Source organism: Acomys russatus, chromosome 4 (genome assembly GCF_903995435.1).
Source record: "Acomys russatus chromosome 4, mAcoRus1.1, whole genome shotgun sequence".
Classification (NCBI taxonomy): Eukaryota; Metazoa; Chordata; class Mammalia; order Rodentia; family Muridae; genus Acomys; species Acomys russatus.
The window spans coordinates 62,348,225-62,614,948 of NC_067140.1; the positions used below are offsets into that span (position 1 = coordinate 62,348,225).

The window sequence follows — 266,724 nt, forward strand, 5'->3', positions numbered from 1 at the left end:
CTCGATGTGCCACCCCAGTGACACAGAGCAGAGGCTCCTGGACCTCCCTGACTCACTTGCATTTCCCACAGTGCACATCCCACACCTGGTGTACACACACAGTGTTCCAAATGCACTCCAGCTCATGATAATCCCTGGCTTTGATCATCAGCTCTCATATGAAAACACTGCCCCTGATGCGAAAACCCTCCTCTACCACACTGACTATCTTTTATGAGGCCAGAGGACATGCCATCCTCCATGAAGTTGAAATTATCTTCAATCAACCCATCCAACAGTCAGTGTCAAGTCTCTTCTAGTGACATTTAAGCCACACTGAATTAAAGCAAAGCCTATGAAACAATAGAAACCCCAAGCACTGAAAGAACCATTCACTCAACTCAGGTGTCCCAGACTCTCTCATCAGACCAGCAGAAGAAGAGAAAATCTCAGTGAGGAAGCACCTATAACACACACACACACACACACACACACACACACACACACACACACACACACACAAAAACCAAGATGAAATGCCTCCTAACTGCTAGTCCCAGATAAGTCAGCTTCTTCAAAGTATGTATACATTGTTTTGTTTAGAGGTATTGTTTTGTCTAGTTTTATGTCAACTTGGCATCAGCTAGGGTAATCTGGGAAAAGGGACTCTCAATTGAGAATATGTGTCTGTAAAATCAGCCTGTGCAAGCCTGTGGGGCATTTTCTTAGTACCGACAGACGAGGATCCAGCCCATTATGGGTGGTATCAAGCCTGGGCTGGTGGTCCTAGCTCTATCTACAGGAAAGCACACCGGGTAAGCCACAGGGTGCAAGCCAGTAAGCAACACCCCTCCATGATTTCTGCATCTGTTCCTGCCTCTAGGTACTGGGCCAGTTTGAGTTCCTGCCTCGACTTCCTTTAATGGACTGTGATTCAGGATACATGAGCCAAATAAACCCTTTCTTCCCCAAGTTGCTTTTAGTTGTAGTATTTTAATACGGTAACAGTAACCCTAACTAAGACAGGAATTTTCATATATTTACTTTGGCTCATATAATATTATAAAATTTACCAATAGGAAAATAATGAGTGTGAAATACGTGCTGAACAAAGTCTGCTCTAAGATGGAAAACACACATGGACTCATATAACAGAAGCCATGTGCCCTTGCAATGCTAGGAAACCAATACATTAAGTCACTAAAATAGGCTGGCCGCTTACATTTAGCGAATCCCAACTTCAGACAGGGTTTCTCTGTGTATCCCTGTGCTGAGTCTCTTACACCGGCAGGTAGGGCTGGAACGGGAGGGGACTCAGGCCTGCCATTTTCTCTCCCTGGGGGCTGAGTGGGATGGTGAGTGTTGGCAACCCAGCCTCCTCCTATGACACTCGGAAGAAAAATACACTGAGTTGGGAGTCTTGTCGGAGTGAGGTCTCAACTTTATTATGGTGAGTTTCTCTTATATAGAATATAGGGAGTGGGCGGGGCATAAGGTGTCAGGAGATATGATGTCTCCCAGGACGTAAAGTGGCCTGATACTGTGGGACCAATTGGTTTGTGTTACGTGGCTGTTGGCAGGCAGGGTTCACACCAGGATGGACCATGCTGAGTCATTCCTGTGAGGAAGTATTTACCAGAGACTGTTGCTGAAACTCGAGCCAGACTCAGTTCTGTCCTCAAGGCCTCAGAGGGCTGACAGATTTGGCCATAGCGCCTGACATCCCTGGTTGTCCTGGAACTCACTCTGTAGACCAGGCTGGCCTCCACTCAAAATTCTGCCTGCCTCTGCCTCCTGAGTGCTGAGCTTAAAGCCATGGGGCTCTACCACGAGCTCAAATCCCAATTATAATGGGATTAAGGAGACCCTGCATTCCACCTTGCCTTTGAGTTAACTTTGTGTAAAATGTGTGTCTTCAAAATACATAAAGTTTACTTTGATGCTTTAAATCATGTTCTAGATAATAAGAACCCTCATCTCTACATTGATGGTCTTTGTGAATAAAATTTCATATAAGTATTCTTTTTAAAAAGAAGGACTGCCAACAACAATGACTTAGACAAAATTTAAGTAAGGCAAATAATTCAATTAATTATTAAGGATTATGATTAAGAATTTGTTTTAAGTATGTTAAAGTATTTTAAAGAGGACATAAAAACAAATGTGTGAATGAATTCAAAGACAAATTCCAAGAAGAGTACAATCAGCTGAATGAAATAAGGAAGCTAACTACAAATGTGACAACGGAATTCAACAAAGAAATCAAAATCTGAATAAAAACAAACCTGAAATGATACTGCAAATGAAAAGTTCAATCAACAAGACAATTCAAAATCTCACTAATATAATGAGTCATAAGGAGGAGAGACTATCAGAGCTTGGGAACAAAGCATAGGAATCAGATCATTCAGTTACACTCAATGTCAAGTTAAAGAAAAGATCAATAATAGGACATACAAAATCTCTGGGGCACTGTGAAAAGAGCAATTCTACAAAAATTATGGGAAAGAGGCATACAGAACCAAATAGACAAGACCAGAAAAGAAACTCCTTACTCAATATTAAGGTTAAAATATCAAATATACAAAACCCTGTCTCAAAAAACAAAAAAAATTAAATATACAGAATTTAAAATTTTATTGAAAGCTGCAAGAGAGAAGGCCCAAGTCAGGCTCATTAGTATATACTTCAAGCCATGAAAGACTATAGAACCAACACAGACTACTATACCTAGTAAAACTATCAATCATAATTGAAGAAGAAAGGAAAATGTTCTATGACAAAAGCAATGTGAACCAAGTTATGTGCACTAAGATGGATCTATAGAGGATACTGGATGGAAGTTTCCTTCAAATAAAGGTGAATGACAAACATATCTAAGAAGCTACAGAAAATAATAAAAGCCAAGATGATTACTAATCAAATGAAAATGAAGAAAACATCAAATATCAAAAACCAATAAAATAGCATAAATTAATAAAACACATTTCAATAATAACTCTGAGTATCAATTGTAACAAGTCTCCAATTAAAAGATGCAGGCTAGCATATTGGATCAAAAAGCATGCACTTTCTAAGAACAGATCTTCCCACCAAAAACAGACACCACAGGATGGACAAATATTTTCTGAAATAAATGGAATAAATGGATTCCAAAAAGAAGGAATTGCTATTCTGGTATCTAACAAAATAGATGTCAAATCAACACAAGTCAGAGGAGCTAAAGAGGGTCATTTCAACTAATTAAGAGAATAAACCACCAAGAGGAAATTATTGTTCTAAAGATATGCTTACCAGGAGCAGGTGCATTCAGTTTCACAACACAAACATTCTTAGGCATACACAGGTTAATCCCAACATAGTAATTAATAGTGGGTGACTTTAATTCTCCCATTCTCACCAACAGACAAGTCATCTAGATAAAAACAGAGGAATGAAGAAGCAGTGGAAATAAATGATGCCATAAAGTAAATGAGTTTAACAGATATCTATAGAACATTCGACCCAAGTAATACAGAATACTCAACACTCCATAGAAAATACTCTAAAACTGGTAACATTTTAGAGTAAAAACCCAGTCTCAAGAAATATAGAAAAATTAGAAATTTCATGAATTTTATCAGACAATATAAATCTAGAAATCAAGAGCAGATGAAACCCCAGAAAATACACAGACTCATACAAACTAAGCAACACAATAATAAACAATGTCTGGCACATGGAAGAAATCAAGAACGAAATCCCAAAGTTCCTAGACTCGAATGAAAATGAAAACACAACGTATCAAAGGCTATGGGACACCATAAAGGCAGTGTTAAGAGGGGGGGTTTATAGCTCTAAGTCCCTATGTTACAAAATCAGAGATCACAAATAAATAACTTAATGATGTGCCTCAAGTTCCTGGAAAAATCAAGAACAAACCAAACTAAATTGGTAAAAAGGAGATAATTAAGACCAGGGCCAAAATTGATGGAATGGAAATAACAACAAATTTAAATCAATGAAAAGAAAAAGAGTTGTTCCTTTTGAAAAATAAGCAAAATTGATAAACCAAATTGGTCAAATTAATCAAAAGTTAAAGGTAAAATACCCAAATTAATAAGATTAGAGATGAAAAGAAAGCATTGCAACACAGTAATGAAACTCAGACAATCTTAAGGACATATTTGAAAAAGTATATTCTGCCACATTGAAAATTTTTAAAGAAATTAGTAAAAAAAAAAAAAAAAAAAAAAAAAAAAACAAAAACCTAAGAAATTAGTAAAAAAAAAAAAAAACCTAAGAAATTAGTTTAAAAAAAAACCTAAAAAATTTTAAAAAAATTAGTAAAAAAAAAAAAAAAACCTAAGGAGACACTTTAAAACATTTTTAAACTCAGCTCTAAATGGATCAAGGACCTTGAATTAATACCTTAGACACGAATCTGGCAGAGGAGGAAGTAGGGAACACACTGGGATGTATAGGCCCAAGAAAAGATTTTCTAAACAGGAATCTAGTAGCACAGCCATTAAGATCAAAATTTGAAAAGTGGGACAACCTGAGCCTGGAACAAAGGATACTATCACTCAAGTGAAGAGACAGCATACAGTGGGTAAGAGCACTAACTGCTCTTCCAGACGTTCTGAGTTCAATTCCCAGCACCCGCATCGTGGCTCACAACCATCTATAATGTGATCTGATCATACTGCATACATAATAAATAAATCTTTTTTTTTAATGGGAAAAAGTCTTTACTAGCTATACCTCTGACATTGTATACCTGTCAGTATCTAGACTATACAAAGAACCAAAAAAAAAAAAAAAAAAAAAATCTAAACATCAAGAAAACAAGCAGCCCAATTTTAAAATGTGTCATGCTTCTCCCTGAGGATTAGCTTTTACTGCATCAGAAGGCAGCACATAAGCTTCCAAAGGAGGCAGCTAACTCAGCTGTGATGCCTATGAACCGTGTCAGTGACCCCCAAAAGCACAATAGCCCTAAGGGTGCAGTAGTGGCACACATGCCTTGGCACTAACCAACAGTTTCCTAATTGAACTTAAAGCCTGCTCAGCATGATGGAGAACATTCCTGGTGCCGAAAATATGGCTCACTACTCAGCGCCAGTGAAGGCATAGTTATCACAGGAGAATCTACAACCACTATGTACTAATTCATCATAATCCCCAACACAAGCTGTTAACTTTTGTCCTTACGCCTCTAGAGAAGTATAGTCTTCCCCCTCATCAAGGAAACTTCTCTTTGCACCAGGCAGAGAGCCACAACCGATCGAACTGCACTGTTGTGGAGCCCTGCCCCAATGCACTCTTGCACCTGAGGCTCAGGGGTCATTGCCAAAGCCGGCATGGAAAGATTGTAAGGGATCGGGGACTTTGCTCTACGATTGTGTCCCCTACTAACATCAGAAACTAAACCTGTAAACTCACCAGCATGACGCCCAAACATGAGCTGGTCAATGATGGCGTCGGTGAAGGTGCCAAAGTGGGTAAAGAAAAGCCCATAAGGCTTCAACCCGAGGAAAGACCCACAGGCACCTGAGGAAGACTAGGAGCAGGACAGATGGTCCTCCCCAGGGAAGAACACACCAATTTGTTGTCCAGTACCAGTCAGCCCTGAAAACATACATACAGGTAACATGATCTGGACTGAACAGGTTAAATTTATATATTAATAGTACATATTAGCATATTAGTATGCATATATTATATATCATATTGTATATTCATATACATATATACATTCAGTAACAATTAGTAAAAAAAAGAGGCCATAAATTTGAAAGTGAGTGGGGAGGGGTATATGGAAGAATTTGAAGGAAGGAAAGAAATGCTATAACTATATTATAATCTCAAAAATGAAATTTTTGAAAAATGGGGAGTTGAAATGATTAGAGATGATAAGAGAAGAAAGAGAAATTCTTCATGGGCTAGGTAGAGGCCGATGAATTTTATCAAAGGGCTTGGGAACTGAGTTTTAGACTGTGCGCTCCCATTTCTTTCAATAACCTTGAATAGAATGTCTTTCTAATTCACTCCTACTCAAAGTGTTTCTTCCAGAGGGTGGTGCTGTCAAACTGAACTCCAGAAGTTTTACCCCCCAGGGTCTCCATGGATACCAGGGTACCCAGCATCCTACAGCCAGCTCATGATGGACTATGAGAACATATCTGTGCATCTGCTCCCAGATGTGTTTAGTTCTCTTACATTGGGGACTTGAAATTTGCCAGGTGGGAGTATTTATACCACAGAAGGCAAACAATACAAATCCGGACTTGTTCCGCACCCCCACCCAACCCCTATCCCCAAGAACTGATTTTTCCAACATACTAGTGCATGAAAACCACCCCCAAAACGAAAACCCAAAATGGTGAAAGAATATGCCTTACAATTTGCAGCTTTTGCTTTTGCTTTTGTTTTTGTTTTTGTTCTTTCTCTCTTTTAATCTTGTTAGCAACATTCTCCTTTAGACTCTGACCATTTGAAACAAATGCTTCTAAAAAGATAGCATTGGAAACCAGGGAGAAAATCTAACCTCTTAGTACTTTCAAATAGTTAAGTCCAGTGTCACTTGCTTTAGTTAGTATGCCATGCTAGAATAGGTCACCAACATACCCTAACCGAGAGGTCACAGCGTCAGTCCTGACAGCTCTGTGTATCAGCACTGCAGTAGCTGTTTTGTGAATGCATGCATGAGGGAAGACAGGGACAGCCGAGAGAATGCTGTTTCATTCAAACCCATCCTCTGTGGTTGAAATGATATGTCTTCTAAAGATAGAACAAATATCATTATCTTACTGTGTGTAACAGGGCACATTTCTATGGCTTATATATTCTCTTATTATAGCAATATAGAGTCTGGACACCTATCAAACACGTTTAAATGGGATTATTATCCTTGCTTCTCTATAAATACCTTTGAAAATAATAAAGCTACAGACTCTCTAATGAGAAAAATACACAAGGTTAAAGTCTGTACCCAGCTCTCATGAACTTCAAATTAAGACCCCATGCTCAGCGTTTATAATTTCCTGGGGCTGGGTACAATTTGGGGAACTTTTATTCTGAAATTACCTCATGAATCCATAACACAGTCTGTGTATATTCTTAGTAGCAGCATCTTCATCCTCCGGGTAGAATGAACTTGGAGAGAAGGACAGCCCATCGCTGAAGATCATTTGGCACCAAAGCTAACGAACACAGTAGGCAGTGAAATTGGGCATTGCCTTTTTTGGTAAAAAACAAGCAGGGAGAAGGGGAACAGGGCCCGTTTTCTTTCTGACTCACGGGTTGGCTCTGCAGGCAGCTCTAAAAGAGGACTGTTGAAAGGATTCGGACAATGCAGCAGTATCACAACTAGTGGGTATCTCCTATTGAGTCATATACAAATATTTATGGAACAATAGTTAGGGAGAAATTACCCATTTCTTTTTGGTTGCATATATTTGTGAGGCCCAGGCCATTCTGCATGGCCATTGCTCACAGTTTTCATCATCCATCAGATGCCCTCCTGCACATTGCCATCAGCCACTAACCTTTCTCATTTTAGCACTCTCTCTCATTTTAGCGCTCTCTCTCTCTCTCTCTCTCTCTCTCACACACACACACACACACACACACACACACCTTTCATTAAATGCACATTTCACTTGAAGTATGACAATTATTTAGCCATATGTGACCTTTAAATTATATTTAGTATAAAAATGAAAAAGAAACAGGGGCCTTAGATGACTGCCAGTCTAGACTTAAAAGGTCGGTTTTCTGTGACCTCAGCTATGCCGTTACTTTGTTTGCCTCTCTTTTTGTGGTGCTCGGGAACAAACCCAGGTCCTGTGCATAGCAGGAAAGCATTCAACCACTGAATACATCCCCAGGCCTTGCTTTTTTTTTTTTTTTTTTTTTTTGAGTCATGTTTCCTTACGAAGCTCAGGCTGCCTTAAACTCACCCTCTTTGCATCTCTACCTCTGAGAGCTGGAACTAACAGGCCTTTGCCACCATGCCTTGCTGCACCTACCCACACATGGAAATCATTTTCCACCTTCCATGGCAAATTGAAAAAAAAAAAAAAAAACACTAGAATGAATCAGATGAGAACTGAGGTAGATCAGAAACATCAACGCTAGATCTAGGCTGTGACGTGCACAGTCACCAGGAGGACGCTGCTCCTTTAAAATTACAATGAAGAATGGTTACACACAGCTGTAGTAACAAGGAGAGAGATTTGATGGGAAACCAGCCGTTTTGTTTTGCTAAAGAAAAGCACAGGACAGAAAAAAAATAGTAATTGAGGCAGATAGGCACATGACTGCAAGTGGTGGTTGTAGCCAAGGGTTTTACCAGTGAGAGAAGGGAGGGAGAGAAGGAAAAAAGAAAAGAAAAGAACATTTCTCTATAAACCCAGGAAGACACTAAGAATCATCTTAGTTAGAGCCTCCTCCAAAGTTTCCAGTGAACTTTGAAAAATATTCCCAGAACCAAACCTACACTACAGATCTTTTGAACCCAGACTCGTGGGAGGGACTCCAGGCTTCACTCTGGGTCACTGAAGTTTCTAGCATCTAGTCAAAGTTGAGAGCTGATGGTCTCTCCTTTAATGGTAAATAAGATGAAACAGACAGAAATGAAAACTGAGAAGTTGAGAATATAAAACTATTTTAAAGTGCTGTTTGAGTTGCTAACTTGCAATTTTCTTCTAACATTTTTTATGTGAATGAGTGTTTGCCATTATATGAGTTCTGGGAATTGAACCTGAGTCTCCAGAAGACCCAATGCTATTAACCACTGAGCCCATGCTGACCTAATTTTACTGTAAAATGCTAACTAAGTGAATTTAGACTGAGAATTAGGGTTGAATTTCTGAATTGGGCCTAACCATACATACGTGCAGCAGTGTCATACTTTCAGCCAAGACTTGATAACTTATGTAAAAATGAACAAGCACATCTCTCTTTTTAGTATGCAAATTTGGTTTCATATTTAATACATGGTAAAATATATGTGTATGCTAATGAATTATTGTAAATGAATTTATTATCTACTATCAGTAAATGTACACCTATTTTAAATACCTATATAGCCAAGATCACATTAAAGAAGGCCCACAAGTAAAACTGTCTCTAGGACACTTTAGTTCTAAAATATATCTAAAGCTAAAGGACAAGTGCATGCTCCCAAGAACCAGAAAATGCTAACAGCAAACAGGGAAGAATGGAATAGGAGACTTGTCTGTCTGTCTGTCTATTTCTTTGTCTCTCTCTCTGTGTCTCTCTGTCTCTGTCTCTGTCTGTCTCTCTCTCTGTGTGTGTGTTTGTGTGTGTGTGTGTATAAGTGTGTAACAAGGCACATTTTTGGAAAGCAATATGGAAAAATATGTCACAAGCCAGAAAGATGTTTGTACTTTTTTAGCCAGTAATCCCACTCTTGGAATTTATCCTAAAGAAATAAATCAAAAGGAGAAAAAGAAGCTGCAGTGTATAAAGACCCAAAATATAAAGGACGAGATGCAGGCGGAGCTGCCAAGCATGGGGCAGCAGTTAAGTACATTGTTGTACATCCACTCAATGAAATAGTCACTGGACTTTCAGGACCTTTGTCTTAGTTGTCACTTTATTATTTGAAGTCTGCCTTTAATCATACAAAGGCCACTTGCAGGCGTGTGAGCCTTCGGACTCTGCTACACACTGCTGTCATCTACAAAGTTCATGGCTGAGAATGGTGCAATCAGGTTACAAAAGCAACCTTAGTGTCTTATGTAACTTCATTAATTTGTATTGGGCTACATTCACAGCTTTCATGGGGTGTGTGGCCCTCGGCAATAGGTTGGTTGTACCTGCAAGACACATTATATTTAAAACATTCATATAGAAAAAGCAAGAATAGCCCTTGACTTTGTTTTCCATGTACAGTTAGCTGCTGTTAAGAGATGAGTACGCACTGTGCAAGACACTTTTCAGAAAGCACTATGAATGGAAAATCCAGAAATTGTTACACCTGAGGCATCTGATTCCACAGCCTACACGCTTAACACAACACTAAAGTAACATTCCACCCCCACCCTACCCCCACCTGTTATGGCTGTTTTTACAATAAAGAATACCAGGTCTTGGAGGTAAAGTGATGAGTAGGCAGAACACAGACTTTTAGATCAGTAGGAATAAGCCTCACTAAACTATAATGGTAAGCATATATCAGTAGCTACTTGGTCAAACTCAAGCAACGCCAAGAGCACATACTAATCACACAACTGATTAAGAAGTATCTAGTCATTTTTTTCCTTTTCAAAAGAGAAGTCACTGTGCCATTTTAGGAGGGTGCATTGTTAATGTGAACGTTACTGTGGGGAAAGGTGGTATTTGAGAAATATCAGCATCTTTCTCTTGATTTTGTTGGGAACCTAAAATTGTTCTTTAAAAATTGAGTCTTTTTAAAAATGTTTTCTCAGTGACAATGGTGGAAAGCAGTAGGGAGTGGAAAAACGGCAGGAAATGGTGTTACGGGAGTAGGGAGTACTTACAGTGGGCCCAGGGTCACAAGCACAGGTGTACAGGGAAAGCGACTCTTCCATCTCAACATATTGTTGCTGGATAGCTTGTAGGATTACTTGTGAGCTGCCTTCTGGAGTCATTTAGCTCAAGTGTGTTAATTATTGGGCTTTTAGAATGGTCTTAAGTCATTCTAACAGTTCTACTTGAAAAGTTAATACACATACTTTGTCTCATTGTATGCACACATATGCAAATGCTGCATGAAATAATGGCTGCAAATTATATATTGGAATCCATTCAAGAGACCATTAGAATGACCAATGATTACAGTGAATGGTGTCTATGCAGACTGAATGACCAGGGAGCCTAACTGGACCACAGCACTAAAGGAAAAGGAAAACCGTTTTCATGTTTCCTATACCTTGACCAGTGAATTGATTACAGGTTTCCTAGAGCACCTGGGATGCTTGCTGCTAGGCACACTGCAACTGATAATAAAGCTTTATTGATGCCCTGATCAAGTGACAGTGAAGAGCTAAAAAGTCATCTATTATGCCAATGGTACTGCAACTCGTGTCTTGTCTACTGAGTTATTTTGAGGGGGAGAAGGAATGGCAGGAATTCTTGTCAAAATAAATTACAAAGGCTTGGCATGAGAAGTCAAGTGGCATGTTGACCACAACCGCACAGAACCGAGTAATGAAAGAGGGAAGGAGAAAACACGGTGCTTGTGCTGGGAGCCAGCACGTGTTCACATGGTGTGCAGCGGGCTGCCTTTGGTGTATGGCTAGGGAGAATGCCAGGAGAGTGTGGAAAGACTTATAAATGCATCCACTGCACAGCACTGACAGCAGCTGGACTCCAGCTCTTCCATCTGTCTCCGGCAGAGAGCCGGCTGTCCTTCCAATTGTAGGAGAATGGCCCTGTGATAAATCACCCTCTGGTCTCTGAAAGTCAAGTGTTCTCACATGAAGAGCCTGCAGCCCTCCAGGTGAGGGGAGGGACAACAGATAACAAAGGCATCTAAGCTAAGTTTAGGAAGGGTCCCCAAAGAACCTAGGGGGCCAGATGCTAGGCTGGGAGTTTGATATATGAACTTGCATTTAACACTCACAGAAACTCTGTGAGGTGAATATTCCTGGGCTCTGTTCTCTAAATCAGAATGGAAGGCTCTGAAAGCTTAACTCTCCCGCATATCACGTGGCTAGGAAGTGACAGGGTGAAAGATTGATCCAATTTTTGTCCCCAAAGTTATGTCTTTGCTATCGTGAGAACCTGATATCACACAAGGTGTCAACTGAGCCTGCACACTAGCCAAGCAAATTTTAGGGGTACCCATCCATACCTTTGCCCTCCTTTGATCCGATCACAACCTTCATTCTTAGAGGGTGGGACAGGAGCCAGCAGAGTCTACCAGGAGCCTGGGAGTGATACAGATTAGCAAGCCCCACCTCGGGCTGCCTTGAAACAAACCGAATTCTGATATGATTTCCAAAGGAGTCATTAAAGTTTAAAGAACATGGAGAACTCTGCAGGTCTCTTTCTGAAAGGAAATCTAAGCTGGTGGTTTTCAAGACTGTATAGTAGGAATTACACAGAGGAGAAAGTTACCACGCAGATTTCCAGTGCCACCGGCCAAGGTGTCAGGGAACCCGGAAGTCTACACCTGCCGCTTCGTTTCGCTTTGTTTGGTCTCCTGTTCCTCAGGTTGGACTCCCAAGTGCTAGGATTACTTGAATGTACCAACATGCTGAGCTAATTAGCGCTCTATGTAGTCTGGGCTAGCCTTGACTCTGGAAGCTTCTGTCTGAGCTAATTAGCACTCTGTATATAGTCTGGCCTAGCTTTGACTCCTGAAGCTTCTGCCTCCCCAGTGTTGGGTTTACAGGTGTGCACCACCACCAAGCTTGGCTGAATCATCATCTTAAATTTTTTTATTTTATTAGGGTGTGGTGTGTGTGTGTGTGTGTGTGTGTGTGTGTGTGTGTGTGTGTGTGTGCCATGCCCTAGTTTGCATAAAGCTGTCAGAGGACAACCTTCAGGGGTTGGTGCCCACCTTTCGCCATGGATTCTGGGAATCGAGCTCAGAGCATCTGTTAGGCTGGAACAGCGAGCACTTTTACCGACTGAGCATCTCACTGCCCCTCAGTCAGTGCTTAAAGAAGCCAGTCGATGCATCTGTAGCTGATACAAGAACATGAACCTGTTAAACCTGTTAGCACTTGCCCTTTATTTTGTTGAGTCTGGATTAAAGTGCGGAAGGTGTGGTTTGAGGTTATTCTATGAACCAAGATGAGCAGGCTTTTTGGCTCTGGTTCTCTCTCCCTCCCTCCCCCCCCCCCTGTCTCTCTCTCTCTGTCTCTCTCTCTCTCTGTCTCTCTCTCTTTCTGTGTCTGTGTGTGTGTGCGTGTCTGTCTGTCTGTCTGTCTGTGTCTGTCTGTCTGTCTGTCTGTCTGTCTATTTCTCAGCATCCTGGAACTATATAGACCAGTCTGGCATCAAAGCAACAGTTTGTCTGCCTCTGCCTCTGCCCCTGCTCCTGCCTCTGACTCTGCCTCTGCTTCTGCTTCTGCCTCTGCCTCTGCCTCTGACTCTGCCTCTGCCTCTGCCTCTGCCTCCTGGTGCTGGAATTGAAGGCTAGGCTTATTTGGCTTTTATCATAGCATATAGTTCAGCTTTGTGAGGAGGCCAAGAATGACCTTGAACTTTTGAATTTCCTGGGTCACAGGTATGCCACCTCACCTGGCTTTTATGCTTGTTCTTGCTTCTATTTTTATGTAACCAAACATATCAATATTTTCTTATAGTGCAGTAAGTATTTGCAATCATAGAAGACCATAGAAAACAAACACCACAACAGCAGAAAAGACAGAGCACTTTGAGGACCCAAGTAAAGCTGACATAAAATATAGGTTGCCTAGTTAAACTTTTGTTTCAAGCAAATAACAAATCTTTTTAAAAATAGATGTGTGAGTCAAATACTGAATTAAATATATTTATACTACAATTACTCCCTATTTTATGTGAAGCTCAAATTGAAATAGATGACCTATATTTTTATAAGTCTGGCAACGCTGGTTGGAAGGCTCAAAATGTTAGCTTGGGCTTGTCTGCTCTTGCTGTTCACAGTCCTACACAAAGTAGCCCATGTGACCAAGCCTCTGTACCCTGGGTTCTCAGGATCATTGTCGCATGTGGCACAAGGTAGTGCCGCCTTCTGGCCCATCACAAAACCATTTTAGAGGTGAGAATAGAGATGGGGATCATGCCAACAACACAGATATTAGAGTCAGGCACACCCAGCTTTTAGTTTATTCTAGTTGTGCAATATTTGGCTCTCAAATGATATCTACACCACAGTGTTTATTTTATCTAATTCAGTGAACAATATTTACATGGTACAAGTGTCCTACAGCTCTTATCTACTATTATTTAGGAAGCTTGCACTTTAAGCAAGTATGGCTGAAGGAGGCTTTTCCCTCTGCTCAGAGCGGATGTGAAGTCATGGTACCCTCTTTAATAAATGTGCTCACTTCAGGTAACTGGCACACAGCTCATCGTCATGGAGATTGCTCTTCAATGCTCTTTAGTAAAAGGACCAGCCTCTGGCCTATCACTGGGGGTGATATTGCCTTGGGTTGAAATGAAATGAGAATAAGACAAAATTGGGGAATTGAGGGCAAAAACTGACCAGGACAGCAGGTCAGATGGTGGGAAAGACTTGTAAAGAAGACAAAGAATCAATAAGCAATAGAGATACATGAGAAAGAATTGAAGGAAAAAAAGGAAAGGTGAATAAAAGCGAATAATAATAAAACACCTAAATGCCAATCATAGGCATTGGGGCCAAGCAGGTAAATATAATAAGAGTAAACATTAAGAAACTGAGGTGATGAATACAAAACCGGTGAAGTAACAATGATGGAAAAACCATTTTATGAAGTAGTCTTTATTCATGGGGTTAACATGTAATCTCCATAGTAACTGTGAAAACAGATGCTATTCTTCCCTTTTATGGAGTGAAAAAGCAGAAAATGGTAAGATTGGGTGCTCTGAACTGCAGCATGAACAGATACAGAGACAAAACTGCCCTCTGCACCTCACCACATGCTCATCCTGAAGAGCTCGGGTACTGAAGAGGGACTGAACAAAGTCAGGGCCCCTGAAGAACCAGGTGTGTGTGTGTGGCAGGGGGTGGAGGGGTATGATCCACACTGAGAGAGCATAGCCTCTCCCCAGCATCTGGGTTCCTAATTCCAACCCTTCACGAGAACTACAAATGGGTTATTTTGAGCTCAAGCACCTTGTGGAATGCTGCTCCAGACTGCTCATTTCTCTTTGATCTAGCCAATCCTCCATAATTTGTACAGAGAACCATGAATTTGGTCTTCTCCAAACCTGCGGGCTACCTACTTATAACAGATGAGAGAATGTGGGCTCCTATCAGAGGGTTTATCTCCCAGGCTTTAATCTATGTGCTTTGGGCAGAGCCAATGAATCAATTGGCAGAAGAAGTGCAGTTTTCCTATAGACACTCAGAATCCCTCCTTTGATGTTCTTTTACAATCCTTTCCCACATGCTACAATGCACATAGTTTCATCTGAACCAGATTCTGCCTTGATAGTACTGGAAAGCCACAGCGTTGCTAAGAGATCAAGATTCATACAGACAATTCCTTTGTTCAGCAAGAAGAAATCTAGCAGAAAGGGCTGAGATTTCTAGGGGTTTCCTAAGGCTTGAGGTTATAGTTTTGACCTTCTGGGGTGACATTCTTTCATTCCTAATCAACACAGGTTGGCAGAGTCTGTGTGCCCAGAAGTCATGTGTTGGAATTGTAGCCCCTAAGGAAATGGTACTAGGAGATGCAGCATTTGGAGGCGATGAGGTCATGAGGGTTGCAACTGGGTGAGGGGTGTCCTTATAGGAGAGATTGCAGATAGGTATCCATTCTTCTCCACTGTATGAGAACACAGTAAAAGACTCTGTGAGTAAGAGAGAGAGAGAGGGTACTTATCAGGCCCCAAATCCGATAGCATCTTGACCTTATACTTCTCAGCCTCTCATGCTGTGCGAAATAAATCTTCATTGCAAGCCACACTTTGCCCAAATGAACTAAGTCTGAGACTCATCTTTGGGAACCACAAAGTCTCTGAGGACTACTGACAGGATTTTCATTTCCCCTGACTTTCAGAATGGCCGTGGAGTAGGTGAGTGTTGGAGTCCGGGCAGGAACCCTATGAATCCTGGGAACAACAGGCATGGTTGTGACTTCACAACAGGTGTGGAAGACTTACACATCCTCCAAATCGCATATTTGCCCTGCTGTCTGCCTAAGAGTTTCGAATTGACCCAGGAGTGTCTCCATGGCTCCAGCAGCTATTCCTCTTTCCTGTAGCCCACTTCCCTACCTCATGTGTCAGACCTTAGGAATGAGGATCAGTTCCCTATCAACAAGAAATGTAAAATAAAATTTAAAACAATATTTGGCTCCCACATGCCAAATATTAGGTGTCTTAGTTAGGGTTTCTATTGCTATGATAAACAAACAAACAAACAAAAAGACCAAAAGCAACTTGAGAAAAGAGGGTTTTTTTTTTCATCTTATAGATTATAAGTCCATCACTGAGAGAAGCCAGGGCAGGATCCAGGAGGCAGGAGCTGATGCAGAAGCAATGGAGGATTGATACTTACTGACTGCCTCTTTGTGGCTTGCTCAGCTTCCTTTCTTATTCAACTCAGTCCCATGTTCCCAGAGTGGGACCACCCATAGTGGGTTTGACTCTGATATGTCAACCATTAATCAAGAAAATCTTATAAAAGGCATTTTCTCAGCCAGAGAGGCCCTCTTCCCAAATGACTCTAGCTTGTGATGATTTGACAAAAAGCTAACCAGGATACAGGACTACACCGACACCCAGATTTTGGTGGCACTTTTACAAGAAATGTGAACTGTATAAGAATGGAAAGATAATTGCCCTGACTTCCCAGAGTTGCTCTATTTTGGGGACTCATATCAGGATAGGGGGTGGGGCACTTGGCAACAGTCTTCCGAGGCATCACACAGTATGCACAGAATAGCAAGTCTAATCTGTAAAGGCCACAAGAGAACTGAAATTAATTAGCCTCATGTGGAATGTGGGACAGACATGTAGGATGAATCGCTCTTGATCTTGGCTCCACCCACACCACTTTTAAGCCTCTGCTTGGCTGCCTTCTAAAATATGCTGTCTTAGGTGGGGCTTCCATTGCTGTGATAAAACACCAGGACCAAAGCAACTTGGGGAGAAAAGGGGTTTTTTCATGCTACAGTTTATCGTTCATCGTGCAGGGACGTCACAGAAGGAACCCAAGGCAGGAACCTGGAGGCAGAAGCAGATGCAGAGGCCATGGAGGAGTGCTACTTACTGCCTGTCCCTCATGGCTTGCTAAGTCTGCCCAGGGACAGCTTCACCCACAGGAATCTGGGTCCTTTCACACCAATCGCTAATTAAGAAAATGCCTTACAAATGTTCCACAGGCTTGCCAACAGCCCCATCTTACTGAGGCATTTTCTCAGTCGAGGCTCCCTCCTCTCAGATGGCTCTAGTTTGTGTCAAGCTGACATAAAACTAGCCAGCACATATGTACTATGGCACAGCTAGGAAAAAAAGAAAGAGCTTATAAAATAGAAAAAGAGACAAAAGTCCCATAAAACTCATAACAGACAATAAGGTAGAGAGGACCCAGGATATGCCTATGAAAATCTGTGCTGTTCTCTTTGGGGTGATCCAGCCATCTTGATCATTTTATATGGAAACAACAGGAGATGGAAAACACAGTTGACTTGTGCCTTCTTGACATTGGCACTCAGTGAGCACCTGGTGAACAGCCTGAGAGGCCACCCATTGCACAGGAGCTCTTAATCTAGAGTAGTCTAGAACTTTCCCCCAGAAGCCACCGCCCTAGAATGTAAATCTCTCTCCTCATCTCTCTAAATTTAGGGCTCAGCCAAGAAATGGAAATGTTCCCTGAAGAACTCCTGTAAGTCTAGGGAGCATGAGTGGAGGAGGCAGTGTGCGAGCTCCTCAACAGAGGCCTCTCAGGAGTGTGTGTGCTCAAACGTCCTCACACTTGCTTGGAGACCCCCATCTTAAACTCACTTCCGAACAGTCAGGATTCCAGTGAGTCTCAGGCAACTGAGGAACTCTTCAGAAACATAGTTATAGAAGTCTTCATCAGACACTGCTATCTACAAGACAAAACTTAAATAATAAATTCCAAACATGCACACTCCCAGAAAGATATTCATGTGGAAGACTGAGGCATACACAGACTTCCACCAACAAAAATGCCCACCATTTCTAACTATGCTCCTGGCACATTGTCACATTATTCTACCCCTATTACCTTGATCAGTCCACGTACAGAATCATTTAAATAGGTATCATTGTCTTCATTTTGTAGATGGAAAAATCAACACCCAACATGAGTGGGAAATCTTCCCAAGAAAAGTGTAAGTGAGAGTGGGGTTGTAACCCAGCAAGTCAGTCTCTGGGACCAGTAATTTTATTCCATCATCACCGGCAAGAAGCCTTTTGTGACTTCCCCACGCGTTAGGTACACATTTGATCTGGTGGCACTTACATCACAGGCTTTAAATATTATGTAGTAATTACTTAAGAATCCATATTGCCACCGGGCGTAGTGGCGCACGCCTTTAATCCCAGCACTCAGAAGGCAGAGGCAGGTGGATCACTGTGAGCTTAAGGCCAGCCTGGTCTACAAAGTGAGTACAGGACAGCCAAGGCTACACAGAGAAACCCTGTCTCAAAAAAAGACCAAAATAAATAAATAAATGAAACCATATTCCAGTGCTATAGCTGGTACACAGTGGCCAGCTAATACTTACAGATACCCATAGAATGAAGAGTGTACACCCAAAACATTTCTTTAGAGTTATACGGCATGGGCTGATTTCAGAGAAAAATTAGCAAGCATGTGTAAAAGCCAGACTGAGACTATCCGGCTGTCTTCCCTTCTGGCCCTAGAGAGGACAGTTGTCTTTGAGACTTGTACCCAGCTTCTTCAAATACCAGAGGTGAATAAAGGCCCCTGGAAGCCATGACCTTCCTCCTCCTCCTTGCCTACTTAACCACATCAGAACATTCTGGTCTAATCAGAGCTGGCGATTCTAGATGTGCTTCTGGCATCTTCCCCCATGGATTGGAAGCCAAAGGAATGACTTCGCATGACTCACTGGGAGTCCAGAGAAAGTGAAGGCTGCTGTGGCTTCTCCTCTTTATGGAAAGGTCATCTGGTCCCGGGATGAGTACCCCAGGCTGTCTGAATTGCCAGGCTGACATCTTTTCTCTCCTCATTTATCCTCATAGCTCTTCTTCCTGCCCCCCCCCCCCCCAGGAAAACTGAGCATCTCAGGGGACTTGTGTCTGAATCATACCAGCAGGTCAAGAGTGAGGAAATAAGAGATTTGGACAGACATCCTTCCCTCAGCTAATTGGATAATAGTCCTAGTAGTCATAATAGCCAGCAGTCATTGACGTGTGTGGTATGCCAGCCACTGCCCTAGGAGCTGTAATGCATAGCAAATGTGAACTCTCCCTTTTGTTGAGTCCTCACTCAGTGCTAGCCACAATTCCAGGATTCTTACAAGCACTGCCTCTTTAACACTGAAGACAACCCCATGAGGAAGGTCCTACTATTATTACCATTTTAACACACACACACACACACACACACACACACACACACACACACACACACACATTCACTCACAAGAGATACAGGGAGAATAAACTTATTAACTTGCTTAAGGCAAGCAGAGCTAGAAGAGGAGGTAACGGGGGATCTAGAAACTAATTTTGGAGCTTATTAGCGAGTCCTCACAAGACGTATATGATCCTCACAAGAGTTTTTTGCTGAGGTCACCAGTCTTCCCACTTCACAGATGGTGAAGCTCACAACTGAGAGTCTGAGGTGCTAGTATTATCTCAGTAGCAGCCAACTTACATGCGAGGAGCGAGATTCTGTTTTACGCCCTTTCCATAGCATCGCATGGAACTAAAGCTCAGTTGGAATAAATCACAAGAACATTACTATTTACAAATCATCAAAAAAGCAAACTCCCCAGAAATAGTTTTGTTTTTGTTTTTGTTTTTTTTCAGAAATAGTTTTCTAAAGGGCCCAAGGACACTGACTTTGTTAAGGACACATTTTTCTCAGCATCGCTAATCCTTTCGCCTTCCTACTGGCTAGTGACCTCCTAAAGACTTTCGTGCATGTGCCTTGAGCCCACATGGACACCACTACACCCAATGCGTCCTTTTGAAGCTGCCTTCAGAGGCCAGAAAGGAGCTCAAGGATTGGGGGACAGGAGATGTCTTATTCCACTTGTTGGCCCAAAGTGACGAGCTAAGATAGCAATGGGAATTCTGACTTGTGTACTCTCTTCCTTCTGACACCCAGCTGTCTTGGTTGTTTATTAAAGAATGAAAGAGAATAAGCAAAATATAAGTGGCCTTATTAAGTCCATGGTAATATTAAGGACCAGCGCTGGTGATTACTTTAAGATCTGGGCCAATTCCTGGCCCACGTTCCTAATCCCTGGCTCAGATGGGGAGTTGCTACTTGCTTATATTTTGCCTCTTGGAGAACCATATTTGCCTTGATTCCCCTCCAGGCATGTGGTTTGAGTTACCTTGTCCCAAAACAGCATGTGGGGTTCAATCTGCACCATGTCTATAGGAGACATCACAAAGGCTTACGTATGGAAAGCATTTGGGGCCTTGTCCAGCTCAGCTAAAGGGACAGGTGAGGTGGAATTGACAGCTCTGTTTTCGGCTGCCAGGTAGAGGGAGACGCCCTTGCCTCCTCCCACAATGTGCTTCCAATCAAACAGACACATTTCATTCATTAGCATTCAGATAAACACAGAATGATGATGCCATGGCTTTTCAGCAGGCGGGAGACACTTTCCAAATGTCTGCCAACAAGCTCCTCTGATACACTCTGGGCTGCTTGGACCTGAGCAAGGTAGGTGAGTGTGGAAAAGGAAAGCAAGAAAATGTTCCACACAACTCCACTTAGTTCCCAGGATAGAGCTGATCAGTGTCTGTTTGGCCAACCCACAAACAAAAGGCCTTGGAGAGACGTTAGAGTACAGTCTCCCTCTACCGCAGTGCACAGAGGCTGAAAGGCTCCATTGCCTAAGCTATAGCCCACTCAAATCTAGCTCATTGTGCCTTCTGGAATAATCCATGCGACACAATCATCTAAACCTTTGAACATGCACTTAGTCCCATGTGACTGAAGTCTTAAGACAATTTTTCCTATCCTAGATCCATGAATGAGCATAGACTGAAAATTCAACAACACCCAGGCTTCTTCATACCTTGCAACTCCAATCCAATTTAATTGGATGAGCTTGAGACCATAAGATGGACATTTGTTAGAATTCTACACCAAGTCACTCATGGAGCTAAGAGCCAGTACTTTAAGTATATAATTCAAATAATGCGCGCCCTTCCCTGTGCTCACAGGGAAGCAAGCAGATATGTAAATAACCGCCATGCTGCTGTGTGTATGTGGTCTTGATAGCACTACTGTGTCCATGGCCAGAGGAGAAACTGACTTAGATAAACACTACTGTTCTTCCAGTAAGCAAAGTTCACATGCCTTTTCCCCTCTCTCTCTGCCCACCTGTCTTCCACCAGGCCTTTCTCTTGACTTCAAGTGCCGCTGGCTCACACACTTGCTCTCTGAGGCCTACACTAGCCACAGGATATAAGCAATGTGGCACCAATTATAAATGATTTCTATAGTGATGCTACAGGAAAACTGAGGCGAAAGTTTCTGCTTATTGTGTGCCAGCCACTCTAGTTTATATTTCCCACATGTTACCTCCAAAATTCCCTGTATTTACCCACAGATATCAAGTCTTGACTCCCAAGTACTAATTATCATTGTTTGTCAAGACAAATACTAGTTTTTAATTGTATCATCTCCTTGTGATATACTTTTTTGTGTGAGTCTTTCATGTTTATTCTCTTTCTTAATTTTTTTTTCCTTTGACAATTTCATACATGACTACGCTGACTTTTGGCCATGTCTCACCATTTCCCTCCCTCATTTATTCTTTCTCTCTCACATTTATTTTTCCCAATAAGACCCCTCCTACTTTGATATCTTTTTGACCCACTGAACTGAACTAGAGTTGCTTACAAGAGCGTGATGAGGGGTTATTGACTAGAACATGCAAGATTTGTCACTGGCCACAAAGATGTTTCTCCACTCCCCTGTCACCTATTAACTTCCCATAGTCCTACAGGAAGGGGTGTGGCTTTCTGAACCTCTCCTCCATGCATGATGAAATGGTGCCAAGCCAAACCTGTATAGATCTTACACAGGCAACCCCAGCTGCAGTGAGCTCATGGGTGTGATAGAAGTGTCATGTTCAAGACACACTCTTTTGTCAGACTTCTCCCCAACCTCTGGTCCTTACATTTTTTCCATCTCCTTTTCCATGATCTTTCCTGAGCCATGATCACTTCAAGGGATGATACAGATGTCCAGCTTAGGACTCAACACACCATAGTCACTTATTTGGCCAATTAAGTCTCTGCATTAATCTGAACACTGCCATAAAATGTTCTCTGATGAAGGCTGAAACCAGTGCTAATCTATGGATATAAACACAATTATTTGAAGGGCAGTATGGCATCGTATTTATTTAGCAAAGCAGCAATAGTATATCATCCTCAGCCAAAAGATTTTGAACAGGCATACAACACAAGGCATGAGTTCTCTCTTGTGGACCAGGCCTCTAATCCAGTAAGAAAACGATTGGTTATCTTCATAATGGCCATGCCACTAATTCCCTGGGGAATGTACCTTGTAAGGTAGGTCATTTTTGTTGTTTGTTGACTCCACATCTGGGTGGCTTCACTGGCGTTGTTCCTCCCAGCAGCTTGCGAAACCTCTTCCAACACTTTAATAACTGGCTTCAGAAATAAAATGTCTACCCCAGATTCAGCTTGATTTCCCAATGTCTTAGAACACACAAGTGTGTGATGGCTTCAGCAAAAAGCCCTTAACATCTACTTCTTATGGACTGCCAAGGACATTGGCAATAGCCTATAATTGTTTGAAAGCCTTTGAGGCTTTCCTAACCAACAACTTCTGAAGATTTTTGGTTAATAACCTTAGATTTCTGGAAGAGGCATTATCCACTCATGAAGGGTGTCTCCCCTCAAACTCTGAAAATACAATACTTAGTTTTTAAAAAGACAAATTACCTGGGAAGTGGTGGCATATGCCTTTAATCTCAGCATGTGGGAGGCAGAGCCAGGAGGATCTCAGAATTTGGGGCCAGCCTGGTCTACAGAATGACTACACCAAGAAATCCTGTCTAGAAAAACCAAAGTTGTAGTAGTAGTGATAGCAGTAGTAGTTAAAGGTACATCAAGTTTGGAAGGAAATGGTAGAGGGAGATTAGGGAGGAATTAGGAGTGGAAAGGGGTACATTTGGCTAAAACATTATTTACATGTGTGAAATTCTGAAACTTTTTTTCGGTTGGAGTAATCTATGCTTGTGTCTTTGGATAAAATAAAATAGAAGAACTGAACTGAACTATATTTAATTTATTGTGATTATAGCATTGTGGAGAGGTCCCAAGGGGAAATTTGTGTGTTTGTGTGTATGTGTTTGTGTGTGTGTACATATGCATGTGTGTATGTGTGTGTGTGCATGCACATGTGTACATGCACCCCATGCATATAGATATCCAATGTGGTGAGAAGAGGGCATTGGAAACTAAGACTTGGAGTTACAGAAAATTGTTTGCTACGTAATGTAGATGCTGAGAATTGAACATTCATCCTTTGCAAGAACATGAAGTGCTCTTGACCACTGAGTCATCTGTCCAGCCCTGAGACTTCTGTTGATCCATCCATCTGCTTTTGTACTAATGACATTATGTGTTTACTAGTGTGACTCTGTAATATACCTTGAAACCAGTAGTCATGCTCACTCCAGTGGTATTCTATTTATTCAGGATTGATTCAGCTGTCTTTAGGGTTTGTTTTTGTTTGTTTGTTGTGTGCTTCTATACAAATTTCAAGTTTTTCTGTTTCTATGACTATAATGGCACTGGAATTTTTATTGCATTGAAACTGTGGAACTGGTAGAACAGCTGTTTTTAAAGTATTGATTCTTCCAAGCCATGAGAACAGGAGATCTTTCCATCTTCTCCTATCATCTTCAATTTCTTCTTCAGTGTTTTAAAGTGTTTGCTGTAGTGGCCCTTCACCTCTTTGGTTAGGTTAGAGTCTGAGGTGTTTGTGTTGCTGTGCCTGAAGCAGCTGCTATTGTCACTGAGGCTGTGAGTGGGATTGCTCCTCCAGTTCTTTCTTGGTGTGTCTGCCATGGATATATAGGAAGGCTACTGGTTTTTTATGTTAATTTTGTATTCTGTCACCCTTTTTGTTGTTGTTGAGATAGGGTCTTACTATATAACCCTGGGTGGCCTAGAATTCACAGTGTAGACCAGAATAGCTTCGAACTCACAGAGTTCCACTTGCGTTTGCTTCCTGAGTTCTGGGATTGAAGGTGCGTTTCATCTAACTTTCCAGGAGTTTTGTTTTGTTTTGTTTGTTTGTTTGTTTGTTTTGGTAAAGTCTTTAATGTAAATAAAGAACCATGTCTACTGCAATAAGAATCCTTTAACTTCTCCTTTCCTGTTTGTATCCCTTGTATTTTCTTCTCTTCTCTTATTGATAAGTCTCCAAACACTACATGAATACGAGGAGGATAAGTGGGCACTCTCATTTTGTTCTAATATCGGTGGGAATGCTTTAAGTTTTTCATTCATCTGTCTTGATGTTGACTATATGTCTGTTGTATACAGCCCTTCTCCATTCTTCACCTATCTAGGACTTTTATCATGAAGGATGTTGGGTTTTGTCAAAGGCATTTTGTATATATATTGAGATGACCATGTGGCTTCTGTCCTTGGGTCCATTTATGTGATAAATTATATTTAATGATTTACATATATTAACCCACTTGTACACCTCTGGAATGAAGATTACTATTACTGTTGCCAGCCCCACTATTCACCCTGATTGAATCAAGGAATGATGCGCAGAAAAAATGAGTCAAATGTTTCATATCCAATACCCTATTAATGGACCCAAGCATTCTTTCTGCGCCAAACTACAGGGCCGCTTCCCCCGTTCAAAAGTGTCATGCACTATCCCCCTTCCTGAGTCCTGAATCTTGATATTGCTCCTGTTAATCCTACTGTCTCAGACACACATCCTTCTGCTTCGTTCGCCAAACTGTTCAAGAATCTGCCATGTAGTAGTAACTGAACCTTGCCCTATGGTCCTTTAACACAGAACCCAGCAACTCTTTGGGAGTTGGGAAGAACAGTTGAGTACGCCTGGCTGTAGGTTCTTTTTCATGCCATGATTAAGTTACTATTTGGTGGGGTAGTGGGACAAGGAATGATACAGTCACAGTCTTTAAAGGAATGAATCCCAACTGTTGATATAAGTTAACAAAAGCAAAAGCAATAGTGAATTGGGTGACCTGTCTGTGACCATAGATGGAACGGAAAACATCAGTGGAAAAGGAGATAAGTTCTACACCTCCCCCTCAGAGCCTCTAATATTTGTGATACAGCAGCGTCTCTCACATAACCATACCCAACCTCATTTTCCAAAGTATTCAAAAAGACTTGCAGAAGCATGAGTGCACAGAATAACAGTGCTAAAATATAAACAATGAAGTCAACCAAGACTCAAGAAAATATAAATATAAAAGTCATGTCCACGGAAAAATCCTCTGTTATTCAGAAAGGAAAAAACTGCTTAAATCCCCAAAGGCTGAAACATATTTAAAATAGATATTTCACGCACATGGTGAAATAGACATTCTATGCATGTCATTTAGTCAGTGAGGTATTTTTAAGGGTTCAGTTACTGCTGTGGGGTTTTCCCCCGTGGCAGTTATACACTCAGAATGATTAAATCAACAAAACTATAGAATTTATCCTCAGGATGTGGTCAGCACAAAATATTTCAACATCCTTGGTCAATTTGCATATGGGTTTTCCAAGTCTAACATTGCCAGAAAGACCACGTCAATACTCTTATTTCAACAAAAAGCCTGAATCATAATCATTCTTTCATTTAACAAGTATTTTGGCAATAAGTTTTATGCCAGGAACTATGCAATACACTGGAAATCCAAAGACACATGAGGCATCGCCCCTTTCCTATAGGTCCTCCATCTCTAAGACAATACAGGATTGGGAATATGTAATTAGTGCAGGTGTAAGAGGTGTGATTACAGAGGCATACACTGAAGGGGAGAAGCAGAGACAAAGGTTGGCAAACGCGCCTTAACTTCTAATCATCACACATCCAGTTACAAGGGCACAGGGGTTCCTGCTTGAAGACACTATTCTTATTCAAACAAACCCGAGGGAATTATAGCATAGCTTTGTAACCTGCTAAGCATATCCTCATTTCTGTTTTGATTATATAGAAAAATGAGGCAGCTGAAAGGAAGCAGTGATGGGTTAGAATGTTGGTCATAATGAACAAGAGAGAAAAATGTGCAGAAATTCTGCAGCAAATAATTTGCAATATCCAGGTATCCAGGTTATATAACTATAGCTTTGGTCAAGTTGACATAAAACTAGCCAGCACACATATCTATGATGAAGTTCTTTTTACAAATTTGGTACAGCCTGGTTTCTCTTTCTCTTTTCTGAGGAATACAGTATAGATTGACCTTCATTTCCTCCCTACAATTCCATTTTCTTCATGACTCTCACAGTGATTTCCCTTTTTAAAAACCTCTCATGATCAAACAAAACCAAAACTTCCCATAATCCTTAAGCACATCCTCTTGCCAGAATATGTTTTGTTTTGTTATGGATGGTACTTTTTCATGAACTCTTTTATGCCCAGAACAGTGAGAAGCACATACTACACTCCTTTCCTATTTGAATTTTAGTTTTCTTGAATTTGGAAACTATTCTTCAACCACCATCTTTTCTTTGGTTTATCTATTTCCATCTTTTGTCAGTCTTAAGGAATTCCCTCCCAGATCATGCTAGGATTCCTAAAAAAGATTAGAACATTTTTGAGGTTAGGAACTATTCTAACACAGAGACTACTTTAAAGAGTACAGGAAGTCAATAAAAGCAAGACTCGTTGTCTCTTCTCACAGGCAGAAACAGGGAGTGTATCATTCTGGTAAGGAAGCACTTCAGGCCAAGAGAAGGGGAAACTTCCTCAGCATTGCAGCTACACGGTCAAGAGCCTGCTACCTTGAGTTTACAAGCACAGCATTACTGGGAAACCTGAGCAGAGGGTCATTGGCAGGTGTCTGTTGACTCTAAAGTGATTCCTGCATCAAGTAGGAAGTCATGGTCCCCTGTCAGTGTGCAAGAGCATCACCAGAAACTCTTCAAAAGATAGCAGATAGCTGAGACCATCTCAGAAGAGGAAGGGGATGTAGGTGAGCAGAACACTGTGGGTTTGTGTGGATGAGACAAGCCGTCCACTTCAGAACCCTGTCTCAATCATCTCAGAAGTGAAAAATACAGTTCTAAACATACATGCACTGACAGGCAGACCCATGGCTGGAGTGATGACTCAGTGGTTAAGAGCACCTACAGCTCTTGCTGAAGACCCAGATTTGATTATCAAAGTCCACATGGCAGATCACTACCACCTTTAACTCCAGTTCCAGGAGCTCCAGTGGGCTTCTGCACACCATGTGGTGTGCATACATGCACTCAGGCATGAGCATGCATGCACACACACACATAAACACACAAACACAAATAAAATTAAAATATTACTAAGCATCAAGTCACAAATTAACTTCAACACAGTGCTGGTGGGTGACGTCAGTGTCCTACTCTCAGCATTAGATAGCTCATCCAGATTGCCCTCCCCCCCAAAAAAGAGAAAAATGCTGGAACTTAAAACATCATATATCAAACAGACATAACAGGTATTTACAGAACACTTCACCCAAACACTACAAAATATACATATTTCTCAGGAGACAGTGGGAACTTTCTCTAAGACAGATCAAATATTGAAAAGCAAAGTACATATCTCAATAAATATAGAAAAATTTAAATAACTTCTTGTATTTTATCTGACTGTAATGGGATAAAGCTAGAAATCAATGCAACTGAAACTATGGGAAATATGCAAAGTCATAGCAATTAAACAACACACTTTTGAGTGACTAATTGGTCATTGACGAAATCAAAGAGAAAAACAAAAATATCTCAGGGTTAAACAAAATGAATACACAACATACCAAAACCAATTGGATAAAATGAAGGCAGCCCTAAGTTAAAAGTTATAGCTCTAAGTAGAGACAAATTAAAATTAGAGAGATCTCAATTTAGTGGCTAAATTATATACCTTAAGGCATTGCTAAAGTGTACTGACTAGTTTGTATGTCAATTTGACACAGGCTAGACTCATTTGGAAGAGGAAACCTCAATAAGAAAATACCCCACCACATTGGCCTGTGAGCAAGCCAGAAAGCAACACTCCTCTTCCGCCTCTGCATCAGTTCCTGCCTCGAGGTTCCTGCCTTGATTTCTTGCCCTGACTTCCCTGGATGACGGAGTGTGACCCAAGAGTTGTAAGCTGTTCTTTTCCTCACGGTGTTTCATCAGAGCAATAGAAACCCGAAGACAATAGAAACCCTTCTTTTGTGGAGAAGATAGGGATGCATGAAACATATCTCAATATAACAAAAGCTATAGATGACAAATCTATAGCCAGCATCGCGCCAAATGGAAAGAACCTTGAGGCATTTTCACTAACATCTGGAACAAGACTAAGGTGGCTATTCTCCTCTACTTCTCTTCAATACAGTGCTTGAGGTCAGAGTGAGAGCAGTAAAACAAGGAAAGGAAATAAAAGCTATGCAAATAGGAAAGAAAGAAGTCAAAATGTCCTTATTTTAAAACAATATGAGCCTTTACATTTAAAAAATCCTAAAGATCCATTAAAAAAAACCTAGAATTGATAAATGTTTTCTGCAAAGTGGTAGAATACAAAGTCAACACACAAAAAAAGCAATCTTCTAACTTTTGTGACAATGGCAAATATATCAGAAAAGAAATCAGAGGACCCCATTCACAATAGCCTTAAAGAAATTCCTCCTGGAATAAACCCACACCCCCCCCCAAAACTGAAAGACTTTTATAATGAAAAATTTAAAACACTGAAGAAAGAAATTAAGGAAGACACCGGAAGTTGGAAAGGCATCTCATGACATTGGTAGAATTCATATTTTGAAAATGTCCATCCCACCAAAAACAATCTACAGATTCAATGTGATACAAATTCCAATACCATTATTCACAGGTATAAAAAAATCTTAAAAGTCATATGGAAGCACTTAAGACCCTAGATAGGCAAAGCATTCAGGGCAAAAAGAACAGTGCTAAAAGTATCACTACACCTGATTTTAAGTTACACTACAAAGCCATTGAAATAAAAACAGTATGACACTAGCACAAAAATAGACATTTATCCCAGTGGAATAAAATATAGAACCCAGACACAAGATCACACAACTACAACCTGGTATTTGGCAAGAATATAAAAAGTACACATTGGATGGGCCAGTGAAATAGCTCAGTTGGTAAAAGTGCTTACCATGCAGGTTTGACAGCTTGGCTTCCACTTCAGGAACCGGATATGCAAGGAGAGAATTGGTTCTCAAAAACTGTGCTCTGACTTCCTATTGTATGACACTATTCCAGATACAGACCTGATGGCAAACCAAAAAACAGATAGCACCAAAGTCCAACTTGATAAACAAATGAATTTTATTGGAGTTGCTTACAGGAATATGGGTGAGGGGTTACTTACAGGAGAAGAAATGACTAAAAACAGCTGCAGTATCAAAGTCCATTACGGTATAAGTGATAATGGCTTGTAAAAGTTAGAAGCCTGCAGCATACTGCACAGACTCTAAGGGCAGCTCAGCAGCCTGAAGAGTGTCCTTTCCAGCCAGCTCAGTGCCCTCTGAGTCTTCTAGGCAGTTTGGATGATGTTTCTTCTGGGCAGCTTGGTCGATCTGCCACTCTTCTCATGCGTTCCACTTGTTCAAGAGTGTCTCCCAGCAGTCCACACAGTGTATATATATATGCCTGGGGAGGAAGCAGCCTAGTAATTCTGGTCAGTTTCAGGGACTTCCTAGCACTGTTTAGTTGTTTATGTCCTGAGTTTAAGGAGCTTCCCTGCAGGATGGAATGGCTCACCTCCCTTAGACCATCCTGTTGTTTTCCCTTCTTGTAAGCATCCTTTGTCTTCATGACCCCCCCCGCCTCCCCGACCATACTGTTGTTTTATCTCCATTTACTATTTAATGTCATTTTAGCCCTGGACAATATTCATACTAAATGGAGGAAAACTAAAAGCATTTCCACTAAAGTCGGGAACAAGACAAAAGTGTCTACTTGCTCTGCTCTAATTTAATATAGCGCTGGAAGTAGTAGCTAGAGCAATAAAAAGAAAAACAAATAAAAGTGATACAACTAGAAAAGGAAGAAGCCAGAGATTGTTTGCAGATGATATGATTCATAAATGAGACTCAAAGACTCCACTATAAAAAAAAACTTAGAACTGATAAACACTTCTAGGAATATGGAAGAGTACACTATTAATGTACAAATACAAATGACAAGCACACTGAGAAAGAAGTCACAGAAATTATCTCATTCAAAACTTCTTCAGAAAAATACCAAGGAAGTGAATGACTTCTACAATGAAATCTTTAAAACATTGAAGAAAGAAGTTAAATAATTTGCTAGAAGCTGAAAGAGCTCCTACCCTCTTGTACTGGAAGAATCAATACTGTAGAAATGCCCATCTTACTGAAAGCAATCTAAAGATTCAAGTAGTCTCTGTCAAATATAAGCTCATCTTGACGGACAAAGAATAAATGATTTTCAGCTTGATTTGGGAGCACAAAGACCTCAGCTCATCAAAGCAAGAGGGGGTACCTGTTCATCCATGTCTGCTTCTTCTCTGTCCAAAACAGCAAGGAAATGGACTCCCCCTAGATGTCCATCTACAGATGAGTGGATAATGAAAATGTGGTACACATACACAGTGGAATTTTATTCTGTCATAAAGAGGCAGAATATATAGTATACATATACTTATGTAACTTTCAGGAAAATGAATAGAATTTAAAAACATTATAGTAAATCATGCAACTGAGGCTCAGAAAGACAAACAGCACATGTTCTCTCTCATATTGGGATCTGAGCTCCTAATCTTGTTTGTTTGCTTGTTTTTTTTGTTTTTCAAGACAGGGTTTCTCTGTGTAGCCTTGGCTGTCATGTACTCGCTTTGTAGACCACGCTGGCCTCGAACTCACTGTGTATGTGGGAGGGAGGGAAGGTAGACTTCAGGAAATCAGGTAGGGACCTATATAAGGGAAAAGATTACTTTCAACAGATTACTTTCAACTCTGTACTTAAAGCACATTTAATATTTTCTATCAAGTACTTATAACCTGAAAGTCTGTGTTTGGTGAGATTAGCATTGACTAAATATGAGCTATTTTAAATTCCCAGTTATTTTCTGGAAAGAATTGCTGTTCAAATTTGCTCCCAGCTGTATTGTGACAGAGCAAGAGCTTCCTCCATTTTGTATTTGTGCTGAGGCCATTTCAGGGTTAACTAGAATCTGATCTCCTTGTTGGAGAACCCTATGGAAAACCACCAAACTCTATTCTAGGAAACAGAGGTCAAGGTGCCCCAGCTAATTTATTTTCACTTCTGTTAAACTGCCTGCTTGTGTGGACCCCCCACCCCCACCTCAACCAATAGCTTCTCTTAGCCTTTGTTAATCTGCATGCTTGGGCAGAAACCTCCGCAGCTGCTTGTCTTAGTTTCTGTTAGACTCTCGCTTCTGTGAAGGAGCTGCCAAGCAAGATGCCAGGTTATGGTTTTTGCCCCCAAAAACTCCATGCTCTCGACACCTGTGGCTAGCCTTAGGTCCAAAATCCTGAGTGTAGTCCCAGCTGGCTGGAATAAAGACATTCAGTTGGCTCTAAACTGGGTCTGAGTTGCTGTGTCTGGTGGCTCCCTATATCAGCATTTCCCCCCTTCTAACTAATAATAATTAAGAATGTGTTGCAGAAGTCTCTGTTTGCATATTTCTGTACATTTAACTATTCCAATTAACTTTCATTTTGATCTTGATGCCTTTCAATTTTTTTTTTTTTACTCAGTTTGCATCGTATAAATTTAAATCTCTTAAGAAAGGCTGGATTAAGAACAATTCTTTCTGTAGTCGGTATAATTTCTGTCCGTGTTTTGTGTTTTCTCTTATGTTTAAATATCTGTACACTGAGCCTCCTACACAGAGGTTACTGGGACGGGAGCTGGAATGAAGCCACCAGCCACCAAACTTTACCATTAGTGCTTGCCTGGAACAGTGGGAGTGTGGAAATACGTGTGACAAGGCAGGAACCAATCACTATTTCATTTCCAAATTAAGTTAACCACCTGTATGCTGATCCGATAAGACTTTTATCTGTATTTTCAGGGATGGAATTCATTAAAAGTTTAAACCTGTCTCAGAGCTTTGTGGAGATCAACTTGAGCTATCCAGAGACTTCTGGCCAACTCCTCAGTTGTTGGACTCTGGGCATGTGTACATGCTGCTCACAGATGCCTTACATTATACACCAATTTCATGAGAGATCTCTCAGGGAGTTTTGAAATTTTCAGGGCAGATAGGCCCCCTCTCTTGGTTAAGTCTTAACTGTAAACCTACAGATTCACCCAGCGAGCCTCCAAGTCTGTCGCAATGAGCACTTTGGAATATGATGGCCATGTAGCTCTGGCTCCCTGGCAGCTCTGCAGAAGGCTTGGCTAAGAGACTTGCAAAAGTCCATGATTTCCTGGTGAGCCAATGCATGTGACACAATAGAGTGAACTGCAGACCTTTAACACCAGATGTTAGTACAAAGCTGGAAACCACGGCTCTGTCATGGTTATCTAACCCACGGCCTGCAAACCCACCAAAGCCTGCAAGTCACCACCTCTGAGCTCTCCTCTAATCCTCTATTTGCTGATACAAAATCTTTTTAAGACATAATCGACAATCATTACCAATGCTATCAATCTTAGGGATTTCGGTTAGATACAAAGTGATACATTTTACTGTGGTAAAATAACAAGTAAGGCTTTCTGATTTATCTTTTCTAAAGACTTAAAAAAAAATTGAGTCATGTTTGTTTCTCTTGTGTGTGTGATCTTGTGTCTGACTGGGGAGCCGGTCTTGCTGTGAAATCTCAGAGTCCAGCACTTCATGCCTCAGTTTGCTAAAAACAAGCTGGATGTGGGTGTACTGAACACTACAGACTGTAGGGTCCAGAAAACAGGGTCTGAAGTTACACACACACACATACACATAAATACATATACACACATTCACACATACATACACACATATACACACATACACACACATACACACATATACATACATACACACACATACACACACACATACACACACATACACACATATACATACATACACACACATACACAGACACACACACACAAACACACACACACACATGCACGCACTGCCAGTGCTCTGTGACCATGAAGAATGTCACTGGGGCATTGTTTTTAAACCTGACTCCAGACAAATCAGAGCTACATTTAAATGACCCTCCCCTCACTTAGCGGGAGGATCTGAGCTTTTGGTCTGCATATATTTGATAGCAAAGAGAGGAGGGTGAGAGAGGCCTGTACCCAGCAAAACATGGGAGAAGCACCACCGTAGAAACAATACCTCTGTCAGGAACAACAACAACAACAAAAAAAAAAAAACCACTGTTCTAGATGAACACAAGCAGTACAAGAGACAGGCCCCTCCTCGAGAGAGCATCCAGCTCGACCCCCCTCTTGCCTGCCCCCTTTTTCTTCCCTCCCCACACTCTCAACCATCAAAGCCAATTGCACAAAGCAGTGCAGAAGACCAGAACAGGTCACTGAATGGGCAAGTGAGAAAGGCCCATGGAGGCCAACCTGTCCAACTTCCCAGGTGATGGATGAGGCTACAAAGCCCCGCAGGAATCAGCAGCTAGCCTTGGCCACACAAATCAAGGCACTGCTGATATGAGAAGCCAGATTTCCTGGCTCTGTACCAGAACGTTCTTCCTGAGCACACGCAGGATGTAAAGAAGTTTTGTTACTCAAGTCTCTAAGCCCAGGACTTCTTTGCCCTCAAGAGATTGATCCTATCTGCTTCTCAGAATCATGTCATCTCCAGAGACACAGAATTAGCAATGCTGATCCCTTCTCCACCTTCCCACTATTTTTTCTGTCTTCACCCCCCCCTTTCATATTACTGATCTTTTCTCTATCCTTTCCTTCCTTAGCATAAATCCTATAGAGCAGTGAAGATCGCACACCTACCCCCAGGGAGATGAACTCTGTTCTTGCCTGTAATAGCCCAAACTTGGCCTGAGGTTTTCAAAGTCAAGGTTGTCAACGTAAATTCTAAATATATTTTTTAAAAGGGAGACTCATCAAATAATCTGATACATTTATGTAAAATTAAATTTGCATTTATTTTATTTATATTACCACCCACACCACTGACTTTCAAGTTCAAATTTGTCCCCTATGGTTCAATATCTTACGGTAGGCTGTGCGTGTTTGTTTGGTTTTTCATAAGACCCAAATAAAACTAATCAAATGTTTGTCGCACAATTCTTTTGCAGTATCTGTTTATAAATGACCTTTTAAATTTTGAGCCAAACTTTCCAAAATTGACCATTTCTAGTATTACACATGAATCCAATTGGCTCATCTAATTCTTGACTCCAGTGCTAATAAAAAGGACATATGCTTTCCCCAGGCATATAAAGGAAAGAGAGGGGGTGAGGTGGTAACAAGAGGGAGGTGGAGAGAGAGAGAGAGAGCATGGGGGGGTGAATCAAGGGAGAGAGCTAGTACAATGTAATAAAAAAATTTCCTCAGTTAGTTCCTAATTAAAAAAAAAGAAAGAAAGAAAGAAAAGAAAACATCAAAACACCAACAGTGGCAAAATGTTTACTGAAAGTTTCTAATTTTTTCAAAATGATTATAAAACAGAAGCAAGCACTCTGAAGCTGCTCATTGTGCATGACAAGCTCACCTTTTCCTAGGTAGGGAGGTACAGGAAATGGGACGTGCTACAATATTTGTCATGGGTAAAAGCTCTGGGCATTAGGCTCTGAGATACACATTATCACATTGAGTACCACTTAGAAAAAATTACCCGAGGCTTAGAAATCAAGACCAAGTGGGCAGGGGACACTGACCTATTAACATTATCCCAGCCCATAATATATCAAGGCCACATAAGGATTAACAAGTGCTTTGTTACAAAAAGTAGTCCTGTTTGTTCAGCAATTGAGTGTGGACCAAAGGAAAGAGCCTAGAGAGCCAAAGGCTGATTTTGGAAAACTAGAAAGACACCACGCTTTATTTTACTTCCTTGCAGATACATTGGCTCCCTGGGCTGTAGTTTTACTTGCTTTCTTTCACACTTAGCAACTTCATGTCCTTGAGGACATCCCCATTAGGCACTGATGTCCCAGGCCTGGGTGTCTCTTCCCATTGCTCTGCTGTTCTAATGAGGAGCTAGCCAAAGCCTAAATCGTGCATGCATTCATATGAGAATTGTGTTTCTAATGGTTGGAGAATTTGTGCTTGATGGCCATGGACCACATGAGGTAGGTAATAAGTACATCTTCATTTTGCAGAGGAGGAAACCAAAAGGCACACCACCTCCCCATTGCAGAGGGAAGTGGCTGTCAGCAGCAGTTTGAACACGGAGCCTTATAAAGGATATAAACCAGCGACTCGCCTATAGATCCCCCAAATTGGGCTGTTCCAAAAATCAGCTTCATCTATCCACCTACCCGTTTAGATGTTTGAGTTATAAACACGACAGCCAGGCACTAAGAGGAACTGAGTCTTGGTGGCCTGATCCCGAGGAAATACCCGCAGAAGAGATTGCCTATTGACTTGCTTCCTTTCAGTTCTAAGTTTTTAAAAATAGGTTCAGTCAGCAGCGTTTGCCTGTGGCCTGTATGGAACACTATCAATAAAAAGTGGTGTTCTGCCGCTCCGGTGGTTCCACCTGCAGTCTGAGTAGCACGCAGCAGATTGCTACTGACCCTGTCACACAAGTCACGGAAACGTTAGGAGACATTAGGGGGAGCCACGCTGGTATTTTGCCCCTATGTAGAACAGTCTGAACACTTTCTAAATAAATCTGTCAGCCCCTCTACAGAGATACCCTGTTTCCCTGTTGTAAAAATAAGGAACTCCACAGGCTTTTTTATGCATTCTTCAGGCAGGTAAGTAGAGGCCACAACTCGAGAGAGACTGACTCTCAATCCGAGAGCACCATACTGCACACTTTGAATTCTGCAATTGCATCTGGGAAAGGCAGCTCTTCACATACATGGTGTATCTGTTGAGAGTGCTTTCTGCTTCAGATACACCGTTGGAATGTACCCTTTGACATACCCAGGGCCCATCCAATGTAGATGCTAATTTACAAGCTTTTTTTTTTTCCATAAACAAGACTCAAAGTTCAGATCGATTGGTGTTTAAGTTAATAAAAATCTGTACTTGTCCCGAGAGGCCTTGGTTCACGGAATCACAGATTGGACCACGCCCATCTGGCCCGGTTTCCTGCCGAACACACCAGCCTCTGACAGGCGTTGGCAGCTGGAGGCCACAGATTTAAGTTAAGCAGGGCGAGCTGTGCTGCTCTTGGCCCCAGCACAGCCAAAGCTCAGCCCCAGATGAGGTGAAAAGACGGCTTTGTGGTTCAAGTCCTCTTGACTCACAGTTTCACTGTCTTATCATGACTAAAGCCGCTCACCGCGTCTGTGCTTTTCTTACATAAATTTTCAATCCAGCTCGTGTTATTATAAAGTATCTTTTCCAGCCCTGCTGTTGGAGCTGGACTTTTAGCTCGCATATTTTTCCCAGATGTGATGAGCTCGCCATAGCCCTCTTGGTGAGCAAATGCGTATCCCGACCTTCTGGAGCTTGACCTGCGGGTCTGGGGCCTTCTGCTTCGGATGGGTCTTTCCTTGCTCTGAGCCTTCTGCCACCGGCGGATCTGGGGAGGAAGAGAGCCACAGTGCAACAATGAATCCATCATTATAATGCAGACACTCAGCCACTGAGTAAAATCAAAGACATTTCTGATACTTACTGAAGAGTCTGCCACGAGAAAATATTCACCTCCACTCCCAAAGAAGCTCCAAGCCTAAAAGCCATGACATTCTCCACCCCAAAGATAGCACTAGGCACTAATCAGTTGTTTTTTTTTTTTTTTATTCCTATCAAGAAATTCTCATGTAAACAAGAAATATTTGAATAGATGTCATTACTGTCTCCATTTCATTGGACATATGATGAATTGGGGGGCGGGAGTGTTTTGCTTTGTTTTAGTGACAGGGCCGGGAATAGAGCCCAGGGTCTTGCGCATACTTTTGTATAGGAATATAATGTCTATAGTCCCAATACCCACAGTCTTTCACCTCTCTTGCCCTTTTAGAGGCTGTCTGAGTCCTGCAGTCACTAGTAATTGGATTAGGAGAAAATTTTGGAAATTAGAGTCAGAATTTTCTCCTTCTTACACAAGGTCAACTTTCAGGGTTTTCATTGTGTGTGTGTGTGTGTGTGTGTGTGTGTGTGTGTGTGTGTGTGTGTGTTGTATAAACACAGATGTGTGTGGCCTTTTACAGAACATCCACAAACAGCCCCTCCACCCGAGGCTCAGGAAACATTGCTGAAGAGGGGGCAGAAAGAGCCAGAGGAACAGATTCCTGTTGCTAGCTAATGTCCCCAAGACCTGACAGGGGAAATGCACCCATAAACCTCAACAATAGTTCTCAAAAAAAATTAAGACCTAAACATCATTTGGGTGGGTTTCCAACATATCTCCCTGTGAATGTGACCCAAGAAGATGGCCAGAGGTTTGCATAAGTGCCCAGTTCTAACTTTCAGGTCTGAAGATGCTTATTAAACAAAGCATGACAGTCATCCTTAACACAAGAAGAATGAGCCATCATCAGATTGGATGCAGCTCAGAACCGACACCAGAGGACAGACACAAGTGACCCTGTGAATCATTTCATACTCTACCCCCAGAACGTAAGGAAAATCACTATAAGAAAAGCCCCACCTTGCCCGGCATGGGTGCACTGGAGAGGCAGAGGCAGGCAGATCACTGTGAGGTCAAGGCCAGCTTGGTCTACAAAGTGAGTCCAGGATAGCCAAGGCTACACAGAGAAACCCTGTATGGAAAAGATAGATAGATAGATAGATAGATAGATAGATAGATAGATAGATAGATAGAAAGAAAGAAAGAAAAGAAAAGCCCCACCTCAGAGCCCTTGGCAATACTGATCTGGGCCCACTCCCTCCAGAAACATGCTCTCTTTCTTTGTGGGGTGATAGAAATGACTCCTGTCCTCTTCTCCCTGCCCTGGGTCTCAGCCTGGCCCAGCATGGCTTTGTTTGTACTGCTCTTCCCATGAGCCATTGAGATCTAGTCCACTCTATGGTCTAGGTTCTTTCTGCCCCATGTTCCTTCTGTTTTCCCTCTATCTTTGTAGTCCCAGTCCACTCAGCATGCTGCTGTTCCCTTTGGAAATATGCTCAACAGGTAACACGGCTCTCTTATTTCCCAAGCCAACACTCTGTTTCTACGCAAGCGATGAGACCACGTCACATGACTTGTTTGGATCCCTTGTATGGTGCCCGTTGCTCTTCCTGTAGCTTGCCCTTCTCTTACAGCAACCTTACTCCCACAGGACTCCAGTGAGTCAGGGGCAAAAGTACTTATAATTCATCGCTGCGTACCCACATTTAGCCGAATACACCTCTCCTCACTGACATTCAGGACTAGTGTGTTTAAGATGTTCCATCTACTCTGTCTTGATGCTGTGGACCTATGGGAACTTCCTTAGTCGTTTCCTGTGTATCTGTCCGGACAGAGAAGCACATCAGCACATTGTTTCTGAGAGCCAAACACCGGCCGTCCTTCAAGTACTTACGGTATTGCAAACCTACCTGATCGCTCAGGCTTGGGTATAAATACATCTTCAGAAATCTGAATGCCACCACGGGCATGACTGACACCACCACTATCAAGAAAACAACAAGCCAGACGAACTTCTTGCTCAGAGAGTGCCGCGCATTTCCTACCGTTAGAGAGACATAGACACCCTGGCTATAAAACACTGAATTGCTTATGTGATCATGATAATTACATAAATCAACTTACAATCATAGTGAGTTTTATTAATTCGATAGACAACTACATAAATTAAAAGAAAAATCTTGGAAGCTATTACACAAGCCCAGGGGAACTGCTAGCCCGATGAAGCATTCTCTCATCTGAGCAGCCTTCAGCTTTGCTCAAGTCTTCCTTCAGCCCCACTGATCCAGCCGCAGATTAGAATTTCTGAGTAGCGGTTTGAATGCAGGCCTATTCTCAAAGGATGGCCTCATCGACTGCTTACATTGTATCTAGCACAAGGGTAACCTTTGAAATTCTAAGCAACAACCCAGAAACTTACTATTTCTTTGATGTTCTCTTCACCCTGAGCTAAAGATCTGAGGAGACCCTGGGGGCAAAGAAACTCCTGGCCAAGTCTGAAGCTAGCTTCCACACTCACATATTATGATTTGTCTAATGAAGGCAGCAATGGGAAGACAGGCAGATTCCATGGGGCACCATCCCTGTCCCTGTCACTCTGTAGGGATTTATCATGACACCTTCAGTCTGCCAGATCTTCATCACAGTGTGCCCGGGTCAACACCATTCGAATGAGCTTTGGGATGAGAGCTTGGTGGCTTGTTGGTATGTCTGCTTTTTCTGCCTTTGGAGAGTAAATCTACCAAGGAGCGGCCAATTCCAGGCGCTGTAGGCCAATGGCAGAAACAAACTTGATTCAATCAATTAAATGTCTTTCCGAGCTCCCTGAAGCTCATCACCCACAGACAACACTGAGAAAAACAAGCTTCACTCCTCCCTGCTCCTGGTTACTAGAGAAAACCCCAATGTTGATCTAACTTTTTAAACTTTCTCTGGAACTCAGTAATCAATCCTCGGAATGGCATGGGCCTCACTTGAGACAGGTCAGTCCGCACACAAACTACACTCTCCGGGGGAAGCAGTCCATTCTGCAGGTTAGAGTGGTCATCAGGACTGGAGACACACAATGTTACACAAGCAAATGAGAAGTGAAACTTATGAAACAGTTCTAGAGCCTTCCTTTCCTGACTGGCTTGTTCCGATGACTAACCAACATGTCTCTGTGTGGTTGGGATCTTTTGGTAAACAATGTATTAACGTAGGGTTACTGAGCAAGACTCTTAGGATGGGAAGAGGTCACCGTATGTGTTAAGAAGGGACAAAGCTGAACAGCAGTGCCTGCACATGGCAGCTGAATGCCAATAGAATCCTGGCATTAGGGAAGATGACCACGTCAGAACTGATCCTATGAACTCAGTTAGTCTGACTCTAGACTGAACTCTAGACTCTAGTCTAGAACTCTAGACTGAACACAGATTAGTCTCGTGGGAATTGCTTTCTAGGCTGAGGTAATCAGAGAACGGATGTGGAGTGCTGTGCTGCCTCCCTGAGCTCTGGAGGGTTGCTTTCTGTTGAGGTGAACTCAGAACATTCATGCTCTTTACTCACCTGCACTACAGAATTCCAAACTTCTCGGAAAGGGTTAGTAGTTGTTGTGTAAAAGTCAGTGATGATGCCAGAATCATTTTGAAGTGTGACCCTTAACACGGGAACACTGGATGTGTCCTCTTTGCTAAATAATGCAACCTCCAGGCGTTAAGGAATCTTAGGGATTCCTTGCTGCCACATCAGACATCCACATTCTCCCATGATGCCCCCAAACATAATCATCAAGTCACAGTTTCTTGAATGATAATATTGTGGTGGCCAGTTTCATGTCAACTTCATAAAAACTAGAGTCATTTGGGAAGAGAGACTCTCAGTTGAGTAGATGCCTTCATAGGTCTTGCCTGTAGGCAAGTCTGCAGTGAATTTGCTTAATGAGTGGATGATATAGGAGGACCCAGGCACCGTGAGTGGATCCACCCCTGAGCTAGCCATCCTCGGTGTTATTGAGCAAGCCAATAAATTGTGTTTCTCCATGGCCTCTACATCAGTTCCTGCCTCTAGGTTACTGCCTTGAGCTTCTGCCCTGACCTCCTTTCATGGTGGACAGTGATCAGGACATGTAAGATGAAATAAACCCTCTCCTCCCTGAGTTGTTTTCTGACATGTGTTTATTACAACAATAGAAACCCTCACTAACACTCACTACCATTAGAGTCAATGTTTATTTAACCAGGATCCATCCTAATACTTTTCATGTAGTAACTCATTTGATCTTCATTTTTTTTTTTTCTATTGAAAAATAGAAACAGGCTGATCTCTGTGAGTTCAAGGCCAACCTGGTCTACAAAGTGAGTCCCAGACAGCCAGGACTACAAGAGAAACCCTATCTCAAAAAGACCAAAAAACAAAATAAAATAAAATAAAAAGGAAAGAAAATAAGTAATTAATAACCCAGTTCACAGATAAACATTAAATCATAGAAAGAAAAGAAAACTTGTTCAACATCATACACAATTTGTTAAATTGTGGAGCTGATATTTAAACCCCCTGACTATCCAGCCTTCTCTTCCAGCCACTTCTAGAAGGATATCCAGAAATCTACAGATGGTACTAATTTGTGCATCATTTCTCTTTTATCTAAATGCAGATAAGATCTATAGGGTAGCCTTTTGGTGGTAGCCTGGTATAAGGAAAGGTGGGTATTTTGTCCTCTTTTCTGTGTATAATAAATAAACTTTTCACAGGCTGTACACTTGTCCCAATATACATATTATGCCCCTTGTTTTCTAGGTCACACCCTACTGCATCTGGGCTGTTGGAGCCTATAAGTTTTATCTGGCAATGAAGAAAACAGTCTCTTGGGACCTGTTTCAAGTCTGTAAGGCTTCCAGTGCGAGTCAATTCCTAGAGAAAAAAAGGATTATTGACCATTTCTAGCCCCACACAACACACACACACACACACACACACACACACACACAACACACACACAAAATAAGTTACAGAGACAACGAACTTTCCAAGTGACACAAGACCTCACAAAAGGTAGGCTCACTTACCAACAAAGGGGAACTGGTGGGGGAAGATGCCAAAGATACCATTACTGTGCATTGCCAGTAAAATGGAGAAATAGGTAGCAATACTCCCCCAGATGAAGACGTGATTAACCGCAGTCCAGTAACTTGTGTCCAAAGCTATCTGAAAATAAAGTCAAATGCAAAAAGAGGAGCTTTCAGACATGAAAAAAAAAATCACTGTACACAAAAGCTTGCTTCCAGGTCTGCCCTGGAGCATACAGATGACTGGGGCAACCACACATGGCACCACGTCTGCACACACACAGGAGAGAGACAAGTAGCTAGAGCTTAGGTGCATGGGCAACGGTTTCTGCCAAGGCCAAAACAGCCTCAGGAAGGGCAATGTTAAGGAGCTTGTTTTTAATGTGAAATAAACAATAGAATGGTTTTCTAAAGTCAGTTCCTAAGTTGCTATCGAAATATTTCTATTGGGAAAAAAATCTTGTAGTGGGCTAGTGCAACATTTTATGAGCTCTGTGTAAATTTTATAAGTTTTTTTTAACATGTGTGTTATTTTTACCTGAATATTCTAACTCATTCTGATGACCTTGTTCGTAAGTTACTCACATCACAGCAAAGAAAAATCTTTGCCTCTTTTGTTATAAATTCATGGTGGTCTGGAATGGGTTCTCTAGTCCCTCTTCCCTTCCAGTGTCTTGTGTAGCAACAACAATGTTGCTTACATGGCAGAGGCCTCAGAAGAAGTGCAGTGAAGGACTGTAGACTCCTTCTCTACCTAAAGGGACCCTGTCTGCAGCATAAACACACCGCTCTCTAGCCATGGAAACACCTTCCCCTCCCACTGTAGTTCGCTGCCCTCTGAAGTGTTGCAGCAGTAAAGACATTGGAAGCAGAAGAGATGAACTACAGGATGGGTGTACCTGAGGAGAGATACCTGAGGAGAGCCGGCTTCCTTCCTGGTCAAGACGTGTCAGTTATCTAGGACACTACCAGGCCACTAAACCAAAACCTTTAATGCAGTCTTCCACCACCGGCCAGCTTGCCACCAGCAAAAGATAAAGCTTGGTGTATGTTATATAAGAAAGAAAAGAAATCATAATCCATGTGAAAAGACCCTCCTAAAAGAGCAGCTGTCTCCCACTGAAATAGAACTAATAAATGTGACAGAGAAGCGCTACAGCAACAGCTAAGCATCATGTGGCCTCCTAAGAGAGCACAAAATTAACCTGAGGAAAGAACTCCACTGCTGATTTTAAAACTTGAACAGAAAACAGGAATTACTTGTGTTGAGAGCTGAATTCATATCCTGGAACAAACAAATGCAAATGAGAGGGAACACAAACTAAGAAGTGGAAACCACTTGTGAATCTGTAGGTGTGGGATTTGAGAGCCCAATATACAATTAAATAGGATCTTTGAACAAAATAAAGGAATAAATAAAGAAGTGCCAATCAAAGATATGTTTAAAAAAAAAAAAGTGCCCCTAGGCAGCAGTAGCCTTGATTTTTAGACTGAAGACTGTTCAAATCTCAGGCAAATTAGTGCAAAAAAAAATCACATTCTGGTGGCATTATGGAATCAAATAAAGAGCATAAACTTTTAAACCAAAAAGGTGCTGAGTGGAAAGAGTCAACTGACATCAATCTACCACGTGAAACGGGGATATAGCAACGTAGCTATGCAGTTGGCAAGGGGTGAGGGTGGAGTGGGAGGAACTCTATTTCAAGAAAATGTGGGGGGGGGGGGTTTAAAATCTGAGAAAAATAAAACAGTCCCAAATTTGCTTCATTGGAGGTGGATTAAGAAAGACCTAGAACAAGATAGCAAAATGTTTGGTGATAATTAAACCTACTTAGAAACTCCACTTCACCCCATTTAGAATGGCTGAGATTAAGAAAGCAGATATTAACAAATGCTAGTGGGGTTCTGGGGAGAGGGAAACCCTTATTTAGTGTTAGAAGGCATGCAAACTGGTGTGGCTACTACGGAAAACAGTGTGGTAGTTGTGCAAGAAAACTGAAAGTAAAGCTATTTGATCTAGCTGCCCTGCTCCTGGGCACACATCCAAAGACTTGACATCCTCCCACAGGGACACCTGTACATCTGTGATCATTGCTGCTTTACTCAATAGCAGGACATGGAAACAGCCTAGACAGCCATCAACTGATGAGCAGATAATGAAAATATGGTGCATATGCACATGAGTTTAGTTCAGTTGTAAACAAAAACAAAATTATAAAACTTGTAGGAAAATGGACATAAGTTGAAAATATTATACTAGGTGAGAATTCAGGCCTAGAAAGATAAACTCTGCCTGGCCTTTCACTTGTGAATCACAGCATTGCATTTTTAGATTTGTATGTTTTACTTAGGGTGTCTATAGACATCAAAAAGCGAGAAAAAATATTCATGACAGAGGGATGGGAATACATGTGCTATGAAAGCAGATGGGAAGAACAAATTTAAAGGAAGTTTGGATGGGGGTATGCTGTACAGGTGGACAATATTGTTCCCAAAAGACAGAAATTACTAAACAGTGTCATACACAAAACATCCCACTATGAGGTGTTGGCCTTAGATGTCCTCAGAGCCGCCCCCCTCAAAAACAACAACACAGACTATCACCATTGCTCTTGGTCGCCAGGCATCCCTAGATGATGGGACTCTATTGTGAAAACACCACACACTTTGGTTGCAGGATGTGCAGATGTCAACTTCTAACTGCCCGAGGAACTTCCTCCCTGCTAGCTAGCCTACATAGTGGTACTATGACTGCTGGGTGAGAAAATGGCCTTATCCAGTGCCTGCGCCCTGCATGCTACAGTACAACCTGCCGGCCTGCAAACGGAATTTAGCCTAGATGTCCATCACCTGATGGACAGACAACGAGAATGGGATACAGGTCCAGGAGTGACTGTGCTCTACGAGGAGGAAACAGGAAGACAGCAACCCCTTCTGATTCTCCCTATAAGTCCACAGCCCATCTCCTCCCAAGGAAACAACATCAGACAATGCAAACTGCAGAACATTTTACAAACTATCTGACCACCATTCTTCTAAGTCATCACAGATGAGGAAACACCACAGAGTCATGAGAGGTCAGAGACTACAGCAACATGACACCGAAAAACGCTGTGGAATCTTGTGTTGTTGTTGTTGGTGGTGGTGGTGGTGGTGGTGTGTGTGTGTGTGTGTTTATGTATGTATACATATGTGTGTGTGTGTGTATTTACTTAATACTAGAAAAGCTAAGGAAGTCTGAGTCACTCCTACAGCTTAAGTAACAATTCTGTATCCACGCTAATGTCTTCTATCTGACACAGGTGTGTCAAGGCTCTGTGTGGTCCTAACAAGTCAAGTTGAGCAGACACAGGCACTGTCCTTGAAGTCCATAAAGTGTCAACTCTTCTGAAAAATCTACAATTATTTCAAAGTAAAACATTCTTTTAAAATTATTCGCATTTAAATCATGAACTTAATAAAGATTTTCTAGTGTACATCAATTATTTCCCAGGCAACCAAAGGCTGTGGATTTATTGTGAACTAATTCAGAGTAATGGTCTGTTACCCATGAGGCCTGGCTAAGAAGGGTGCTTTATACTCATCAGCTAAAAATAATCTATTTGGGAAGATGTTTTTGCAACAAGTTAAAAAGAACATCAAACTTCCATATATCTTTGGACCCAGAACTCCCCCCCCTTTTATGAATACAGCCTGGCCAGGCACTGTGGCGCACACCTTTAATCCCAGCACTTGAGGGTCAGAGGCAGATGTATCTCTGTGAATTAGGAGCCAACCTGGTCTATAAAGTGAGTCCAGGCCAGACAGTGAGACCCTGTCTCAAACAAACAAACAGATAAAACACCAATAAAGAACACACTTTAAGGCAATAAAGAAGCTTTGTAAATTAGCTATATGAAAGTTTGCTGGTTTTCATAATGAAAAGAATAGAAGTGATCTAACAATGTGCCCTGGCTGATAAATGACGGCATGTTCATATGCTGAAGTATCACAGCTACGAAAAGGGACATTTCAGAGAATAATCCAAGAGCAAGATACATACTCATTAGATAAAGTGGAAATAAAGTTATAAGATTACACAAAATTGATTTATATTACTTTTTTGCCCTGTTAACACCAGTATGGGACTGTGGGTGGGCGAGTTTTAATTTTTCTCTATACTTCTCTGTTCTTTCCAAATTCCATATATGTGCACTTATGGCCTAAATTCTGTGTGGAGTTTTCCTTCAGGGCCTTGCTTTTGAAGACTTCTGAGCATCATGAGAGACCACAGCCCATGGCTGGATCAATCATCCTAGGCTCAGCACAGGGTACCACCTCTCAGGCTGTTTGAAAACCAGCCATGGACGTGTCTGAGACTGTAGGTATAACCTGGAAAAGCAAGTCAGTTTTAACTGTTCTTTTCCAATGGTTGGACACACGCTGACAAACTCTTTTCTGTGATAGAATCAGTGGAGAGAACGCTCCCCAGCAGTTTGTGTGGACCCTGACTCACCAGCATCTAACACAACTGCGCTAAAACACAAACCGAGGCAGCTCTCAGAACACCAAGGACTCCTCAGCCGGAAGTGTCTCCTTAATCTGCTGTTTGAATAGAGCATTGAGCCTCCTGAATGATTTTTTTTTTTAATGTAGTGCCAAATAAGTTCCGGTTGTCACTTTAAAATCTGGGACTTATTAAGTCTGAAATTATTGGAAATGTTTGTTATCCTTGGAAATGCTTCTTCTTTAAACCCAAAAAAGGAACAATAGTATGACTTCCTTGTCTTTATTTTTCATATACAGTGTGAGACAGGGTCTCACAAGGTAGCCCAGCCTTGAGCAATCCTCCTGCTATAACCCTTTAGTGCTGGGATGACAGGTATGTATCACTCTGTTAGGCTATTTTTTTTTTCAGTACTGGGCCTGAAGCTGGTACCTTGAGCACATTAGACAATTATGCTACCATTTCTATTTATACACAATACCTAACCTAATTAACTGATTGCTATATTTTTACACACTCAAAGGTTATAAACTCCTAATGCTAATTCACCATATCTTGTTAGTTATTAAAGATTATTGATTTCATTTTAAAATGTGCAGTTAAAAGGACAATCCTGGGGCTGGATCAATGGCCCAGTGGATAAAGCACTTGCCGGGTGTGCAGGAGGATCTGAGTGTAGGTCCCTAGCACTTGTGTAAAAGCTTGGTATCGCCAGTGCTGGGTGGGCAGAGATGGCAGATCACAGGGGCCTAGCAGAGAGCCAGTCTAGTTGAAATGGTGGGTTCCAGGTTTGGTGAAATGTCCCGTCCCCCAAAAAAAGTAGAGATGTGACTGTGGAAGACATGCTGATGTGAGCCTCTGGCCTCCTCATGCATGGACCAAGGTGAGTGCACCTACACGCGCGCGTGCGCGCGCGCGCACACACACACACACAGAGACAGAGAGAGAGAGAGAGGGAGGGAGTGAGGGAGGGAGGGAGGGAGGGAGGGATGAAGGGAAAGAGGGAGGGAGGGAGGGAGATGGGGAGGGAGAGGGAAAAATTCCTTGTATTCTCTTAGGCTTTACTCCATGCCCACCACCTTAACAAGCAGAATCAGCTGGTGGTGAACTTCAACATATGGAAACCTGTCACACCAAGGCAGAAGTAGTGCTTTAAGGAACATGGTTACCTGTACACTGACCACAATGACCAAAGATGTGGCCATGGTCACGGCAAAGGACTGGTAGTCAGCAATGTGCTGACCATCTTCTCCAGCCACATTGTGAAAGGCCCCATAGGGAATGAAGAAAAGGGCTAACGAGGTGTAGATTCCATGTGCCACACAGATGAAAAATCTCCGCTTATTAAAAAGTAGATTCAGTTGTCCTGGTTCATAGAGCTGAGGACAGTCCATGCTGTTCTGTTCACTCACATCCTGTAAACAGAGTGTAAATTCAGGGGAGGAGCACTGAGGAAGAACCAGAGAGGCCCTGTACTCCCTACCCCCAGAAAGAGATGAGGTCATTGTAAGCACACCCTTTTACCTACTAATCCTTCGGTGATGACAAGACATTATCTTGTTTTTATTCCCAGAAGGACCCACCCAATTATAAATTGTCCTTATCTTTCCATCAAGAGACCTCCATCCCCAGGAGAGAGACAAAGGAGAGGTCACACAGATCATGTATAGCCGAGCCAGGACGTGACTGTACTTGAATGCAGCTATTTGAACTCAAATCAAAATGTGTTGTCTACGTCTTCCACAGGCTGCTGTGGCTGCTCCCTCTCGGAGGGATTCCAGCTCCAGGATTCCAGCACATGATGTATAGCCATGGACCAGAAGGAAATTGCTAATGCATTTTGGGGGGGGGGGGTAGTAATCAGGAGAGGGATGCAGAGAGATGCAGGGTTGGAACTGGCAATTTGGGGAGGAGGTGAGCAGAGACTGAGAAAATCCCATGTGGTGTTCAAAATAGGAAGCGGGAGGTGGGGTGTGCTGAAACCAAGCACATAGGATCTGAGCACTTCACTCAGTGTGGACTGAGTAGTAAACGTCAAGGGCTCAGCACAAGAGAGCCACACAGAATAAGAGGCTCCATATTTAGCAGCCACCAAGCTCCAGAGACAACTTAACTGGTTTTTCTAACTCTAATGAATATATGCATCGATGAAGCAGATTCTGCTTTTCTGGCTAGCTGCAAAATGATGCCAGTACCACAGCGTGAGCATCAAAACCAAGGCCAATACCAAAAGGATGGCCAGCATAGGAGACTGGACAGAAACAAAAGCCAGCCAGGCAGTGGTGGCGCATGCCTTTAAGCCCAACACTTGGAGGCAGAGGCAGAGGCAGGCAGATCGTTGTGAGTTTGATGCCAGCCTGGTCTATAGAGCTAGTTTCAGGGCAGCCCAGGCTACACAAAGAAACTCTGTCTCAAAAGACAAAACAAAACAAAAAAGAGAAGACCATAGATGGAGAAGTGGCAGCCATGATGTTGAGGTCTGGGGGGAGATCCAGTTCTCTTTCCTCTTTGTTGGATGACCCAGACTACACAGGATGGGGTTCCATGAATCCTGACACAGCCTCTTTAAGAAGTCCTCGCTGAAGAAGCTGCTGGAGACCTGTCTGGTGACTGGTATGGTTACCTGCACACAGTGCTGAGCCGAAGGCCTGTCAACAGGTTTTGGCCATGTCTTGGTTTCTTCATCTGCAGAAGTCCAGGTAGTAATGCCTCCCTCACAAAGACCACTGACACAACTAAGAGGTGCTTGTGCAGAGCCCCTTTTCACCTATTAAATAGTCAATCATCTATGCTAACCCAAAACGTGAATAAAATGATAATACTCAGTAATGATAGTAAAATGTAGCAGCCCCAATTCAAGGGAGCTTGTGGTGATCTTAGTTCTTACTGGCTGGCTGGCTGACCGATCTGTAACTAGAACGCCCTCACCCACCAGGGCTTGCTTGACTTCAAGACAAAATGAGTGACACCACAGGTGGTCTCTGTGGCCTTCTAGGCCAGCATTCATGATTTCTGCCATCAGCTTAAGGGCCAACCCAGACAAACCAAGAAAAGAGAGGAACAGACTTGATGGTAATATGAGGCTTATTGTGTTTTCAGTTTGCTTTGTTTTGCTTTGCTTTGCTTTTTTTTTTTTTTTTTCCAAATTGCACAATAACTGGTTTGGGTTTTCTTTTTTTTCCCAGAACTGCCTTATTTTTACTATTTGATTCCACACTGTGGGCAGCTACAAAGCCCCACGAAAAGAAACACTTGTAAACACCAGCACTTGGAAGAGCACATGCTAAACCCTTTACATCTAAGGTCTTTTGAAGTCAGTACTTTGTGCAGATGCCCTTTCTTGCATATGGACAGGAGACTCAGAACTGACTACAAAGTAGACAGGACAGAGAAGGGAGTGGCCTCACAGTGTGAAGATGTGTGTTGTGCAATCTATAGCTTTGGGCCAGAAAACGAAGCCGAGTAAACTGCTCTAATAACAGATCGGAGAAAATCTGGTCTCAAAAATACTTTTTTAAAAAACTCCCTTTTTAAAGTAATACACTTTAATTGTGCCATGGAAACTACTGGCTAGGCTTCCACTTCCCCACAGACAGCCAGACTTCCCCCTTTGCCAGGAAGTATGTTCCAAGCCAGAATGGACCATGAAGCACCATTTTTTTTTTTTTTTGTCATTGATTTCTCTCCCTCCTCCTGTCTCACACACATACACACTAGATGAAAGTCTGTGTTCTTTCTCTCCATGACTGAGGGCTTGTGTGTGCTCGCCTGTCTTAGTAGATCTCTTCTGGTCTGTGATGGCTGAGGAGGCTTCACTGTCCAGGGATATTTTATGTCCCACTCTTGTCCCCTCATTCTTCCTTAGGCCTGCATGGTTCTCTACAAACATAGCTAACGTAGCACTTCCCGGTGCATGAACTCAGAGACATTTTAATGTTTGAAGCCTGAGCAACAGGTTCACGAAAGGACTACTTGGCAGGGGAGCACCCTTCGGAATAAGCTTCATTAGAAGAAAGAGCCTCGTTAACTGTGCAAGGAAGGGGAAACGGCAGGGCTTGAAATGGGAGAGCATTAGGAGAGGTAGCCACTCCCAGGTCCCAGTGAGACCCAAGATAAGGCTTGCTCAGTCCCTGTGGCTCCTCCCAGAGCATCTCACCCTGCCCCTACGCTAAACTTCTCCAGCCCAAGGGGTTCCTGTCCCTTCCTTGCTTCTCGTTCCTGCATTACCCGCCATCGTTTCAGCCATGCACTCTCTTGGTCCTCACTTCCTCTTTTCATCCATTTGTCCACTCTTCTTTCCTCTTTCTCTTCTCTTCTTCTCTCACTCCCCCAATCCCCCCCACACACTTTATGGTCTAGTTCTATCTAGACTCTTCCAGATGCCTCTAGGAGCTCTCTCCTTCATCTCTATAGTAAAAGCCTTCTCCTCAACCATACCTTGGAGCGGCCATGTCCTCATTTTCATTCAGCCACCATATCTAGGATGATGAGAAGCTTCTTTTGAACAAGAGGGATTTTTTTTTTACTACTATAGACTCTGAAGGGGATGGCAGGAATTTCCATACCACATTATTTGGAAGGCAAGCATAGTTTAAAATCGTCTTTGTCCTGGGAAGTAGAGGAGGAAAGCTGGGCTCTTTTTTTCCTGCCAAGAATGGGTGTGCTCGAAGAGTCACAGAACTGGACTGTCAACTCGTGATGAACTGCAGGTCGCTGTGACCTGATTAGGGACGGGGAAGCTAGAGAATCTGCGCCCTAACATTTAATGGGGTGAGAAAGTAAAGACATAGTTACATAAGGAAGTAAAAGGCCTGTACAATGAAAAACTTTAAAACACCAACAAAAGGAGTTGAAGAAGACACAGAAGATGGACAGACCTCCCGTATTCATGAACTGCTAGAATTAGCATTGTGAAAATGCCCATCCTACCCAAATCAACCTCCAGATTCAATGCAACCTCGATCAAAATTCTAATGCAATTCTTCATAGAAATGAAAAAACATCGGAATTAATATGGAAGCACAGAAGACTCAAGATAGCCAGAACAGCTGGCAACAATAAAAACACTGCTAGAAACATCACCATTCCTTATTTTAACTTACAGTACTGGGCTATGCTGTTAAATGTTAGTACTGGTGAAAAAAAAAAAAAAGCACACTAATCAGTAAAAGAAAATTTAACCCCAAGATATAAGTCCAAATACCTAGATCCAACTGACTTGTTTTGTAAAGATGACTCAAAAAGCATTAAACGGATCTACCATGTGAACCAGGGCAAATATCTAAAGGACCCTACATCCTGCCACAAGGCCACACGTTTATCCATGTTCGTCACTGCTCTCTGCGCAATAGCCAGGAAATGCAAACAGCCTAGACATCTACCGGCTGATGACTCTGTAATGAAAATGTGATTCATATACCCAATAGAACTTTATCTAGCTGTAAAGAAAATTGAAATAATGAAACCTGCAGGTGAATGGATAGAACTGGAAAAAATATATGGAATGAGGAAACCAAGACCCAAAAAGATGTAGGCAATGTATTCTCACACATATGCGGACCCTTATCTTTGACTCTTTAGATTTGTGTATTTAACTTGGAATACCTGCGGAAGCCAGGAAACTGGAGAGGGGTCACTGATGTGGAAAGAAAGAACGTAAGGAGCAGGGATAGTGAGGTGCAAGTGTTGTGAAGGGATGAAGGGGACTGATGCACAGGAAGATCTAAGTGGGAAGGGATGGCAGAGGAGAGGCTGGGGAGAGGAATAACTAATGCCAGGATATTTTTTAAAGCTATATAGAAACCTACTATTTTACAAGCTTTCTACCCACATACACACTTAGAATTACCCTTCTTAGAGAAAAATACTTTTCCCAGCAGTCATAGCTGGCAAATAAAAATCCAAGTACTATGTATGGGATAACTCCCATTGAATCGTTGGTCAGGAGCATCTGGGAGAAGCCCAAGATAATAATAATAAAACATTGTCACCGATCTTGGTTGCCCACCAGACCCTGCTGGTGAGATTCTATTGCTGAAGACACCACACACTTTGGTCATGGAACATGGCGAGATCAAATTGATTCTGACCAGGACAATTCCTCCCTGTAGGCCAGCAATCACATTTCTAGAAGGTGCTATGCAGGTCGCCAAAGGAGAAAAGTCGTTAACAGTCTTATCCAGTTGTGAAATCCCCAGGCTTCAATAATGAACAGCCCGGCAAGATACACCCATGGGTGCAACAAGGGCACATATGTTATAAAAGTAATCAAATGCTTCCTGATTGGATAAGACTCAATCTATAGGAGACAACTTATGTTGGTACAGTACATCTGTCTAAGAACCCACGGCTGGTCCACTCCTCAGCCCTAGGGGTGAAGGTACTACTTTTATTTTGATACATGGACACAGAATCAAACTGATCTCTAAATATGTACTTCTACACCCATGGGTTAATGGAGCTCCCAGTCCTCACGAGAGAGGCTTCTTTGTGAAGTAGATGATGGTTCATACAGACACTCACAACTGGTCAAAGCACAAAGAATAATGTTTACAGTTCGCTCAGCCATTAACAGGAGCTCTATAGTGCATGCTTCACAAAAGGGAGAGGGCGGTGACAATATTGTAAGAGCCAGATGTCAGGGCAAGGTGGGAGGGTAGAGGAAATGGCTTCTGGACATGACATGGTTACTGCCCTCGTGAGCTCACAGTGACTATGGTTTTCTGTACAACAGCTGTACTTGATCAAGCCTGTCACCTTTCCAGCCTAGATAGGAGAGGGGCTCATGATGGCAGCTAATGGCTAGGAAGGGAGAGAGAGCCATTTTTTAATAATGCTTCCCCTGGTATGTCAGCCATGCTCCAGTGGGAGGCCTCACATCCATGTGTACATAGATGGGGCGATTCAGACTGTGTGGGTCATTTAAAAAGGAGAGATGGGGGATGTGACATTAAGAAGGACAGTGGGTCCTGCTCAAATTATGGCACCAGCCAAGGACAATATGAGCAGTAAACCTTGAACCCCTACCCAGATCTAGCCAATGGATAGGACATTCTCCACAGTTGAGTGGAGAGTAGGGTCTGACTTTCACACCAACTCTGGGGCCCCATATTTGACCACGTACCCTTGATGGACAGGCCTGGTGGCACTCAGAGGAAGGATAGCAGGCTACTGAGAAGAGACTTGATACCCTATAAGCATATACAGGGGGAGGAGGTCCCCCTCAGTCACGGTCATAGGGGAGGGGAGTAAGGGGAAAATGGAAGGGAGAGAGGGAGGAATGGGAGGACACAAGGGATGGAATAATAATTGAGATGTAATATGAATAAATTAATAAAATATATTTAAAAAAAGAAGGGCATGGGGGTATTGGGGTGCATCTGGGAAGACTTAGGAGTAGGAGTTGGGGCAGTTAATGTGATCATAATACATTGTGCGTGTTTGTGAAATTCTCAAAAAATTAATTTAAAATATTATATTTTTTAAAAAGATACAATCATGGTAATTTGAGAAATGCTGGACTTAAATGAAAGGCTAAAACTTCATGCATGGCTTCCCAGAACCTTACATCAACAGGGCAAGATGTGAGTCCCTAAGAACAGACAAGGCAAACTTGGATGGAGAACCTCTCTGGAGAAGCAGCAGGGAAGGAAAAGGACCCAAAAGGACATGTGACCCATACAACACTTCTTTGAAAAAAACCACATTCCTAATGATCTTCCCATGAATCAGCCTTCTACGTAAAATGCTTGCCAGCAACAGCTGAAAGATTCAACAGAAAAAGAAAGCAGCAAATAGAGCAAAAACCACGTACCTGGTCAAAAATTCCCATGGCTAGAACGGGTAGTGATGTATAAACGATGTTAAAAAGAGTGATGAACCACTGGTCATAAACGGTCTGAAAAGAAGTGACAAAAGAAGTGACACGTCCATGAGAAACACTGTCCACAGAGTGAAAACATCCATTGTCAGGGCTAGGTAGCTCAGAGGTCAAGGGCTGAGACCTGGGTTCTCCGAAGGTTCTGCCCCTGATGGGGGCTGCTGGTGTCTCTCACTTCCGTCTCCTTACCTCTAGGCAGTTTGCTTTGGCTTAATTTGTTCCTTGTTGTTTTTAAGATGGGGCCATAGTCACAAGGTAGCCCAGGCTGGCCTCAGATTTAAAGCTATCCTCCTGACTCTGGCTCCCACATGCTGGGGTTAGAGGCATGAACTACCATGCTCAGCTCTAGCTCAGCTCTGGAGTGGCATCACATCCCAATCACTGTGCATCAGTGAGGGCGAGATGAGCTAATGTGTGCGGCATACCAAAGCAACACACAATAGCACACATATGTGAGACACCAGACCTTACAGAGGATTACTATTGCCCTCTCAAAGTTCCTCATAGCTTATTACAAGTTCAAACACATGAGCTAAGTGATATACAAACAATCCACTAAAGTATTCCCAGAGAAACATAGAGATAAGCCCATTACCCCTAGACTCTGTTCAAATATTTTCTCAGGAGAAGCTTGGAGCAGAGGGAGCACAAATCTCATTGCTGCACTGGATGTAAGCAAGACAGTCAGAGCACCCCTTTCACATGCACACAGCAGGATGCAAAAGACAGCCTTGTCTAGGGGGTTGGCAACGCAGCACAGACAGTGGAATGCTTGCGCAGCATGCATGGTGCCTTAGATTTGATCTGTAGTGCTCTGTAAGCCAAAAGTAGAGGTCCAGGTCTCCAATCACAGCACCCCGAAGGTAGACATGGGGACTAGCAATTCTAGGTCACCTTCAATTACACAATGAGTTTGAGGTCAGCCTGACCTACAAAAGATTTTGTTTCCCCCACCACAAAACAAACAAACAAAATCTTTGCATGAGTCCCACCAGTGGAATAGAAATTACATGCCCGTTTTATTGATGTTATAGAAAAGTGGAGACTCTTTAAGAGTCTCTTATTTATAGGGATATGCAAACATTAAAAACCCAGACCTCTGGCTCCTAACCAATGACCATCCTACCGCCCCAATGGCATTTGTTCATTTATATTTCAATATGCATTGAGAACTAGCTATGCATCAAATATTAGGTTCTTTGTACCAATAATTCAACATGATCACTCAACTGAAAATTTATCAAGAACTTTGCATTGTAATGGCAAAGGGAAGATACAATAAAAAGTCACATTTTGAAGGAGGAAGCGAGTGAGTGAGTGAGTGAGTGAGTGAGTGAACGAGTGAGTGAGTGAATTAGAATACAGTAATTACCAGGGAGAAAAGGAGACAGGGATGTGAGAGGGTTATCAGTGTAACAAGGCGACTGAAGATGATTTCACTAAGAAGTGACACCACAGACAAAGTCTGAAGGAAGGGATTGAGAGAGCAGATTTCTAGCACAAGCTCACTCCCACGATCCAGGACAAGCTCCTGAGGCATACCTGAGACAGAACAGCATCGCATGCCAGGCAGGCAGCTGGCCTGTCACTGAGCAACCCAGAGATACCGATCAGGGGGATGGTAGACACCAAGAGCTAAGGAAGAGCCCAGGCATAGCCTTAAAATACCAGCATTTGGTGGGGCTGAGGCAGGGGGTAGAGGGAGAGCAAGCAAGTTTGAGCTCATCTGAGAGAACTTAGTGAAATGCCATCCCAGTAAATAAATAGATAAATTAGTTAATTAATCCCTACAGTCAGGGTTTCTGTGTGGTTAACTGGTTGAAAGCTTCAGAGGACTGGTACTAAGCTAAGAACAAACTGAAGGGGAGGGATGTAAGTGGAAGCAAGGGAGGAGTCTCCAATGGTGCTCCCAGTTTCCAGTGGTGCTCCCAATAAAAGAAAAACGGCTCTAGATCGACCTACCAGATTTTGAATATATTCTGAAGTGCAATTTCTTTGTGAGGAAGTGCTAAAGCATTGGGGAACTTTAAAATCAAACGAGCCAGCCACATTAAAGTGGGCTGTACTTAGTTACATAAACAAGACAACCCTTTCAAGTATGTCCTGCAGATGTAAATTATCTCAAAGAGAAACTATCCTGGTGTATCTTTAAAGGCTAACTCTGTTTTTTTTTTTTAAGTGTTCTGTGTCTTGGCAGCATCGTTTACTCTTGCAATGAGGATAGATTTGTTACAGGAAAAGACAAGAGTAGGCTGTTCCTCAGATGCCAAACGCCAACAGTGTTCCGTGCAGTTCTAGTGAACTTGACTAACATAGACCCTGGTGTGGCTGGTCATGGACTCGGAGACATTTTCAGCACGACTGGATCCTGTGGTGAGCGACAGGCACCCTAGCATCCTCGGTGTCCACTGGGTCTGAAGGGTGAACAGGATGGGAAAGGGCTAGTAAAGGTGTGAGGAAATGTGTGAGGCAGCTTCCTACCAGTGAAAACATTCTCTCCAGAAGGCAGGGAGGGAGAGGCACATGAAGCTCAGGAGGTAAACAAAATGTTACATGTCTGGAAAAGAATAAACTTGGAAGATTCTGGAAGCTCCCTCCGCCCCTAGCTTTAAAAAATGAGGAAAGAGCCTGCCGAGCTGAGCAGAGAAGAGGCACATTCACGCCGCCTGCAAGCTGTGCAGGGCACTGTAAGGTCACAGCTTTCATGGGTGTCAGCAAGTGGCTTTGTGATGACGCAGCTGTCTCTGTGTCATCTCTAGCCCTGTAAGTACCCCCTCTACCCCTACCCGTCCTGTTAGTGACCCCAATGAGAACTGGTTGGTTCACCAAGATGGACATTACTGAATTGGTTATTTTGGTCTGTTGTGGGCCTGTGTGCTGTGTCTCCCCTGGAAAACTCTCACACAACAGGGAGGAAATCTTTTATTCTCTGTGCATCTGGGCTGGTTAGTTTTATGTCAACTGGACACAAGCTAGAGTCATTTGGGAAGAGGAAATTGGAGACTCCTTCCTTTCTGCACCAGCCCTCCACCACCAACTCAGTCTTCAGATCCATGACGTCATCCTGTCCAATGGCCAGCACTCACCCCTCCTTCCTCTTCCTGCAGCCCCTTGGCTGAGGTGCCCATCCTCTGACTCCAGCCTGCTCAGCTTTGATTGATCCTGAAGAATCAACTTGAGGAAGGTGGCCAGTCTTCTAGGATGGATTTCTGAACTATTGCACTCCCATCCCTTGTAGAGAATTACGTCACTCATCTTAGGACCCGCCTTCCCAGGTGATGGGCACTGACTTGAAGCAGTTTGGAAGCCAAGAGCCTTCCTCCAACAGGCTCATGCCAGGCCTGGACTCCAGGCCACTTGTTAGTACCATGACTCATGGCATCTCAGTGCTTCCTAACACTGACCTGTGATTATAGGCCATGCTGGTGCCTAGCCCCACCCTATCAACCTGCCAGCTCCTGGAGACTTCCTCATCCAGGAGCCCAAGAATCTAACTCAGTATCTAGCATGTAGTAAGTTACAAATAATCTCATCAAAGGGTTTTGGTTTGGGGACACAGTGCTTGCCTAGCAATGACCCAGCCCCTGAGTTTGAACACCAGACACCAGTATTGGAAAAAAGAAAGAAAGAAAGAAAGAAAGAAAGAAAGAAAGAAAGAAAGAAAGAAAAAAAAGAAGAAAGAAAGAAAGAAAGAAAAAGAAACGAAACAGGAGCATGAGATGCCTCTTTGGAAATGCGTATCCTCAGGTTTCCTGTATGTTACAGACAGAGAAAGTCTGTATAATCTCAAAGAACATTTGTCTGCTAAAGAAAACACACGGGGAAATAAGCAGGAGGTGTACCCCTTTAGTTCCTTGGTTGTTGCTCTGCACAGTTAGCAGTCTCACTGGTAGGGCTGGGTGGAAGGGCCAAGCCTGACCATCAGCCCGTCCCAGGGGCTTCCAAGGGGCACATCTGGGAGGCAAAGGCAGGGGACCTCTCCTGCCTTGAGGAAATCAAAGCCTGTGACGCCATCGGGCCTCAGGGTTAGTCTCGCCCTCCTACCACTTCCCAAAATTTCACTGTATATTTTCTTATACTATTTGACAAACCTTTTCCAGGCTTGACAAGATAATTGCTTCCATATTACACAGGGTTTTCTTTCTTTCTTTTTTTTTTTTTTAAGATACACATCTCTGTATCTCCCTGACAATGATAAATTGTCATCAGATAATATAATCTCAAGTGCTCAGTGCCAACGCTTACACAGTTTCCAATGTGAATTTCCTAAACTGGGCCTCAGCAATTTTTGGAGGGACAGCTCATCTTTATTAAAGCCCCCGAAGGACTGGATGCTTTTAAAAATAAGTTACAGATATTAACAAGACACATACACACACTCACATTGAACTCAAGGAAAATCCTGTAGGCTGTTTCAATGGATCAGGGTAAGGTGTGCCCTGCAGAAAGAGCCATGCTCCAACCTTTGTCTCAGCTCTGCCAAAAAAAAAAATCCCAGCTGGAAATTTCACCAAGCCAGGTGATGTTTCTTTGTCCCTCAGTGGTGAGTTGAGTTGGAGTGTTTGTTGACAGGAGGTGAACTTGGGCTTCCAGATGATGTTAGAAGGAAGGCAGTTCACCTGGGGAAGCTTGCTGGAGCCCCGAGCAGACAGAGCTGAAGGGGAGACTTGCACTCCTGAGCAGGCTCACCGCTCTCACCTCTGAACCCTCTGCCAGAGCAAAGGGGCTACGCCAGCATGCACTTTGGGGGCCATCAGAGCAGCTTGGTGCTTAAAGACGCTTGTCCCTAAGTGTGATGGCCTGAGTTTGAGTGCAGGGCTGACGTGGTGGAGGGAGACAGCAGACTCCTGAGCATTATCCTCTCACGTGCTCATGAGCTCCTCGTCCCAGACACACACAGGATACGTTCTTTAAGTACAATTTAAATATTGCGTGTTTTCACTTATATGTAAAAGTTAGTATTTAAACTTTTGATAGGTTTGCTACCATCTGAATAAACACAGAGGTTAGGTACCTAGTAAGAGACACAGGGGTTGGGAGGGGAGAGGATTATCCAAGGAGAGGGGTTGGGGGGAGGATTTCTCAAGGAGGGGGAACATAATATGATATTATGGAGAGATAAAGAGAGAACATAACAGGAGCCTTAAATAGGGCGATGGAAGAGAAGGGCCAAGGAGGGAATCTGGGGAGGAGCAACACCAAGGCCTTATGCAAAACCGTGTGGAAACCTAATACTGTAAAGGAGCTGTGATTTGAATAGGAATGCTTTCCTTGGTTCATATGATTGACTGCTTGGTCACTAGGGAGTGGCACTACTTGAGAGGGATCAGTAGTATGGTCTTGGAGGAAGTGTGTCCCTGGGGGTGGGATTTGAGATTTCAAGAACCCTAGCCAGGCCCAGTGGTTTTCTCTTCTTGCTGCAGGCAGATCTGCATGTAGAACTCTCAGCTCCTTCTCCAGCACCATGTCTGCCTGTGTGCTGCCATGCTTCCCACCATGCTGATAACAGACTAGCCCTCTGAAACTGTAAGCCAGGAAATCACTTCCTTTGTAAGCCTTGCTTTGGTCATGGTGTCTCTTCCCAGCAATAAAACACTAAGACAAGCTTCCTAAAACATATACAGAATTTAAATAACATTACCATATAATGGGAAAAATATCTTATGCCACCAAGTAAACTCCCCAGTGCCAAGAAGGAGTTACATCCTGTTGAGTCACTGGTCAAAAGGGTACCATAGCCTCCCCCAACCCCAACGTTATAGGCTATCACCAAGGCTATTGGCTACTCTCCACAAGCTGATGGTAACACCCTGCTGTTGAAGACACAACATACATATAATCGAACAACAAATCAAGTAGGTGCCCAACTAAATGCTTCGCCCCTACTCTGCATGCCACTGGAGGAGAAACAGAATCACAAATTTCACCCAGCTACAAAATCTGCAACTTATAAAAGCAACCTACCTGTGAGACGTACTGGTGTGGCAGTGGCACAGATATTAGGGGGGGGGATAACCAACCACTTTTTTAAATGGGGTTTTATCTGAAGTGTGTTATCTCCAGCAACAGAGTCTTACCTTCAAGTTCTGGGAGGTGACCAAGTGTAATGGCAATTACCCATAATGCTTTGAGAGTCTCTTTGACTCCCCTGATGCATAACTCCATGGCCAACACTGGGGCTCTTGTTAGATTCCATTTAATACAAAGCCACGCAGAAATATTTTCTAAAATTGGCAGAATACAGGGAGGAGATTTTTCTCAATGATGCTATGTAGGGCAGGAACCCTGATCTAGAGCTTGCATTTAACCACTCTAAAGATGGAGTCCCTCTAGCCCCAGTCCACTCCATGAGGTGGAACCCATCCATACCTGACACAGCTAAAAGTGGCCAAGAACTGCAGACTGGATAGGTCATGGACCTACAAGAAAACCTACTATTATTTTTCTGTTAAGGGAACAGAGCAACAAAATGACTCTTAGTGGCATATTTCTATAGCCACAGATCAGTGCGTCACTCAACCCTCATCAGGAAGCTTCTTCTTAGGACAGACGCGGATTAACGCAGAGACACATAACAAGACAATGTGGGGAGAGGGAGAGACTTTGCAGCACTCCCCCCTAAGTGGGATGTTTTCATCTAACTCCTCGCATCAACACTCGGGGATCGATCGATGAGTAACAGGAGGTAGAAAGCCTGTAAGAGCCAGAGGTGATGGATGACGCCAAGGAACCGGTGTCTTCCTGACACAGCAGGGCTGATACACAGGTAAATGTACAGAGACTGTGGTAGCACGCAAAAGTCTTGCATAGGTTCAAGCCAGACAAAACTACCAACACTGAAAAAGGGAAGTGAACACAATGTCCCACCCCTAACCAAGACTCTATTTGCAATTGATACCTAATTGGAAAGGAAAAATCATTTTTCTCCAGTGGAGCCATCACTAGGTATGTCAACCACACTCCGGGGCAGGCTCTTTGCCAGGAGTCATTGACCAGCACTCAGTGTTTGTCTGTTGTGGGATTTTTATTTCATTCTGAGGTTTGGGGGGAAACTTTTTTTGTTTTCCTATGTTTTGGGGTTTTTAAATTTTATTTTGTTGTTATTGTTTTTCTAGGGGGAGTTTTTTGGGGGGCTTTGTTTTTGAGAGAAAAGGAATATGACGTTAAGTGGGTAGGGAGGTGAGATCTGAGAGGAGTTGGGGGAGGGGAAAATATCAAAATATATTTTATGAAAAAATTGAATCAAAAAACTTGGTTGAACAAATAAGAGAAATGTGGCCAGGGAGTGATTTAACATTCGTTCCACATTTATACAAATAAAATCACTCCCGGGCTGTAAGTTCTCTGTGGATGGGAATTTACCTCCCTCCGTGTCATGGCCGCGTCCCTGCATGCCAACAGAGCACCTGCCCTAAACTGGAACTAAGCCAATTGTTGCTAAGTGAGCCAACATTCAAAGACACAAGAGAATGTGTATAAGTCTCATTTCTGCCAGGACTGCATTGAAAGGGAGCCTGACGGGTAGGCCACATAGGAGAAGACCAGCAGGAAGTAAGAGCTCTCTTCAAAAAAAAGGTGGGTTTTAGGGCCTGAGGAGACCTCCCACATCCGGCACATGACTTTGGAGGCCAAAGCTACCTAGATGGTTTCCATGGAGGCAAGAATGTGCCACATTCATAAGTTCTCAAGCTGCATAGACTGGCCAGTGTCTCTTCCAAACATGTTGGTTTCTTTGTGTTTGCCTCATTATAACATATTGTCCTTAGAAGAACAGGACTCAGAGAGGAAGCCAAAATATGTCACAAACCTGGTGCTAATCAAGCCCTTCAAGTGAAAAACAGAGAGAAGAAACAGCCAGGCTCGCCAACTCAAGCCCCACCTCCCAGTGGCCCTCCCAGCCAGTTCTCAGTACCCCTGAGACACGATGTGGGGCTAGGGGGACTCCATCTTTAGAGTGGTTAAATGCAAGCTCTAGATCCGGGCTCCTGCCCTACATAGCATCATTGAGAAAAATCCCCTCTCTGCATTCTGCCAATTTTAGAAAATTAAATGGAATCTAACAACAGCCGCAGTGTTGGCCATGGGAAAGTTCCCCTGGAGTTATGCATTAGGGGTGTCAAAGAGATTCTCAAAGCATTATGGGCAATTGCCATTACACTTGGTCTCTTCCCAGAACTTGAAGGTAAGACCCTGTTGCTGAAGATAACACACTTAGGGCTTAAAAGCATCAAGCTGAAACTGACCTCGAAGGCTCCTCCCTGAGTACCAGCTCTTATACTCTCTGAAGGTTCTCCATGAGCTGTCCAGGGAGAAGAGCAATCAACAGGCCTACAGAGCAGTGGGGTTGATGAGTCATAATAGCAGCACGGCAAGATCTACCGAAGGATGCAAAGCGGCCCTTAAATGATATCAACACTATCTGTAGATGAACTTTAGCTGGTGGGATGATATCAAAGCAGCTCTGATGTCAGAGCATCAACTTCTTCTCCTTGGTGTAAAATATCATATTGCCCTCTAAATTCCTATCTCTGTGCCCCTCAATTGGTGCAGCTTCTAGACCACATCAGAGACGCTTCTTTGCGCAGTGGGTCATGGTTAATACAGAAACCCACATCTGGTCAAAGATGCAGAGTGTCTGTGGAGTGTCCAGCCATAAATGGGGGCATCTATATTACACTCTATGTCCCCATGGGACCACTGAGGAAGAAGGGGCAGAAAGATTATAAGGCCTTGCAAATGAGAAATGGATCTCCTTTGGGCATGACAGGCCCTGCGCTCATGAACACATGGTAACTATGGTTACCTGAATGAGAGCTGCAAAGATCAGGTCAGTCCCTGTTCCAGCCTGCATGGGAGGGCTGTTCATGGCCCACCAAGTTGGCTGGGGAACTTTTAGTAACTGATAGCTCACAGTAAAGGGAAACTCAGTTTCTTTAAGTCTGTGCTCGCTGGTGGGTTGACCATGTGCCAGTGAATGGCCGCACACTCATCAGTTTGCGGGCAGCACATATTGGATTTAGCAAGTCATAATATTTTAAGACATAAATTTGGGGTGTGGAGTGGAAATGGATCTGGACAAAGTTGGGGTACGGTGGGTGTAGTATGATCAAACATATTGTAGGCGTGTGTGAAAGTTTTAAAGAAAAAATACTTTTAAAACACTTCATTAAGCACACCTGTTAGCATACCAAAACATTTCAAGAAAATCTAAATGATATGTGATAGTAATTAGTTATTCTATAAATAAGAAAACTCTAGCTACACATATATTTCTATGTGGGTTGGATTCAAAGCTCATCGACACTGAGTTGCCTAATGATTATACGGCCCTGAATCGGGTGTGTAAGTGTCTTTTTTCTTTATCAGTAAAACAGTGTGCAGAAGAGTGGGTGTCGCTCATGGGAGGAGAAACAAGGTGCTTTTTACTCACCTGCGCTGAGAAGCCACAGAAGAAGGCGAACCAGAAATGCACAAGGGTGAATGCAAAGTTCTTGTAGAAGAAATAGCATAAAAACTTGCACATTCTGTAATAGGACCACCTCCCGTGAACCAGAAGCAGCCGTTGGAGATACCTAAACTGAGCCAGCGCGTAGTCACTGGCTAAGACTGCTTGCAGTCCTTCCTGACCGCTGATGCCAATGCCAATGTGAGCACCTGGGAAGGAAAGAAAAGGGGAAAGGGTTCACCCTCAAACAAAATCGCAGCATCTTTAAGGAACTTGCTCCTCCTTTGTGTGACTCATTTATTGTAACTATGTAGCTACGATAATTATTACAGGTTCTTCACATACATTCATGACCTCGTCACATAGTTAAGTATTACCCTCGTTGCTGGGAAAAGTTTGGAAATGTGCGCTTTACGCTTGGAAATGACAACAATGACCTCAATCCAGCCACTACAAATGCAGGCGTGGATTCTCTCACCTGCCCTGACTGGTTGCTCCCTCCCAAACAGGAGAAGGCAAGCAATATCATTTTCTTTTTCTTTTCTTTTATTTTATTAATTTATTCATATTACATCCCAATGGTCATCCCATCCCTTGTATCCTCCCATTCCTCCCTCCCTCCCATTTTCCCCTTATTCCCCTCCCCTATGACTGTGACTGAGGGGCACCTCCTCCCCCTGTATATGATCATAGAGCAATGTCATTTTCTAAACTAAGAAAGACGCAGGTGACTTGACTGAAGGGAAATCTCCTAGGGATAATAATAACTGTGCAAGCACTGAACCCAGAGAAGTGTAATTTATGTAAGAACCATGGTAAAATCACATAAATGCACACTTCTGCTACATATTATCACATGCTGACACAGGGCTCCATTTGTGCATCATGTGCAGCGTGCATCATGGAGAGAATACCCTCTTACTTTTAATCATGCTGACATCATTGGCCCCGTCACCAATGGCCAAAGTCACAGCGCTTCTGTGTTTTTTCCCCAACTCTACTACTTGGGCTTTCTGGAGCGGGGTGACTCTGCAGCAAACGACAGCCTTACACATGCAGGCCAGCTCCAAAAGATCACTCTCAACATCACTTTCTAGGGCATGGGCCTGTACCATCAAAACAAACAGAAACAAATAGCAACAGAACGTATGGTGATGGTAAGTTACACAGCAAATGTCTGGGTTCTTAACTGACTTAATTTCAGAACCGCTCCCTTACTTTATCAATTCAGGGTCACAAAAGCAACAGCACACATGAAGATACGAATATTGAGCCATTTGGTAAGTTTCAAGGAAATTTAACATAAAAATAAGAGATGTTCACTCAGTGTGTCTCCTTGACATGTTACCACGCCATCTTGGCAAGATATAGCTATAACAGACATAGGGAAAGTTCTAGGAACTACTAGAATCAGCGGAAGCAAATAGATAGAACCTATCTACCTCTCAGTGGTTTTAAATGAACCGCCAAGCATAGTGATTTAGACACGGCAAGCTGCTGGTCTCCTTGCCCTGACAAGCACGGTCAGTGCTCGTGCCGGCAAGATTAAAAGAACAGGAGTTGAGGCTGGCCCTGGAAAACCACTGTGGCTGAAATCAGAAGCCTGAACAAGAGGGTGGCAAGCGGCCTGCGCCTCAACCAGGGCTCCGCAACCATGCTCACCCTTGCTCTACATAGTCAATGCCGGTTATACTCTAAGAAATTACTGAGAAAGAGGACACGAGTCTCTCCAACTAACTGGGAAATCGCCTTTGTAGAAACACCTCATCTTGCACTCTGTGACGGACACATTCAAATGAAACATGAGTCTTTTGAGTAGTGAGCGCCCTTAGCGAGGCACTGACAGCCCTTTACAGTTTGGCCCACATACTCTCCGAGGCTGTGCTCGGTAGCACCTTTAGGTCCCCTTGTCATGCCCATCACGCTGCGTTGCTTGTTCCCAGCCTGCCTTTATACCCTGGTGCTTGCTATATCATTTTCACTCAATAACATCAGTTCTGCCAGAAAGTCTCCTCTGATTTTTTTTTAATAATGAATTTAATGTGCCTACATCTGTGCTCTAAAAGCATTCCTTTTTTTTTTTTTTTTTTTTTTTTGTAGTATCTGCCATATTACTATCAGAATTATGCAGTGATCGCCCCCCACCTGCCCCAACAAGAACTCTGCTCCGTTCATGTCTGAGCACTCTAGCACTGTGACCTGGGTAAGTCTGTCTAACCCATGATAACAGCATGAGAAGGCAGGTGGGGAGAAGGAAAACAAAAATGTGACACTGGTGCGAAAGGTTTTTCATATCCAAATCTATATGTCTAGAAGACACTATGGACCATGACGTTTTTAATATGTCACACTTTCTGAAAGACAAGCCATATAACTGTCTCTTTTACTCAGAATGGCCCCTTTTTTCCTCTGCTCATTTTTCTTCGGTATCAGCAAATAAAAATGTACATTTAGACTTTGATGAAGACAGGCCCGATTATATTCAGAAAAGCTTTAGAATTTGAGAAGACTGGGGCTATGATTTTAAAAGAAAGCAAATAAGTACAACCTGACCATACTAGCAATACATACATATATATATGTATATATATATATGTATATATATATACATATATATATGTATATATATATATTTGACTCTCCATAACTGAAAAGCGACGTCTTACAGCTCCTCGAGCAGGGGCTTTGAAGCAAACAGGGCTCCTGATGAGCACCTATCTTAGCTTTCTTTCAGCCGAGAGAAGGATATCACCTGAGTGCCCACAGCCTACACACGCTGCCTTCCTCAAGCCCAAGGGACAGTCAAAGCCTAACCCATTAGGGATCCTGTCCTACTGTGCTGCCTGGGCCACTCCAGATCTCAGCAGACAGACATAACCTTCGTTTGACGTTCATCTGTGCGAGGGAAAAGTTCATGTCATCTGGACCAGCTTTTGACTGGGCTTGGCCTGCAGCTGAGCTCTGTAACTTTCCATGGTGTGGAAGCAGCACATGGCTGCGCCTGGGATCCAGCTGGATCTGAGAGCACTGGGAGCGAACGGGCAGACAGTCGGTCGCAGGGGGATCTAATAGACTCAGATCCAACTTCTTTTGTCTGCTAAGAAACTTTCTTCAAAAACAAACGTTCATTTTCCAAACTCCAAAGTGAAAAATGAGCATCAAAGCCAAAGAAAGATGGGAGATTAAGTTCTTTGTACGTTTAAATGATAATTTCACGAGACTGCAGTTTTCTTTTGTATTCTAATTAGAGGCTGGGAGGAGCAGTTTGCGTTTTCGTTCAGGGCTTGGAACCTGAACTGCTTTAGAAGTACAATACAAGTTTATTCTATTATGACAAGAACCAGATTTCCTAATCAAATCAAATTGTTTGGCTTTGCCGTAGAATGTTGCTATTTAGAAAAACCACCAGAGGTATCTTAATGGCAATAATTTGCCGTGGTAATTCTATGAAGGTCAGGTCATGACTCGCAAATCACAAACATTAGCAAGAGCAGTAACTGAAACTGGCCAGTTGTATTTTTTCAATTAAATGACACTGAGCTGTGACATTCCCCGCGCCCCCCCCCCACCCCCCTTCAAAAGCACTTCAACAGTCCTCCTAAGTAACTGTTTAGGTAAAATTCATAGAGTCCCCAGTCCTCCAGAGCCTCCCATCCAGTGTGACCCTTCAAACAACAATGTATGAAATGCACACAGGACAAGTCTTTCCTTTGGTAAACAGGAAATCCTGTGCACGCCCTATTTTTTGTAGTGTCGTTTGTTTGAAAAACACAAAAGGGGTTCTCATTGTGACAGCACAAAAGAGATGATTATTGGGGTAAAGAAAAAGAAAGGACAATAGCCTCAGGCAAACTCACCAAACTGTGGCCATTTATGACCAAGGCATATTCTCCTGTTCCGGCTTCCTCTGCACACTGGTCCAAGTCTGACTGCTGCTTATTTTCATAAACTACATGTCCATGGGAAAAACTTGTGTTTGGTCCAAGCAAATTTTCCTTTGCTTTCCTTAAAGAATAGGAGAATTTAAAAGGCATAGCGAAGTACACAGAGATTATCTACAACTGCACCAAGGCACTGGCCTAGAAGTAAATTCATTCCACCATCACTACTCAGAGTAAGACCCAAGAATTAGGTCCATCAAACAAGCCAATAGGCAGACAACAGTACAGGTCAAAGCTGCATGGAGCTGGGTGGGGGTGGGGCTCGGGGAACAGGCAGGTAAACAGAATGAACACAGAATCACCTCAAACATTTCAAACTAACTAAAAACTGGTCTTAGCTAAAGGGGTCTTGATAGCGTTGGTGTGTAATGGCTGAAGAGTACACTCTCTGGCAAACTGTTTTTCAATATGCTAAACAAACACTAAGGACAAGGACTGAAACCTCTTGTCACTGTGGAGTGATCTTCTTCTTCTCTCTCCCCTTTCCCTGTCTCGATGTTTCCCTCTCTGTGTGTGTCTGTGTGTGTGTGTGTGTGTCTGTGTGTGTGTGTGTGTGTGTGTGTGTGTGTGTGTGTTTTAAGCATTTTGGCATAAAATGTTATATAATCTACCTGAAAATAGCAGTCCACTGATAGACACTTTTTTTTAACTTTGAAAAGTACACACACCGGGTGGTGGTGGCACACGCCTTTAATCCCAGCACTCCGGAGGCAGAAGCAGGTGGATCCCTGTGAGTTCGAGGCCAGCCTGGTCTACAATGCGAGTCCAGGACAGCCAAGGCTACACAGAGAAACCCTGTCTTGAAAAAAAACAAAAAACAAAACAAAACAAAAAAAGGAGGAAAATATACATAATGCCACTTATTATTATACAATAATATAATGTATTAAGTTAAAAAAAATGCCACCAGTTTAAATGACAGCAGTGATCTTGTAAGAAAGTCCAAACAATGAAGCATGGTGTTGTTAAACAGGAAGTTCCTTGCAAGGCTCCCAACCTAATCGGTAGTAGATACGAGAGTCCTGCACACATCCCATCCCTGTCTCCCACCTAGGAGGAAGCTTATATGATGACATAACAGCATTGGAAGTAGCATTCTTTAACTGTTCTCTTCAAAAATGTGATGACGTCTTTAAAGGAAGGGAAATTCCCTCCGGGAAGACCTGTGGTTGACAGGGTTATAAATAACAGGTCTGTTGGCATGACCACAGGAGCTTCCATCATAGCGATACCAGCAGAGGTCCCCTGAGGAGGGGTGCCCGAGCCAGCCACTGCACGCACGTGAACGCACCACTACATGTATAGATAAATGCCAGAGGAATGGCTTGGGAGATGTTTTGAGTTACGGCAAAATGAACCGCCTCCCTGAAGTCCCACCCAGTGTGAAAACGCTTATTAAAATGAGTTTATATTGAAGCTCTTCTGGTAGGAGATAATGACCATATTAAAACAAACATTTTGCCTTCAGGTTTTGAATTATTTAAAAACGCATCACTGAGCGTTTATGTACAAACTACAAAAGCAAACCCAGAAGCACCTCAGGCCACCTTGTTCTCCCAGCTCAACATTGCCCCCTGCTGTCCAAGACCAATATCGCGCCTGCGTTTAAGAGCCCTGTCGCAAGCCTTTATAGTTCCAAGAATGGTATCAGACAGTTAGCAAGCAGTTTGCAGAAACAAACAAAAAGGATGTGTAAAGTTAGAGGGCTGTGGAAGGGAAGGAGACAAAGCTGGCGGGAAGAATTACTGTTGCAAGCAGAAGGCTCAGACGTGCACAGTGGATAAACAACTTGAGGAACCCTCATCACTGTGCTCACGAAAACGCCAGCTCCATATGATGAATGGAGAAGTCATATGAGACATGAGCATTCCCATGGTGGTGCTGTGGATCCCACAAACTGGGTTCTGAGAAGACACTAAAGTAAAAAAAACATCTCCCCGGGGTTCCTGTTTGGTGAGGTTCCCATTTGCTGTGTAAATGACTCAACCTCTACTTCCTCCTTGGAGAATGAAAAACATCCCAAGGGAGGGTGAAGTTCATGAACACACTGGCTAAAAGTCTATTTACTTAGGAGTTTTCCCCAACAACGTCATCCTAACATGTGACATAAGCCCTTTTCCGGGCAGAAAGGGGACAATTTTTAGGCTCTTCTAAAATTTCTAATGCTCCCACCTTCACACACACACCCTGACCCCACACCAGACTGGACGCTCACGCCATAGTAAGATCTCAGTGGGTGTCCATAGTTTTTACATCCTGGAACTCAGCTCTCCAAACACAAGCTGGCTCTTGCAAAAAGCAACTCATTAGGAAGGAGGCAAGCTGCACAGAGCACTTTTCAATGAAGAAGAACTGTATGTACATCGTGGAGGCATCACATACTGTTTCATCTAGGAATACAAGCAAACAGACGCTAAAACAAAACAATGTCTGTGCTTTGCGATGAGGGGCAGTTTACTACAATGCTGGGCCCATGGCACCTGAAGCACGGTTAAAGCAGAGTAAAGCACTGCGTTCAGCCTACAAAGAAGAAAAGAGGTGAAGGAACAAGCCATTTTCTCAGTCCTTTTCTGCCACTCTAGATCCAAAAATTAAAAGGATCTGTTAGGGAGTAGGGTGAAATTATTGCATTATGTTTAAAGGGGGAAAAGTTGGACTTTGGTAAAAGGCCAGCGCTTTGAGCTTGCTTGTTCTTTGGAAATTTGCATCCGCCTCAGACAGATTAGTTCTCTGACTTTGGGCCACTCGATTAGCCCATGGCAGAGCCAAGACTTCAAATTCTTAGTTCTGGGCTACCAAAACAAACGGCTTCCCGTGTGCGGTCAGTCACAGGCTCTCCCTAGGTTGGAGTAAGATACAACAACAGAGGGATGAAAGAGACAGCACCGCCCAGCCAACAGTGGAGGAAGGGAGAGCGAGAACGTGAGCGACCATCCCTCCCTGCCCCAAAGACCTTTAAAGACATGGATCCACTCTCAGAAACTAGGACGGCCTAGACAGGCCATTGACCCTCTGAAAACAGGCAGCACTTTTGAACTTTGGGCAACTGCACACACTAGTGTGCGCTAGGAGTCAAGATACAGTGCTCCAGAATATTACAATTTATGAAGAGAAACTTGACCCACTAAAACACTTTACCCAGGAGACTAGAACTTGGGGATTCAAATCAACATGCCTCTTGTTTGGTCTGCACTGTCATTACAGACTCTGTGTAATGTTATGGCCACTGCTATGTTCTGCTCCATGAAAGGACTCCCAACTGACCAATATTCTATAAACAGCCTACACCACACAATCTTGTGGGCCAGTCCTTGCAGCCATTTGCATTTGCAAAAAAGTACTAATGATTAAACATTCCATGGACCAAAGAGGGAGTATGGGGTCCTAGCATCTTGGTGGGGTACTCTGTGGCAGGGGGAGGGGGGGTCACAGTTTAGTGATTTTTTTTTTTCTGAGAATAAAACATGTGAGCAGTGCCACAGAAATGAAACACAGAATGAGTTCTCTTGTCTGACTGAACAACCCTGCATTTTCTGTTTTTCTTTGAGCAGAAGATACATGCTCCGTTAAAATGCAATCCAGGAAATAATGCAATCAGAAACACTGGCAGGGCTTAACTGTAGGCCTGTGGGCATGCTGCTAACACAGCGTTTAACTGCAGACTTATAGGCATGCTGCTAACACATGGCTTAACTGAAGACCTGTGGGCATGCTGCCAGCACTAAAGCATCAGTGGAAGCCAAATCAAGTGTTAAAAATGACTAATGACACCAAACAAGCTATGTGCATGCCATGAGCATAAAAAGTACACACCCATGTTGACAAAATCTAAACACATTTGACAGGTTCAACTACATGCCTTTAAGTGATTTCTATCCAATGGCTACTATCCCTCAGATCCTGCTCTTTCTATTTATTTATTTATTTATTGCCTGACCTTTCACTGAACTCAAAAACATAACGTAAGACTCTGGAAGGGCACAAATTTAAGATTTTACTATTTCATCCCCAAAGCTTAGATAGCTATAAATCACCAAGGTTAGCAACGTAGTGGGGGGCCTCCAAACAATAGCTCCCCTTAGGTACTCGTTCCCCCAAATTTTCACAGAAAGCAAAGGCATTCTGGAAAAGTATTCATTCTGCCAGCAGGACTTTCTGTGATGCTTTGCCTGTGTTAGACTCAAAGTGTGAGGGGACCTCCAAGACGGGCTTGAAGCAAGCCTCGTCAGCCAACCAGCTGAGCAAGGCGTCCCTGGGGAAGGAGAGATCTTATACCTGGATGTAAACGCTTTACTTTGAAAAGCTTTCTTCTCATTAAAAAATAAACTTGTTTTTAGTTTTTTACCAACTGTTAAACTTTACACAAATACTACTGCTTGGGGGATAACATAAACAAAAAGAAGAAGCGTGGTAGGTAGTTAAGTGGATAGATGTATCGTGGGGCGCGCATGTGTGTGTGTGTGTGTGTGTGTGTGTGTGTGTTAAGTGGGTAATGTATAGTGGGGCGCGTGTGTGTGTGCACGCGCGTGTGTGTGTGCGCGCGCGTGTGCAAATCACGTTATTTTACACATGTTTTATAATCTCATTTTTGTGAAATATGCCACTCACCTTCCAAAATCAACAAAAGCAAAATCACGTTTATTGACTTCTTTGTATTCCATTGCTTGCAAATATCATAGTATTTAACAAAATCCTTCACAGCTGTGCGGGCTATTTCTAATTATCTATTATCATACCCAATGCAGCAATAAATATTTCCTCAGCTACATTTTTATATTTTTGCTCATTTAGTTCCTTGGAAGAAATTTCTAGAACTGGGATTACTGAGTCGAAAGCACACACATTTATATTTTTAAAATACATTACTAGCTTCCTTTTGTAGAGAATTCTGCCATTTGAAGGTCCCAACAATAGTACATAAATAACACACATTTCTTCTATAAAATGACAGCTGTGTCGTCTGTACAGTCAACCAGTTATAGCTGGATAAAATTCTGAGGTATTAGCTCAACTGTTCCTTCTCTGATCATTTGTATAAGCACAGAGGCCATCTCTACTCAGAAGCATGCCTTGCCTGGGAAGGGAACTAAGCACAGTGGGGAGGAGTTAAATTCTTGGGTTTTGAGCTCCAAAATAGACCCTTGAAAAGTGTAGCATCAGTTTCACTATAAATCCTAGCTGTTGGGGTTTTTACTAATTGAGTATTACGAGAGGGGGGAAAAAATTAAGTTTCTTCAAATCTCGAAAGATAAGTTAAGGTTGCCTTAAGGAGCTGAGTAGAAAGGAAAGCTCCCATAATAATGAATGGCTAAATGAGGGCTTTGGCCATGTCTGTAAGAGAGTGATTGGTGTGAGAAAACCCACTTAGTTCACTGTGGGTCTGGGCTATTATGAAAGCTAGCTGAGGCTAAGCCAGGAAGCAGCATCCCTTCAAGGTTTCCTCTTCCAGGTCCCTGCTTTCTGATTTCTCCTTTAAGTTCCTCCCCTAACTTCTCCCACCCACCAATGCACTGTTTCCTGGAATTGTATCATCAAATACAATTCCTTAGGATATATATCAATCATCATCGCCTTTCCTCTCCAGGTAGTTTTTGGAGAGATCCGCATGCTGCTTCAAATGTAGTCTAACATTAACAGCGCCCATGCTCAGATGGAGCCAGCACTGCCCACTGCCTTCCAATCGTAGGGAGTCTCGCTGATGCTCATATTTTGTTTGGGAAGTTTTTGTTGCTTGTTTATTTTTAGATTTCCAAAAGACCTGGGAAGGCCGTCATTCGCCACTGCTCTGGCTTGGATTTTGTTTTTGTTTTTGATTTTTTTGTTTTTTTCTCTTAGCCTCTGAGCAAATTCAATGCATATGCCTTGAGTTTTGTTGTTGTTTTTAAGAGTATTTCACAAGTTCATTTTCTCTAAAACAAATCCACGCATTTAAAAACTGTGTACCTAGCCATAAAGCCTGAGAATGCTCCTTTAGAAGTTTCAGTTTTATTTGTGCAGTTTAGTTGGAGGGGAAAGTTGTTTTAATTTTAATAGTTAAAACACAAATCAACTAACTATGCCAGGAAATAAATGGGGAGAAAAACTTTCGATTTGTTGGTTTTACAATCTGTTTAAAAAGTACTAGAATTGTATAGACATATATAAATATATATGAACCAAATGACAATTTGCCTTTTAAAATATCAAAGTATTACTATTTCCCTCAAAGGCCCCATGAATTCTGTCATAAAAATGACATAAAAGTATCTGAAAATAATTAACTCAAATAATAACACGGTCAGTATGATGTTAATAAGTAAGTAATACATTTCTTAAAACTGTATAAATAGTTAAAATGTATCAGCAATAATTAATGAAGCTTCTCAATTTTTATTTGGCTAAGACATGTGCATTCTCCTGTCAGAGCCTCTCACCAGCATGTGAGAGCCCTTTTCTGCTCAGAGTAAGGTGGAAACGACAACAGATTCGATCTACAGATACCAGTTGGTGAAATGCCAACCAAGGCGTTCTTCCCTGTCCAGCAAGCTTTGTTCAGAGAAGCTACAGTAGCAGTAAGCGAAGCTGTCACAAGCCAGCATACTTATGCAGATTTTTAATGTTTTCCAAATGAAGTAACAGAAAGTCAATATGATAAATGTATAGATATTAGGACATATCAGTTCTCCAGATTTAATATTCATGTAGTCTTATGTTCCGTGCCAGCACTCTCGCATTTTCTGGCGCTAGGTGGCAGCTGTACAAACAGCAAAGCATGCCACTTTTCACAAGGCGTGCTCAGCAGCCTGGGCTGAGTGCTTACGTCCTGACTTCATACGCCATCCCCCAACAAGCTGCATTTTCCAACATTATCTTATCACAAACTGCGAGAGCCTATTAAACACTCCTCCCAGAACTCCATATCTCAGAGACCAGACCCGGAGGTGGAAGGAAGCCAGGAAACTGGTGTTTTTAAAAACACACCTTCAGTGATACTGCCATTCATCGTCACTTAATATCTTACAGGGTTTTGTTTGTTTGTTTGTTTGTTTTTGTTTTTTGTTTGTTTGTTTGTTTTGTTTTTTGGGTTTTTTTTGTTTTTGTTTTTGTTTTTTTTTTTGCCAAGGAACACTTTTAAAGAACAATACCCATGACTTGAAATCCTTTCCTTAAACACTTGGGAAACGTTGGAGGCCTGAAGACAATGACTCGTAGCCAATATCAGCTTTATACTAGCCTTTGCAGCTATCGTGAATGAGGCTTAAGAAAATGTACGGAAACACCTGCACTGAGAGGCAGCACTGGGGACTGCAGCGCGCTTACTTCAGCTTTCCCAGATGCCTGAGAGTCCCTCCCCCTCCCCACACTTACTCTCTCCCTTTGACACACACCTGAGTTCTTCTCGCACTTCTACAGCCGTGTTCCCCGTTATCACAAACACAGCATCCATGGCGTCAGTGAGCACGTTGCAGGCATAGCCGATATTGATGGCAGTTTCTGGCACAAAGAAAGATTACTTCTGTTAATGTTACACTTCCCATAAAGTTGTGAAGCTGTGGCTGTTTTTCTCCAGAGCCTATTAGATCCAACAGTGTTAGTGAACACACAAAACATTACACAATTAAATTGACAAGGGAGAAGTCCAAGACCTGAGACCCATTCCCAAATTCACCTCCATTAAGCCAAAGTAGGAGCATCTATGAATCAGTGGCATCTAATTTGGTTTTCATTTATATATCCTAAGATCCTGTGGTACAGCGAAGAGAAAGCATAAAAACAAACTTTTTACCAGAAACCTCAAATAACTTCATTAGGGTGCCAAAATACTAAACTTGGCTAATATTCAAAGTCTAATATGATAGACTAATAATTGAAGGCAAATGCATGAAACCCTTTGTAGTTTTCCCACTAAATAAAAAAAAAAAAAAATGGAATTTAACAATCAGTTCAAGAACCACCCAGAACCATTCTGCCAGAAACCTGGAGGATTTTACGATCCTCAGTGATTTCTGCCTTCATTTTATAGTCATGAGATTCTAACACTAGAGAATCATGGGACACTAGCTAGTTCTACATTAGCGTGAGCCTTGCCCTAAACCAAAACAGACAAATAATTAAATCTCAGTATATCTTTTGTATAAAACAAAGAAATCAGATAAATAATGGTAAAATCATAGGTGCTCATAGTAATTAAATAGCTGAGCCCATGACACCTGTCAGCTGCTGTAAGTCTCGTGTAATAAGTATCCAGTGAGCACCGCAGGCTCCAACTTCCTACGGCTCAATTTTTAAATTAATAATAGAGGTAGAAGAACAGAAATGGTAAAGTCGTAGGCCTGGTGGCACAGGCCCGTAATCCCAGCTACATGGGAGGCAAAGGCAGGAAGGGTCAAAAGTTCGAGGCCTACCTGGGCAGAGAGGTTCAGGCCAGTCTGGGCAATTTAGTGAGACCCTGTCTCAAAACAAAAAGTAAGACAGGATGGGATATGCAGTTGAGTGGGGAGATGCCTGCTTAGCTTGTGGAAGACCCTAGGTTAAATCAATAGTGCTACAAAGAGATAGGCAGACAGGGAGACAATAGGGATATAGGTCCGTATAGGTACGTATAGTTATACAGAGATTTGGTATATAGAGATGCCTACATGCTCTAAAGATAGTCTTTAAAATAGCTACGTGGTAGTTAAATGAATATTTTTTATTTCCTAATGATTGAGCATAAATTTTTAATCTTTCATTGCTAGCGACAGATGAAAAGCTTATTAATTTACTTTTTCTTTCTTAAGAAAAGAGTCCTCACTTAATGTCTGTTCATTCCTAAAAGAAGTTCAGTTCACACAGGCAATTCTGGAATTCAGCAGGGACATTGGTACAGCTGTAGTGGTTGTTAAAATACAACAACGTGTCCATAAACACCTAAGAAACAGCTGTGGCCCTTAGCCTCTCAGAGGCTTACTCAACACCCTGAGTTCTTCTAGAACGTCTCGCACAGCTCCCTGCCACCAAGAATCTATAGGGGAATGAATTCAAGGGCTCCAGAGCCTTGCTTCAGCACTGATAGAAAACACTCAGGAAAATTATGTTTAGTATTTTTCTCTGCAGGGATGGCAACTGTACAGAAACTCTACCAACAAGAGCATATACTATGGAAGGTATTTTTGTTAGTTTTTAAATTCTTGTTAGCTTTTAAATAATAAGTTCATATCTTTTAGAAAGCCTTCTCTTTTGCATTTCAACTTTTTCCTATGTGGTGGACTAGAAAAAAAATTTTTGTTGAATTGCTTTAAGTTTTTGATTAACAATTTTTTTCAAAGAATTCATTCCCCCTCTCCAAACATCGTTGTCACCTATTTCCAAAATACCTTGTTTGTCTCCTGTTAGAATCCAGATCTTAATATTGGCTAGTGATAGACTTGTAACTGTTTCAATGACACCTTCTTGTAACTTATCTTCCACAGCAGTGGCACCTAGTAACTTCATTGGAGAGCAAAGAATAATGTATGTTAATACGTGCAAAGAATACATGTAACATCTGTAGCTTCCAGTCAGAGTTTAAAGGTGAAGAAACAAGCAGTGAGGGCAGCACGCCTTTAATCCCAGCACTCGGGAGGCAGAGGCAGGTGGATCGCTGTGAGTTCGAGGCCAGTCTGGTCTACAAAGCGAGTCCAGGACAGCCAAGGCTACACAGAGAAATCTTGTCTAAAAAAAAAAAAAAAAAATCAAAAAAAGTAAAAAATAAACAAATAAAATAAAATGTTGATATAGTAAGCACCCTGTTTTGTACATCAGTCAATCAATAGGAAGCCCATAAGTCAAGCCAACTTAATAACAGAAGCCAGGGAGGTCGAATTTACGTGAGGGAGATGCTATGTTCAGATAGCATGTTTGCACAAATGGGCAGAGGCTGCTTCTCTAATGATTTGAGAAGTCCCTAGCTGCTTCTCCGCTTTCAGCAGGAAAGGAGAGATCCAATGGAAGGCCATCGCCTCATCGTCAAAAAGCTGAGGGACAAAAGGTAGTGCCATTCCATGCAGTAAGAGGCCAGCAATTGCTCTAACAAAAAGTGAAGACTATTCAGTTTTCACCCTAATGATAAGACAGGCTCCGTAGGACTCCCAGCTACCAACAGGGCCTCTGGGAAGAACGGTTCCTAAAAACAGATCCCACTCTGAGTAGTTATCAGAGCCTCCTGACCTGAAACACCTCAGGGCTACAGCCCTACTCTACATACCAATTGTGTCTGCACTAAAAAATGGCGGATCATAAAGCCGAGAGAGGAAATGATTCGGCATATTGGTGAATAGGGAGTTTGCCATTCTATACTCTGGAAAGACTTCCGCTGCATAAGCTATTGCTGACAAAGCCAGTCAGTCCTCTCAATTCACTGGGGGTGGGGGTGGGGACTGGGACACTAGCAAGCTCAAAGCCAGTGTACAAAGCACGACTAGAAGTAGGAAGAGAGCCATCTTCTCTATGCAAGATGACTTAGCCTACAACTTAAGTAAGCGGAGAGCATCACACTTCCAAACTTATACCATCAAGTCTCTCTCAATTTCTTCATACATCCCAGAAACGCATTCATCCCTCTCGGCGGTGGCAGCACTCCCGTCTTCCAGCATCTTCTGCCACACCTCAAAGTACTTGTCATCAAGGTCTCTATAAGCAATTGCCAAGGTTCGGAGGCCTTCCCCTGCAAACTCCTGTGAGAGAGGATGTAGTCTTAGGGATGGGTAGACAACAGTGAACGTCCCCCACAACATGGTAAGTGTCTCATTCACACTCATAGCTGTCCTCACTCTAATTCCGTACTCCCCTCGGACATGGGAGAGAATGGTTGTGTTTGTGTGTATATCTATGCCTATGTGCTTTGACCTGCAGGACACTAGCTTTCCCCCCAAAGGCAACTGAAAATGCCTGCTGAAGCGTCCTAGCTGGGAAGAGAGAAATGGTGTGTGAGAGAATCCTGTTGGAGGCAGCCAGGTCGGTGTCCAGCCTCCTCTGCCTGTAGGAAGCCTTCCTGCCCCTCACTCACAGCTGTAACTTACAGTAACAAAGACGAGCCCTTGGGGGAGCCACAGCTCTCCAGGCACAAAGAGGATGCCCTTTTGTGGACCACAGCAGGCTCGCTCACCAAGCCTTTCCACACTTCCCATGGTCGTACATTGTATGTCCTACTTTTGCATATACTTGAAATTTTCCACAATAGAAACAAAAAGCAATAACTGATGGATAAGTAGATGGTAAATAGTTAAGTAAGAGAAATCCGGCCACCTTTGGAGGAGAGGGAAGAGGAGGGAATGAGAGATACTACAAGTGTAAGCCTTAAGGGCTGCCTTTGGTCTTTTACTCTAGACTCTTTTGTGAAACATTTCTCTTTTTAACTGCATTGAAGTTTCATTTTAATGATTTTTTAAAAATTTGTTTCGAACCTCAAAGACACCATCATCAAGCCAGACCAGCTCAAACACTCATTATTTGTTAAAAGTTATATTTTATGGAGTTAGTTTTTAATAAGTAACCAAATATTAGGAAGCCATACTTTCCCTAAGTTAGGGTGGTCAACTTAACACAGCCTAGGCTCGTCTAAGTGGAAAGACTCAGCTGAGGAACTGCCTGAATCAAATTGGCCTTTGGATATGTCTATGAGAGGTTGTCTTAACTATTAACTGACACAGGAGGACCCTGCCCTCTGTGTGCAGAACCATCCCTAGGCACCTAGGGCTATGTAAGAAAAGTAGTGAGCATGAGCCTCTGAGTCAATGAGCCAGAGAGTGACCCAGCAAGTAGTGGTCCACCACAAGTTCTGGTTGAGGTTCTTGCCTTGAATTCCTGCCCTGTCATCTCCAGTGACTGACTATGACCCAGAAGTATAAGCCATATAAACCAGAACACTTGCTAACCTAACAACCTCATACGATACTTCCGGTACTTTATCCTTCTAACGGGATCAAGGGCTAGAAGATTGGCAGCTGTTATGTGTACCACACAGCCACATTAACTAGAAACACAAGTAGATTGTTGACGACCTCACATGTCACTTCTGCCCCCAGTGGTCATTTTATGAACCTCCAAACTTCAAGTCAAGCATTTCTGCTCCTTTGGGCCTTGCCAGTCATTAAATGCTCTCTCCATTGTTTTGATGTATGGTTCAGGTGGAGTTTTGTGATCGGGCATGTGCTAAATCATGATGCACTCAGACTGGTAAAAAGAAAAGGCAGCGCATGGTGCAAAGATGTCCCTTAGCCCATGAAGACCACAGGAAACATTAGTTGAATTCATCACCAGGCAGTTGGTGGTAGTTGGGACACTGAGTTCACATTGACAAGACCTATCTTCCAAGAACATCCCCGTACCCCCTTCTGATCTAAAAGCCTAGTTACTGCCTTAAACCCATCTCAATTCACACAGTCTTTGCCTTTGACTCACAGTCCCACTGGGCATTACCACTACCTACCTCCCTCCCTCCCTCCCTCCCTCCCTCCCTCCCTCCCTCCCGCCCTCTCTGTTCTGCACAACAGTGAATCAACTCCAAGAGAACACTAGAAATGGGGACAGATGACTTAAGTCATCTAGTTAGTCATGAAACACACAGTTAGCCCAAAATGGTCATTGGAGCATGGCTTTTTCCTAACATAAAACTATGCAAAATCAATCATTAAGTGTGAATTTAAAAGCCTAAAATGTGAAAGCCAGATGAATGTGACTGAAGGAGAGAACAGGTCTAATCGATCTGTCCTAAAATCAATTCTTCTCCCCTCCCCCCAAAAATGAAAAGACCAAAGTAAATTTTAATATAAAAGGAAAATATCTAGAGCCTCAGTGTTTGAGCAATGACAAAACTCATATAGTTATTACTCCAATATTGTTTTAATAAAAAAAACCTAAACGATCTTGTCAGTCTCTGGAAAAGATTAAGAAAAAAATCAAGAATGTTCTATTAAAAACAAAAAAAAAAACAGCTATGTTTGTAACAATTATTACTAAACCATCACTTTTAAACTTAAAGTCAGGCAGAGTATTTACATTTTATTTGTTTTTGGAGGACTCAAGGGGATGTTTTATAACAAAAACAACATCCAACAAAGGAACACGAATCTTCAATAATTTTAATGAAGGAATAAAAAATAGATAAAATGAAAATTTCAAACCATTTCCTGAAAAGTTCACAGGGGTCAACCAGAACCTCAACGAAATTATTAGCGCGACACTTGGATTCCAAGTGTAAAACTACAGTGTCCCTATTATCTCATAGCCCCTTACCCTTGAGAAGAGAGCAAAAGTACAAAGTTTACCTCAGTATCCTTCAAAAAGTTTCTGAAAAAAAAAATTAGACTAATGTTCGAATGTGTGGGTGGAGCACCCAGAACACATAGGGGACTCACAATTGGTAGCCCAAATGAAAGAAGCCTTGAAGGAGAAAGTTGGCTCCAAACACTATTTTTCCCTCCCCATCTAAATACAACCATAAAGAAGTGGCTCTGAAGGACCGTGAGCTCACCCCCACTGTGTGGCTGTCCCAGCTAACACCTTTCTGAGTGGTAGTGGTTCCCAGACACTCGTGGGCTGCCCTCTGTGAAATGGCTCTGCAGCTGATGTCTGTTTCGTAAGTCACCTTGTTTGCTGATATTTGTTAATAAGGCCTAACCGTCCGGGAATGGCAAAGGGGCTCCTGTGCTGAGCTCAACACGGGGCACTTACACTGAGATGGTCCGATGTCAATGACAGCAGGGCTTCATTGCAAGGATGGAGTTTCTCAAACAAAATGGTATCTGCTCCTTTGGAATAAAGTTTTATCACTCCTTCTGGGTTTCGAACTGAAAAGTAAGAGTTTGGAAAAAGCACATTACTTCACTGAAACCTGAGAAAACCGGACTCTTCTAGGACTGCAGCTAGCCCATCTGGAAATGGAGATAAAATCCCAGCCAGGAACAAAGCTGTTAGGGCCAGACAATCACGACCTAAGCTTTATTCTTGTCCAATTACTTCTACTGGAAGTTATTGATTTCCAAAACTCAGAAACAAGTATTTGTATTCTGATGCACATGAACTACCAAACTCCCCTAGTCTACCATTGCAAAATGGCTGAAAGATTTAAATTAAGCCACGAGTATTAAGGAGAATTAACAGCTTTATTAGCGAGGCTTGGTGTGTAATTCAAGACCATCTCCATATGGGATTCCAACTCAAGTTGTTACCATCTAGGGATCTTGAGAAAGTTTCATTTTCTCTGCCATTTGAAGAATTAAAAGGCAGCAAAAATCACAGACAGAGCAAACAGAATCAGTGAATAAAGACTTTTATTAGGAGCAATAACTCAGAGAGGGGAAGGAAGGAAGGGAGGAAAAAGGGAGGGAGGGAGGAAAAAGGGAGGGAGGGAGGGAGGGAGGTAAGTTTGATGATTTTGGGGGTGGAGAGGAAGGAGATGAGTCTCACTGTACAGCCCAGGCTGCCCTTAGACCTCCCATGTGTTAGAATTATGATAAGTGTCACACTTCACTACTAGACTCTTCTAGAAGTTTACAGTTGAGCATTCTTTATCTCACATCAGATTTTGAGAACTGCTCTAAGTTATTATTTAGTGGTCATCTGCCCCTGCCTCTATTCAATATGTTCTTGTTTGTTTGTTTGTTTGTATATGTACTAAATTACTGACCTTTATGTCCTGAATTAGTGCAATGGGTTCTTTCATAATGATATAATGAGATTCATATTTTTGCTCATCAGTAGGTTCTGTAACCTTTGACATACTACTATAAAAATCAACTTTAATTTAAACAGCACTGACCTAAATAGGAGCCCTTGTCCACAAATGAAATCTAAGCATGCTGATACTGAAACTATACGTTAATAAGTTGATGAATGGCAGACCCCAAATTAAATAAACAATAAAGTAGAAGATGAAGAAAGAAGAAGAGGAATGAAGGGAAGAAAAGGCCACCAGAGACTGGGGAAGATAGCACCAGCAGTGTCAGAGCCCTCACGTGGGTATTGTCCCCATGGAAGAAGCCATGTGGCGATCAGGAGACTAGGATTGCTTCCTGCCTAGAAACAAACAGGCCTTCCTGTCCTAGCAGAGTCTATCTTGAATTCCCCCCCCCCATTAAAAGTGTTGATAAAAGTTTGATGATGTCTTGGGGGTGGGATTGAAAACCAAGCAGCCAAAATAAAGCCTGTCAGCCCCACTCTGTGCTAAGCATTGCCTTCCTCATATGGGATCCATTAAGGCAGGCATCTGATGTCTGTGGTTAAGCTGAGCATTCCTTGCCGCCTGTAATGGTGACCGATGCAGAGCAAAGGCCAAACTTCTCCCCATAGAACAATCCTAGGTTCTTGTCAACACCCTCAGAGCAAGATGAAATCCACTCTGGGCCAAATGAGGACCATTCACACCTCCCCCAGGGTTGTAAAGAGAGGACAGCTCCTGCTGATGCAACAGTGAGCCAACACCTAGAGCAGCCTGTGTGCTTCTTAGCTGGTGGAAGCTGCCTGTGGCCTGTTATCATAAAAAAAATAAAATAAAATGAACAGCCTGAGAACAACCCCTCATACCACATTCCAGTAAAGACCTCAAACCCTACCATCATGGATATATACATTTTCCATAATAATGCAATGACCAGATGTTGTTGTTTATAAGTTATAAAGTATTAGATAAATTTCTTTCTTTCTTTCTTTCTTTCTTTCTTTCTTTCTTTTTGGAGGCGGGGGGGGGGGGGTCGAGACAGGGTTTCTGTGTAGCCTTGGCTGTCCTAGACTTACTTCGTAGACCAGGTTGGCCTCGAACTCACAGTAATCTGCCTGCTTCTGCCCCCAGAGTGCTGGGATTAAAGGCATGCGCCACCAGAATTTCAATACATATTAATAGAGATATTGTGCCTGCCTGGTGGTTGGCCCTGGGAAATATAAAGATAAGGCTACCTGGCCTCAAATAGCACCTGGACTATAAGCTGTGATAACCATGAGTCCCAGAAGATGGGATCCCACTGCTGTAGTGAATGCTGGGAAATACCAGAAGATATAGTTACTTGGAAAATAAGAAAAACACATGACATGTAAATTAGACATTATCAGATGAGAAGGCATTTTCAGAAAAAAAGAATTAGGGGAAATCTCAGTACACATTTAAGAACAACAACACACAAACAGGTGTAAAAGTACGTAATGCATCCTAGGAATAGCGAGGTGTGACAATGCTTGAGCACAAAGCTCAGAAAGTAGAGAAAAGTAGACTGCTGTAATTTTGCATGTGACCCTTCGAGTCACACTTAGGAGCATTGCCCTGTGAATTCTGGGAAGCCAACATTAAGTGATGACATGATCAGTCTGTGGTTTAGGAAGAGTAGCATATTGCCAGCATAGAGTATTATTTTAAAGGGGACAATTTTGAAGGCACTGCAATAATTCAAGTAAGCAGTGACAAGACCCCTCAGTGAGGCAATGATATTGCTAACCATAAGGAAAGAACAATAGAGTTGTAGAGGGGGAAATGTAGTTCAGCAGACACTAGGCTTGCAAATAATTCTAGGAAGCATCTGGAAGGCAAAGACTTAGCAGTATAATGACGGGAATCTAGAGACGACTGAGTTTGGAGAGGGACAAAGAATGATGCAGGGTTGAGAAACATCTCAACTATGCCCAGAAAAACAGCTAACAGTGAGGAAATGCTAGTCTAGAGCAGGGTTTCTCCATCTGTGGTCCCCTGTGGTGTACCATCGGCATCACTAGAATTGCTCAGAAATGCAAACCTGGGGACTCTGCCTCCAACGAACTAAGTCACAAACCAGTGGCCACGCCAAGTGATGTGCGTTTTAGTAGTTTTCCAGCTTATTTCAACGGAAGCTAAAAGCTGGGAACTAAAAGCTGGGAACCTTTATCCTAGTACATAAGATACGAAGTGTCAAAAGCAAGTGAACTACCAAGATGTTAAGAGGCCAGTTTTATTTGAGGAGGAGCCTTTTTATTTTTCAGTGCTGGGGGGGGGGGGGTGAGCCCAGAGCCTGTGCATCCTAGAAAAAGATTTTACCGCTGACCTATGTTTAAGTCCATGGCCAGACTTTAGAGAAGACGACCCCAGCTTTTCTTTGCATCTGCCTCGCTGTGCAAAAAGCTGTGTGCCATGTTATACTCTCAGACAAATGACTTTAGTTTCTTGTGTCCTAAGTGAGAGTACTATATTATTTTAACAGCCCTCACCAAATATGTTTCTATTGTCAACAAATGCTGATTAGCAGCCCCGAAGCTCAGGGGTCACTATGGAAGAGGCAGCAGAAAGAGTATAAGAGCCAAAGACAGTGGATGGCTACAAGGGACCAGTGTCTTCTGAAAACGCAGGCCAGCTAAATGGATGAATTCATGGTGGTTGTGACAGCTATAGATGATGTGCACGTTCAAGGTAGAGCAAACCCAGCATGGAGAGGCAAGTCGGTGGACAGTAAGTGCCCCAAGCCAAGGAACTATTTGGAACTGAGAGCTTCTGGGAGAGGAAGAGATAGCTTTCTTTAAGTAACCTCTGGAAAGTTGACCACACTCCAGTGGAAGGCCACACATCCATGAATATATGATCAGTACAAATTGGACTTGATAGGTTAGAGGGAAAAAAAAAGGACACAGAGTTAGGTGGGTGAGGGAAGGAGGAGGTTGATCTGGGAGCAGATGTGGGAGGGAGTAAATATGATCAAAATGCATTATATAAAATTCTCAAAGAACTAAGAAAAAAGATACATTTTGAAGATTAAAAAGAAAAACACCTGTTTAAAGATATAAGGGGATTGGGAAAGGGGCATGTAAGGAGTCTGAGGACACTGAAACAGTACTAAGTGTAGGCTCAATTTTCTTAGCAAATATATTTTATTACGAACTTATTAACCGAGAGTACCTCACTTATAAGCCAACTAATTTAAACAATAGGAAACAAAGATTAAAGAACACAATAATGAAACCGTAAGTATATCAGTTCCGAGGAACGATTCTCCTGGCATAATCAGCAGGATTTCTTCTGCTGGAACCTGGAGAAACCAGAAGCCGGAACCTCAGCCGGAGCCTGGAGCCTTGAAGCCTTCCCTTGAGCAGTTCTCTCTAGGAGCGTCTCAAAGCAGAGCGATGAACAGCCAAAACTATCCCAAGTCTCCAAAGGCCTCGCCTTTTGTTTTTGGCTCATATTTATACCTCCTCTCAGAATTTGTTCAAGGATGTTTTTCATCTGGTTAACAACCAATCTCTCCCACATGGTGGTTCGACTTCTAAGGGGATAAACATCACCTGCTCTCTTACAAGTCTTTTTCTCATCCCCCACTTGTGATCCAAACAGAAAATATGTTTATCTCTCCTTCAACTAAGGGTTAACACTGAGTTGTAAAAGCATGGACGGGATGTGATACTAAATAAGCCATCATCTCCAGCAATTGGGATAAACAGAAATAATGAATGGGGTGAGAGTGGCCAATGATGCCCACAGCAGCCAGCACAAGCTAGACAATTCAGAATCCAGCAGCTCTCCAATCAGACTTCTTGGTCTGACTCTCCACTATGTTTCCAGCACTGGGACTCAAGCAAGTCACTCCACTTTTCTCTATCTCATTTTGATTATCTATAAAATGGGTATTAAAAATAATAACATTACTGCAGTTACTTCAGATAGGGGATTCAGAATAATTCTGGGTATGGAATAAACTCTTGTTGAATTTTATTCATATATTATTATGCTTTTGAGGCAAAGTTGAGAATCACAAGAGTTTATAAAGTTACAAAAATGTAGATATAGCCAAGAGTCAAATTATCCTTGAAAATCACCAACATTACCCATAACCACAGAAACATCAAAACATCAAGCATCAATAATAGTCTCAGCTAACAAACGTACCTATGACAGACATCCTTTTCCTGATGTTGTTGAAATCCAAAAAGGCAAGTAACTGATAAGTAACAGATGTTCCCAATTCTTCTATTGTTATTGTCTCTGGGGTCCGAGACTTAAAAATGAACCCAAAGTTTCTAGCAGCGGTAACCAGAGCTCCTTCATCGGGTGATTGAACTTGGTAAACCAGTTGCCCTGAAAGGGAAAGAGAAAATATATGCAGTGCTGAGGGTGACAACTCACGTTCATGATTCCAATACTAATCTGAATGTAGTCTTTAATAGCCAACTCCAGCATCACTCTGAGTACTTCTCTATCCACCCACCCACCACCTGGAGCTCTGGGGTACCCCAAGGCCCCATCACCACCATGCAGCCCTTGCCCTCCTGTAGCCAAGTGTCCAGCTGTGAGTCTGTTTCTCCACTGTGATAAACGTTTCTTGGGTCCTAGGTGATAGGTCTTCACTTTTGGTGAGTAGAGGTTCTAACCCTCATTTGAGTGCCATAGGACACAACAAGGTGAGCTTTTAGAAGTAATGACTATTTAAATTATTTTATGTTATATTGTTGGGACCTACAGCTGAAAGAGGTGATAGGATCATTAGAAAGATCAAACAACAAAAAAGTGAGGAAGCAGATACTCTGACCCTTTCCTCTGCTAAGTCATTAATGACCATTTTATGAGAATGATTGTGTAAAAATCCACCAAAATGTAAAGGATCAAATCAAGACTTGTTGTTGTTAAAGACTTGTTGCTCAACAGTGTGTGTGTTTGAGTGGTGCTAAGAAGGGAGAGAATGGATGAAACCTGCAGAAAGACAAAAAACAACTTAAAAATAAAAGTAATCCATTTACATTAAACTATATCATGTTTGAAAAGGTAAATTGGAAAATGTTGGCATGGATAGATTCCTTTTACTATTTATAGTGTTCAAGATAAATTGTCATGTAATGGGTTTTTCTATTAGTGGAAATACTGTGGATTCCCTGTGAAAAATAAAACCTTACATCTCTGCATCTATTCTTGGATATACATTTACAAACAAGTGGAAGAGTGAATCATTTAAGAAGCAAAACCAAGAAGAGTTCCATGAGTTTGAGGTCAGCCTAAGCTACATAGTGAATACCAACCTCCTCAGGGATATATAGCCAGACTCTGTCTCAAAAAGTGAAAAGAGAAAAAGGAGTAATGATAAAATAGTTACCTCAAAATCTCTCATAGTTAACAGCAATAGGTAAGCCATGAATTTGCCACTAGTAGGTAGAAATTTATAAAAATAAATAAATAAACATCATCCACAGATAAAAGAAGTAAAAAGTTACTTAATATAAAATAGATGAATGAATCATACAAACATTGACTCTAGCCATAAAAAATAGCACTTATGAGTTTTTTAAAAAGTTAAAACTATGGTGAGAATATTACATATGCCAGGACAATGTTGATAACTATTAAAGGGTCTTTGTTTTACTCAAAAGAAGCCTTAGGCTTCCATGAGTTTATTATGCTAAAATCCTGATGTTGACCTCTAAAATAATAAAGGTCCATTATTTTCAAAGTAGCAGGATTCAAACGGACTAAATATATGAAAAGACAAAAAAAAAAAAAAAAAAAAAAAAAGAGGAGTCTAAGAAAAGAAAAGTAGGAAAAAGAGACAAAATAAGGTGGTTGAAAAGAATTCCAAATATCAACAACTAAGGTCTAAGTATTTAAAATGTAAGTGTAGTGACAACAAAGGCAAATGGACTGAATGTTCTCTTTAGCATTAGCATTAGCCACGCCTCGTTATTAAATGTTAACATATATCACTTACGAAAGCTGTGTCCTAAATGTAAGCAAAGAGATAAACGAAAACTAACAGAAGCTAAATGCACAGACACCGAGGAAGGAGGAATACACAATCATAGTAAACAACTCTAGGCTAGAGATGATGACTGGAGGTAAATGGAGTCAGGATATCCTGTTACAGGCTGTGGTTTGATGAAGGCAGAAATCCAACCTATTTTCTAACAGAACCTTCTGAAGCAAGCTTTGGCAGAACTACAAATATCAACATATAAGTGTGCTGTTCTATTGAGAGCTCTTGGCATATTTTGATTAGTTAAGAAATCAAGTTGTCAAAATAATCCATTAAAAAAAAAACAGATTTCTCATACCTTAAATTTTAGCACTTAGAAGGCTGAAGTCAAAGGATTGCCATGAGTTTGAGGGCAGCCTGGACCACAGAATAGCACTGTGTCATTAGATAGATGCATAGATAGACAGATAGACAGATAGACAGATAGATAGATAGATAGATAGACAGACAGATAGAAAGATGCTGGATAGATAGATAACAGATGGATAGATAGTTGAATGAGAAATTTGATTAATAAGATTAATCTATTGGTCAATGTATGTGTTTGGAACATAGTAATCCAAATTATGAAATATACATTCATTTTAAGTATTTACTACATGTTTATGGAAATCAATCATATACCAGGCCATTATCACGCTTCCTTCAACAAATTTTAATTTTGGCATAATAAGGTAATTTTTAAAAGTTTTACATTTGTAAAACGTATTGCCATTTACTAAAAAAGAAAAGAAAAATCTCCCTAAGTCCTTGGATTTCCCACTGTCTCGTTCTGAGGCGTCACTCTGGCACAGACTAAAAAGTACAGCATCCTCAAATAACTTCCCCACAGGTCAAAAGCCACACACTTGCAGCCATGTCCTCGACCACGAGCTGAACTTTAAGTATTAAAACTTTCAAAGTGTTGGATTTGAACTGTCATCCTCTCTCTCAGTGACACTGATACAGAAGAGCTTAGCTTTGGATGTTCTTTAACATGAATGGATTTGCTTGAGCGACATATCCCACAATGAAATCTTTGAAATGAATGCAAGTTCACATTTCCTCAAGATACAACCTGGTCTGTTGAATTTAGTGTCTTGAGACAAGAGTTAGAAACCATCGAAGTCATGCAAATATCTAACTCCTCTGTCTCATCAGAATTATTTTAAGTGACAAAAGGCATCAGCCAGCCATCAGAAGGGCTAAAATGCAAGAGCAGTCACAGGAATTTTGGGTGGAGAGTGTAGGTAGCTGGAACTCTCACTCATACGCAGCAGGGACATAAAATGATACATTAATGTTTTTGAAAGCAGTTTAAAAGTTTCTGAGAAGTTTAAGCATATCCTCATATGATGAGAGGGCAATTTCCATTTCTAAGTATCTAGCCATCCTCCTCCCAATGTTTTTAGCAAATAATTTTTAAAAGACAGACAAAGTGTTTGTGACAACTTTGCTCACAAAAGCTAGAACAACCTAACTTTATTAACAGAGAACTGGAAGAGGTTGTGGTGTTTCCACACAGAGGGATTGCTGCTTAATTAACAAAAAAGAGAGAGAGAGAGAGAGAGAGAGAGAGAAAGAAACTAGTAACTGGGATAACTGCCCTGATGACAGACCACGGCACACAGAGGGCTTCCTGTACAATTCTGCTTATATGGAAGACAGGAAGACAAACTCCTCTTCAATGACAGAAGCCTCAGCAGAAGTTGGGTGGGCTAGGGTTCATAGAAACCGAATGGAAGGGGCACAAGTAACCTCTCTGCTCTGATGGAAGAGATTTATGTCTTGATCCAAGCAGCGTTTCTAAGGATGTTTGTAACCATCAAGTCTCATCAAGCTACAGTGCATATATGTGTGCATGCAATGTGCATACATGTACTCTGAAGATCTGGGCACCTCAATGCATTGAGTTGTAGCACAATCTAAATTCTTAATAATGCTGGAATTGAAGAATGAATCTACAAATCTGAGAACTATTTAAAAGACAAAGTGCCAGTTTGATCAATAAAGAAACAAAGATAGAGGGGAAAAAACATAGTCCAAAACATTTGCAGAAGAAAATGAAGGCAGAGGTAAGGACAGTCTCCAAACTCAGTCAGCAAATGAAACCAGAACCTTGAAGGCCTCATTAGTAAAGCTAGTTGAAAAATTCCATTCGGAGCTACTGGACCACTGTGCTCCTTGTCCAGTCACACAAAGAGGAACAGACAAGCATAAATCACCAAGCACTTTAGAATAACATCAAAGTTAGATGCAGAAGAAGGAGGAGGGGGAAGGAGGGAGAGGGAGGGAGGCCTGGAGGGAGGGAAAGAGACACAGAGAGAGAGGTGGAGAGGAGGAGAGAAAGGGAAAGAGAGAGGAAGGGAGGGAGAGAGAGGGAGAGAGAGAGAGAGAGAGAGAGAGAGAGAGAGAGAGAGAGAGGGAACACTCAATAAAATACAGAATACTGGATGAAACAAAAGCAAATTCAAATTAAGTATAATTAATATCTTCAAAGAGATCTAAAGAATATCCTAGCATTAATGGCAAACAGACTGCTATTAAAATGAAATAGGGTTTGGGGAATGAAATAAACTCTAAAGGCAGAAATAAAAGAAACTTCCTCAAGGCAATTCCCAGAAGGGAACATAATAAATCCTTGTGGTGTTAATATTATAAAGATCAATTAAAGCCATAAATATAATTATGCAAATCTTCAAAGCAATTAAAATCTAAAGAATGCATTAATTCAGCACTTACTGCTTCCCTGGGTAGTAATTTTAACTTAATACTTTGTAGCAAAAGGAAACAAAATTTACAGGTGAAACTGTGAGACTTTGAAGAAAGAAGTTGGTTCTCTGGCATCCCTTGCCTTCATCACCAAATGTGAGGCAGCTGCTTTTGTTGTATTTTGTAAACCCTGAGCTCCAAATACCCATGTAGTATGTAAAAGGCCTTGATCGGCATGATGGTCACAGTGTTTTGATGTAGATTTCTCCCCTTTCTATGGTCACCTTCATCCATTACACACGTGCTATGTGACTCAGCTATCTCTCCCTATTTGTTCTGGTAGTAGACGTTCTACAGCCAAATGTGGTACTCAATAACAACAAGCATTTAATCCCAGTTGGAAAACGTATTTATTTCCAAGAACATATTTAGCTTTCCGTTGATACTGTATCTTTTTCTTTACTGTGTTTGTGGGGGATTGGAATGGTGGTTCAGCAGTTAAGAACACGGTCTGCTCTTTCAGAGGATCCAGGTTCAATTCCCAGCACCCAAATAGCAGCTCACAACAGTACAGATGATCAGACGCCCTCTTCTGACTGCCATGGGTACTGTACAGAAGTGGCATGCAAACATACATGCAGGTAATATATTCATACACATAAATAAAATGGATAAAAAATAAAAGTATATCCTTGTTTAAAAGAAGCATTCACAATACAAACAAATAAAAAGCTGGCAGCAAGAAAACCTTGTTTGGAATAGTCTACCTTTAGTTCAGAAATCCTTCTATTTTAAAACCTTATCTTTGTTGTATTTTTTTAAAGGGCTCACTACTGAAACACATTTCACTTACCTGTGCTATTCTCCTCCGACATTACAGTATGGCAGAGAGCGAGTACGCGAAGGAATTCATGCACTTTGGGGTCCCCCAGCTCAATGGATTCCATCAGACTGTGGTCAGAGAAATGGAGTGTTCTTTCTGACTGAGATTTGCTTGAGAAGTCCACCATTTCCTTTTTCTGCAAGAGAACACCACACAGAGCCAAACTTTTCCCAACAATACTCCATTGTCTTTTCATTTTTTTTCCCCCTTTGCACACTGAACTTTTCATGGGGTTGCAGTTACCTGTCTTAATTTTTAAAAATCTGCAACAACTAATTCATTCTGGATTGTTTTAAAAACTGAGAAGACTCTGGCATGCATTCACATTAAGGCACAGGGTGTTAAAGGCGGGCTGAAACGCTTTATCCTGGAGGGAAGATCCTTAACCTCAATGAGCAAACAACTTGGAATACCTTCAGAAAGTTCCTGAAGCCAACTAGACCCACAAGTATATAAGCAGTAAGGACATTAATAAGCCCTGAGGGACACTCTTAAACCAGGAACACTGCCTGGAAGAGGCAGCAGCCAGCCAGGCTGCCTGGAGAAGCTCAGACCAACTGAGCTACCTAGAAAGGAGGACACTCTCCAACCTGCTGCACTGCCTGCCTAAAGATTGAGCAGATTTCCTCCAGCTTTTGTGGGTTGTCACCACACTAAGGTGGATTCTGGTGATGCAGCCATCTGAGCTATTCTGCTCCTGTAAATAACCCTTCACTCATTTCCTCTAAGGAACCCCAGTAAAACTCACTGGCTCACCACGATGGACTTTGGCAGCATGGTTACTTTGGTCTGTCATCAGTTCCATATCTGCAGTAAGTAGGCGTATATCCTTAGAAATATATGTGTCACACAACACATCTGCCCTGTGCCTTTTCTTTTCTTTTTGAGAACTCTAACCTGGCCTCCATCTTTTGGCCTTTTGTTGACTTCATGTGACCGCGCCTTATCTTTAGGACACTTATATCTCAATTTTAGAAACTTCGTGACAGTCTTATAAGTAATAAAGTTTCCCTTTATTTCCCTTTTCCCTTCACAACAGAGTGTATCCCTCAACTTCACAGTTTATAAGGACACTACAACCACTAAAGTGCTTTGGCCCTCTACTTTTCCATTGTACTCCCATATCCAGGCTGATAGTGTATGCCTTCCACTTTGTAACCAAGATTAAGTATCCCCTCCACAGATGAAGCCTTTCGAGCATTAGTTACTGTTACCCCGTTAACAGACTAGCTTCACACTGTGGCTGGACTTTCTTTTCTTCGGCTCTAAGGTCTGCATCCATGTGCATCTCACAGGGCCACTGAGGTACCACACGGTCCCTCTGCCTTTCATCCTTAGTTTTTGAGGGGATGTCGATTTTCATGTACTCTTGATTTGACCAAAGCTTTCAATGTGTCCTTCCGTGGGGGTGAAGAAATCATGCTTCTGGCAGCATGCTCTTTTCTCTCTTAACATGGTTTTACTCCTTCACTGATCCAGTATTCACATGCGCTACCAGGCTCAAGCTACGGCTCTGCCTAGAGGCAGCTGACACACCTTCATCCTCCATCACTATATATCTTGGAACACCCATGAAGCCATCTAGCAGATGACCAAAAAGAAAAAAAAAAAATGATGTTTGGGCCTAAAGTCGGGAGCAGTGTTGAGCTCGCTCGCTACCACTTGGCGTCAGGGACTATGGGAATACAGGAGCCCTAACGAGTTGTCTTGAACCAACACTGCCGGCAAAGCGCCCCAGAGCCTGTAGCAGCAGCCTTCATTAAGCCTCGGTGGACTAGGACAGTCTGCATGCCAGGGGGGACAGGTGAAACATTTCTCTCCGCGGTGTCTGAGGGATCCTGGTAACCTGCCATCCTACTCTCACTGAGACACCTGTTCCCATTCCAGCATAGCAGCCAGGTCCCTGAGTTTAGCACGACGCCAAGAGGAGTGAAGAGTGGGCAGGGCTTCTTCGCAACATGGGCAGGCAGGCTGGTGACTGTGGCTACAGCACCCGAGGCCAGCGCCTTCTGAATGGCCCCGCTGGGACCCTGGTATGATGCAGAGACCTAGCCTCACCAGGGTGACAGCTCCTAGGAGAGACAGCAGAGTCAGGAAGCTGTTTGTGTTAGCACAACCCGTGGCAAGATGGGTTGGTGTCCCCCGAATAGGACATCTCTAATAGGTAAAATCCTGCTGCCCAGACAGCAAGGCCATACCCTACAACATGGGGCTGACTAGCCCCTGCCGGGCCCCAGAACGTAATGCAGGGCATGTAGTTCATTCCCACTCCCAGAGCCTGGGATCTGGCAGAACTCTTTAGTAAAATGGAAAAACAGAAGTGGGACAGTGAGGGACCCTGGGGAGGGACTTGCAATAAGAGCAGGCTGCAGAGTCAGGACCAACTGCCCTCACTGGGTTTTTGGCTTTGTAGGGCGGAGAGTGTTTCTGTCAGTCAGGCTTTCTGCTGCTTGTGAAGTCAACCAATATTGACCCCTTGGCACCATATCTAGATATGTGTCCCACCAGGCTGGAGAGCATGCCTTCCTGAGCCAACATGGGGATGATGGTGCAGATGAACTGCTGGTTATGGGTCCTCTTCTCCTCATCCATTTGAACGTTCCTTTTCTCCCTGTTCTCCCTGAGACAAACCTTATAGCTTACAGTCTTGGCTTCCATACACTTCAGCGGGGCTACCTAGTACTTCCCTCTACTCATAGGCTCACCAGGCCTTCTCAGCCCTGTCTCCTCTCTGCTGTCTGGCTTCTACCACCTCCTTCTCTGGGATTCTGGACCCTGGTTGCCTTGGCTTGTGTCTGATGGAAAATGAGGAGCCCTTCCCACCATCTGTAAGTGTCATGGAACTCAGTTCACCATCCTCAGCAAGGTGCAGCAGGCCTAGGCTGATGACAGGACCCAAGTCACTGTCAGCATGGTGAGGTCAGCACCTAGTTAGATGTGATCCTCTCCAAACAGCACCTTGGAGGTGTGGGAGGTGACAGGGCTGGACCGAGAGGATAGGTGACCACAGGAGTGAGCCAACGGTACTGCGAATCTCAGAAACTATGTCTGTGCTCTCATTGGTAGGAGTCATGGAGGGCTGTGGGTGTATGGAAATGGCCGCACCTGGACTCCCACCCTGCAGCCAGCCCTGATTAAACAGAAATTGATAGCTCTTTCTGAAGTTCTAGAAGGTTCTCAGCCAAGACACTGATGGTGTTGGACTACATCACCGATGGCCGCCTGTCAGAAGAACTGAGGGATGGCCTTGGTGACTCCATCCTCTCTCCTCATACCTGATGGTAGAACTGAGTTCTGTGTGCCATCCCCATTGTTCTCTTCATTATCGTTGTCACCGGAGTGCTGCTGAGTGAGGACGCTGGAGCTCGGCTGCAGCCCTCGCCTGCTGCCAGCTCTACCCTGCTTCATAGGGCCTTTGACACAGCTGTGACCGTCTAGAAAAGATGGCGGCCGCTGGACAGTGTGGATCCAAGTTGGGGGAACCCACTGAGGCTACTTTCCAGAGGGCTTCACCAACAGATTGAACTAGGGGTTTGAGCCTGTGGCATGGACCAGCCACCTCCTGTGTCCCACCTGTGTGAGTGCCCTGCCTGCCTTCAGTACGCGGGGTCTGTGTCCCCCTGAATCAGCTCTGGCTATGTTGCTGTAATCAGCTGGGGGCCTCCCCGCTTATTTGTCAGTTCACTTTCAGTACATAGAGCCTAGCATCATACTTGGTCCTGCGGCCGGGCACCGCTTGCAGTAGCAAGGGCCATGTTCTTCATGATGACCGTTCAGGCTTTATCTATCTGCTCCCTGTCCTTCCCCTAACCCAGGCCTCATGACCAGTAGAGTAGCCTTTCAACACAACCAGCTCAAAGAGCCAGCCTGGGATAGGTCACAGATGACAATGTGGCCTGCACTGCTTCTGGCGTGACATGGCGAGTATGTGTCTCGGCTTGCTTGGGGTGGTGGGTACTGCCAATTACATAGTCTTGGCTCTCAGGGACAAAGCCTTTAGTGACATCTTTCCTGTGACTCGGGGTGGCCAACTGGCGGCCAAGATTATAGCCTTCACAATGTCATCTGCAATCTTATTTTCCACCAGTATAGAGACCTCGCGTTGACCTGAGGCCTATATTCTTCCATCTATTTGAGCAGGAAGATGAATCCATGCACAGCTCCTGGCATTTGCTCTCAGGGTCACAGAACTCCATTTGTATCTTTTGACACCAAACGTTTGGCAAAACTTGACCTGACTAAATTCATTTTGACAGCAATATTTGATCTGAAATATGTGTCTTGTTATAGCCCTTTTTGAATTACTAATGTGAATTAACATTTGCAACTGCAAATATAGTAATATATTCATTACTACTTCTTACTAAACATATTACAAAAGAAGTGGTAGATAAAATATATTGTTTTTCTACCATCCGAAACTTGTGAATTTCTAATCATTCTGCCATTTATATTATAGTTTGGCATTTGATTTTGAAAATAAAAGAATAGTGTGATTTAGCTACTTTTGAAAAGAAAAAAAATATGTTGAGAGAAATTATCCCTTCCAAGACACAGTTTGTCAACACCCGAGGTAAAATTAGAGCCAGATATGTGTTCTTGGCTTCTCAAACCAGCTATACTCTAAAATGAATGACACTGAATAAAAATAAACATTACTGATAGTGGAGCAGGCAACAGGCTAATATCTTCATTAATTATGGCACATACAGAGTCTAAGAAGCATCTAGAATAAACACAATTTTCCCTGTTTTACCAATGGGAATCTGAACTGCCAAGGCCAGCTACATAGGAAGTGGCAAAGTCAGGACTAAGCAAAAGTCGCTGCTTTAAATGTTTTTCCATTACAGCTCCCTAATCTAGCTCTTGACTATTTCCCCCACCCAAACACAGTTTCATAATCACTGCATGTATCACATGTTTGCATTGTACTTGCTTCTTTTTTCATGTAAGCACTTGTTACATGACCTTGAAAAGTAGAAGTATGAAAGTTTGGTGTCCAGAGGGATGACATTATGTAATGCTTTAAGAGTGGGTAATCCTCAGTAGTCCTGATAGGAATGACTTTGATCACTGACAGTATGTCTTTAAAGAGGATTGGAGCTCTCTCTCTCTCTCTCTCTCTCTCTCTCTCTCTGTCTCTCTCTCTCTCTCTGTCTCTCTCTGTCTCTTTCTCTCTCTCTCTGTCTGTCTGTCTCTGTCTCTCTCTCTGTCTCTCTCTCCCTCTCTCTCTGTCTTTCTGTCTCTGTCTCTATCTCTCTCTCTATCTCTCTCTCTCTCTCTCTCTCTCTCTCTCTCTCTCTCTCTCTCTCTCTCTCTCTCTCTCTCTCTCTCTCTCTGTCTCTCTCTTTCCTCTCCTACCATGATGTCCCATTCACTATCCATCACCCTCACCAGAGGCCAAGCAATGGGGCCACCCCATCTTGGACTTTATGCCCCAAAACCTTTTCTCTTTAGCTACCTCAGGCATTTCATTTAGCAATATGAAGTTTTAAAAAGTGCTGTTAGTGTTTTTCACTGAAGCAGCACATGCTGATGTCTGTGAATTCCAATTGTTCAAGTGCTGTGGTTTAAACACCCCTCTGAAACTCATGGTAGAAGCTAACTTCCTTCATAATTATATTAAAAGGGAGGTCCTTTGAGAGATGATTAGATAATGTCACACACATACACACACCCGTAAGGACCTTAGTAGCTACTATGAATAAGTATATCTGCAAAACACTATCAGCTGTAGGCAATGGGCACATTTCCAGAACCATGGCCACCAGACACAAGTTGTGAGGAAACAGAAAACCCAATCAGACCATAGCTAGTGTGGAGATTGAAACAAGAATCTAGAACTTCCCAGACAAGCTGGGTATGGTGTTGCCTGGCTACAGTCCCAACCTTCTGGGGCCCAGTAGTTTCAGACAAGCTGAGACAATCATGAAAGTCTGTCCATTTTATATTCCAACATAGAAGTGCCAAAGCTTTGCTTTGTTTATAGAATGACTTTGCTTATACAAAATATATCAAACATTTGAAGTGGAATGAATGCCAACTGCATTCAAACTCTTCCAAATATTAAAAGGGGGCCTTCCCAAGCTCACTTGATGAGGCAGTAGTACCCTAACACCAACACCAAAACCATTACAAGAAGAGAGCATCGCTAATGAACACAGATGCAAAACCCCTCAAGAGCATGCTAGCAAATGGATGCCAATGTCACATTCAAAGGATCATATACAATAACTAGATGGATTTTATCCCTGCAATGCAATATGAGAATGAAGCAGTGTGAAATGTCACATAAACAGAATGAAGACTAAAAACTGCATGATTGTCCCAAGTGATTGAGAGAAGATTGAGAGAGAAAATGTGGTCGCCTTCTATACCAAAGACTTTCAGTGAAAGAGGGATTGAAGAAAAATATCTCAATATAATAAAAGCTGTGCAGGAAAAGCCTATGGTTAACACCACATTTTTAAAATGTAAGATTGTGTTTCCTCTAAAACTAAGAGCAAAGCAAAGATGCCTATTGTAAACACTTCAACTTAGCATAATCCTAGAAGTCCTGTCCAGAGCTTAAATAAGAAAAAAAGTATGTAAAGATTATGCAAATTTAAAATAAAGAAGAAGCAAATTTTTTAATCTAAAGATGTGGCAGAGTAAACTGTCATGTTGGAGGACAATTTGCAATATTAACCAACCTACTGGTGCCCATACATTTTTATGAAGTAATTGTATTTCTTGAAATGCATTCCATAAGGCACCCCAAAATTTTGAAATAATACTTACCCAGTTTTCCTCTGATTTTTCTTTACTGTCAAACTATTAGAGACACTTTAAATTCTCATCAGTATTTCATTACATAGACTGTAGAACATAAATATAGTGGAATATCATTCAACAATTAAAAACAATAAACACTTAAAATTGATCTAGAAAGGTTTCTGAGGCTGAGAAGGATAAAGCAGTGTCTGTAATCTACCACCATGTGTTTTTGAACAGAGAGGTATATTTTCTTGCCTGTGCAGAAATGGATCAAAGATTTGGAAACTGTGGCCAAGGGGCCTTGATTAGAAGAAATGTTGGACCATGGCAATCTATTCCTCATTTCATTTTACATGTTGCATGGTTTGATAGCATAAATCGGGCCTTGAGAACTGTGTCATGCAGATACAGTTTAAAATTGAAGCAAAAAAGGAAATGCATCTCTTCAGTACCTTAGTTAAATCTTTCTTCTGGCCCAGGTCATCTAGTGCTTCACCTGCTAAAACAAACATTGAAAACAACTGGTAAGTAAAACTGAACCTAGTTTCCGATATTTAATTTAGAGAATAAACTTAGTGTTCTGTTTTGCTTGGGATTGGGGAAGTTGGAGGTTTTTTTTATACTATGGAGATATTATAATTACATCATTTACTCCTTGCCTTTCCTCCCTCCAAGTCCTCTCACATACCCCTTCTTTCTCTATTTCAAACTAATGGCCTCTTCTTTCATTAATTGCTACTGTATGCATATATGTATGTGAATATGCATATATATTTCTAAATACAACCTACTCAGTCAGTATAATGTTACTTGTATATATTTTTTCAGTGCCAATTGTTATGCTCTTTCCTGAAGCACTATTACTACATAGAAAATAAATTCAAATATTGATACAATATGTATAGCCCTATACATGGTAATTAATGTACAGGGATGTTTATGCATAAGATAAAGCTAAAATAAGTAGACATTAAAAATAAAATGGTGAGACATGTGACCCCAGCTTAGTGTGTCAGTCAATGCAAATCAGAGCAGCTTTGTTTTGCAGTAGATAATTACTAACACAGACCCACAAAGTGACTAAGGAACAGAGAATAAGAGAGTATAGAATGCTTAGCCCTAAACAGATCATCCATATCACACCCTACCCCTCCAAGGCTCAAGGATCATGTCATAAGAGGAGACAAAAAAACTGTACGAGTCATAAGAAATGGATGACTACAAGGAAACAGTTCTCTGGACACATGAACTCACAGCAATTGAGACACCATGTACAAGGCCTGCACAGTCTCAGGCCATACAAAATGCCAGTGTGCAGGGGGGATGCAGGCACAAAATCACACTCCCAGCTATGGGCAGTCGATAGCTATTAGGAGAGGGAGAGTCAGTTTCTTTCTGAATGCAGCCTGTAGGGGGTAGACTATCTTTCAGTAAAAGCCACACATCCAAAAGAACATCAGCTACACTAGATAAGGAGAGAGAGACAGAGAGAGAGAGAGAGAGAGAGAGAGAGAGAGAGAGAGAGAGAGACAGAGAGACAGAGAGAGACAGAGAGAGACAGAGAGAGAACACCAAGCTGAGTGAGTAGGGAATACAGCAAGAATGTGGGAGGAGGAGCCAGGGGAGAGGGTGAATGTGATCAAAATTCACTGCACAAAATTCTCAAAGAATAATAGAGCAAACAAAAGTAAGATGGGAACACTGGATGATAGTGCTCTCCTTAAGAGCCACAGATGAACAAAAACCCTGGTGCCTGCCATGGGAAGTCTCTCTCTGATCTAGTGGTCAGGGTGAGTCCAAGAGACATGTGAAACAATAGATTGTCCTTGGTTACCTCCCAGAACTTGAAAGCAAAGTCCCATTGCTGAAGGCATTTCAGATATGGGACCTGGAGGAATCAAGCTGGAACTGACCTTGGCGCCTCCTCCCTGAGAACCAGCTTTAATAGTCTATGAAGATACTACGTGAGCTACCAAAGGGAGAGAAGAACGTTTATTCCTCGCTATTGCAGGTTAGATGTCTACAATCATTTTTATTTTGCAGGGGTCACAGTTAAGAGATTACCTAGAGTTTTAGAAGAGACTTTGGACTTTTGAGGTGCACCAGGAGCGTTGAAGACTCTACGGACTTTTCAAGTTGGATGAAATACGTTGTGTGTCGTGAGATGACCATGACCATGAGCTTAAGGGAGCAAGGGTGAGTGTCATGGCTTAAAGTATAGCGTGTCACTCATACGCTCACATGTTTGAGCACCTGGTTCCCAGATGGTGGCATCATTTAGGAAGGTTTTGGAGCTTTGGGGGACTTTTCTAAACTCTCCTTGGTATTTGAAACGTTGATACTATAGACTAGTTTCCTTTTACCAGTAGTGAGGTATTTGCATCCACTTGTACCAGACACTTACATCACCATGATTTCTTACAACAAGCTTGCACCAGGATGACTTTAACTCAAGTTTTATGGATAAGAAAACTGAAGAAAAAAAAGAAAGAAAGAAAAAAGAAAAAAGAAAGAAAGCTGAAGAACCAGAGTCAAAAGTGGAATGACTGTGTTATAAGAAGTCAGCATGATAGGAATTTATAACCATGTCTTTTCCTTCTCATGTAACTCTGTGACAACAATACTTGATGTTTCTTTGTTGTCTTCCTGGAGTATAGGTCTAAGTTATGAAGGCTTTTCATCTGCTGTGCGGGAGAAATCTTTGAGCTACTGATGAACCTAGCCAACCTCCTGAAATACAAATCTCAGGCTCATATGACCATGGTCCTCTCGTGACCACATATGTGTTCATTCTAATGAAATGATGAAAAGAAGAGAATAGACAGCCTAGTTCAGGATTAGAGATAAAACAGAAAAAAATTAAGTCTAAGAAGGCAATAATTCTGAGTACAAGAAAAAGACGTAGATACATGTGCTGGCTAGTTTTTAAGTCAACTTGACACACGCTACAGTCGTCTGAGAGGAGGGAGCCTCAACTGAGCCTCAGTGATTGATGGGGAGGGCCCAGCCCCCATTGTGGGCGGTGCCATGCCTGGGCTGCTGGTCCTGGGTTCTATAAGAGAACAGGCTGAACAAGCCATGAGGAGCAAACCAGTAAGCAGCACCCCTCCGTGGCCTTTGCGTCTACCTCTACCACCGGGTTCCTGCTCTGTTTAGGTTTCTGACTCCCTTCAATGGTGAACAATGATCTTGAAATGTAAGTTGGTTTGGTCATGGTATTTCAAGATAGTAATAGTAAACTAAGACAACAGGTCAGAGTGAAATTTTTAAATTTTCCAAAGTTCAAATCTATGATTCAAAACAAGAATAGCTATACCAAAAAAAAAAGCACTTCTGAGCAGCCTGGGTGTGTGGAAAAAAGAATGTGTTCTTTGGCCATGTATACACTATTAATCATAATGCATACACATTGAGACAAAAAGCGATATACTTAGCCCTTTCTGTTCCTTTCCTGTTATCTATGAGGGAAATCACAAGCCTTAGTGAGACTTTTAAAATATGGAAATTTACAAATATCTTGAGATCTCTACATAAAAATGTCAAGAAGTTGACCCTAAAAGTAGCCCCAAATAAGCATTTCAACAAATAGTTACTGGTCCACATGCCTAATAATTTCATACTGCGTCTCACAAATGGTATTGATGGGTTAATATGAAGCAAAAGGATCCAAAGTTTAAAATATCCCCTAATATTCTAAAATATTCTTACTTATACCACTATTTAGATCGAGGAAGTATTTTCAGAATGCCTCTGAAAATAATGTCCATAAATTTTAACTCTATGCTAGTTACCAGGCATGGTGCGCATATAAGGACATGCAAGAAAGCTCAGGCGGAAGTCATCGTGTCCACTACCAAAGAAGGCAGGACAAGGAACAAGAGGTACAGGGGAGCTAAGGAAACCATTCCTTCTTGGGTGATGGCAATGGAGTTCAAAGGCAGCGGGGTCAAAAGGCATGACAGCATAGCATATAAACTTTTTCAATCTTTGTTTTCCCTCTAAATCAAATCATGCTTTAAATTATTTGACAAGGTATGAAATTTCCTTCTCATTAGTAGACAAGGAAAATTTACTTTCTCCTGGAACTCCTTGACATCCCAAAATGTCTGACCTCCATGAATTAAGGTAAGAGATCCAGAATAACACTGTGAAGGTGCCTCTGGGCCTCCATGTTCTCCATAGAAGGAACTGTCTGCTAACTAGCAGACAACTGTGCTGAGAAGGGCCACAAACAAACAAAAACAAAAACAAAAAACCAGATACTTGAAAACCCAAAGATAGATTATTCATCCATACAGAAAAATGCAAAGGGGAACTTGGCAGTGAAGGTGCCCAAGAAAGCATTTCAGGAAGTAAGTACTAAACCCTAACAAACACAAGAATTGGCATTGGTCGCACAGAGAACAAGGCAGAAAGCATAAGATATTGGCCTAACAAGATAAATCATGAGTCCTGACTCACAAACAAACAAACAAACAAGATAAGCCACGCTACCTAGAGCTCATCCTTTCAGGGGATTTGGTCTCTGGAACACTCACTAGAGAACAAAACTGCACAACAGTCTCTACCTACAAATGGTACCAGGTCCTAATTTTCATCAAATTGTCCCAAATATGTGAAATAACTAGATTACTGGTGTTCATTACCTGTCAAGTATCATAGCAATGCTTAATAAGGAAACCATAATGTTTGGGGTAAGGGAATATTATTTTTTAATGATATTGCTTATTTATTTATTCAGTGTCATTAAGAGAAAGAAACTATGCGCTTACCATAGACTCTCCCATTAATGGAACACTTTTTAAAAGTCATAATGTTTTGAGTGAGAGTTCCTGTTTTGTCAGAGAAAATATATTCAATCTGGCCCAATTCTTCATTGAGTGTGGTCGTCCGGGCTTCAGCGGGCATTGCTTTCACAGCATAATACATCTTCCGGTCCCAGTTTATAAAATAACTATGTCCCAGACGGATCACTTCCACACTGCGGTCCATTAATATGAGAAAGGAAAGGAAATGAGAGAGAGAGAGAGAGAGAGAGAGAGAGAGAGAGAGAGAGAGAGAGAGAGAATCTATCAATATGTAAACACACAAAGCTTTGCCAAATTTTTCAGGAGTTTCACTAAATAAATAAAAGTCCTCTGTCCTTTGGTCCTAGTGATCTTCAGAGATGCCTCAGTTGAGAATCTGCTCATAAACCTTAGTGCCCAAGTTATTTCCTTTACAGCATCATAAAATGATACAGCTGGCTAGTCAGGAAGCCTCAGACAATGGCCTGTTGGAAGAAATACACCCTAAAACACGGATGTGGTTTTACTTTGCAGAAGAAGTCGGCAATAAGTCTCTACTAAGCAGTAAGCAAACTGTGATCAATCTTGGCATAAAGCAGGGCTTCCCGCTGTCCGTCCATTAGGAGAAGAGTGCAGCCTTGTGTCTCGGTAATGACTTACGTATTCAAACTCCAGAAAGGGAAAGTTTGATTGTCTGTCATCTGTCATGCCCAGTGGGCTGCCCCAAAGATTATAACAATGTGTGGGATCCATTTTCATAGGAATTTTATTGAGGGTTTTTCTTAGGTTTGTATTATATTGTTAATTGCTTGCACAGAACTATATTTCACAAAACTAAGTGCAGCTTCAATGATAAGAACACAATTTTCCGGGAATCACGTTTTTTAAAGTATTTCTAGCGGTAACATATCTTGGTTTAATTCAGCTTTGCTTTGTTTTTGTATAGTTCCACACCACACTCCGACAGATTTGATCCTGGACATTATGTATTTTTTATTGATAGGATAAAATTTTAAATTATTGCTGACCTAAAGAAAAGCTTGAGGGCTGGAGAGATAGCTCAGAGGTTAAGAGCACTGTCTGCTCTTCCACAGGTCCCAAGTTCAATTCCCAGCAACCACATGGTGGCTCACAACCATCTATACTGGGATCTGATGCCCTCTTCTGGCAGGCCGGTGCACATGCAGATAGAGCACTTGTATACATAATAATAAATTAATTAATCTTTTAAAAAAAGAGAAAAGCTTGAAAGTCATATATGTATTTAGCTGAATTCTACCTGTTGTCTGGTTTATTTTGGATGTCCATGTTTATAACCACTTGTATGCATTATTTGTTTTCTGGATTGGTTTGCTTTAGTCTGAGCTTCCTGTCTTTGCTCACTGAAATGCTATCATGTCTTTGTATATTAACAAGAACATTCAGCAATCTATAGTTTATTTCCGATCCGAGCGGGTTTTCTCATCTTTACATAAGAAGCCTAGATGATGCGCACGTCTTCCTTGGGTGCTGAGTGTTATGCATCTGGTTCTGAAAGCACACCGGGCACATCCACATTTCACTCTCAGAGCCATGAGTCAAGGTAGGCTCTGAGTTTCCCCTAAACTAAAATCACACAGCGACCACATAAAATCGCATGACAGAAAGATAAGCATATCTTAATTCTGCATGTATTTGTATATTTTCTGTGCACTTTACTTTTCTGCCCCTCCCCCTAACTAGTTGCTCTTACTCAGACTTTTGCAGGGTGGCTCACCATTTCCTTATTCCCTATTTAACTAGAGCAGTGTTAGGACTCATAGCAGAACAGACCCATCATCTTCCCTGTCAGAAGCAGGCAAATGGTGTCAAATGAGTAAGTCCTGGCCCTCTAGCCTCTAACTTCACCAGTCAGGGCACTGTGGCTTGAGAGATTAAGCAGCCAACCCAAGTCATACATACAAATACGTCAGTGCCGAGTCTTGACCCGAATTCCAGCGTCTGGTACAGTCAGTGCAGACCTGGCCTTCACAATGATACCGTGCAGTAATTGCCCCCTTCGTGGAGTTTCACTTCCCATAGTTTCTGTCATCCACAACTAACAGTACCCAAAACTGTTATATGGAAATTCCAAAAGATAAACAATGTTTGCTTTAAGTTGTGCGCTGCTCAGAGCAGACCAAACGGCCCACCACCCTGCTCTGTCTGGATCCACCACTCCTGAGATGTGATGGACCCTTGGCCAATACATCCATCCAGCATTTACTGGCCACTCAGCACACAGCAGCCATCTAACCTACCACATCTACTAGTATGGCATTGCAGTGTCTGTGTCCAAGTGATACTATCACCATGTCTAAGTCATTCAACACACTTTACCCTGACCTTTAGACATTATATCATCATATGTCAAGAGAGGCATATATATAGAACAATGTAATACTTTGAAACAGGAAAAAGCGTGAATATAAATTTATGATACTATGAAACTAACTTTTATATGTGTTCACTATTACTGTTAGTCGCTTACTGTGCCTGACTTGTAAACTAAACTTTATTATGAATATATATGCATAAAATAGGAGGAAATGTGCGTGTATGGTTCAGTAGGACCAGAAGCCCTGAACATCCCCAGAGGGTTCTGGAAGATATATTGCCCATGAAAGAAGGGCCACTCTGCAAAAATCACTCAACGCTTTCAAATGTCTGCAAATCTGGTAGCTCCCTCCAAACTCAAAGCAAAATGAATGGAGCAGCCTTTGATTCTCTCATGCTGTAGTACAAGCCAATGAAAATCTGCAAAATTGGGCTTTAAAATACCCTGTAGAGAAGATGGGTCTCCTTTTTGCTTAAGAAAAGAGGATTTAGGAGAGTGGCAGTACAACATGCAACCCTTTCTTCTGCACGCACATACATGCACACACATAATCACACACACACATACACACACACACACAGAGACAGAGAGAGAGAGACAGACAGACACACACACACACAACCTTAGCTGAGTCTTTCTTAATGCATAAACACACTGACAGCATAGAAATATCTTATCAAAATAAATGTCTTTGCTCACCTGGAATTGTTAAGTGTTCAAAGTGAATCATGAGATCTCACCCTATGGCAGTAGTTTATGCATTGTACCTATCCAAAGCCTCCTGTTGAAGGCCTTCAAGCCTCATCACAGAAACACCCAGCAGTTCTCTGTGCCTATATCACAGTGTTTAAGCCTTTAGGACCAAACAGTCTGACATTTCTTGGACCACTCTTTCCTTCAAGTTGAGATCAGAAACAGTTATTCAACCAGAGGGAAAACCCTCAGCTTTTTATCTTCACCAGCCCAGAGCCACACAGCTCAGGGTGAAGGGACGACAAGGTGCAAGGGCCAGACGGTGCAGAGTTAGATGTCATTCTGACTGAGATACATAATCCCAAACAAATCAGCTTCCCATTTCAAAAAGAGCCATTTCAGAAGATTTGGGGGAACAGAAATGAAATAAAATATGTTTCGTGCCTTATGCAAAACACTGAAAAAGGAAACAAAGCCACCCATGGAGTGTGGCAAGGCCTCATATTCATGTCACAGAGTGGTTTTGAAATCATAAAAAGCAACGGAGAAGAAAGCAGTTTTAAGCAATGAAGGGCTGTGCCAACATCACATATGTATGACTAGATACCTATGCAATGGCAGCTAAAGGCATTTGAATAGAAAAGAATGCAGATATCAATCATTTTTAATGTTCTCATTTTATAGAGAAGCACATATTTGACAAACACAAGCCAAAGTGAAGCCAAGTACTTTCTCGAAGGCCAGGGATATTATTAGCAATGCCAAAACCAAATCCTGGGCTTCTAATTCTATAAAAGTGATTTTTGTTAACAAGAACAAACTAAAAGTAAAAAAAAAAAAAAAAAAAAAAAAAAAAAAAAAAAAAAGCTAAACTGAGATTCTAGCCATGATTTCTTTAAAATTTAAAAAAAAAAAAAAAAAAAAAAAAAACCTTTCAAATCATTAAATGAAAAATGCCAGAGCATCACAAAGAAACTACAAAGAGTATGTGTTCTCCACAAGGACATACACGGTTCGTGTGTGGGCAGTAAGCCACTGTGTGCCTGTGCAGATGCTACTCCTGTCACAATTGATTATTAGGACATAAAATGAAAGCTACAAAGCTGGTCATAGCTTTTCTGGCAAGGAGCAGCATTTACTGTAGGCTTTATAATGAGATTCAAGCATAAGAGGTTCTCAGTATCGAAGATGAGCCAGAAGCATACAGACCACACAGAGCCCAGGCTACCCACAGCACCAGAAGGCCTGGAGCAATCTGTGGTGTTGTGGCCACATGCTCCTACTTCAAGTCAATTTCCCACAACTTGACATTTCAGTTTTCTGACCACTATCCAAAACAAGAGTGAGTTTTGTTCATTAACTTAACTTGTTTCACTGTAGCTCAGTTTTTGGAAAGAGAAGAGAGAAGTTAGTCATAATTAGTGGAGATTCGGAGCCAGTGGCTTTGTATGTTGTGAGTAACGATGGCAAGGGTGACAAGCAGCCAAGTCCATCTTGGCTCCAGGGTCTCTGGGACTGACTCAGTCTTGGAGAATTGGGATAGAGAATGTTTTAGGTAGATGTATCTAAGTCTTATGAAACACACTTGTTCACACACATACTTGTGTGGAGAAATGGGGAGACAGAGAGGAGGGGAAATATATATTTTTGAATAAAAAGAACACACAGAAAGCAAACATACACTCACACAGAGAGAAAGAACGAACACACACACACACGCACACATGCATGAAAAAGTTGAAGGTAGATACAGACGACAGACCATTTTCACATCACTCTGTGGAACTAACCTAGATATTGTAGATTAGGATCATGGGAGTTTCGAACATCCTTACCTAACAGTGGCCAAGAACCACCACCTACCTTACTTTGAGTCCTTTCTGTATTTATTTATGATGGCTGTCAATAAGGGAGACCAATGCCCATTAGCTTTAGAGTATGCCAGCCATTTATTTAGTCCTCAGATACCCCTGTGAGACAGGACTTATATTTTGCCCATTTTTCAAAGTGAAGAAGCCTAAGAAGTGATTGATGAGGTGATTTTCCCAGTGTTACAGGAGTCGTGGGTCGTAGGATAGCACCTGCCTCCAAATACCTGAGACAGACCGATGGCAGGGAAGCCACATCTCAAAAACATCCCAGGCTTTCTTTTTCTCACCTTAGACCACCTCAGTTTTTCTGGCCAGATTTCATGAGCTTATAAGGCAGGTTTCCCTAGGAAACCACACTAGTCAAAGAAAAAATAGAATGCATTTATTATGATTCTAAAATACACGAGTTAAACAAAATTACAGAGCCAAGTGACTGTGTCCCTAAGGCATGCAGCCGGTCGTACACAGGGTGCGTGACGAAATGACTCTGCTTGCTGTATAAACTCTCGTCTCACCTCACATATAATGAAATGGGCACAAGCGTGTTGAGGACGATAACATATGACCAGAACGTTAGGAATCCCGAGAGCAAGGAACTCTTCTTGCTTTCTCTCCAGAAGAGGAAAGTTCTGAACTGATTCCCAACTTCATTCTCCCAGATTGAATTTCCTATTGCAAGAATAATCCCCAAGCATACCAGAAGCCCAAAAATCTGAAATAAGAATAGAAGTATAGAAGTCTGGTTACAGTGAACATGAGCCCCAAATTAGTCAAATCAATACAATAAAACTACAAGTCAATTTCCCATCAGAAATTGCCATTAAAAAAAAAAAAAACAAGTTGTATAAACCTTTTCCTACTTACCACCCAGCATATGAATAGAATTTAACATTTTATGGCAGAGATGTGGCACACAGCTTCCCACTTAATTCTTCCACCAACTCTCTCTGAGACAGATGCAGCCATTACCCGCAGGTTAAAAACAAAATAAAAGGATAGGCACAGGCAAGATTACACTGTAGGTTGACCCCTGTCACACATCTTTACTCTGTGACAAATCACATGCTTCCATGCTTGAAGTCAAGAAGGCTCTGAGATCTCAGCGCCCTGGAGGGCCCCATTTACCAGCCACAATGTTCAGTAGTGGTTCACCTCAACTGACAGTTTGATGGCCTTTAGAATCACCATGGAACACCTACACAGGGTCAGGGGGTGGGGGGCAGCAGCACTCCACCAGCAGGTGTTCCCACACTGTTTAAAGGAGTAGCATCCATCTCCCTCAGCTTCCTGACTGGGGGTGCAATGTGGCCAGCTACTTCCTGCTCCTACTGCCGCAGCGTCAGCACCGTGACTGACTATATCTCTGAACTGTGTGCTAAACTACGTGCTTCTCCCATTGAACTGCTTCTGCCGTGTATCTGATACGAGTAACAAAATAAGCAACTAATACACTGACTGACGTTCCCTGTCACCAACTCACACTTGTTAGACCTCTTTTTTTTTACATATATTTTATTAATTTATTCATATTACATCAGTCAAAGAGATAACAAAGTCATCAGGGCTGAGTCCAAAGCCACAGCCTCACAGATGAAGGACATAAATGCCATGTCTTAGAAAGGAATCTGTGGAGAGTTGGTCTACTAAAGAGCCCCGTATGTCAGGAGTTCTCACACTAGCCACTTTCGAGACAGAAATGGGTCTACAATGTAGGAATGTATCCATTTCTTTGCCAATAAAGACTGTTCCTGATGTTTAGAACTGTTTTCTTCTTCATTCTCATAAATAAAATAGGAGCATGTGAAGACAAATACTAGATGTGAAAGAAAAATTGTATTGTGTATCCCCTGTATCCTACCAATTTCGTGTCTCTATCACAGTGTCTTATTATTTTAATAGTTGTTACTATAAATTAACTGAATGGAATTACTTTAGACCATTAAAATTCATGATGTTTGGCATTAAATACCCTCCTTAAAAGTCCCAAGAGAATTATCCTATTTCCTACCACAGAAAGTAAGGACAGTGCCAGCCTCCAAGCCAGTGGCTTTACTCTGTGACTGACAGATGAGATAGATGATAGATAGATAGATAGATAGATAGATAGATAGATAGATAGAAAGATACATGCATACATATATAATAGATTGATAAGGAGATAGATAGAGTAGACAATAGATAGATTGATAAGCAGATAGAAATAGATAGACAATATTTAGATTGATAAGTAGATAGATAGAGATATATGGATGATAGACTGATAAATAAATAGATAGATAATAGATAGAATGATAAGTAGATAGATGGATGATGATATAGATAAATATATAGATAGATGATAGATAGATACATAGATAGATACATAGATAGATAGATAGATAATAGATTGTTATATAGATAGATGATAGATAGATAGATAGATACATAGATAGATAGATAATAGATTGTTATATAGATAGATGATTGATAGATAGATAGATAGATAGATAGATAGATAGATAGATAGATAGATTAGACAGACAAGCAGATGCACAGACACACAATTCTCACCCAGAGTACTAGAGTACTACTCAACTGTCACTGGCTCACTCATAATTTTAAAGTAATCATCAACCTGTCAGTGGCTCACCCACAGTACAAGAGTACTTTGTCAACTTTTAGTGACTCATCCACAGCACAAGTGTACTCATCAAGCTGTCAGAAACTTACCCACAGGACTAGGGTATTCATCAACCTGTCAATGCTTGTCCTTTTAAACTTTGTCTTACCACTATTCTGCATTAGTTTAGTGTCTGGACCTGTAAAAAATAAAATAAAATAAAAATTTGCAACAAATACAGTCTAATGGCGGGAATCAATACATATCTTTCAACAATAACTCTGAACGTAATAAATTTCCCAATCAAAAGACACTGACTAGTAGACCGGCTCAAAAAGCAGGAATAATCTGTTTGCTGTCTTCCAGAAACACACCTCACCACAAAAGATAGAAACTAATTTAGAGTTAAAAGCTAGGCATGGTGGCACACGCCTTTAATCCCAGCACTCGGGAGGCAGCGGCAGGTGGATCGCTGTGAGTTCTAGGCCAGCCTGGTCTACAAAGTGAGTCCAGGACAGACAAGGCTACACAGAGAAACCCTGTCTCAAAAAAAAGATGGGAAATGTATTCTAGTCATAAGGAACCTAGAAAATAATCAGGTGTTACTGTGCTAATGTCTGAAAAAAAAAAATAAAATTCCAAGCCAAACTAGTGAGAAAAGATAAGAAAGCATCTTAGGGTTTTATTGCTGTGAAGAAAGACCATGACCAAGGCAACTCTTATGAAGGAAAACATTTAATTGGGCTGACTTACACGTTCAGAAGTTTAGTTCATAATCATCATATTGGAAAGCATGGCTACATGCAGGCTGATAATGTGCTGAAGGAGAAACTGAGAGTTTTATATCATGATCTGCAGGCAGAAGGAGACTGTGTGCCACACTGGGTGTAACTTGAGCAAAGAAGACCTCTACATCCACACCCACAGAGACATACTTCCTCCAACAAGGCCACACCTATTTCCAAAAGGCCACACCTCCTAACAGTGTCACTCCCTATGGGCCAAGCATTCAGGCACATGAATCTATGGGGGCCATTCCTATTCAAATCAACACTGAAAGTCACTTCATATTGATGAAGGGGAAAACTTTAGAATCATAAAGAGGATATTATGACTCTAAACATATATGTCCTGAACACAGAACACCCAATCTCATTAAACAAAAGACACTAGATACAGAGTCACTGATTAAGCTCAGCCCAATAGTAATAGGTGAGCTTAATTCACCACTCTCGCCTACTGACAGGCCATCCTGACAAAACATAAATAGAGGAATATCTGAATTAAATGGAATCATGCTCAAAGGGACTTAACAAAGTTCTGCAGAATATTCCACCCCCACAATGCAGAATTCATGTTTTCTTTTTTTACATATACATTTATATTATTAGACATATATACAATAAACTACCTACAGCAAGAAGAACCACAGAACAATCAAGAATTATATAAATGTTATATCCATAGTGTGCTGGCTATTGGTATTTGGCAAATCTTTCCTATCTTGGTACGTCTAAAATTCTGAATGTAAATCAGTATATATCATGTCTCATCATTATCAACTTAAAACATCTATCTAGACCTAAAAACTCACAGGTTATTTTTAATTCATTGGCATATAATTTTATATATAGAATTCATGTTTCTAAAATAATAGTCTCTAAAATAATCATCTATAAGGGCGTAACTCAAATATTAACAAACACAGGAAAACAGACACTGGCACTGGTGGTTTGGAGTCTGCAGCATGGCCTCTTGCTTACTTTGCAGTCATTGTGTTCCTATTACTCAGACATGGTGTGCACTGGGTACCACCATCTTGGATCCCCTTCCTATTATTTTTTAGTGCTACTTACACATTCTGCTCAGGATGTACAGGGATAGAGATCAGAGCTGAGGTTTGCTTTACACACCTATCATTCATGAGTTTAACACACATTGATGCCCTGCCATGTTTCCCTGGTGGCTTTCCTTGGTGCTCAAGATGCGAGCAAAGCTTGTTTCTGAGGGGAGACAATACTCATTCAAGGAGTCTGTAGGGTCCAGTGCCACCCTGGTGCATATAAAGCATCCATGCTTGCTGTCACTTATTTGCCCTTATAGGTCTTTGTCATTTTCAAAACTTCTCATTGCTTTGTAGGTTGGTACGTGTAGTTGATATTGATGGCTTTCTCTAATTGTTGGCTTTTGTCTTGGTGAGAAGAAACCAAATGGACCAAACTGTTAAATTCTAGGTATTTATTCATCAAATCTAGATCCCTATTGTTTCATATCGGTCGAGTCCTTCAACATAAAGCCCTTCTTGTTGTAAAGGCTGTAAGCCTATCTCTTCCACTTTTGGGGTCCACTAATACATCCTCCTTCCCTGTATCACTTTGGCTTAGGTGTAGAAACTGACTTCTACTGAGCCCCTTTGATGTATTAGTCTCTTGCTTCCAATATGCCCCCACTCATACTTTGTAGAATTTCTACACAAGTTCCTCTATAATTGTCATTAAGTGTGTCCTGTTAGAGTCCTAAATGAGGCATAGTATTGAATATACATTGGGTTTTTTGTCTCATATAGTTTACAAGTAATAATTTAGAGCAAAAGACTTAGAGTTAGATATTTTGAGACTCAAGTTCTGTCTCTGGGCTTATAGAATGAGAAATCTCAGGAAAGCTTATGAAGGTGATAGAGGTCTTTAAAGAGGAAATGAATAAACCCCTTAAAGAAATACAGGGAAATACAATCAAACAGAGGTCTTTAAAGAGGAAATGAATAAATTATTCAAGGAAATACAAGAAAATAGAAACAAACAAGTGAAGGAAATTAATAAAAGACCTAAAAATGGCAATAGAAACAATAAAGAAAAGACAAATTGAGGATTTAAATCCTAGAGATGAAAAACTGGGGAAGAAAACAGGAATTACAGAGGCAAGCACTACCAACAGAATACAAGAGATGAAATCATCTCAGGCTTAGAAGATACAATAAAAAATCAATACATCTAATAAAAGTTAAATATAAAAATTCCTGACACAAAACATCCAAGAAATCAAGGACACTATGAAAAAATGAAACCTAAGAATAATAGGAATAGAAGAAAGAGAAGATTCCTGGCTCCAAAGACCAGAAAATATTTTCAACAAAATCATAGAAGAAATTTTTCCCATGCTAAAGAAAGAGATGCCCATAAACACACAAGAAACATACAGAAGACCAAATAGATTAGACCAGAAAATAAAACCCTCCCACCACATAATAATCAAAACACTAAATGTACTGAACAAAGAAAAATATTAAAGGCTGCAAGGGGAAAAGGCCAAGTAACATATGAATCCAAACTTATCAGAATCACATCTGACTTCTCAAGGGAGACTCTAAAACCCAGAAGGGTTTGAGCAGATGTCTTGCAGACCCTAAAAGACCATATCTGTCAGCCCAGAGTACTATACCCAGAAAACATTCAATCGCCATATATGGAGAAAACAAGATATCCCATGACAGGACCAAATTTAAACAGTATCTATATACAAACTCAGCCCTACAGAAGATACAAGAAGGAAAACTTCAACTGAAGGAGATTAACTACACCCAAGAAAACACAGGAAATAAATAACTCCACACTAGCAAAACAAAAAGAAGAGAAACACACAAACACATTACAATCACCAACATCAAAATAACAGGAACTAGCAATCACTGATTCCTAATATCTCTCAACATTAATGGACTTAATTACCTAATACAAAGACACACTAAAAAATGGATGCATAAACAGGACCCATCATTCTTCTGCACACAAGAAACACACCTTAGGGTTGAAGAGTTGGCTCAGTGGTTAAGAGCACCGTCTGCTCTTCCAGAGGACCCGGGTTCAATTCCTAGCACCCACATGGCAGCTCACAACTGTCTGTAACTCCAAGATCTGATACCCTCACACCAATGCACATAAATTAAAAATTAAATTAAAATATATTTAAAAAAAAAAAAAAGAAACACACCTTAGCAACAAAGATAGACATTACCTCAGAGTAAAGGGCTAGAAAAAGGTTTTCCAACAAACAGACCCAAGAAGCAAGCTAGAGTAGCCATCATAATATCTAATAAAATAGAATTTCAACCAAAATTAATCAAAAGAGATGGAGGATACTTCATACTCATGAAAGAAAAAAATCCACCAAGATGACATCTTAATTCTGAACATATATGCCCCAAATAAAAGGCCCCCTACATTTGTAAAAGAAACATTCTAAAAATTAAATCACACATAGATCTTCACATATTAATAGTGGGAGACTTCAACACCCCACTCTCACAAAAGTACAGGTCATCGAGACAGAAACTAAACAGAGAAATAATGAAACTAACAGATACTATGAATCAAATGGACCTAACAGATATTTACAGAACATTTCACCCAAACACAGAAGAATATACCTTCTTCTCAGTACCTCATGAAACTTTCTCCAAAATTGACTGTATAATCAGTCACAAAGCAAGCCTCAACAGATACAAGAACATTGAAATAATTCCTTGTATTTTATCAGATCACCAAAGATCAAAACTGGACTTTAACAACAACATAAATACAGTCATGGAAATGAACAACTCCCTACTCAGTGATCATGGGTCAGGGAAGAAACAAAGAAAGGAATTAAAGACTTTCTAAACGTCGATGAAAATGAAGGCACAACATACCCAAACTTATGGGACACAATGAAAGAAGTGCTAAGTGGAAAGTGCCTTCATAAAGAAAGTGAAGAGATCTCATACTAGCAATTTAACAGCACACCTGAAAGCTCTAGAAAAAAAAGCAGACACACCCAAGAGGAGTAGATGGCAAGAAAACTCAGGGCTGAAATCAATAAATTAGAAACAAAGGGAACAATACAAAGAATCAATAAAACCAAGAGCTAGTTCTTTGAGAAAATCAACAAGAAAGACAAATCCTTAGCCAAACTAAAAGGCAGAGACGATGTCCAAATCAACAAAATCAGACATGAAAAGGGGGACATTACAACAGGCACTGAGGAAATCCAAAGATTCATTAGGTCTAACTTCAAAAGCATGTATGCTGCAAAATTGGAAAGTATAAAGGAAATGAATGATTTTCTTGATACATTGCACTTACCAAAGTTCAATAAAGATCAGGTAAACAAGTTAAATGATTCTTTATCCCTAAGGAAATAGAAACAGTCATGAAAAGTCTCTCAATACCCCCCCAAAAAAGACACCCAGGGACAGATGGTTTGAGTTCAGAATTTTACTAGACCTTTAAAGAAGAGCTAATACCTCAAGCCATTCCACAAAATAAAAACAGAAGGAACATTGTCAAACTCATTCTATGAGGCCACAGTCATCCTGATACCTAAACCCCACAAACACCCAACAAAGAAAGAGATTTTCAGACCAATCTCCCATATGAACATTGATGCAAAAATATTCAATAAAATACTCGCAAACCAAATCCAAGAACACATCAAAAATATCATCCACCGTGACCAAGTAGGCTTCATGCCAGACACACAGGGATAGTTCAACGTGTGGAAGTCTATCAATAAACAAGCTGAGAAAAAAAAACACATGACTACTCATTAGATACCTAATAAGCATTTAATAAAATCCAACACCCCTTCATGTTTAAACTCTTGGGGATATCAGGAATACAAGGCACATACCGAAACACAATAAAGGCTATATACAGCAAGCCTGTAGCCAACATCAAACTAAATGGAGAGAAACTTAAAGCAATCCCACTGAAACCAGAGATAAGACAAGGCTGCCCACTCACTCTACATCTCTTCAATATAGTACTTGAAGTCCTAGCTAGAGCAATAAGACAACTAAAGGATATCAAGGGGATACAAAGTGGGGGGAAAGAAGTCAAAGTATTGTTATTCACAGATGATATAATAGTACACATAAGTAACCCCAAAAATTCTACCAGAGAACTCCTATAGCTGATTAATCTCTTCAGCAAAGTGGCTGCATACAAAATTGACTAAAAAAAAAATCAGTAGCCATCCTTATACAAACAACAAATGGACTGAGAAAGTAATTAGGGAACCAATCCCCTTCACAACAGACACAAATCATATAAAGTATCTTCATATAACTCTAGTCAATCAAGTCAAATACCTGTATAACAAGAACTTCAAGTCTCTGAAGAAATTGAAGAAGATATAAGAAGAATTTCTCCCATGCTCATGGATCAGTAGGATTAGCATAGTAAAAATGGCCATCTTACCAAAAATCACTTTCCAGACTCAATGCAATACCCATCAAAATGCCAACATAACTCTTTTTTTTTTTTAATTAATTTATTCTTGTTACATCTCAATGTTTTTCCCATCCCTTGTATCCTCCCATTCTTCCCTCCCTCCCCCCCCCCCATTTTCCCATTATTCCCCTCCCCTATGACTGTTCCTGAGGGGGATTACCTCCCCCTGTATATGCTTATAGGGTATCAAGTCTCTTCTTGGCAACCTGCTGTCCTTCCTCTGAGTGCCACCAGGTCTCCCCCTCCAGGGGATATGGTCAAATGTGAGGCACCAGAGTACGTGAGAAAGTCATATCCCACTCTCCACTCAACTGTGGAGAATGTTCTGACCATTGGCTAGATCTGGGTAGGGGCTTAAAATTTACCACCTGTATCATCCTTGGCTGGTGCCTTAGTTTGAGTGGGACCCCTGGGCCCAAATCTGCCTATCATAATGTTCTACTTGTAGGTTTCTAGGACCCTCTGGATCCTTCTACTTTGCTATTCTCCCATGCTTCTCTCATTTAGAGTCCCAATAGGATGTCCTCCTCTCTGTCCCAGTTTCCTGGTAAGTAAAGGCTTTCACGGGACATGTCCCTTGGGCTAGTATGCAGATATAAGTGAGTATATACCATTTGAGTCTTTCTGCTTCTGGGTTAACTCACTCATTATGATCATTTCTAGCTCAATCCATTTATCCACAAATTTCGGGAATTCCTTGTTTTTAACAGCTGAGTAGTATTCCATAGTGTATATGTACCACAGTTTCTTTATCCATTCTTCTACAGAGGGACACTTAGGCTGTTTCCATGTTCTGGCTATTATGAATAAGGCTGCTATGAACATGGTTGAGCAAATTTTCTTGTTGTGTGCTGGAGCATCTTCCGGGTATATTCCAAGGAGTGGAATAGCTGGGTCTTGAGGAAGCCCTATTCCCATTTTTCTGAGATAGCACCAGATATATTTCCAAAGTGGCTGTACTAGTTTGCATTCCCACCAGCAATGAAGGAGTGTTCCTCTCTCACCACATCCTAGCCAGCATGTGGTGTCGCTTGAATTTTTGATCTTAGCCATTCTGATGGGTGTAAGATGGAATCTCAGAGTTGTTTTGATTTGCATTTCCCTGATGACTAAGGAGGTTGAGCATTTCTTTAAGTGTTTTCTCAGCCATTTGATATTCCTCTGTTGAGAATTCTCTGTTTAGTTTCAAGCCCCATTTCTCATTGGGTTATTTGGTTTGTGGTGTTTAATTTTTTGAGTTCTTTATATATTTTGGATATTAGACCTTTGTCAGATGTAGGGTTGGTGAAGATCTTTTCCCAGTCTGTAGGCTGTCGCTTTATTCTCTTGACAGTGTCTCCTGCCTTACAGAAGCTTCTCAGTCTCATGAGGTCCCATTTATTAATGGTTGACATTAAGGCCTGGGCCGTTGGTGTTCTGTTCAGGAAGTTGTCTCCTGTGCCAATATGTTCCAGTTCCAGGCTCTTCCCCACTTTTCCTCTAAGTGACTTAGTGTCTCTGGTTTATGTGAGGTCTTTAATCCACTTGGATTTGAGTTTTGTGTAAGGTGACAAATATGGGTCCAGTTGCATTTTTTACACATAGACCTCCAGTTAGACCAGCACCATTTGTTGAAGATGCTATCCTTTTTCCATTGAATGGATTTGGCTTTCATTTGTCAAAAATCAGGTGACCATATTGTGTGGATTCATATCTGGGTCTTCGATTCGATTCCACTGATCAACCAGCCTGTTGCTGTGCCAGTACCATGCTGTTTAAATTACTATTGCTTTATAGTACAGTTTGAGATCAGGTATGGAGATTCCTCCGGAGCACCTTTTATTGTACAAGATTGTTTTAGCTATTCTAGTTTTTTGTTTTTTCCATATGAAGTTCAGAATTGAACTTTCAATGTCTTTAAAAAATTGTGTAGGTATTTTGATAGGGATTGCATTGAATCTGTAGATTGCTTTGGTCGGATGGCCATTTTTACTATGTTAATTCTCCCGATCCATGAGCAAGGAAGATCATCCATCCTCTCAGGTCTCTTCAATCTCTTTCTCAGAGTTTTGAAATTTTTTTCAAACTTGTCCTTCACTTGCTTAGTAGAGTAACTCCTAGATATTTTATATTGCTTGTGGCTATGTGAAGGGTGTGGTTTTCCTAATTTCTTCCTCTGCAAGCTTGTCAGTTTGTGATAGGAAGGCTACAGACTTTTTTGAGTTTAATTTTGTATCCAGCCATTTGCTGAAGGTGTTTATCAGCTTTAGGAGTTCCCTGGTGGAATTTTGAGGGTCACTATGTACACTATCATATCATCTGGCAAATAGGGATAATTTGACTTCCTCCTTCCCATTTGGATACCCTTAATCTCCTTTTGTTGTCTATTGCTCTGGCTAGAACGTCGAGTACTATATTGAAGAGATATGGAGAGAGTGGGCAGCCTTGCCTTGTTCCCGACTTTAGAGGAATTTCCTTGAGTATCTCACCATTTACTTTGATTTTGGCTATTGGCTTGCTGTAGATAGTCTTTATTATGTTGAGGAAAGTGCCTTGTATCCCTGATCTCTCTAAAACTTTAAACATGAATGGGTGTTGGATTTTATCAAATGCTTTCTCTGCATCTAAAGAGATGATCATGTGGTTTTTTTATTTTCAGTTTGTTTATATGGTGGATTACATTGATGGATTTCCGTATATTAAACCATCCCTGCATGCCTGGAATGAAGCCTACTTGGTCATGATGAATGATATCTTTGATGTATTCTTGTATTCGTTTTGCAAGTATTTTATTTAGTATTTTTGCATCTATGTTCATAAGAGAAATTGGTCTGAAATTCTCTTTCTTTGTTGAGTCTTTGTGAGGTTTAGGTATCAATGAGACTATGGCCTCATAGAATGAATTTGGTAATTTTCCATCCATTTCTATCTTTTGGAGTAGCTTGAATAGTATCGGTATTAGCTCGCCCTTGAAGGTCTGGTAGAATTCTGCACTGAAACCATCTGGCCCTGGGCTTTTTTTGGTTGGGAGACTATCAATGATTGCTTCTATTTCTGTAGGGGAAATGGGACTATTTAGCTTGTTTATCTGGTCTTCACTCAAACTTTGGCAAGTGAAATTGACCAAGAAAATCATCCATTTCCCTTAGATTTTCAAATTTTGTGGTGTATATGCCTTCAAAGTAGGATCTTATGATTCTTTGTATTTCTTCAGTGTCTGTTGTTATGTCTCCCTTTTCATTTCTGATTTTGTTGATTTCAATACTGTCTCTCTGCCTTTTAGTTAGATTGGTTAGTTTTAGTTAGTTTAGTTAGTTTAGTTAGTTTAGTTAGTTCTCTTTCTTCAATGCCTATTATCCTCAAATTTCTTCTTTTCATGGTGTCCTTAATCTCTTGGATGTTTTCTGTCAGGAATTTTCCAGATTTGGCATTTTCTTTAATGGTTGCTTCAAGATCTGTGATTGTATCTTCTAGACCTGAGAATCGTTCTTCCATCTCTTGGATTTTGTTAGAAAAGCTCACCTCTGTGTTGCTCGCCTTCTTCTCTGAGGTCTCATGTTCTCGTTTTTCTTCTGTCTGTGTGTTTATCATTGACTCCATTTTCATTTTCAAATCTTGAACTGATTTTTTGATTTCTTTCATCTGATTGCTTGTATATTCCTGAAATTTTTTCAGTTCCACTCTATGTGCTTCTTTTATGTCTCTCACCTGTTTGTCTGCATCTTCCTGCATTTGATTACTAATTTTATTTGTTTCCTCCATTACCATCCTCATTACTAAGGATTTGAGGTCATTTTCTTGTATTTCCGTTGTATTTAAGTTCTCTGGGTTGTTTTCTTTGGGATAGCTGGAAACTGGAGACGCCATGTTGTTTTGGGGTTTTTTTGTATGCTTTTTCGCTGTCCTTTAGACATCTTGCCGTCTTTGTTTCTGTTGGGTAGCTTCCAAAGTTGGATGGAGGGAGTCTGATGATAGATTCACTTGTTTTCTCAAGATTTCCCTAGGCTGGGAGCTCTAATGCTTCACTGGTGTGGATGTTAGGAGGTTAGCCCTGTTGTTTTGGACTCTCACAGCCAGTGATCTTCAGCTCCCCTGTGCTGAGGATCCTGCAATTGTTCTGGGTCTCTGAGTGAGCGTTGGGTCAGGCCAAGGTATCCACAGCCTTCTGTGTTCCCTGCCAAGTCCAGCCAGGAACACTGGGCCCGAACCACGGGCCGAACTCAGCTAGATTCTCAGGGCCTGAACCATCTGCCGAGCTCAGCTAGGGATTCTGGGCCGAAAAATGCACACAGGGTCCAGCCAGAATTTTTGGGCTGGGACTACACACCAAGCTCAGCTAGGGGCTTTTGGCCCAAAGTGCGTGCTGTGGTCAGTTATTGACTCAGGGCCCAAACTGTCTGCCAATCTCAGCCAGGAATTCTGGATTCAAACTGTACACTGTGTCCAACCAGAGTCTTAGAGCTGGTGGAACTGAGTGCTCCGCCCAGCCTGCGTCACAGCAGGAGAACTGTGGCTGCGCTGAGTCAGCGCCAGTGGTGGAACTGAGTGCTCCACCCAGCCTGCATCACAGCAGGAGAACTGCGGCTGCACTGAGTCAGCGCCAGTGGTGGAACTGAGCGCTCCGCCTAGACTGCATCAGCGCAGGGGAGCTGCCCCTGAGCTGAGGTGGTGCCTAGGGTGGAACTGAGCATTCCGCCAAGCCTATGCCACAACAGAAGAACTGCGGCTGCGCTGAGCCTGTGCCAATGGTGGAACCAAGCGCTCCGCCCAGACTGTGTCACCGCAGGGGAGCTGCCGCTGAGCTGAGGTGGTGCCTAGGGTGGAACTGAGCGCTCCTCCAAGCGTGCGCCACAGCAGGGGAGCTGTGGCCATGCTGAGTTAGTACCTCGGGCAGAATTGCTTGCTGGGCTGGGCCAGAACCCGGGACTCTGGGGCCAAACTGTCCGCCGAGTCCAGTCTGGGTCCAAAGGCACCATGCAACCCAAATCCTGCCCAGAGTCCCCTCTCCCGCAGCAACTCCCACCAGCCACCACACCAATCGCCTCCACCAGAAGGCTATGAGCTGCAAACCTCAGCCGCCGCCGCTGGTGCCGCTGGTGCCACTGCTGCTGCTGCCTCTGCCGCTGCCACTGCGATCTGAGAAACTCCACACTCCTCCTGTGTGCAGGGGCACACAGGTCCTCCACACCCTGGTCCCTCCGAACCATGGAGCACTCCCGCTGCCGTGGTGTGGGGACCTCAGTGTTCCTGGCTCAGAAATCTGTGCAATTCCCTGAATTGTTTACTAGAGCCTCCAAACACGGTCCACATTGCTCACCGCCATCTTGGATCCTCCCAACATAACTCTTTAAGGCCTTAAAAAAACAATTATCAACTTCATATGGAAAAAAACCAAAGTAGCTAAAACAATACTGTACAATAAAAGAACTGCAGAAGGTATCTCCATCCATGACTTCAAGCTGTACTTTAGAGCAACAGTCATAAAAACTGCATGGTACTGGCATATGAACAGACTAACTTGATCAATGAAATCAAACCAAAGACCCAAAAATAAACCCTTACACTTATGGACACTTGATTTTGACAAAAGCCAAAACATACCATGGAAAAAAGAATAGCATCTTCAACAACTGGTGCTGGTCTAACTGGATGTCTACAGTAAAAATGGAAAATAGTTTGATATTTATCATCCTGCAATAAATCTCAAGTGGATCAAAGACCACAACATAAAACCAGAAGAGAAAGTTGGAATCAGCCCTGAATTCATTGGCACAAGAGACTTCCCGAACAGAACACCAACAGCTCAGGCTTTAAGATCAACAATTAATAAATGAGACCTCATGAAACAAAAGTTTCTGTAAGGCAAAGTACATTGTCAATAAAACAAAACAACATCCTACATATTGGGAAAAGATCTTCACCAACCCTACATCCAACAAAGGGCTAATATCCAAAATATATAAAGAACTAAAGAAATCAAACACCAACAAACCAGATAATCCAATTAAAAATGAGGTGCAAAGCTAAACTGAGAATTCTCAACAAATGAATCTTGAATGGCTGAGACACACCTAAAGAAATACTGAATGTCCTTAGTCATCAAGGAAATGCAAATCAAAACAACTCTGAGATTCCATCTTACACCTGTCAGAATGACTAAGATCAAAACCTCAAGTGACAGCACATACTGTAGAGGATGTGGAAAAAGGAGAACACGCCATCATTGCTGGTAGGAGTACAAACTTGTACAACTTTGGAAATCAATCTGGTGCTCTCTCAGAAAACTGTAAAGAGTGCTATGTGGGAAAGAATAAGCCTTGTCACAGGTGGGAGCAGTCTTGGTGGGCTTTACCCTTGGGGCACCCCATGAATACCAGACTGAGTGGAGCCATCCTGGGTCTGGAATTCAGAAAGCAGACCTGGGAACCCCACCTATACTATTGTCTTTCTAATTGACCCTCACCGGGAGAAGGAGACAGTCCTTCCCACGTGACTCAGACAGTTGGGGAGGAGAGAACAACAAAGTCAGCTGGGCGAGAGAGCGTGGGAGCAACAGACCGGCTGGACCAGCACGCGGGCCAGAGAGACACCTAAGGACCCGTCCCGTGGAACGGATACTGGAAGGTTCACTCTTTTGTCTCTTTAACCCTTTTTTCCTTCTTGTGTAAGCTAGTTGGGTTGTATAATAAAGTTTTATTATAAAGAAACAGAGCCAACAGTGCTACCTCAAGACCCAGCTATACTACTTTTGGGCATATACCCAAAAGATGTTCCAGCATACCACAAGGACATTTGCTCAACTGTGTTCATAGCGGCTTTATTCATAATAGCCTGACACTGGAAAAAACTTATATGTCCATCAACTGAAGAATGGATAAAGAAACTATGGTATGCTTACACAATGGAATACTACTCCGCTGTTAAAAACAAAGAAATAATAAAATCTGCAAAGCAAATGGATGGAACTAGAAAATATCATCTTGACTGAGGTAACCCAGAAAGACATGCATGGTATGTACTCACTTTTAAGTGGATATTAGCCATATATTACAGAATAACCATACTACAATTTACAGACCCAAAGAAGGAAGGCTCTCCTTGAAACTCACTCAGATGGAGAACTAGAAAAGACAGAGGAAGTGGATGAGAAGAGGAGACTGGGTAGGAGAAGATGTGGGGAGGGAAATGCGGCGGGAGGGGGGGGATCAGATGAGATAAGAGTGTAGAGGAGAGGGGAGGGGAGAGGGCTTGGAAAGAAAAGGCAAACCAAGGGGCATCTCTGAGGCAAACTGGAGACCTGTGACAAGGAGGGTCCAGGGAGTATACGGGGATGTCTCTAGCGGAGCCTCCTCCCAGCAGCGGTGGACAGGGAGACTGGGGAGACAACCTTCTAGCCAGGAAGAACCTACAGTAGTAGGAGAGCAACACCAATCTGCCTACAAAATCTTCTACCCAAAATTTAGCCTGCCAACAAGATGTGCAGAGAAAAAGATACAGCAGAGACTGAGAGGCAACGTCCAACCAATGCCTGACCCAATCTGAGACCCTCCTGTGGGAGAGAGCCACCCTGACGCCATTAACGATATGCTATGTTTACAGACAGAAGCCTAGCATAACTGTCCTCTGAGAGGCCCCACCCAGCAGCTGATCAAATCAGATGCTGAGACTCATACCAAGCATTACGTGGAGCTCAGGGAGTCCTGTGGAAGAGTGGGAGGGAAAGATAAAAGGACCAGAAGGGGAAAAGAATTATGCAAGAAGGCCAACAGAGTCAAACTAACCTAAGGCTATGGAGGCTTACAGAGATGGAAGCACCAACCAAAGAGCATGCATGCATTGGACCTCGCCCCACTACATATGTGTAACCGATGGGCAGTTTGGTCTGCATGTGGGTCTTCTAGTAAGTTGACATGGACTCTGTTGCTTGCTTTTTGATCACTTCACCCTAATCAGGCTGCCTTGCCTGGCCTCAATGGATGAGGATGAGCTCAGTCCTGATGGGACTTGATGTGCTGGCTTGGGTTGGGGAGGAGATCGCTTTTCCTGAGAAGGGAAGGAGGATGGGAGAAGAGAGGGGAGGGTGGCATTGGTAGGAGAGGAGACAGGGGAGCTACAATTGGGATGTAAAGTGAATATGTAAATTTTTAAAAATGTAAAAAGGAATATAAAAATAAAATAAGAAGAAGAGTTAATAATTCATTTTGGATTGAATTTTCACAAGATCTAAATACCGCCTAGTACTTATTTCTTAATCAAATATCTCAAAACTTGAGCATTTGGGGTACCCATCTATTTAAGCTCTGCCATGGACAAAAGGAACAATGAGTTACTCTGCTTGCCAGTATTCTAGTTAAGTTCTCTGTTAACTAAAGTCAACGCAGACATTGTCTGCTTTACAAAACCTGACCAATATCATCTAAAAGTGAACCTTCAGACTATATCACAAAAGAACAGAAAACTCCCTTTCTCCTCCACCAAAGTACAGAGAATAGCCCAGTTTTCCTAGCTCAGACAGTGTGCTCTGAGATGGCTCAGAGGTTAAGAACACTCACTGACTGTTCTTCCAAAGATCCTGAGTTCAATTCCCAGCTACCACATGGTGGCTTATAACCATCTATAATGAGATCTGGTGCCCTCTTCTGGCATGCTGATTCACATGCAGGCACCGTACAAATAAATAAATCTTTTTTTAAAAATAGAATTGAGAAGTAGGCATGGGAAAAAAATACCACCAAGAGTCCTCCATAAGCATTATCACTGTACCTGAGCAGTGTATTCTAGTTATTCTAGTGAGCTCATGATTATCCTGTGTCACACAGGGGGAGGAGCCTAGAAGTCTTGGAGCTAGGATTAGTCTGGAACTACTAAACAATCTGAACCCACAGCTGCCTGATCCCTATTCTGTGAACTTCTGTTCAACACACCTCCTTCCATTATGTGAGAGGATTTTCCCACAGAGACAATCTCCTGAGGAGACCTTGGTCCCCTCAACAGCTCTCAGCAGTGGCTCTTAACAGCTGTCCTAGCACCTATACTATGACTTAAGAGTCTTGAGCTAGCCATTTGGGACAAGATTGAACAAATGCAGTGAGCTTCTGGACAACAGCCCATGTCTAGGATGAGGCGTCTCCACTTCAGTGATAACAGGGGGGGGGGGGGAGTGGGGGAGGAGGAAGGGGTGGTGGAAATCAAGCCAAAAGAATATTTCCCAGAAGACATTCAGATGGGGAGACCGCTTTGAGATCTCCATGCTCTTAATCAGAAAGTAAAGGAAGTGTATGGGTAAGGCCAGCCTTCTATTTCTCTGTAAGAAAGAGAAAAATACAACATAAATAACCATAGACTTACTTATTTTGCTAATGAAAAAAAAAAGCATTTGATGAAAGAATGGTGAAACTAGGCTCAACCTTAGACAAAAGCCCAACTCTGCTTCATTTCTATAGGTTTGCTGGGTCTTCTCACGTGACAATGCCCTAAGAGCAACAGCAATGCCCACACCCACTGCTGAGGGGACTTAGAAGCAACCAGATAGACTTTTTCTAGTTTGGGAACACAATTAGTCTTTGATGAGCATTTTTGTTGTTGTTAAGGAATCAGTTAAAAAAAAAATTTAATTTCAATTTCACATATAATCACCAGACATAAATCATTTGAATTTGATATCATAATGAAGAGAATTTGTTTTTAATCAAGGGTTAGGAAATGAAGCAGTGAGTGCAATTTAAGCGGGTTTGTCAGCTTGTGCTGAGAAGGAGAATGCTAACTCAGACTCACAGAGATAAAGAAGACAAAAATGGCAAGTACACAAAGGGTACCCAATCTACCACAAGGACACTGCTCAATTATGTTCATAGCAGTCTTATTAATAATAGCCAAACACTGGAAACAACCTAGGTGTCCCTCAACTGAAGAATGGATAAAGAAAATATAGAATATTTACATAATGGAGTGCTATTCATATTTTTTTTAATGACATGAAATTTGCAGGCAAATGGATGGAACTAGAAAAAAAAAATCATCCTGAGCAAGGCAACCCAGACCCAGAAAGAAAAACACGATATGTACTCACTAATAAGTGCATTATTAGCTGTTAAGTAGACAATAATCACACCACATTCCACAGGCCCAGAAAGGCCAAGTGACAAGGAGGGCTCTAGGGGAGACCAGTGCATCTCCCTGGGAAGTGGAAGCAGAAGAGATTTTTGACACAAACTGAGAGCAGTTGGAGATGAAAACAGAAGGGATCAGGTGGGGAAAGATAACTGAAATTGGGGGGTGCGAGTATTAGGGGTGTGATGTGGAAGCCTAGTGCAGTGGAAACTTCTTGGAACCTATGAGGGTGGCCCTAGTGAGGACTCTCCGTAATGGAGGATACGACTCCTGAACCCTTCATCTAACCATGAAGGACTTCCAGTGGTGGGACTGTGACACCAACCCAGCCACAAGACCTTTGACTTACAACCTCTCCCCTGCCTACAAGATGTGCTGGGACAGTGGAGGCTCAGAGCTTGTGGGAGTGGCCAGTCAACGACTGGTCTGACTTAAGGCCCTCGCCACAAGAGGGAGCCCATGCCTGACACTGCCTGGATGGTCAGGAAGCTGGATGCCAGAGACCGAGGGTAGAGCTAAACAAAAGTGGGCAGTGGGGGGGAGTCAATGAAATGATTCCTAATGACATCCTGCTATAGACACAGTATCTAACCCAGTCATCATCAGAGAGGCTTCCTCCAGCATCTGAGCAGAGCAGACGTGGAGAAAAAAACAGCCAGATGTTAGAGCTTGGGAAAACCTGCAGAAGAGGAGAAAGGGTTGTGGGAGACAGAGAGGACGAGGACACCGAACACAGGCTACAGAATCAACTAAGCAGGGCTCATAGGGCCTCACAGATACTGAAGGGGCAATTGCAGAGCCTATGTGACTCTGTGCTAAGTCCTCTGGATAGACATCGTGGTTGTTTAGGTTGGGGTTTTGTGGGGCTGTTAAGAGTGGGAGTAGGGATATCTGACCCTTTTGTCTGCTCTGGGGCCATTTTCCTCCTCTCCCAGCCTTGAGATGGGGTTTGTTCCTAGTCATAGTGCATCTTGGGAGGAGTGAAGAGGAGGGATGCTGTGACCAGGATGCATTGTATGAAAGAAGAATAAATAAAAGGAAAAAATGAGGAGAATAAAGAGTGGGAGAATCTCCTTCCCTCCCTACGTCCCTCTTTCTCCCTCCCTCCCTCCCTCCTTCTCTTCCTCTTTCTATCCCTCCCAGCCAAGCCCCAACAAATACAGCTTTCTGACCTATCTGTCCCGAGGACAAACAGAAATGACTGCTCTCTAAGAAGTCTTTCTCAAAAAAGAGCCTCTTGACTTTTTCAAACCCAACCAACTTGAGCTGCTGTGTGAGGGAGGGTCTTTCTCTCTTTGGTTTTAAGGGCAGGTTGATTAAATAGACTGACAGAGATGCGTATGATGGGGCTAAAGAGAAGGAAGCTGAACAGTAGCTATATAGAGACCACTGGATCTGAAGGCTTCAGCATTCTTAAGAGTTAGTTCACGATACCAGGGGTTCTCACACACTGGGACTACATGGATTAAACTCAGAGCACTGCTGTCTCCTCCAGGAGTGTGACACTCTGGGATCAACTCAGGAGCCAGCACTCAGCAGGCATTCACTAAAAACTCTGTGCACATGCACATCCACAGAGAACCACAAACAGTGCTGAAGTGAGTGTGGGAAGGACTGGCACAGAAATGCCCTGGTCTACACTGTACCTGCAAAAAGAACCATCCCAAAGCACCAGCTGGTGTTCCTCAGGACGCAGCCTCTCAGGATTATCTTCTGGTTGTTGAGCGTGTGCTTGCTGTCCTTCCAAGAGAGGACCCCAGAGAATCTGTCTAACTTGTTGTTAGGCGCCTCACAGACAACAATCCCTGGAAAATAAGAAGGCTTTTCAGACCCACAGCAAGCTCACTTCAGAAGCCCACAGCACTACTTTACCACCCCACTGCTGATACGCAATGCATTGTCCTTCCTTTTCAGAAAGCATGCTGCCACTCATGCAGGACTGTGCTGGGAAAAAAATAAGCTGCAACATGCAAAGATGGGAATCCATCAAATGTTTTGAAGCAGGATTGTCTACGCTGACCAAATAAGAACAGAGGCCACAAGAGCAGTGAGACATTTTTCCTTAAAAATCCAATTTAAGTAGCTGTCCTTACTCTTAGGATATACTTAAATGACTTTTTACAAGTGATAAATGTCCACTTTTTTTTTTTTTCATTCACTGTGAACTGCTGAATGGGTTAAGATGCCCCAGTTTTGGTTTCACAATTAAAGTTAATCAGTTTTCTATGTTCATAGTAAGGATTTGGGGTCCTAGTACACCACACCCCAAGGAAACCTGACCCTTGTTTGCCCCATGTGCTGAGATTTCTTTCAGGGCTCCCTTGCCTCTTATCTTGATTTGATTCAGAAATCTGTGGACTCTCCAAGGCACCACACAGATTGCTCAGCCTAGCCAGAAAACATTTCTAGTTTTTGGTGTTTGGGGTTTGTTGTTGTTGTTGTTGTTGTTTAATTCCAAGAAGAGGCATGCTCATCCCTAATCAATGAATCAAATAATTCCATTATTTCAAACAGAACATGAACATTCATGGTGGGGCGATCTAGGTAGAAATGGAAAACATAAATGGCTTTTATAGACCCTTCACAAGATGTAACTATTAGGCTCATCTACATTTGCATTACAAACAAATGCGCTGCGTTTTTTAGAAGTAATGAGTAAAAAGACAGGAAAGAACTGAGAGAAAGGGGGGGAGGAAGAAAAAGAACAGAAAGGGAGAGTGGGAGTGAGAACACCTGGGCTCAGGCCAGAACCAGAGGTAAGATTAGCATCTTATAAGTTTGCTGTCTCAGAAGCAACAAAAGTGCATTTCAAAACCAGAAGCCAAAAAGGTGGTTTGGAACATAAAAAGGGAGAGGGGGCCGCGGTCAGTCTTCAGCATTGGTTAAGGAGAGATCTATACAACGCCATCTTTAATTGCTGTACTGAAAACCTAAGAATACCAACAAAAAGAAAGAAAGAAAGAAAGAAAGAAAGAAAGAAAGAAAGAAAGAAAGAAAGAAAGAAAGAAAGAAAGAAAGAGAGAGAGAAAGAAAGAAAGAAAGAAAAGAAAAGAAAGAAGAAAAAAGAAAAAAGAAAGAAAGAAAGAAAAGAAAGAGAAGAAAAGAAAGAAAGAAAAGAAAGAAAAGAGAAGAAAAGAAAGAAAGAAGAAAAGAAAGAAGAAAAGAAAGAAAGAAAGAAAGAAAGAAAGAAAGAAAGAAAGAAAGAAAGAAAGAAAGAGAGAGAGAAAGAAAGAAGAAAGGAAGGAAAAAAGATTTGGGCTCATAGCTTTGAAGACTTTTGTTCATAATCAATTGGTCCAGATATCTTGAGTCTGTGGTGGCACATTATGGTAGGGGTGTGTGAAAAGCAATTTGCTTCTTTTACAGTCCCCTTCAAGGACACATTGCTATTGCCCTGATCCTCCCACTAGGCCGTCCGTCTTAAAGGTCTGCCCCCACACAGTAACACAAGCTGGACACTGTGCCTTTATCTGAGACTTAAACACTAAAGAAAAGTGCATGGGAGCCCCATCCTCTCTCTAAGCCATCTTCTGATGCTGAAGAGACTTCTTGTCCGTCCTTTCCTTCCGGGGACTACTGCTCTCCTTTCCAAAGTCATAGATGCAGCCTCAGCTATAACACAAACTGCCTGGCTGCTCCTGGCCAGCGGGCTTTTACACTTCAAATACAAAAGTCAAGCCCTCTCTGACCTTCCTTTACCTTTTCCCAATTAGAGAAAAAAAAAGAAAGAAAGAAAGAAATGGCCTAAAGAGCCTCTGTCCCATCATTCCCTAGGCCTCCCCAGACAGCCAGCTCCCCAGAGAGGCTGCTGGCCTGGGCTCCAATGAGGCAAACAGTCTGCACAAGGTTGTTCCTTAGACCAAGTAGCTCAATTGTGGTTTGCTCTCATTATAGCTTATTTGTGTATTGAAAAGTAAATTAAAGCTGATTTGAACTATGTTGTAGACCCAGAGGCTTTTTCTAAATGTTCAGATTTTGTGATCATATTTTCCTTGAGCAATAACTTTTATCTCTGAGTTTCACATAACCTTGGATTGAGTTGGTCTCACCAGCAAAACCTGCACAAATAACAGGATGGCAGAGACCCTAAGAATGTATTCCAGTCTCTTCACCCAAGACTCAATTTCCCAAACTTCAAATTTGGCCACTATTTAAACAAGAAAAAAAGTATGCTTTAACAAAAACAACATGATACATGGTCCTTGCCAATAACAATATAAAAAGCAGGTTCGTTTGATCATTGTCATTGTCATAAACAAAGGCTGACAAGGAGGGAAAGTCAACCTTGAACAACTCGGCTCACTATGCTCGGCAAGAAGACGAGCCCACTGCTGGCCTCACATGGATGATGCCTTTCTACCCAGGGACTACAGGGCCAAGTTCTATATGACCTCCTGGAGGCCCAACACCAACTCATCTTTCTAAGAGTGTGGCCCCAGTGCTCCAAGCTCTAAGCACAACAGAACATTGGGAACAAAGCCAAATTCTCTTTTTTAACTGATTTTTTTAAAATGCTGTTTCCCCTTTCTTGGCTCTGTTGGCATAAAATATGAAAGCTCCCATTTCTCTTCCTCTCTTTTCCAAAGAGGGGACCAGCTCCCTTCCTGGGAAACCCTGCATCCTACAACCTACCACACTGTCTGCGTAATAACATCTTGAAAATATCTGTTGGTAAGATAGTTGGAAAAAGAGTTTCAAGAAAGGACTTGGGGGGCTGGGCAGTTAAATCGGTAGCTAAGAGCACGTGCTACTCTTGCAGAGGACCCATGCCTAGGTTCCCACACCCTCGCAGCAGCTATAACTCTAGTTTCAGGGTATCTGATGCCTTCTTCTGCATCTAAGGGCATCAGGCACATACATGGTACACCTACATATGTGCAAGTAAAAAAAAAAAAAAACCACTCAAATACATACTTTTCTTTCAAAAGGAAACCGGTTGAACAATGACATAGGTAAATCTATGATAAATGAAAAGGTAGGCATATTTCGACAAGAATCATAAATATGGGGATTTGAATACCAAATATCTTAGTGTGACCTAACTGTAATAGAAGCCGGGAAACAGGTGGTCACCTTAAAGCACATCAGACACAAGCAAAACTGTTTCTCAGCCACAAAGCATAAGACCCAAGCAAGGTTGCCTCGGGGCTTTGCCTGCTTCTTTCTAATTCCATCAGAGAAAGAGATCGTAAATGGTTGTAAAGGGTAAGGAAATCATTTGGGGAAGATAGAATAATTTCTTACATAATTATCCTAGTGGGAAATGATACAACAGGGTGGGGGAACATCTCAATAATTAAGTATAAACATAATCACAATAGTTAATCTCACTTCCCCCTCTGAAGAGAAGAGAAATGAAGACATTTACTAGTTCATCCATTTTAAAGTGATGCAGGAATACCTATAACTGAGCAAAATCTACAAGTTCTCGTTTTTTAACTTTCCTTGGCATTTTAAATCCCAAATTCAGCCTGCTGGATTATTGTTTCACTACCAATTTGATAAGCTTCTCGAACTATCTGTTCACAGAGGAAATATGTGGTTTACTAATAAAAAAATTATTAGTACACAATACCCCACTATTTTCCAAAACTAATTAGCTTTCCTTCTTTCTGCATATTATTAGTGATGATTCTCAATGGTCCACAGCAACTCTTCCAGAGGACAGGCTAAGGCATCATTACTGCTGGTCAAGAATTTCACTAGCCCAGGACTTCTCAATGTTTGGCCAATTGCATAACTAACTACTGCTGGGCTGACAACTGAATTAAGTACCTTTTTCCTTAGAAAGATAGTTCCTAAAGCCATGGGATTCTATTTGAGTTCTTGGAGGCCAAGACCCAACACAACTTTGTCAACTTTGAGCCATGAGCCACGCAACGTTAATACCATAACAGCCATATTAGTGCCACCAGTCAATAGGAAATTATTCTTCATGTCTTTTAATGGGATCTATGTTCCACATATCAGCTGTGCTGTGTTGGACTGTACTTCCGTCCATTTGAATGGAAGAGTTTTCTCATAAGTTCTGTAAAGTCACAAGGTGCTAACCAAGCCCGTTTATTTATTTATTTACATATTTTAACCAAGAAGAGGTGTTATTTTTCTTTGTTTTAATTATATACATGCTATTCTTTAGGGAAAGACCAGGAAATACACAAAGATTCCTAACGAAAGAGTCAACCCTTCTCTGGTTCAGGACGAGCACAAATAGTCACACAAAACATGTAAATGTGTTACTAGTTGCAAAATACAGACCACAGTCCAGTCAGTAACAATTATCAAAAGATCCTTGAACACTTTCAAACACATGTATATTATTGGGTTTTCCCAAGGCGTAAAAATGTCTGGTTTAAAAATATGTTATTAATAAGCATTTCCAGGTATTTATTTATAAATATTGTTCATGTCCTATATGACTCAACATAAAAAGCCTAATCAAACTCAACTTTGTATTTATTATAATATTAGATCGAGTTACATATTTTTATAAAGCCCAACAGACTGGTTATTATTTTTTCAGACATTTGAAATGAATAAAATAGTTATTTGTATGGAAGCTCTTCAAATTAACATATTCACCTACCAAAACCTGCTCCCTGTCTCAAAATCAAGTAGACTAGTCTGTTTGGACAGCACCTCTAAATTCTGGACTCAGAAAAAAATTCTAAGTCACTGAGAGTTTTGCTACTTTCAAAATTGTAAGTAGTGGATGTAAACATGTTTTTGTTTTGATCCCAAGTGTGGGATATGAAACAGACTTGTGTGTGGGTGTGTGGGGTTTTTCTACTGAAAACAGACTTGTGAGAGAACAGGTGATGTTTGTCCACTGGAAGAGGAACCACCTCATGCAGGAGCATGGTCTTCGCCAACTGACAAACATCCTAATATGGACTCTGAGAAGATCTATATGCCTAAAACAAGAGGCAGGGCTTTTTTGGTCTTGGCTATTTATCAGTCCACTTCAAGATGCTACTAGAGAGAACTACTCCAGTGAAGGATTCGAGGCTCAGGGCTCTGGCTGCTGTTCTGGGCACCAGCTGATGCTCTGGGTTCCAGCACCTGCAGTTACAGTCACCTTCGCTGAATTGCTGTTTTACTGTTAAACTGGTCTATTGGAATCCTGCCGACTACACCAGTAGAATCACTCCAAGGAACTGAGTCTAAAAAAAGGTCTATCTCTTCTGTTCCTATTAACCTCTTTTCTTTCCTATCTACAGTAGGTGGGTTGGAAGGAAGGTGTAGGCATTAAAAAAATAAATAAATAAAGTAGGTTTGAAAAAGTTCAAAGCCTACAATTGTATATAATGACATCACCTTAGATGGCCTTGGTTTCTCATAATTAGTTTTGTTCCTATCTGCTTACCTTACTTCTAAATGTTTTTCATCCTCTCAGGAGCTAAGCTGTGATACATAGCCAGCCCTCTGTCTCCAATGCTGCCTTCCAGCTTGTGGTTTAGAGCTGTGGTTTTGTGTGCTTTCTTAGGACAGTCTTTGGTTTGTATTCTGACTCCTCCACTTAAACAGCCACATGACACAGGGAAAATTCTATCTTCCTCAGTCTCAGGCTCCCTATCCACATGTTAGAGTTAGTGATAACTTTTCCCTTACGAGCTGCAAGGATGGAGCTGGGGAGATGGCCCAAAGGTTAAAGCATTTGCTGCATGCACAGGAATATGGCTCTGAATTAGGATTTCTGACACCCAAGTGAAAAAACCAGGCATGGAAGCGTGCGATTGTATAATCCCAGTGCTGGGAAATAGAGACCAACTCTTGGGCAGCATTGGCCAGCCAGCCTACGCAACTTGTGAGCTCCAGATTCAGTAAGAAACTCTGCCTCAAAAAAAAATGAGCACAATAAAGACACCCAACACAAACACATAAACACACCTACACATACACACACACACACACACACACACATGAACACACACACTCTTGCACACATAACCAGGCTCACAAATGCATAAAAGGCTGTATGTGCTTGATAAGGTAACTTACAGTCTACAGTGAATGCTTGTTCCTGTATCAACACCATGTCTAGGGCCTGAGAATGATGATAACCATCACCCAACTAAAGACTTCTTTGGGAAGCGCTCTAGTGCAAGTCTGTCTTCTCTGCTGGCCTTTAAGCTCTGTGAATGCAAGGCCTGGGCTGTATTAACCACTGACTCCACACCTTAGCATTGTATGAAATACACATTGGCTAAATGAATAAATGAACAAAAGAATGAATGAACAGACATGAGCACATGCTGTGCTGAAGAACTCTGTCCCTGGGTGCAGAAGTAAACATGTAGACAGAAATTGTCGGAAGCGTCCTGAAGACCAACACCTGGGCTTTGATTGAAGGTCGATTGGGAATCCTGGACTTGCTGCCCTCAGTGGGGGACTTAGCTCTAAGAATAGGAGTGGGGATTGGCATGTTCTTACACTTTGAAAGGTAGATGTATACTTACACTGTACAGTCAGAAAATGATGGCCTGGTGTTAGCTTAGTTTAGAAAATAATAAAAGAAAACCCATAGAATAACTAGAAATTTAAAAAAATGTGTGATATCCAGATGTGCCAGAAACCACAAGCTGTGTGTGTGTGTGTGTGTGTGTGTGTGTGTGTGTGTGTGTGTGTGTGTGTGCATGGATAGACGGAAGTTGTTTGTATGAATGTGTGTATGTAGCACAGCATAAGCAAGGACCTGCCTCACACAAAGCTGGGCAGGATACTTGCAAAAATATGTAAAGCTTACACTTTGGGGGCGTGGGCTTTTGGTTTTTGGTTTTTAATGTACCCTTGGCTGTCCTGGACTCACTTTGTAGACCAGGCTGGCCTCGAACTCACAGCGATCCGCCTGCCTCTGCCTCCCGAGTGCTGGGATTAACATCATACTCTTAATGTCAACTGAAAGATAGAACATTGGGATTTTGTCACCGGAAGACGCCTTGAAATTTATTGATGTCTCTTTTTATATTAGTGTTTTATATTGGGCCATTTTATACTCAGATGCAGGGAGTCGTGTTTATACTAGGGCCAAATAAGCCTCTGTTGTTCCTCTAATGCCCCTACTGACCTCTTCTCTTCAATTAGCCCCCTCCTACATTGATGTTTTCCTTTTCTGTGTGCTTACGGGTCCTGTGCAGGTAGTCTGTTCATGTTTGCAACAGCCAGGCCATGTCCACAAGACTGTTTCACAGCACTCCTCCCCAGCCTCTGACTCTTACAGTCTCTCCTCCTTCTCTTCTGCAATGCTCCTGGGATTTGAAGGTGGTCATAAAGATGTCCTATTTAGGGCTGAGCACTCAGTAGCCACTTATTCTCGGCACTCTTATCTGGTGTGAGTCCAAACTCTGAGAGTGACAACTGCTAGACGAGGCGGAAGGTTGCACTCGTCTATGGGCATAAAGAAATATCCAGAATGCAGTTTAACTTCAAGTTCAATTTACTAAAGCTTCAATAGCAGATTCACTCCAGAACCAGTGACCTCCCCAGCTTTCAGCAGATTTACAGCATGAAGCATGTATTCCGTCCAGTAGAGCTTCCACTACAAAAGTGAGTCACCCAAGAAGGGGGAGGTAACCCTCCAGAATACTCTCATGCCAGTGGGCACGTGTTTCTGGTCAGGTAAGTATTGCTGACACATGATCTATAGTGAGTTAAGATCACTGGTGACTTTTCTCCCCAGCATGCTACATGGCACCCTCCCGCACCTTCCAGCATGTTCCAGCACCTTCCAGCACCTTCTAGGACTATGACCACAAGCCAGAGGGAAGAATCTTCCTGCTCAATTCCAGCTTCATATTTTTGTGTTCTATAAACAAATCTGTGAGATTGTCTTCAGCACTAGGGCTTTATGTCTGGCTCTGCTGGGTCCCCAAGAGTGATGGCAATCGTCTGCATTGTTTTGGAGACTTCTGGGTGCTCCCTGGCTAAAAATTCACTTTCTCTGTTTGTATAATCTACTTCCAATGACAGTTTGGAACCTGGTGTTCTGTCTTCCATATGAAAGATACTGTAGTGAGGCTTCTCACTTGTGGAATTTTTTGTTTCCAGCTGAATTTCATTTTGAGTTTTCTTCAGCAATTCTATCTCTTCACTGAATTCTATTCTCATATCCTGAATTGACTTCCTAGTTTGAGCATCTGTTTGTGTGTGTGTTTTTGGAACCCATCCAGTGCTTTATCACTGTCCTCTTTAAATTCCTACAAGAATTTGTCTGTCTCCTCTGTTAATTCTTTGAATGTATTTTTTTCAATTATTTTTCTGGAGTTTTATCTAGATAGCTTTCATCTGGGACCACTTATGAGTGTATGTGTGCTCACATGTGTGCAGGTGTGCATTTATATGCGTGGATATGAAGGACTGAGGTGGCTTCAGCTTCTATACCGAGACAGAGTCCCTTGCTGAGCCCAGAGCTCGCCATTTCAGGTAGCCTGGCTAGCCAACTTCCTCACACAACTCCTTGTTTCTGCCTCCTGCATGCTGGGATTGTGAGTGGGCCACCACTCCCATCTGGATTTTATGTGGGCTTTGGGGACCTACCCCCTAGTCATGTTTGTGAGGTGAACACTTTATCCATTCAGCCATTGCCCCAGCCTAATCCTGTTTTTTCTTACTGGCTTGCACATCTTTCATCAGTTGTAGCTTTTGCTATGGGTTTCTGATGCACTTGTGTTGAGTGGACATTTAAGTCTCTGCTTGCTGCTAATGGGGCCTGCCAGGTTCTGGATCACCCAGGTTCTGGGTCACCCAGGTTCTGGATCACTCAGGTTCTGGATCACCCAGGTTCTGGATCACCCAGGTTCTGGATCACCCAGGTGAGGCTTGAAGTTCAATGGGATTACTCACTCTTGATTTGCATGTGAGGCAGCATGCAGTGACTTCTGACCTCATCAGCAGGCCTTGTTTGAGTTAGCAAAGGGGAGTAGTGCCTGGGTGGCAAGGGTAGGCATAAAGATAGTAAGTTTAGGGTATAGAAGGCAACAGAAGTATGGTCTGTTGCCTGAGTGGTTGATATGAACTCTGCATAGAGCCTGAGAGGCAGGGTTAGGATGCCAATGGGAAGAGGAGGCATGGCCTGTGACCTGAGGAGTCAGAAGCACCATGTGGGTCCTGTGACACTAAGGTTGGGGTCCCAGGTGACTTGTCAATTTACCTGTGAAAATCCTAAGATGCCAGGGTTAGATATGGCAGGCATGGCAGGCAAGGTGGTCATGTCAGGCACTGCTCAAAAAAATGGCCACATTCGTCACACTGTAATAGTCCTTACAGTGGTATCAGGGCCATGAAGTATAAAAGGGGAAATGGATAAAAGGTACTGTGTCTCCTTCACTTCACCTTCACCCTTAGTCCAAATTCCATGGCTACAAAATGGGGTCATCTACCCCACCCACATCAGAATTGACATGAACGGGAAATTAATTTTACTGTGTTCACACCACTGAAATGTCAGGGTTTCTTATAACAGCATTATAGTCTAGGCTACCTGTGCCAAAGTCTATGTGAAGGAAGGAAATAGTTAAAATAACCACTTTATGGTTAAGAAAACAAAAAACCTTAGATTTATATCTCATTATAGGCTGATGAAGATATAAAGGTACAGTTCTGTAGGGAAGAAATGAGTAATGATAAATTATATTTAGATTGCCTTTTTAGGGTTCCATAAATAGTCAACACAGTGTTTTAAGAAGAAATTTGATTTGTAAATACAACTTACTTTTCTTGGATTTACATAACAGTAACATTTCATTGAAAAAAAGACTTCATTAGAAAATTTATAATTTGTTTTAATATAATCAAAATATTTCTTGGGCTATTCAAAGTTTCCTGGCTGCTCCTCTAAATTAAATCTTAGTTTGGAAGAATATTTTTCTATAAACATTTATTACAACAACAGTCATTTAAGAGCGATTAAAATACTAACATAATCAGGCAGAATTTACAAACAAATGACAAACATAGACCATATACATTCTGAAATGTGTGTTGGAGAAGACTCACGTTATAAACTTCCCCGACTTTAACTAAGGGGCGTTGCCAAGACCCTTTATCTTCATTATCTCTCAGTAAACCCCCATAGAAACATCTCGGAAGGATAGTCTTAAGTTCCTAAGACCCCAGTAAATCAAGCCAACCTATATGGAAATAATGCTATCCCAAACCAAACTTGCAAGAGAGTAATGCCAAAGACTATTGAGAGGTGGCTCCAGTCTCCTAGCATGATGTGTAAAACTCTACAATTAGTGTCTCTTTCTTTTGCTTTTAAAGGAATCTCTTTGTCTTCATAGTACCATAAAAATGTAGCTATCTAAGGTAGGTAGTACCTAGAAGGCTTCCATGGATCATAAAACAATGTTATCACAATATACAAACAGAAACATGTAGAAGCGAGGACCTGTTGGGAGGTGGGTCTGGGTTGAATGAAACGATGATGATGGTGGTGGTGGTGGTGATGATGATGATGATGGTGATGGTAAAGAAGAATCCACGGCCTAAAATATAAGGCAACTGATGGCTGATGATAATTGGTGATTCTCTTCGAGGCCTATTGGTTTAAAGACATGCCACTACGCAAAGCACAGAAGCATGTGCAGCATCTGTCTTCAGATGTCATCGCCTACGTTGTGGTTTAGTTACAGAGCCATTGGGTGAAAGGCCAGATCTAGGGCTGGAACTAAAATGCCAACTTCTCCACCCTAGGCTAGCCAAGCTCCAGGAGGCAAAAGGCTCCCAAAGGAAGGGCACTATGGGCAGGAAGAAATGAGACCCACAAAAGAAGGCATGAGGATGCGCTAGGTGGTGGCTAGATAAAGGTGTGTTAGCCTTTAGCATGAGCATAAATGACAGCCATCGATGCCTGAAGATGAGATCTCAGATAGTTGCCTGTCATACTGCCTTCTGGCTTTTAGGTTTTGTTTGTTTGTTTGTTTTGTTTTTTGTTTTTGTTTTTGTTTTTGTTTTTTGTTTTTGTTTTGTTTTGTTTTGTTTGTCTAGTTAAAACACTTACCATCAAATTTTGCAAGACTGCTAATATCTGCTCCAAGTTCTGAGGTGACAGGTAGTGCCTGACGAACCTTCAGGTTTGTTTCCCTGATAAATGAAAGATATGACATGAATTTTTATATGGAACAATCCAATAGTCTCTTACTAAAGCAAGTGTATAGAGAACAGTACACACACAAAACCTAACTGGGGAGACACAGAAAACCTGGCCTTTAACGTCACTCACACTTCCCACACCATCTCAGCAAAGCAAAGAGCGTCTCAGGATCCGGAGCTGGCATTCTACCGACAGCACATCTGTGTAACAACACAGAGATCTGCTTTGTATTTGTGTTCAAAAGGACACAGAACATAAGAAATATGGTCTTATTCGAACCTACTCACATTCTATATGAGTTATAAAACACACTGGAACTAGGATTACCATTGCCAAAAGGAGGCCAGGATCACTCCAGCATCTGCTATCTCTACTGAGTTTTGTTTGCAAAAGACAGCCATGGCTACTTTTACACAGTAGCTGAAATTTTAATGGGAAAAATAATATAGCCTTGTTTTTCTTAGAGTATCAATCCCAAGAAACTCTTGGGTATTGAATGGCACAACCAACAATCTGGGCAGATCACAATTGCTCTTCCTATGAACAGAATCACATATCCATTAGACAGTAGACCATGGTGCTAACAGCCATCGGTAATTATGCGGCCATCACTCTATATTGTGTTAAAGGGAATGTTATGACAGATTCCTCAGAATTCGTTCCTTACTCCTTCTTCAACAAGCACTAGCTTTGTTTTCCATGAAACCATGTGACCTTTAGGACTAGCTAGTTTTACGTGACACAAGTCTCTGAAGAATCAATCAGCCCAGTCATTGTATCTATTAATAAGTTGGTCCTTTCTGTTGCTGAGCAGTATTCCAAGATGTCCAAGGTTGCTCAACCATCCACTTGAAAGACATCCAAATTGTTTCTTTTTTGATGTCAGAAATGCATGTGCCCTAAGTATTCACTATAGAGTTTATGGAAACATACGTTTTCATTTCTCTGACTAAAAGTCCAGTTTGAAATTGCTGAGTTATGTGGTAATTTTATGTTTGTTTTTTAAGAAGCTGACAAATTATTTTTCCAGAAAGAGCATCGCACTTTGTTCCCTCCAGTAACAAGAGAGCAAGTGACTCCGCCTCTCCAAAGCTTTGCCAGCTTTGGAAATGTCACTGCTGTTTGTGTTACTCGTTCTGACAGATCTGTGGTCACAGAGCACTGTGGTATTAATTTTTATGTCACACTAATGGTGTTGAGTAACTTTTCCTGTGCTTGTTTGCCACCTGTGTGTCCTCGTTGGCCAAATGTTTATTGAGGTGTTAGGAAATATCTATTTTCCAACTAGGGTTGCAGATTTTTTTTTTTAAGATTTTAAAACATCTATATGTAGCCAAGGTAGTTCAGGCAGTTCAAGGTAATTCAGCAAATAATTTCTTTACGTTAGTAACTCATTACTATTTCCTATCAGTAGGGATTTTACATATTAAAATATTAATTTGATGAAATCCAGTCTCTCTCTATCTCTCCCCCACAGTTCTGTTTCTCTCCCTCTCTCGGTGTGTCTCTCTCCTTCTCTCTCTCTCCATGTCTCTCTCTTTCCATCTCTCTCTCTCCATGTCTTTCTCTCTCTGTCTCTCTGTCTCTCTGTTTCTCTTTCTCTGTCTCTCTGTCTCTCTCTGTGTCTCTCTCTCTCTCTCTCTCTCTCTCTCTCTCTCTCTCTCTCTCTCTTTCTCCCTAGAGAAACCAACCTGGGGCCTGTGCTTGCTAGGTGAGCGTTCTAGAACCAAGCTAAGTCCCCACTCTGTGTAACAACTCTTTTCTTATGTCAGATCTAACAATTCTTTGAAGAGCTCAAACCTCAGTCTTTCACCCTTTTTTGCCTAAAATGTTGAGTTTTATTTCTTACATTCAAGTTCAGCTTTTTTATTAGTTATAAGGCTCTCAAGTTATCTGTTTCATAGTGACTTCCTGGTCTGTGGTTTTTGAGGAAAGTTCCATTTCATCTAACCTGTCAAACATCCAGCTGATGCAGCTGGCAGTTTCAAGACACATTGTTGATTTCTTGTTTTTTAATGACGTCACTCATCTGTCTCTTTTCTCCTCTCTCCGTCTGCCTTTCTCAAGCTTTGTGGATTCATTGATGTTTTCAGAGAACCAACCATGTCCCGTTGTTTCATTTTGTTCTGTTTTGTGTCAAGTTTGATCTTGCTTGCATTTGGATTTATTTTGCTATTTCTAGGTTCTTGAGACTCAATGGACAATTGATTTGAGGCTTATTCTCTTTTCAAGTATTCGAATTACTTCAGTGCTACTAATTTTCCTCTTGACGCCGCTTTAGCTGTGTCTAAACCTGCCCAGCCCAAACCTGCCTTACACAGGATGAACTACTCCAATATCTCAACATGCCTTGAGAAACACTAGCTAAAACTGGTTGCTTCATGTTGCCTGGTTGAGTCCCACCTCTTTATTAGCTTGAGGAAGTCACCTGGCTGTCTGAGCCTTGGCTTCATGTTCCTGTACAGTGGGTCTTATACAGTGCCCACATCAGGACTGCGTAGCAACACCACCCACCCAAGTCGCGCACATACAGGTAGATAGTCCCCATACAATGTGAGCAGCCAATGGTGTCAGCCAGACAGAGTTGTCCTCCGAACAGAACAGGCACATGTTCCGTAGATGAACTCTCAAAGCCAGTGTCATATCCATCCATCTCGTCTCTCTCTGTGTCTTCATTTGCCTTTTAAAGCTGTCTCAATCTTTCTTCTCGGGAGCTTTACGTCCTATCCTCTCCTTTTCCTTAGAAAATGAAATTAAAACAAACAAAAACCCCAAAAGGAACCTCACTCAAGTATCCTGACGTAAAATTATTCATGTTCACATATTTTGCAGAGTGTTTCTGAAAAAAAATTTATGCTAAAGAGAAAAGTCAGTGTTTTCCAAATAAATTCAAGAGAAAAATTGTTTTATAATTACTGCCAAGTGAAAAACAATGGACTTTACAGTTTAGATTTCTGTTCTACAAGGAAATAAAAAATAAGATGTGGGTCTGACCTCTAAGGATTTTAGGTTGCACTACAGCCTAAGCAGCGGCTTTAGTTTACTACTTACCCGTCCAGCTCAGCTGTTTCAACATAGCAGAGACCGTGTGGCTCACTACTTGACAGGAGCAGCAAGTCGGCCTGGTTGAGAAGACAGAGGGGCAGGTGAGACTCAGGACTGTTGAAATCTCTCCCTCCTGCATCACGCCTCAGCAGCCACAGAGCCTCAGCAACAGTGGAGAGGGAGGCACACCCTCCCACTTCATGCTTCTGTGCCATCAGGCTAGGAGCAGGCCTCCCAGCAATATGCAAACTACTGCGGTTTTGCCTTTTTTGTAAGTCATATATGAATTCCATTTTTCTGAATTTAATAAGTTCTAGTGAAACAGAAACCTCTTTGCAATAAATAAGCTAATTAAGACTCCTTATCTGCTGGTATATGAGCAGCTCAAAGTAGGGAAGGAACAAGGACGGTGTAGAACGGACAGGAGGAAAACGAGAGCCAAGAAGGAATAAAAGCAAACCAGAGCAGTGTGGAAGCACGGGGAGAGACGAGGAAACGATGGTGAATGTTAAAACACAGAAAGAGGAGAGAAAGTTGGGCCCAAGCGAAGAGCACAGAGGGTGGGCTGCAACATGGCACTTTAGAGACGGTATTACTCCATTTTTTGGTTGTGAGCCTAGCCTTCAAGGGCTGAGCCACCTCCTAGACAGAAAACCACTGAAGAGGAGTCTTAAAAAAACGTGACGGAGATGTTGAAGTGCAGCCAGCCACAGGTGATGGCTGGCGGGAGTGACGGAGGGGAGGGCTCAGTCCACAGGTGATGGCTGGCGGGAGTGATGGAGGGGAGGGCTCAGTCCACAGGTGATGGCTGGTGGGAGTGGGGGAGGGGAGGGCTCAGTCCACAGGTGATGGCTGGCGGGAGTGATGGAGGAAAGGGCTCAGTCCACAGGTGATGGCTGGTGGGAGTGGGGGAGGGGAGGGCTCAGTCCTATTTAAAGAGCAAGCCATTGAGAGTTTGACCATGCTCCAGTCAGTGTATAGAGAATACAAATTGGACTTGGGGTTTTTTTTTTTTTTTCTTTTTCTTTTTTATTTTTATTTTTATTTTTATTTTTGAGAGGGAAAGGTCAGAAGGGTGGAAGGTGGGCATAGAAGGATTGAGAAGTGAGTGTGATCTGGGTGTGTGATGTAAAATTCCCAGAGAATCAATAAAAAAGGTTATGGTAGAGAAAAATTAAAAAGAGCAATGGTGACCAATGTTACAAAACCAGGCTTTGAAGGCAATATGTTCCAGTTAGAGTCCAGAAGCATTGAAATAAAATCCAAATTCTGCTCAATTTTACTGAATAAAGCATCTAAAGATGTCCAAAAAGAAAAGAAAAGACATCACGGTTCAGTTTTAGAATTCTGGCTAGCTGGGAAACTTTTTTCTTGTTTAAATTTTTATTTTATAATAAATATAATTCTGAAGGATTCATCTATAAAGAACTGACTGACCTAAGTTCCAGAAACTTATTATGAAACTTTAGCCTAATGATTTCCTGCCTATGTCTGAATGTTTGACAGCCCAAATCTCGTCACACATTTAAATTTCAATATGTTCTAGCAGAAGGCGTGACAGCAATCAAGCTAAATGCCCTTTGGGGCAATGGCTCTCCTTAAGGATAAAAAGTAATTTTAAACAAAAACTGAAATTCCCTAATTACACAATTAGAAATCTTTGTGATGCATAGATAAAGATGCTTGTGGGTGCCTGCTGTGTAGATAATGATGCAGTGTCACTATTCAATATTGATTTTCCTTGTGTTAACACTGCCTTTATGGTAAGCCAGAAGCAAATCCACAGCAGGCTCTGAACGCGCAACTAAGGTACTACCGCCACCTAGTGCCTAAGTTCTCTCAACCAGCACTCACCCAGACCCGGAAACACACCTTAGCCTTCCTGACTAAGCCCCTTCTCTATCTCCCAGAAACCCACCTTCTTGCCCCTCCCTTCCCTCTAATGACTGTACCTTTGACGTCTCTGACCCTTCCTTTCCTTGCTCACTCTCTCTTATCTTCCCTATTGCTGACATCTGCCTTAGAGGTTTTTATAGTTATCATTAAGGAAGCTGTGTGTAAGGATGAGATTGACAGCGTCCAGTAGAGTGAATTGAAGATGTCATCAGCACCCCGACTTTATAGGGCACTCATGAACAATCTTGAATGGGAAAGAGCAAGGGAAATGCAGCAATAGCCTTGCTGGTCCTTGGTCGTCCTTTTGCCTGGTGGCGTGAGCCACATACGGCGACGTCACAGCAGAGACAGAGCAGGAAGGGAAAGTGTGATTGTTCAGGTGCCTAGCCAGGCCAGGCCAAAGCCGTGTGCCATTAACCTCTAGTATATTCATTCACCAGGTATTGATGCAAGAACTCAGCGATGACTCCCACAAACGAAGTAGCATTTTCCAACACAAACCACTTTCCCTCTAGCTTTCCTGAGAAATAGAAACACCCAAGCAGACACCTAGTGGAAGCTTAAAAGCAGGATTCCCATCAGAGGAAACTTAAATCATCTACTGGATATCTTTGAGCCCTCAGAGCCAGAGACATTGTCTCCAAGGTTCATTTGGCATAAATGTTTGTTGAGTCAAGGAATAAAATATCAAGAAATGGTATCAATCCACAGCCATGAAATTGTTTAAGAACCTCAAACACTTCATTCCCTCTGCAGCTCTGTGAGGGGACAATACTGGTCTCCTGTCTGAACAAGAAGCCCATGTAAGTCATATCGCACCCAAGAGTGAAGGGAGAATACATCCCCTATGTCCAGAAGTGAGCTACATTAACTCATGTGCACTCAGGGGCCATCAGAAGCCATGGTGTGTGTCACCATGCCCTCCCGAGGCTAGAGTGTTGGCACAGTTTTCTCAAATGCACCAGGCTTAAGTGATGGAACTAGAAACAGAGTTCAGAGGCCTGATCACAGGAGAAACACTCTGCTCTGGTGGCTGCTGAGTACTGGGACAACAGCTATGAGAAACAGAAATGGCCCACGTTGCTTGGTTTGTCTGTTCTGTTTGTTGCTGTTCAGAACACTCTGGTGAGTGAGTGTGGGGACACCAGCTCCTTAAGCAGAGGGAAAAATGTATTTTGGAACTATTGTGAGCATCACTTTGGGAGCTCCCAGGATTTTATAAACTGCAGAGTTCTTTATCTTTACCATCATGCACATAATATTTACTCTCAGTACAAATTTTTTAAAAATTTAATTCATGTATCATGAGTCAAAGATCACAATTAAATCATAAAGAGACAGTGTGTGTGATTGGAGGTAACATTTTAATTCAGAGTTTAAGTTTTCTGACCTAGTTAGCATATGGTGAAAATCATTCAATATGTACTGGATATATCATTTTGTTTTACTTTGCTTCAGCAATCAAATTTTTTCAATTGAAAATAATAATGGGGTCTAAGGAGATGTCCCAGTGGTCAGGAACACTTGCTTTGCAAAACATAAAGACCTGGGCTCAGATCTCTAGCACCCATGAATGCAGGTAACAGCCACCTACCCCTGTAATCCCAGTGCAACAGGCCACTGAGACTTGCACACCACCAGACTAGCTGAAAGATGGCAAACTCTGGGTCCAGGGAAAGACCAGTCAAGGGAATAAAACAGAAGAACAGAAGAGGACACCTGGTATCTCCTCTGTCCAAAACATTCGCTGGCATGGACAAACATACCTGCATACACATACATGCACAAACACATCTGTACACATGCAAAAATATTTATAAAAGAAAATGGGAAAAGGGGATAGGTAACAAAAAATGGTAAAAGACTAATAGTGCATACAAGGGCATTTCTTCACATACAAGCCCTTTCTCTGTGTAGAACAAATTCCTTTTTTTTTTTTTTTTTTTTTTTTTTTTTTTGCATTGGTGACTTAGAAATGAAGCATTGATCATTTACCTCTTTTATTTTCATTTTTGAGGGAGAAATTGTGTTTTGGCCCTTTATATTTTCACAAGAAGCTGGGTTTTTTTTTTTAATATGTCCTTAGAGATTCTCAACTTAAGTCTTAAAATAACAACAACAAAATAACCCCAGCAAACACGTAAAGCCTACACATTTAGGAAAGACTTTTCTACATGAGCCACACAGCCAAGTACTCAGTGTCCAATATGCTGTTCAGTAACTGGTTTGTTCCCACCACCATGAAAGCAAGCAAACCAAGAGAGTGCGCGCGAGCAGGTGCCCAGTGTGGGTGGTACCAGTGTGCCCAGCTCCAGGCTTTAAGTTCAGTGCCATCAAGAACTCGGTAATGTGTTTCCAGCATGTTCGTATGGTTCTCCTAATGCAAGTTGACCTCATTGTGACATATGAATTGCATGATGCATCTTTCCCAATCATCAAACAAAACTTGGAGGTCTAGAGAATTCAGCCCCAAATTCTGTGCTCTTGAATTAACAAAAGAGAGGGAGAGGGAAGGGAGAAGGGGAAGGAGGAAGGAGAAAGTGCGGAACCAGGAGGTGTGTCAACTCTTGTCAACTTGACACCAGCAAAGATCATCTATGAAGGGAAACCTTAATTAAGGAAATATGTGCATCAGACGGGCTCTAGGTGAGCATGTGGGGCATTTTTTTTTTAATTTAGTGATTGATGTAGGAGGGCCCAGTCCACTGTGGGAGGTGCTGTCCAATGCATGGGGGCCTAGGTTATATGTATAACAAAGCAGGTTGAGCAAGCCATGAAGAGCAAGCGAGTAAGCAATACCCTTCTACGGACTCTATGTCAGCTCCTGCCTTCAGGTCTCTGCCCAGCTTGAGTTCCTGCCAGAGTCCTTTGGGAGGGACTGTAAGCTGTAAGATGCAGTAAATCTTTCCATCCCCAGATGGTTAGGGTCATGGTGTTTATCACAGCGAGGGAAACTAAACCAGGACAGAGGAAATCCATGAAACAAAGGTACCTAATTCTCCATATGCTTACAAATTCCAAGTGAACTCCTTTTCCCATCCATAATTTATTGATAAACAGATATAAACTGGGCTGAAAGTTCTAACTTTGATTAGATATGTATGTACTAAAGCCGAGTATGCAACAGATCATTTGATTTCCAGTAGCCAGGTTGGGAGCCTCCAATTCTGGAAACCCAGACTCAAAACTACTGTTCTGAGAAAAAAAAAATAAAAGACCGTAGTGCCTAAGGAGTTGGCAGAGGTGGGGGGAGGGGTGGGGGGTAGGTCAGAGTGAGAATCCCACATTTAATTCTTGTCTCTCCATTAGCAAGCTATTTGAGGATACCATGTCTTACCTTCCACAAGGTGAAGGAAATGAAGCCGTACATAAACTGCCCTCACTGGGTTAAGATGAGCAGTAAGCTAATTAATCCATATAAAGTGATTATAATGTTGGTATGTGGCGTAGTATTAGCCACAGTGATCATTATCTTCATGAGCAGGCTTCCTAAGGTCTACTCCAGAATTTAAAAAAAAAAAAGAAAAGGAAAGGAAAAAAAGCCCTAAATGGGTTTTTCTATAGATCTCTAAATGTCACTACCCAGATGCAAGTCCTCCTAACAGGTCCTGCCTCTGAGCAGCAGTGGGACACTCCAGTCCTCTCTGGTGATGATAGCACTTTGTCTATGAAAGCTCTGCTGGCCCTTGAGACTGTTCGTAGGTCTGGAATATCTACGCATGCACAAACCATGAGTGAAATGACTTGGTTAAGAGGCACCGTGGTGTTTGGGGATTTGGCAGACCATTTTCTTCTCTCTGAACCAAAGAGTAGGAGTTGAGCAGACAATAATGGAAAGTTTTAAAGTTTTACCTTTCTACTGATAACAAGGTTAGAGCGTGGGCTCTGGGACTGTGGACCAAAGAGTCTTGCTTGTATTTTGCCAGAGGAAGGGATGAGTGAGGGCACGCGGAGTATTGAGAGCATGGATCTGGTGCCTCATGAGAAGGCATCCCTCATGAGAATGAGAGGACCATAAGCATTCTCTCCCTTACATCTGCTGCACTTTAGGCATGTGACCATAGAGCAATTAAAATTCAAAATACATTCTTCTATTCGCCTCCTGGGACCTATTTCACAGAAGGCATTGCAACAGTAAACAGAGGCTTGGTGGCCCGCCAGTTCCTTTAAAGCATCTACCTCAACCCCCACTGCGAAGGCTGTTCTTCTAATGGGTGCCACCTCCTAGTGTGATGTTCCCAATCTTTCCTGAGTGAAAAATAAACCAGATGTGTCATTTAAGTCACATGGAATAAAAGTAAATCCGTTATAAACGAGAACCTGGAAGACTCTCGGGCGCTTGAGGGGCCCAAGCCACAGGGCACAGACTTTGAGACCTCTGTTTTGGCTGTCCTGGCAACATCTTGCTTATTTTTTGTTTGAGTTCCTGGCTCTTTTCCAAAATCTTAAGGTTGCCAGAGAGTAAGCCACTTGAAGTGTGAACTCGTCTGCAAATGGTTTGTCCACCCAGAAGCTCCTTCGCACATGTTCCTCTGCACTCTGCAGGCACGGATGGTGTGCTGGGAAAAGGCTGTTTCTGAGAGTGATGGGCTGATGTTCTGTTTTGTTTTGTTTTGTTTTGTTGTTTTGGGTTTTGGTTTTTGGAGACAGGATTTCTCAGTGTGACAGAGCCCTGGCTGTCCTAGGCTCTCTTTGTAGACCAGACTGACCTCCAACTCACAGAGATCTGCCTCCCAAGTGCTGGGGAGAAGGAGAGGGGTATTGTTCTTTTAAAGAGATTTTTAGAACCATATTTTTCCATCATAAAATATCTCAAATTTAATAAAAAATAAAACTTGATTCAGAAAAATTGCATGCAATACAAATTTTCATAACTGATCTAATATATATTTGATATAATCATTATAATAATTTGAATTTTTAGTTTCTGATCTGTACAATTTTTATCACCTTAAATTTAACTTGAACTGCAATCACCTGTTCACATTTTAGTGATTTACTTTTACTTAAAAAATCACAACATCGGTTTCTTGCAAATATAAGTTATGATGCATTGATGATCAAAAACCTCACTGATTCATATTTTGTCAATTTATAACAATTAGTTTTATCTTTAGTGTATTTTCTTCAAATGTGCAGCAGTTTAAGAACACTAGTTGCAATATTAAGAAATAGCATTCAAATTGCATGAAAAAAACTATTTTAGGGTTCTCGAGAGCATTTTTTTAATCGTATTTGCATAAATAATTCACATATTGATTTAAGTCGTTCTGCATCTGTGTAATTTTTAAGGGAACAAGCAAAGAGAGAATCCTTCAGCATTATCCATGAAAGTCATTTTTTAAAATTATTTATAATTGAGAATTTGCACTAATGTGTACCGGTGATCCCTCCTCGGCAGTGACTCTAGATTGTTGTGGATTTACCAAATTTGCAAATGCAAATACTTCAGTGTGTATTGTTCTAGCACGAGATCATCCCATGCACTAGTGACTACTCACAGCAACAAAGTGGTTATTTTCCAATTTAATGATGTCTCCAACTTTCACATTCATCCATTTCTCATTCTGCAATCTGAGAAAAGAAGAGAAATATTTTGCTCAACAATGGAGAAGAATAGAAAGTATAAAGGAGAGATAAATCCATACATATATAACAGACCAGGAGAATCAGATGAGATTTTGCTAGAAGGGCAAGTCAAGGGACGCATTCACAACCAATGAACAACATGGGTGTTGGGGAGAGGCTAAATACTTCGTCTGTGGCTATCTAGTGAGTAGTGGCACACCCATACAAAGCTCAAAATGGCTAACTCTTGGCATAGGGACTGTGAAATACCATGCCATGATGCCAGCTTGATGCCACTTTTATACAACTTCTTTGGTCTCTCAAAAAGGTCCACCTACATATGGTCTCCCCAACTTCTCAACTGGCAACAGAAACAGCACCACCACTGTCTCAGAAGTCATTTGCAGTAGGTAAAATGCCAATAAAAGGGGGGGGGGGTGGAAACTACAGTTTTGGAAAGGACAAGAAGAAAGAAGGGAGATTAAAGGATGCCTGAAAGACAGAATGAAGAAACACGCCTACAACGCATCCGCAGTGCTGCACCCGACGGGTGGCTTGGGTGGCTTTCTAACAGGCGAAGACTTAATGGCTCGGAACAGACGTCAACAAGCTGAGAGCTTTCTTTGAAGCTTGCGTATGTAGTTGGAGCCCCATGCCCACACTACACCAAGTTCAAAAAGGGTTGGGATGAAAAGCATTTGTGTTCATTGGATTTAGCCCCGGGTGACAAGTGAGTCAGGGGTGCCCAAAGCCAGACAGGCCTTGCAGAAACAGACCACCTGTGGCCAGATCCTGTGACCCTGACTGTGCTTTCTGGAACTCCTTGAAATGTGAACCAGCATTGCTTTCCACACTAACAGTTCTCACCCTGCCTCTTGGAAGTCCCCCCTTAGAAGCAAAGGCTGCAGGAACAGTAAGTCACAGCCACCAGGTGAATTCTGCTGTGCGGCTTTTCAAAACTAGCCCCGTCGACTCACTTTAAAGGCTGGAAAAAATAGATTTAAATATTTATACAACTGTGAAATGTGCCTCACACTATCAACCCTGCTGGGTCATTTGGCTTAAGAGCTCAAAGAATTGTTCTTTAATGCAGATCCAAGTACATGTTGTTCTGGAAGTTTCTCAGCTGCAGTATTTTTATCTCTAGCCAAAATTTGATCGTTGTTTTTTTTTTTTTTTTTCAATGCCATGCTTTGCAATACTCTGTCTAGCCCGGTGTTGCTGGGAGAACCGAAGAAGCCTTGTAAACCTCACTTGCTGTTCATTTCTCCTGGGTCCTCCTCTCTCGGAGCATCAGTGTCAATTCTCAGGGGACTGTCTACTGGAGATAGGGCATGATGCGGTGGAGAACTACATCTTGTGTAGTTACGGAAACTGCATTGCTGCTGAAATGCTCTGCAGTCTCTATTGAAAAATGTCTGTTCCGAGGGCCTGGGACCACCTTACGTTTTGTTTGAAGGCTCTACACCTCCTACTTCGGTGGTCTAGCCTCCGGAAGGGACCACAGGAAATCGCAAATGCTACCTCCTCGATGTTAACTGAGAGGCACAGCCTCACCCAGCTGCCTCAGAAACAACCTCCACTATGACCTGGCAGATGCTTCTGGCTTCTGTCGGACAAGCGAATAGAACCCTGACTAGAAGAGACCATAACCCGTACAAAGTAAGGCTGCGATGGAGCCGTAGTCTTATGAGGAAACACCAAGGAGACGTGTTTAGGTGAGGAAAGTAACTGCACTCTTGCTATTAGAGTTGTGCGGGGAAAGTGCCTGGAGCTACTAGAAAACCACAAGCTGTGTGAGGCGTCTTCATTAACCCTTCATTTAAGCTGGTATTCAGCAATCTACATGTATAATACCATCAGAAGTAAAGGGTTTTACATATTACACTTTTTCTATTCTACCGTATAACATAGATGTGTCAGTCAAATAGAAACGCACAGGTATCTACAATGTGCACTAAGGGCCATTGCTACCAAAGTAGCCAAACTTGTTAACTAAGCAGAAATGAATGAAAACTCACATATGAGTTTAAATTATCGTGTTCTGAAGCCAGCGTTTTCTTTGCCCTTTCTGCTACCACCACTACTGCAAGCAACATCGCCAACAGCCGAGGGAGGAGATTTGCTTAAAAGATCATCCTCAAAATGTTTCTGAATTTGTGCGATTTCAGTTTGTGAAACAGCAGGAAAGGGCCATCCCCGCCCCTCCCCCACCCCGGACATGCGCATGCAGTGCAGCGGTGCCCAGGCTCCTGTTGCCAGCAGCCTAGCATCTCAGCCTAGCTGAGGGCACATGGTTGGCCGGCAGGCTGTGAACATGACCCAGACACAGGCCCCAAGTATTGGACATCTTCTAACTTAGCTTTTCCCTCCACCATCAAAGACTCTCCCAAATGCATAAGACTCATAGCCTACATGCCTTTAATCCACCTATTAGTTTCTAAAACAAGTTCACTTAATCGCTCTGAGAGTCTCAGAAGTCAAGATTTGCCTCGATTTTTCCCTAGCACTGTACAGTTAGGTATGACCTAGCTAGTTCTTCCTTGGACCAGATTTTTCTAAAAACAGATGGGATAATAAGATATTCTTCAGCTTAGTAAATAATCCAAAATTCAAAAAAGCAAAAAGGCTTTTTTTCCCACAACATTTAGATCCCAAAGATTCCCATGAAGCAGGCGGCATTTAAGAGGCACAAGATAACAGGTAGACATGCTTCAGGAAACCAATCAGGACATTCCACTCTTCAGAACACGAGAAGTCAAGTTTAAGAAAAGAGGGGTGACAGCAACTTGTCCCAAAAAGTGTTATGACTTGGTCTGCGCCTGCTGTCTCCTGCAAAGAGAGCACCCTGAGAACATCCTTGGGGAAAACAAGCCTAAGACTGAGACAGTGTCCGGGGGTAGCACGCTGCACTCTTGCCTCCAGAGACTAAACTCAAAAATTTCCCGTAAGCAAGACCCCAGCCCATGACTGAAGGGCAGAAGCTTTGACCTTAAGCAGCCCCTTAGTGCTGATGTTGCCCTTTCCAAAAGGATACTTCCACTTCCCATTAGAGACACTAATGTGGCGGAGTGGAAGGGGGTGAGGGGTTCAACAGAAGTCCTGAGGTACTAGAGTCTAGACTGTACCTCTAATTTTCTCCCCTTAACTAGCCAATCAGTGCACGTACACTAAGTTTGGCTCCTTTCGTATCCAGCACTAGGAAATAAAAAAAAAAAGTGTCCCTGCTCAGAGACACTCTCATTTGCCACCATATCCTCGGAACTCAAGTGAAGTCTTGTTCTGACGCCATTCAATCCAGATTGCTTGAATGGAATGACTGTAAGTTAGGAAACATGAAAACCAGTATTTCTCAAGACATTTATTGAGTAATGCCACTCCCTGAAATATACACCGTGAACTCTAGCAATCCACGTGCTTTAGGGCTTTCTTACTGCACCCCAGGAACTGTACTGATTCCTTCACTTTGGGAGTCGTCGCAGATAAAACACAAATGGCACCCCCCATTACATTTGCGTTTCAGATATAACAAACTTTGTACATATAAGCACGGCCTTTGTGATACCTGGGATGCTGGGCATTTTGACTAATTATGGCTTTCTGTAATTGTCTCCATTTGTTGCAAAGGGATGTTCCCTTGATGAGGGGTGAAGACTACACTAATATGTGAATATAAGGACAAATATTTAGAGTGTAGTTAAGGGTTGTGATGGTTTAATAAAGTGGTGACTATAGGCCTCCTCCAAGGTCCTCCAAAGTCACTAGCCCTGGGTAGCTGGCATGATATCCCTCTTGTTGGCAGACCTTAAGCCCACCTAGAGGGCTGTTGGTTACTGCCAAGGTATGTGCATCACTCTCACACCTTTAGGGTTATCTGCATGCTGGCCATTGTTTACATGCGGTTCTAGTTTGATTCTGTTTCTATGATAAACACCATGATCAAAAACAACTTGAGGAGGAAAGGGTTTGTTTTATCTTCCAGGTAACAGTCCACCTCCCAACACTCACAGACTAAGGGAAGTCATGGCGGAAATGGAAGCAGAAACCATTCAGAGAATGCTGCTACTGGCTCGCCCCCCACGCCCGCTTTCTCATATAACCCAGGACCACCTGTCTAGAGATGGTACTGCTCTAAGTGGGATGGGCCCTCCACACCAATCATTCATCAAGAAGATGCCCCTAGAGGCTCCCCCACAGGCCAGCCGATGAAGCCTATTCTTCAAAGGTTCCCTCTTTCTAGGTGATGCTAGTTTGTATCAAGTTAATAAAAACTAATGGCACTGCTGCCTTGAAACCAAGGCATTCCAGAAATGCTTGAGTAGCTGGCACAAGTGAAAGGAAACGTCAGGGGAACCGGAAGGAATGGGAGGTTTCACTTCCATTGTGCACTCACTTGTGCCACTTAGTTTTTCAGTATTGTATAAGTTGACATTTATAGGTCAATTTTTTGCATAATGATGACGATGAAGAAGAAGAAGAGGAGGAGGAGGAAGAAGAAGAAATGAAAGCTTTTTATTTGCCCATTTTACATGTGTAGGTGTTCAGGCTGCGTGTATATCTGTGTACCATACATATTCCATGCCCAAAGAGGCCAGAGAGGGGTACTGGGTCCCCTGGAACTGGAGTTACAAATGGCAGTGAGCCACAACGTAGGTGCTGGAAATTAAAGCCAGGTCCTCTAGAAGAGCAGCCAATGTTCTTAACCCCTGGGCCATCTCTCCAGCCCTGTGAAAGCTTTCTTTAGGTTACATGTAAGTGGCAACCATGTAGATGTCCTGATGGGTTCATATGAGTCCAACTCTGCATTAGCCAGAGACAGAAACACACAGAAGGTTGTTTACTGAACCTTTCCATCTGGAAACAAAGTGATCCCTTCACTTGCTAGTTTTTGCCTGAACAACAAGCCTGCCCGATGTTGTACAAAAGGAACTTCTCTGACTCGATCCTTCTAGAACCCTTCTCAGAAGGATTCCGGTAATGGATAGTTGACCCATAATGAAGCCATAGGGATTCAAAAATCAGTTCAGAGGAAGATTATTGCATTCGCCAGCATGCATCAATACTGAGGGAAATGCCTAGACTGACCAGAGAGAAAGCAGGCTTATTCAGTCAGAATCCTTTGATAGCACGTCTACAGAAATCAGTACGCAAGGAGTTGATTGACCCAGCTCTCAGGAAACAGCCTGAATGTTGGGATTCCAGGGTAAAGGACCCATGTTACATTTTCTCATTGCTTCTAGGAACAGTCTTAACTAATTTTTGAAAGCTATCAGATAACCTACTATATGTGGTTTTAACATATTACATTAAAGTGTTAAGTAGAGACATGGAATACCAGTGATTTGAAAAAGCACCTTTTGGTGGATGATATGGTTCGCTCTGCTCTGAAAACCCAATGTGTCTGGGAACAACACCCTAAATTTCTTAGCACAAAATCTAACTAAAAGAAACCCCAAAAGCCTTGTCACTTATTAAATCTGTAGTGACACTTAGCTCTAAAAAGTTTCTAAGAAAAAAAATTTAATTAACTTTAAAATAAATTGTGATGTTTATCATGCTGAGTTCCTTGGAAACAGGATAGCATACAGGTAAAATTCTTGAGTAGTTGACCACTCGCTGACATGTGATGTCATCCCCCATTAATGAATTCAAGACAACCCTTATATGGTCAGAATAATCACTGTAAGCTAGCCGCCATATTGAGTACCAGATCTGCAAGGGGCATTAGTATAAGCTATGTTCATCAAGTGACCCAAGAATTAGTGAAAAATAAAAATCTGGTTCTTAAATAGACACAAGTAAATCATCTTTGTCCACCAATACCTGGAACACATGGATAGTCTTCTAGTCCCCAAGAAAGAGAACCTACACTTTCAAAAAATGACTTCACTATGAAAGTGTTTGCCATGCATTTGTCATCAGTAGTCCAGCAAGAAAATTGATAGAGCCAAGGGATTGTCTAATAAAGTATATATTAACTTTCAGTCCTCAAAATAGTCCAAGCTTTCCCCCCATGTACAGTGAGCTCATCAGAAAAGTATATGCCTGGACTTTATTACTCTGATCCCTCTAGACTTGTCTTCTCAAAAACCATGACTTCAATCAGGATTTACTTATGGTCATAAGTAAAATATCTCTCTCCCTGAGGCTTCAACCATTATGTCACTCGCATTTCTCTCAGCGCCAGGATAAATCACATTGCTCATGATCGCTAGGTCCATCCGTCCATTGGCCCATCCGTTTTATATCCACGGCACCTATGTTATGAGGAGAAACAGAGTTCAATCTCATGTTCCCAGTGTATGGCCAAGGCACAGTGGATCGTTTAAACAAAAACTAGAAAATTTTACTAAAGAACTCTGTCTACTGAGGGGATAATAATGATGCCTGAAAATACGAAGTTGTGCTTAGAATGGATTAGAGGCTGGAGTTCATATTTTTTTAATTATTACATTTTTATTTATATCTTAGATATTTTTAATTCAAGAATAAAATACTGGCTTCCTACTTATGACAGAAATGGTGTAAAATACTAAAAAGAGTGCATGTTGTAAGATCACAAAACACATACCTGAACTTTGGCACTAATCAGCCATGTGATTTAGCTCACAAATTTGACTAAAATTGGTACGTAGAACCATGAATGTATGAAGTGGCTCTTGTCAGCCTTTCACAGTATCTGTTAGATCGAGGTCTACACAGTTGTATAAACCCACATGACACTTAAACACCCATCTGCCACGACACTTGTGACCCTCAAGTGACACCAATTCATAATATTATTTCTAAAGTGTAAAGTAATACTTGTATCTAAAGTGAGGTGACTAGTTTTATTACTACTAGGCACTCCATCATAAGGAGAGCAAATTGATTTTTATTTTCAGTCTTTGAAGGAGCCACGTGTACTCAAGTTCTACGCATGCTAGTGGCCTGAGTTTTCTCCCATCAGGAATTGGTCTCCAGCAGTCCAGTCACAGACTTGCTAGAGGTCCTTGTGAGTCTGTGGTCAGTCCCCGTGTTTTATCTTCTTCATCACAGTTGATTGCCCTTCTGGCTTCATTGCATCTGCTTCACACCGAGAACAACAGATTCACGTCACTTCCTGTTTCTTACTAGTCACTCAGGTGTGGTTTAGAAGTAGCCACCGAAGCCCACTGTTAAAGGGTTGCTCACATCCGGGGGTGGGGGGGGTGGTCTAATAAGAGTAAGGAGGTCACTGAGGAAGCACCTTGAGGAGGCAGTTGGGATCCAGAACCATAGCCCTTACCCCGAGTTGGCTTCCTGACAGTGAAGAGGTAGGCACATGCCCCTGTCACAATTGTCTAAGCCTCACTACGGGTCCAGAAACAATGAAGTCAACTGACTGTGGACAAAATTAACCTTCTGCCTTTTAGTTTTATGTTCTCATGTGTTGTGTCACAATAGCTAATGCATATGCAAATCCTTAGTCAGCACCCTCTCCTTCCTACCTCCTTCAAATCTCGGACTATTACCCTAGGTGCTCAGATAGCTTTCAAATTTATATTTGGCTTTGATCTCCCTCGTAGGCTTCAAATCTACATTCTCCACGTCTACAGAATGAATGAATTTCTCAACAGACCTCTGGTTTCCCAGTCTTGGAAAAGAAAATAATGAAACAACCGCTAACATCGCCACAGCATGTTTCTTCCCTTTGTTTCTCATCTCAGGGCCTCAGCCAAGCACTACGAACTCCTGATCCCTCTGCTCAAACGCATCCAATAAAGTACTGTACCCCTATCATTCCTACCTTCAGAGCATGTCTAAAAGTATGGATATGAGATGATGCACGGAAGCACTGCTAGTGTAGGAAGTATATAGTATTATGTGTAAATACATTTTTAGTTTGTATGCTCAATATGAATACTAAAATATTTATCAGTAGCATGATACAACATCTAATGCCTGTTCTAGAAAAGGGCTTGGAAAGGTGGCTCCGGTTAAGAGCACTTCCTGCAAAATCATGAGAACTGAGTTTGGATCCCAGTACATACATAACAAGCTATATGTCCTGTAAATGTCTGTAATTACAGCACTGAGGGATCCAATACTTTTTTTCTGGCCCCAGTATGGACACACACACACACACACACACACACACACACACACACACACACGCACACACACACACACATGCTTATACTCAGACACACAAATGCATGCATAATTAAATCATTAAAAAAGCATAAATGTGAGGATGAACACAAAAATACCAAAAAGTTGATGACAGCTATCAGGAGGTCATAAATAAAGATTCATTGTACTGGTCTATGTGTGTGCCTGTGTGTTTGAAAATCCAACAAAGAAAAATAGATGGTGATGATGATGATGATGAAGAAGATGATGAAGATGATGATGATAGGGAGATAAATGATAGATAGATGATAGATGATAATTGATAGATATAGTTGATTGGTAGGTAAATTTTGTATAGATGAATAAATGGTTAATAAATTTGTTGATTAATTTTTGAAATACATAAATAAATGACTAATAGATACATAGAAAGAGACGCTAGATAAAAAGATGATATTTAGATGGAAGGTCAATAATAAATGATAGGTAGATGATAGATAGATAGTAGATAGATAGTAGATAGATAGATAGTAGATAGATAGATAGATAGATAGTAGATAGATAGATAGTAGATAGATAGATAGTAGATAGATAAGCCTACTTATGTTTATGGCCCTCACTGATGCAGCCAAAGTCTACGACATCAGAGCTTCGCCTGGACATAATTTGCCTTCCTTTACTGCCCAGTATCTATGCAGCAACAGGAGAAACGTCTATGTTATCCCTACAATTTTCCTATGAAAAGTCTCCATGGCCTCTCATGACATATAACACAAAACTGCAATCGGCATTCTTCACTATTACCCACAAGAACTGGCTCCTGACTGAGCACAGTCACTCATGCCTGTAATCCCACCACAGGGGGATAACCACAAGTCTGGGTCTAGCCTAGGCTATATAGTGAGCTCAAGATCAGCCTGAACTATAGAATGAGACCCTGTCTATAATATAAAAATAATAGTAGCTGGCTTTTGTTAGCCCCTCAGAACCCTGCTCGATCACAGTACCCAGTCTTTCTGGAGACCTTATATCATCAACTAGCTCATTTCCAAGCTGGGACTTTAATACTTGCTATGACTTTTACCCATGATCTGCCATAAATATCTCCCTCACAAACAAACTCTTACTTCTATCAAGATGCCATCATATCCACCCTCCTAACTCTCTGCCTCCAACCCCCATCCATGGCATCCAACCTCAATAACTACCACGTTGAGTCCGCTTGGTGCTGACCACACATGCCTGGGTGTGGAGCCACCCACAGGGGCATAGAGAACCTGAAATCACATTGCTTATTTAAACAGCCATCTTTCACAATGGAAGGCAGGCTGAGCCACTGTCTGGACGCTTGTTTCTGCATCCTTAACATGGAGAAACATACTTGGCATGCTGTGAGCGACATGTGGGAGATACTTGCTGATAGAGATTTGCGTGAAGTGGCTATTCATGTAGGCACTCATAGTATGTACTTATCTACACCTTTACTCTGGAGTAAAGGTGAGAAACTGCATCATATGACCAGTCTTACTGCAAGACCCTAGGACAGTGTAACAGAGATAGTACAGCGAATAGCAGGATGTGAAGAGAGTAAAGCGCATCTCCTACAAGATAGTCCACGCCCTTCATTCTTCTCAGTTCCCATTGTCTCCAGGATAAGCTGCGTCTTGGAATGCAAGCTGCCAGCTGAAAGAATAAGTGCATTCTCCTGAGTTCCACAAACAGGGAGCACCCACTATCTGCCAACAAAGGGAGAAATCCAAGCTGACAAGAGAGACTGCTGAAGAGGACTGATGTCTAGAGCGATGGGTGCATGCACCGTGGTGGCATTTGCCATTGTCACAGCCACACAAAAAGGACACTAGTGATCATTCTACCTACTTGGCATAGATACCTGGGAGATGAAGAGCTAGAAAGAAAGAACACATTGCAGTTTTGAAAAGGAAAGTTTTCTAGTGTGGCTGGCGGTGGGTGCTGGAAAGACGAGACCAGTCATAGGCTACTCTAGAAGGGGTGTTTCCAACAGCAAGGAGTGGGTGGGAAAGTTTTAAAAGAGGGATTTATTTGATCTGTACTATTGTGCAGGAAGAAAATAGGGAAGAATATGGCCGGCCGGTTTAGCAATGCCTAATCTGGCTTGAGAACAGTTACTCGAACCTCACCCTCAGCCAGCAGAAACCCCCGGGGTAATAGCCTAAAGTACAATACTGTTTCCTACTGGAGGAATTTTATTTTAGGAGATAATTGTTGTAGAAGTTTGGGGTTATATGTAAACGTTGTTTTGTTTTAATCCCAGGTGTGGGGCTGCTCCAGTTTGTCCACAGCTGATAACTTCCTCCTGCGAGATAGTTGCATGTGATGTTTGTCAGCTGTGAACTACCTCATCCCGGGGGCGTGGTCTTTGTCAGTGGGGATAAGAGCCAGCTCCAAAAAGAGACTGGGGACTCCGAGAAAGAATAGGGCTGCTGGTGCATCCCGCTGCTGCTCCTGGTTGCTGTTGCTACAGTTTGACAGTAAGTAGTTGGAGATGCCCTGAAATCAAGGTTGAACTTGCCCCAAAGATCCCAACGACCCTAAACAGCAGGAAGCAGTTAAGGAAAACTACGTCCCTCCTCTCCCAACTAACCTTTTTACCTTTTTTCTCCCCTACCTAGTGTTGAGGTGTTGGAAGGGACTGGGGTGGAGTAGAGTGAAAGAAATTTAAGGAACCCCAAATAAAAGTAGTTGGTTAAAAGTACACTAACAGATAATACTTAAAATATATTCCCCAACAGAACACAAAGAAATACAGGCCAGTGTTAAATAATGAGTATAAATAGGCAAATTACAGGAAAAAAAGAAATAAAAAATAGCTAATAAATATGTTCAAAAATATTATCACTTAGAAATCAGATGTTCCCCTCAGTCACAAACATAGGGGAGGGGAGTAGGGGAAAGCAGGAAGGAAGGAGGAATGGGAGGACACAAGGGACGTGCTAACAATTTAGATGTAATATGAATAAATTAATAAAATATTTTTAAAAAGAAAGAAATCAGGTGTTTGGGGCAGGTCTCCACACTTAACAGATTGAGTCAGATTTAAAAAAAAAAAAAAAAGCTAATACTTAAAGTCATGATGACACTGTTGGAAAACTACACTCATTAGTTCAGACAGGAGAATGACTTGGCATAAATTTCCTGGAAATAAACTCATTAATATGCTTTCATAACACCACAGGTCTTCCTTTAAAGACGTTGCTCTTTGCAACAGATGGAGACCATTACAGAAACCATTTGATCAAAACACAAGAAACAAGTGATTGTATGGTGCCCTCCCTGACTGACAGCCATCACTTTACTAAGCCAGCACAGTCCTTAACTATACTCTATTTGTCCTTACACCCACAGATAAGTGTAGCTCTCACTCCACATCAAGGAAACTTCTCTTTGTAACAGATAAAGGCCAATACAGACAACCACAACCAATCAAAATGCAGAGTTGTGGAGCCCAGTTCCAAATTATCTCCAGTACAATTCCCCCATCTAAGGCTCAGGAAACATTGGCCAGAGATGGGCCAGGGAGATTGTAAGAACCAGAGAAACAGGAAGTCAGCTGTGTCTAAAGAAATGTCATGGAAGCTGCACCACAAAGCTTGACAGCACAGCTGCCTAAACAGGAATGACACAAACATGCTAACATGCAAGGGGGAAATCTCATGCAGCCGCAACCCTACACAAGAAACTACAGGCAGCTAAGGAATACTGAGATCAGGAGAAAATCTTCCTCAGGGTAGAGTCTCCCTGTTGGTTGTCCAACACCAGATGGCCAGTCCGAAAATGACATACATACAAGCAACATTATATGGCCTGAGCAGGCTGTAGTTATGTATTTGGGGAAAATATGATATGATATGATATAATATAGATATATGTGTGTGATATATACAAAAAGACAATTAAAGAAAAAGAGGCCATGACTTTGAGAGAGAGTAGTTGGGTCCATGGGTGAGGTTGGAGGGAGGCACAGGAAGGAGGAAATTATGCAATGATGCAATTATATTTTAATTTATAGAAATAAAAAATTAACACAATAAATAAATGAATAAATTTTAAAGGAAAAAAGCTCAAATCTGCATTTTTAAATTTGCATTGTTTGCAAATGTTCTCTCCCCTGTCTGTTGAATACTTTTTTCCTGTCCTTTATTGTATCTCAACTCCAAGATCTTTTGGTCTTTGCCCTTAAAAGGAGATGCAAGAAGAGACGTACTGCAATACAGAGAGAGGAAGAAGAAAGAGGATGAAGAATCTGCAGTTGGTCCCAAAAAGAGAAAGGAAGGATGTCCCTGCCAGTCTGAGACCAGAGAGACTGTCGGCTTCTTAGTCACTCGGACTAACGCAGAAGGAAAAATCAAAGTCCTCTGAAATTTCCTTCTACAATGAAGGGCTGCGTGTAAAAGCAGAAAGACCAACCAAGAAAACCGGATGTTCACCGAGCTGCCCCTCAGACCTGGGCATCCCACCGCACAAGGAGGAGGGTATATGTCCCTTTTCCTATTTTTTATTTGTCTTGTTCTTCTATGTTTAAGCGTATATTATTATATTATTTGCTTCATTAAGCTTTCAACAGGAAATATTCATGTAGAAGAAAGCAAATTTCCTTCCGAAATCAGGCACATAGAATTTTGAGTCCGGGCTCCGTGATCCCAGGCCGTAATTCTAACAAGAAAGTGCTTGCGGAGTCGACGCCCCTCAGCCACTGATACAGACAGAAAACAGACTGTATGATCAGGGCCAGTCATTTCCAACAGACACTTAATAACTAAGCCTACAAAGGGGGGAAAACAGTTCTTTCCTTTTGGCAGAAAACTTAATATTTTTTTATATTCTAAAACTATTTACAGTTCATATGGTTTCCAGACCCACCTCTCAAGAAGCAAGGGCCTCACCCCTCTGGCTGAGTGTCTCCACGCACCACATGTGACTCCTCAGCCAGGAAAGCATTTCATTTGAAATGAAGCCTTAAATTTAGCAGTGTGAAAGGGAAGCCAATCTGAACACACATGCCTGGGAAGGGACAAGGACCCCAGTGGAGCCAGGGGGTGAACCCGAACTGTCAGCTGGGCAATTCAGAAAGCCTTGCTAGGAGAGCAAGATCTGTGCCGGACTCGGAGGGGGGAGGGTGCGGGGGGGGGGGGGGCGCGGGGAACACGCCTGGCAGTTTCATTCTCCATTGTTTGGAGTCCATTTCTTTCTTTGGTTTTTCGAGACAGGGTTTCTCTGTGTAGCCTTGGCCATCCTGGACTCACTTTGTAGACCAGGCTGGCCTTGAACTCACAGCGATCGACCTGCCTCTGCCTCCCGAGTGCTGGGATTAAAGGCGTGCGCCACCACGCCCGGCTTGGAGTCCATTTCATTCCTCCAGGAACATTCAGCGGCCCTCTCCTGCGTTCTCCCTTTTTTTCTTTAGTTTTAGTAGCTGGTCAATTGCACCTGCCAGTCTTTTTCTCAGCCAGGACATCCCCAAGCTTCTTTGGTAATTAGATCTAATTTAGAAGTCACCAGCCCGCTTTCGGTGTTCTCTGGACTGTGGTAACAAATCACCCCGAATATGTGGCTTAAAAGAGCAGAGCGTTATCCTCTCTATTCCAGAAACTTGAACTCCAAAAGCAAAGTGTCAGCAAGAATGGAATGCCTCAGGGGAGTAGGGGAGGGTCTGTCTGCTTTCCCTGCTAGCTTCCGGTGGGCCTTGAGTTCCTGCCATGAGGCTAACAAACTCTACCAAACTCAAATACCTGCCGCCGCCTCCATACCACCCTCTTTTCTCTATCTTAAGACACCTGTGGTTGAGTCTAGACCATACCAACATCCAGCATCATCTATGTCAATATCTCTATTGTACCTTCAAAAACCAATTTTATTCCAAGTAAGACCACACCCATGGGTTCTGCTGATTGGAGACACGACGGAAGAACATAGTATAATTGCAATCATGTCGGAAAACAACATTGCACAGAAGAATGGAGCAGAAAAAGCAAAGACACGGGAGATAGAAAGAGCCACAGAATGCATAAAATAAAATTAAGTGTAGTTCACGTGAACCTGGGCAGCAAGATCAAAAATAACTTCTCGGCCAGAAGGCTGAAGATGATACTCCAATGTTATAGAGAGTTTTGGGTGACTGATCAGGCAGCAAACTGTCTCTGTCATTTTTTTCATTCTGGAAGCTGCTAAACTGCACTTTGGTTTACTCAGGTATTTAATTTTATTCCTTCTCAAGCCTCTGATGGAGCTGAAGACCAGATAGTTTAGTTCTACAATTAAGCTTAGTTGTTTAGGGCTTGAGATGTTTTTAGGTCTATATAGACGTTTTAAGTTGCTAGTGATGAGATATGATAGATATTGATTTACATCCAAAATTTTAGACTCACCAAGATAGGAAGGATGTTTTCTTCAAGATTGCCAAATACAAGTAGCCAAAACACTATGAATGTAACATATATATAATTCCTGATTGTTTCATAGTTCTTGCTGTAGGTATTTTATTGTATATGTGTATAATAATATAAATGTACATGTAAAAAAATAATAATAAAAGTGTTTTTAAAGAGCCACATACAAGAAAGAAAAAACAAAAAAAGAATAACTTCTATATTTTATTTATACTCTTAATTTTCTAAAGTTTCTATCCATGATAGACCAGTCATATACTAATTTAAAATTCATGGAGGAAACAAACACATTAAGAGCATCTAAGAGAGCTGAAGGTAGAATGATCCAGCAGTAGAAAAATTTAGTGAAGAAGCCTTGATGGGGTATGTAGTAGAAGTTTTGGGCTCTTTTACAACCCAGTTATGTTATGTAAATATGTTTTTGTTTTAATCCCAAGTGTGAGAGATGGGACTGCCTTAGTTTATCCACAGCTGATAATTGCCTCATGCAGCTCAGAGAGAGATGTGGTCTTCTTTGCCAGCTGGAGATTGTTTAGCTCTGAGGACTGGGAAAAGGCATAAATACAAGAGCCCAGAGAGAGAAGGTGGGAGGGCTTTGAGGAGACAGACGAAAGCTATTGGTTCTTCCTGCCTCTGTGTTTGCTGTTTCCTGTTGCTGGCCTGCTAGATATCCTAATGACTGAGATTGGTATTTTCCCGGCAGGAAGTAGCTAAGTGACCTCCTTCCCTTCTAACCTTTCTCTCCTACCAAAGTTTGGTGGAGGTGGAAGGGAAGGAGAGGCTTAAGGAATGCAGATAAAATAAAGTAAAAACAATAGTGCCTAGAGGAGTAACTAGTCAAACAAACACTACCAAAACATCACTTTGGTGTAGACAGCCTTTGAACTCAGATTGAAACCAAACTACATTTCTAAAGTTAACATTCTCACATCCCCAAGATCTTTGGAGTTTGGGTTTTCAAAGGAATTCTGAACCCTCAACCTATTGCTTTTTTATAATGGAGAAAAACAAACCAAATTTTAAAGATTACATAGGATCTCCCACATGTTTAGCTCCCATTGACACCTATAATAAGAGCGCTGGTTACAACAGCAATGACATCCAACTGGAGCCAAGAAAGACTCGAGCCATACTGAGTTACAAAGGGGAGGCAAACACGATGAGCCCAGATGCTGAGAAAAGACAATGGGACCAGACACACTGAACACCAAACACTGAAAGATGAAGGAGAGAGTAAAAGCCCAAAGGGCATTTTTAAGAGAGGAAAAGCTGAGATCCCACATTGCTTGCTGAGGGGAGTGTGGTGTGAGCCCCCTCTATAAAACCTGGGGTCAAGATTGTGTGAGTGGCTCTTTGAAGGAGCTTTAACAGTTCTCTGTGTTATATAAAGCTTGAAATAAAATAGGACTGATGCTAAAAAACCCCATGTGCCAAGTTTTGAAAGTGTCACAACACCCTATTATATCAAAATGCACCTCATTGGGGAAAATAGTTGCCCTTTAGAAACTCAACCCTTAAGAATTCTATCTATGTAGCATAGCCATTGGTTGCAATAGAAAATTGTTATAATAACTATTACAACTTTGCAGCTTGAATACAGAAGTCAGTCCTTTGGCAAGCAAATCCTTCTGTCTGCAAAGCTGACAAACAGAAACTGCCCAAGAAGTGGTAGGGCCAAGACTTTTTTTTTTTTTTTATGCAATTAATTTTTTGAAAGTGAAACTTTTTGAAATACTTTTCTTGCAAATCAGCAACATGAGGCAAAGATGAATTTCATTTTTGTACTTTCACTGCATCCAAAGAGCACTTGGAATTACCATTTGAATTCCTATTGTGAATTCTTACCCTTTTTCCTTCTACCTAAAATGCTAAGTTTTTATTTGATGTAAAAACCACCCAACCTAGAAACTGTATTTTCTAGACTCCTTTGTAGCTACCTGTGATTATGTGACTAAGTATAAGCCAATAAGAAGTGAGCAAATATTACAGGCCCTACAGTGGTCATCTCCTTGAAGATACTTGCTGTGGCTTCCTAATCTTCCACTTCCTACGATATTGTGGTGAGCCATGTCAACCACGTTGTTCCCGTTACTTTACATTTAAATCCACTGTTAAATCCATGAAAGAGTGTTTTGTTGACATTGTTTTTGTAAACTAGAAAAATTCTTCTCAAGTTTCCCTTTCAAATCTGCAACATCTTTTTACATGCTACATGACCGCAATGGTGTGACTATAAGGGATCACACAATGGTGTGATCACAAGGTAATCATATGGGATCCCAATGATATGGCCATAATGCAGGCATGATGTGATCACAGTGGTATTATAAAATATAATTGATGCGACCACAATGACATGATGTACAGCCATAATGTAATTATATGTAATCACGATGGTATGACCACAACATACAAGCAATCTAAGTGGCTGGAAATAAAAGTGTTCAGTGTGTCTTTGCCCCTGTGAAAACCAAAAGTCTCCATTCTAATCAAAGTAAGATGACATAGCTCAGTATAGGGTACATTAAATCTCCCATGAATCAAAAGTCCCATTCTTCTGCTTAGAAGACGCAGAGAGGCATGCTCAATGCAGAACAGCGGCAGACACGCTAAGGCAAGTGGCGTTCGGGGTTGTTCCTGTTGCGGACTCTCAACTAGAAAGTGTAAGACCCTATCAGGAAACGTTATAGAAGGGGAAGGAAGAAAAAAATGTCAGACCCAGGGGATAGGGAAGATACGCAGCAAAACAGTGTCTTCCAGAGGTGCCATTGCACTCATGAAATCTCTGCAGCTATCTTCACCTGCACAAGACTGGACCCCCAAAATGTCAGTGACGATCAGGGTGGATGGATCTACTGGTGAATTCTACAAATTTTTCAAGGAAGATTTAATACTAACATTTCTCAAATTTTTATATAAAATAGAGAAGGGACACAACCAAGCTCATCCTAGGAAGCCATTATAACTCTGATGCCAAAACCAGACCAAGAAAGAAAACTGTGGATCAATCTCTCTCATCAATGAACCATGACAATGGAGTACATATACACAATGGAATTTCATTTAGCCCATAAGAAAAATAGAATTGTGCAATTTGCAGGAAAATGATTGGAAGTGGAAGGCATTTTCTTTGGGGTTTTTTCCCCGTATTTATTTTATTCTATGTGTGAGAGTGTGCTGCAGACATGTATGTCTGTACACATATGTGTGCACCCGGTACACACAGAGGGCATTGGACCCCTTGGAATTAACTGGGAATTGAACCTAGGTCCTCTGCAAGAACAAGTACTGTTAACCACTGAGCTATTCCTCCAGCTCTGAAACATTGTTTTGTTTTGTTTTGTTTTGTTTTATTGAAAACATTATTTTTAATAATTATGTTATTATCCTTAATGTGTATGCACGTGAGTGCAGGTGTCCTCGGAGATCAGGGGCATTTGATCCCCCTAGAGCTAAAGTCACAGGCAATTGTGAGTTGCCTGTTATGAGATCTGGGACTCAAACTGGAAGAACAAGAAATGTTCTCATTGAGGGATCCTGTTTACCCAGTCTCAGCAGTTAAGACAAATCTGTATACTCTCCCTCAGATGTGGGTCCTGGCCTCTAACTGTTAAACATATGTGTTCAAATGGGAGTAAATCCAGGAGAGTCCACAAGACTAGAAAGGGAACTCTGAAACTGGAAAAATAGAGAAGCTCTGAAAGAGGGTTTGGGGGAAGGCAATAGAACCATTGGAACAGGAAAATTCCAGAGGTAAACGTGTACAGTGGGGAAAAAAAAGAGTGTGGGGAAGACAAAGAGTCATACAAATGAAATATGCCTGAAAATACAAAAACATATTACTGTGTAAGCTAGTTCAGAAAATTCATTAAAAGTGTAAAAAAGACATGAAAAGTAGACCATACAAAAATAAGTAAAATAAAAAGCAACATTGGAAAGGCGCTCCGAGATTTCCTTTTCAATTTTCTAGTGTTTTTGCTGTTGTTTGGGCATTGATACTCATGTTTGAAATCACCACTGATAGTAGCACTGTTTCTGCAAGTGATGTTTATTATTGCATGAAATTAAATACAAGGGAAAGTCACGTTACGGCAAATAATGTGTTCCAAATTCATCTTGGGAGGCGTATAAAATCCTATCAGCTCTACTTACTTGGTTCTACAATATCAAAGGTGTCTGTGTTCCACAAAAGAAACTCCCAAAGGATTTGCTAAGTAAAAAAAAAAAGACTCATGAAAAGATAATCTAACTATACTTCAATTCCTCATAAATTAAAGAAGGACAGGATTACACAATTAAAATAGAGACCCACCAATTACTAAGAAACCCCAAAGAATGAATTCCTTACTTGTTATTAATGAGCACTTCAGACTGCCGGTTATTCACTTGGTTATCACTCTTGTGACGAAACTGAAAAAAATCAAAGTTTAACAGAGAACATCTTAAGTCACACTTTGTCGATCCTCACAGCAATGCTGAGCATATTCCGTGCTCATCTGTTTGGACAACGTTGCTGTCCAAGCATGAACACAGCTTGCACTTGCTTTTAGCAGAGCTCCATGCACGGCCAATCAACCCTCCCCTTCCTACATCTCATCCGGCATACATGTCACCACGGCAATCCTCTCTCTACATGGGTACTCATGGGCCCCTGCTGCATGCTAGACTCACGGCTCTCATCCTTACACGTTTCTAGTTGCTTCTAAGAATACAGCATGCCCTTCACCTCTTTGTCCAGAGAAAACCTACACAGGTTTTGAGAACTTCAACAGGAACTAGAGTATCTATTTCTCTCCCATGTGCACTCAGCACTTTGCCACACCAGCATGCGTTCTGCTCAATAGTTTTCCTTAAAGCCAAGAAATTGCTTTTAACAACATGTATCTTTATTCTCCAGAAATCCTAATCGTTAGCAGTGATATTACGCAACACCAGCCAAGAGCTTAAAGCAAAAATCAGAATGAAATACTGAATCACATTTGGCATGAATTTATGTTTTTGAGGACAAGGGATCAGAATTCTTACTGTACACTCCAGTAATGTAAGCATCTTATATTTCTAGGGGAAAATATCCAAATATTAGGGCTTTCCACTAGGCTCAGAAACTAGCAGCCATTCAGACAAGACCTTCTGTATGAACTGTCAAGGTCCAATAACAAGAGACAAAAATCAGAGACACAGGTAACGGAGACAATAAGCTAACCCGGGGACAAAGGCATCTCAGGATATTAGTGCACACCCACAGATGAACAAGAGTGCTTTCAGGAACATGGAGCTTTAATTCCACAGATCACCATCATAAGAGTAAGATATTTCTCATTTGTATTTTAAAATGGCATATATGTGTGTATACATACATACATACACATACGCACACACAACACACACATACACACACACTATACTCTGTCAGGCTTTCTCTTTTCAACCTTAGAAGATAGAGTATCAAAATGTGCCTTGAAACATGTGGGGCACTTCATGAAGAGACAGAAACACACCACATTAAGACAGGTGCACTATATAGAGAGATATTGATATGAGGAGGGGCAATTTTAAATGACTCACCAAATTACAGATTTATTAAAACTTGTGCATACACCAACTGTGAAGTAGCATCCCATACGTCGACTCGGCAATTACAAATCATCCTTTGTACCTCACACTTAACCGTTCTTTAGCAGCACTGTCTAGGTTTCTGTTTACGAAAAGGCGGGAATACGACTACAACTGAGAACACCCAGCATTGTCAGGAGGGAATACCCACGTAGTCATCGGTGGCGTCCTTGACCGCTGTCATTGAGATCACCAGGACCAGTGGCACGATGGTGGTGAACCACGTCAGGGAAGAGATTTCTGGAATGAGCTGAAACAAGAGTTTCCAGTAGTATTAGAGTTCTTAATTTAAGAAATGCACCGTCCAAACCTTGTCAATTAGTGGTACAAGGCTCACAGTAATAAGTGGGGTTATGGTTGGCAATTTCTACAAAAGTAAAGTAGCTAAAATAATTCAGTTATACACATTCAACTTCAAAACATAGAGAGAAATACCTTTATGCCAATTTTCAGACTATCTGATAAAAATAAGATAATAAAAACAACGCAGGCTGGGGAAAAAAAACTTACCGAGCTCTTTCACAGACACGCATCTTTCACTTGGTTGCTCCACATCACCAGCCCCTACACTTCTCATCTCAGTTTTCCATGAGTTGCCAACGCCTCTTCCCGACCCTTGCCTCATCTTTGATCACCTACCTTACCACAGGCTGACCAGGTATTTCCATCTTTTTTAACATATTTTATTAATTTATTCATATTACAGCTCAATTGTTATCCCATCCCTTGTATCCTCCCACTTCTCCCTCCCTCCCATTTTCCCCTTACTCCCTTCCCCTGTGACTGTGACTGAGGGGGACCTCCTCCCCCGTATATGCTCATAGGGTATATCAGGTGTCTTCTTGGTAGCTTGCTATCCTTCCTCTGAGTGCCGCCAGGCCTTTCCATCTTAAATCATTGGATGCTCTGGAAAAGTGAGCTAGTTTCTATGTAAGAATGTTTTGTGCACACCCATGGGCCATGTATCCACATAAATGATGCGCTCCCTGCCGTGCACAGAATACATTGTGACTGAGACCCAGTGCCAGAAAAGTCTGCAGACACTATGTCCTTATTTTCCTATCCCAACTTTACAACTGAAGTATCTAAGGCATTGAAAACACTAGCAAGCACACACACATTGCTAAAACATGTATTTCGGTCTCTTTGAACCCCACACTACTCCCTTGTTGCTGTGTCTCTTGTGCTACCTAAGACAGATGTAGTAACAAGCACGTGGACCCCTTTAGACAAGTGCTGGTTTTTTTTTTAATCAAATTGGATTCACTTGGAATCTGCTTCAGGGCCGTCAGGCAGGGAAAGGTGCAGTAGAGACTCTCAGGGGGTGAAAATCAAGTTCCATAAAGAATTCAAAACGAAAGCAGTTTTATAGAATAGATTCTGTGCAATTTTTAAATCTCAAGAAAACCCCTGAGGGTTAAGTAACAGACACACACTCCAGTATCCCACCATACAGTAGGTAACTATAGGTCAAGCAGCAGTTCAAGGCTTCCCAACACAAAGGACTGGCCAATGTCTAAGGATGCAGAAAACTAATTGCCCTGAATTGAGTATTACCTGTTATGTGCATACTCTGAAGTCTCACACTATACCTCATAACTCTGTATATTATTACATGGTAATTCAAATAAAAAAAATAACTTTAAGAGACACGTTAAGAAAAAAAGCAAAAGGTTCCCAAAGATGCAGCAGAAACCCTGAGTGAGTAGTAGGAAACCCCATTGTTTCTCCCCGATTGTTAATCCATTGCTTTACACATCATCTCGCCTTCATGGCTCCCAGATATTGAACAGAACCACCTTGATGTCCCTTCCGAATATAAAATTGTATGAACAAAAGCCCAAGACTCTAAGTAAGCATACCATTAGAAAAGTAAATTCAAAATTCTGAAATGGTATAAAAGGTCACATCAAGAACCCAAAGGCAATTCTATGACATTGAGGACATTAGCAGACACAGTATTCAACTCCAGATTGTACTTAACACTTCATCTAGATCCACAGGCTGAGCCATCTTCATAGCTCGTATAAACAGCACACAGCCTAACCAAATCTACCAGTCTGATCTAGTTACGTCATCCAAGACAAAAATGAAATAAGTCACTGGCTCATATAAACTATTGATGTGTGTGTGACTCTTTCTTGATATACTCCTTTTCCTTCCCAAAACACCAAAAAAAAAATTGAAATTTCATTTTAGCCCAATTTTAGTTAAATGGTAGGAGGCTATTAACTACTAATGAACCAACCCTTCAACATAATAAACAATAGTCACACTAAGCCAGGTGTGGTGGCACCCGCCTGTAATCCCAGCACTTGGGAAGGCAGAGGCAGGCAGATCTCTGTGAGTTTGAGACCAGCCTGGTCTACAAAGTAAGTCCAAGACAGCTAAGGGTACACAGAGAAACCTTGTCTCAGGAAAAAGATAGATAGATAGATAGATAGATAGATAGATAGATAGATAGATAGATAAAATTTAAAAATAGTCACACTACAGTGAAATAACATGTCAGAATCATTTCTTTTATAAAGACACACAGTGTGCTATTGTTTTTAGATTGAAGGGAAAATTGCCAAATTAAGTTCCACAACCTTTATAGGCCCTCGCCTGTCAATGTAGGAGAATAAGGAAAGGAGGAAGACCATATGTAGCAATTATTGGATTTATATATGGTTCAAATAAAATTGACACTCTTATATGGCTCAACTTAAACAATAAGTGTTTAAGCTTAATTTTAAATGCACTATTTTTGTTTTGCCCACTTTTAACCCTCCTTTATCTTTAAGACAAAATTAGTAATAACATTAAAAATCTAATGAGTAGTCTTATATCATCATAAACATTTAACTAACTTTTGTCTCAGAATTATATAAATACATTCAACAAGTAGATAATGAAGAAATACAGCTTGAAGATTACCTGTAGTATCAGAAGGAAAAGGAAATAGGCATTCGCCACCCGTTGGAACTGCTCAAATAAATTAATTGGCAAGAACGTCAGGATGTTGTACTTGGACGTATGAATGCGATTGTCCTGAAAAAGAAACAGCGTCATGTTAGCTTGGATCAAGGCATTGCCCATTATAACTCTTAGATGTACAAAGCCGAGCACAGCTTATGCCAGAGCAAAACAGAACAATCAGCTGTCTAGGCAGTCCGAAGCTCCACGGCCCATGACCTTCACATTTCCCACAATAAGGCTGTCCTAACTCTAGGCAGGATGACTCAGTGTCATATCACCCATGCAGTGCTGGGTTATCACGTTGGCCTCTGAGAGTCTTCTCCTCTTACATGCCCTTTGGTGATAGATACTGCAGGAGTGTGCCCACTGTGTTGCATGAGGGTTCCTGAGCTCATGTGCAGTCACAGGCCTGGAGGCACTTGGATGATTATCAGTCTGGTCTATTTCCCCAAAGGATAGACCCTTTGGGAAACCGACCAGGGATTTCTATGTCTGGAGATCTTCTGGGATGAAAAACCCACTGCTGACAAGGCGCCCTGTCCTTAGTTCAGAATGGAATTACTGGAAATGATCTTTATTACAAAAAGTGCATGTGTCTCACTGTAATCTCTTGTTCTATGCCAAGGCATGCCCCCTTGGGTCACTTACACCAAGTCTAAGGTCTTTCCTGGTGACAGTATTCCAATATTTGAAGGCTGCTCTTAGACCACGCTACATCCTCTGTCTCCAACGCACATTCCCAACCCCTGTAGCTTCTCCATGACTTTCTATAGCTGTTCCTCTCTGTCATCCTTTTTAAAATCTATCCCAACTTCTCTACCCCTGTGTTAAGTGCCTGCATCCAAGTACAAAATACAGACATGGCCTAATAGCGGGGCTTTGCTATCTTATGTTTTGAATGTTTATAGTAACTTGCCCTAACATTTCATTAATGTTTTTTGAAATTGCACCTCACTGTGTTTCCATATTGAGTTTTAATCACCTGAAATGGCCATTAGGTCATTTCTATAGACACCACTACTAAATTGGTTTTCCTGCCTAACATTTACTTTTAATATCAATATAAAAAAATATTTCATGTGTCCTTAAAGTATCATTTGATCTGCGTATTACCAAAAGCATTAAATATTCATTCCAATTTTTTTCCATCAGGAATTTCAGATACATATGGTTTGTATATTTGTTTGTTTGGTTTTTTGTTTGTTTGTTTGTTTTTTGAGACAGGGTTTTTCTATGTAGCCTTGGCTGTCCTGGACTCACTTTGTAAACCAGGCTGGCCTCGAACTCACAGCGATCCACCTACCTCTGTCTACCTGATCACTGGGATTACAGGCATTATAAAGCCTGATACGCAACCAATCACCCTTTCCTACAAATTGATATTAGCACTTTTTCCCCATCTGGATATGAAATACAGGTGGCTGGAAGCCGCTCAATTAGTCAAGTACTTGCAACACAAGGGTCTGACTTCCACCCTCAGCACCCATGTACAAAAGTAGGGAAGGGGGAAGGTGTCACTTGTAATCTCAGCCTTAGGGAGGCGGAGACAGGTAGATGCCTGGGGCTCACTGGAGAGCCAGCCTAGCCTAGTTGTCAAGTAACAGGCAAGTGAGAGTCCCTGCCTCAAATATAACTAAGTAAATAAAGGTGGATAGCACACAGGTGCACATGAACACACATACTCAGTATATACTATATATTGAATATGTTTTATTAATCTCTGAAATATATATCTTTGAAAATATGATAAATTTTTAAGCACTTAAAAACCGATTTACCTATGTTCCCATGAGGCTTAACTCTTATCTTGCCCACAAAGATAACATAGCAAGATTGAGGTAATAAGGCAAGATGCAATACAGAATCACTATAGTGAGGATAAGGGGTGTTTTTTATTGGCCCGCCTTGGTTTTTATCCCGCCCCCCCCCCATATATGTGCTACCGTGCTATTCCCTTCTCTAGTGTTCTTTCCCTTCCTCCCATGATCCCTTTCACTTTCCTGCTTTCTGTGATGGTTCCAAGTTGTACTCACATCTAAAGATTTGGAGCTAGGAAACACAGCTGAGAGAAAATATGCAACACCTGCCTTTCTGGATCTGGGTTACCTCACTCAATATAGTATTTTCAAGTTCCATCCATTTACCAGCAAATTTGGTGATTTAATTTTTTCAGATGAATAGCATTCATAGTGTATGTGTATAAATGCCACTAAGGCTGTTTTTAAAAGCCATAATGAATCTTTGGGGGGGGCGTTTCAAGACAGGGTTTCTCTGTGTATCCTTGGCTATCCTGGACTCCCTTGTGCACCAGGCTGGCCTTGAACCCACCACAGAGATCCTCCTGCCTCTCCCTCCCCAAGTGGTAGGATTAAAGGTGTGTGCCACCACGCCCGGCTCATTATTGTATATTTACCTAATTACATATAATACATACAAGTGTGTACATATGCATATAATTTAAATGAAGTCACATCAATTGGGCTGATAATGCCTCCCCCAAAGATCCATAGACTATCAAACAAAATTCCCAGCAACAGGCATGAGAAACTTCCTTTTTAGTTGCTGCTCAGGAGAGTCCAAGAAATTTCGAGAACAACATAGGCTATTGCTGTTGCCTCAGTTGCATTCCAGAAGTTGAAGATAAGTTCCTATTGCTGAAGATATCATGCACTTCGAAAACAAGACTTCGAGGAGTTTATCTGACCAGTAGGCCTCCTCCCTGAAGGCTAGCTTTTTTTGATTCTAGAAGGTGCTATGCTGGCTGCTAAGAGAGAAAAGCCTTCAAAAGCCCTACATAAGCTATTATTGTACCTATGAACCACCAAAGTGTTCAACATGGCAAGACAGCCCTAAATGGCAGTAACCAAGAGCTGTTTAAATGGCCTCAAGGCCCACTGAAGAGAAGGGCAACCACGCCCGGCAATGAGGCCAGTCGTCCACTCAAGCTTAGGCGAATGGCTCCCTTTCTCCCTTGACAGAGTGACAGGGAAGCAATGCAACAGTAGAAAGCCTTCCACTTGGAGAGCTACATCAGAAGCACAAAGGAGGAATGACTGAACAGTTTTAAGTGGAGAAGTTACTCGACAAGAGTTTAAAAGATCACTGTCTTGGGAAGAAATTGAAGCTCACACAAAAAGACACCTCTAAAGGGTTGTTTCAGTGGGCTTTGAGTTACCCAACAAAGAGATGAGGGGAGGTTTGACTAGTTGATGACATAAAGAAGAACAGTAAATAATTTTGTTGGTGGGATTGGTGGTGGTGGTGGCTAATATTTACCAGACGCCTACTTGAGATCTGGCCTAAGATCTTGATCCTTTGTTACTTGTTCTACCCTCGCAGCATTCTTGTGAAATGGGCACTCCTGTTTCCATTCCATGGCAGGAACAGCCAAGGTTCAGAGAGAGGATCTTACACAACAAGGTTCCATGGCTTTGGAGTGGTAGTGCCAGATGGGGACTCTGCCCTGTGCTGCGGCTGCAGTTCGAGCAGACATCCGTCCCTTGCCTTCGTTTGCCTCGCTCTTCATCCCCAGCCTTCTGCCACCATCTGACCAAAGGAAGCACCAGCTCTACCTCTTCCCTCCTCACTTGTGTCTCAGTTACAGTCCTGGCTCTTGTTGGCTTGGTGTGTGGTTACAGCATCCTTGAGTTCTCTTGTGATTCTCTGTGGAACCAATTCCACTGGCCCCTGACAAGTAGCAATGCAGACAGACAGAGTGGATAACTAGACCCACAGTTTGACGTTCCAAACAGGGGCGCAGTCACCAAAAGCCTTTGTATGTTCAGTGCTGACAACTCAATGAGAAATGTAACGTGAAAGTGGAAAGTTCTGCAGAGACAGGCCACCAAGTAACATACCAGTACCTGGAGAGCATTCGTTCTGATGGTGAGATTCTCACACGCCACATAACTGTATTGCTGAACACAACAAAGCCAAAAACATAAAAAAATAAAAAAGCAAGCCTTGCTAAATTGACACCAGAGCCTTTGAGGACTTTCTTCAGGGTTTCTCTGGAAACACCTCATACATATATTTACAGGACTATCATGGAAATAAAGCCTCAAATTAAAAGTATTTTGCTAAGTCAAAGGAATTATACAAACATGAGATTTCATGAGCAAATCCTGAAATAATACTAAGGGGATTTGAGAAAACAATGTACTAGGCAGAACAAACTCTTCCACAATAAGAAAAAACTCCAGTCTATGACTTCACCCCCTCCCAAATAGTCTACTTCTCTTTTTTTGTTTTGTTTTGTTTTTCAAGACAGGGTTTCTCTGTGTAGTCTTGGCTGTCCTGGACTCACTTTGTAGACCAGGCTGGCCTCGAACTCACAGAGATCCGCCTGCCTCTGCCTCCCAAGTGCTGGGATTAAAGGTGTGCACCACCACCACCCAGCAAGAGTCTATTTCTTGTTTCCGATACTCATATATTGCTCATGATGGACCAGGACTATCTCAAACATTTGCAGTACAGTACCAAAGGGGAAGAGAAGTCCCCGGATGGCCATGCCCATACATTAAGGCTTCAGCCTAAATGACACAGCACATTGCTAACAGATGACAGAAGGACCACCTCAGCCAGACATGAAAACCAATAAATGACATCTGAGATAATATATATATATTTACATATATGTATACATCATGTACATATATGTCACATATGCCTGTATGTGTATATGTTCTTTATGCTTCAAACCCAATGCTGTGAGCAGCAGGTGCATTTGACTATTTTTCAGTCACCTCAAATACTTTACCATGATGGGTTCAACTTGCATCCACAACTCCAGTGTCAGGCTCAGACTCACTCACACCAACCACACAACCCATCTTTCCAATTACATTTTTGAGATGAGAAAATGGCGCATGACCAAAGTCACATCTGGAATGTGAAGAGACTTTCTCTTGCCTAGTGCATTCCAACCTGGAAGAAAGTCGCACCGGGCGTCACTTTTTGAGTCCCAGGACTGCTAAGAATAAACTAAGCACTTAAGATGCAGAGCTAGGGTGTGTACAGGAAACAACAAACAGCAAATGGGCCGTGAGTGTGGTGGCCAGTGCCTACATTCTCAGCACCCAGGAGGTAGAAAATGACAGGTCAGTCTGAGATACTAGTGAGTCTGGAGCCTTGTATTGAGACCCTGACAGAAAATAAATAAAATATAGAAAGAAGGGCAGAGAAATTAGAACAGGCCTTTCCTGAGGTTTCACTATCTCTCACTTTTTAACTATGTTTTGTTCACGTCTGTCATTGCCTAAATTAGCCTGAAGGTTTTTTTTTTTTTTTTTTTTTTTTTTTACTCCCAACCAAACACCAGACACAATCATTAATAACACACTTGAGGTTCATTTATGTTCCGTGCCATAGCATGGCTTTCTTTAACTCTACTCCTGCCTAACATACTGCATCACAGAAGGTAGCCTTCCATGAGTTTAGGACTTGTCTGGAAACACTGTGTGTTTCTGTGATTGCCACAGGCCCCAGGAGATTTTGTAAGAGTCCCATGGTTTCGGCGCGATCAAAACATCTTTCCTCATCTGATAAGACATATTTATGTCATGACAGCTGTATAAATGGCTACCTTTGCTTGCTACAGGAAAACTCATGTGTAGTGTTGTTATGACACCATCTAGACTATATAGGGAAACAAACAATTCTGCTAAGGGAAAGAGCATCTTGACACCATCGAATTCAAACCAAAGAGAAGCTGTGCCCACAGACTGCTTGTGGAAAAGAGGAAGTGGCCAGAAGGCGTTTGCAACACTCAGGAAATACGTGAAACACACCCATGTTTATGCAAAGCTCCTCCAAAGAATGCATGTGTGGGGCACATGGGCTGCACAGTCGTGTCTGGCACCTGCCTTTCTGATACCAGGCTCCTCCTGGTGCTCGTGCGTGGGGCCCTAAATGGGAAGACACAGAGAAGAGCCTGCACCAATGAACGCTGCAGAAGGGCTGTGTGGAGAAGTGTCTATGGATGGTGGCTACCAGCAACATCACAGCGCTCGCCTCAGCCAGGATATATTTTTGCAGAAAGAAGAAGCAGAGGGAACACTACCCCTATCAATGGCTCCTATGTTCAGCTCATGTCTGCAAAGGGCCTACTATGTGTCAGGCACTACAAGCATGGACAAATAAAAGTGTATACATATGCAGAATAAGACTGCATTTTAGCTATGGGGGAGAAAGGCAGGACCAAACAGCAAAGAGATTTGTAAACTGGTGACATTATTTAAGGAAGTGACCACTGCTATGCAAACAGTGAGTGACAGAGCTGAAGCACCAGGCTTTGCCTTAGGACGCTTTCTTGCATGACTTTCCTACTTAACATGATGGAGACAAAAGAGGATGTGAAGTCACATCTGGGAGGAGCTAGAAATGGGAGGGCAATACGATCAAAATACGTTGCATAAAATTCTCAAAAAAAGTAATAAAAAATCTATGTATTTCGAAAGACTACCTTGATGAAACTGTGGAAACACCTGATGCCAGGGGTGCCCCCCAGAGGTACCCAAAAGAATGCCTTGTGGTAACAAAAAATAAAAAATAGAAAAGTTTTAGGTGTATTTTAACCAAAAACAAGGCTGAGATAACTAATGCTTAATACAGATTTTCTTTACTATAGGTGTATGCTTACCATAGACTTATGTCTATGATAAGGGCAATATAGGTCTAGAAGTATTTTTACATGTACACACATATGTGCATATATATGAGATGATACATACACATGTGTAACTTATATGTTTGTGCATACACAGACACTGTATCTACAGGAAAAAAAATCTACCTATCATATGTGCATAGATAGACTCACAGTCTTACTTTCTTTTCACAAAGAATTGTGAAATGGGGGATTGTGCTCCCTGTGAAGACGGCTAGCCTGCTGATCAAATGAGATACTGAGACTCACAGCCAAGCATTAGGTGGAGCTCAGGGAGCCCTGTGGAAGAGTGGGAGGGAAGGATAGAAGAACCTGGAAGGGAGGAGAATGTTGTAAGAAGGCCGAGTCGACTAACGTAGGGCCATGGGGGCTTACAGAGACAGAAGCACCAAGCAAAGAGCAGGCATGGACCAAACCTAGGCCCCTGCACTTATGTAACCGATGGGCAGTTTGAGCTACGCGTGGGTCCCCTAGTAAGTTGATGAGGTGTTCTCTGTAATATGGACTCTGTTGCCTGCTTCTATAGCTTCACCCTGACCAAGCTGCCTTGCCTGGCTTCAGTGGATGAAGAGGAGCCCAGTCCTGTTGAGACTTGATGCCCTAGGGTGGGTTGGGGGAGATACCCTTTTCTGAGGACAAGGGAAGGGGGAATAGGAGAAAGAGGGTGGGAGGGAAGGACCGGAAGGAGAGGAGGGAGGTGGCTATGATTGGGACATAAAGTGAATATATAATTAAAAATGATATTTTTAAAACTTGAAGGCGGCTAGCCAGTTGCTGCTAGGATCAAAGGAAGTGGACACAGCCAGGGTGAGAGATCTGAAGCTCTCAGGGAGACAGTTTCACCACAGCTGAGGTGCTGCGGCCTTCCAGGTGCAGCACAGCCCACCATCCTCAGAACCTCCTAGGATCTAGAAGTGTCTCTGCGCCATTTCACAAACGAGGAAACCAAGCCAAGAAAAGTTCTGAGAGCTGACGCCAAAAGTAACAATTCAGAGAGTCCTGGGTTAGAACGCTGTGTTTGTGCAGGTGAATGACAAATGTGGAATCCCTAGACTGCCGCTTGGGAGAGGATCCTCTCGTCCTTGTAGTGCGGCGAAAGGTTCACAGTAATTCAATCAGCCGGAGCAGTCACTTTCAGCCTGAAGTGGAATGTCACCAAGCTGCTCTGGGACCTCATTTCCCATCTAAGCTCAGAAGCAGTGTCGAGAAAAGCCCTTGGGCCTTGGTGTCTTCCAAAGCAAATCTGCCAGGCAGCCATGACAACTGTCTTCTCTTTCCCATCCTCAGGCCTCAGTGTAGTGCCTCGGCCTCTGAAACTAGCTCTAGAGCTAGCAATGTCCAATGAATGATGGTTTATCTACAAAGGACTAATTTGGGCAATTACCAGGGGAACAAATTAAATTCTCCTCTGAGTTAATTTAATCACACTGCTTTTTTTGTTTGTTTGTTTGTTTCTTTGTTTGTCCAGGATGTTTAGACACTTAAAACATTTTAGATCATTCTAAATGTTGGGGTTTTTTTGTTTTGTTTTGTTTTGTTTTGTTTTGTTTTGTTTACTTCTCTTCTGTGACATTTGAGAAGGGAGTTAAAATTCCTGCTAAGTTATAAAGGGGTGGAGTTCAAGAGAGGAGAAAGCACTAAGCAGGGCTGTACTTCAGCGACTCTTGACGGGTGCTCCACTGGGGATCTGTTTGATTCTTGTTTCTGCTTTGCCAGGACATGTCTCTATCTTCTCCTTACACATCCAGCCCCTGCTAGGGACAAGGCCGGTGACTTTGACCACAGGCCACCTCAGAGCTTCAGAGCCTTCTAGGAGCAAATTGGGCATTGCTTTGAGCTGATGTTAAAGCTAGTTCAGTCAGGTCAGTGGTTTGTTTATGAGAACTAAATAGGCCACGCTCACACTACTGTGCAAACTGGGCCAAACTTCCAGACCTCAGCGTTATGACAGTAACAAAGGCGAAGTGGAAGAGTCTAGTTAACAACAAATTGTCCAGAGTAATAGACCCTCCTAGATTCTTCTTACATCGGGGCTCTACATAAGTAGGGCAGCCTCAAGCGACACCCTCAAAGGTTGCAACTGGCGATCAGAAGGAAGTCCATGGTACTCTGAGGTGCCGCTCTAGCTCGCCCTGCTCCTGCCCACAGCCCCAGTCTTTCTGGTCTGCAGCCCCTTCACAGGCAGGATTAGGCAATAAATCCAAATCCAGACAAATTCACAATCCTCCCTTTGTACCTTTGTTGGATGAATTTTGTCTGGGAGGAAGATGCTGAGAGGAGGAAAAAACAGAGGCCGGGTCAGAAATAAGAAAAAAAAGTAGGTTGGTAAGGGGTTGGGGTTGGAGGACTTTAAAATTCCTCGTATCAACAAGATAATAATAACGACACTTTGTAAATAAAATGTCATTCTATATCTTGCAATCATGGAATGCACAAAAGGTTTAATGAATGTTCACCAAATTTTGAGGCTGGACAAGATGGTCTGAATTAAATGAACACTGCCCTAACCTTGCTTCAGGACTGACAGTGAGACTCCCTAACAATGTGTGTGAACAGAGTCCATTGCCTTCTGCAGGAGCTAACGCAGATTCAAACAGAGGTGCAGTAGGAGCCAGGTGAGTGTTGAGCAGAGCAACAGCATTCATAGAGTCCGTGGAGGTCAGTTTGATCAGATACTGTAAGACACTAAACTAAACTCCATGTGCCAGGGTTCAGAGCAAGGAACCATGGGAATTGGTTTATTTAATAGCTGACTATCCAAGCCAGGCATGATGGCATCTGCCTGTAATCCCAGCACTGAGGAGGCTGGTGGATTCCAGCCTGGCCTACAGAGTGAGTTCCATTATAGCCAAGGCTGTACAGAGAAATAATCTCAAAAAAAAAAAAAAAAAAAAAAGCTAAGCATCCAGCCTCGCAACGAGCATCACTGGGAGCCCAGCTAAGAATACCAAGCAGTGCACAAACCGCTTTAGGCCACAGCAACCAGATCTGTTCCACTGCTTCCTGAATGAATGGACAAACAAGGGTATACCATTGCCAAACCTTTCCCTTCCTACCTCACTTTGCTTCCTTCATATCACCTTCTTTGGTGTATTCTCCTTATCTGTCTTTCACCCAACTTACTCTAACTGTGGTAAAATTGGAAAGTGAAGTTTGTTCAGACACACACACACACTCAAGAAGACTCAAGACTACTGTACCAACCAAGGACAATGCATGCAATAAACCTAGACCCCCTATTCAGATCTATCCAATGGACAGCGCATTCTCCATGGTTATGGGGAAAGTGGGTCCTACCTCTGACATGACCTCTGGTGCCCTTTATTTGACCACTTCCCCTTGGTGGAGAGGCATGGCAGCACTCAGAGGAAGAGGAAATAAGTTCTCTGGATGAGACCTGATAGGCTGTGGTCATATGGTGGAGGAGGAGGAGGTCCCTTTCTGTCAGAGGCCTAGGGGAAGGGATAGGGTAGAAGAGGGAGGGAGGGTGGGAGCAGGAAGATACAAGGGAGGATATAACAATTGGGATGTAATCTGAATAAATTATTTAAAGAAAAAGGAGAAGAAAGAGGAAGAGGAGGAGAAGGAGAAAGTGATGGTGAGGATTCTAGAGAGGTTGCTGGGTCGGGAAGAGCAGAGCTGGAGGCATTTTGTGCCACAGTAGATTATTGTCAGTGCCACTCCCACCAAGGACCACCAGGGCATTTTAGGGGGTGAGGGAGTGAGACAGAGCTCTCTGGGCTCAGCTCTACCTTTTAAAGAGTTTTCTCATTTCTCATTTTGGAGTGGTGGCCCCAGGCAAGCACTCTGCCTCTAAGCTACATGCCCAGTCTTCACCTATGATCCTGTCTCACCCACCAGAGTGGCTGGGATTATACACCTGTGCAATCAGGCCCACTTTAATAAATGTTTATTTTCTTAAAAAACAAACTTTTCTTCATACTATGACAAAAAATAAAAACTAATAATATTACAATCTAATTACACAAATGCCAGGACATTGACAAAGCCAGTAAATTACAGAAATTAAAATTCATAAGTAAGCAAGATGAAATGATTAATAGACCAAGAATGGTCTGTAAAGAGATCTCTAGCAGTGAGGAGTAAAGTGCATACTGTCTTAAGCAGTGTTGTGCTCAATATTGTCAATCCTAACTTAGATCGCTGATTCCTATTTATACATATGTAAGTGGTATGCATGCATATATGTGTGTGGGTACATATGTGTGAACAAATAAGCATATATGTGTGTCCATGATGTAGAGGTTGGAGGCTGAAATTGGATGTCTTCCTCCAACTTATATATTGAGGCAAGGTCGATCACTTGAACCCTACACAAAACTTAAGTCCAACAGGCTCAAAGATCTCAGCATAAAACCAGACACACTAAATCTAAGAGAAGGGAAAGTGAGGAAGAGCCTTGAATGCATTGGTACAGGAGAAAACTTTCTGAACAGAACACCAGCAACTCAGGCACAATTAACACAAGAGCAACAATTAACAAATGGGACCTCATGAAACTGAAAAGCTTCTGTAAGGCAAAAGACACTGTCAATAGAAAAAAACAACAGCCAGATTGGGAAAAGATCTTTACCAACCCTCCATCTGACAGAGGGCTGATATACAAAATATATTTTTAAAAACTCAAGAAATTAAACACCAACAAGCCAAATAACCCAATTAAAAATTGGGGTACAGAGCTAAACAGAGAATTCTCAACAGAGAAATTTAGTATGGCTGAGAGCACTTAAAGGAATGCTCAAAATCCTTAGTCATCAAGGAAATTCAAATCAAAATGACTCTGACATTCTATCTTATACCCATCAGAATGGCTATGATCAAAAACTCAAATGACAACACATGCTAACAAAAATGTAGAGTAAAGGGAACACTCCTCCATTGCTGGTGGGAGTACAAACTTGTGCAACCACTCTGGAAATCAATCTGGTGGCTTCTCAGAAAAGTGGGAATAGTTCTACCTGAAGACCCAGCTGTCTCTCTCCTGGGCATATACCCAATATATGTTTCACCATACCACAAGGACACTTGCTCAATTATGTTCATAGCAGCTTTATTTGTAATAGCTAGAAACTGGAAACAACCTAGATGTTCTTCAACCAAAGAATGGATAAAGAAATTATGGTATGGTTATGCAATGGAATACTACTCAGCTATTAAAAACAAGGATATTATGAAATTTGAAGGCAAATGGATATAACTAGAAAAGATCAACTTCAGTGAGGTAACCCATCCTCAGAAAGATACACATGGTATGTACTCACTCATAAGTGGATATTAGCCATATAGTACAGGATAACCATGCTATAACCCAGAGACCCAAAGATTCTAAGTAACAAGGAGGGAACAAAGGAGAATGCTTGAATCCCACTAAGAAGGGAAAATAAAATAGATAGCAGAAGTGGAATGAGAGAGGGAACTGGGTGAGAGAGGGTGAAGAGGGGAATGGGCAGGAACTGGAGATGGGGTGAGAAGACTGGGAGTGAGAAGGAAAATTGATGTTGGGACATCTCTGGGACACACTGGAGACCTGGGTTGGGGGAGGCTTCTGGGAAGATATGGGCTGACCCTAGCTGAGACTCCTAGCAGCGGGGGATAATGAGACTGAAGTAATCACATCCTGTAGCCACACAGGACTTCCAGTGGAGGGAGGGACACACCAACCCACTCACAAAATCCTCAACCCAAAATTTGTCCTGCCTACAAGATGTGCAAGGATAAAAGACAGAACAAAGATTGAGGGAATGGCCAACCAATGACTGGCCCAACTTGAGACCCACCCCATGGGAAAGACCCAACCCTTGACACTATTAATGATACTCTGTTACCCTTGCAAACAGGAACCTAGCATCTGAGAGGCTTCATCCAGCCGATAATGGAATCAGATACAGAGACCCAAGGCCAAACATTAGGTAGAACTTGGGGAGTCTTGTGGAAGGATTAGGGGATGGATTAAGAGAGCTGGAGAGGTCAAGGATACCACAAAAAGACCTACATAGTGAATTAACCTGGGCCTATAGAAGCTCTGGTCCTAGGCCCTGTACACATAAGAAACTGATGGGCTGCTTAGTCCTCAAGTGGGTCCCTAACAATTGGAGTGGGGGCTGTCTCTGACTTGGACTCCGTTGCCTCCCTCTGGATCCCATTTCCCTAGCAAGGCTCTCTTGTCTTGCCTCAATGAAAAAGGAGGCACTTAATCCTAATGAGACTTGATGTGCCAGGGTGGGTTGGTAACTGGAGGAGGGAGGGTGGGAGGGGGGAAGGGGGTGGGAGAGATGGAAGGAAAAGAGGGAATGAGGTTGCTATTGGGATGTAAAATGAACAAATAAGAAGGTTAATGAAAAAAAACTTTTTAAAACTCTTAGAGAGCTTTTTAAAATGCCTAGACCCCACCCACAAAGTTGCTGACTCAATTGGTCCTTTGGTTTAGATATTGATGAAGACACAGAAGTCACGCTCAGTAAGTCTGCATATGACACAGTAATAAAGGAGACTTAATGACAGAGAATGTCAATCCTCGTCACTAACAATAGAAGTGGGGGTCATTGTCAACTATCTCCAAAAAGCTACTGCTCTCTCCTACTCATTAATACTTTGACTGCAGTAACACATTCTCTTCCACATCAAGCTAGTCAAATAGTGTCTAGAACTTTGTGCTTGGCTCCAGAACATTGCACCATAAGCAGTCACAGAATGGCAGAAGCTCTTTGAAAAGAAATGGAATCCCAGGCGGTTGTTCTGGGGCTCCGGTGTGAGCATTCATCCACAGCTATCAGAAGGGCAGTCCTGTGTTCTACTCTGGCCTCCAAACAGAAAGCAAATGAATGTCAGTTTGCCTCAATTAATAGAGAGTAATAAAACTATCCTGCTGGGTGTGATGGCATATACCTGTAATCAGAGACAAGAAGACTTCTGCAAGTTCAAAACCAGCCTTGTCTACAAAGTGAGTTCTAGGATGACTGGCTCTACATAGTAGCTTCTAGGCCAACCTAATCTACATAGTGAGTTCTGGGGTAGCCCAGTCTACATGGTGATTTCTAGATAGGCCTAGTCTACATAGTGAGTTCTAGGCCAAACTAGCCTACACAGTAACTTCTAGGCCAACCTAATTTACATAGTGAGTTCTAGGGTTGCCTGGTCTACATAGTGAGTTCTAGACCAACCTAGCCTACCTAGTGACTTCTAGGCCAACCTAATTTACATAATGAGTTCTAGGGTTGCCTGGTCTACATAGTGAGTTCTAGACCAGCCTAATCTAAATAGTGAGTTCTAGGCCAAACAAAACCATCTAGTGAGACCTCATCTCAAAAGAACTTATGTTGTTTCCATGAAAATGAATGCAACTGGAGATTATCAAGTTGCATGAACTAAGACAGATTCAGACAAATAATGTATGCTATATTTTCTACCTTGTGAATCTTGCATTTTATATAGACATTTTCACATGAGTGTACAGCATATGCTGCCTGTGTTTCTAGCCATGCTTCCTATCTTTCCCTCTCTCATAACGTCTCATGTCAGTCCCCTTCCTTTCCTGGACAGTGTCACCTCCACTTTCATGACATGTATGTATACAAATATGCACAACGAAAACCAAAACTATGTGTTCAAAACAACCCTGTGTCCCCACAACTGACACAGAATGATGTCACCTCTCCTACATATTTCCATGGCACCTGGACAGTGACAGCTGGACTCATAAGGTTACAACCAGGAAGGCATGCGTGAAACCAGAGCAGTCAGGGTTGCTGGAGACATCTGGCCTAGGGTACTAGGAGCTACAGACTCAAATCACCAAACATGTTAATCATCTGCTATACTGCTATAATTTCTCAACAACTTCCCATGTGCTGAGCCAGAACATTCTTGGGATACTCCAAACATACCCTTTCAGCTACTATGTCACCTAATAGTCATGTCACACAAAATACAGAAACATATAAATGGCTCCAAACCAGCCCATTTGTAAAGTATTAAAACTGAACTTTAATCCCTAAGTAGTATTTTGTCTGTGAAAATAGATTATGCTGGGGGTGGAAGGTTGGCTCATATCTATAAGCTCAGTACTAGAAAGCCGAGGCAGGAGGATTGCTGTGAGTTTCAGACCAACTTCGTCTGATTAGTGAGTTCCAGGCCAGTCTGAGCTACAATGTAAGACATTGTCTCAAAACACAAAAACAAGGACAAGGTATATTTTTAGTGTTCTCACCACAAAATGATAAGTATAATAAACAAAGAGAATATGTTAATTAACTTGATTTAACCATTCTACAATTTAAATATATTTCAAAATATTATACCATAAATATTTATGAAGAAACATAGTCACATGAAAAATAAAACAAAAATCTGAGCATGGGTAGTAGACATGAATTAGATACTATATTTTTGCATGAAAAGATTAATTGGTCTTTGGCCTACAAAATGTAAGGTGTGGCAGTTACTGTGATTTTAGCAATCTGATCATAGAGCATATTGTTTGGGCTGATAAGTAAAACTACAGAAAGTTATAAAAACTACTTGATGACAGTTGGAGATAGCGGTTTTCCGTTAGCTTGGAAATTGTTGCTAAGTTGCCCACTTGGTTCACACGGTGATTGTGGACCAGTTTCATAGGGCACTGAGTACAAAGGAAACTGAATGTGTGGTTCTCTTTGCTGGGGCAGTTGTGTCTCTTCCTTTTGCATCATCTCAGTTGTGAAGTCTGAACTGACATCCATCCCGAAGCAGCCAAACTATAACAGAACTCCTAAACTCTGCCATGAGGGATCACCCATCTCAAGCCTTCTAACCCCAACTGTATATTATTTCACAGAAAACATTTAAGGTTTCTAAAACAATGAGCCAGACTAAAGCTTGCTTCTCTTAGGCTGTTTCTTTCTGTCACATGGTTCCAACAGCCATTCAGTCTTGGCACTTATGCATAAGACATGGACCAAGTTAAGCCAAAAATATTACTTTACAAAACAAGTTAATTCACAACTAGCACAGCCTGAAGGCTGCCACCCCACACAATACAGAGCCAGATAGGGCAGGTCCTGGGGTGGCAGCTAAGGCACAATCATTACAGCTCCTGCGCATAGTTGCCCAGTGGCCATCAGTGGGAGGAGTCAGACATTCTCACTACACATGACACATTACAGAGGCTGAGGCAGTCTTGAGCACGTAGAACCCAAATAGAGTTGCTAATCATAAGAGTAACATTTCCTGTAGATGTGACCAAACTGCGCCTCTCTGTCTATGGTTCTCAACCTGTAGATAGCAACCCCCTGGGGAGGTCGAAGGACCCTTTCACAGGGGTCGCCTAAGACCATCCTAACACAGAGATGCTTACATTATGATTCATAACAGTAGAGAAATTATAGTTATGAAGCAGCAGCAAAAATAAATAAATAATGTTATGGCCGGAGGTCACCACAATATAAGAAACCGTGTTAGAGGGTCACAGCACTAGGAAAGAGCAGAACTGCTCTATGTGATTGTGTGTGCTTTGAGAGATGTGCCAATTAGTTGGCAGAGTGCGAGTGTTGGATGTATGCCTTCAAGATCTTTACCAATGCAACCAAGTTTGGGTTTAGTGCTGCAGCTACATGCTTGGTGCATTGTGTTGACTATCAGAATCTCTTGGCTCTTGTCATGTCATGATTCAGGCCTGGGTTACTTCCTGTGTAGTTGGTACAGTTTTATAGTCATTGCGATGTTGATAACATTTGTTACCATTACATGTGCTGAGCATCTATAGAAATCTGAGCATTTGGTCCTGTCGAGTTGCACCTCTGTGTTTGATGTCTGACCAGGTATTCAGACAATGTTTCCTACGTTCCTAACATGTAGGGGAAGTTGCTACACTTGCAGAGTGATACTCTGTGCCTGGGTAATGTAGAGAATATCCTAATATTCATGGTGAGTGTGAAAGTAAGGCATCATAATTTGGAAATAATATTTTGCATGTCATGTATAGCCTAATGGATTGTAAAAGGGGAGAAAAGATTTAAACCTCTTCCTTAAGATCTTATGATCACCAGGGTCTTTCTGTGGTTCTCAATCCCCTTGCGTCCAACTTTAGAACCGTTAGTCACTCATTTCCTGAGATGCTCCCTTCTCCAAGCTTCCATCTTACTCTCCTTCCCTTCTTCAGGGCCCTCCTTCCTACCACCTCAAGAGCTCTGAGCATCTGCCCCTCACTGCCCAGCCAGCCATCACCTCCAACAACTGCCACTTTCCCTCCAACATCACATATCTCCTCCTACGTAGGTTTATTCCTAAATCCACAATTCTTGCCACGGCCAGATTCTGCTCAGTTCTAAGCTGCAGTCTATTTAATCCATAGGCCAAATATAATCCTACAGCTCCCGACTACTGTGAGCCTGTTGCCTCACATACAAACTACAGGGGCTGCCCTTGCGTTTGCAGCCAGCCTGCCTCAGCCTTAGAAGGCCTGCATGACAAGCGTGTATCACCATGCCTGGCATCACACTCTTCGTCTCCCTGAACCACAGTGTCTTCACACGACACCCTGGACTCTCGCTCTGCGCTGTCGTTTCCAACCTGGCAATCCAAATAAGCAGCACGCAAGGCTGAGATCATTTCCTCTATCCAAACGTCCTCCAAAATCTTCACTAACATGGAGTCCTCCTCCCTGACATTATAGGCCATATAACACAATTAGAGTTTAGCTTCTCCTCCTCCTTCTCGCTGTTGGCTTATTGTGGCGTGCTGGTCTTCTCTTCCCGTGTAGATTGCATATACTCCTTGAAGATGGGAAGCAGAATCCGGAATCTCCCTTGTTGGATAATCCCACTGGTCCGGAACACACTGCTTGGGTAAGCAGACAGGCCCCTTCCACATGTGTTTTGGAGGTCACTTAAAAGTACCCCACCTAAGGGCTGGCGTGATGGCTCAGTGGTTAAGAGCACTGATTGCTCTTCCAGAGGACCTGGGTTCAAGTCTCAGCACCCACATGGCAGCTCACAACTGTCTGTAATTCCGTTCCAAGGGATTCAATACCCTTATATAGACATACATGCAGACAAAACACCAATGCACATGAAATAAAAATAAATAGAATATATTGTTTAAAACACCCCACCTATACCAGTTCCTCACACAGTCTTAATGTCTTTGAGCTCTGTGTTCTGTTTGGACACTGTCTCAAATCTTCTTTGAAAAGTAAGTAAGTCAACAAACATACATGCTGCTGTGTAGAGAGCAGGCACACTAGAAATACTAAACTTAGAAAATCCTTTGTATTTCTATTTTAAAAGTTCAATGAATCATACATTATTCATAAGACACTTTATTCCTGGTCCAATTGATCTCAGAGAAATACAGGCATATCATATGGACTTGGAGATGTCATTGACTAAATTACACACAGAGAATGACAGTGGACCCACAGAGAAATGATAAAATTTTAAAATGGTAATATACTACTTACACTGATTCTATCATTATACAGTATTTACATAATTAAACATCATATTGTGCCCATTAATATGTATAATTGTTATATGTTAATAAAATAATATTCTTAAAGGTATATAAAATACCACAACACTATTTTTATTTGTGTGTGCATCTCTGTGTCTGTCTCTGTGTCCGTGTGTGTGTGTGTGTGTGTGTGTGTGTGTGTGTGTGTGTGTGTGTGTGCGCACGCGTGCACCTCATATACAGGTGATTCTGGTGGCTGATACCCTGGAACAGGAGTTGCAGGCTCTAGTGAGCCATGTGTGGGTGCTGGAACCCAAACTTGTGTCCTCTGGAACAGCTGCAAGTGCTCTTAACCACAGAGTTATCTCTCCAGCCCCTGATATTACATTTTAATACAACTACACGTGTTTTCATTGTTTCTACCATCCATTCTAAGTTGTTGGCTGTTTGGCTAACTTACACAACTTAACATTTTTAACATTAACATATTTTAAATTTTTACTATATTTTGAGTAATTAATTCATTTACATATAGGGAGAGGGGCACGTACCACTAAACACATGTGGAAGTCCGAAGACAATTCACAGAAATCAATCCCATCCATCCATCCACCATATGGATCCCCGGAGTGAAACTCAGGCTGCCAGGCCTGGCAGCAAGTGCCTTTACTGGCTGAGCCTTCTCCACAGCCCAACACATTTTAATATAACTGTATTTGCCATTTCTATTATTTAAGTCCTATTATGCATCAAGAACACGTTCTTCTCCCCTCTGATGAGAATGAAAATTCTCACCCTTGGCACTCTCTCCCTCTGCTCCCCAATCCTACTTTTTTCTACATTTCCTGCCAGTATGAAACTCCTCGAGTGACTGTACATTCCCTGCCTTTCCGTTCTCACAATATCGTATCCTATCTATCAGTTAATCAAAGTTAGAACCATTAACGCTGTCATTTTGTGTATAGTCTAAATCCCTTAAGTCTCAAAGGTGGTGCTTGTGATTGCTTTCGAGACCTGCCTTATGTCTTGCTGTGTGCTTTGCAGCTTACCATGTGTTGATGAACAAAGGTTATTACTGTATTGAAATACTGTCCTTCCACCTTCAATGAGAGAAGCTTGCTTAGGCAGGCTTAATGCTCATAGCTTTGTACCATTTATCTGAGTTTTAAATAATTTTTCTTCCCCCAGTCACATGTACAGATCTAACGTGAGGGCAAGCCTTGTTCTGTAAAATCTGTAGCCCTTTACCTTCCACCATCTTTAGAGTAGAAAAATATGCCAGTTGGGTTGTGGACATGGCTCAGTAGTAGAGTCCTGCCTAGAACAAGCATGGTCCCAATTCCCAGCACCTTCCAAAAACAATATTTTAATTTGCCAGTGTTGACATTATCAGACCCTGGATCAAAAGAAAAATGAAGTAGTTAAGCCCACTTTTTAATAAAATAAAATAAAAACAACTTACCAATGTAAAAAGTAAAAAATGTTTAATTTAAAAAAAAACAGCAGCTATTAAAAAAAAAAAATTACCAGTGTTCCATGAGGGACTATGAAGTGAGAGGAGAAAACAGAGATTGGTATGTTTGGTTGGCAACGACAGTTACGAAGTAGCAATTTTATGGCTGGGGATGGGGGGGATCACCATACAACTCGAGGAATTGTATTAAAAGCTCACAGCATTAGGAAGGTTGAGAACCACTGTGACAGAGGCGATTGTTACTATTATCAAATATTTTGTTAAGAAATGGAATTTAATCAGGCAGTAAGCAACCCTAGCAGAAAGTGTCTCACAATTTGTAGATGAAAGTTGTGATTCTCGGAGGAATAAAGCAATCAGACCCCAAGTCCTAAGAGAAAAGGTTCAAACTGTGGTTCCCGTCGTAGCCCCAAGCGTTCTTGTAACCACACTCAAGAACTCTTCGTCATTTCTCCTTTCATCTCTCCCACAAAAGGAGAGGGTTTCTTACCATTTTCAGTTACAGTCTTTTGGTGGGAATATCACTCCTTCAATGAATATGGACATTTTCCCTGGGATCTGTCCAAATCTACCTCCTTTAATGCTGGGCAAGACTGAGCAGTTTACCTAAGGGAGTTTCCTGCCCTAAAAGGATATTCCATTTAGTAAACAGTCATAGGTTCAGATCCGAAGTGCACAGAGACTAACTCAGAGTCGCTGTGTGCTTTTGTGCCTTAGTCCTCACAATGGCTCAATGAAGTCACTGCTTTTAATTAGCCCCGATGAGACTGAGAGAGCTACAGCTCACGTTCCGCTGGAGATGCCCAGTAAAGACCAGGCCCTCCTCAGGCCCATGCGAGCCACACTGCCTCACTAGGAGGTGAATCCTAGTAGGAAACCTAACAGAAAACACAGCCACACATGTATGTGCTTTTGTTCATACCATCTCTACTCCGTTAGTATACTATTAGTTTTAAAGGGCAGACCTGAAACATGTATGAAAAACACTTAGCGCTTACTCATCCAGGGTGGTGAGCTCAAGGATGTCATGTTATCTTCCATCTCTTTATAAGACTGAAATATCTCAGCGGTTACATCAAAACACCAGAGAAAAGGGCTTATAATCTGACAAAATATGACTTTCCTTATACTCACAGAATAAAAACACTTGTTATACACTGGGAAACAATTAAATGTAGCTAGGTATACACATAACTATCCCCTCCCCAATAAGTTATATATAACAGATTTTTCCCAAGATCTTAAAGCATACATATATGGGCTGGCCAGAGGCTTGGCAGGTAAAGGCACTTGCCACCAAGGCTGACAACCTGAGTTCTACTCAGAGACCCTCGAGGTGGAAGGAGAGAGCAAGCTCTCACAAGTTTTTCTCTCATCTACACAGAGAGACAGATGGACACACTGACAGACACCCTGGGATCTTATGGCCAAGGCTTAAAGGTGCCATCCTGTACAGATATAGGATTACCTGAAGCCAGGATGTGAAGGTACAAGGTCAAGTTTGCTGGCGACTTTATGTCACACTGCACAGAACGACATTCAGTCCTTGAGGTGACCTCTCCCTTCCATTCTAAGAAGCACACCATCATCTCGAAAGAGGGATCCTTCCCTCAAGGACAACATTGCCTTAATCATACAAGATTGATAAGTTAGAGTTTCAATATATCATTTCGCAGTGGGAAACTAGTGGAAGAAACAAAATCCAAACTCCTTGTGTGGAAACCTACACAGAAAATCCAATTATGATGGCAAGTCTATAGGACAGTGACACACAGGATAAAAGAAGAGCTGTTGGGTGCCTCTGCGAAGTGTTGCACACATGAGTTGCAGTGTTGACGCATGCATTGACACACTCTGACAATGACCTGCCAATCAGAGCGAAAGACTGCAGTGTTCCTTGACCAGCGCTCTCCTCCCTTGCACAGAGCCTGTATGTACATTTGAACTACTGGTTCTCACTGTACAGTTTGTAGACACAGCCATTCAGCACATAGGAACCTCATATGCTTTTCTACATTTCCCAAAAAGTGCTTAGAGAAAAACCTCAAATTCAACCCATCAAAAATCTGCCTCTACACTCACTTTCTCTTCAATCGATAGTCTAATACCATAGCGTATTCTACTACCTAACTGGACAACAAAATGAGCTGTTCATAAATTCTTGAGAAAGAGTTATTTTATCACCTTCCCATGCCCACCAAGCAGTTAGAGCAGAAGAGAAATCATGTGTGAAAGCACACGGCACAGCACCTGTAAGGTGGGCAGGCAAGGAAAGCTTTTTATCATTATGAGGTTCGACGAAGGCATGGATCCCACTGCCAGTCCTAATCTAAGCCCCTCCTCAACACGCTGTGCTATGTGTTCTCTCACCGCATACTGGAACTTCTCGTTGTAGTCACGGTCATTGGCTTTCACCACCCGCTCCACTTCTGAAAGAAAGAAACATCAGATACAAATTTATTTTTTTATTATTAATTCATTTAATTACATTACAGCCTGATCATAGTCCCCCTCCCTCCTCTCTTCCCAGTTCAACTTTTTCACCTCATTCCCCCATCCAGCTCCCCCTTCTCCTCAGAAAAGAGGAGCCCTCCCTCCCCATGGGTACCACCCAACCCTTGCACATCAAGTCACAGCAGGACTAAACGCATCCTCTCCCACTGAAGCCAAACAAGGCAGCCCAGCTATGGGAAAAGGATTCACATTCAGGCAACAGAGTCTGAGATAGCACCCACCCCTGCTCCAATTGTTAGGGGACCCATATGAAGAACAAGCTGCCCATCTGCTACAGATGTGTAGAAGGCCTACATCCAGTCCATGCATGTTCTTTGGTTGGTGGTTCAGTCTCTGTGAGCCTCCACAGGCCCAGAACAGTTTACTCTGTAGGTCTTCTTGTGGTGTCCTTGACCCCTCCAACTTCCTCAATCCTTTCTCCCATTCTTCCATGAGACCCCCGAGCTCTACCTATTGTTTGCCTGTGGATCTCTGCATATGTTTCCATCAGCTGCTGAATGAAGCCTCTCAGAAGACAATTTTTAAACCCACATAAAGAGATATAACATTAAAGTAATATTACTGGGGTTACTTTGATATTTTTGTCGAATCTTTTTCTTTTAAATTGAAGGGGGTTGGTTTCTGCCAACCTGAATGTTGGAGCACCAGTTGGAAAGTTCTGAGTGGAGCTGGGGAAATGGTTCACTGGGTAAAAAGATTTTCAAAATCAGGAGGACCCAAGTTTGAATCCCCAAACTCATGTGAAAGCTGGACACACAGCATAGGGTCTACAGTCCCAAATCCCTTACAGGGAGGTGGTGGTGGGAACAAGGGAGTCCCTTGAGCTCTCAGGCTGACTAGCCTGGTCTATGCAGAAGAAAATCACCAGAGAGCCTGCTTCAAAGAGGGTGAAAAGGAAGACCAACCTCTGATTGTCCTTTGACCTCTATGTGGTACTGTGGCATTATGTGTCTCCACTTATACACAAGAATGGACACACATACACACACACAAGAATACACACATACTACATATATACAAATATACAAAATGCACACACATACATTTTAAAAAGTTAAAGTCTCAAAATGAAAAGCTACAATAATTTGCATTATCTCTTTAATGAAATCCATAAGACAAAACATTGTATTTCTCTAATTGACATGTCCATTCAGCTCCACAAAAGCCTTTTTTTTTTATTAATTTATTCTTGTTACATTTCAATGGTTATCCCATCCCTTGTATCCTCCCATTCTTCCCCCCTCCCCATTTTCCCCTTATTCCCCTCCCCTATGACTGTGCCTGAGGGGGACCTCCTCCCCCTGTATATGCTCATAGGGTATCAAGTCTCTTCTTGGTAGCCTGCTATCCTTCCTCTGAGTGCCACCAGGTTTCCCCCTCCAAGGGACATGGTCAAATATAAGGCACCAGAGTTCGTGTGAAGGTCATACCCCACTCTCCACTCAACTGTGGAGAATGTTCTGTCCATTGGCTAGATCTGGGTAGGGGTTTAAAGTTTACTGCCTGTATTGTCCTTGGCTGGTCCTTAGTTTGAGCGGGACCTCTCAGCTCAAATCTGCCTATCATAATATTCTACTTGTAGGTTTCTAGGACCCTCTGGATCCTTCTACTTTGCTATTCTCCCATGCCTCTCTCATCTAGAGTACCAATAGGATGTCCTCCCCTCTGTCCCAGTTTCCTGGTAAGTGAAGGCTTTCATGGGACATGCCCCTTGAAAAGCCCTTTTTCTTAACTTCATGTCATTTCTAAAAGAGAAAAACTCATTAAAAGCCAAACATACCTGGAAAATTATTTAATTCACAAAAAAACCCACAAAAATGCAACACAGCCAAATAAAATCATATAAAAGTTGTCAATTAAGTCCCTGACCTCATGCCACAGACCAAAAGGTAGTATTTCCAAAAGACATGACATAATTAACAGCCTTCAGTAGGTATAGCCAATGTATTAAATCTTTTCTGGAAAATAATTTATATACCAGCATACACAATAAATAAACAGATAAGCCCAAATTTTGTGACGATTCAGAAATTAAAATTGTCAAAGAGAAGAGACAGTGGCCAGAAACACTAGCCATGCATCTTCTGTAGCAAGATGACACGATCTTGTCTTGTGTTTACCAGAAAGCTGCTGCAGATAATATCAAGGGCTTGATCAAATAATGAAAGCTATGGATAGAGTCTGCCAAGTCATCACCAGAGTTCAAGAGTGGGCTTGCACGGTAGATGACTTAACCGCCTGGCTTGAGTGTCCCATGATTCCCCAGGTCTCTGAAAAGTGTAAAATGAGTAGGTATGAGGTAAGAAACAGTCTTAGGCTGGAGAACAGGAGGGTGCTTTCACGAAAGGAAATAAGATGAGGGTGCTGAAGAGGGGAAGAAAGAACAAAGGTGTATTTTAAGGGCACCCCATATCAGACATCACAAATTGTCAAAACTAATTTCTTCCACAATTCTCCTTTGGCTGACCCCCGCTCCACCGCCACCGCCACTTGTGGCAGTTGGAATAAAAATGGCCCCCCTGGGCTCATATATTTGAATGCTTAGTCACCACAGTGTGGCACTACTTGAGAAGGATTAGGAGGTGTGGCCTTGTGGGGGTGGATGTAGCATTGTTGGAGGAAATGGGGGGCATGGTATAGGCTTTGTAGGCTTTGAGGTTTTGAGAACCCAAGGCAAGCCCAGTGCTCTACCTGCTGCCTGTGGACCCAGATGTAGAACTCTCAGCTCCTTCTCCAGCACCATGTCTGCCTGCATGGCTTCCATGCTCCCCACCACGATGATAATAATGGATTAAACCTCTAATTAAATGCTTTCTTTCATAAGAGGTGTCATGGTCATGGTGTCTCTTCACAGAATTAGAACACTGACTAAGACACCAAGACACTGCTCCTCAGTCTGAGCATCGCCCTGAAGACCACTCCTAATTAATGGCAATTGTGTTTGGGGCTACGTTTCCATCCCTTCCACACATACAGTGTGGGCTGCGTTGTTTGTCTCTAACATGCTCCTAGCTGGTTCTCTTCTTGCCTGAAAAGTCAGTTCTCTGTGGTTGCTCTGCATCCCAGCCTGAGGGATCTAGATGCTGCTAAGAACAATGCTGGACTGCTGGGACCCATCACAAGCCCTGAGTGGATGCCAACAAGAAGCAGCCCTCCAACCAACTAATCACCTGGAAGAAACTCCTCACTCCTGGCTGGAGCACCCTGACCAATTCTTTCTCTTGGTTGTCCTACAGAAAAAAAAAAAAGTCAAAATAGCACTTGGAGAGGGAGGCCAAGAATACCAAGGTGATTTGTTTATGTAACACTACCTAAGCTGTTTAAAAAAAAAAAAAAAAAAAAAAAAAAAAACTCTAAAAAAAAAAAATAGCAGTGGGTATTACTGAGAAGGTGTGCAAAGGGCTCTTTCCAAATAGCAAGACTTAATCTAAGCTATCAACACGCTGCAGGAGACTTAGAGACTTCAGCGCTAAGTCAGACCCTGGGTATAATAATTTGAATGTTAATTGGTCCTGGCTTAGATTATGCACATCCAGAAGACTGTCCTTTTCAAATTCTGCGTTTGTGTGGTCCACATCTAAAAGAGCGATTCTACAGTTCTGCACCAAACTGTACTTATCCCAACACCACAGCCACAAGCCTACAAATCAAAAAGGAATTATCCATCTGGAATTACAGATAGCCACATTCTAAGATTTATTAATTTATGTATATGAGCTCTCTATTTGTATGTATGACCACACCAGACAGAAAAGGGCATCAGATCTCACTTTAGATGGTTGTTGGCCACCATGTTATTGCTGGGAATTGAACTCAGGAGCTCTGGATGAGCAGCCAGTGCTCTTAACCGCTGAGCCATCTCTCCAGCCTGATAGCCACATTCGGAAAGTGTTTTAAATCTTATTATTAGTCTATGTGTGAAGGTATGACGGTGTGCGGAGACGGCCGCATGTGCCACGGCGTGAGTGTGGAGGCCAGAGGACAGCTTTGTGCAGTCCAATCTCTTCTCTCATCTTTACATGGGTTCCAGGGATTAAACTCAGCCCAAGTAACCAAGTATTGCTCTAGCACCACAAGCCTTGGTTAGATCCAGGAAGCCTCTTTTTCCTTCTAAATCCTTGGGATTGAGTCTTAATCTTTGTGTCTGTGTTTTTGTTGACTGTTATCTTTATGACCTAATGTTTCCTTTCTCTCTCTCTCTCTCTCTCTCTCTCTCTCTCTCTCTCTCTCTCTCTCTCTCCTTCTAAAAGAGTTTATTTAGACTACCTACTTATAGAAGTTAACATAATTTTACAGATCATTAGAAAAATTCTTTTCTCTCTGCAAACATAACAGGTTAGGAATAATAGGTTAGAAATGTATACATTACAAAACCGCCTGTGACTATCTGTGCAGTTACCATGCATTTGCCATGAAGTCAACAGTGTGCTATCCTTACACTGCAGGTAACAATGTACTTATGTCCTATCACACGAAACTGACCGGTGGTACTGCTTGACTTTATAAACAGCCATTAGCTGTTAAAGTTAAAGTCAGTTAAATGGCTATTTAACATGACAAAAGTGGAAATAAATTCAACTGAAGTTCTGTAGAGGTCACCATTCAAATGTTTCACGGCATTTTTTTTTTTTTCCAGATAAAGGGTTTCAATATTGAAATAAGTTTCATGATAAATAAAGAGGCTAATTTTTCTAAATACTTCATTAAATAGGACCAGTGTCTTATTAATAAATGACCTAACTTTTCATGAAGTAATTCTGGCTGAAGATCTTGGTATGTTTTCATAAAACTCTAAGACATCCTGGCTTTGACTTTAAATTTTTACAGTTCTCCACCCTTAGCTTGGCGATACTAGGCCTGAATTATCTTTAGCTTTCTTCCATATATTGCTACGGTGTACACTGGGACAGTCACATGCTGGAAGGGCGAGCTAGCAACAAGCCCTCTATAAGAAGTCCTACTGGGAATTCTTCTCTGAGATACAGTGACTAAAAGCTGAGTATTTCCTGTTTCCTGAGCTCTTTTCAGGTGTGATTGCCGTGATGAAAGATGAAGCGCGGGATGTAGGATTCACAGAGGCACCCACAGCTCCATAATTAATCACTGAGGTTTTCTGGCCCTGAAAAGAATAAGTCAGCATGTATTAATAAAAGACATAAAGGAACGTAAGATGGCAAACAGATGCCTTCTGCCTGCCTGCCTGCCTTCTCATGTCTCAATGACACTGCAGGAAATGTGTGCAGAAGAGGAAATATGGCTGGAAGAAGGCCATTAAGGTTAGATAAGTCAGTGTGACTAGGAAAAACAAAAGATGGGAGAAACTCTAGGGCAAACTCAGATCCAGCCAATCACAGAAGAGTGGTCCTCCCGTAGCCAATCACATTAGAAGAGCGGTTCTCCCGTAGCCAATCACATTAGAAGAGTGGTCTTCCTCCCGTGGAGGCCAAGGGCAAACTCAGATCCAGATGGAAGTCCAAGGACTGAGATGGTGTTGCAGAGTTGACAGCGCCATTTTGCATGCATCGTGTTTGCAAAGTAATTAGCAGGGTCCCTTTTCATTCTCAAAAGTGTCTCTATTTGGATCTAGGAATGTAATTCAACAGTAGAGACCTGGTATCCCAGGGTCCCAGGTTCCAACTTCAGCTTTAGCAGAAAGGATTTAAGTTTGAATAATAAATTGTATTACCACTTCAAATGCACGATCCAAGGGGAGGAGAGGATACTGAGACAGGTGGGTGAATAGGCTGGTTTTTCTTTTTAATTCTAATTAGTGCCTGAAATAAATACAGGAACATATGACATCAGTAAAAACAAAAGCAAGATTATATGAGCAACGAAAGAGAGAGTAAGAAAAAGTTCCTTTAAAAAAATGGTTTTTATGTGTGTGTATGTGCATGCTTGTGTGCATTTCTGTGTCCTGTCTGCATGCAGAAGCTTGCATAGGCCAGAAGACAGCAACAGGTCCTCTGGAACTGCAGTTACAGTTGTCAGTCACCACGTGTGTCCTGGGAATCAAACCCAGGTCCTCTGCAATAGCAGCCATGTGTTCTTAACTGTTGAGCCATCTCACCAGCCTCTTAGAATATATACTTAATGGAAGAACTAGAACAGCTAAAAATTGGTGGAGGGGGGAACTTGATTTAAATGTATATCAAAATTGTAAGGTGAAGGAAATTATTTAAAAGAAAAAAACAAACAAGACGGGAATACAGACAGTTTAGCAGGAGGAAGCAATCAAAGGCACAGGACTTGCTCTCCTCCTGAGTAAGATGTAAGTCTTCAGAGTGACAGGCCCACCAGATTCCAACCAGAATTCAGGCAAGTGGACTTGTTGAAATCCGTAAAAGATCATCACCAAGCCAATCACTTAAGAATATGTAACAAAAAGTAACAGCTTAAAATTCAACAGGAAGTGGGGTATAGAACATAGAGAAGCAACAAATGCGGAAGAGGAGAGGGGCTTCTAGAACATTCCTTGCTGAGAAGGTTTTTTATTTCATGTACACAAGATTTTAGAACACATAAAATGAGTTAGATTAAAAAAAAAAAAAAAAAAAGGCAAGAAAAGCCCTCATCTGGGAAGAGGCGGGACACTGAGGCAAGGGCAGGACCCCATTGGCTAAGAGCCTTGTCCTTTTGTTTTTTACAACACCCAGCCTGCCTCAAAGAAGATGATGAGCATCAAAGAACCTCCTTATGGAGTTGACTTCAAATGTGGCAAAAAAACCACTAGGCAAAATGTCCTCGTTTCTGCCACAGACAGAATTTTGCCTAAAAATGGGCAAGCTTGGATGCAGGCAGAGTCAACGGCTGAACTCTGCCAAGACAGCGTGAGCAAGTTTATTTCAAGTTTGCCAAATACAAATAGCAAAATCACCATGAATGTAACATTTATATAATTTCTGATTGGCTCATGGTTCTTCCTGCTGTATGTAGTTTATTTTATTCATGTGTAATAATATAAATGTATGTGTTAAAAAAAAAGAAACATAATTTAAAAAAAAAAAAAAAAAAAGACCCTCTCCTTAACTACGACCTCTCAGCTAAGGCTAGCCTTTGTGTGGCAATCATTAACTAGGATTTGCGGGGGGAGCACTTCCTAAACAGAAAAATGTCACCAAAGCTCTTCATATGTGTGTATAAAGTTCCCAAACAACAGAAACGCATACAGAGAATGTTCTTTTAAAAACTAAACACAAAATAGTTAAGGAGAGGTGAGAGGTAATAGCAAGCATCCAAATGCTTGTACCTACTGTCTCCCAAGAGAGTCTTGAAGGAGTTTTCTGAGCATTTCCAGTGAAGATTGGCTAATGATCATCGACTCTGCTCCAGGACCTTGAAGGCGATGCTTACCACCTTCCTAATCTGGGTTCTTTTCCATTAGAGCACACAATAAATTACAAATTCACTATCTCTCACTTCCAGACAGCAAAAGAAAGCAATTCACTACACCTCTCATTTGTATCAGTTTGTCTGTGAGCAGATCTTTTTGTTTGGTTGGTTGGTTTAGTTTGGTTTGTTGTTTGGTTCAGTTTGGTTTTCGAGACAGGCTTTCTCTGTGTAGCCTTGGCTGTCCTGGACTTGGCTTGTAGATTAGGCTGGCCTGGAACTCACAGAGATCCACCTGCCTCTGCCTCCCTTAGTGCTAGGATTACAGGCATGTGCCATTGCACCCGGCTCTGTGAGCATACCTTAACCATTCAGTGTTCAACACTACTGAGAGTAGGACTCTATATCCAGACCATAATAAGAGGGAGAGGACCCATGACTGAGCACAGAATTAATAAACACAACTGCCCTTCAATTACCTACAGTGCCTTTTTTCCTTTGGTTTTGAAGGCATTATTCCAACACTTAGTTGTATGCTGCCAAAGCCATTAAACAGTGGCATACTCCAGAGACCTTGGGGTCCCTGTGTAAACCTTGATGGCATAGGCTGAGAGTCTTAAGTTAGTTTGGCATGCATCCAAACACAAAAGAATGTCTCCAAACATAAAGTATCATTTGGGGTATGAGATTGTTAGTGGGGTTTTTTGGAGGAGGGGTGAGATTTTCCAGAATACTCCCTCAAACTATATCGATAACTTAAGCCTTCCTCTTCCTTAATTTTCTTTCCTTTATCAAAATCTGGTCAGTTGGAAGCCAGAGCAGTTTACTGAACACAAAGGACAGTGAGTGGGAGAGCTTTGCACCCTGAGCAGAGGTTTCCTGTGCCTGCAGCTTCTGGGATTTATTGACATTTTACATAGAAAACTAAAGAGAATTGAAGCAAAAAGCAAAACAAACCTTCCCACAATCGTGAGTGTGTGTATGTGTGTGTGTGTGTGTGTGTGTGTGTGTGTGTGTGTGTGTGTGTGTGTGTGTCCCCTCAGGAAAAAAGCTTGGAAACAAAGTTAGGGAATTCAAACAAGTTCTAAATGGTTTTGGGTTTGTTTTCCTCTTTGATAAGCCAATGCAAATATGTTGATCCAGCCCAGAGAGTCAAGAAATTCAATTTATTGGAAGCTTTATTCTCATTATGGCTACTATAGCATCTCGGCAAATTCATCCTTCTGGTATACCTGAGTGGATTATATAAATTACAAATACAATCTTTAGATAAGCCCCTACTGCGTTGTTTCCTATACATGATTCATGACTAGAGTCTTAAAGTCTACGATAACAATAATGTCGAAAGCTGGTGTTTATTGAGCACTTGTTAGAAGCTAGATACCACCTCAAGTATTTCACAGACATCACTTCAGGACTCCTCAAAACCAGCTATTAAGAGAATGAATCTGCAGCCCCACGTTACAAATAAGGAAGCGAAACCAGAGGAGGAGGATGCAGTGGGTCAGAGTTGAGACACAGAACGGCCTCACTGAGGACAAATGCTTGGCCGTGAGTCTGCAGATAAGCAGATGGCGAGTGCTACTTTGCAAAGCTGACTAGGAAATTACACATTGATCAGCCCAGGTACAAGAACAGAGAGAGCAGACATGGGCCTCCCTCATCAAATTCAGCACTCTACACTATGGTTCAAATCATATACCCCATCCCAACGAGCCACCAATTCCCTCTTTTTCTTCCTCTGCCTCATTTTAATTTATAAAACTTCCCCACTTTTTCATGTCTAAATTAATATATACACAGAAATGTCTTTAAATCTTAATAGAATTAGACCTGGATCTTGGACCATGGTCTTCACATAACAAAGACTTACAACACTAGGTCTTACAGGAAGCAGTCAAATTCAAGCTGGTTGACCTTTCATTTATAAAGATTGTACCAGTGATTTGTATAACACCTTTCTTATGACAATGAAAAAAAGGGAAGAATTCTAGAGTCTCAGATTGGCATTGGGAGTAGCAGCAGATCCTCCCCCTACACACACATGCACACACACGCATGCACACATGCACACACATAGGTGCATGCATGCATACACACACACACACACACACACACACACACACACACACACACACAAGGGCATAAATAAAGTCTGCAGATAGACACTACATGGGGACAGAATTCTGCTCATTAGGAGACTGAATGTTGCAATGTGTCCAACAAGGGAATTGATGTATCATGAAATAATTACGGATGCAGGAGCCAATCACTTGCCAGAGATATCAGAAAAAGAAATAGGGTGTTAGATAAACTTCAATTCAACCTTTTACCTTTAAAACCTATGGTCAAAAATGAAGAAAATCTTAATAATAAGATATAAAATGCCCAATGAAAGAAAAACTATGTTGTAGTTGTCATTAACTGACTAAGATGAAATGAAAAATTAATATTCTCTGCGGCAGTTTAAATAAGAACAGACTCCATAGGCTCATATATTTGAATGCTTAGTCATCAGAGAGTGCCACTACTCGGGAAGGATTAGGAGGTGTGGCCTTGTTGAAGGAAGTGTGTCACTGAGGATGGGCTTTGAGGCATTAAAAGCCCAAGGCAGGCCCAGGGGCTCTCTCTTCCTGCTACCTGCCGATCTGGACATAGAACTCTCAGCCTTTTTGCCAGCATTGAGTCTGTCTTCATGCCACCATGCCCCCACCATGATGATAACGGACTAACCCTCTAAAGAAAGCCCCTATGAAATATCTTCCTTTGTAAGAGATACCGTGACAAGAACTCCACAAGAAGACCAACAGAAGCAGGGAGTGGTGGCACACACCTGTAATCCCAGCACTCTGGGAGACAGAAGCAGGCGGAACTCTGTGAATTTGAGGCCAGCCTGGTCTACAGAGTGAGGCCACAGAGAGAAACCCTGTCTCAAAAAACCAAAATGAAGAAGAAGAAGAAGAAGAAGAAGAAGAAGAAGAAGAAGAAGAAGAAGAAGAAGAAGAAGAAGAAGAAGAAGATGATGATGATCAACAGATCCAAGAGCCAACTAATCAGGGCCCAGGGCTCAGAGGGGCATGTAGAGACTGGAGCACCAACCAAGGACCATGCGTGGACTGAACCTAGGGCCCCTACACAAATGTAGCCGATAGGCAGCTCAGGCTTCATATGGGTCCTCTAGTAAAGTGAGTTTGGGGCTGTCTCTGACATGGACTCTGCTGCCTGCTTCTTGATCACTTCTCTCTGGTGGAACTTCCTTGCCAGGCCATGGGGGAAGAGAATGCTCTCAGCCCTGTTGTAACTTGATGAGCTGCGGTAAGTGTGGGGGGGGGGCTCTTCTTTTCTGAGGAATAGGGGAGAAGAGGAGGGAGAGGGCTATGACTGGAATGTAAAATGAATAAATAAATTAATTTTTAAGAAAAGAATTGTTGTGATCATGGTATCTCTTCACAGCAATAGAACCCTGACCAGGACACTCTCTGAAATTGGAATGTCATTATTAGTGCAAGTTGCGTGCCCTAGCCTGAAATTCTGATGCACAAAGGCCTCTAGAACCTCAAACTTTTTGAGCACTGACATGATATTTAAGTTTCAGATTTTTGGAGAATTTCAAATTTTTCATTTCCAGGATAAGAGTTCTCAGCCAGAAAAGGTCTATGCAACTATTCCAAAATCTAAAAACTAAAAAAATCAATACAAAATCTAAATCCCAGAAGTCCTTCTGACCCCAAACTCCTCAGATAAGATATACTCAACCTATTTTCAGGAGACAGACTACTAAAACAAGCAAACAGAAGAGTATTTCCCACTACCTTGACCAAACACATTTGTCTTGTACAGACTCAGTTCTAGGTACTTGATTATTCATGCAATAAAACACTGTTTTGAAATGAAAAAAAAAAAAAAAACGAGGACCAAACCACAGACAGACACAACCACACAGCTATAAAGCACAACCTTCAGAGTAAGCGAAAGAATCATGATAAAAGAATATTTGCTGTTCTGTTTCATTTATGTTTACTTAAGACGGGTCAAAGTAAAGAGACAGAGATCAGCAGGTGCCTGGGGATTCCAAAAGAGTGACCACAGTGACACCCAAGGGAACTTGAGATGACAGAAACGTCTGTGTTTTGTTTCACAGGCCCTCGGGAGGTACACACAATTTTCGAAGTTTTGTTTTGTTTTGTTTAACTTTAAACCAATGTATGTGTTTTCTGAATAAATCAAATGTCCAATATAAAATAAGATTACAGTGCCTATTGCTTGTGTCATGGGAAAAACCCAAGTCTTACCCAGCAGCTTCTGCTTGTTGGAGCACATCATCACCCTGGATGCCGCGCCGTGAAGCCACGAGTGTTGGCCTACATTTAGAAAGAAAGAGACATTAGTATTTGAAAGATGCTCAGTATCTTTATAGTCACCCTCTTCAACTGTCTCGCTACACAAATTCAGATGGCAAGTTGCTGACATAATAAAGAACCATTAAAATGCTTAAATTTAGCCAGATAATAATAATTCTGTGCCACAAAAATATGCATGTTTGTATTATAAATGTATTGGGGTTCAGAAGGCTCTGGAAGCAATGTTTCTCTCTGCTCTCTAAGCTCTCATTTTTCTTCTTCTCCTCCCTGCAGCTCAAAGAAGTCTCAGAAGTTAGAATTCCTCCTCCTGAGAGCAGGCCATGGAACCAAGCCCCTTCCCTCGAATCTAGCCATAAAAACTAAGTTACTGTTCCTAAGCACTCCCGCCCATATTTCTGTATGGAACTGCCCATGAAGAAATCCTCGGACATATTTTTTATAGGTCAAACCCTCCTCCATTCCTTAAATGATCCCATCGCGTACTCCCGTGGAAGAAACACCGCAAGTGACAGACAAGGAGAATCTGGACAGACAGGTCTTGTGAGCACCATCTACCTTCATGCCTCTTTGTTGGCTCAGACCCTTTGTGTCCAGTCAGAGGGATGCATGACTCTCTCTGCTTGACTGAAACAGCTCACAACAATGGGTTGTTTCCTCCCTGGATCTTTCTTCTGGGTCTTCACCCTGGTATCCAGTGCCATTTTTGACTGATCACCAAAGCTCATAGCATTTTCTCATGCCTGTTCATTTGTCTACTGTCAGTTTTTCCTCAACAGACTCAAACACATTATTTCATAGTGAAACTCTGAACTTCCGGGGAAAGGCTTTACGGCAACCCCAGGTAAGTACATATATGTGCACTGGACTTGGCATTCAATTATAATCAACTCTTCTAACTCATCACAAACGCTAGCCACTGGGATATCATAGGGCCATGCAAGCATCTGCCTCTTGGTGGAATGTGCTAGATAATTTCTCCCCACAGCCTGAGTTGGTAACAGCTCCTGAATGTGAGATAGATAGATAGATAGATAGATAGATAGATAGATAGATAGATAGATAGATAGATATATCAGGGAATTGTTGACCAGGCTGCAGGCAACCACAATCCAAGCTTACCCACTCACTTATACATATATGTGTCCTGTTAGGCAACACACTAAAATGATACTATTATTATCTTTTTTCCTGCATGTGGCCTACTTTTTTATGAGATAAACCCTATCAAATATCTAAAATGAGTAAATGCATGAACATTACACACAACATTAATAGCCCATGGAAATGAGCATGGCAGAGCAAGCAGACATGTGAAAATGGCATCCTTCTTTTGGTTAGAAAGAGAAATGATGCATCTGCTTCCTGCTCAGAGAAGTTGCATGCAGAACATACCGAGTGTGCCTAAAGAAGCACCGTGTGGTCAGCCACACCGACACCAAAGAAGAGGAAGAATGGTGGTGCACTTGGCTTAGCACTTACAAGAAAACACATTTAAACCAAAGTTCATCAGCCCCCACTGTCCAAAACACCGGAAACCATCCATTGTCTCCCTATTATCACCCTTGGGTGTGCCTAAAAAGAAGAGGCACTGACAATAGGAATCTACACTTTCCTGGTGCCCAGATTGCTAAAACTGATGAGTCTAAACAGAAAGCACTGCCATGTGCTGCTAGCAGAAAGAGAACATTATAACCCATCAGAAAATCCCCTGTTCTCTCCTGTACACCTTCCATGCCATTGGTGCCGAGGCTGCCCAGACCATCCCTCCAAAGCCTGCCTAGGCAGTGGGTGGCATCTAGGACATTCTGGATGGCCAGAGATCACTCTTCCTCTGTGCTTATCCTCACGAGTCTGTCTTGGTCCAGACTTAGGAAGCTATAGACCAGTGTCCACATCAAAACTACAGCCATCTTCACTGAGGGGCATGGCACCATGCCATGGTCGTGCTCACATTAGCCTTAGGGGAAGAACTGGACACAACAGCTAAGGCCTCTACCACCTTGGCTCTGCTCGTGGTTCTTACCTGGCTTCTCCTTCACTATTCCCACCTCTTTTTGCTTCTCGCGTCTGCCCTTCAGAAATACTCAGCTTAGCTTGTTTCCATTCGGCGACCTGCATGAATTCTCTTCCCTGTACTTATAGCCATAGAACCCGGCCCCACCCTCTTCAACTCATATTGCATTTCCTCCAAGAGGCCACTTCCTATGCGTCCCACAAAACCTGCTACTGTTCGTCCCAGGGTCGACGGCACTCTAGACTGAATTTGTCTTTTCTCTCGGCCTTCTCTTCATTACTTCACCAACTCCACTGGGACAGGAGCCTCCTCATCTGCTCCCTGGTTTTGTCCCTGACATCTGGCACACGGCTGGCTCATGGCGCTACTCCATGTGTTTATTGAGCATGAATGAGTGGTGACTTGTTTCCCTAAGACATGGAGCATGGACACACAGCTGCTAACAGGCCCTCCTTCTTCTAGTGAGTATTTTTTCCCAGGACTCAAGCAGCAGAGCAGCTTTGATCTACCATCCCTGTTTGGGCCTCCTGGGGATTTAGGGATATGTCGTCTCTCTTGCTAGCCCCTGTCCTTCTGTATGCCATTATGTCCTAAACACCCTTCACACAGACGAGGACAGACACCTAAGGATGAGAATATTTGCCGTTAAAGCAAATTGAAGAACAAGAGAAAGAAGGGACAAGTGGCCAGATCTTAGAGGAGGACATGGGGCACTGCAGCTGAGGGAAGCTTCTCAGGAGGAGTGCTTTTACTTCTTAAGTTTGTTCTTTGACAATTACATACATGTACATGGTACATTTGGTCACTGCTAAGCTTCTCTTAGCTCCTTCTCACTTGCCACCTACCCTTCCTCCCCTCAAGTCTCTTTCCTAGAGTCATGACTGTTCTGTTTTGTTTTGTTTTGTGACTCTCCGATTGTAACCAGGAGCATTTGTGTAGCCATAGGTTTGGAAGCATCTGTTTCAGCCTGGTGATCTCATTGCTGGGTACACAGCTAAAGGCAATGACTTCCTCTACCCCCAAACCAATCAGTCTCTAATAGAATACAAAGAATTTTTTTTTTTTTATGTAAGTCTTTCCTGTGGAAAAACTAACATAGGCAAAAGCAGTCCTCACCCATGGAGGACCGTCTTCTTGTTTCCTTATCTGTTTGTTTGTTTGTTTGTTTGTTTGTTTATCTATTTCAATCAGGGTCTAAAGGCCTGTCACTTGCTTTGCTTTTGCTATCTCAGATTAGCCTTAAGCTCACACCAATCCTCCTGCCTCAGATGCTGGGATTACAGGTATTTCCACCATACACAACTTCTTCATTGTCATTTCTTTGTTTCACACAATAGTCACCAAAAAGGAGACAGAGCAGCGATTAAATGGCGTAAGGCAGGAGCACACACGAAGCCCATGAGGATGACATCTGGTGCTTCCGGTGGCCTCATCTGGCCAGAAGAGAAAGACTAATCAGCAAATCTAAGCCAACTTGTTAAGACATGAAAATTCCCTCTGGGGACTAAATCAACATGTTATGTTTTCACAAGACCCAAATCCCTTACTGGTTCGTTAGGCGGGGCTGAGAGAATGGGGCTAACCCATAACCAGTGTTAAAGACAAAGCTAAAGGCATCTGTGGACTGTTAAGGAACTGTGGTAAAATAGCCATGTACCCTCTCCCTTCTTTTATTTTGCATCTTTCTGCAAGTTCTTCTCGTTTCCAAAGCTCCCATATGATGAGGCTTAAAAGAACGCCATATCCCTCACAGATGCTCTTTATTCCATAACATTCTTACGTTTTCACTTTCAGCTTCTCGCCACCGCCTTCCAAAGTGTCTTTGGAGTCACTTATGTTTAAGACAACGGACAAATCCATTTCAACTTTAAACATTTTTACTTTCATAGAAATGTTCTCTATCTCTATATCCATAACTCAGAGTACAACACCACCATTGCTGTGTGGATTAAACTAATTTGGTATGATTTCTTAGAAATTTTTTTCTCAATGGCGTCTTACTCGGGCGGCGGGGGGGGGGGGGGGGGGGGGACTTTAATCTCCAAAACAACATTATAATGAAATAGGAAAGAATTCACGTTAAATGCCCTGTCTCCACCAATCAATTTTTTTTCTTGTAACAAAGGCATGCAGGCATATTTTATGAAAGACTGAGGCCAGTGCAGCAGATGTCAGTCAAAGTTAAACGAAATACTGTATTATAATTCTTACAATACTCTTCTATTCCTCACCAAAATATTCTCATTCTTAGATGCCCTTCTTTGTCTGCATTAAGGTTGTTTAGAAGATAACGTTATATGGGATAGGGGCCAGCAAGAGAGATGAAGTGGTCCGTGTGTGTGTGTGTGTGTGTGTGTGTGTGTGTGTGTGTGTGTTCATGCACATGAGTGTGAACGTGTACCATAGCAATCTCTTGTGTTGGTCCTGGCCTTCCACTTGATTGTTATGGCATCTCTCATTCACCATTGCATGAACCGGGCTAGCATGCACACTTGCAGTTTGCTGCGCTCACCTCCTGTCTTCCCATAGGAACATGCAATTACCACACCAGACTTCTGTCAAGGCCGGAGGACCCAAACTCAAGTCCCCAGCAAGCGCTTTACCCACTAAGCTGTCCAGCCAGCCCTAGGCACTTTCATCCTTGCTCGTTCATCAACTCCCCAAAATACCTCGCATGGCACTTGTTCCACCTCAAAAGGTGTCAGAGTGAAAAAAATACCATCTTTTGTTGAACTTCAGGTCACTGGAGGGCTAAGGAACTGCAGTAATCAAGTGACAGAAGTGAGTAAGAAATAGACTCTAGCCCTAGATATAAGACCATGGGATTCTGAAATCCAGCCACTTGTAAGTACTGAAGTAGATGAGAGTCCCGTGAATATGTTTTCCCCTTTTAAAACTACCCCAGGTCACAGGATATGATCAAAGATCGACAACTGTGAAATAGATCACATCTTACCCTTGGCTTCATCTCATGCACAGAACCAGTGTACTGGTTCCGTCCTGCAGAAGTTCTAGTTACATAGAGATGATTGATGAATAAATAAACAGTAGACAGAAGACTGATATAAATAAATATCCCACCAGATATCAGCAGATAAGTAATGGCACTAATGAGAGGATCAATAATGATAGGGTGTATAGATAGATGATTGATAGGTACATTGATAGAAGACTGATATAGACAGTTAACTTAAATAGAGAAGTAGGAGATAGAGGGATAGTAGATATAAAATTAATATCAGTAGGTAAATATGTATATGTAGTGTGTATGTGAATGAATGAATGAATGAATGAATGAGGAGAGGGGAAAACAGAAGAAAGGTAACATATATGTACATATATATTGATTTAAAAACTAAATAAATACATTTTTAAAAGCCTCAAAGTTGCACTTCCAAAAAGATTTTCTTTTCGTGAAGCAAATGCTTTTTTTTTTTTTTTTTTTTTTTTTTAACACTAAGCTGTACCTATAGCCCTTTTCTTTCCATATCAAGTTCAGGTTTTGAATCTTGGTCACAGAAATAATTTTCCTAAAGAAACAAACAGTAAAACCAAAGGAAGATGCCAACTGATACAGGGAAAATAAGGAGTTCTTGTCTGAAACAGTAACTAAACACAACACCCAGGAAAGCACCTGTATGGAGAGAGGGCACCTTGTCCACGCTGCTGTTCAACAAAGAGGTTTCCCCTCCCCCCAGGTGAAAATGAGCACAGCTGGGGACAGGTGACTCTCGGTGCTTTAAGCTAAGGACTAAACTGGAAATTCCCTCTAATGATTGAAGTGCATTCAGCAATTAGGTTATTACAGACAATTCCCCTGCTCCATCCAGTTCCACACTCACCAAGCAACCTGCTGGTAATAAATTGCTTTCCCAGAGAAGCCTACAGGGAGAGAACACAGCGGTCATGATAAAATGAACATCTGGTCCTCTCGGTGGTTGTATTACATGTTTTAAACTAATAAATTGTCCTTCTTGCTGAGTATCGTTCATGTCCTAAATTAGTGTTTGTCTGCCTCAGAAAGAGTATCTGTTTCTGGTGTCCTATTAAAGTGTTGCTCAAAGTCCACAAAACAAAAGGGTTTTTTTCTGGCCATAGGCTGGCAGGATGCTTGGGACCAGGAGATGGGGGTGGTTAGAAGCTTGCCCTCTGACACCGGGACTCCTGGTTTTCCTGTTGGGTGATTGTAGAACCTGCGGTGAAGCTCTGTGGGCCTTGGTACTGACCGACCTAGATTAACTAAAGAAACAGGATGTGTTCCTAATATTCAGCCTCTGATTCTATAGCCTGAATATCCCATAATGTGTACTGGCTCCCTCCAGTTATTGTATTGTTAACAGACAGTTCTCCTGTCCCACTCCACTTTTGCCCACTTCTTTCCTCCCACTCCCCTCCTCTCTTCTTTCAAATCTCTCCGTTTCCTCCACCTATTCCCCAGGTTGTCTTCCTATTACTCCTTAGGTTGCTTGGCTCCCAGGTGTGTGCTCAGGTGAGCCATGAAAATCCACCTGCAAAAGCAACACAGCCTGAAGCTGGAAAGCTGAGGAGGATGCGTGAAGGAACAAGCCCTTTCTTCCCACCGGCTCCCATGTTTCCCTGGTCTCCCTCAGGCCCCAGGCTCCCAGCGCCAAGGAACAAAGTTCTCATAGATCCTCTTTCCCGTAGACATGGAGACCTTGGCCGTCAAGCTATGGTCAACCTAGCCTGCCAGCTCAAGGGCAGGCCCGAAGTTCCCAGTGCCAGACCTTTGAGAGCTGGGTCCACCCTAAGACTCTGAACAAGGGCGACCCAACAGGAGATGAGACTACAAAGAGAGACGGGGCAAGCCAAGCTTCTGCCCTTCATGAGTTCAGCTGAGGGTGAGAGAGAGGGTGGGAGGTGTGGAGAGTTGCATTCATCACATTTGGTGTCAGTGACAGCTACCTGCAGTCACCGTGCATATAGATGTCATGGAGTATACACACATAGAAGTGAAAAAATAAGCGTGTGTGTGATGTGAAGTGACAGCTAATGCAGCCAAACTTACAAGTTAGTTAGTAACTGTGTCTCATTACCATGCCTCAGCAGTAAGTTATTTTATTTCTTACATAGCATTTAATGCCTATCTTTCATCTACCTCAGCTCTGTAGTCACTAACTCCAAGATCCTTCTGTGTCTCCACCTGTCTTCCCCCCCATCAGCCCCCCAAAACTGTAAGCCTTTGAAGGAACCCATCCTTGTTTCTCTCCTGAGCAGCCCATGCTGATGGGCTGTGCTCACAGATGAAGAAAGGAGAAGTGCTGGAGGCTGGAGGTTAGCAGGACCAGATGTGGGGAGTTTGACTCCAGTACAGCAGAGAAATAGGGAAGCAAGAAGGAGAAGGAAGGTGGCCAAGGCAGGGAGAGAAAGGAGGAGCAGGAACGCAAGGACTTAGAAAGGACAGGCTAGGGAAGGATGAAAGAGATGAGGCCAAGGGAGAGCCTGGGCAGATGCTGGCAGGCCAATGGAGAGCCTGGGCAGACGCTGGCAGGCCAAGGGAGAGCCTCGGCAGATGCTGGCAGGCCAAGGGAGAGCCTAGGCAGACGCTGGCAGGCCAAGGGAGAGCCTGGGCAGACACTGGCAGGCCAAGGGAGAGCCTGGGCAGATGCTGGCAGGCCAAGGGAGAACCAGGGCGGATGCTGGCAGGCCAAGGAAGAGCCTGGGCAGATGCTGACAGGCCAAGGGAGAACCAGGGCAGAGGGCAAGCAACCTGAGGAAGAAAAGATTTAACATTTTATGATTTGGTAATGGCTGCATGCTTAATATAATATAACAGGCTGCATACACTATAAAGGAAGGAGGAGGAAGAGGAAGAAGAGGAGGAGGAGGAAACGCAGCCACAGCAGCAGCGGCGGCAGCAGCAGCAGCGGGCACTTGGTCCAAAGCTAAGCCCTCAGCTTGTATTATCTCATTCAACACTCACCAGAACTCTAAAGAAGGAGCCATCATTTATCCCCATTTTATAGGTGAAACGACACATACTGCTGTAGTCGAGACCCTGTGATTAGCCCTGCCCGTAACAGAGACAGAAAAAGTCACTAAGAATGGAATGACCAAACTCCAGCCCCATCTTGCTCATTGCTACTGTTCTCTGTGTCACCCTCTGCCAGGCTGCTGGATACATTTTTATTGGTTTTTAAGACTTCTTCAAAGTTTGCTCGTGTGAGTACTCCCCTGCATGTATGTATGTGCACCACATGTGCACCTGGTACTATGAAGACCAGGAGAGGGGACCAGCTTCCCTGGAACTGGAATTACAGATGGTTGTCAGCTGTCATGTGGGTGCTGGAAACTGAACCCTGGGTCCTCGTCAAGAACTCAAGTGCTTTTAACAGCTGCTCCACCACTCCAGGCCGCGTCTAGGTGCTGGAAAGATTGCTCTCACAGCACAGAACACGTGGAAAGAGCTTTGAGAACAACGTCAGTCATAGAGCGTAACTATATGCAGTAAGTGCCCCTGCAGCTAGGTTGTCACTGTCTATGATCCCCATGTTGGGATCAGAGCAAAGAGGGGCCTGGGTCTCGTCTCGGCTTCAGTATTTGAACACCGATGGGATACAGAAGCCGTTAACTATGGTGGCAGCCGTCGAGGAAGAGGGAGGACATGGAACAGCAGAATCAGAATCAGAAAAAGTGAAGGTGATAAATCCAATCTGATTGCACTGGCCTCTTGATTAAAAGAGATACGGGTGTAGGCATGGAGTGGTCGGCCTGTGAACACGTGCTGAAGCTGTGGGAATGAACAGTCTCGCTGAGGAAGAACCAGAAGGAAGATGGCCAAGGAAAGGCCAGACGCTCAGGAGGATGAGCCAACAGAAGAGCGAGGATACGGCGAAGGGAGAATTCAGCCTTCAAAGACAGGTCCAGGGAGGGCTACTGAAATGAACCCGTCATGGCCCACTCACGCGTCTCCTCTAGACCCAGGACAGGAGAGGCACCCAGCAAAGTGCAGTCAGGTGAGTAAAAGGTGAGGGGAAAGGGAAGGGGCCTCAGAGTAAGGAAGAAATATTTCTGGAAAAACAGAGTGCTCAGACTATCTATAATTCACTTACAAATGTAAGCGTTCATGTAAAATATTTAAGATAACACTAAGAGGCTGCTGCTTTCTCAGTCAGCCTACCAGGAAAATCTTAAACAGAATCAACATGTCACACACGACTGCTGCTGCAATGTATGTTTGATTTCAGAAGCTGGGACTAGAGAAAGAAAGAGGAAAGAAGGAAAGAGGGAGGGAAGGACGGAGGGAAGGAGGGAGGGAGAGAGGGAGGGGGAGGGAAGGAGGGAGGGAGGGAGAGCAGTCTACACCTTGAATCTCAGCACAGGACAGGGAAGAGAATTTATGTGAGTTCAAGGCCAGCATGGCCCACATAACAACTTCTAGGCCACTTGAGGCTACATAGTAAGACTCTGTCTCAAAAAAAGAAAAGTAAATAAAGAAAGAAAGAGGGGGAAAACAGAAAAGTTCTATTTCAGGTTTTATTTTATTAATTGTTAATGAAAATTTCTGCGTGGTATTGCACGAACAAAGACACTCCTGTGCTCAAGCACACACTCACACACAATCTCCCCAAGGGCACGAAATATCACTTGTTCCATTTTGAAAGACGCATTTATACAATATCAGACAATATGAAACGCATTAGTACATCAAGACCGAGCAAAAACCCCCTGAGTTTTCCTGTTCAGTGCAGGCTGACATGCAGCCACATCTAAAAGAAAGCCGGTTTGTGGGCATGGGCATTTGTACCCCACCTGAACCCCTCTATTTCCTCATCCTTTTCTCAAAATACTCCAACCCCCAGTTAACATTTCTTTTTTCTTCAAACAGCTCATTGTTAACCTGAGACCTGAAACTCTCTCATGCCTGGGAACAAAACAGCTAGAGGATCAAGTTTTCCCCTCAAACAAATCTTGGCGCTGAAATCTACCCCTCCGCTGCCTCGGAAACACAGGCCAGTGCGGATCGTCCAACTGAAGCGTGAATTAATCCCAGACTAAACAGAACCTCGGGCTGCGCTGAAGAAAGCTGCTACCCAACAGTCCGATGCCACAATGTTCTTCGTGCTGCGCCCATCCAGCGCTTTAGACACGATGCTCGGAATAAAAATCTGAATCTCAAGCCTAAAGAAAAAGAGAACGCCTTATCTCCCAGCCTCAACTAATTTCCCCCAGAATCATTTTTAGAACAAGGCAAATAACACATAATATTTACTAAACCTCAACCCCACGGATGAAAATAGCAAAACAAAAGAGGAATTTGGAAGAAAGAAAGTCTCAACTAGTCCAGAACAAAGCTCCAGCTGTCTCCTTAACCGCCATTGGGGTCCCCACCTACCTTAACCTGGTGCTAACCTTCTCCTCAGAAAGGGGGTTTCCCGGAAATACAGATAGGTCAAACAGGTAAGCACGTCTACGCAAAAGCAGGGCTGGACTGACAGCAAACTGACTCTCTGAGGGCATCCTAGAAAAGTTCAACACCCAGAAAGAATTAAAAAAAAAACAGACCACTTACCACAACCGGAAGCTGCTGAGTGGCAACCAGAATCAACAGTCTTCAGGAAAGGATGTGGTCACTTCAAGAAAGTAGCCTTCCCAGCAGCGGGGGTGGTGGGGGAGTGAAGTGGGGAGCACTCTGAGCCCCAGGAGCATCTCCTCCTACTGTTACCTGCTACCACAGCCAGATAGAACTGGTTAAAACAAAAGGGGACTCCCAAGAGACTGCTCCTGGCGGATGACTTCTGTGGAAATCCGTGACTGGAGGTCCAAGTGATCAATACAAGAAAAACCAACTAGGGACAGGGTCTGCTTGTCAAACTTCTAGCTGCCCTGGGTTGAGGAAGATAAGCAAGCAACTTTGGAGATGCCACCTGTTTTCCCAGAGAATCAGCAACTGGCAGGGTGCGGGGGGGGGGGGGGGGGGGGGGGGGGGGGGGGGGGGCAGGAGACATCACAGAGGGAGTTGGGCTCTCTCAGGAATAAAAGCTAAGCATTTACAAGCCACACTTAAGGCGCCTTGCAGCAACAGTCTTTCCCAACATCCTCCATTTCAAAGCAGAGGACACCAGTGTTAACCCTTTCATTCATCTATTTCATAGGAAATAGATTTTTTAAATTGTTCAGTTTGGAATTATTTTTTGAGGGATTCTGGTTCATTAAGTGGAATTAAATGGAAACAAAATAATTCAGTTTGTGGGGCTTTTTTTTTTTTTTTTTTTTTTTTAATTTCACCACATAGTGCTGGCTAGCCTGGAAGTTGTTATATGAACCAGGCTGACCTCCAGCTCAGAGATCCACCTGGCTCTGCTTCCTGAGTGCTGGGATTAAAAGTGTGTGTTACCATACCTGGTAGTTTGTGACTATCTTTTTTTTTTTTTTCCACATATTCACCCACCCCTTCCCTCCCTCCTCAGCCCTCCTGCGCCCCCACCTCCTTCTCAAGCTCATGATCTCTCCTTCCATAATTATTATTGATTATTATTGGAGTGTGTGTGTGTGTGTGTGTGTGTGTGTGTGTGTGTGTGTGTGTGTTTAAATGCAACCTGCTGAGTCTAGTTAGTGTTGCTCATATGTGTTAGTGTTTCGGACTGACCACCTGGGATTAGATGACCTATCAGGGAGCTGGTTCCCTGGAGCAGACACAGTCTTCATCTCCCGTCAGCCACCAGTTGTCTGTAGCTCTTTATCTAGGGGCGGGGTACTGTGAGATTTCCCATCCGCACTGTCAAGTCAGCTGTTGTTGGCACTGGGCAGGTCTCGTTTAGGCAGCCATATACTGTCCAGATTTCACAGATGCAGCTTTTCTGTCATGTATAGAAGACACAGTCTCACAGCATTTGCCCTGGTCCTCTGGCTCCTACCGTCTTCTGTGGTGTTCTCTGAGCCTTGGGTGTGATGGTTGGTGTTACAGATGTCTCAGTTGAGGCTGGGCATCCCCACATTCAGTTCTCTGCATTTCTGTGATGGTTTCCATCTGCTGTGAAAAGAAATGTTGGATGAGAGATGAGAGCTACACTTGCCTGCGGATGGAAGGACAAGTTTCTAGAACGCAGTTAGAAATTATTGTAGGCTCCAACTTTTCCAACCCTGCTTTATTTGGGGTTCTTCAAATGCTTATACCTCCCTTCCAGCCCACCTACCCTAGAGAGGTGGTTTATGGGAACAGGGGAAATAGACCTTGTTGGATTCAGTTCCAGAGAATGATTTCCCTGGCATAGTCAGCAGGATTTCAGCAGACCAGCAATTCCACCCAAGTTGCTGCTGAAACCTGGAGCAACCAGAACCTGGAGCCTCAGCCAGAGCCCAAAGTCTCGAAGCCTTCCCTGGAGTGGTTCTCTCTAGGAGCGTCTCAAAGTGGAGCGATGAACAGCCAAACAATTCTAAGACTCAAAAAGCCCAGCCTCCTGTTTTGGGCAGAGTCTGTACTAGGATGTTCTTCAGCTGTCAAAAACCAAGCTCACCACCACCACCCTGCCCCCACCACGAAGTGGTTCGACCTCCAAGTGAATCAACATCACCTGCTCTCTCACAAGTCTGTTCCCCATCCCACACTTAGGATCAAAACAAAAACATGTTTATATCCACTGCAAATTATGCTGGTTTGGGAGAGTGACAGCTATAGGTTCTCCTGTAGGGTCCATGGCCTCACTAGCCGCCGGCAGTTGGCTAGATTTATAGTACCAGGCACGGATTCCCTCCTACTGAGTGGTCCTTACGTCCAATTAGACAGATATTGCACCATTGAGTATGTGTGCCAGGCTGGTCACTGTTGGGGCTCCTGGGCATCACAGTCAGGCAGGACTATTAATTACTTTTCTCCTTGGCATCTTGAGCCACATCTTTAGACACTATGAGAGCTGTTCCTCACAGGGAAGAAGCTTCCAAGCCCACTCCAACTTAATTCCTCCCAAGTTCTGTGTGTGAAGTAAGTTCAACCCTTATTGCTCCGGCTCTTTTTTAAAGGAAGTTACAGTTCCTCTGTAACGTACCTTAAGACATCCGAGAATGTTTGCAGTCATTGCATCAGAGTTGTCAGTTGAACGCTGGAACCAACTGTGTTCGATCATGCCTCAGTAAGCAGAGCAAGCCAGTCCCTGTGACCCCTTAAGCTTCAACTCCACTGTCCTGTAATAGCATCACCCCGGGCTCCCCAGCTTTCACAGCAAACCAGATAGACAAAAGTCATGGTCTCCCCTTCTTATACATCGCAAAGCTACAGACTCCTGGAAATATGACCCACAGCTGTCTCTTATATGCCACAGAAGACCAGGGACAACTTAAGAAGCAAACTCCTTAAAGGGGTTAAAATGAGAAACACTTCACAATGAAAGAAGGGTGCATGGGTTTCATAACAAGACCTTGGTGAGAAAAAAAAATGAAAGAAAACAGGAACAAGAGGGGAAAGAGGAGATAGGGAAAGAACTAGAAAGAGGAGAGAGGAAAGGAAGGGTGGAGGGAAAAGAGAAGGGAAAAGTGGGGGTAATAAGAATAAACAGAAGATGGGGCTGGAGAGATGGTTCAGAGGTTAAGAGCACTGTCTGCTCTTCCTGATGTCCTGAGGTCAATTCCCAGCAACCACATGGTGGCTCACAACCATCTATAATGTGATCTGATGCCCTTTTCTGTTATGCAGGTGTACATGCAGATAGAACACTTATATATGTAAAATAAATTTTTAAAATCTTTAAAAAACAAAAAAAAGAAGAAGAAACATAAGTTTTATTATTTTCTTTCTGCAGTCCAGGAAACTTCTGTTGACAGACTCCCACCACCTCCTTCTCTACCCACCCCTACCCACCCCATCTCTGCTCCTCCTACATTTCCCTGTCCTACCATATCTATTTCCCTTGAATTGAAACCAACTCACCATCCCACTCATAAGCAGGGCCACCAAATCTTTGAAGTCATACATAACCATACCATTTAATATCTAAAAAATGGAATTTTTTTCGGATCTAAAAATTTAGTATTTTTCAGTTTTATGTAGTATAGTACACTAGGCTAAACTTCACCATCTTAGTTACACTTCTATTGCTGTGAAGAGACACCGTGACCAAGGCAACTTTCAGAAGAAAGAGTATATTGAATTATAGTTTCAGAGGGTGACTGCACGGCCATCACAGTGGAGAGCACGGAAGTAGGCAGACAAATGTGGTACTAGAGCAGCAGCTGGAAGCTCCCACCTGATCTACAGGCATGAAGTAGAGGAAGCAGAGTAGGAACAGCTGGCCTTTTAAAAACCTCAAAGCCCACCCCCAGCGACACACTTCCTCCATCAAGGCCACACCTCCTAATCCTTCCCAAACACTTCCACCAACTGGGGACCAAGTATTCAAACATATCAACCTATAGGGGCCATTCTCAGTTAAACCACCACATTCACCAAGAGGAAAGGTAACACAGTATCACTGGGTTCCCTTAGCAATCAATTCCTACTGGTGGGTTAATCTTTTGTGAAAGACAGTAAGAGGCCAATATAAACTGACCAATTGCTAGCAGTATGATTTCTTATATGGATTTTCCACCCTTGATGAAAGAATGCACAGCTGAATTTTATTTATTATTCAATTTAGAATAAATGAATAAGAGAACATAAGGATGAGACATCTCTTTCACAGCTATGTCTCGAGTAAGGATCTAGTCTTAGGAACATAAGTGTTTCCTATTCTATTAAAATTCCAGGAATTAAAATGAAACTAAAAATAATAGAAATCTGCCATTACATGAAGATTAATATGGTATCATTTTAAAATATCCAGATTCCTGGGTATTTAATATCCATTGTTCCTCACGAGGGAACAATGAAAGCAATCTGGTCCTTTCTCCAGGGTTCTCAGTGCATGAGCAGCAAACAGAAGATGAAGCTGCTGCTTCCTGTTACACAACCCACTCACTAGACCCAGGAGCCTTACATTTAACCTGCCCTGTTATGCACAGATGCATTCTGTGTTCCATAACCAGAGGACACAACTTTAAGTCCAACAGGCTAGCCCCAAGCCAGACAAACTGGTAAAGTCTTCCACTCCACAGCCAAAACTACATCCTGAAATAAGACTGTTGGCCCCAGAAAGAGAAGCACTTAAGCACTTGCCGTTATGGTGTATCTGCCTGTGGGTGTGTACAGTGTCTGCGCCTGTATTTTTTTATGAATTGACATCATAAAGATTCCTTCTAGGGAGGGGCTGGAAGAAAGATGCTCGTGAGCCCACCCAAAGAAAGACAGACACCCAAGTGCCTGCCCTGGTCACACCGACCCAGGGTGGCAAGAAGACACCCAAGCACCTGCCACTGGTGCCACTACAGTGGACAAATGTGTGATAGAGAGATGGGGAAAATGGAGTATGTTATGGAGAAGTGGAAGAGAAAACAAAGCCAGGGGTTTGTACATTGTGGGGAACTGGAGAGTCCACAGCAGTGAGGAACAGGCAAATATAAGGAGGCCATGGTGAGGCCCTGTCCTAGGCTGCTGCCATGCCTGGGGCCATGGTCCCATGGCAACCGGGGTCTATACTGATGTCCTAGGCCCATGTTACCACCAAAAGCCATACACATGTCTCTGATCTGGACCGCTGCCTGAAGCACTGTGCTGAGCTGGCCCCATCCCTCACCAGCCACCACACTCAGGAGAGCTGACTTCACCCCTAGCCTGGGCAGCACAGGAAAGATGACCCTGTTGGCAGGAGAGCGAGTGAGCTGGCCCTTCCCCTAGTCTGCTGTGGAATGGCTTGGGAGGAGAAGGGATCCTCCCTTAGCCCTCGCCACCTGTGACAGGAGGGAAAGCTGGCTCTGAAGTCTTGAGAGTGGGAGAGCTAGCCCTATCCCTCACCTGAGAAGCACAGTATAACAGGTCTTGGCAGTGAAAGCGCAGGTGAGCATGCCCCAAGGACATGAGAGCAGGAGAGCTGACCCTTCCCTTGCCAGCTGTGGCATTGGGTGAGCTAGCTGGGGCAGTACACCCTGGTGGTATAGATGCAGGAGAGCTGACAGGCTGACCAACTCAGTTACCTCCCGGGCCAGATCTAGGGCTTTGAGTTGGCCCACCCTAACGTTTACCCCATCTATAATCTGTTGGAGCTCATGAAAGTGCTGGTCCTGCAGATCCAAAGCTTCAGAATTTCCATGACACAGGGCTACAATAGGATATCTGAAAGGAATCCTCTTAAGACTCCAGTATAAACAGTGTAGCAGAAGCCAGAGGCTTCAAAACAGACCATTGCAATGAACATTTGCAAGGAAAGATATGTGGACAAAAGGGTATATTGTGTGACACACTGTAAGTTCCATGATGAGATGATTTTTTTTTCTTTATTCTCTTGTTTTATTTTATTTTATTTTGGAGGGATACAAAGGAATGGGGAGATGAGTGGAACTGAGGTATATGATGTTAAACTCACAAAGAATCAATAAAAAAAATTTTTAATAATAAAAAAATAATTCTGCCCAGGTATAGCAGCATTTGCCAGAAAATAAGATAGGAGGAGTGGATCCAAGAAGGATTGGTTTGGGACATTGAGAGGTTTTGCCATCTCAGGACACCCTCACACCCCCCCCAGCCCCCACCCCCCCTCTCTCTCTCACACACACACACACACACACACACACACACACAAGCACTAGTTTCTCTTTTAACAGGCTATGGTCCCAGAAAGAGGACCAGAGTCAAAGAGCTTTAACAAAACTCTTCCCTTGATCTCTGGGCCCCTTTGTCCAGCAGGACAATTAGGTATGAAGAATCCCTACCCTATCACATGGCACTAGGGGAGAACAAGGTCAGCTTCAGGCTCAAGAACTATTGCTAATCAGAATGTATATCCCAGACATTCTATACGTTCTTCCCCATTTCCCAAGCCAAGTTCTATATGTGATGTAGGAAAAAACTCACAGTAATAGAATTGGTGTTATAAAAGACTTATTAATAGATTGGTTTAGTAGACATTAAGTCACATAAAGTAGACTATAGCTAAGGGAGCTGCCTCCAAATTACTCCAAAGGCACGTAGTGCTCTAACCAAGCCTTTTATTTAGAGAGAAGCAAAATTTTAGCATGCTACCATACAATGAGTCATTCATTGGTCTGTCTATACTGGATTCTTAAGGGGACTCCTTTCAGAAACTCTGTTGGTGTCCTGTGTCTTGAAGCTCCTGCAGCTTTGTGTCTCCAAAGCTGTTTATTTACCAAGATTCATCAGCCATTAGGCTCCATTCCCATTACAAAGGAGACAGCCCTGACTTACAACCAGCCATTAGGCCCATCAAAAAACAAGCCTCTAACAGGCAGCTCCAGGAAGCAGCGCAGGCAGACTTACAACTATTGTCAAGTCCTGGCCTGCCATAAAGCCTGCAGTTCTCTTCTTGAGAAAAGCATAATTCTGCCAGGTGAGCGAGATAGCCCCAGGCAGTAACTATCTGAAAAAGAGCAACACGGGTGTAGTTACAATAATTCTGACAATATACAATGTATTTTTGTTGTGGAAATTTCCCATCTGCCTCAGTGGCCATAGTTGCAGTCTCCTGTCTCTGTCTAAATTGTTCAAAGTTTAACCTGGGACCAGGACCTGAAGGAGATCTAAGGAAAGCAGTGCCCGCATAACATTTAAGATGGAAGTGTATGTAAGTTAGCAAAAAATTTCTATTCAATGCTGGCTCCTCTTTGGGTATGAACCACGCCAGAGAGGTGCTGTATTAAAGAGCTTTTTCCTTCATTAAGCTCTAAGCAGATGGAGTGATTTCTCACTAGGAAGGCACATCAAATCTAGAAGAGATCAAGCTCTGTGTTAGGATCTGCTCCAGTCTGCCTACCTGTGATGTCATTGCCTACCCGTGATGTCATTGCCTACTTGTGATGTCATTGCCTACCTTTCACAGGGCGGGTGCCGCGTGGCCCTGCCCAGGGCTATATAAAAGAACAAACCCTCCTCGTGGTTATTGCTCTCTCTACCTCTCTCTCTCTCTCTCTCTCTCTCTCTCTCTCTCTCTCTCTCTCTCTGGTACCCTCTCCCCTTTTTTTCTTCTCTCCCCATGCTCACTTAATAAACCTCATATAATATAATACCTGTTGCCTGGCATTTTATTATCTTATCATCTTATTTTCTTATTTTTTTAATCATTACATTCTGCAGGGCAGGAAGATCCTATGGTCTCAGTGATCTGATCTGTGCCCTTCCAAGTAAGTATCAGAGAAAAATATATTTCTGTGTATGCATGAAGGGTCAGTGGGGGAAACCTCAGCAGAACATTTGAAGCCAAATTCTGAAAGGTGATTAGGCATCTAGGGAGTGTGTTGGGGCTGTTGTTGTTGCTGTTGCTGTTGTAAAATACCTGTCAAGTCTAAAAAGATTTATTTTAGCTTACAGTTTCTGAGGTCTCCAGGTGGCTAGCACTGTTTCTGAGTTAATTGGACCATGGTGTCTAGGAAGCAGAGAGGCAGAAGAAAGGGTCTAAAATGTGATTCAGCCCCAATGATGCGCTTCAGTGACCTACTTTCTCCAATTAAACCCTGCCTCTGGAAGCTCCCATCACCTTCCGCAATGTCACCAAACCATGGATCTCTCAATGAATTAATCCATTAGTAAAGGCAGAGCCCCCATGAGCCGATCGCTTTCTCAGTGATTAGAGCCACTAGCTGGGGACTATACTTTTAGCATATGATGAGCCTTTGGGGACAATTTATATTCAAACTATGATAAGAAGGACCCTGCAATTTCACAATCCAAGAAAAAAAAATGATCATATGTAGTTCTTATTTCCTCCTCTCTGCCACATACCATGTACCTCAGGAAACAGCTTGCTCTCTCGGCTTCCTGTGTGTAGATGGAGAAGTGACCTCTCAGCTCCCTGCTCCTGCACCATGCCTCCTGATTGACACTTACCCCTCTAGGCACGACTTGCTATGATTGCTTCACAATCTGAGTATATTCCCAAGAGCTTGCATGGCGGAAGGAGAGAAACGACCTCCTGCAAAGTGTTCTCTGGCCCCCACATGTGCACCACGGCATTCAAGTACTCACCCACACAGACACATACATACGCAATAGATAGTAAGTGCTTTTTAAAAATGCTGTTGAGTTTCATTTTTAAAATTAATGAATTTTTACTTGGGATCAGGGCAGAACCTCCAGCAACTTCCAAAGTGGCCACAACAAATAATTTTGCCACTTTGGATTATATATTTATTTGAGGCAATATTCTCAGCAATAGTAATTACAAAATTAAAATGTCAATCAACTCTTTAGGAGACCTAAAGTGTTCTGTATATCAAACACGCAGCTAAGCTGTAATCTTTATTAATTTATTTTGATGATTTTATGCGTGTAGATAATATTCTAGTCATAGTCACCGCCCCACCCTCTCTAACCCACCTCCCACAGCCACCAGCTCACCCTTTCTCCTACAGAGTCCCCATGCCACCTTCATGCTTTGATTTGACTTTGGTTTTGCACTGTGACTGAAACCAGATACTGAGTTTAAGCAGGGTTACTTATATGAACATGGGTGTGTCGCTCACTAGAGCTTAAGTAACTCACCAGTGGCCATGTTACTGAAGATATTGGCTTCCTCTCCCCCAGAAACCCTCAACTGCCATTCTCTTCCTTGGTTGGGGCCCTCTGAGCTCTTTCCACATCTCTGACTGAATGTTTGCTCCTTCAGTCATGAAAAAAACAGTAGCTGTAGTGAGTTCCTGGGTGCCTCAGCCACATCGCGCCCATGCGACAGTAACTCATGGAACCCCCCCCCCACCTCCTATCATTTGGCTCTTATAGTCTTTCCACCTTCTCTTCCAGGGGCCCTGAAGGGGATGCTGAGCACTCAGCAGGCACGTGTCCTTAGCACTTGACCAGCCATGAATCCAGCCAAGCTTTAATTGTTTGAAGAAAAGAAAACATCAGTCCATGTGTGTGAAAAAATGCCCCCCTCCAGTCTCAAATATGTGACTATTTGGTCCTCAGTTGATGGTGTTATTTGCTGTGTTTAGAAGGCATGGCCTTGTTAGCGGAAGTATGTCACTGGAGGTGGAGGTGAGACAATTTCTAGTTTACTGTCCGTTTTTTGCTTGCAGCTCAAGTTGTGAGCCCTCAGGCTCCTACTCCTGCCACTATTCCCGCACTCTACCATTAAGGACTCTAGCCCCCTGGAACTGTAAACTCAAATAAACTCTTCTATCGGCTGCTTTGGTCATGGTGTTTTATAATAACTCATACAACATGCAAGCTTGCCTTCATATCTAATAAATGGTATATGAAAGAATTGTTTTAAATTAAGCTTCCTTATAAGGTACTATCAGTGAAATTTTGGTTTGTGTAGTCAATTTATACACTGGCGTGCCTGGAGCGTTATAAAATTTCTCAGATGAAATAGGATCTGAGTGGGGAAAGGTTGGGAAGCCTGCTTCTATTGACCTGTTACAAGCTCACAAGGCAACACTCTAGACAGTTTTTAAGGTTCAAAACAGCGTGGGACAAACTAGAAATCCAAGCGCAAGAATTCTGACAGGGACTTTACCTGGCAACCCGATGACCAGATGTTTTCCACTAAGGGAGGAACTCTCGTCTACAGCCTCACAGACACATTTTCTTAGGTGTTCATAATTGAAACCCGACATACACATCACTGTCACTAATCTCCGTGCCTTCGGGGCAGAGCCCCAGAAGGAAAGACGTCCTCCTATCTGATCGGGAAGTTCTTTGCCCAGTTGAAGGAATGCAGATGTCACTTCAAAGGGCCTTGAAGAGAGTGCTAAGTTCTCACTAATAAAGCCATACCCCTCCAGAATTAAACGCCTTAATCCTCGGCCATTCGGTTTCGTGGTTTTTTTGTTTTTTTGTTTTTTTGTTTTTTTGTTTTTTTGTTTGTTTTTTTTGTTTTTTTTTTTCAGTGCAAGGCAGAGCTGTTTTATTTAATCCAGCCTTGAACGTAGAGTTCCTGCCTCCTAACTCTTGCTGCACATGTGGCGGCATTTCAGTGCACACAGGTAGCAGCTGCTGGACCCCCTGACCCTGTTGATTACTGTGGTATCAACATGCCTGCTCCATCCTGGAGTTTAGCTAAACGGGACCACCTCTGTCTGCACCTAGCTCAGGATTTACAGGAGCCATCTTGATGCTTCGGTGACACCCCCCTTGCTCTGGAAGGTGACTGCATGCTGCCGTGCTTTGGATGAGGACAGCCCTCATAGGCTTGTATGTTTGGATGCTTGGTCCCCAGTTAGTGGAACTGCTTGGTAGGATGGAGGCGTGGCTTTGTTGGGAGTGGGCTTTGAGGCTTCGAAAGGCGCGTTCCCTGAGCCACAGATGCAAACGCTGTGATGACGACGAACCTGTCTGGCGTATCAGAATGACTCTATGAGTGAGGTATTGACTCATGTCGGCCACAGATGCATCCAGTTTCACTATTCCTTTCACACAACTTCTTTCACAGCAGCATCTTAGTCCTCTTTGACTTAATTAAAAAGGATTTAAACTCTCTCAGTTCCCTCAGACCCAATTCCTCAGGCCCCTCCCTAGCTGTGCAACATAACCCCAGCTGCAGCCTACTGGGCCCTACATCTTCTGTGGATCCCATAGTCCACCCCCTCCTTCCCTCCAACCCCCACACTATTGCTGTACCACAGCCCCGTGCCCTGCTCAACCACAGGCCACACCTGCCAGAAGACCTTCTCAGCTCTCTGTTCCTCCTGAACCAAACTCTCAGGCTCCTCCCTAGCGCTGCAACACATCACCCGCTGCTGCCGCCCTCCCTCCCCGAACCCCAGGTCTCCTATGGACCCCACAGGCCATCCTCTCCTGGACTCCCTCCTCTGACTCAATCAGACGCTCCCCGCTCAATCTCAGATCATGCCTGCCTGAAGCCCAGGTGGGCTGCCCGCAGACCGGCTCCATCCTTTCTCTTCCCCCGGAACCATTCCCTCAATCTCTTCCCTGGTGCTGAACAGATCACCAGCTGAGGCCTCCCTTGACCCCTGCCCAGGTCTCCTATGTATCCCACCCACCAGCCCTCCCAACCTCGCTCCCCATTTGTCGCTGCATCCCAGACTCCAACGCCCCAGGCGTTTCCCCGCGAACACACCAGCCGAGCAGGTTAGTAAATCAGGCAAGACACAGGCATCATACTCTGAAAATCCAGAGTGAAAACAGATACTAATGAACAAAACACCCACCCAACAAAGAACAACACAGAAATCAGCACCACCCAGGCCTATAATCATCCAAAACCCAGATGCCCAAACACCACCGTAAGAATACAATCAATAACAGCCAGGACTGTGTGTCTCCACTACAACGCAGCCGTCCTACCTCAGAAGGCCATATATATGAAGGTGACAGAGGCCCTTAAAGAGGAAATGAATAGCTCTCTTAAAGAAATCCAGGAAAACGCAAACAAACAATTGGAAGAAATGAATAAGTCCCTTAAAGAAAGCCAAGAAATTAAATTTTTGGCTTGTTGATGTCTAGTTTCTTAAATTCTTTATGTATTTTGGACATTAGCCCTCTATCAGACATTGGTGAAAATTTTTTCGCATTCTGTAGGCTGCCATTTTGTCCCATTGATGGTGTCCTTTGCCTTACAAAAGCCTTCCAGTGTCATGAGGTCCCATTTATTGTCAGTCTTAGTGCCTGTGCTGTTGGTGTTCTGTTTGGGAAGTTGTCTAGTTTCTAGTTCCATCCACTTGCCTGAAAATGTCATAATGTCATTTTTAACAGCTGAGTAATATTCCATTGTGTAAAAGTACCACATTTTCATCTGGGCATGGCAGCAAATGCCTTTAATACCAGCACTCGGGAGCCAGAAGGAGGCTCTGTGAACTCTGTGAGTTCAAGGCCAGCCTGGTCTACAAAGAGAGTTCCAGGACCAATATAGCCAGGACTATTACACAGAGAAACCTTGTCTCAAAAGACAAAACAAAACAAACAAAAAAAGTACCACATTTTCTTTAACCATTCTTCTCTTGCGGAACACAGGCTGTTTCTAGTTTCTGGCTATTATGAATAAAACTGCAATGGGCATAGTTAAGCATGTGTCTTTGTGGTGGGATGGAATGTCCTTTGGATATAAACGTCAGCAGAAGAATGGATAAAGAAAATGTGGTACATTTACAAATTGGAGTATTACTCAGCCATTTAAAAATATGACATGAAATTTGCAGGCAAATGGAGTGAACTACAAAAAAATCATCTTGAGTAAGGTAACCAAGCCCCAGAAAGACAAACATGGTATATAATCACTTATGGGTGGATATTAGCCATTAAGCAAATGATAACCAAGCTATAATCTGTAGACCCAGAGAGGTTAGGTAAAGAGGAGAGGCCTCAGGGGGAGGCATTGACCTCCCAGTGGAGGGGAAATAGAATAGATTTTGTGGGAGAACTGGGGGCAAGAATGGGAGGGATCAGGTGTGGAGAGAGATGGGATGGAAGGAGAAAGTATGAGGAGAGGCAGCTGGAATTGGGGGCACTTGGGGGGTGGAAACCTAGCGCAGTGGAAACTTCCTGGAATCAGTGAGGGTGGTCCTGGTGAGGACTCCTGGCAATGGGGGTACAGAATCTGAACTGGGCATCGCTTGTTTTTTGTTGTGTTGTGTTTTGTTGTTTTCTTTGCTGCACTTTCTGTACCACCTAGGCCTGGTGTTGGTGGGTTTTGCTGTCTATTAATGCTTTCCAAATTGCTTATTAGGAAGTCGGGCATGGTGGTGCATGCCTTGGGTCCCAGCACTTGGGAGGCAGAGGCCGGTGGATCACTGTGAGTTCAAGGCTAGCCTGGTCTACAAAATGAGTCCAGGACAACCAAAGCTGCATGGAGAAAACCCTGTCTCGGAAAAAAAAAATGCTTATTAGGGAGCTTCTGGGCTTCATTTCTGCAAACAGCAGATGGATAATAACATTATCAACAAAAAAAAAATGTCCTAATTGAAGGGCCTATGTGGTCTTTGAATTAGACAGTGAGTGGTTGGAAAGAGCTCTTCCCTGAGAGCTATGGGGAACCAAATAAGGAGAGCAGACAGTGAGAGCCAACCAGGTCCTTTTGTGAAGAATGACAGAAGAAACAACCGAAAAAGGGGGAGGAAAAAGGGGGGCAGGGAAGCAGGGGAGTGAAGGGGGTCAGGTAGGAAGGAGAGGGAAAAGGGGGTCAGGGAAGAAGGGGCAGTGAGTACAGATAGGGAATTCGGAAGGCAGGGCATGGAAAGAAATAAAGGTGTAAAGAGCCTAGGATTCAAAGCGTCAACTCCATTGTTATGAAGGGAAGTTGTGTACCCAACTAGAATTATTTGGGTGGTGCAAAGAGCACGGGAAATGCAGTACGAAGACAAGAAAGAAGCCAGGCACAGAGCGCACCCCTTGAAAGCTAGCATATGGGAGTTTTAACAGCCAGGAGAGCAGACGTTCAAAGCTACCCTCAGCTACACAGTGAGTTCGAGGCAAGCCTGGGCTACATGAGAAAGAAGGAGAGGAAAGGAGGAGGGGGTGGAAAGAAACTAAGAGAGAAAAACTAGAGGCAATTGTTATAGAACATTTAGTAAAAGCCTCAAAGCGGCAGTGGAAGAAGTTGCTCACCGGTTAAGAGCACTGGCTGCTTTACCAGAGGCCTGGGTTCAACTCCCAGCACATACACGGCAGCTTACAATCATCCATAACTCCCAGCACATACACGGCAGCTTACAACCATCCATAACTCCCAGCATACACATGGCAGCTTACAACTATCTATAACTCCAGTCTTGGGAGATCCAACGCCCGCTTTGGGCTTCTGCTGACATCAAGCATGTATAAGGTACACAGACAGATATGCAGGCAAAACACATGTACATACACACATGTCACATATATGCATATATATGCATAAACATATAACTCAAGATTTTAAAACCTCAAGAAAATGAAACTAACAAGTAACTGGCTATGAAAATTCCTCTTGTGTCATAGGGAATTTGAATGTAGTGAGGGTCAGTGAGGAAGAGAGACAACACCCTGATTGGTTGTCCCACCTGTACTCTTAGGCAGTCTGGGATTCAAAATGATGGGATTTTTCCTTAAAGTTACCATGATTTCCTTAACAATGGATGGTATTTCCTGACTAATCTAAAAGATAGATACACATCAATCTGAGGTTTGTGTAGGGAAAGATGGTGATACCACACTGCCCTAAAGGCCGGCCAGTTTCCTTAGTAGGTGGGACTTCCATGGAAAAACTGATGCCAATAAACATTTCGACCCAAAAGAGATATTCTGTTAATCAATACAAGGTCCCAAAACACAGAGGACCATACAGGCAGTGGCAAAACAATGCCAGCCTAAGTTAAGCCTCAAAACTCAAAGGCTGAAATTCATATTTTTAAAATATAGAACTGCCCATTACGTATGGAAAAGAGGGCAGGGAGGAGATAGTCACGGCAAGTGTAAAAACCCAGGTACAAGATGCTTAGGGTATACGTAAACGCTAATGGTAGAAAAGAGTTATATAAAGTTTGGCTATAAAGGCAGAACTGCCCACTCCATACGGAAAAAGGGGAGGGACAAAAGTAACCAGAACAACTGTAGAAACCCAGGCTCAAACTTCTAACCAGACACAAGGTGCCTAGGGGGTGCTTACGTATTGAAAGTAGAAAGGAATTTGTATATTTACTTCGAAGGTAATGCTTTTTCACTAGGCCTAATAAACAGGTGCCCAAGAGCCCAGTGGAGGATGCCCAGATCTATACAACCTTGTTTGGATTTCAAAATGATAATGAAAGCCTGTGCATAGCCAGTAATTCTTGTTGGCTACAAAATCCCTGTGACCTGTCCATGCCTTTTTTTTCCTGCTCTTTCTCTAGAATGAGCATTGGGTGACTATCCAGGTAGCAACTGTCTCTGCCATTTTTTGGGGGGGGGAAGCAGCTAACCTGCACTTCCTGTTTACCCAGGTGATTAATTTTATTCCTTCTCAAGTTTCTAATGTGGTTGAAGACTAGATTATTATATTTTTACAATTAATCTTATAAAGATGTTTTAAAGTCTAGATAGATGTTTTAGGTTAATAGGTTGATAGAAAATAATTTAGGTACAAAACTTTAGACTCTCGTAGATAGGATAGATATTTTCTCCTAAGTTGCCAAATGCATACGGACTGGGCATTGCCAATGTAAATATTACCTAACAGTTTTCATAACTGTTCCATAATTATTTGTATGTTAGTTTATTATTGAAAGAATAGGAGCCTTTTATTAGACCAAAATGGGAAATGTTGGCATAATGTTCTTGTGGGGTGTGTACAGTTTACCCTTGTTCATTCAAATGCTGGTTTCTCTACCACACTATCTGCTTTCAATCTGGACATTGCATTGTGGTGTTTATTCTAAGTATCTCCTGTCTCAAGTTTGTGTAATCATGCCACCATTTGTTCTCTGCATTGCCAATAAAAGCCAACTAGCCAATGCTGCACAATAACAGAGAATAGGGTGGGACATCCTGGTACAATGAGTGGAGGAGAAAGAGAAGAAGAGGAGGGGATACACATGGAGAGGACCGGAAAACACCAGGAAGAAAGGGCCAGACCTAGGATATGAGTACAAAGCAAATATAATGTGAGAAATCTGAATGGGAGGACACTATACTAGCTTGGAAGTTTAGGATGGACTAATTATTGCACAGCATTGTGCTCTAGGCTAATTAAGGAGATCCTAGTTTCTCTGTTTTGTTATCTGGGTATAAAGCTGGTTAAGGAGTAATCACTGATTTTTAAAATAATAAATCAATATTAAATATTAATAACCACTCAACAATAGGCACAAAATGGCTCCTGTTGACACGTTGCTATACTTATAGATCCATGCCTTGTTCAAGCCTCCACAGAGAATTTTCTTCTTGCAGCAGATGTAAATCAACAAAGAGACGCACAACTGGACAATGTGCAGAGTGAAGGATTTGGGAACACTCGGCCCTAAATGAGAGGACTCGCTTCCGAGTGCTCGTCCATGTATATGGTTGGCAAAGTGATGTTGGCTGTTGAGCGGGAACCTCAGTTTCTCTCCAAGTGAGCCTCCCTCTCCATCAGGCGCCTCCCAAAGTGAGTGATCCAAGAGACTGAATGGCAACCTAGCCTCAGATGAGACACGTCTTCATCTTCACCACACAGGCTCTGGTGTCAGTGTCAGCTCTGATTCGGTGTGGGAGTTTCCCCGGCTGTGGGCTCAAAGATGCACCATGAGTTCCCAGAGGTCGTCTTTGAAGATGGCTACCATAAAGATACAAGGACGTTCTGTGCAGACGTCAGGGTTCCCTGGGTGAACAGAAATAGGAGGGCATTCTGCACTCCTGATCCATGCAACCGTAGATTTAACCATAGAGCTCTAAGCTGGCTCTGTCGGTTTGGCTTACGTAAACTGATTATGAGTGGAATAGGGTGTGTTATAGACCACCTTGCCTATCTGAAAAGGCAACACAAAATTTGCATACGTATAAATGGACTACACATGCTTTCTCAGCAACAGATAGACATGTAAAAAAATCATAACCTGTCCCAGTGGAAGGCCTTCTCAAGATTAACCTTCCCTCAAGAGACACTGTGCTCCTGGGACTGGACCCTTTGCTGGATGAACCAATGAAGAAAGCATATGTGGTCAGCCCGGTGTTTCAGGAAGTGAGTCCTAGAAACAGTGTGGAAGCCAGGCCTGAGGAGGAATGAATAGGCAGGAATGTCAACGCGACACCTGAATTCATTTCAAGGAGTAGAAATCCTACTGAGGCGGAATGATGCAAACATTCTCAGCTGACTCGAGTGAGCAAGATAGGTACTTGCATTAGTAACTGAGCCATTTCTTTTTTAGCTTATGGGGAGGAATGGTTTGTTTGTAAACTATGGAATGACTTGCAGTCATATGAGCTGTTTCACATCTTCCTACCCATGGTGCCTTGCACAACCACCACCTCATCTGCTGCTGCTTTCAGTAACATTTTCAAAGCCTACTCACTCCTAGAAGCCTTCTCAGACTTCTCTCACTGTTGCTTCCACTTTGTACCTGAGAAAACCGTCCGTACTGTCACATTATGCTAATAAATAGTATATTGTTTTTTAAGTTATCTGTATTATCAGTAGACCTGGCTAGCGATCAATCAAGACCCAGACACTTGTTATATTTTAAAATAGCCTTAGTAACCCGGGGCAGGGCAAATATCAATCCTCTAAACTACCTCCCATAGTAGGGCAGGCATGGGATCCCTGCCTCAATCCCATGCCATCTGTTTCCAATAACTTCTATCAAGCCACCTCCCATCCATAATCCCAAATACTTGCTCATGTTCTTCATCTGGGCCGGATTCTCCATCCACGCCGGCCATGAGCTTCTCCTCCAGCTAACCCATGGCAGCCTTCCTCTCTCTCCTCTCTTCTCTGGGATCTCTCTCTTCTTGCCCTTCCTTCTTCTTCTTCCTCCCAGAATTCCTCTCTCTCCTTGGGACCCTTAGCCACACCTAGCTCATCTGCCCTGCCCAGGTGGGATGGCTTTTTATTAATTAGCATCAAAATGCATCAGGCCATCCCCCAACAGTAGTGTGCTTTCTCTTATGTAATTTCTCGTAACTGTGTTGGCATTGCCTCAGGTTGAGGCTCTAAATGCTCCCTCCCAGGGAACCCAAGCATGGCCCTTAGGAGGAGGTGACACAGGCAGAGCACAAAAGGGCCAGGTGAAGAGCAGGGGACCTTAGGGTGTCCTGTAGCTTACAGGCAGTAGGCTACTCCCTAGACTCTGAGAGAGCCTGTTTATGAGGCAAGATGAATCCTGGGCCCCACTTGCTGCTGCAGTGGGCTTGCAGCCCTTGGAGCCTGTATCTAGCAGAAAAGCCATAAGAGGTAGCAAGTGACAAGACCGAGACCAGTGAAGTCAGTCAGAAGTGTGATTTTTTTTTTCACCATCATTCTTGAAAGGGGTGTGAGATTGTAGTCTCAGTTGAAATAAATTTTGATATTTTGTTTAATTTAAGGTTCTATTTTTTTTTCACTAGTTTTCAACATCAGGACCATAGTTGGAGTAAAAATAAGAAGATAAAATACTTTAACTGGTATCTTAATTACGTATAAGAAGGCGCCTGTAACTTTTCCTGTTGGTGGTAGCATCTTAGCTGATGTGAGAGGCCATCAACCACAAATCAATGATAAACTGGTTCACAGGCACCCCTTCTTTTAGCTGTAGTAATACGTTACTGAAGAATGAAAATAATTTTCAGTTAAATCTTTACCACTTTAAGAAGAGTATGTGTTTTTAGAAAATTTCTGCCAGAAGAACCACCATCTTTCTAAGACCCCATAGGAGCGCTATTCTCAGCTGGTTACTGCCATCTAGTGGACAGTAGGAATAAATGCAGCTTAAAGACTCCACTAACGTTCTTCATTTGCATCATACTACCTTTTTTCTCTTTTCCTTTTATTTTTTCCCTCCTTTTCGCTCTAACATATGTAAAATAAAAATGGAAAATACTTGATAAGTCACCAGAGGCTTCTTTGAAATTTGTAACCTTGTTCCCTCATCAAAAAAACTAACAATATTTCTATCCAGCCAAAACTGGTTGTTAGAAACACAAGAAAGAGGAATTCAGAATGAAAATATTTCTGCACAACAAATGAAAATGATAAAAATATAAAAATAATAAAAATATGCTTAAGTGATTATTTTTGCAAAGAAAAAATACAAGAAGTTTATGCGGAAACTAACGGTATTGGTGATTTTCAGGAAACGGATGCACGGTGTATGATGGGCAAGTGATAGGATTACTTTAATATATATTGACTTTAACATGTTTTTAATCAAGCTGTAATTGCGTAACTTCCCACTTCCCCTTGCTTCCCTTCAGCCCCTCCCAAGTCCCCTCCTTCCAATGTTTTCCTGGTGTCTTCTCTCACTCTCAAATGGATAGCCACTTTTTCTTTGAAAAAATATACATACGTACATATATGCACAACTGAGTCTGTGTTTTCTGTTTGTGTAGATGTGATGTCAGGGCTCGCCACCGTGTATTGGGTAACCACTTAGGGGCTCATCCCAGGGAGAAGCTAGTTACTCTCCCTCCCTTAGCGGCCCTTGTCTTTGCCTGGGGTGGAACCATGTGAGACTCTGCCCTTCCATATCAGTCTGTCTACTGATACTGCAGTGGTTCAGGTCTTGCTTGGGCCGCCATCTCTAGGAGAGACAGTCTCACGGCAGACTTGCTGGTATTCTGGCCCTACATATTTCTACCACCTCTTCCCAGAAGTTCACTGAGCCACAGATGCGGGAGCTGTGAAGGTGTGTCCCCGGGTCCTCGGGGTCCCAGGAACTGTTGTCTCTGTCATATGTCCAGCTGTGGTTTTCTGTAAATGGTCCTTCTGGGGTAAAGAGGAGCTTCTTTGATGCAGAATGAGAGTTTCCTTTATCTGCAGCCATAAGGATAAGATTTAGGGTGTAGTTAGGTGTAATGCTGGTCTAGTAAGGTGGTCACAGTAGATTCTCTTGTATCCATGACTAACCTAGGTAGCTGGCTGGGTGTCCAGTACCAGGCATGCTTTCTCTTTTGTTGAGTGGGCTTAAAGTCCAACTAGATGGCTGTTGGTTGCCACCAACATGTACATGCCACGTATTGCGCCTTTGTGCATAGCTTGCCTCGCTGGTGTTGTCGCGGTTCATAGGCATCGTCACAGCTGGGTGGTAGGACTAATGGTTTTCTTCCTTTGTCTGATTGCATAAAACTTTCCAGTACTGTGGAAGCCAGGCCACAGGAAGGAGGCTTTCCGTTAGATCCAACTCAAATCACGTTGTTTCTGTGTCCTGCGTGTGTAATGTCTTCAGCATGGGGACCCACCCTCAGCCCCTGAGATGCCTCACTGGTAATCTATATTGTTGTGGGAGCTGCTTGGGTTACCCTGACACCACTTAAAAGAAGGTACTTGCTGGGCAGGGGGTGCTAATCTATGGTTCTTGTGATGAGCATTCTCAGCCCAAGTAATGTAACTTTATTTAATATATATATAATTTAGGTGTGTATAAAGTGATATGGTTCCTTGAGGTTTTATCAAACAACCTTGGTGTAAAATTTGTCACTCTTCCCTCCTCTTCCTTCTGTATTGACCGCCCTGCCCGCCCCTTCGTTGGCACCCACTTCCTGTTTTCCCATTGCCTCCTTAATATCACCTATATCCTGTTAATTCCCTTCAAACCCCAACATGCTCCCTTCAGACTTTCCTGACTCCTGTGATTACTTCATGTTGCATCCATGTCTGGGGGACTTGGAGCTTGGAACCACAGGTGAGAGGGAACATGTGGTGTTTGTCTCTCTGGGTCAATATAATCTTCTCTGGGTCCATCCATTTAGCTGACATTTTCATGAATTTAGTTTTTCCTTAGAGAGGAGTAGTATTCCATTGTGTGTGTGATAGCACTTGTTCACTCTCCACCCATCTATTGAGGGACATGTAGATTGTTTCCAGTCTGTGGAGCAGGATGTTGAGTCCTTTGGGCTGATGCAAGCAAGTGGTATAACTGGGTCATATGGTAGATTTATTTTTAGTTTTTAAAAAAATTCTCCTTACCGATTTCCACAGTGAGTACACCAGTTGTGTTTCCGCCATCAGTGAATGAGGGCTCCCCTGTTCCCCAACTTCCCCAGCATGTGTTGTCAGTTGTTCTGTCAAGTGTGATGTTCTGGACAGGGTAAGATGAAACCTCGAAGTTGTTTTCGTTTGAAATTCTCTAATTGATTAACTTGTGAGGGTATTTCTTAGCTATTTTTATATTTTCTTCTGAAAACTCTCTGTTTAGATCCCTAGCCTATTTTTCCCCATAGCGTCTTATATTTTTAATTATTTCCTTATTTTGAGATTATAATATAATTACATCGTCTTTGCCTTTCCTTTCCTCCCTCCAAATCCTAGCATACATTCATCCCTGTTCTTTTTCAAATCCATGACCTTTTTTTTCCCATTAACCGTTGTTACATGCATATGCGCATATGTATACATACACGCATTCCTAAAAATATGCATATGCACATTCCTAAATGCATAAACACAACCTGCTCAGTCTGTATAATGTTTCTCACATGTATGTTTTCAAGGCTGACCCTTTGACTGGACGACCAATTCATATGCTCTCCTCTGAGGAGACCGGCCTTCCCACTCTCAGCATCCCGTAGCTGCCTGCAGCTCTTTGCAGAAGGGCGGGGTCTTCCCTGCCAGCTGCCTTAGCATGTCTGCCGCTGTCCTTGTTCAGACCGTGGTCAGATGATCGTGTTGGTTAGGCTTTGTGGCTGTAGCCACTGAGCTTCCTAGACGACACAGTTTCGGTTCAACCCCCCCACGCCCCACCCCGAGGCTCTAGCCCATACCACCTTTCTGCCCTCTCCTTTCCTAAACCTTAGGTGCATTTTAATTGATTGAGGTTTTCTGTGATGGTCTCCATTCTCCGAAAGAGAAGCTCCCTTGATGAAGGGTGAGGACTGCGCTTACCTCTGGAAATAAAGACAAATGTTTAAAGTGTATGTAAGGATTATGATGGGTTTTAAAGTGGCAGCTGTAGGTTCTCCCCCCCAAGAGCCACACACTCACTAGCCCTGGGTAGTTGGCATGAATTTCCTCTTGTTGGGTAGGCCTTAAGTCCAACTGGAGGGCTGTTGGTTACTGCCAAGGCGATCGTGCCACTATTGCCATGCTCACAGTTGAAATGATTCATAGGCTCATAACTCAATAAGACTATTGATTGCTTTTCTTCTTTGACAGCGTGTATGGTGTCTTCTGGGACCAGAAAAGCTAGTCTTTGGGGAGGAGGCATTCAGGCCAGTTCCAGCTCAGGAGCTCTGGGCTTGTCTTCAACAAAGGGGCTTACCTTCCACCCCTGAGAGACAACCAGGGGCAACAGCAACAGCATGTAATGTTTTAGGAGTTTCTTGAACAATCCTGACCAACAACTCAAAAAAAAATGGCTTCTCATGCCTGGTGTTGGGGGGTTTTTGTTAGGTTGTCTTTGGCTCTTGGAGGCAGCACTGTCAGCCCAGATAAGAAAATTTCACTTAAACTATACATGTATAGTTATATGCAAATGTATATACTATAATTTTTTTCTTTTTAGGTAGATAGTTAACAGTGTAAGTCCTTACGACTTTTTAAACATCCTTACTACTATTTTACCCTCCTCCTTTTTCTGTATTTATCTTTCCCAACCCTAATTAGACCTATACCCCCTTATTTTCTAGTTCCCATTTCCCTGATCTGATCACGTATATCCTGTTCTCCCCTTATCTATTGCTTCCCCACCTCCCTACCTCAGCACTCGTCCCTTCTCACTTTCCTGGTTTCTGCAGTCACTCCATAATGTGTACTTACATCTAAAGATTTAAAGCTAGGAGCCTCTCTGATTAGAACACCTGTGGCACTTGCCTTTCCGGCTCTGGGTTGCCTCATCAATACGATCCACCCCATTTACCTGAAAAGTTCATTACGTCATGGTTATTTTTACAGCTGAATAGTATCCCATAACGTGCATGTGTACCACATTCTCATTATCTATTCATCAGTTAAAGGACACTTAGTTGTTGCCAGTTCCTGGCTATTGTAACTAGAACACCAGTGAACATGCTCAATAAAATCGCCACAGTAACCAACACTTTGATTGGCTCTAAGGCCTGCTCCATCACCCAGAACCCATACTTGGCACCTTTAATGGTGCCAAGAGCCTGTGGCTAGATAGCTCATAGGCCCTGGGGGAGAACCTACCGCTATTGATCTGCTAGAAGGACAGAGTATTAAATGATTCCTAGTGACTTATTGATACATCCATGGATCGGAAACTCTCACAACCCTCCTCAGAGGAGCTTCTTCTGGCAGTAGATGCAAGTTAGCACAAACCCTCAACTAGTCAGTGTGCAGACCATAAGAGACTGTGCAATACTCACCCATAAACAGGAAGTTCATAGCGTACATCTCCCCACAAGAAAAAGGAGGAAGGGAAAAAATGGTGAGATCCAGAGATGGTGAGTGAGTTCAAGGAAACTGTGTTTTCCAGACACAGTGGGGGCAGTTGCACAGATGAACTCATGATGAGAGTGAGAGCACGCAAATGACTGGCACCAGCTCAAACTCGGCAGAATCTGGGCCTGGGGAAGATGTAAGGATGAAGCCCCACCACTTGCTGAGGAGCTGCCGGCCTTGGGTAGCTGCTGGGAAAAGGAGAGTCAGTCTTCTTCAACAGTATTACCCCTGTACATTGACCACACCCCAAGGCAGGCCCCACCACCCAGAGTAGTTCAGCAACACACAAAGAAGAAACCTCAAAGTTAGATGGGCAGGAAGGTGAGAGTAGACATGAGCAGAACTGGGGAAGGGGTGGATATTATCAAAATACATTATATGGAAATTATCATATAATTAATAAAAAATACCATTCAAAAATAAAACCCATAGAAGTTAGTCAACCTAAACACATCTCTCATTATTCACCTGACTGTTACTCAGAACAAGTGAAACAATTAATGGAAATAATTTTTGAGTGTGAAATTCCTAACTGTCTACTCTGGAGAATATCCTAGGGATGATATTGTTTTTTAAAAAACACCATGAACTTTAGTTGATAAGGTAAGTGTGCTGCTCATGTTGTTATTGATAAAGAACCCTGAAAAACTACCTTGTGCACTCTCAGATGCCAAATAGACAAATACAGTGCTGCTCCAGCTTTCCCACAAAGGATGCCTGTTTTGGTTTTTAAGATACAAAATAGAGGACAAAGCAATCCCTGTAATGTTGGACTAGGTGATGGGAAATATTGTGTTTCCTGGCTTTGTCCATTGAAAGAACCAAGCACAACAACCTTCCCATGCTAAAAGTTGCCTCATATTCTAGCCTTTATGCCTCAACGCCTGAGTCCAATGGACATGTGCATGGTCCCTTGGAGAAATATTTGGCTGCAGGGATAAGAAGAGGAGGTACAAGGTGCACTAGAACATATTTAGTTTCAGAAAATAAGAATGCGGTCAAAAGCTGATTGAGACTTGCCAAAGAACCCTGGAGCCAGCCAAGACCACTGAGAGGGCTGGGATCAGGGTTCCCCAGTAAAGTGCTCACCTAACATGCACACGTACAGGTGGATCCCCAGAACCTCAAAAATTTTAACACGCTACGTGTCTAAAAATCCATAAATCAACACCTATCTTTTAGCAAGGGAAAAAGAGGCTGGGGAGGTGGCTCAGCACTTACGAGCTAGTACTGCTATTTCAGAGGACCTAAGTTGGATTACTGGCATCTACATTGGGTAGCTCATAATGACCTGTAGCATCTGGTGCCCTTCCACTGCCCTCCACAGGCACATAAACTTCATGTACACACACACACACACACACACACACACGGATACACACAGACACCCATGGACATACATGCACGCATGTGATTAGGAAATGCATTTTTAAAAAGAGAGGATTCAATGACTACATGCAGAAGGAGTGATAGAAATCCAATAATTGGAGGCTGAGGAAATGACTCACCGGCTGTGAAAGCTTAAAGGCCTGAGTTCAAATCCTCAGAACCTACATAAAAGCCCAGCTAATCATTCACTCCTGTTACCCCAGTGCTGGGCATGGGTTGGGAACAGGAAGATGCTGGGCCTTGCTGGCCTCCAGCCCAACCCCAGGTTTGGTGGGAGTCCCTGTCCCAAGAGAAGAAGACAGAGAGTGATAGAACAAGACAACCAATGCCTCCCTCTGGGCTCTGCACACCCATGGGCCTGCTCACCCACATACCACAGGTATGCTGCACACATACCATACACACACATACCAAAAAAATTTAAGCAAACAGTAAATTTCTCAGAGTTACCAATAATCAATTCTTGCAAGGATCATCAAAGGGAGCTAAAATCACTTAGGAAAGTTGGTCTACAATAGTTGTGATACTGGGGAAATGGCTCAGTGAGTAAATATGCTTGTCACTTACACATGAGGACCCGAGTTCAAATCTCCAGAAGCCACATAATCCCAGTGCACCTAGATAAAGACAGGAGAATCTCCAAAAATTTGTGGGCCAGCTGGCAAGGAATGACATGACACCCAAAGTTGACTTCCGACCTCCACATGTGCTCCATGGCATATGCACACCTGCACTGACACATAACACACACACGGGGCAGGGGGTAGAGAGAGGAAGGGGGAGAGGGTGAGGGAGAGGGAGGGGGAGGGGCTTCCATAAATGGACATGTATACCATCTGAAATATCCTTGCACACAGAATCAAGGGAGTCCTGAAGAGTAGTGGACCTCCCGGTGAATCTGGCAGTTAGACTCTTCCCAGTGAATCTGAGCCAATGTCACTACCAGACAATGTGACAACAGACACTTCATGGCGGAAGACTGAAAAGTGGATCCTCTGTAGTGTTCCTGCCCAAACTGCAAAACTCAGTCTAATCAAATGGAGTGATGGGGGGGTAGGGAGAAATTAAGGAACATTCCACAAAATGACTGGCCTGGACTCCAAAAAAAAAAAAAAAAAAAAAAAAAAAAGTCAATGTCGTGAGAGGCAATAAATAAATAAATTAAAATCTCTTGATTAAGGAGACAAAAGGCATGTGTGTGTGTTGGTTAAACTTCACATGTACTTCCTGCCCCTAGAGATGCTGCAGGTGTGGCTGCTGTGTCACATGTACACCAGTAGGTGGCAGAGAGCAGAGAGGCTATGTCTATGCTCAGTGTTCTGACCTGTGACCATCCGAATGGTCAGTAGCCTAACAGTCCCTGAAAAAGCGAGCCTAAGATGACCACCAGTCTGATGCCATGGGACCCAGACAGGGAGCCAGCCTGAGAGGACCATCAGCCCAGCGCTGTGTGGGCCTGAGGAGGGACGGGCAGACCATGCTGGAGATAGCCCCCGCCCGGTGCCGTAAGGCACAAGCGGCGCGTAGCATTCCTGAGACCACCCCTGAGACAACCCCAGACACTCAGAGGCCCCCTGCACCACTAAGAGGAGCAAGTAAGTGGAGAAATGGAAGAGAAAGAGAAACAGAAGGGTGTGGGCACAGTGAAGAGAGGCAGAACTGGACACTCGAGGGTAGTGAGGAACAGCCTGGTGTGTGTAGCCGGTGATGCCACCTGGGACCATAGTGAGGTCCTGGCCTGTGCTGCCACTGGAGCCACATCTAGGTCCATGGCTCTGAATCAGCTAGAGTCTGTTACCACCAAAGGCCAGGTGGATATCCCTGGTATGGGCTGCTTCCTGGGGACATGCTGATGTCTGAGGGCTGTGCAGAACTGTCCCTACCACTCACCTGGGCATCATGGGAGAGCTGGCCCTGGGGTCATGATAGAAGGAAAACTGACACTGCCCCTAGCCATCTGCAGTCCAGGGGAGAACCGGCCTTACACATCACCCAGGAAGTACAGTTGAGCTGGCCCTGGTTGCGAGAGTTGTGGGTGAGCTGGCCCCCAACAATAGATGGGAAAGCTGGCCCTGCCACATGTCTGCCAAACAGTAGCATGGATATGGGAAAGATGCCCCCCCCCCCCCCGTCTCTCTCCTTGTCACCTACAGCAGACAGGAGAGCTGTTCCTGCCCCTCGCCTACTGCAGCAACTGGGAGAGCAGGCCCTGCACCTTGCCTGGGCAGCTGGCCCTGCATGTGGATGTTGTGGGTGAACCGGCCACCAGGGTAGTGAGAGCAGGAGAGTTGCCCGTGCCGTTCACCTGCTGCAACACTCAGGAGAGCAGGCCCTGCACCTCACCTGGGCAGCACAGAAGAGCTGACCCTGTCAGAGAGGGCATGACCCCAAGGATGTGAGCATGGGAGAGCTGCCACCCTCACACACCCCAGCTTGTTGGCTGCTCACCCCTTGCTACCCCACCTACGGCAGTCGGGAGAGATGGCTCTAAGGTCATGAGAGCAGGAGAGCTGTCCTTGCCCCTCACTTGCTACAACACTAGGGTTAGGGGGCCCTGCCCCTCACCTGGGCAGCACAGAAGAGCTGGCCCTGATGGCGTGAATGTGGATGAGCCAGCCCCAAGGGCATGAGAGCTGGAGAACCGTATCTGTCCCTTGCTGACTGCAGCTTTGGATGAGCTAGCCAGGGTAGAGCAAGAGAGTTCACCCTGGTCATGTGAGTGTGGGGAAGCTGGCACCCTGACCAGCTCAGATATTTCTCACGCCCAGAGCCAGGCCTTTAAACTCACCCACCCTAACACCTACTTCAGTGATGAATTCCTGGAGTACATGAAGGGGCAGGTCTTACAGATCCAAAACTACAGGATCTCCACGGCACAAGTAACGGCAGTGTATCTGATTGGAATGCCAGTGAGGTTCCAGTATTGATAGCGTAGCAGAAGCTCCTACCAGACCAATGATTCATTGTAATGAACATTTGCAAACACAGAAGTGTGGACAAAAGGGTATCCTGTGGGCCACACTGTGACACACTACAGCTTCCACAACAAGTTTTTTTTCCTCTGTTGTGGTAGTGGGGGGGGTTGCAAAGATGGAGAGGGGGTATGAAGACAGGGGGAGATGAGTGGGATTGGGGTGCATGATGTGAAATTCACAAAGAACCAATAAAACAATAGTTTTTAACTGAGAAAGTCTCCTCTAAGAAAATTCACATATACTCTTTGATTGGTTTTGTGATAGGTTTTTTTTGTTTTTTGGATTTTTTGTTTTTTGTTTGGTTGGTTTTTGGTTTTTGTTTGGGTTTTTTGTTTCTGTTTTTGGTGGTTTTTTGTTTGTTTACTTGCTTGGTTTGGTTTTTGTTTTGTTTTGTTTTTTGAGACAGAGTTTCTCCACATAGCCCTACCTGTCCTGAAACTCACTCTGTAGACCAGAAATCCACCAGTCTCTGCCTCCCAAGTGCTGAGTTAAAGGTGTATGCCGGATAGCTGGGGTTTTGTTTTGGTTTGGTTTTGGTTTTGGTTTGGGTTTGGTTCGGTTTGTTAATGAATACGTCCTCCCAGAATTTACCTATTTATGATATGGCAGCATCAGAAGGTGGGCCCTTAAGAGACAGTTAGGCCATGAGTGGGATTAGGCTCTCACTGTGCTGAGCTCCCTGCCCCTTTGCTTTCTACCATGTGAGGCACAGAGTTCGCCATTCGTTCTTAGAGGACCCAGCCCTTACCAAACTGTTGGACCCTTGTCTTAGACCTCTTAGCTTCAAGGTCTATGAGTGAATACGTTTTTGTTCTTTATAAATTATGCAGTCTCATCTACCCCTTTGTAGCAGGCACAAAGACAAACATTCCTGAAATAAGGGGAAGGTGAATAATGACATATGCTAAATTTAATATCAAAAGCACATCTAAGATTCCTCCACTGTTACAACTATTGCTGAAGGGTGCTCTCATATTTGAGTAATATGTGCTGACATTGCATTGGACAAAAATAGCACAGTTCAGTCATCTCTCAAAAGACTCAATATCACTTCATCCATGAATATAGTGCTATGGGACTTGGAAAGAGAACCTCTCCTCATAAAAATGACATTGGAGTCAATCTGTGGAAGATCCGTGGCCTACTGTGTGGAAGGCCCTGGTTTTGAGTGCAGCCCAGCAAAGAGAAATAAGAACAAATAGCTATTTAAAGATTTATTTATTTCTGTGTTTTATGCACATGAGCACTCTACTTGCATGTACACCTGCATGACAGAAGAGGGCATCAGATCCCATTATGGATGGTTGTGAGATACCATGTGGTTGCTGGGATGTGAACTCAGAACCTCTGGAAGAGTAGCCAGTACTCTTTTATTTTATTTTATTTTTTTATTATTTTACTTTATTTATGTTGGTGTTCTGCCTTCATGTATGTCTGTGTGAGCAGGTCAGATGCCCTGGGACTGGAATTACAGACAGTTGTGAACTGCCATGTGGGTGTTTGGATTTGAGCCCGGGTCCTTTGGAAGAGTAGCCAGTGTTCTTAACTGCTGAGCAATCTCTCCAGCCCACAGCCAGTGCTCTTAACCATTCAGCCATCTCTCCAACCCCCCCCCCCCCCCCCCCCCCCCGCCGCACACACACTTTTTTTGCTTGCTTGCTTGCTATTTTCAAAGCTTCACCGGTCAGTTCAGGCAGGTGATAGGCAACACCCCTATCAGAGGTTAGGGTTGATGCAATGCAGAGAACTGTATCATATTTCTGACCAGGCTTGGAGGCAGCCTGAATGGTTGAATGGTTAGATCTGCCCTGGTATCTATTTAGTTAGTCCCTATTACTATCTGTGTCATGTCACCAGAGCAAAACAGGGTAGAGATGAGGAAGTAAGCTCTGGTCCAGAGGACAGAAGAGATCCCAGCATCACTACTGGAGGCTCATGGGATCTTGAATGGCTGACCTCTCTGTCTCTTGAGACCAGGACCACACCCGTTTTCCTGGTACAACGTTAATAGTACAGTGAAACAAAAGCAGTGTGGGTGCAAACCCAGGTGCCCTAAACCTCGGAGAAGCTCCAGGATTCAGAGCATTCCCATGGCAGGGAACAGCTACGCAGAGGGACTTCTTAGTTTCATCGCTAATAGTAATTAGCAAGGATGAGTTCAGGAGGGAGACCATTTTCATGAAAACCTAGTTTAGCAGAGTGAAGTTCTATCATAGGGATTGAAACCACAACTTCAAACCAGTGGATATGGGGTAAAAGCGTAGAAAAGGGGATCGCGGAGCGTGTGTTTGAAATGAGAAGTAAGCAAAAGGGATTGACTGAGCATCCATATTACTCATGTCCGTGAAGAAGAAAAGCGGCATTATGGAGAAACGCATGCTTTAGAATATATCCGAGGGGCTGTGGAGATGTTCAGTAGGTAAGAGCTCTAGTCTGAAATCATGAGGTCCCGGGTTTGAATGCCAGAACCCAAGTCAAAACTGTAATGGGCATAGCTGTGCATCCCCGTCACCCCAGCGCTGTGGGCTAAGGAGACAAGAGGACCCTGGAAGTCCCCTGGCCAGCCAGCCTACCTGAACAGTGAGGCTTCGGCTTCAGTGAGAGACCCCGTGTGGTGACTATTCTTGGTTGCCGGTTCGACTACATCTGGCATGAATTGCAATCCAGAAATGGAGGGCACAGCTGTGAGAGATTTTTTTTTTTTTTTTTTTTTTTTTTGGCTTGGTTTGACGTGGGTGAATGCACTTCTAGTTCGAACCTTCGACGTACGAAGTCACACACACCTTAAATCCGGATCTCGAGGCGGGAAGACACACCTCTAATCTGGGCCACGCCTTCCCCTGAAAGCCTGTGTAAGGACACGGAAGAGGGAAGCTTTTGCTCTTTGCCCTCCTGCGGTCACCTTGCTAGCAAGTCCATTTCTTCTCTTGAGTTAAAGCCGACTTCTTCAGGATTCCAGCATCTCCTGAAGACCAGCTGAGACATCCAGCCTCAGGGCCTGAGGAACTTCTGGATTCTTGGACTTGCCATTCACAGCCGCCATTGTTGGATTATTTGGACCACAGCCTGTAAGCCATTCTAGTAAGTCCCCTTTCTATAATATATATTATATGTAGCATATGTTACGTTAGTATAATATGTAATGTTACGTTAAATATAATATATAATATATTAGAAAGAGATGCATTCTATAAGTGCTGCTACTCTAGATAGCCCTGACTAACAATACATCCCGGCTCAAGGTGACGTGGTAGAAAGCAACAGAGGAAGACAGGTGACTCCCCAGCCCCCACCCGCCCACCACCACCCCCAGCCCCCACCCTCCCACCCCCCCCACCACCACCACCCCCACCTTGAGATAGGGCTTCTCTGTGTAGCCTTGGCTGTCCTGGACTCACTTTACAGACCAGGCTGGCCTCCTCTAACTCACAGACATGTGCCTGCCTCTGCCTCCTGAGTGCTAGGCTTAAAGTCGTGCGCCACCACACCCTGCTGATACGTGACATCTTGCACCAGCTTCTGTGTGCACTCACGCAGGCTCATATTCATGTAACACACAAAAAAAATATTTTTTTCCGAGAAACCTTTACGGAAATTCAGGGAGGAAACTAAACCTACACTTAGAAAGTAAATGCCCATCAAGGCCCGAAGAAAACCAACCAATAATTAACAACTTTAAAACAAATTCATGGTTTAAAAAAAAAAATAAGTTCTAGGACCAATAAAGTAGTTCAGTGATTAAAGGCCCTTGCCACAAACGCTGAATTTGGTCCCTAAGATAAATATGTCCCCAAGATAAACAAGCTGTCCTCTGACCTCCATGCATAGAAACATTTGTAGTGAGATTCTGTTTAAAAAAAAAAAAAAAAAAAAAAAAGACCACTCTGCCTAGAGACATTTTTCTTTAACAGTGTCTCACTGTGGAGTCCAGATGGCAGGCACAGAATTCACTTTGTACAGTAAGCTTGGCATTGTACTCACAGCGATCCTCCTGCCTCTGCCTCCCAAGCACTAAGTGTGCACCACCACACCTGGCCAGAAACTTAATTTTAATGCAAAAGACCTTGTATAAAACTGAATTGAGTGAAAAGAATAGTTGAAAAAAAATAACCGAAACCCTACCTATTAGAATTCATTTAAAGTAATAAAACAATAAGAATGCATAACTCCCGACACAAATCTAGACAAACGAAGGAATTACATAAAATTCTCAAGTGAAGGAGACGAAGGAATGTGGAGCCCGCTCTACATGGCACACTTACGGTTTGACTGAGCTTTGTCTCCCCTGGAAGGGAGCTTAAGTCCCCGTGTGGGACACTGAGGAGGTAGAGACAGCTCAACAACGGTGTGGAGAGATGGACCCTTCAGCATGGGACAGTCATCAGAGTGGAGTAACAGATGAATCCTGATGGTTTGATAAAAGTGAGTGAGGCAAGAAGACACGGGCATGCATTCGCTGCATCCTGGCATGTGATGATGCCCTGGGCCACCTGAGGACTCGACCAACAGAAAGGTCATCACCCTGCATGACACTGCACACTTTGACCAGAACTTTGAACCAAAATAAACCTCCTGCTTATATAATTGACCCCATCTGAGGTACTGTGTAACTAGCAACAATAAGAAACTTGAATACATTTAAATAAAATAAAGTTCAAGTTGTGTGGTGTGTGTATGTGTGTGTGTGTGTGTGTGTGCACGCCTGCATATGTGTATAAAGATAAAAATTTTAGTGAAATAAATAGGAAAAATAAATCAATTATTTAAAATTTAAAAATTAAAAAATCCTAGTTTTCTTTTTTTTAACATAATATTTTTTTTTCTTTTTGTTTTTGTTTTTTTTTTTTGTTTTGGTTTGTTTTTTTGTTTTTTTTTGTTTGTTTGGGGTTTTTTTTGGTTTTTTTGTTTGTTTGTTTGTTTGTTTTTTTGTTTTTTTGTTTTGGTTTTTCAAGACAGGGTTTTTCTATGTTATCTTGGCTGTCCTGAACTCGCTTTGTAGACCAGGCTGGCCTCAAACTCACAGCGATCCTCCTGCCTCTGCCTCCCGAATGCTGGGATTAAAGGTGTGCACCACCATGCCCGGCTAACATAATATTCTTACTGATTATCTGGGAATTTCATAGGCCACACTCTGATCACACTCAATTCCCATTCCTCACAGGTCCACCCTCCCACCCTTGTGCCCTTCCCCCACCTCCACCCCAAAATATAAAATAAAAAAAAACCACAAAATCCAGTTTGCGTTGCCCATATACTTACTGGAGCACCGTCAAACTCCCAGTAGTCAGCCCCCTAAAGATAACCTAGTCCCTCTCCACCCCACCCCCACCCCTGCCATAAGCTATACTTCAGCATCTCTCTCACAATGTTTAAGGACTCTCTTCAATGCCTTCCTACCTAGACTACTTCATTGGGGGCAGCGGGAGGTTGTCACAGAAGCCTTCAACGCAGTCACAGATATCACTACAGCCAGCGGGACATCAGCATGGCTTCCAATGGCAGCACGGACCATGGAGGTCTTTTGAGGAGGCCCAATCCAGAAAACAAACAGGACCTCTCTGACATTCTGCCATTGCTCAGAGCCAGGGCAATCTTACAGCTGGGCAGTGCCTGCTGTGAGGCAGAGCCTGTGTGAGCTCCAAGCTGGTGCCTACCAGCCCTAGTCCGCCCTACTCCACAGCTACACGTTCTTGGTCCCACTGCAGCCTCACTCCCAACCTGCTGCTTGTGTCTCAAGTCTTGTCACTCTGCTGCACACGTGGCTCCGCTCCACCAATCTTTCCTTCCAATTTCAAGAGGCCACTTTTTAAAAAGCATCTTTGCATAAGACTTTCCTTTTTCAGTTGTTCCAGAGACACTGCAGGCTTTGCAGACTCCTTTTCAAGCCTTGTGGGTCTCTCAGACTCCTCTGAGCTACTCTTGTCGCCGTCTTGGATCAAGGTGCAAATTCTAGTTTTTTTTAAATATAGTAGGTAACCATACACTAATTTAATAAGGAAGAGAGAATACTGAAGCACTAAGAATATGCCATTTCCCCACCCCCCAAAAAAAATGGCTGTAGGAGACCAGAGTACACCTACACAAAGCATGACTATTTTGAATATCATTAGTATATATTAATTGTGCATGCTAGTTAATTTCAATACAGGTTGGTGCATTCACCCCCTATCCCTCTCTTGATCCCTCCCACATTCATTAATTCCCTTCCTAACTAATTCTCTTCTACTTCGATGTCTTTTTTAAAAAGATTTATTTATTTATTATTATGTATACAGTGCTCTGCCTGCATGTACACCTGAAGGCCAGAAGAGGGCATCAGATCACATTATAAATGGTTGTGTGGCACCATGTGGTTGCTGGGAATTGAACTCAGGACCTCTGGAAGAGCGATCTGTGCTCTTAACCTCTGAGCCATCTCTCCAGCCCCTCCATGTCTTTTTTAATGGCCCAATGAGTTTCTTAGTGAATGACACAGGAGCATAGGTGAAGATTTGTTTACAGGACCTCAGATACCTTACCAGTGGTTCAAGCACCGAAGAAAATCTGTCTTTCATCAACCATTAACTGCATATAAGTCCTCAGAAAGAGGTGGGGCCCAATGATACCCTCCCCCTACTCCCTGACAGGGTGCTTACATACATCACATGCAGGTGATCACAGCTGCTGGAAGGGTAAGAATGCAGCATCCACGCCATGCCTGGAAGTCCACACGCCATCTCCAGCCCTTCCATATTTCCTCCAGCCCATACATATTTACTTTTTTTTTTTTTCCACCCCTTCTACAACATTCCCTGGGCCTTGGGGTGGGGGGTGGGGTGATACAGATTTTCTATTTATGGCTGAGCTTTCAACAGTCACTTGTTCTTACTGTGTTGAGTAGTTATAAGTCTCCACACCACTGGCCCCTGCGGGGGGGGGGGGCGGGTAGGGCGGGAAAGGGGCTGCCAAGCCCAACAACCTAAGTTCCATTCCTGGATCTCACCTGGTGGAAGGTAAGAATCAACTCTCACAGTCCTCTGACCTTCACACTCACAACATGGCATACCATGGTAAAATAAATACATGGTAAAATAAATAAATGGAAAGCAATTTTAATACTTTTTTAAAAAGAAGTTTCTCCAACAAAGCTGACAATAGCACTGATCTAGGGACATAAATATAGTTATGAGGAAGGCAATTGGATGGGCACCTCATATTCATTTATCAAAATAATGACAGTAGCTTCCCCAGTAGAGTCTATGACCTCTACAGCCATGAGCTTAGACAGGATTTAAAGTACCAAGCAAGGGGCTGGAGAGATGGCTCAGTGGTTAAGAGCACTGTCTGCTCATCCAAAGGTCCTGTAGTTCAATTCCCAGAAACCACACCGTGGCTCACAACCATCTATAATGAGATCTGGTGCCCTCTTCTGGTGTACAGGTGTACATTCAAGCAGAACACTGTACACTTAATAAATAAATATATATTTTTTTTTAATTTTTAAAGTACCAAGCAAGCCTCAATCTAAGCAGAAAGCAGTGGGTTACTTCGTAGCAGACTTGTCACTATTGCACCAATGGGCTCATCAGTATTGTTGCACACAAAATCCACAACTGAGTGAGTCTGTAGATGGTTCTCCCTCAGCAGCCTGTGTAGCATCTTTTGGCCCTCTGGGGAGCTTTCAAGCTTGCTGCGATTGGCTCTTTCCATGACTTACAGCCACAGGGTAATGGTATAATGTTCCGCAAAGGGGTCTCGTTTTCTAGTTCTGGTGGGCAATCTACAGCAGCACTCACTGTTGGTCTTGTTTTGACAGCCTCAGACAGCCTCCTTAACAGCTTTTAAAGAGGTAGCCGACATCTGGCACTGGGATTTTCTTTTATAGCCTATGGCTTCTGGAGCAATTTTATCCATGCCCACAAGGCACTGCCTTTGAAACTGTTTTTAATAACCTTATCAGGTATCATATTTCCTTATGGCTTTTCCACACATTGTTATGGCTGACTCTCCCTCACCACTGCCTTTCTTCTCTTCCCTTGCCCCCTCTCTCAACTAAACATATCCATCCCCCCGCCCTGTTTTTCTTCACCAACTTGTACATCTCATCAGTTCTACAACCTTCCGTTCCCCCTTTTCCCCTCCCTCTCCCTCTTCCCCTTCCTCCTTCCCCCCATCCCTTTCTCCACCCGCTCCCCCGCCCCTCTCATTCCCACATAATGCACATGTGTGAAAACTGGAAACTAGGGTTCATACGTGAAAGAAAACATGTGAGCCTCCTCTCTCTGGAACTGTTACCTCTCTTACAATATTTTCCAGTTCCGTCCACTGACCAGCTAGCTTCATAATTGTCCCCACCTTTACAGCTGAACAAAATACCATTGGGCACATATAGTACATTTTCACTAATGATCCATCTGTTCCTGGGCATCTAGGCTGGCTCTGTTTCCTTGTTATTTGTGAATGTTGCAACAATAAATATGGATAAATAAATCTCTCTCTCTAGGATGTGGAGTTCTTTGGGTGTGTGCATGGGAGAGGACTAGCTGAGTCAGATGTTAAGTTCTAATTTTAGCATTTTGGAAAAAAAAAATCTCCCCACAGATTTCCATGGTGGCCGCACCAATTTACACTCTTGCCTAGAGAGGATGAGGATTCCAATTTCCCTGCATCAGCACCAGCGTTGTGGTCATTTGTTTCCTTGGTAATCTGTTCTCAGAGACAGAGCCTCGAAGTAATTTTAACTTGCATTTCCCTGATGGCTAAGGATGTGGAAAACGTATATTTATGGGAGTTTTTATTCTTCTCTGGGAATTTTCTGCTTAGTTCCCTTAACCCGTTTGTTTGTTTTTTGTTTGTTTGTTTGTTTGTTTTTAGTCATGTGGTTTATTTTCTTGGAGTTTGGGCTTCTTTGTATATTCTGATAGTAACCCTCTCTTAGATATACAACTGGTAAATATTCTCTCCTTCCATAGGCTGCCTCTGCTGGTGCTTGTGTTTCCTTTGCTGAACATAAGCTTTTCACTTCACGGGGAACCATTTGTTGAGTGTAAACCCCTCTCTTCAGGGAGTTCTTACCTATGCCTAGATCTTGAACCGCTTTGCTTGGTTTCCCGGCAACAGTTTCAGAATTTGAGGTTGGGTTTTAAGGTTAAGACATTTGATCCACTTGGCATTGATTTTTGTTCAGGTTGAGAGATACAGATCTAGTTTCATTCTTTTACACAAATCTATCCACCAAACAGCACCAGTTGTTAAAGGCCCTGTGTGTGTGTGTGTGTGTGTGTGTGTGTGTGTGTGTGTGTGTGTGTGTGGTGTTTGGGGTATTTTATTTTATTTTATTTTATTGCTTCTTTGTCAAAAACCACATGGATACAGTCCATGGCCTTGATTCTGTGTCCTTTCTTCTGTTCCACTGATCTACGTGTCTGTTTTTTGTGCCAGGACCATGCAGTATTTATTACTATATGTGACTTTGTAGTTTCCACTGAAATCAAGTATGCTGGTAACTCTAGAAGTATTTGTTTGCTCAGGATTGGTTTGGAAACTCTTGTGTTTCCATATTAATGTTTTATGCATTTAATTAAAATATAATAACATCATTTTCCCCTTTCCCTTTTCTCCCTACAGCCCCTCCAAAGCCCCCTCCCTCCAATTCCTTCCATGTCCCTCCCTCTTTCTCAAATTGATAGCTTCTTTATTTTTACTACTATTATGATTATTATTAGTAGTAGTAGTACATATGCATGTATACATGGGCATAAACATAAAAATACAGCCTGCTGGGTCCAGTTGGAGTTTTGTGTGCACCTGTTTCCAGGTCGAAGCACTTGTATTAGATAACCAGTTAGAGGGCTCGTCTCTCAGAGAGGCTAACTCTCCTTCTTTCACTGTCATTAGTCAGCTGTAGCTCTTTGTCTAGCAATGAGACCCTGTGTGATTTCCCCCCTTCTGGGTCAAGATGTTTGTTGATATTATCATGGTTTAGGCCTTGTTTATTCTTTGGAAAAGACAGTCTTTCAGCCGACTCCCCGATATTCTGGCTCTTTCAATCATTCAGACCGCTTCTGCTGTGTACCCTGAGCCAACGATGCAGAGGCTACACTGCAGATCTATTCATTTGGCCCCCACAAGCCATTCATCTCCGCCTCATGTCCAGCTGTGGTTTTCTGTAATGGTCTCCATTTGCTGTAAAGAGAAGCTTCTTTGATGAGAAGTGGCAGCCACACTTATACGTGGTGTAAGGATTAGATTTAAAATATAGTAAGGCATTATTCTAGGCTAGAAACATGAAGGGAATTGTTTGTTTGTTTTTTTTTTTAAAGATCCATGACCTCACTAGGTCTTGGAGGTTAGCTAACTGTCTAGTCTAATAATAGCAATAATTTCCTTCCTTGTGAGTGGCCTTTAAGTCCAATTAGACAGATGTTAGTGCCCACCTGTAAGGAGCTGAGGATGCCTTGAGTGAAAGTATAAGCAGTAGATGAACCCTCCGTAAATGTGTATTATTGACAAGGACCAATGCCTCACACTCGTGGGAATTAGCAAGTGGTCCATATGCAAGTGTTGACAGAGTGTCCAGAAAGCATGGATTACAACTCCCTCCACCCAGATGTTTACAGCCTGAGACTGCACACCTACAGAAGCCTCCTGCTGAGGCTAGCTAACCCTGCCCCCTCTGCCGTACATAGTAAATGCACCCAGTTTCTGGTCGATCTGTAGTTGGCACCATTCCACCTGAGTGATCACAGCCCACCCGCCCCCAGCTTTCCTGTGCACGTGTCTGTCCTTTCCTTGGTCCCTCGTCACCCGAGTCAAGGTTCCAGGACCATCCAAGCTGTGTAGAATGCAGCAACTACCAACATGTGAGCACCACTCATTGCACCTTTACGGTATCTCGTCATGCTGGTTGCCGTTGTGGTTCGTAGGTGCCACCAGCGCTGAGTAGGACAATTAGTTGCTTCCCCCCCTTGGCAGCGTTATAGTAGTCTCTGGCCCGTGGGCGCTAGACTGCAGAAAGGAGCCTTTCAGGTTAAATCCAGCTCCTCAGTCCTATGTCCTAAGTGTAAGGTGTCTTAAGCAGTAGTGGCTCAACTTCAGCCTCTGAGAGGCAACCAAGCAACATACATAAATATAGACATACATACATACATACATACATACATACACACATAATTACATACATATTTGTGTATATATGCATCATATATACATGTATGTATATGCATATATTTTATGTATTGTGAAAACAGCACTGGGACTCCTCAAAAGACTAAAAATAAGTCTACTGTATGATCCAGCTGAGTAACTCCTTAGCCTATGCCCCAAACTCAGCATGCTACTCCATGATATTCTAGTCACAATAGCTGAAAAAAAAAAAAAAGGCAATAACCTAAATGTCCTTCAACAGATGAATGAACAATGAAAATGTGGCATATATACACAATGGGATACTATTAATATCTAAATAAAAATGAAATTTGCAGGTAAATGGATATACTTAGAAAATACGTTGAGTGAATAATTCTGACCCATAAAGACAAGCATTGCATGTTCTGGCCTGTCTGCAGACCCTAGCCCCCAGTCCTCAGATGTGACTACACAGTCTGCAGAAACACAGGGACCAGAAAAGTATAAAGGGACTGCAGGCAGGGGTGAAGGGGAACAGCAGGACGAAGGTGATCTGAAGGACCAAACGGAAAAACAGGAAGGAAGCTCCAACTAGAAAACAGGGACAGAGGTCACCAAGGAGAAGGAGGGAGGAAGGGCAAAGAACACCAAGGTTAATAGAGCCTTGAGGAGCCTTATTATCTTATAATTACCTAAAATGTATACAAAATATTAATTTTAAGATGGATTGTTTGAAAATATTATTTATTCAATTGTTGTAAAGAATGTCACTAGACTTTTGGTAGGGATTATGCTGAATTTGAAGATTGCTTTTGGTAAGCTAGTTATGATACTAAGTCTTTCAATCCACAAACATAGGATATCTTTCCATCACCAACTGTCTGCTATAATTTTTTTCTTCAGTGTCTTGAAGCTTTTGTAAAAAACCTTATCTTGTCCTTAGTTAGGATTACTTGAGTGTGTTTTGGTTTGGTTTTTGCTTCTTTTGCTTTGGTTTGTTGTTGTTGTTGTTGTTGTTGTTGTTGTTGGGTTTGCTTTGTTGTTATTTTTGTTTTTTAGGCCATTATGAATAATATTTGTGATTTCTTTCTCAGTATGTTTATCACTGATCTATAAAATGTGTGCTGATTCTTATAAGTTAATTGTGCATCTGTGTAACCCCAGCCATTGTGACTCCATCTTGTTGCTAGACTTTATCTTAGGCCTGTCCTTAGGGTCACTCCAGTTAATGTAAAAACCACAAACTGTTCCTGGAGAAGAACCACCCTAGGCCTGAGCCAATCAGGGGACAGCAGGAAGGCACCTAACATCCCCAGATGTTAAGCATTTCATGGTCATACTCGACCAATCCTCTAGAGCCAACCCAACCTTGCTAAATGTCAACCAATCCTGTACCTGCCAAACTGGAAACTCCTATTCTTTGTCATAACCATGATAAAAACCCTGCCTAATGGCAGGGCTTTCCTACTGATCCACACTGCTTCAGTGAGGTTCAAGAGCCCTGGGCCTCGAGTTTAAAAAAAGACACCTTGCTTTTGTATACAGCTTCAGACTCCTAGTGGTCTTTGGGGATCTAGAGATCTGGGCATAGCACATCCTGCCTCTTTGCTAAAAATATTTATTAGTTCCAAGAGTTTTCTAGTAGATTCTTTTTAAGGTCTGTTATGTATAGAATCTGTCAGGAAACCCTGCTGCTAAGGTCGCAGTCCACCATGACGCCATGACTGGAAAGCCTTGAGCTTAGCATAAAATGGAGAATTCCCTCTGTTCTTGCTTTCTCTTCTCTGCCCAAGGATCCCAGACCCCCACAACCTCTGCCTGAGGAATGTCACCTGGTCCTTAGGAAATTACTGGTCCAAATCCCAGCAAGCACCTGGGATCCCTGGAATGCCTCTCCATGTTAATGAGGCAAATCAGTCCCTTAGCGCTTCAGCCAATGATCTTTACCCACACTAGAATTCCCTTCCCCCTCCCCAAAGTTCTGTACAAACCTCATTCACCTCAAATAAAATTTATCTGCCTTCCCGGAACTGCTCCCAGGGTCATCATTTTCATGTCAGGTCTTCTGCACATCCAGTCCATCGTCCCACCTGCTCTTACAGGGGAAGGGATGGTCACAAGAATCATCTCATCTACACATAGAGATTTTGATTTCTTCGATTCCTGTTTGTTTTGTTTTTCTTGTCTTATTGTGCTAGCTAAGACTTCAAATACAGTATTGAATAAGAGTGGAGAAAGTGGACACTCTTGTCTTGTTCCTGATTTTAGTAGAAATACTTTGCAGTTTTCATTTAGCACTGGCTATAGGTTTTTCATATATAGTCTTTTTTTTTTTTTTTTTTTGAGAAGTCTGCAAATACATCTTTATTCAAACAGCACTCAGAACAGGCAAACTTTAGAATCAGCCAACATGTCTATCAACAAATGAATGGGTAAAGGATGTGGTATTGATACACAATGGGATTTTATTTAGTAAGAAAAAAAAGAGTGGAATTATGCCATCTGTAGGAAAATGGATGGAATTGGACAGTATCAATATACAGTCTTTATTATCTTGAGAATGTGCCTTTTGGTACAGGTTTATCCAGAACTTTTTACATGAAAGGATATTGGATCTTGTCAAAAACTTTTTTTGCATCTATTGAAATGATCGTATAATTTCTGTCCTTGAGACAATTTATGTAATTGATAACATTTGTTGATTTATTGGACCAACTCTCCATCTCTGGGTAAAGCAATTTGATCATAGTAAATAGTCTTTTTGGTGTGCTAGTGAATATAGTTTGCAAATATTTTGTTGATAATTTTTGCATCTATGTTTATCAGGGAGATTGGCCTATAATTTTCTTTTTTCCAGCACCCTTGTCTGGCTTTGGGTATCAGAGAAGGACTAGCTCCATAAAATCTTTGGTGGCGTTCCTTCCTTTTCAATCTCTAAGCATAGTCTTTTTTTTTTTTTTCCTTATTTTTATTAGTTCTCTCAGAATTCAGTGCAATGTATTTCACATCATATTCACCCCCCTCCACTCACACTCTTCCCAGATCGCTCCTTAGCTAGGTGTGGGGTTTCGTGTCCACCTCTCCTTGTCCATGGGGGAGTTTTGTGAGGCTTGAGCTTGCACAGTTCTTGTGCCTGGTGTCTCCACTACCGTGAACTCATTGCCCTGTAGTATCCAGAAAACATTGTTTACTTATAGTCCTTCACCACCTCTGCCTCTTACAATCTTCCTACCCCATCTTCTGCAATGATCACTGAGCCTTGGGAAAAGGGAGTGTGATATAGAGCGCCCCACCAGGACTAAGAACCACAAAGACTTGTTTGGTCCACTTTGAACAGTTTTAGACAGTGTCAATCATTGTCTACTGAGGATGGGAGTTGAGAGAGAGAGAGAGAGACAGAGAGAGAGACTGAGAAAGAGACACGTATCGTTTATCAACATAACAATAAGTCAGGACACTATGCCCATTTAGCAAAGTAGTGGTGATAGGTTTTCTTCCTGGATCTATGACATATCTAGTCACAGGTTCCAATAAACATGGATGAGCGGGTGCCTCTGTAGTAGGATACTTGGTTCTTTGAGTATATGCCCAAGAGTAGCATAACTAGATCACGTGGTAGATTAATTTCTAAATCTTGGCTTTGTTTTGAGGGGGTTGTTTTTTGTGTTGTTGTTGTTGTTGTTGTTGTTGTTGGTTGGTTGGTTGGTTGGTTCATTGGTTGGTTGGTTGGTTGGTTGGTTGGTTGGTTGGTTGGTTGGATGGTTCATTGGTTGGTTGGTTGGTTGGTTCATTGGTTGGTTGGTTGGTTGGATGGTTGGTTGGTTGGTTGGTTGGTTGGTTGGTTGGTTGGTGTTGGTTGGTTCATTGGTTGGTTGGTTGGTTGGTTGGTTGGTTGGTTGGTTGGTTGGTTCATTGGTTGGTTGGTTGGTTGGTTGGTTGGTTGGTTCATTGGTTGGTTGGTTGGTTGGTTGGTTGGTTGGTTGGTTCATTGGTTGGTTGGTTGGTTGGTTGGTTGGTTGGTTAGTTGGTTGGTTTTGTGAGATAGGGTTTCTTTATGTGGCCTGGCTATCCTGGAACTCACCCTGTAGACCAGGCTGGCCTGAACTCACAGAAATCCGCCTGCCTCTGAAGTGTTGGGATTAAAGATGTGCCCCACCACAGCCAGGCTTATTTCTAGTGTTTTAAACAACAGCCACACTGGTCTCATAATGGCTGCCCCCACTTGCACTCCCGCCAGAATGAATAAGTGTCTTCTTTCCCTACAGGCATCCTGGCATTTTTTCATTATTTTTTGTTTTGATGATAGCCATTCTGACTGGGGTAAGATGAAATGTCAAGGTAGTTTTAAGTTGAATTTATTTCCCTGACACGTAAGAATGTTGAACATTCTTTAAAATACTTCTTGGCCCTTTGTATCTCATCTTTTGAGAACTGTTTAGTTATGCATCCATTCTAAATTGAGTTGTTTGTTTTCCTGATGTTCAGTTTTTTTTAGTTCCTTGTATATGTAGATACTAACCCTCTGTTAAGTGTATAGCCAACAATGACCACCCTCCCCCCAATTCTTTTGGCTACATCTTCATTTGAATGATGGTGTCTTTTTTCTATACAGAAGATTTTATTTTCATGGGATCCCACTTATATATAAATTGTTGCCACCCCCCCCCCCGAGACAGGGTTTCTCTGTGTAGCCTTGACTGTCCTGGAATCACTTTGTAGACCAGGCTGGCCTCGAACTCACAGAGATCCGCCTACCTCTGCCTCCCTAGTGCTGGGATTAAAGGCATGCGCCACCACGTCTGGCTAAATTGTTGGTCTTAATGCCCATAGTACCAGGATCCTGCTCTGAAAGTCCTTTGTGTGTCTGCAAGTCAATGCATATTCTATATTCTCTCTTCTGTGTGAATCCGGGTTCCATGTCTTGAGGTCCATTTGGAGCTGAGTTTTATTTGGAAGGAGATATAATGATCTAGTTTCATTCTTCTACCATGCAGCTATCCAGTTTAATCAGCACCATTTGATGAAGATGCTGTCATTTCTCTAGTGTGTACTGTTGGCCTCTTCGTCAAAAATCAAATGGCTGTACGGCTGTGGCTTATGCGTGAGTCCTCGGTTCTCTTTCACTGATGATTGTATCTATTTTTAATGCCAGTATCATGCTGTTTTTATTATTGTATCTCTGTCATATAACTTAAAATTAAGTAAGGTGATAGCTCAGACAGTTGGGGTTTTTTAAGTTTTGGTTGTTTATTGTTTTAGGGGGTTTTTTTGTTTTGTTTTTGTTTTATTTTGGTTTTTGCTTATATTCTCTGGGGTTTGGGGGGTTGTTGTCGTTGTTTTGTTTTGTTTTGTTTTTGTTTTTCTTGGCTATTCTGGGTCTTTTGTGTTTCCATATCAAGTTTAAGATTTTTCCCCCCAATTTTATGAAGAATTGCATTGGAATTTTGATGGGAGTCTACAATTTTAATGATAAAAGTGATAAGCCCTGTGGATATGAGAGAATGGATAGGGTAGAGCCCAATTCCTATCTTCCTAAAAGTTCACTAAAGCGGTGACACTGGAGAATCTTCATATCTGAGATCTCCATAACAGTTCAGTCTTGAGTTACATAAAAGCCCAAAATTGGGTTATACATTATATCTCAGTATTAAATTTATATATCAAAGTGGACATTATCTAGAGAAGGTTTTAGTTCTAAAAAAAAATTCTGTTTGTATGATAAGACAAACCTTGTGGTGTGTTTTTTCTACCTTCAAAATTATTTTAATTTTTTCCATTTGTACTTGAGATGGCAGCTCGCTGTTACCCAGTAGGCCTTGAGTCCACAGTGTGCCTCGCCTTCTGAGCATCTACAGGATTACAGACACACACATACACACACACACACACACACACACACACACACACACACACACACACACCAAGGTGCTTGGCTTCTATCTTTATATGTTGGTGTAATACATGATTGACACCAATGTTTATTGTGGTAAAAGACACATAACATAAAAATAACCACTTTAAGCATACAGCACAGATATATTTTCTTTTACTACTGAAATGTCTTTTACTAAATAATAATTAAAATATGTTGTTGGGGATAGGAGTGGGAGACTTAAACAAACAAAAAATTAAAACTGCTCATCTTACTTTTGAGGCCCAAGGTTTATTTTAAAATTCTACTGGGCTAAGAAATCCAGAAATCTAAGCACTGACTAAATCAGGTTGACATACAGAGGGCTGGAGTCCAGAGTGGGATAGAGATAAGGAGTGGGCTGCCAAGGAATATACACAAATTGGACTTACTAAAGAGGTGCTTCTGGACAAAGCCACTGGAATTAAGTTTGGGTTCACTGTTAAATGTTCATTGCTGGTTATATTTTATTTACCTTAATAAATATATGTCAATTAAGTTAACAAAAGTCTGAGTCCTCTTCAGAAGAATAAAACCAAATTTGAACTTCATGTTATAAATTATAGTGTCCTAACGATGCCATTAATAAACCTTCAATGTACTAAGACACTGATAACACTTTGAGAGAGCCAGGTAGGAGCCAGATGCCGGTTAGCTCCCTCCCGGGGGTATTCTAGAATGTTGTGCAAATCTAACCGTCTCTACACGAATGTGTAGACGAGGATGGAGAATAGCGGCACTGGCATCCCTGAGCGGTGGAGCTGTGAGCGGAGAGACCCTTCCCGGGAAGACCGTCAGTGTCTGTGCCTCCTCTACCCCCAAATCATAACCAAAGTCAACCCCAAAGGTGATGGCAAAGTAGTCATCGGGATAGAATCTTCCTTTGCGTGACTGGTGTCCCGATTAAAACAGGTATGAACAGCTCATAGGCCCTTTCCAAGGTGAGGACACAGATGTCTCCATACTCCAAAGCTGGACTTTGCAGTTTTTGCAAAACCATGAGAAATTAATTCCTGGTTTTTCAAGTCTACACAGTACATGGTGTTTTATTACAGTGATACAAATGAATGGGAGGTAAAGGTGGATTCCAGGCTCAATGTTAAACTCGCTGGGCTCAAGACCCCCAAAGCATGTGTTTGTTCATTTCCTCCATTTTTTTTCAGGGTGGGGTTGCGGGGGAGTCCTTTGTCTTCCCCGACTCGGATTTTAAGATTTATTTTCATTGTGTGTGTGCACATGCAGGCACGAATGAGAGTGCTCGCACACACATGTGTGTACCTGTGCCTGTGTCCTTGCACGCGAGTGCAGGTGGCCTCAGAAGCCAGAGGCCTCAGACCTCCATGGCGATGGAGTTACAGGCAGTTCTGAGCTTCCTGACTTGAGTGCTGGGATTCAAACTCAGGTTTGCACTCAGGTTTGCCATCTCTGCCCTGTCCCCCCTTTTTCGTTGTACCCTGAAGTTTCCAACAAGTGGCCTAGATCGGCGGTTCTCAACCTGTGGGCCTTGACCTTTTGGGGGGATCGCATATCAGCTATCCCGAATATCAGATACTTACATTGCGATTCATAACAGTAGCAAAATTACAGTTATGAAGTAGCAACGAAATGAATTTTACGGCTGTGGGTCACCACAATATGAGGTCGCAGCATTACGAGGGTGAGAACCACTGCCCTTGACAGACTTGATACACACGCAGCTCGGTGAGTGAGCCCTGGCTAGGCTACATCAAGCAACAAGTCTCTTCTCTAGCACCCACAGAGGACTAATTCTAGGATAAGCATATAATCCAGTCAGAAACCTTTTAAATGAAGACTTCTCAGGAAAAAAGGGGAGGGAGATTATTGTATTTCCCAAATGCTGACCCAGGAAGCACACACCCCCACGGGTTAAGGCAAACACCTTGGAACCCTGGGAAACAGCCTGGGTGAGAACAGAGGAGATGACTAGAAGAAACAGAGAAAGGGAAAATTAACTCAGATTTGAAATGTAAGCCACTTGAAGCCTATCTAATTGCTGGATTTACCAGTTCCAGCCTAATTCCTGCTTCTAATTAAGCCACGTGAAGCCTTGTTTGCTTTTACTTGCCACCAAAAGATCGCCCAAGTGCAAAGTTAACGTGAGGAAAGAGGAAGACCGGGAGGGGAGGAGATGTCTGTAATAATCTAGGTTTCTGGATAGAAAGCCTGAGGGAGAAGAGTGGTCAGAAGGCTACACTGAAATGGAATGGAAGGGCTGCCAACATGGCTTGGTGTGAAAGCCTGGTGACCTGGGTTAGAGTCTCCCAAACCCACATAAAGGTGGAAGGAGAAAAACCAAGTCTACAAAAGTAGTCCTATGTCACACAAGCATGCTCCCTTGCTCATGTGTGCGCACACACGTATCCTATGTAACATTTTTAAAGAATGGGCTGGAAAAGAAGAGCTGGCCCTAAGCATCACAGAAAGAGAACAAAACAAAACACCAGAATGGTTCTGCCATGTCTCGCTGTGGTTAGTACTGTTGCCCTCTCCTCGGGGGATGGTGGAGGCCCTCGACACCTCAGAGAACTGATGTGGCCACCACCGGACAATAGCTAGACCAGCAGTGGGAAGACAGTCAGGGCACGGGAAAAGGCTGCTGGAGGTGGTCCCACGAATTTTAGAGAGGCCCCAAGGCTATGAAAGACATTTGTTTTCAGTAGTGGAAATAAAAAGAAGATGTGGACAGAAACCTAGAGACTAAGGGCAAAAGGACACGTGAATCATTGCTGAGAGAGCTGCTAAAGACCTGGGGCTGAACGGGGTCCTGTTTCAAACCTCAAGCATTACTAGGCTATATATATAATTTTTATTAATTCTTTGAGGATCTCACACACATGCAATGCATTTTGATCACATTCACACACACACACACCCCCAAGTCCTCCCAGATGCAATCTCCACCCACCCCCCTCACCTTGATGCCCTCTTCTTTTTTCCAATGGTTCTGAGCCCAGTATGTGTGCCTCTTGTCACTAGCTCCTCCTCCGCTAGGGGTCGGGGCTGGTGAGCCCCTGCCAGGGCTTATGCAGGAAACCACCTTTGAGTTCGGGCAGTGGCCCTGTCCTGACCAAGAATCACTACCTCTCTAATTTCCCTTTCTCGTCAGTGACTGAGCATGAAAGAACCATCTGAGAACTCTGAAGCTGCAAAAAACTGTGGTTGTCTTGAACCAACAAGATGATGGATGAGCACAGGACAGGAGACCGTGACAATGACACACACCTTCTCATAGGTCCTGGTCCTACTTGGTAGCAAGCATGCTAGCTTTTGTACAGTACCAGTACCAATGGGGCATTGATACAAAGATCACACTTCTTGACGAAATGACCTTTGGGAATGCTATTAGTTTGATCTGTGTGTTTTCTCAGTAACTGGGTCCACAGTGCTGTGAATGTGGGGAGAAAGAGGATCACTTATAACAGAACAAAATCTCAAAACAAATTAACAGTACCCCACCGCTTCATTTCTCAAAATCAGGCAAGGCTCTCAATGCCTAGAGCGGCTGGCACATGCAGCGGTGACAGGAGCTAGAAACCACTGGTTGTGACCATCTCTGGCACTTTTTTTTTTTTTTTTTTTTTTTTTTTTTTTTTTTTTCCCTCTCAGCCTGAAACCTTTGCCTCAGGAGACTGTCTGAAGCAAAAGTAAGAAA

At 42.6% G+C, this 266,724-nt stretch overlaps 1 protein-coding gene and 1 non-coding gene across 2 annotated transcripts; one reads left to right on the plus strand and one right to left on the minus strand.

Moving 5' to 3' along the window:
- Positions 1-35,679: 35,679 nt before the first annotated feature.
- Positions 35,680-211,557, minus strand: Atp8b4 (ATPase phospholipid transporting 8B4 (putative)). The gene is made up of 28 exons (XM_051144911.1): positions 211,478-211,557; positions 207,615-207,683; positions 195,850-195,916; positions 173,849-173,962; positions 171,081-171,179; positions 169,665-169,726; positions 150,731-150,803; positions 143,340-143,410; positions 140,196-140,278; positions 128,842-129,000; positions 110,951-111,039; positions 108,757-108,953; positions 103,307-103,515; positions 98,987-99,033; positions 91,749-91,914; positions 86,353-86,541; positions 81,192-81,307; positions 78,029-78,193; positions 76,856-76,967; positions 74,888-74,993; positions 67,437-67,584; positions 64,502-64,685; positions 63,565-63,788; positions 54,069-54,152; positions 47,425-47,670; positions 41,770-41,908; positions 38,635-38,765; positions 35,680-36,673 (listed from the first exon to the last, which is right to left on the minus strand). Exons 1-28 carry the CDS (start codon positions 211,555-211,557, stop codon positions 36,392-36,394), a joined length of 3,711 nt encoding a protein of 1,236 aa, XP_051000868.1. The 3' UTR covers positions 35,680-36,391.
- Positions 211,558-244,285: 32,728 nt separating this feature from the next.
- Positions 244,286-244,417, plus strand: LOC127188701 (small nucleolar RNA SNORA17). Its single transcript, XR_007830560.1, has one exon. It is a non-coding gene; the product is annotated as a small nucleolar RNA SNORA17 (small nucleolar RNA).
- Positions 244,418-266,724: the final 22,307 nt, after the last annotated feature.

Coding starts and splice junctions, on each gene's coding strand:
- Atp8b4 (XM_051144911.1), bottom strand. CDS start 211,557: ATGGATTTGTCCGTTGTCTTAAACATAAGTGACTCCAAAGACACTTTG. Junction 78,194..81,191: donor TGACATCGGACCATCTCAGT/GTAAGTGCCCCG, acceptor CCTCTCTCACAG/GAGTTTGCAGGGGAAGGCCT. Junction 67,585..74,887: donor GAAGTGCGAGAAGAACTCAG/GTGTGTGTCAAA, acceptor CTATTCTTTAAG/GAAAGCAAAGGAAAATTTGC.